The sequence below is a fragment of the Gavia stellata genome, chromosome 6 (assembly GCF_030936135.1).
Source record: "Gavia stellata isolate bGavSte3 chromosome 6, bGavSte3.hap2, whole genome shotgun sequence".
NCBI classification, from domain to species: Eukaryota; Metazoa; Chordata; class Aves; order Gaviiformes; family Gaviidae; genus Gavia; species Gavia stellata.
The window spans coordinates 19,126,820-19,374,844 of NC_082599.1; the positions used below are offsets into that span (position 1 = coordinate 19,126,820).

The following is a 248,025-nucleotide window of genomic DNA, read 5'->3' on the forward strand; positions in this document are numbered from 1 at the left end:
AAGTAAGTCTTCAAAGTATCCCTTCAGTGTTCTTAGAAGAAAAGTGGGTCAGACCTTGCAGCTTAAGTCTTCTGGGACTTTGACTTTAATTAAAATGTAAAATATCAGCACATCACCCTCACCCAGGCATACAACAGAGGGGATATGCTGCTATTATGGCTTACAGATGCAAAAGCCTGGGGTGGGAGGTCCTCTTCCCTGTCTGCCTGTCTCAAAAAACACAGAAACAGTGCTTTTGACGTTATGAATCCGTTCAACTGATACAGAAAGGATGTGCCAAGTGAAATGACACCAACAGGGCTCTCATTTACACTGGTGACCAGGAAGAAGCTTTCCAGAGGGAGATGCCATGTTATCCAAGCAGCTTTGCCTCCACGAAGTACTTGGCTTTGGCTTTGGCAGTGCATGATCCTGGGAGGTCCCTATGAAGGCCACCAGACCACTGCAGAGTAGGGGGACAAACTGAACCCCCAAACTCTTCAAGCAGAAACTGGTATTTCAGCACAAATTTCCGTGGCAACTTTGTAATAAATTGACAGTTATGAGAAATGTTGGCAGAGTGAAGTGCCCGAGGGCAGTGAAAGGCTGACAGGGAGACATGTGTGGGATGTTGGAGCTGGTGGCAGGAACTGGAAACTGATGTCACAGTGTGTTGTGACCTAATAGATCACCTCATTTTTACATTTGCAGGATGTGAGAGTGATATGACAGCCTAAAAGAAAAGATTTTCAACTGCTTTGTGCAATTTATTCTAACTTCTTATCTTGTCAAAACAGCATTTTGTTCAGCCTGACAAAGTTAGTACAAATTTATGTGGTTGTTTATATGGTGTCCTACCTGTACACTGTCACCTCTCACAAATTTTTCAAGTTTCTTTTAATATTTTATGTTCTTCTAAAGTCTCAGTTACTGGAGATAAGGGGCATTCTCAGCATTTTAGTTTCTGCTTTATTTTTAAAATCTTAGCCAAAAATAATTTCAAAATCCTCAACTGCAATATTTGAAATGCATTCTCATAATTTGGAGGATGACGCCTGATTTTCCAATACTTGACTTTCAAAATTTTATATTGATGCTGCAGAAAGGACTGAAATGCTTAAACACTGTGACTTTCATGCCAAGTATGAGTTCTATGCACTGGATGGCATACAGGACCCTGTGCAAGTATTAGTCTGTATCTAACTAGTCTGCTCTAAACATTTGTGATACCATTGATAACTTTCCTCCCTTTGCAATTTTTAATTATCATAAAGTTCTGTTCATTGTGAAGATGTTCATTAAGTCTATTCAGCATTTGAATGAAGCTGATAAACCTGAGAGTATGCTCAACTACACCAGTAACTGACAATTTTTATTTCGTAGCCAGAGTGAAATGAAGTCTTCTGTAAGTCAGGACCAGCCTGTAGCAGTAGCTGGGAGGAAATCCACCACTTATTAAAAACATATCATTAGGTAACTATAAGTTACCCCATAACTATGTGTCCTCATGCTGTCCGGACGGTCTCACTGCTGCCCAGGGGTAGTGCCGCTCCTCACCCCGGGGGGCACGGCCACAGCTTGGGGGGGACGGTGTCACTCTGCCAGCTCCACCGGGTGCGGCAGCAGGTCCTGCTTCCCTGCCCCGCTCCATCACCCCCTGCCTCACTTCCAACCCCCACCCCGGGCCACCTTTCAGAAGCACGCACCAGTTTGCACAGAGAGGCTTAGGTAACTCCAACTCAGTCGAGGTAGGTATGATTGAACAAAAGAACTTACGTTATCCAGCTTAAAACAGGTGGCAGAAGAAGTATAACACTTATATCAAGCCATCTAGGTCTGAGGCACAGGAACTGTCTGCCGTGTCTGTTCTTTCAAACCTCACAGTTCACATCTCTTCCCCACCCAGAACTGGCATCTTCATGAGCGGTTACATCTGCTGACGGCTCTTCTTCCCTCCTTTTATATAGATAAAACCTGAAGCAAGGTGTCCTAGATTTAGTGGACAGGTAGATGCTGCTTATATATCAGCAGATGCTGCCTGGTGTAAGAACAGGAGGTTCGTGAGCTTTGCAATTTTATCACCAATTTCACCTGGTCAGGAATCCAAACACACATGTATAAACTGACAGAGCTCTGACACGTTTGCTGTGGTTTATCTTCAACCAAAAAGTAAACAGGTAAATGGTATCAGAATACTGAAATGGCAGCCAGCAAGGGCAGCGCTTATACACCTGGGTGGTATAATACAGGAAGGAAACACAAATGCATCATAAATCCTTAGTTTAGAGCTGCAAGACACCCATGCTCACAGCTGGCACATTTCAGCTTATATCGAATACCCCTGAGGATAAGCAAATTGGTGATAACAGCACCTGATTTACACTGTCACCATGCCACATGTCCTAGAACATTTAGTCACCTACTTTTCACTTGTCCAGAGGTACACGATTTTTAGGAGCAAACATTTAAGGTGGAGGTATATTTTATTATTATTTTTATACAAGGCACAGCACAGCAGACTGTATTTGTGTGTTGCAGGAAACGGCATGGGCTGTCAAAAGGAAAAGCTAACGAGGCTGGCTCCATCTTACTGGTAGCAAAGGAAATATTTAAGATGTGAGGTGGAATTTAATATCTCTGAGGGCTACTTTAAAACAAAGATTTAACAGCTAGCACAATCTCCTTTTGAAGCCAAAGTACATCAGCCCTGAAGACTCCCTCTCTGCCCCATTAGCCCCGTGCAGCCCTTCAGAATCCAGCCTCATTTTTTGTTTAGCATTTGGTGCAATATGTGATTTCCAGTATACTTTGCAGCTGGGATCACTTACACTCACTTGGCAACTGTGTTCTGGCCATGCTGCCATCTCCTCAGGCTGGCAGCCTGCCTTGGTTTCCTTTTTTGCTGTAGCCTTTCAAAGAGGAACCAAATTGCAGTATTGCTACGTGAGTGCAGGAGCATTGCCGAGGTCAGCCAAGGAGAAGGGCTTATCCTGTTGTCTTCTGACGGTCATGCACCATCTGGAAGTAGGTTAGTATGCACTGTGTGGCTCTAATGTGCTGCACTATCATGATATCCCGGCAACAGATGAAGTAGTCATGATCTGGCTTATTTTATGCAATGGAGAAAGCATGTGGCATAGTCCTCTAGATGTCCTCAATACAGAAAGAAACTGCTTTTATTTATTCTTAGTTTGAGGGAAAATACAGGAGCCTTACAGCTCTAAGAAGAGCTTCCCCATCCTTTAGCATGGTGTTAAGTTAAGCTGTTCCCGTTATCCTCTCCTAAATTCACATGCAGCCCTATAGTTAAGCTGGAAGTGAGTGGCTTGGTTGGCTTTGACTACATGGGCCTTTGGGGGTGTGGGGTTCAGCATGACATTAATGCAGATGCAAACATAGATACCTACACACACATGTATGTGTGAGCTAAGTATGTAAGCTGCATAATAGGGGATGGAATCAGTAATGTTGGTGAAGCATAGGGTGTGATTGAGGCTGTCGTAGAGTTGGTTTCTCTGGTAGAGTGAGCTGTACCACCCTCTGGCTCCACGGGCCGTACTGCCCACAACTGTGTTGGCTATTTGGGACTATGGTTGTGGGACTGGGTCAGGTACCTGTGCTCCTTCTCAGCCTGATGTGCCTGAAGTCAGTGGAGCCCAGAGCTCACTGGCATCCTCATTTAGATGTCTCAGACCTAAGCTGAATTCCATCCTGGATAATGTCTACGCTTCTCCCTCTTCTGGAAAACTTGCAGGGCCCGGCTATCACAAACAAGGAACTATTGTGCCTTTACCCAGTGCTGTGAGTGACCAGCACCCCTGAGGACCAAGGCACTCCTGGGCATCCCTGCTAATTCCCCGGGTCATGCTGCAGTTGCGGTCAGTGAGGTCTTCTGTCATTGCATTAGTTGAATGTAGGCTTTGTACTTGCAAGAGGTTGCATCTGAGCCCCAAGTGCAGTTATCTTTGTACTGGGCACATATACGTGATAAGCTGGGTAGCTTTTGCATTTAGCAAACAAAATCTTTTGTTGCTGAGAAACGGTTAAATGGAATTATTTAAACAGTAAGCATAGAAAATGCTGCTTAAGCAAAAGTGTATTATTTTTGGTCTTTTAATGAACTTTGCCACTTACAGTGGTGCTTTCCCAGGGAGTCAGCCCCCTGCCTCATGGCTTTTGTAGAATATTATATTTTGTTAGGAGCCCTCAAAAGCTGGGTAATTAACATTATTTTCTCTTCTGCTTCCTTGATGTTTATTTAGCTCTTTTGTCAGTAACCAACTGGCAGTGAAATGGCCTGGGCTCAATTTCGAAGTACTCCAACTGAAAACACTTGATTGACACCAGTTCAAGCCTCCATCTGGCACCCTGGGAAACTCTCAGTGCACTGCTGGCATGCTCACAGCAGAGCAGTGCTGCTCACTCGCCAGCAAAGGGCTCCCGTTACAAATGCAGCCGGACTAAGACTGCGTTTGCTGAGCTACTGCCCGCTCGCTGCTCCTCACCCCTGGGGCACCAGCCATCGCCTGCCACTGGCTACCAATGGTGTAGGTGTGGCTGTGATGGCATAAATACCTATCTGGCTCTGAGAAGAGATGTAAAGTATGAAAGTTGTTTCCAAAAAGGCTTTATGAATTGCACCTGATGGCAGACAGCTTCAAGTATGGCCTTATCTCTACTCCGCCTATCTGGGATGAGTGTCAGCTTTCAGGGCAGTTTATGCTTAGTACCAGACCAGGCTAAATGCCTCCTAGCTGGTTTGTTTTATCCTATGAGGAAAGTTGACTACACTTCTGAGGAAGCAACGCTGGGCTAGTTGGGGGGAAAAAGAGGAAGAGGGGACATTTGGAGTGATGGCTTTTGTCTTCGCAAGTACCCATCACACGTGATGGAGCCCTGCTTTCCCAGAAATGACTAAACACCTGCCTGCGATGAGATGTAGTGAATGAATTCCTTAATTCGCTTTGCCTGCGTGTGCAGCTTTTACTTTACCCCTTAAACTGTCTTTACCTCAACCTATGAGTTTTCTCACCTTTACCCTTCTGATTCTCTCCCTGTTCCGCTGTGGGGAAAGTGAGCGAGCGGCTGAGTGGGGTTGAGCTGCTGGCCAGGGCTAACCCAGAACACCGTGCCATCTACCATTTCAGATGATGCAGTTTCACCACTGTGTGGGAGCAATGATGGAAATCATATATTCAGACAGGGCCTGCCCAGGGTATGATTGTGTCAGCAGCGAGAGGTTTCGCTTTATTGCTCTGGAGGCCACTAGAGAGAAAAGCTTTTGGCCATCACCAGGTACCCTACATGATTCTCCTACAAACTATGAAAAGAGGGATGCATGGTTAGATCAGTGGGTGCTACAGATATCTACTGTCAGGGTATTGACACAGGGAAATGGGTGCATGTCCCATGCACAACGGGCCAGGCATCCCTACCTGAACACTCAACTTTAACTGGGCATCAAAATACGTGCCAGAAAAGAAAACGACAACAAAAAGAGAACTCCAAAGGAAGTGACCTGAAACCAGCAGGAGCCTGGGACCTCAGTGTTCACAGTCAGGGCATGAAGCTCTGCCAAAGCAGAGCAAAGCTGAGGTGTTATCCCAGGTGAATCTGCCTTTACGCATTCAATACACTCCGGTTTGGCAGAGTGCATTTTCTGAATACGCACCCAGCAAGGGGGAAGGCAGCTGCTGTGGTGGCACCAAGCATCCTGCAGCATGTGGGCTGGCAAGACGTAGGCTTGGGGGGTGCTAGAGGGAAGAAGAAAGTTGTGGGGGGGTGAATAAATCCACTGTCACTACTGCCCATGTCAAGGCGGATACAACTGCCTGGAAGAACTGAATGAACAGTATAATCTACAGTTGACATTATTGTTCATTTTCACTAACTCAAAGACAAACTATGCAAAAAGTTTGGCGCTTTTTTTTTTTCAACAGAGCACTTCCAGGGATAACTTTTTAAATTTAACTTTTCTGTTTTCCTTAGCTGTAATCAAACACTTCTGAATAGATAGTGGAACAGTTTATTCTGTCCCTTTCCAATTGTATCCACCATAGCAAAGTCAGACTCTATTAATCTATTACCCTCGCGCTTCCCCAAGCAGGACCACGTCAACCCTATGAGTGCCAGGAGTTTTCCACTAGTGCTCGGCCAAAGATGCACCTGAGCGCTGGGACGCACCATAGCAACCCACATCACAGAGAGCAGCCTTCAGGAGGGCGTGGAGGCTAAAGCAGACTTCTTTCTTGATGTGCACTTCAGCTCAACAGTCATGCCAGTTTTCAGTAGAAAGGAAAATAAATTCTGGTCTCATTTACTCCACTGGGAAATTGGAGCCATTTTACCAGTCTCCTTGAATATTTTTAATGATTAATGATAGATTTTGGCTCTGAGATCTAGGTCTCAAATGCAGAAATTGCTGGGCTGATCAAGAAAGAAAGAGACATGATATGTATCTCAGATGGATACACTCACAAAGGGCTGCTCTTCAAACAAAAAGATAACCTTTCACATCCCTCCACATTTACACCTCAGAAAGATTAAGTGAGAAAATATGCAGAAGCTTGAGATCTTTAATCCTGCTGACAACAGCGTGGGTGCAGGAAGGATTTCTGTGCTGGGACTACCAGCGAGCTGAAGCAGAGATAGCAAAAGCCAGTGGCTCATGGATGCATCATGATCCACTTGTTTCTGTGTCTTTCAAAGCTTATGTTGCCATTGGTTTTTTAACTCCTGTGAGAAAACCTGGGAGTTGGATTTGGTGGGGTTTGCTATGCAGGTGAGGGAACTGGCTGTGTTTTCCTTTGAATCCCTGGCAGGACTAGCTCTGTGGATCAGCAGCGTGGGCAGCCATGGCAGGCAGAACGTCCCAAGCCCTGGTCCCCCTCCCTGGCCACCCAGGTCCCTTGAACTTCCCTCCCCACTCTGCCCCTGCCTCTTGGATAAAAGAATACTCATGTATTGTCAAATCATTTAGGATGGGCTTTTCTTTGTGTAGATGAAAATGTGAATTATTGCATCCTTTTGAGGAAGTCTAGTTTCTGATGGGCCCAGTGTTAATCATTTCAGGGATTAAAAAAAATTTAAATAAATAGAATAGAGTCAGTGTCAGTAAGGAGTATTCCTGCACTATGGTTACAGTAATACTGTAACCTGTATTTAGAAATCTACATTAGAGGAAAGCAGGAAATGTTCTAGACTCATGTGTACTTTGAGATGTTGTCCGTATCTATCCAGTCATCCTCAGTATTTCTGCCCTGTCTGTGTCTGTGCCATTCTCAGCCTGTCTCTGAGATTTCTCTTGTCTAACTTAGGAAAATCAAAATGCAAACATTTAATCTGAAATAATCACCTAAATGAAAGTCAGTGGATCAAGACAGGACTTCTTAGAGGCAGTTCACTCCCACCTAAGGTAGGCATTTGCAGAGGACAGGTAGCTAACCCCTCACTACAGAGGTTTCATGTTTTGAGGACTAGCATCAGGCGAGATGCTGCTCACTCTTCAAATGAGGTTCACCCTCTCCTCTACGACTTTCTTTGCCAATCCACTCACAAGGAAAACATTCTCCCCCTGCAAAAAGAAGAAACCAGGGAGTGCAATTGCACCTGAATTTTAATTCCTTAGGAGTGGCTCCAGGGAGGGAAAGGGGGAGGCAGGGGGCTGCTGCCCACCGGTCCCCCTCTGCTGCTGTGAGACCCATGGCCGTGTGCCACCTTGGGGTGGTGATCTCAGAGCCATGGCATGTCCCGGGGCCTGGACAGACACTCCAGCATTTAAACTGCTTCATTCACAGCAGCAGGAGACAAAGTTATTCTTTCCCTAGGGAGAAAGAAGGTGGCGGATGTGCTACCATGGCTCATTGCCATCACCTTATGAGGGTGATGTCCACTAGTGATGACAGAAGAGCAAATGAGGCAAGTTCATGTGTTATTATGGCAAAACCATGTCAGTTTTGGCCAGACTTCACCTTCTAAGTAGAATTTGTTGCTGTTTGACTTCTGTCTTTTCTTGACCACTGAGCTGGGAAGGGGCAGAAGATGGGCACCTAACTGTGGGGTGCATAATTTTCCCCAGATCTGGATCAGAGACAATCCAAATGTCAAATGTAAAGGGGGAACAGGGAAAGGTGGTGGCTGCCAAAGCGGAACCAGCCCTGGTGTCCATAGTCCTCTGCCCGGGGGGCACCCTGCAATGCTCTCGCACAGCTGGAGGAGAGAGGAAACCTGCACCAGGCACCCCAGGCAGCATTTGCTGTCTGGCATACGCTTCAGAGCATGACTTGTTTTACTTGCCTCTCGCCCTGTGGACCGATGAAGACTGGCTTTAGGGAAACATCTCGCACCTTCCTGGGCAGTCACACACATTTCCAGCACTTGCCCTGTCACATAACTGCTTGTCTCTGCGGCTGTTATGACCTGGTTTTTTTAGCGGTTATTTAAAACTGCCTTCTTCCAACTATTCTTGCTAGAATAAGGGTGAAAGATGAAGACCAGAAAAAGGTTTTAGGGTTGTTCTCACTGTGGCTTCTCACTGAACTCAGCTGAACATCTCTTAGCAAAATCTTTATTTAAACTTATTTAAAGATTCTGTGATCTGCCTTGGCAACATCTTACGAGAATGCCAGGAACAAGATAGAAACAATTAAGATCAACAGCCATGCTGCAGTTTCCATTTCTGTGCTGCAAGCGTAAGACATTTGCTCATTCCAGCCCTCCAGCCACGACACATTGCACCTCTGGAAGTCTCTTCCAGCCTAAGTGAGGCTCTGATTTTATGGCTGCTCAAGCACAGGCTTTTATACACGCTCTGCAGCTTGAACTGAGTTACACATAATGAGGGCATTTGTTAAATAGCATGTCCTTTTGAGGTATGTTGATGCTTTTAGATTTATTTTCATAGATGTTTCCTTGAATAAAATATCCCACAACCTTTATTCTAGTCACATAAAAGATTTATGCCTGTCTTTTTCTGAGATGAGTGAAGAGAGGCATTCTGTACAGGAAAAGGGGAAGCAACGCTTAATATGTTTGCTCTCACATATATCACCATGTTACCTTCTAAATTACATGTGCATGTAAAATTTAGAGACCTCCTCCACCCCTCTTAGTGTCTTCCTTCCTTTCTTCCTGGAAACTAACATATATTGGGTATTTCCATTGCTCTTTCCCCAATATAAGGAAATAACTAATGTAACTTTAACTACGTTTTTGGTGCCTCTTTTTCTGTGTAAGGTTTACATCAACTCTGGATGGGAATTTTCCACAGGGATGCACTTCCACTGGAGGAAGCAGGCTCCTGCAAATGCCTATTTCCTAAAAGAAAATTTCACACATTTGTAGATAAATAAGAAATTAGTCACAAGCAATTTGTTGGCCTCAGCCACCATGGGACCTGGTGGGAGTGACGTAGGTGCAGGTGCCCCATGGCAGCCGCTGACCTGCCAAGTAGCCAGCCCCATAGCGTGCCAGAACTACACGTCCCAGGATTCAAAGGGCTGACACCATACTCTCTTGGGTCATTTTGACAAATAAAGACATTTTAATTCAGAGGTTTGATTTCAGTAGCAAATGATGACCTACAAGTTATTCAACATATATGTTGAAAAATTCTTTTCAAAAACTTGTTCTTGTGGGAAAACTGTTTCAAATTTTTCTCCCTTCTAAAGAGTATTATAGGTGAGATCTCTGATGCATTTTTCCAAACATTAGTCCTTCAGGGAATATTATTTACCTCAATGAAGAAAGGCAGTGACCTCTAAGAAGACCTGCTACCTGCATGCTGGATTGGAGCCCCTCAGGACCCCGTGACATCTTGGAGCGGAGAAGAGAACCTGCTGGTTGGCCCAGGCATCTCCCAAAGGTGCAAATTTCCCTTGGAGGAAGGGACTCTGCAGAAAATATGCTCCAGCCCCTCTTCACATACCTGTGCCTTCCTGCTTCCTCCTCTGAGCTGCGGGAGAGAGAACGAGGCCAGCCCCACATCTCCATCCTGCTGTCACACAGCGATGGAAATGTTCCCAGAGTAAATATCAGCCTTTGCATAGCCCTGAATTTCTAAACCTCTCTGTACTGTGTGGGCTTCGCTGGTTAATAAATTAGTTTTACGAAAAGAGAACACATTTCTTTAGGCCTGTTCTCAGAAAGGAATAGAAAGTAACGCACGATTAATTGCAAGTCATAATAATTTAGATACTTAGGGATAATCAACCAAACCAACCATACTGCAAATGCTATTCAATAAACCACAGACACTGAAATAAATCAAGCAGACTGGAGCTGTTCATAAATAGAGAGTTGAAAAAATTAAAAATTAGGACAGTGTCACAGAGCAACTAGCTCTTTGCTAGCTTTTGGTTGGGAATAAACATTTTTTACTCACAGCAGAGGGCAGTTCTCACTGTGCCAGCATTAAATAATAGTCTTCCCTCAGTGATCCCACCGAGAAAGGAGAATTGATCAGCTGAGAACATTTTGCTTTGCAATGAAGCAGATTTGGAGTATGACTTTGAGGGCAGGCTGAAGGAAAGTGAATACTTCCCATGAATTGTCTGTGGAAACCCGACTTCAGAGTTGACTGGATGCGCTCATCCTAAGCCCTCATGTCTCCCTCAAAATGTGACTAAAACACACATGGTCTCATGGCCTTTGCTCAAAGACAAAACCTTGAAGTCCAAACCAGCATCTTCCCCCAGTCATCTGAAACCTCACTGACCTCTTCGGCTCCCTTTGCCTCCCCAGGGGGACTGAAACCCGCACCACCAGGGCCGTGGGCTTCCCCATCACTTCCCACGCCGTCCCCGTGCACCACGTTTTTCAGTTGCTCCTTTTGCATGGCTCAGCGGCCAGCGTCCCCATGGCTCAGCGGCCAGCGTCCCCATGGCTCTGCCAGGGCCACCTCTGCCCCCCAAACCTGCCCATCTGCATCTTATATAGCATTAAAAAAATTCTCATTTTCCTAATTTCCTATAAAGTGCAGTTTTTAAAACTAATATGGAAAGTGGATGTAATAGCTATGAGAGTAACAGGAGCCACTGTGGAAGACATGGCACCAAAGCCACAGGTTGAATCTCAAATACAAAGAAAATGTGTGTAGCTCTGAGGGCTTTGGCCACGGGAAGGAATGAGGGCTGCTCCTCCGCTCACTTGTGCTGCTGTCCCTGCAGTGGGGGAATAAAAAAGAAATTTTAAAAAAGTCTTTGTTTTAAGTAAGTCCTTTGTGGCCAAATTTTGCAGGGTGACTCCCAGCCCTTGTGGGGGAGCCGTGCTGAGTAACTGCTTGCCTTCTAGAAACTGTTTATCATTTAAAATATTTCTAGCGCATCTCCCTTTGGTCATCACTTTTTCAGGCTGTTCGCTCTCTCTTCAAACAGTAGCCGTTAGATACTCTGATCATCTTAAACACTACTTTTTTAGGCCTATTGTATGCCTTTATAGTGTGGGGAAAGAAGGTGGCTCCAAATAATAACTCTACAGTACTTACACTGGGCATTGTTGGCATTAGTCACTACTCTCCTGCTGTTAATTCCTGAATATTCAGTTTTTCTCTTTGGCTGCTATCAAGAGAAGGGCTGAGTTCCTAGGACTCTGGGACCTTTTTCTCACTTATTTAGGGGCCATTTTACACTTGCAACTTTTATTTTGTTTCCTGTACATCTTCCATCCCTGCTGCATGGGTAGCACATGGCTACCTGCACCATCTGAGAGGATTACATGGGCCCCTGTGAGGTCTGGCACCTTGCCGCTATCAGAACCGTCAATATGCAATCGTCTCTGGCATCACAAGTTTGGCTACTTGTTGAAAATTAAATCCTCCATTTTTCAATCCCACATTTGCTCTCATTAACTTGTAGGCTAAACGCCCTCTGGGCGTAAGATAAGATGGTATTGAAGTCATGATGAGCTGATGTGTTCCAGGTGTGACATCCCTGCTGCTTCTGCTCTACTTTTCATTCCTTTATCCTGTGCGTTTTGCCAAAGGCCAGCTTTTGCTTCTATTATGAGACCCCCCAGAGCTGTATGTGATGCTCAGATAGATGTTTTTCCTTTTCTTTCTGCATCCACCCTTGTTTGGGAAGATGATTTTATGGGGGTGGGAAATGTGGTGCTCGTTAGCCTGTACCTTACACAGACACGGTTAAATCGTACCTTCCTCCCACTGCATACAACCAATGTGATTTTATGTCTGTTTGCAGACACGTTATCACAGATGTCAAACTTTTTGCCAGCATTCTTTACTTGCAGGGGCTCAAAAAGCGCTGGGACACGAGCTGTGGATGCCGCTGTTTTGTTCTGTGTGATGACCTCCCTCGAGCCTCATGTGCCTCGCACCCAAGCAGGGCCTGGGAAGTCCACGGAGCTGCTCGCAGGAGGAAGTCCACGGAGTTGCTCACAGGAGGAAAAGAAGAAGCAGGCAGCACCTGCAGCAAAGCATGCTGAAGTTAGCAAGAGTCTTTTAGGCCCCCACCTTCCTTTTTTGCCCTGTTCTTTATCCTTTGCTCTTCAGTGCTTACAAAGCCAGGAGGAGGCAGTGGCGATTTGGTCTTCCTCCCATGCCGGCTCGGAGGAGGCTGCCACACGGGTGTGACGAAGTGCTTGCCCACGCAGTGCTCTGCACTGAGGCTGAGCACTTGGCTTTCGGTGTCTGTCCCTACCCGCTGTAGTCTGGGCCAAGGGGCAGCGTCCTGGTGCAAGACATTTCCATTGCACGTTTGTCTCTTAAAACCAAGGTGTAAACCACCTTGCTGGAAGCACAGGCAGTTCCTTTTATTCTGATTACCAAAATGCTACCTGGAAAGGACAAACTGGGCAGTATAGTAAAGAGGGGAGGCATAAATACTGCGTAGCATCCTTATATATTCACTCACTTACCTTGCACCTCTCTTTTCTATTGTTTTGTAACCATTATGTACATAAAGGCATTTTTTCCTTCCACAGCCATCCACATCTTTTACTTGATGTTGCAATGGGCTTAGAAACCACTTGGGGGAACTTTTTCCATTGCAGTTAATTATAGAGAAAGAAATTGTGTTGTCACAAATACCTACTGATCTGACTCAGCTGCTTTTATGAGCACTGAATGTCATAGAAATCCAGCTGATTTCACTGAGAAATGTCAAATGCTTAGAACACTTGACAATAAAGCACTCTAGATTTCCTACTCTGAGCATATAGTTTGGGAAAGTTTGGATTTGAGTGAGCTCCTAATTAAGCATCAAACTGGCACTGAAAGATTTTTTTCCAAGTCTCAAACTGTATCATGACCTACAAAAATGGGGAAATGTTATTTAGTTGCTGAATAAAATTTTGTAGTGCTGTAAGACAACTATTGTGACCAGTTAGATTGATGCCATGCTAGAAATGGTTCAACACAAACCGGTGTAAATCTTGTAGGGCTTTTTCTCCTTAAAAATCCGTCATTTAAAATATTGTTTGGGCCCTCATAAGCAGAAGCTACTAGTGGAAGCTGGAATGAGCACCAAGAGCCTTCATCAACAGCAAAGAGCTGCAGAAGAGCCTTTCCTAGTCCCACGCAGGCGTCACCAGGTGGAGCTCTGCCCCTCTGTTCGCCTTGAAAATCCTGCCTGTACCTGTAAGGCCATACCTCTTCCATAGGTAATGCCATACATTTTACAAAATACGGCTTTTAAGGAATGTCCTTTGAATTTAATTTTGAATGCTAAATAATAGTGTGCTGTTGTGCGGTGCTGTAGCGCCCGTGCACGGGACGCGCAGCGAGTGGCATGGGGTCCGCAGGAGGGAGAGTTTGCAGGGAGGCTCTTTTGGGAAGGGGGTCTGGGGGAGGCTCACAGGTGGGAGGCATGGGGACATCTGCCATGGGCACCGGGGGTTTGCAGGTGGGTCTCCGTTTCCCCAAAGGAGCCATAGATTTCATTAGACACTTTCATTATCTGCAGCGGAGGTTTTCAGCGGGCTGATCCAGCCGTCCCGTCCCAGTGCAGGCAGACGGCAGCCCCAGCCATGGGGGACCCGCCAGCTCTGGGGGTTTCCTGGGGGCTGGGAGGCACAGCACCACATCCAGACAGCTCCAAGAGAGGGGACGAGGCCCTGGGGAAGGGCCCTTTGCCCCTCTCACTTATAGCCCTGTGACTCTGCCGACTGCTCCCGGTTTCATCGCTGAACGCGTTTCCAGCCCGCTGCTAGGCACCGAGCACTGCCCTGACGCCTTTTGCCCTTTAATCAGTTTTGCCCCTTGGGTGCTCTCCGCTTTCCCGCCCGCCCTGCCGGTGTGTGCAGCCTTGTCTGGCCAGGCTGCCCACAGCACTTCACACACCAGTAGAGCAGCATTTCTCATGCTGTGATTTTTCACAAAGCACCAACACAGCAATCCAATATGCTTCTAAGGATGGCAGAAATGAAAAATTACCCAGTATGGGGTCCAGTCACATCCCTTAATGCCTCAAACTGCGTCTAACTCCAGGAGCAGCTTTACTTAAAACAAATAGACTATTAAGGCCTTAGTTTATGCATTTGAACAAATACCTAAATCCCTTTACCTGCGGCAGATCATGGAAACATCCACTTATGTTCCAGTGAAATCAGCGGAGCCTAGGTCCACAGCTGAGGTTCAGCATGCGGCTGGTTGCTGTCCATGACTGGGACCAGTGAACACTGCTCTGTGCCCCTCCACCTCCTCCTTCTCCTTCTCTTCCTCCTCACTCAGAGGGGAGAAGGGAAGAGAAGAGAAGAGAAGAGAAGAGAAGAGAAGAGAAGAGAAGAGAAGAGAAGAGAAGAGAAGAGAAGAGAAGAGAAGAGAAGAGAAGAGAAGAGAAGAGAAGAGAAGAGAAGAGAAGAAAAGAAAAAGGCAAAGAAAAGAAAGGAAAAGAAAGGAAAGATAGGAAAAAAGAAAGGGAAAAAGAAAAGAAAGGGAAGGGATGGAAAGAGGAGAGGAAAGAGGAGAGGAGAGGAGAGGAGAGGAGAGGAGAGGAGAGGAGAGGAGAGGAGAGGAGAGGAGAGGAGAGGAGAGGAGAGGAGAGGAGAGGAGAGGAGAGGAGAGGAGGGGAGGGGAGGGGAGGGGAGGGGAGGGGAGGGGAGGGGAGGGGAGGGGAGGGGAGGGGAAGGGAAGGGAAGGGAAGGGAAGGGAAGGGAAGGGAAGGGAAGGGAAGGGAAGGGAAGGGAAGGGAAGGGAAGGGAAGGGAAGGGAAGGGAAGGGAAGGGAAGGGAAGGGAAGGGAAGGGAAGGGAAGGGAAGGGAAGGGAAGGGAAGGGAAGGGAAGGGAAGGGAAGGGAAGGGAAGGGAAGGGAAGCATTCTGCTCTTCCAATATCTCAAGGACATCCTCAAAAAGCCTTGTCAGAGGAAGCCAGAGGGACCAGCAAAGCTGAGGTCTGCTGCTCCCTGCTGCTGCAGCCCCCAAGGAGAGGACAGGGAAGCAGACACATGCGAGGAGCAATAGTCCCAGAGGATTTTGTTAGAAGTATCTGCCGTAAGGTAACTCTCTAGCATTGAAAACAGTAGAGTAAATGCAACACATACATGCAAAGATAATTCCAGTATTTAGATTCCATTTTTCTTCCTAATTAAACACCAGGAAGTCCTGATATTAACTTGCAGAAATCATCACTCCCCCGGGAACTGTGTACCTACAGCTTAGCTGAGACCTTCATGGTCTTGTGTAATTGAGCCTGAAACACCTCATGGTGGCTGAGTGCTGCTGACTAATCTGGGGGTGCTACATCAGCTTTCTAAAGGCAGGAGAGTATCCCTTTGGACTGTGATGAGGGTCTCTAAAGCAGAGCCACCGATGGAAGAGAGACTGGCTACTGCCCAGGCCACCCACTAACAACCGCAAGTGGGGCAAAAGCTCCACAAAGTGAGCAGGGAGGAGGTTGAGCATCAGCAAACAGATGTGTCCTTTAAGAGAAGGGAAGGTTAGAGAGCTCGGAGGAGGAGTATTCGTCACTTTGCTGCTGTTTTAGCACTCTGCATCCAGAAGCCAAGCTGACCAAAAGCAATTAGGACAGGGTTTTGGTGGCCTAAACTGCTACTTCTGTGGAAAGTGGATTTCACCTATGCGTCCCAACTGCCTAGCTGTGGGAGATGCCTACCTCTGAGAGAGGGACAAACACATGATCACCACTGAAAATTTGGCCCTTCAGTCTGCTGCTTTCCTTGTTGAAGCCATGGCAGCACTCCTCCTTGGCACAGCCCATGACACAGGACAGCACTCCCCAGGATGGAGGAGAACCCCAAGACATGCCCTGAGTCCCCATTTTAGCCACCTCCCAAATAATGACTGGTGCTGATGGCCCTTTCTTCTGGCCTCTTCTCTTTTTTTTTGGCATCATTCTTCTAACATTCAGTTTCTCACCTCTGCCCTTTCACATGATTTATGATTTATGATGACATGAATTATGCCTAAATTAACATTTTACCTATTTTTTAGCTGCCATGTATTACCATAGAACCCAAGCTTTTGGAGGATTGTGAGTCAGATACAATGCCATGCAAAGGTGGCTTTCTAAGAGTCCATAGGATAGGTCCTCACGGGCCTGATAGCAGATGAGTTCCCAACACCCCTGCAGAGGAAACTCAGTCTGGTCTGGCCTGGGAGGGCAAAGGGTTTCTGGAACAATGCATCTGATGATAGTTGTTGAAAATGTTATCCACTAAGCTAAGAACAGAGATAGCCCCAGGGCAGGATATGACAAACATGAGACCTGTGAGGAGACTTGCTTTTTGAGATCACAGAGAACACACAGAGCACTTGGTAGTCCAAGGTATGCATATAGATAGTTATTTGTAAGGTTGGTTTTCAGTAATAGATATGATTTTGTGGTCTTTGGCAGGTGATTGGATAAACGTCAGAGACTCAAAGCACAACTGAGCTTATGCAGCTGCCCTTGGTGGAAGATCATCACCGAGATTTGCAGGAATTTGCACTATGAAGACTTGGCTTTGACCAGACCATCAGGGATTTCTCCCCAGGAAAAACAATAGACTGGCGTTTGGTATCTCCCCGGTATGACTTTACATAGTTAACAGGAATCAAAAGGTATTACCATGCGAGAGCTCAGAGGCCCAGCACTGCCCAACCAGCTCTCACCAGGGCTCCGGTTTGCCCGTCACTGATACATTGGCAGAACTGGCAAGAAACCCCTCAGCTTCTGGCTAGGACATCTTGAGAACCTGAGGATTTATATCACCCTTTAAAATGTTTGAGTCACAGCAAACACTATAGCTATTATGACAAATTTTTGAATAGAGATTGAAATGATAATTTTTCTTCTTACTGTAGGAGTACACATTTTTCTTTGCCTCTTAGTCTAGAGGCTTAGGGTTGCCTGGTTACTCTGACTCAGAAGCTCTGTGAGGTGTCTCTTGATGAAGAAGCAGATACAATTTGGCAATTAGAGAAGCTTGATTTGTCATCTAAATGTAGAAATCCTTAGGAAAAAATAACGATTTGAAGAGCAGTTGTACAGAAACCGCAGTGAGAAAACTCTCAGAATGTGCATTGGTACTGAACATTGCTGTTTTGCTTATTGTAGAGGCATGAAGGTCATCAATAATATATGCAATAATTAGGATTTCTTTTTTCAGTGTTCAATTAATAGAATCCTGTTCATAGCATATATGAATTGCAAATGTGATCAGAAAAGCAGTTTTGTTGAAGAATTTCCCCATGGACTAGTGCTATAAAAAGACTCCATTCAGCCAGCAATCTATTCATCTCAGGCTGGAGTTAAAGGACATGATGCACTCAGGTGAGGGCCACAGTACAGCCATCACAGCAAGCTAAAAAGTGTCTTACCTGCTTAAGTGTGCATGTGTTTACATATATATTTATATATATTATATGTGTGTGCATAAGCGCATGCAGATGTTCTTACGACTATACATTTGTGCTGATTTGGGAAATCGGTGATTGCAGAAATGGTTTTATTTTGCAAAGTATTTCCTTTAGAACTGAAGCCATGTTGTTTTAACAGTTGTTTCATAGATGGCCTTTAGTTGTTTGCATTTTGGTGAATGGCAGCAAACACTTTAAGAACAAGGAGGGGCTTCTAATGGTTGGGAAGGTGGGGAATGTTTGTGGAAAAGTGAGATCTGTGGACTGATAATTCTGCTTGGAGGTCCAGGGAGCAGAAAGGCTCAGCCAGTGTAAACTCTAAAAGGTCAGAATTTGATTTAATGAACTTAACCTTCAAAAAACCATGTAGGATATCCCCTTAGGCTTGCTTCAGTCATCTAGCAATAAATGCAGAACAAACAGAATGTTGAAAAAGTCCCATTTTGTAAATCTTGCCATGTTTTTAATCAAGTGTAGCCAACTCATTTTACATAGCCTAAGATTAAATTTTGGCTACCTAAGGCTGTACCTAGTAGGGGTAGGATAAATCTATGGCATTGTGATGGTTCCTTTATACCCTTGTGTTATGCCCACTACTGTAACCTACATCACCAAGGTCTGAATCATCATCTGTAACTTCTGCACCAGATGTTCTCTCATAGACTCACTTTGGATACTGCTCAGCTGCAATGGGCTATTGGCTTAAACACCTCCACGTTGTTGGGGTTTCCTACTTCTCACAGTCTGCTTTTTTCAGCTCTTAAAGTTCAATGGCTGTAAGAGAGAAACAGAAAGTAATAGGTGTTTATCCTCTTGTTATTTAAAATCAGGGATAACTCAGGAAGAACATACATCACCCAGGATTATTTTCAGTAGTATATAACTGGCTGTAATGATCAATAATTTTAAATGTGAAATGGTGAAACTCTTAAGTAGTCATGATATCATGAGATTCTTGCCAGAACTTTGCCAAAGAAAAAATGGTGCTTTATTAATCTCTTACTTTAGATTTTTTTTTTTTTTTAATACACAGTTAATGAAACAAAAAATCAGGATAAATACCAGTTTTCAGCGTGGCATAAGGTGAGTCTGATGGACAGAATAGTCACTACAGGAATGACATGTAATCTGCTTACTAATCACTGTGGGAAAAGTCCAGTAAAATTTGCAGCTAACTCTTCCCCCCAAAATTTGCATTAAAATATGAGAAACAGAGAAGACTTCAGGAAGACTTACTACAGCAAAGCTGGGTGAGCAGTGAGGTGGGAGGTGGCATGCAGAGTGCTGCTGGCAGGAATAATTAGAGATAACAGCAGTCTAAATTAGTATCGCCAGTTAAAAAGTAGCTACGTAGTGCAGATGCCTGCAGTGTATGGCCAGTGACCTGTGGTAGCTCCTCTCCTGTGTGCTCCGAGTGGCCCTCAGAGCTCCACCACCTCCCAGGACTGGCAGGGCCCCGAGCTTGCCGTCGTTGGGTCGAACCACCACCCGCGCCCTCCCCACCGCTCAGCACACACCGGCAGCGGGGCAAGGAGCGGGGAGAATTAGCTTAAGAAGAAAGGGCATAAGAGATTACACTGAGGGTTGGTTGTTGCAGATGATAAATCAGCAATCTGTCTGTGACCAGAAAAAGGATTTAAAATCTGGTCACCACAATAAAACAGGATTTAACAATGGGAGAGAGAATATCAGTGATACAGTTATTCTGAGCGAGTGGGTTACCTCCCAATAGGCTGCTTACTCTATAATGACCTATTAAAGCAATATTTGCATCCTCCCTTGAGGATCCTCCACTTGCTTCTTCACTGAGCCAGCCTACTGGGTGAGAGGTGTATAGGAGCCAGAGATATATGGAAGCCAGTATGACAATACTTGTGCTTCTATATTAAGATTCATTCACATGTTTAACAACATTATTCCAACCACTGTTATAGTTTTGGCTGATATATGTCTTACGTTCTATTTTCTGAAGATAATATCCATGTTAACTCTCAGGGAGTCACAAAATAGAAAGAACTTCACCAACCTGTTTTGTATGTTTTCACTGACCTCATGTATGCAATATATTTGTCTATACAGATAATTTGTTTAAGAGGATTTAAAGAGAAAATTGCAAATCAGAGATGCATTATATTTTTATTCCTGTCTGTGAACCCTTTTTAGCTATTAAGATTTATATTTGCCTTTAGTCAGAAATATGGTCTCTCACATCTTTTTCCAGGCATGTTATGGCTTACAGAACTTGCCACAGTAAAGGCATACTTTGCATTTCCAGGTTGTGTTACTCTAGCAAATGCCCCAAACATAGTGTTCACAGGATTTCTGTGCTTTCTGTTGCAGGGGAGGAAGGACGCAATAACACCAAAGTGGAAAGCCCAAGGATAAGAAGGATCTGCTTTTAACCCCAAATTTCTCACAGCATCAAGCACTTTGTAACGTTGCAAGTATCAGGGTACTCCAGGAAGATTCGTTTCACAAAACCACCCTCTCAAACGTCCACAACACAGAGACAGAAAAAGCTTTCCGGTCTAAGCCTGAACATAACAAAATTTACAGAGGAAAAAAAGAAAAAACAATGTGGAGCAGACTGACTTCTCAAGCCCCGACAGACCAACACTCTCCTACAGAATTAGGTAAATACAGTTGCCGAAAGGTTAGCCTGAACTGCAGCCCTCAGAAGGATCAGACCGGCGGCAGGCTGCAGAGCTAGCTTCTGTGCTTTTGATTTATTTTTAGTACAAGGAAAAGCATTTTCATATTGCTCTTTCTTGCCTAATGAATGATCAAAGTTTTCCACATCTTCAGATGGAAACATGCTGGGCCCAATTTTTTTTCCTAGACTATGCCCACACGATGCGTTCACAGCCTCCCAGTGGAGTAACATTACTTGAGGCTTAGAGAAAGAATAAATAAATTAGTAAGAGGCAGCTGCATGAAATATATATCCACATACATAGCTGTCAGGTTCTGGCCTCATACTCAGAGCTCCTTTTTATAGGCTAATCCCCAGCGTGGTACTCTTCTGGCTTCCTATTGTGGACTAGTTTACCCCTTTTTAGTCACTTCATTACATATCTGGCGCATAGTATTAATGATATTCCCAGCAAATGAGAAGAATTACAAACACTAGTGATGACGGAGAAACAATCAAGGAGAAGAAAGTTTCTAATGGGAAAATGGAACCTCCCACAGAGAATTGTGCTTAAAATATCATCTTTTACTAATTGGTACGGCCACTGGTGTTGGAGATGTTGTTGTTTTGCACCTGATTTAAACAGCGTTCAAGGAATACTTAAATCAGACATGGAATTTGAAGTCTTACTGTGTTCTTTCCTGAAGCAATGTTGTAAAAAGAGTATGTTAGAGACCCTGGAAACTCAGCAGCCAACGCCAGCCATGCCGCAGCTGTGTGGGAAAGGGCTGGGACAGTGCAGTTTTGTATTGTTAGGTGGCCTAGATACTCACCCAGGTATATCCACCTCTGCATGAAAGAGAAATTGTACTGATTGCCTGGATCCTTACTCCCCAAAGACCAGTGCTGCTGGAAAAGGAGGAAGAGACAAGGAGAATTAACTCACCTCCATAGTGAAGGGCTCTCTATGAAACCTGCAGTCGGGCGAGTATGGATTTGTAAGAAGATTTCTGAAATGAAGAGTGTAAGAAAGTCCAGGCTTCTGGGTTTCCCAGGCTCCTCTGAAGGATTAAGCGCACACTGCAGTGGACTTTCTTGTGCCTGAAGCTGTAACTGCAGAGTAACAGTATTCACACAGGACCCCTGGGGACCCTTGAATCCATTCCTGACAAAAAGTAGGCTGCATGTATGTGCTGCTGCATGTAGGAGTTAGCTGCTCCCCTGCCATGGAAGTATCCTCCTCAAAGTTATTTTTGTATAGCTGCTCTTTCTCTCAGGATGTGCAAAGCCTCAAGTTTTAATTGCCTTCTGATGTTTGAGCCTTTAGGATTCATGTTTTTATGATCCTCTTTGCAGCTCTTTAACGCATATAAATTCATACAAACGAAAGCTGATTTTTTCCACCTAATAAAGTCCCTGCATTTAAGTAAGGAAACTAAAGACACACATTTCTATCAAAGAACTATTTATTTCAAATGTTGTTCTGCATTATTATTTAAAGGTGTAGGAGGAGGGGGAGAGGGAAGAAATGCGTTTCTCTCTGATTCAACCACAGAGGTGCGAACCATGAGTGAAGCCGCTCCTCCAGCTCCCTTCCTAGCAAACAATGGTTCTTAGATGCAGCTTAAGATCACTTTTTCATTTTATTGTTGACTTCCTCAGCATTAACTTTGAGGAAGAGAAGTAATGCCGCGCAGCGGTCTGGCTTAGTGGGAGATAGCAGCAATATCTACAGGAAGCTTTCTTAAGCCTTTCTGAAAGCAACATATCAAAGGGCAAAAGCTAAGCTACAGAGGATGCTTATTGTGCCAGGACAATAGCACAGATACCCTCACTAGAGCTGGTTAAGATATTTTTTTTTTTCATGAAGGCTTTTATATTGCTGTCAGAAAATGCCAGCCCATTAAAACTTTCCATGGCAATGTACTGATGTACCTTTCCTCAGTAAGAGCTTCTTTAATTCATAATGTACACCTGGTCAAACAAAAAGAAGATAACTCTCCACGATGCACAAATGTTGCCATCATTTCTAAGCTACAGTTACTCTTCCTAGATTTTTTAATTAAACTTGAAAAGAACCACAGAAGCAAGCAATGACACTCTCCATGGAACAGGGGTTTTATTTTTCCAGCTCTCCTTAGTCCTCCCCTAATGGCAACACACTGTGTCGGCTCGAAGAACATATGTCTTGGAGAAGCTCTGCCAGGAGGAAGGAAATTGGATTGCTGTTGCTAGAGGTGCAGAGCTGGGGTTTCCAGGGTGTTTAGCTATGCATTTTCTTACTTTCAAAAATGCTCGTATTTCTTTTAGATTTAAAATTGAAGCTGAATTCATAAGTTGCTACAGGTTTTACTGTAACTTAAACATTTTAATTCTCTTCAGGCTGCTGCCATATATGATGAACCTTAACCATGTTCAATAAGATCTTAAGAACATCATATATTGCTAGCATCAATCAAGACTATAGCTGCAATAGTGTAGTCATCTATAACACTCATGTACATAAGGTAGAAGCATTTTGTACATTGGAAACCTCTGAATGGGAATGTTAACACCACCAGAGCATTCCTCTACTCTGGGAAAAACACTGCCAGATAGTAAACCCCAATAAACCGAGACAGAAGGCGACTTGGATTAGCATCTCATGTCAGAGTAGGTTGGGAGTAGATTGGCTTCTTTTTACATAAAAGGATTCCTAGAGCAAGGCTGATGTTTCAGAGCTTCTTGATGTTTCACAGTCTCTTGTCTAAAGGTCTGCTTGCAAAAAGCAGCAGTTCACTCCATAGTGACTCACTTTTTAGTAGATGTAACACAGAAAACCTCTCCAAAGGCACTTTATTCTGAGTCATTTTTCTCCAAAGTAGCATCTATTCAATGTACATGGACTGACTGTCACCTTACCTGATCAATTAAAATCTAGAGCATTGCATAAACATTACTGGCGGAAAGGTATAGCCTAATGGATTTGCAGCAAAAATGGTGATGGAATACGTCTGCATAACAATAAAGTTAACATACAGTACTAGTCTCCCACTTTTAGACCTTTTCTTTGTATTCTTTAAATAACAGCTTTTATATGTCAGGGTCTTTAGGCAACACCTAGGAGGTAATCAGGAATAGTTGGATATAGTTGTGTATGTGTGCCTATGTGTGTATTTAAATGCATTATATGTATATATAACCCCCCCCATAAATACACATACACAAACTATTTTTCTACATAAATTACTTTGGTTGGCTATTCATGAAAGCATGGTACAAGAGAGAGCTCAAAGACTCATAGCAGAGTCATGGTACACTGCTGGCTGTGTACTGTCGGTGCTCCCAGAAGGATTCTGGCTGAAGTCAAAGCAGCCTTCATGGGGCAAGAGAGCACATGGTAGAGAAGAGCCCAGGGCGGCTGGCAGGCAGGTGGTGCAGGAACTGTAGGCACAGGGGCAGAGTTAACAATAAAGACTTCACTTGCCTCTGACAGCAAACTAATTGAATTGGTGCAAACTTGAGACTCCCCCAACCTTCTATGAAGTGTTTCAAGTTTATTCAAGATAAGAAGATTAAAATGGATAATTACAGAATATTAGGGGGAAAAAATTACAGTATACCCAAGGAAGTTAAATGAAAGCTTAACAATTATAGTTATTGACAAACCTGACATACACAGGTTTTGTTACTCATAATCAAGTAGTAATCCTGCTTAACAGTATTCTGGGAAGGAAATGTAGCTTTCTCAGTACAGACAACAGTGGTGGCTCTTACCCCAGTTATACTTTAGACATGTACAAGGCCAGCATTGATGTTTGAACTTGAATTTAACTTCCTTCATGTTCAAGAGAAAGAAATCTGTATAGAAGCATAGAATCATAGAATTATTTAGGTTGGAAAAGACCCTTAAGATCATCAAGTCCAACTGTTAACCTAACACTGCCAAGTCCACCACTAAACCACATCCCTAAGCACCACATCTACACGTCTTTTAAATACCTCCAGGGATGGTGACTCAACCACTTCCCTGGGCAGCCTGTTCCAATGCTTGACAAGGTATTCTGGGGTGTGTTTCATTTAATCTCTTAGATGCTGCTTTTGGCAGGAGACTAACTGTGTCCCAGACTCCATCAACTATATTGATTTGATCCCTGTTTGTAAAGGGATCTAAGGAGACTTACAGATAGAGATGTTGGCTCTTACTCAGATGGATACTATTTTGGGTAGTCTTTGCAAAGAAAGTTGCTGATACTTCCCAGGTTTCCTCAGTTCCCTCCCTCACCCCTCCCACACACCTGTCATGGTGTTCTCTCTCTTGCTGCTTTTTTTTCCCCAACCCCTGCAGCACCAGGGAATCGTGGCTCCACTTGGTTCCCAGTATAGGATTTGGCTGGAACGTGGTGCGAAGGGCAGTCATCTTGGTGAACCATTGTGATCTGTACAGCAGGTTTGACAGCAGGCTCTGGTGCTCACAGGGACTATTTCATTTGCCTGCACCTGGGCTCAGCCCTTTCACCAGGACATGATGCCAACCGCCCTGTGCTAGATCTCCAAAAGACATGAGAGGAGGCTGGGCAGTTGCTGCTGAGCGCTGTGGCGAAAGAGCATGCCCCAAAGCTATGGAGTCATGTTGCCATTTGGAAATGCTGTGACATTACTGTGCTCCTGGATGAGGGAAGACAGGAGTACTGTCCTTGCACATTTAAGCAGGGTTAAATAAAGGGTTTAACTAACAAAGCATTTGGAAGGAGGTCAAGTCTCACCTGCACTTGGGTCCTGGTATATGTTTCTTGGGCTAATGAAGCCATCAGGGCAATATAGAATCATGGTGCTTAACCACGGTGCATTATTGATGCATGTAGTTTACTACATTGATGGCTGCTGTGGACTGCAGAGTTATAATGCAGGGCAAAATACAACATGCATGCACAGAGGAATGTATGGATATTCATTTCTCAAAGAAAGGGTATGATACTTAGCTGAGTGGTGTAAAAGATTGGCTTCAACAGCAGGCAGGCCAGCTATGTATCTCGGGAGGTGTGATCACGCTGCATATATCACACCTGTGCTATGGCATATAACAGTTTTTGAGGAAGAGAAAGAACTTAAAAGGCTAAGTAGATGTGCTGATTTAGCTCAGTGATAAGTGACATTTTGGGGCCAGAAAGAAGGGGTGGTTAGATTTCTGAGTGGGCTGGAGTGAGTTGTACCATTTGCACCCTCACCATTGATACGGCAAATCTCAGCCACTCCCTGTAACTGTACAGTAATTGTCCAGCTCTCTGCACTTGCTTGTGTATGGAGCATCTTTTAAGCCTCACTTCATATTAAACATGACCTGCCACAACATTAGCATTATCATCCATACACTTCACGGATATCCATTTTCACTGTCATACAGATTTTCAAACTTGGCAAATTAGGGACCCCAAATTCATCAGATCCACATTTAATGGTTTCCAGTGCTGGAATAATTCTGTACTACCTAGCACTTCCTACCTATGATTAATAGCCTTAATATTCACCTCACTATAGACACATATTTTACCTGATACTGATACTATACTGCCACCCTTAATTTCAGTAATTTAAGGTATTCTTTCAATGTTTAAAAACTATATCAGTTTCAAGGGAAATTGTAATCCCTGTATTATTTAAGTAATTTTAAGCTTCAAGTCACTTTATATGACATCATTTCAATTACATCCTTGCTCAATATATAGAGCACTTATTCATAAAAGAGAATGAGTTAGTCAGATGTACAGAGTTTCTAAGGTCACTATATTGTTAATAAAACTTGTTAACTGACACAGGCATTAGTCATAAAGCTGAGTAAATGTAATGATTAAGCCACTCACAGTTCCTCACCATTCTGTTACATCCTGCCTTCTAAAAAGAGAATTTTTATTTTGGGGCCTGATTGAACCCTACTTAAGTCAGTGGAAAAACTCCCTCTGGCTTCATTGGGCTTCGTATCAGACTGCCACTAAATAACAGAACCACACTCATGAAAGGAGCAGACAACAGGTGGATAACTCGAAAAGACTCCTACATACCAGCTCCTGGCACACTTCGTAGCTGTAACATTCATCTCAGCAAAACAGATGGAGCTTGACCAAGCTCTAGGTGGAACTGTAATTACATTTTAGTCCTTCAGACATCTCTTACTGCAGAAAGAACAGAATTTCCCTGCTGCAGAAAGCATGGAATAGTTATTGTTTGGCCTTCATGGGGGTTTGTTGATCCCCCAATGGTGGGCTGTTCTTCATTTGCTGGGTGCAAGGGACCAAAAGAAAGTACACATGCAACACGCAACCATACAAAGTGTGCAATAAACAGAGTGATCGATAACCAAATGGAGACACTTCAATTTAATGAAATCCCCACTCAGCTCCTGGGAGAGATCAAAACAGATCAGCTCGCTTTTAGTGATAAGGAGTACATTATTTCTATATACGTTACCACTCTATACTGAATACTAATGAGTACTATGTATTCTGTTTAAAAGTGAAGGATTTTGCCTGGCCTGTGTCTGCTCTGCCTTACTCAGACAGTCACCTATGCTGTAAGATTAGGTATTTGAATGATCCTTGCCAGATAAAAAGTTGGGAGGCTGGAAAGAAGGCTAAGGCATTGTCAGTGCCAATATGTACCATATAGGATGAATCACATCCTATGTGGGATCCCATATCTCACCTAGTATGAGACATCTTGGATACTTCTAAATCTGAGCTAGTCATCCTAATCTCCCTTGGCAAATGGGAAGATGGCAACTTTAGGGTGCCATTTAAATGACCTCCTGTAGGCATTGTCTTCAGTGTGAAATGAATTATGCCATACAAGGTCCAAAGAAGATTCACTCTTTTGTAGGTTTCCACATGGTGAGATTCATTCAAGACAGTCCCAGCCAAAGCATCTGCTGCTGGGTACCACGAGGCAACAGAAAGACCAAGTTGCCAGCACACTGCCACCAAAACAGGCAGAATCCCTGCCTGGCAATGCCAGACCACTGCAATACACCCCTTAGGAAGCAGAGTCTGCCACAGAGCCTAAGGGGGCATGGAAATCCTCCATGAGGAGACCATCCACTGCAGTCCCATGTAGAAGCAAGGGACTGCATACAAGAGAAAATGTCCAGTTAAATGGACAACTTGCTATACATGACGTGTATATAAGGTGTCTACAGACTCCAGAGAGTGAGGCATTAAATATACTGGAAAGCAGCAGGGGGACATGTGTGCCAGTTTTGGCTGGGATAGAGTTAATTTTCTTCATAATAGCTAGACTATGGGGTGCACAAGTTGGGAGGGGACACAGCTGGGACAACTGACCCCAACTGCTTTACCTATTAAACTGTCTTTGTCTCAACCCACGAGTTTTCTCACTTTTACCCTTCCGATTCTCTCCCCCATCCCACCGGGAGGGAGTGAGTGAGCGGCTGTGTGGTGCTTAGTTGCCGGCTGGGGTTAAACCATGACAACAGGTAGCACCTCATCCAGAAAGCTGACCTGGTCAGAATCAGCAAGACAGCGAAGTCTGCGTCATTAGATGGAGCTGGAAAAAACAGAATGTATGACAATGTCATCAGATTGTCACACAGCAGAGGGGCAACAGCAGCAAGGTGAAAGGACTCCTCCTCCTGGCAGCAATAATAATAATAATAATAATAAGGGAGCATTTAATTCAAAATCCAAGACACTTGAAAGATGTATCCAGAAGGTACAACAGAACGGCAGCAAAACTGTGTCCTTTAGTGCAATTCATTTATTAGCACTACAGGCCCTGCTACAGCCAGCTGCCACTGAAACAGCTTTTTCTAAACAAACCAAATCCTAATCCAGCATGGTCCTAAGAAAGGAAAATCAAGGTTCTGGGAGACAGACCAGAAAGAAGCATCAGTCGGTGCACATGGTTAGATTGATGTTGGCAAAGCGGCTAGAAAATGGAGCTATAAAATTATCTTAAGAATTTCGAGTTTATGTAAACAAGCATGGAGTCTTCCTACATTATTGTAGAGTATGTGGTTCATGAAACAGTATGGCTACATGCAGTCTTTAGTTTAGTCAAGAGAATTATTTTCATCTCTTAAAATTATTTTGATCTGTCTTATATTTTATTTTTCCTGAAAATACTCTTAATAAATCTTAAACAATACCTTAATAGGCAAATATAGTTGGAAAAGTGGTGAATAAATTTTTTATTGTCAGTGATGTGTTCGTTATACTCACGGGATAGTCACCCCTCTTCCTCTTTTACTTTTGTCTTCATCTTCCCATAATCCTGGGCTGTAAGGATTAAGAAAAAAAAAACAAAAAACCAGCACTTATTTATGTTTGTGCATTTTGGTACAGTGCCTGGCACAACCTAAACTGATGCAACGATAGTGCCACTCCTGCCTCGGGCTGCTCAGAGAACCCAGAAAGGCTGCGGGTGGATGAGGCAGAGGGGGTGGTTCAGTCAAGTGGGCAGCAGTGTCTGGAGCAGAATGCATGTGCCAGTGGGGAGAAGAAAATTCAGAGCAGAAGTCAAGGTGAGGGGTGACGAATGCTTGGGAGGTGAGGACTGAGCATGTGGTCTGTGCTAACTGAAATGATTTTGCAGCTGCAAGAATAGGAAAAACAGTTGGGTTTAGCAAAGGCACAAGGAAAAGGCAGAGGAAAACTGTGACTCCAAGTTTCCGTGTCTGAGACAAAGACGGAGAAGCTAAGAATCAAAGACAAGGCAACACGCGGAAAGACAGGGTAAATAGGATTTTTGAAAACACCTAAATTCTTAGTGCTTCTAAGTCTCTCTTCTCTTCAGCATCCTACTCAGAAGCAACAGGTAGAGCTGAAAAATCCCACTAATGGAGAAGCGCTCTAATCAGGCTGAGCAAGAGCTGGACATCAGGCATGCAAAAGGGATTATAAAGAAATCCACAGTCCTGGGTTACAGACATAAAGCGGCAAGTCTAGGAAACATCTGTGCATCTGAGCCTATGTTAGTAAATGAGCTCGTTTTGATCAATCTTTGTAAGGGAAGAGAGGGGGAGAAAACGCAGTCCTTGAAGGAGCTCAGTAGAGAACGCTAGAAGGGAGGATCAGGAAATGCACTTAAAGCTTTCTTCAAGATCTGGGTTTACTTTGCATGAAGGTTGTGACAGTAACATTAAATACAAATAAACCGGATGCTCACAACAGACTTGATCTCCACATTGCGCCACAACTTACCTTTCTCCTGAGCAGAGTCAGGTCTGTTGACAGAGCCCAGCTATTTCAGTTAAGGATGTAAAGAGGAAGAGACTTTGATATTATTTCTTTGAATTTACCTGGCTCCATGGAACTGAACAGGGATGAAGAGCTGCTGAAATTAAACAGAAGTACAAAACTGTACCAGATGTACCAGAGACGCAAATATCCAAGCCTGTCCCTGTGACATTTGGATAGTGTTTGGAGAAGCAAGGAGGATTTTTAATACGCTCTTCATGTGTACACAGGAATGCCATGATAGCACCAGCAAGCTGTGCAGGTGTGCAACGGAAATTCTGGAGAAGTCCTGATGCTGGTGCTAAAAACCAGCAAGCATTAATTTCCTACATTTGAACAGCTCAGGAGACTGTAAGAACTTTAATGTAGGAAAAGGTCAGGTCATTTCAACTTAGCATTTGTCTGGGTTTAATCTGTTTTGCTAAGAAAAACTGCAAATTATAAAACAGCCAAGAGGAAATTTCACGTAGTATAAAATTGCTTACGTTAACCAAGCTTCCATAACTTGCAAGTTGATAATCACCTACTTTGTGAATCAATATGCATTTTACCACCATCCACACTATATAATCCATTGTCATATAAAAGGTGAGGAGCAGTATCATGCTTGTGTTTCTTAGTGCTATCAGGAGTATCTGAAGACTGTAAGATTTTGACTGCATCCTTCTTCCTACCATCTTTTGGAAGTAGTCAGGTCAGCCCCACACTGACAATGGAAAATTAAGGCACAGGGAGCCTGGGAGCCAGGCCAGTACCTATGTAAAAAATCTGCCCCTAAATGATTTGCCAAATATTGCGCTGAAAGTTTACATCTAGGCAGAAAATTGAGTAAGTGTGGCTTTGTCGGAGCTATCTCTGGTTTGGGGCAGGGGGGAGGTATTTTACCAAGACGGCTCTAGTCTGTAGGGTAGCATGTGATTTAAAAATAAAGTGGGATGTTTGGAGAGGATTAGGACAATAGCGCTTCCATCTGCCCAGGACTTGAGCTCAGGAAAGTAACTCCAGGGGATCAAAGGGAGCTGAACAGCCAGGAGAAAAAGCTGAAAAGAGCTTTAGTTTGCAGCACAATGCTTCTGGCCTCTGGCTGAAAAGGGAGCAAAACCAAGCATAAGCCACTGCGACATTTCCAATGAAAAGGCAAACCTTTTGTACTACCTGCAGGGTGGCAAAGGGCAGTAAGCACCTGGTGGGACCACCAGCTGGAAAGCAGGGATGTGAACAGCCCAGTGGCAGCTCTTGGGATGATGAATGCTTTTTTGTTCCTTAAGGGTTTTGTATCAGGCGGACTGCTGACAGCAGGTTTCTGTTGCCCTGGTATGAATGTGAACCAGATCCTGACTTAACACAGGCCAGCTCGTTCGGTGGCCTAGTTAAAGTGAGCTTGTGTTCTCTCCACCCCAGTCTTGGTGAAAAGGTGCCTATGCTGTCAAACACGTTCTCTCTCCTGTTTAGCTTTCATAACTCATTCCTGGTAGTCCAAAATGCATTAATTCTGGATATAGTCAATGTGTGGTCCCGTGTGCTGTTCAGAACAGTTTCCCACGCCAAGAGTCCAGCTGGCTTAGCATCAGCCTGTTTCTCCAAGCGGTTGCACGAAGGCATGGACTCTTTTGCTGACTTTATAGATTTGCTTTTGCCATTTGTAGAGGTTTGTCACACCATCAAAAACAACTTAGTCTTTCAGACTGGAGCTTTCAAAGAAGTCATTGAATTCAAAGAGGACTGGAGACTAAATTCCTTTTCTGGTGGCTTTGAAGATCACTAATTTCTATGCTGAGAATTAACCAGCTAATAGTTTGCCTCTCGTTCAGTAGGTAACCTGATACCTACTGCCCTCTAAGTCTTCTTTTGGGTCTTATGAAGTTACACTAGAAAACGTGTTTCCCATGAGAGGAGACAAAAAACAAGCAGAGGAAAGTAGGAACTCTGCACGAATAGCCTTTAAAAGGTGCACTGTTTGTTTTGTGTAAATGTATTTCCTTTTATAATCTTCCTGTTTGATACTCTAAACATGCACACACTTTTGAAGTAACAATATCCAAATAATTTACTTCCACAGAAAGGCAATTTACTGTGAGGTAAAAGCAGGAACAGCATAAAATGGTGCCTTAATATAAACACAACCATACATACACAGGCATGGACCTTTAATATATGCAGATGTGGTTTCTGCACCTTCTGTTGAAATCCATCCCCACTGAGTCAAATGCACCTCTAGTAAATATTGAGTTTGGGGCAAGAAATACAACATATGTACTTGTTTCAGCTGAAATCACAAGTAATTCAAACAGACAGAATGTACAGGGCAGTATTTGATCAATCAGAAATGTAGTAAAGTTTTCTCTAAGCTCCTTAATACTAAAAATAATCAGTTCTGAATGGGAAAGTAATAAACAAAATCCTCATTGTTTCCTTTTGTTTTCTTCCCCAGAAATGCCAAGGTTTTCACATTTTCACTATCATGTGTTTAACAAAGAAAAATAATATGCAGTTTTATCTCATTAATTTTCTATTATTATCTGCTAGTCCATTATATTGAATTATAATGTTGTTCCCAAGGAATTAAGAATAATATCTAAATTTACAAGGTAATGCATAAAACACCAAAGCAAGTGGTTTAGCAAGTAGTTTAGCTTGTGTGTAAAAATGTTTGTCATATGCTTATGAGATGGCAAATGCAAAAAAACCCCAAACTTTACCTGGGCACTAGATTTTCATCATATTATGATTTTGCAATTCCAGTTGTAATGTGGACAACAAACAGCTGAATGAAAAGATCATGCAGTGCACAATTGCAATCTACAATCAGTCATAAATCCTGGAAGCAAAAATACATTTAAATACCACTTAGAAAATAACAAATGTAGCATTTTGCTAGCAGTTTTTACATATTGCAATCTTGCTGGTCATTAAAACAGTATCTATAATTAAAGTAATCCGAATAAAAATTGTCAAAGTTGTATTTTAAAATATTTAACTATTTCTGAAGGAAAATTCCATAAACTGTGAACCTATTGTCTTCTGACTTCAAACACAAAGAAATTTGTGAGGATAATGCTGGCCTTGCAATGGAGCAGCTGAGATGCAAATCAAAGTTTTGTAGCAAGCTTCTGTAAAACAATTGGAAAAAAAAATCATAGAGATAACAAGACTGCTGTCAACAAAGGGAAATGGATATATTATAAAAGCATTAAAATTAGTAGAAACATGACTATTAAAATGTACTTGCCTACAAGGAGCACTAGCCAATTTTGCTAGCTTACACAAATCATGTGCATTTGCCAAGTACCTCAAAAAACGTGATGTGGGAACAGAGTTGGACAGGTGTCTTCTCCAGTGCTGCTGTGATTTTCTCTTGGTGAAGTCTGCAAGATGACTGCTTGGAACCACACGGTTCTTACCACCCTGCAGCTTCAAAAAATCTTCATGGAACAAAGACATCATTATATGACACTAATTTTAGCACTGAAGTATATCAAATCAACCTGTTTCTCATCTGTAGTACTGCAGTCAGTCTAAACTCCCTGAAAACATCATCTGCCAAGCAGTACAGTTAATAGCGTTCAACTCCAAAAAAATCCAGGCAGCCTCCAAAAGACTTACTCTGTCCTGCTCCAGCAACCCTGCAACATCCAAACCCATCTCACCGCCACTGCTCGTCAACTTCTGTGCAGCAGCAGGGGAAAAGGTACGACAGAAAGCCACCATTATGGGTGTTTGCCAAGCAGATCAACCACATACAGGTTTTTAAGTTTACTCCATGATTCCCCGTCATGAAGTAAGAGCACAGCAGGCCAACAGCAAGCAAGAAAGCAAGAGGTCACACACACGGGCGTGACAGCCCATGCTGTGATGGCACTGGAGGGGCGTCTGCATTTGCTCTGCCTCAGAACATCTCTCCAACAGCCAAGAAGCAAACATGTGGCAAGCCCTAATTTAGCACACATTTTATGTCGGTAGACCTGAAAGACACCCAGTGGTTTGAATTTCATTACAAGACTTCCATTGAGCAGGCTTAGCAATCTTCCCTTTTAATTGCTTCTAAAGGTTGCTACCCGTCTACTGGAAAATCTTGCCTTCTGCAGCTACAAAGATGTAATAATGATTCTGTACACCTGTATATAAGATATCTACAATATCCACAAGATCATAAATGCACATTTCAAAAATATATGGCTATTTTGGGTACAATGTAATGTTTTTCCATGATTTGACCCAAGTCATATATCCAGAAACCTAAAATCCAGTAATTTGATGGTAAAATGTCCAGTGTTTGATTTGTTTGTACACTTTCAGTGACTAAAAGAGCTAACTCATAAATAAAAAAAAAATAAAACACCTGCATAAATGGAGAGATAGTGTTCAATTTTCCAAGTATTAAAGAACCAGAAGATTGACTATTGCAACATGATGGCAGCCTGCCAAACCAAGTGAAACAATCAATATCTTTTACTAAATTTCTAGCATTGCTAAAGCTAATTTCTGAGTTGATGAAAAAAGCTCCTTTAGAATTGGAAAAACTTCACTATTTTATTAAGAAAAAAAAAAAGTGTTCAGCTTGAAATAACTCCTCTGCAAGCAGGCATGCAACCCTGTAACCCTGGACCAAATCAAAGGCCATTTTGAAGAACTGCATTCACAAAACCCCAGAAAATTTAGAATTTCTTTAATGGTTCCTTCAGAATCCAGTACTGATTTAAAAAAATCCTCAAAGCGTTAAAGAAAAACGTTATCTTTTTTTAGGGTTTGGGGTTTTTTGTGGAAGACGTGCACCAGCTCAACCACTCACTCAACATAGGCAGCTAAAACTGTTCTTCCCAACCAGTTCTAAACAAAATAATTTCCTTCTTCACTTTGTCACCGTGATCACTCTGGGCTGTGGGCATCAGAAGAAAAGCAAAATGGCTTTCTATTACAGCAGCTGGTGTTTCTTAATGGGGCTTGCCCACAGTTACATATTATATAAATGACCACATGTCCTGTACTGTCAGGCAGGAGTCAAAGCTGCCTGGGGTGTCCACCTGCAGACTTTCAAAAGGATGATGTGAAGAACATGTTCTAGTAGTGAACGCTGTTCATAGGACAATAGGATCATCATTCAGGCAGGACCTCGAAAGGTCTCCAGTCCAACCTGCTTCTCAAACTAGGGTCAGCTACAAGATGAGGGCTTTAGCCAGTCGGTTCATTAAAAGCTCCAAGGATGGGAACTGCACAATCTCTAGGTAACCTTCTCCACTGCTCGACTTCTTTCATGGTGAAAATGTTTTCTGTATATTCAGTCGGAGCTTCTCTTGCTTGACTTTACGCCCGTTGTCTCTCTCTTCCTCTCACCATGCACCACTGTGAAGAGCCCATCTCTGTCTTCTCCATACCCTCCCCATGGGTGCCAGCAGGCTGCTGGTGGGCCCCCCCTCCCCTAACTTCTCAGGGCAGGGCAGGTGCACCCACAGTTTCCTCTCAGATAAAATACATTTTATAACAGGAGAAGGAAGAAGGGTCATAGAAAATACAGCTGTGGATGATTTCCAAAGCCACAAAACTTTGGAAATCATTCTCTTACTTCTTAGAAGCTGTGAAAATGTCAGAAGTGGAGCTCAGAAGGCCACTATTAGTTTTCACACCCTGCGCCTGAGAGAGCAAAGCTGCCCTAGGTTTGAGCTGAGCCCCATGCAGTGGTTCAGAGGAAAATCTCCAGGCCTTATTTTTCTGATATCTGGACTTCTTGCTTGCAAAGAACTTGTACACAGTTCATTTACTGAACGTAAGTAATTCCCTTCCCCTTCTCTCCCCTTTATGCCCCCATTACGCCTGATACCATGACTTAGACTGGTTACCCAAATGGCAGTGTTTCAACCCAGGAGGCACTGGGAAAGGTACAAATGAATATATATATATGTCTGTGCGAGAACCTACCAGAACTCCTACATCAATAATGGGTCACTAAAAAACCAGGGATGATTTCTTAATTAAGAAATTAATTGAGCCTAACTATCTGTATATATGCAGACATAAGAACATACAAAGGTTGTGCTGGATGAAATGCTCATCTAGCACCATATCCAGCAGTGGGTGATTATGGAAAGAACACTGGGGTGATTATGCAAAGACAATTCTCCTACTTATCAGCCATCGACAGATTAGGAATTTAAGAGTTTTGTATCCACCATTTTTAGGGATCTCGATGAATTTCTCTTCCATGACCTCCCCAATGCTTTTTGAACTCATGATATCCACAGCAATCTGTGAAAACGAGCTCCACAAGTTGTTTATGCCATATGTAGAAGAAAACTTCATTTGTTTTAAACTGCTGCATGACGGCCGCCCTGGGTGTTCTGTAGTTTCTGCATGACAAAACCCATCAAATACCAGTTTCCTAATTACCTTTGGACCATTCATAATTTTATATAGGTCTCATTCCTCTCTCTCCCAAGCTAAATACGTTGTAGTTGATTTAGTCACCCCTCACGCAGCAGCCATTCTCTGTCTCTGATCATCTTTGTTACCATTCTTTGTACCTTTTCTATATTTGTTAGACATATATTTTAGATAAGGAATCCAGGCATGCACACACGTAGTACAGATGAGCTATAGGATTTTACAATGACATCATAAAATGTTATCTATTTATTTCCTCATATTTTCTAACATTCTATATTTGCCATTAAATTCAGGAGAATATAGCAGGGACCCTATAATTTTACTCTAAAAATTGCAGCCACTGAGAAAAGAGAGCTGCGAGTCATGCTATTTTCTTAACCTGAAATCCTGAACGTAGTACACAGCTAGTCTAAAGGTTGATGTCAAGAAAATGTGAGGAAAATCCAGAAAACGCTAATGACATAATCAGATCATATAATCTGTAAAACTCATTGTTAGTTATTTTACAAGTTTGATGAGAAACATCTTTAGTTTGGATCAGTAATGACTTCAGAAAGTCACAACACAAAAGCCTGCAGACAGATTTCATATAAATGTGCTTTATTGCAGAGAAGTTACATTATTTACATGCTGCAACACATTACAACATAAATCTATCAAGTATTTAATGGTGGATGCTGTTGCCAGATAACATTGTTATAAGAACCACATTATAAAGTGAAGAGACTTACAGCTTTATATACTCTACAACTTGGAGTAGCTAAAATGTTAAAAGTCAAAAGGCAGTGTTTTCTCAGGCCTGCCTGTTGTCATATGCATGCAAAAGCCTAAGGAGAGCAAATATAAAAGTATTGTCCAGTTTCAGGTCTATGATGCCACCAAAGCTGATGATAGGTGTGTACTGATTTATATATTAAAGCATATAATCTTGCATAAATTATACAAGTCTAATAAGATTGGTATAAATCTAATAATTTATAAACCATGGCTTAGAAATAAAGGAGAAATGCAGCTTGCACATGCATTTAAAAGGACAACCTAGCAAATGTTTGTGACTTTAGTGTTTATTATCTTTTCTCTTAACAGATCTGCTAGAAAACATCTTAATTCTAGAGTTGCACTTCTCTTGGCTGAATAATGACAATGAAACTCCAGAAAAAGACAACTAAGCAATCTAGCCAATATGGTGGAGAAAAATCTATGAAATAAAGAACATTATTTATGTATAACTTAGTATGTCTTCATTAAGCAATGTTTCTAGCAGCATCATAGTGAAATAGAATAGTTGAGTGAAGTTTGGCCCCTCATTTTCTTAAGTGCAAAATACTTTAAAGTCCCAATTGAATATGTAGCCCAAATATCAGTTGCTAAATAAACTGGGGAAAGCTTTGTTGCTTTCTAAAGGAGATGTGACTACAACAACCCTAAAGAACCATCACAGACATTTTTTAAGAAGTGAGGGAAAGGGTCAGAATTAAAGAAAACAAAACCAAACAAGAATATACAAGCTAGTGCCTTCCCTAGTAAATAAGCCACCGTTCTTTGGCTTGCCATGCAGCTGGGCTGTTTTACACCCGTCAAGGAATGGGCTTTGTTTCTGTGTTGCTAATGAAGTTATCTTTTAAAAAAGAAAGAAAGGGAAAAGAAAATGAGCAAGGAATTGTATATAGGTAGCAGTGGCACAGATAGTCATGCACAAAGGGCTTGATCCTGCCAGTGATGCAAGGGGCAGTGGTACTGCGTAGATGCTTTGCCAACATGGATCCCCTCACCCTTGGCGCATGTTGCACCCCGACACGGCTGCCACAGTGCACGGGCAGTGTGCCCTCACTCAGCCCCGAGGTAAAGGAGGGAAGGCAAGACGAGCGAGGGTGCCAGGGCTGGCGCCTGCTCCTTGTGACCATCTGCCTCCAAGAGGCAGTGAGTATTCACAAACATCTCCTTTCATGACTCTTCCATGGATGTCACTTCTAACCTCAGTGTCTGGCTCCGACAAAGCGGTGACTCCTGTTAGTGAGTCAGGGCAACCTGAGGTAAGCTGTCCCTCTACCCGGCTCACACAAATCATGCTGAGATGCGCTGTAGAACCTCCCTTCAGGGGTAGGAGAGGCGCAAAGCCGTCACCATAGTCGGTAGGTTTAAAGTTGTGCATCTCTCTGCACGCAGGGTCAGAGACTCCCTTTCTGGGACTCCCAGAAAGCTATGTTCCCAGGATGGACTTCCCACGCAGGGAAATTTAGGGTTACTTCCTCTCTGAAGAGCTGATCAAATCTCACTGAAGCTGATGGAAAAGTTACTGCCAAATCCCGTGAGTGTCTGGGACTGGGAAGGGAGAACCTGGGCACACCGGGTCTAACCTCAGCTCTTTTCCGCACTAAGCAGAGAGCTGGATGTGGGCTACACATGGGATGCCGATACTGTGTGTGCCAAGTGGGTGCACAGATGTCCAAAGCACCCAGACTCAGATGCCTGACTCCCTCTCACAGGTGAACAGGGTCTCTGGGCTGCCAGGGTCCTGACCAGAAGATGTGTGTTGGAGGCAAAGACCAGATCTCCTAGGCCATAACTACATCCTACAAAAGAGGGGTGGGAGAATCAGACAAACCCAGGGTAGCAAAGACCTAAGTCAGCATGTCGCCGTGGTGGAATCGAGCACCGCCCAGACTAACCAGGTTGGTTGGGGCAGTTCGGCCACTTTAATCTGGAGCTAATGTGCAGAATTTATGAGCGAGGCCAATGTGTTTAGACGGCACTGAGACCTCAGCTGACTTGTCCCCAGCTGGCTCAGGTGTCGGCACGTTCCAGGGTAAGGCTTAGCAGAGGAAGATCAGATCCATCTTGACCTGTCAGTGTAGACGTGCCTATAGTCTCCTGTCCTTTTTAAAGGACAAAAAAGTCCTCCTCAAGCCCAGCCTGTCTAAGTCCCTCCGCTCACTGCATTTTATCTTAAGCCACTTTTTCTATGATGCCACAAAAATCAGTTTATACTACATACATGTATGTGCATGTGTGTATTAGATATGACATTTTTAATATATATTAAACATATATAAATATCTATTTTATATATATATTATATATATATATTAAACAACACATTCTATTCAATCATCCTCATTTCATGTTCTTCCACTGAATCCCACCACTTCTCTCAAATTGCACAAGTTCTTCAGGACTGAGCTGTCTCTGTTTTGGAGTACTGTCTGTATAGCCAATTCTAGTGAATAGCACTTTACTGGTACTGCATTTAGATGAGTGAGGTTTTTTTATTATTTTTCTTTACAATACGTCCTCAGGCCCTGATAGTGCACCATCACTAAGACTCATAGTTGTGAACGGGCCAGCTACGAATTAAGCTCATATGCACGATGAGGACTGTCTGCAGCTATTACTGAAAATTAGCACTGTATGAAACATTAACTTTGGCTGTAAATGTATGTCTAAACAAATTAAAAAAAAATCAACGCATTTTGGAGAGTGGGAGAGAGATTCCATCATTTCCATTCCCATTGTCTCTTACAATTGCATATGTGGGGGAAGAATAATATTTTGGACTTCTCTCCTCACTCCAAAGGCCAATTTTTGGAGGTTTGCCAACAGGGATAAACAGTACACTGTTGTCCTATATGAGCTAGCTAATATATTTCCCAGAGTTGTCTGGTTTTGGTAAAACAGGTGATCATTCCTGGGGTATAGTCATTGTCGTTCTTGCTTGTATTATTTAGCGGTATATGCTCAGTATGAAATACTGAACAAGATCATCACCTTGGATGTTTAAAGTAAGAATTCTGGTTTGTTAGATGATATTTTCCAATTAGTAACAAACAACAGATAAGTTGTCCTAAGACTTACCAGAATATGCAGCTAAGACGACTGAATTTCCACTATTAATAAAGTCTATTAGCATTAATAGGGAAGTGCCTAACAAGTAACTTACCGCATATAAAACCCCTGAATAATACAGTATCAAACTATAAATTTAAATAACAAAGAATAAACAAAAAAAATTCACTATATAAATCACAGGAAAGGAAAAAAAAAATAATCTCCAAAGCCCAAAGGAATTTCCCGATACGAATTACGGCTTCCATAGCCAGTGAAAGATTACTGCAATTCTATATATAAACAAAAAAGTCTACAGCAGGTCTTTTAACTTGCAATTAGAAGAAAGTATCTGCAGATTGCATAAATGTGTTATTGTGTCACATAATATCAAAGTTATTTGCAAAATTTATACAATCTGGAATGCTTTAATATGAGACACAACGATGTACTTAAACACACAGTAATGAGAAAATGAGAGCAATCATTATATAAAATGTATTTTTGGGATGCATTGAGTTAGCAGTGCCATCTAGATTAAATATGTAAAGTGAAAAGTCGTCATTTTAATAAGCTGCTCGTTGATACCCCTTTTTGCCATCAGGACATTTTCTGTGCCCTACTTCTGCTGGATCTTTAAAGTCCCAAGGGCAAGTTAAAGCCAGTTGTGGCATTCAGAAATAATTCGGTTAAGATCTACACTGTGCGTTTGCTACCACCATATTTTTTTTCTTTTAAAAGAGAAGTGATTTCACAAAGGCAGGTTTCTTTCATTGACACAGTAAAATCCTTGGAGCAGGGACCATATTCTGGGCACTGCTAATCCCATTGTTGGCACTCAACAAAAAAATAATAACAACATTAATGATAATTTACTTTGCTTAACTCCTACTTATTTGTAGTGCTGATTCCCTTGATTTAAGTGATGCTCCTTAGGAATTTTCAGATCCTTTTGGCCTAAGTCCCCTCTGTCTTTCCTGTTGTCTTTCTTCTCAATGTTGCTACTCTCCCCAGTCCAAAAGCCTCTTATTTTCGAGGTGTTGCTGTTTTATTTGCGCTTATAGCAGAGGTGTTTGATAAAGCTACACTTCTTTCTGCATTTGGTAAATCTGGTGTATCATACTCCCAAGGGCAGACTTCAGCTCGAGATGCTAAAGGTTGCTGTAAGTAACTACTTGGCTTATGGGAGTCAGATGAAAGCACATTTCCCTCGGAAGAGGCATTTTTTTTCTGTTCTGCCAATTTATTGAGGTTTTCCTTTTCTGCTGCTTTCTGGGGTAGCTCGTCCCACTCCCCAGCACAGGTATTAGGTGCATATCTATTAGCATTCTCACACTTCAGCCCAGGGGAGACCTGAGACTTGGAATTCGACTGTTTTTTCTCATTTTCAAAGACCTGCTGTTCTTGTGTCTCCCGAGTGGCTGCCTCCACCTTCTCTGAGCTCTTTTGATTTGACTGTTGATATCCTTCAGGTGTCTTCAGCTTATGATGAGACTTCCCCTTTGGCTGGGAAGGGTGGTTTTTCTCTTGCTCTGAGGAAGCAATAGACACATGTTTTTGAACTTTAGAGTCAGAAGGCACAGGACCAGGAGTTTGGTCATATATCTCCCAAGGACAAACTTCTCCTATGTCGAAATTGTCCTTGTGCAGAGACTTACCTGGGCCTGTGTCTGGATTTGCAGGTGTTTGACTAACCCTTTGCTGTTTCATAATTCCAGATTTATGGGTTTTCTTTGTTTCCTCAGAGTGGGTAGAGTTCTTCCGGTGGGAATCCTTGTGCTCCCCTTTATCAGAGACTGAGTGCTTTTTGCTGGTCTCCTTACCCTTCTGCTGAGATTTATGAGATTTAGTGCTTTCTTCTAGACTTTGTGTTTTACCTGTTAGTCCCAGAGTCTTTTCCTTGGCACTAGCAATAACACTGAGGGATTTTTGTAACACAGATGTTCTTGGATGCAGAGGCTTCTTATCGGCACTTAAGTTATGTGCACTTACTGATTTGCACACCAAAGGGACCGATTCAGTGGAGACAGCTTCAACTTTTTCTGGAGCATTTTTGGTTAATTTGTTACCATTCAAGGAATCTAGAAGTGAATTCTCAGCAGCTGTTACTTCTGTGCTTTCTGTAGTTAAGCTATTCGGTTCTTCTGTTTGATCCCTAACATGATCGTAAGTGCTGTGCGACTTTTTTAATGAAAAGACTCTGTTTTTCAAAGTCTCTTCTTTTGGCTTCGCAGAACTCGTGGAATCCTGTGGATTTTTTCTCAGCGTGGCTGTGTTCTTCACAGCACTGTGCTCCATCAGGTCCTTCTCGTCCCTGGAGCACTGCCTGGTGACCGTCTCAGGGATTTCTGTAATACGTCGCATTATCGAGCGCCCCAAGCCCTTTTTAGAGCACCTTTTTTTCTGGAGATGTGGGTTATTAGCAATCATCTTTTTCCTTTTATAGATTTCAAGCTGGGCATATAGCTTCTTCAACTCATCCTGCAAAGCAAAGTGAATGGCAAAACTAGTATGTACAGAGTGAATCCAGTCAAACAAACAGCCTGATGAATGCATTACCCATTGCTCTAAAAACGGCTTTAAACTTATTTCACTGTTTTTTCTAATTCTTGAATATGCCATTTCTCCATCAGCTCGAATCTCATTTTTTTCCACAGTAAAAATAAGTTCAACCCTCGTGCACAAACCATCCACAGCTGTGCATCATACAAGCATGCACAATTCATATACATTCATGCTGTACGTTTCAGATTGTACAATGCTGTGGTGCATACTTTCCTAGTAAACTCTATAGCTAATCTTTATTCTGGGAACTTAGGCCCTTTTATCATGTAAGATAGGAATAAAGTATTTTTTTCTGTTCATCATGTGTTTTTAAAATTTTATGTAATATAGTTATGTACAGTTATGCATATGTTACATACAAATGACTAATCATACTGACACCAAATGCTATTTGCACTTCAAAATAATTCAAAGAACCTATGTAAACTGATAAACAGCTCTTGCTGTGGATGATTCCTCCTCTTTAGCCTCCAGTATGACTTTTACTACAACTAGTAATACAGCTTCTCTTCACACCAGTGAGTATTTTCCATGAGATTTTACATGACCTGATACCACAATCATTGAGAGACCTAAGCTGGCCTGTTTCAGCTGATATCTGCAAAAAAAGTCAAATGGATGCAATTTGGAGTTTACTCATAGGAAGAAGTGTTGTTCTTGAAAACAAATGCTCTTTAAATGAGTTATATATACCCGAATATCTTCAGGATCCAAACTATGTTCACTCCATGCTGAATTGATACTGCTGTTCAGATAGGATCCAGATCGACCCATATCAAGCTCATCTTCATAAGCTTCTGTAGCTATATCATCTCTTGGGTTATTGCTTGAATGTGAAAACTGCAATAAGTATTTATAAAAAAGATGTTGCCATCAGTGCAAAAGTTTACTTCAACATCACTGTAAGAGTTTCTATCAACAGTTTTTATGGCACAATGATCCTTCTACGGATTTCATGTGATTTTCTGAACTCAAAACACTAGCTATAGGCATCACTGGCATAAGTAGTGTCCTATAGAATATCAGTATTGTGTGGCAGGAACTCTTATTAATGATGGCTTAACTTGATAAACCTTAACAGATTTGTATAAGGAAAAACCCCATCACTTATTCTGATGCTTATTTGAACCTCTTTAAATTGCATTTAAATTAAGCTAGTATGAAAATAGACTTTAAGCCAGTATTTCCAATTAGGCTGCTAAAACCATATGACTGTATTTTATATTCCATACTGTTTAATAAGCCTGCAGAAAGCAATTCTCCCATTTTAGATCCTGACCCTGAAAATGAAGAGATGGGGAGGCAAAAAAAAAAGTTTAAAAAAAGAAGGAAGGAAACAAAAAAGCAGACATGTTAATTTCCCTCTTCTAAGTTTTAGCAAATGCTCGGATCAAGAGTTGGAGAGAGGTTGTCAGCTGTTTTTTTATTCATATTGATTCACTCATCTGTAGTTACTATTGTCCACATAGTCATCTGGCCTCAGAACTTTATGAATGGAAGTAAACCTTGTGAATCTTCTCTTAATTCCCTGAATTCTTTGGTGTGCTGGAAGAAAAGTCTGTGCAGTGTTACACAGATAATAAGCTAAAATTGGAAACGTCCAACAGTAGTTATGAGTCAGATTCAGAAAGGTCAACAAATTTTCTAGGTTAGTCGAGAAAGACATCTCTGAAGATATGTAATAAAGTATATGAATATAAAATAGAAAATAATAAGACTATTGCTAAAGACCAGAAAAGGAATTTAAAATAAAACAAGGTTATTCAGTATTAAGGCTCATCAATGTGTCCCCTTGTTATGACTGTTTAATGTATGGATATCTGACAGTTACCAGCATACCCTGTTCTGACACATAGGCAAAAGATAGGAAATAGCAGCTTCATTAAACTGATAATTGTATCAGCTTTAGCTGCTTAATGTTCTTCCTTCATATGTAGCTTTCGCCTTTACTGTTCCCTTTGACTCTTGACCTTTTGATTAATATTATTGGTCATTTCAAAAGCCATTATAAAATAATTGCTTTGCTGGGGCACTGTCTAAGAAGAAAGCTCCATTCAAATCCTGTGGATTGGTGCTAGAGGCAGGTGGAGCTGCCTGCAGTTCTCCTGCCCCTGGTGAGACTGACAAATTGTCGGTTCGCTCCCAGTGCCTGACAGGAGGCGTGCTGGAGCGCTCGGAGCACTTTCTTTTCTCTTCCCTGCCTCCTGTCATCCTTTGTCTTCTCTGTCCCACACACACTCATCTTCCTACCCAGCGCTGGCTCCGTATCATAGGCCACGTCTCCTTTCGGTATACAGCATCTGTCCGTCCCAGGCTCTGACTCGCAAAGGGCTCCCCTTTTCCAGCCTGTAACAACTGCCCGGTTTAAGTCCCAACCTCTCTATCTCATGGCTAGTCCAAGCTCCTCATTCTAGTTTTATTTAGCAGTCCATCCTAGTCTTTCTATCCCCTCACCTAAACTCTTTGTCTGATCTCAGCTAACTCTGGCAGCAGCATGGTCACCCAAACACCTGAAATAAACATCATTAGGCAGGATTCATTCCTTCTTGTTTTAATCACATCAAAATTTTAAGTACTTTAAACGCCTGGAGTTTGGAAAGCTGAAAGAAAGAATCTTTGAAAATGTATAAGAGTTTTTAAAATAAAAAATATACAGCCTTCTAGCTAACATAGCCAAATTCTACATCTTCCTTTTCTATCAGTTGCTTGCTAATTTTATACAGCATTGCTTCTGCATGACAACATTTATCTTCCTTGGTCTTGGCAAAAGAAAAGAGACAGGAGACTCGAATACCTTAGGGATCAGAAGTAGCCCAACAGTGACTGTCACAGTCAAGTGTGTGTGTGCAAAGAACAGCATCAACATCCAGTCAGACTGAAGTCTTGAAGCAAGAATGAATCTGAAAATAGAATTCAGGGTTGAAATTCACTGCCTCTTCTCCAGTGCTTTAGATCTAACATTTTAATGTTCCTTAGGTTTCTTTTCATTGAAAGGCCAAACACAACTGGTTTTGTTCTGTACTGCTTCCATACAGACTAAAAATTACATCCACATGCTTTACCTATATACCACAATTCCAAAACAACTCAGAAAAAAACTGCAAAACACAAACAAGCCAAAACAAAATATAAAAAGAAACAACAGATCTTAAAGGATATTGCTTATTCCATAATTCTCACTCTATTTAGCTGGGTTTTTGGATGGTTTAAATTGCCACAGCTTCTTTGGCCTGAACTGAGTTATGGCAGCTTACATACATTAAGGATCTGAATGGATGATTTTAGGTTAAGTAAGCACATGTACTATGATAAACTGCAGCACACTTAATAAATAGAGGATGTCCATAGATTGCAGCTACAGACTGCGGCTGATAAGCCATCAAAGAGAGAACTGAACTGAAATGCATTTTAGCGGGGAGCAGAGAAATGGTCTTGATTGCAGGACCGCCCAGCTCAATACCACAGGGCCCAAGAGCCTTGCGAACACTAGGAAATGAGTGGCTGAACCTCCCAAACCAAGCAAGTCCTTGCTGAGCTTTCTAAAAGAGTGGTAGAACAAGTGGTGCAGTTAAAGCTAGCTGGAGCATGCTTGGCTTATCTGCTTTAGTGAGCTCCCAAAGATAGAAATGGTAAGCAATGCAACAGATGAATGGATGTACCACTGGCTTGTAATTTGCAGGTTTACAAAAATCATTCAGATAGAAATGACATTTGCAACTTATCCAAGTCCACAGATGCACATTTTGCAGAAACTTTTGTTAACAGAAATAGTCTGGCATGAAACACTGGCTTATATGCCATAATAATGCAGTCATCATTTCTTGTTTAAAACTTTGTAAATATTTCATGAACACAATAAAATATTATAATTATTTCTTACAGAGACGTTGCTATTGAGGTGTGCAGGGATATGAGGAGGCTCAGGCCTGAGGTTTAGCTAACATAACACAACATGAGAACTATTGAAGATGACATGAAAAACTTCTGGATGTAACAAATAACAGAGCAAAAAGTGGAGAAAAGTTACAGACAGTGCTGTGAGGGATGGCAAGATTTCACAGGTGGTTAATAGGGAGTCATTTGAAAGATGACCAGACTTCACAGGTAATTGAAGGGAGCGCTGGGGGCCTTTGGGGGAGTAGAACTTGCAAGGTCAGCAGTACTGATGTAACCATATCAGTAACAGCGTATAAGGCTGTGATTACCTGCCTCATGATATCAGAAATACCAAATTTGAGTACACATGTAGCAAAACTGGGACCAACAGGAAAAAAAATGAATGAGGGGTGAGTTGTTTATTTAGGAGAAGACAAGGACAGAAACAGAGAGGGGCTAAGGTAGATGGGGGAAGAACAAGCTTGGAAAGAAGGGGGGAAGAAAGGGGCTAGTGACATGTAAACAAGTTGTCACCAACTGAGCCCTGTACCTGATCACTGCAGTATCTCCTATCTTCTCATTAAATCCTTCTCCCAACTTACGTGTGATTTCACTCTCTATGCTGTGCATGTGTGTATGTGCAAGTCATGAGCAAACTTCAGGCTGGACTAGCCAGCATGTGGGAGACCCAAGGTCTCAGCCCATGACTGAGTATGGGGCCCCAAACCCAAAGATAGATATTAGATTGGCTTAAGGACTGTGCTCGTATTTGAAGGACCTGTAGTGTGCTTGTGAACCCACACAGGGTGCATGTTTCATCAGTGAACCTGATCAGCTGCAAAGGAGGAACAGGACCAGGCTGTACCTGTTGGATCTGCGCTGGTCCATGTGGCCAGCCGTGCCTTGTGTACGACTGCACCCGTGCTGGATGTGCTCAGCCTCACTAGGCCTGCAAATAGAAACAGCAGCAGCCACATCCATCAGAGACAGGAGAAAGCTCCCAGGCCCTGATGCCCACCAGATTTGGCTAACCCTTAACAGCTCCAATCCTCAAATTCCGTGAAGGCTTTTTACTTGTTTTATGCAGGAAACCTTGAGTGATTAAGGTATCCACGCCATACTCCTGAAAGCAAAATAGTGTTTGCAGTAGCCATTCAGACCTAGCAGAGATGGGGTTTCTATTAGAATGAGATTTTTTTCCATATAAATTTTGCTTTTGTCAGTAATATAAGAGAAAGAGCCATGCAGGTATTTAATGCTATGCTGATCTGAAGATAATCAAGAATCCTCTGTTTCTGAAATGGGAATAATAGTTTTAAAGAAAAACAAAATGCAAACAGTTCAAGGTTTTATTTAGTGCACACATCAATCTTATATGAGCTTTGGGAGTTTTCAGACTGAATGGCTGCTTTGTAATAGTAGGTGTCCTTCAAGGTTCCAGTGCTTTCAACCTCATGACAAGTCAGATATGTCATATAAATCTGAGTCTTACATTTCTGCTCTTTCAGTTACATCCAGAACTTGGTGGGGAAAACAGAAGCAAAAACAATGTAAAGAAATGTGAACTTCAAAGAGATGGGATTAAGACTTGTATATATAGAAATGGACATAATCTCAGGAGGGATCGTGTACTTCCAGTGCATTTTACTCATTCCTATCCATAAACAGTACATGATATTTCTTCAACAAACCAGCATGTATCAGACAGAGGGCAAAGAATCAATACAAAATGTACATTTTTTTTTAAAAAGGGCAGAACAACATCAGCAGACCTTAGGCTGAAGGAATAGGATCCTCGCTAGGATAAACTGAAAGACCTAATCCTTTTGTGTCTCCTTCATAAGGCATGTATTAAAATGCCACATTTTCCCCTTTTCCCCTCTCTTTAATCCAAGATGTCTTTCATCCTGTCCTACTGTTAAAAGAAATTTGCACCCCACATAATAGTTCTCCTAATGCACTGAACTGTATCTTCTAACATGGCCCAAAATATGATTTAGGAACATTAATTAATGGGGGAAAATTTTGACTGAAAAGCTGTCGTATTTGTTATAATCAATTCAAAAGCATTGTAACTGAATTTTATATCTATCAGGAGTGAAAAGCAAAATGCTTCCATCAAATACAGATTTTAAACGTTATTTTTGCAGATGTTTGTGTTAAGGAGTAAAGAAGAAGATTTTGAGAGTATGTGGATGTTGAGATATGGGGTTAGGACAAGGTGAAGGACACAAAAACTTCCAAGCCTGAAAAGTGCAGCAAACTTTATAACAATGACAAGGGAAAAGAGCACCTGGAAGGAACAGAGATGAAAGATTTGCTTTGCTGATGTTTACTCAGAAAAAATGATGCCTCATGGAAGAAGGCAGAGAGAAGAGTATTTGAAGACAGTCAATGGAGCAATATAAAAAAAATAAAAATCTTAGTAGATAAGGTCTGTCAGGAGGCAAAGGAAGGCGTGAGAATGTTATAAAGAAGTCATAAGAATCTCTTACAGCATGAGATGAAATTCATGCTGTCTTGCTCTTTTGAATTTTCTAGGACCAATTCATTTTTACAGGGTACTCTGTAGGAAAGGCATATATAATAATTTTCGTGTAGCTCTGGCAAAGACCCTTATTTATTTATTACTACTATAATAATTTACAAGTATGAGATGTAGAGCTCATTATAAACTTTATAAGAAACACGTGCTTTATATTACTGTTACAGCATTATATGTGTAACAATTTTTTATGTCAGCGTATAAACTACTATGCTTCATGCACAAACCAGTACAATTATCTTAACATACAGCTCCACTTTGCCAATCTGTTACACACCAGGGAAAGTTCATATAAACCAACATTCTTACCTGCTGTTTTTCTAGGGATACAAACCAGTGAGCAGTATGAAGATGACTGAAGACAGACAGTAATTTTGCTGTATCTAATTTATCACATATACTGAACTTTGATCCCAGAACATATCAGCTAGCTATACTGAAAAAAATCCCTAATTATACAATTAACAAGTTGATTGTACACAGTCTTGAATCCTATGGGAAGTTTAGTAATCACTTAATTTGCAGAATTAAATATTTATGAGACCTTCCATTATGTATCCTATCCCATTCACCCGTTTTAAGTTGCACCATATGAAACCTGGAAGATAAACAGTTAATTACTAGATCTACAGATCACTTGCCTAATTGTATGGAATATAGCAGAGATAATGAGCTCATTGTGAACTGCAACAGCCATATAACGTGGCTCATGAAATGCTGATGGGACTGTCCGCACTGCATAGCAGAGATAAACACCCCACAAGAGGAATAAAAATTCAGCTGTGAGAAGAACAAAAAGAAATAATTTGCAATTAGTTTTATAAATGAAAAAGGAAGGCAATTTGAAGTACTATAGTATCTTCTGTATGTGTGAGTATCTATGCAAAGACAGTATAAACTCATACATGTATATATGTACACACATAGGCATTCAAACTCTTTCCGATATTGTCACTGCACATGATACACTTGGTTTTCATTTACACACTTCTTTCTTCCACATCAGGAACCTTTACATTCATGGTGTTTCCATTTTTCAGTTGACAAACTTGAAGACATTGTCTAATAATGTCTTGCTTGTTTTTCAAATTGGTACTACAGAAGTTTGGCATCAGTTAAAATAACAAGCATTTTTATTTGTAGCTCTGGTTCTTGTTATAGAGGCAGATACCACTGCTACTACTAGACTCCAAGCTTTTTAAGACCACAGTTTCATTTCAAAGGTTTATAACTTAGGTATAACAATATATTTTGGGTTATAAAAATACCTCTGTTCATGATAGTTAATTCTGCTGGTGCTCGTAATATGACGAATCATTTCTGAGGGCCTAATGTAATTATAACAAAGGACGTGTTTCTCACCGTTAGGAGAAAACTGAGTAAAGGAAGAAAGAAGAAGGAGTAAAGGGTCATGATCAGCTTAAACTATCCTGTTAGAGCTAACTCATCTGCACCCAGCAGTACTCTGACTTCAGTTTCCAGTAGACAGTCTCCTGTGACATTGTTTTGCTTTTGATACAAATGAAATAATTTCACACCCATCTTGAAAAATCTCTCTTTCGAGAAAAAAAACCCACAGCTCTGCCATGTAGCTATGAGTAGAGCTGGTGCCTGTGCCTCTTGCCTTGCAGTCTGGGTTGACGATGGCTCGAAGTGGTTGAGCCTATCCAGCAATGTGCAATTCCACGACAGGCCCCTGCAATGCCGGCACTGCTCCAGACCAGCTTCAGAAATTGCGTGTGATCCTGTAGTTACTCATACATTGCTTTTGCCTTGTTGAATTTTTGCAGTGAATCCACTGACATCGTATCCCTTTACTTACTGGCTATTTACGTTAGTGACGCCACCATACAGTCAACTCCGCTGAGAGCATGTTCATACATTTGAGAGAAAAAAGTAAAATGGAAGGGATGGTATTTAACTCACCTATGCCCTGCCACTGAAAAGTGAGGTGTCTAATTCAGCCCGTGATCCTTCTATTGCCTATGAACAGTTAGTCAGCTCTACAGCAGGTGCCACACTCTCCTTGAATACTGAGAACACTCGGATGAGTACCCTAATCGAAGCATCTAGATGTTAGATGTTCTGGCAGGTGAGCTGAACCCTACCATAGCTCCTCATCTCTGAAATTAATTAAATTGGCAACTTGAGCTAAAGGAAAGTCCTTTATTAACCTTTTTCTTGGTTTTGTGAATTTTTGTACTATGTCATTACAGCTTAAATGGTCACTGACTATATGTAAAGATAGAAAAAAATTACTTTTACAGTAAAAAATACAGTCAAATGTAGTATAATAGAGAGTAAGTTCTTTCTCATATTTCTTTTTGCCAATACATGTTATTATACTGTAACTAGAACAGGTGATGAGTGACATCACCCTATGGTAGTGATCAGCAAATCATTACTGGTCTGGTTTGGATAAGGACACAAATGTTTGTGAACCCCCATTAGCAACAGATAGAAATAAAACATCTGCACTGGATATCTCATGAGAACAGGTCCTCCGGCTCTTCCCACTTTTAACAGTCCATAACTGCTGTAAATTACATACATTATAGTGTTACAGCATTTTGAAACTTCTAAGCTTGCTATCAATTTCAGCTAAAATCAATAAGAAACAAGTTTTGATAAAATTATTTCAGTCACACAGATTTCTCTGTGCTCTGATAAAAGTTCAGTTTGAACAACACTTTGCTGTTTCTTATTTATCAAAAATAGATGGCCTAGCTTAAAACCTATCATTTTTACTAGAACATATCCTATGTAAACCCAGTAGTGTTACCAGTTACATAAAACCAAATATCTGAAAATGCATAATCCACACATGCTGCTATTTTTGTGTTCTTCCTTAACAAAACCCCAAAAATAATAAACCTTTTGACTTTAATAGTTTGACTTGGGACCTTACTGAGTGTCAATGTGAAAAAAAGCATGGTATAAATCTTCTATGTGTCCCAGCCTGGTTTTGAGCTTTACAAAAGCACGTATGCAAGTATGTCTTCCCACATCCCCCATACACTCACCACTTGGGCAAGCTGACTGCTACTTCCATTTCATTCCTAGATAATTAGCTATGCTACTAGTGAAGTCTATTACCCTGGTTTCTTAAAAACACCTACACAAGAATGACCTACCAAGCCATCTTGCTCCTGAAGTCTTCTCTGAGCAAGCGGAATACAAATTTTGCTTCAATCAAATAAGATTAAAGGCTCCTTTACAAATGTTAGCAGTTTTGGTTGTTCTCTTTAAGTATACTTGCCTCGCATACGCAGAATCACAGCACTGAAATGTATTGCTCTTCAAAGCACTGAAATTTATTCCTTTAATTGCGCCATATTGATTTAGAAGAAATTGAAAAGGAGAAAATGGTTAGAATTAGGTTGCTAAAGCCAAATCACTGTATGTTACTGTCCTATGTTCTATGGAAACTCTTATCAATACGGTTCAGCAGGTATTCCCCAGAGCATGCCAGAGAGACTATTTCTTCTCATTTTGCCTTTCATCTGAAGTCACCAATAGTAAAACAAACAACATTAGCAGCAGGGTTGAATAGATGAGTTAGTTAATTGTGAAGTAACAGGCATACTCCACAAAACTACCCATGGTGCATTCTTCTTTATCTTACTGAACTGAAGTGAGAAGAGCCCCAAGTCTCTTACTGATTAACAGATCAGTTACAAGTGCTAACAGAGACTGAGAGTTTCAAAAAGTTTGGCTTTTAAAGGGATGAAAATACATGTATAGAAATCCATGTGCTGAAGGTATTCCTACTTGAACTAAAGAGTGTGGGCCAAATTTTGCTTATTTTTAGAAGAAAAAAAAATCTGCTCTAAGTTTGAAGATTTACAAGAATTATTTTTTTTTTTTGTATACAGATTGAAAAAAACTTTCACGGTATCTCAGAGAGCAAATGAAGATGAAAAAGCCACACTCCCATAATAAAACCCAATTTCAATGAGCTGGGTTAAGTGGGAGTGAAGGTAGCATTTGATCTCCAGATCTGATTAATTCTGAAAATTTCACAGTTTTCAGTTTCACAATCATAGTTACAAGGAGTTCCTAAGAAAACATGAGGAGATTTCAAAGTATTAATATACTGGAGCATAACAGTAGTTTGTACCATAGTGCATAATGCTTTTATAAAAGCTTTACATTTAGAGCAGAACTGGCATTCCTGTCTGCAGATAATAATTAGTGTGACATCTGGTATGCAACACAAATAGCAGCACACAATAAAAGCACAAAAATGTGCTTTTAAAACACAAGGTAAAATAACAGAGTTCTTATACTTGCTAAGCCCAACGTTACAATAATTTCATTAGCAATAACGAATGAAACAGACTGATAGAAAACCAATTTATTATCTAAATCACTAATTACACAGCTTAAATGTATCATGTAGAAGCTGTGCTTGAGGGGGGAAATCAAGTTCATATAATTAGCTACAGACTATTAGTGCAATTTGTAACAAAAATCTGAAGGTGTTATAAAATTTTGCTGTATTGTTTTTCTATATGGCCTTTTTGGTTTCTCAGTATAAAACAAGGTGACAATGTATTTATTAAACTGATGAAAAACACAGATATAACTAACTTCAAATAGATAGGATGGATGGATGGATAGATAGATAGATAGACAGACAGACAAATATCTTTGATGATTAAAATCTGTGAGATGTGATATGAATTTTCTATTTGGCTTGCTGAATAATTTTCCCCTACAAGCCTGCTGTAGAAGAGTGACTTCCTGACCGCTAAAGGAGTATCTTAGCATATTGCAAACTGCCAAGACCAAACTCAAAGCTCAAAACACATGATCTTGTTCCTTTAAGTATGATTTATCATAAGGCTTATGAATTAGCCCATTTTGCATATTAAGCACAAGAACAAGAAATACCTTCTTTTCCCCTTCTGAAAAATGATGGAAATTCCTAGGAGAGAGAGCTGTCAACAGCTATCTGGACAGAAAATGTGAAGTTAAAAAAATAAAGCATAAAAGAGCTCTCAAAAAACTTGCAGGAGCTACTCTAGAACTGTCCAAACCAGGCATTCAGATTTCTGGTTCAAATCTCTGATAGATAAGAGAGTAAGAAAAGGCACAATTGCTTTAAAGGCATAAATGGATGTAGATATGAATGGAAGATAAGAGATGAAAATGTAATGTGGCCTCAATATGTCATGTGCACAAATGAATTAATCTTTAAATATCTGTCTTCCTAGTCATTACCTATTTCTTATCCACAAAACCTTTTATACGGTCTTTGCACTATCCAATCAACCTGCTTAGTTATATCCTGTGGTGTTTAAAAACCATGATTATTTCTTTTGTTTGCAATGCCCATCATGTTTTTAGAAAACGGAGCATTTTGGAACACTTAGCTTGGTCATCCAATACACTGGACCAGACTCATGCCCGATGCCACCGGCCTGTTACAACTAAGAGTGTGCCATGACTACTCACTTGGGATTTGTTTAGGCCATTGCTCATATTCTGCACCTTCTGATAATGAAGGACAATGACACAGGGTCACAGTATGTCATACGTATCTGCTCTGTAGAGAAGAACAGACTCAGGGTTGGTATTGTTGACTTTATCAAACTTCCTCTGAAGATCGGGGTTAATATATTTACTAGGTTTTGCTAAACATGCAGTTGTCTGTGTTGCAAATTATTCTTTCATATTTAAATCCAGTACAACGTCAAGCCATGACCAGAGACAGTCTCTGTGACATTTTCTTTCAGTGTCCGTTAGCCGAGTTGTGTCACGCCTTGCACAGCACAGTGAATGCAGACTGACCTGCTCCTGCCTGTCCAGCCCCCAGCACAAGTAAATTCCCCATTAAGCCATATCCTCTCTCATTGCCTGCTCTGCAGATGTCTGTACTTCGCCTGACTGCACAGAACTGCAGAGCAAGATATGATGAACTGAAAGCAGTGATGAAAGTCACTTTCCTCTCTTTCAAGATTTGGAAAAGTCATTGAGAGCCTCCTTACACTTGAGTGAGTACGGGAAGAGAACACCCACAGATAAGAAATGGAGTAAAGGCAGGAAGGGCATGACTTCAGGAGAGGTAAGAAAAAACAGATTCAGAAAAGCAACGTTCATATAAGGAAACATGAAGAATCAAGAAATGCGAAGCTGATTTCTGAACATGGCTTACGCACCAATTCTTCTTAGAGGCCTTAGGAAAGTACTTCATCCTTACTTCTACAACTTTGCTATCTCTAAGAACTGCACAGCACTAAAATAAAAATACCACATACGCAGCCTTAACTTGCTCTCTTTTGCATATATAATCTTCAGTTAACTATATAATTTCTTAAGAGACCAGACTCGTTTAATGCAATTCCAGAGATAAAACAAGGTTAGCTAATGAAGAGAGCTCTGTAATTTGTTGTAAATGACATTTAGAGTGAATGAGAGAAAAGACCACAGGGGAAAAAAAGCAGTCTTGTGCACATGCACAACTGAATTCTAACTTTGTCTGTACTTCAAGCTCCTGTGCATATGAAAAAAGCCCCCAGTCAAGCCAAACTTTGCAGAGATGATCACAGAAAGCATTTCTCTTGCTATCTGGGTGCCAACCTAGGCATTTTTGCTGCAATTTGCAACAGAACTAAGCACACAGGACTGTATTTGTAGCCAGTGAGACCATACACAACATGTTATATACAGATTTGACTAAGCTCTGTAACTGAGCCAAAGGCATTGCAAAACGGGCACCCAGATTAAATGGACCATATAACCCTAATCTAACTGTGCCTCAGCTCCGGCTGTGTAAAATGGGGATAATGCCACCCTGTCACTACAAGATGACAGTGGGAATGTATGTACCTATATTTGTGAAGAGCTTAAATCCTAAACTGTGAGTTTCCTCCCTGCCATGGTTGGGAAGGGAAAGTGAGTTATTTCAGGCTGTCCTGATTGCTTCTCAGCCCTCCTACCCTCCTACCCAGAAATGCCTTTCTCTTGTGCTTCTTCAGGCTGGCCTCTGGGTGGAGATGGCTGTGGGCTAGAGATGCTGAAAGGAGCTCCCTGGAGCCAGGATACCCATCCCCGTGCTCGCTTGCACTCTGCTGTCCAAAAGCTACCTGCAAAAAGAAGACACCCCTGAAGGATTAAAGCCCATTTTCATGACTCTGTATGATGTTCTATGTCTGACCACACTCACTTGCTTAAGAAGCACCATCATAGGCCAAGAACAGGCCACTGCTCTCCAGAGACAGTGACATGCTCCGCGTCCTCTCCTTACACTAATAAGGGAGAGCCCATTACAGCTGCAACATGACTAAGTTCATGTGGTATTCTGAACTTTGCACTGTTGGCAAAACAGTACCGTTCCAACAGTTACACCATTTTTTCCTCAGGTTTTGGAAAGGAATTACTGATTACAACTCTACTTACATCCATAACACAGCTACAACAACTCGTCTACTTCTCCATCACACTTCATTTCATCAGACTAACGTTTACATTTTAAATCCCCTGTATTGAAATGAAGTGAGCTATGAATCTGGAAGCATGGCTCCTCCATCCGTTCATGCACTCAGGGTGCCGGCTGGAGTCCAGCACACACCATTTTAAAACAGGAAAAGAATTGTGTCCTCTATTGCTCCTATGTTGCCAGCCAGTGCAGTCTCTTTCTGCCTCACTGCGTCCAATCTCCCACCTGGAGAGCTGCACCATGGCATAGGAGAAGCTTTTTTCTTCAGCTGAAAGGATTTTCCTATATTTCAATGAACTGCAATTACATGTATAAGTCTTTAATGCTGAGTTATTCCCAGCAAATTATAAATTACCAGAGGTTTATCTGTCTCTCTCACCATATCTCAGCATCATTTTAATTAGCTAGGCACAGCAATACAGAGACCTATGTGTGGAGTGAGAACCAATGGTACCAAATCCTGACTTTTTTCTACCAGAACTTCCATGGCCTGTGGCTGTGCAAGGCTGAAGGAAGAGCAGGGGTCCATGGGCTGGCGGGGGGGACAGCACGCTCCGTCCCCCACACAGCCAAAAGACTGCCTTGCAGGTCCACTTGAAGTAATGCAAGGGACACACTGATGCACGGTCTCCAGGCTCCACGGCTTGAGGGTGACCTAGAGATGGCTTTTGCTGGCAGTGGAGACATATCCACTGACTTGAGTGTGAGCAACACGCCTAGGAGTCTCACTCCATGAAACACGTGCCAGTGCTCAGGTCTACAATCTCCAGGAACTCCCCTCATTTCTGCACTTCGCTTAGCCCTTATACTCATGCATTTTATTCCTTCCTCTACACAGATGTGCTGTCCTGCCTCACTCCTTGCATAGTCCACTGTTGTTATTAAAGCCAGCTGGCCACTCTTCTGTCTCCATGTGCCCCATCATCCTCTTCACTTGTGTGTGGATGAAAGAGGGAAAACAGGATCAGAAAGATCTACAACCAGCAGCTGAAAGCAAGCTGAGTGTGGGACCTCTTCTCTCACTTCTTAAAGAGGATGCAAGCAAATGCCAATGGTATCCGAAGTACTTGAAGGGTTGGAAAGACTTGGAGCAGTACAAGAAGTGGGTTCCAAAAAGAGTGGTGCAAAGACAAGAAGAAGTCAGAGCATCTTCCAGCCTCTCCCAAAGCCATCTCCTCCTGCGGGTGGCTTGCACAAGCATCTGAATATGGCATTTACCAATACATAAACATGTGGCTAAGGCAACCCAGATATGGTTTCCTTAGCAGAACTACTTCATAGAAATTGTGCCTAAATAAAAGCTATGGCATTTCACCTGTGATGTAACAGATACCAAGAAAAAGTAGCGTTACTGCAATGGGTAATGCAACCCAAATTGCTCAACCTGGGGGTTTTAGCACCACGCATCATCTTTGTTGCTCTTCCCCATATCTTCTCCAGATTTACCACATCCTAGAGATGAGGGACATAAACTGCACACAGTGTTGGTGATGCAGACTGTGAAAGAGGTGTACATGGCAGTGGGAGGAGTGGGTTACAAGCAGGAAAGGGACAGAGCTGAAGGCTCCTTCGTAAAACAGGATTCTTCTCCTATTTCTGCTGCAAACATTTTATACAGCCCTGGTCTTATCACTCAGAGTAAGCTTTTCACAAGTGATCACTATTTTTACATGATACATTTTCTGAGTATCTAATGTGAGAACAGAAGCCAGATCTTCATCAGTGCTGATTTCTAACAAGTGCCTCCTGGTTGTGCTTTCCACACAGAGGAGGCTATAAACAGTACTCTGAAAAACCAGTCCCTAAAAGTCTCAAGACAGACACCCAAAATAGATAGCTACTGTTGACAATTTTGGCTTTAATCTTTGTACATTGATGCTAAGGAGAACACAGCTTAAAAACGCCCATTTGGAAACAAACAGTTCTTTATTCAGTCTATGCTCTGAACAACACACCCTGAATACGGCACAGGGCCACCTCAAATGGGGATAACAAAAGGAAATAATAATCACTCATTCACTGAATGCAGCAGAGGGCCTGTAGAAAATTTAATAAAGGGCCTCGTAAGGCTGTATTACAATGCCCTAGCTCAAAACTGTACAGGCAGTCTTAATGCCCAATCTGTCAGAGCCTGTCCTGGCAACTCATACCCTCTTTAGATCCAAAGATTATATATGTTAAATATCAACAAATGAACAGTGGGAGGGAGTTCTTTTGGGAACAGCCTGAAATACTTACTTTGTTCCTTTTCCTGGCTGAGGTCATGCAGTAATCACAATGCAGCCTTGCGTTTGAAATCCTCTTGATGCCCAGGACCCAAAGCATGACCCACTGATTAGTGGGCTACGGCAGCAGCTCAGCCAGCTGCGCGGGAGCAGCCCAGCTCCTGCCAGCCGGGAATCAGACAGGTGCCGGGGAAAAATACCTCCCTGTGCTTAGTTAATACCTGCCATTTGCTTCTGGTTTAAATAAAACATTGAAAACCACACACAGAATGCATGGGGGGATTTTTAAAAACTACAGTTCAAATCCTATTCATGCTGGGTGAAACCCTGGCCCTGCTGGAGTCAGGAACATACACCTGCCAAGATTTCACCTCTGCTTTTTATTTGTGTTTGTGCATGCACTTTTATCTCTCTGCCTGCCTTTCTCTCCTGCCTGGGACTTTTTGTTCACTAAACTTAATATTTCACGCTTTTTTACAGTTTGTGGGAAGTTCTTTTAAATCCTGTGCTGATATCTGTTTCACTTAGAGGATTTTTCCCTCAGGATAAAGAATAATAGTTTGACTTGTGACACTGCAAGCCCTTAGATACCAAAAGTTATCGCTTGGGTTTTTTTCTAACTTGGAATGTGGCTGTGACGGCTAGAGGTACAGAATATATTCCGGCCATAGCAAAAAGGCTTTGTGGGTTAGTAGTGTTTTCAAGACCTCAGGCATTTCTCTAAAATCTCAAATTGTCAACCATGCCATGGCTTGTCAATGAGACAGATGCCCCAACCTTGAAAGTGATGTAGAAATGAACACAAAGGAAATGAAAGAATCTAGGCAAGTGACAAATAAGCTTACCCACAAGTATCCAACCTCAAGGAAAATGCATACTAACTTACATTATGTTATGTAGATAAAATAAGATTTACTGAATGCTAATTTTTCTCATCAGCATATCACAGATTACAGAGGCAATGCTAGAAATGGTAACAACCTTTGTGTCTGAGACCCTACTTCTCTCACAGAGAGCATACTCCTAAACTTAATGGAAATGTAAATAGAAAACATTCACTGCAATAAAAGTCTCTGGAGATAGAGCCAAAGTAGCATGATTAGTATGGAAAATGCTTCATAAATCCTAACTCCAATAATCTCTGGTAGCATAAAGGATTCATCTCATTACAACTTTCTAACAGAGCATTCTTAATTCTCACTTCACTAATCTGCGACCTTGAAAATTCCCTCTCCGCATTTCAGTAAAGCATTGACAACCGAATGAAACAGGGAGGTATTCCAGCAATGGCTACAGGTGATGGAATATATTCCAAACCACTCAATAGTTTTATATAAAATACTGTGCCTGACTAAATTAAATTAAATAACAAGCCTTTCATAAATGATCATCCAGCATTTTTATTTTAGTATTTTAAATCAAATATCATAATCTATCTATTAGTTTATCACATAGAATCTTTTGCAAGGCTGCTCCCAATCAATTATAGGAATAAAAAGGGTTCTGCCCAGTTCTGGGCTCCCCGGTTCAAGAAGGACAGGGAGCTGCTGGAGAGGGTACAGCCAAGGGCTACAAAGATGATGAGGGGACTGGAACATCTTTCTGATGAGGAAAGGCTGAGGGACTTGGGTCTTTTTAGTCTGGAGAAGAGAAGACTGGGGGGGGATCTTATCATTGCTTATAAATACTTAAGGGGTGGGTGCCAGGAGGATGGGGCCAGTCTTTTTTCAGTGGTGCCCAGTGACAGGACAAGAGGTAACGGGCACAAACTTGGTCATAGGAAGTTCCATCTAAACATGAGGAGGAAATTCCTTACTTTGAGGGTGGCAGAGCACCCGAACAGGCTGCCAGGAGAGGTTGTGGAGTCTCCTTCTCTGGAGATATTCAAAACTCACCTGGACGCATTCCTGTGCAATCTGCTCTAGGTGAACCTGCTCTGGCGGGGGGGTTGGACTAGATGATCTCCAGAGGTCCCTTCCAACCCCTCTCATTCTGTGATTCTGTGATTAAAACCCCGTCTAAATGTAAATATACCTTAAAAAATGATCCATGTTTTTTCCAACACTCGGCAGACAGCAACTTATGTAATTTCTTACCAAAAAGGTACTGCTGATCATAATTAGGTATTAAGATCTGTGTTCTTAATCACTTCACTACCATAACTATAAAATCCAGAGAATAAAAACCTTTGTTTGCCATTATGCAACAACCACCACTATCAAAGTTTTAATAAAACTACACTGTATTACTGGCTGTGAAATGCAGTAAAATTTTGATGCAAAATAGATCAGTGCAGATGACATCATCAAGTGTTCCACATTTAATTCTCCTTTGTTACTAATTTTACAACATCTCTGGTGGTAGTACTATTCCATTACTGCAAAGTATAGTTATATTTTATTAGTACACCCCTCCAAAAGGGCTCAAATCAAGACATATTTCAAAACACTCCTTTATACTCCTCTCTGTGTCATTTACCGGTGAGCACATTGACACATGGGGTACCAGTGTGCCTGACTGCCTCTGAGATCTTACACAAAGGAGAGAGGAGCAGAGCACACGGGTAGCTTAGAGCCACAGAAAGTTGTGATGGTGTGCTCCCCCCAGCAACCTGACCTTTATCTCCCATAACCCTGCTCAAGTGATAACCACCAGTGGTGGTCATAATGGACGCATCTGGTTATGATGGCTGCATCTGGCTCAGAGTGGATAAGGGGGAGACAGGTAACAACACAATAGCCACCTAACCACAGTGCTGATCAATGTTCAACTCAAGCCAAACTTGGAAGAAACTAAAATCTCTGGTCAGTATGTAAATACGACCATGAGTCAATCATCTTACCCCCATAAATAGTGAGTAGCCCAAGAGCCTTTTGAGCTCTCCTGCATGGCAGTGGGCTGCACGCCAGGATCTCCCCTTAACTAGGGACACCTCTCAAGGTTAATCCTTGAGGTTGAGATTTCTTGCTGCAACAGATTCTTTGTAAGTGACTAATAGCATGCTGAAACTTTGAGACTTTAGCTAAGTGATATAAAGTATTGATTGTGCATATATAATCCTTTAGACATAAACTGTTGACCAAGTCTGGGACTAAGTCTGGATGCAGCCACACATAGACTCCTCTTTGAGAAGGATTTTAGAAAGCAAGGGCATCCTTTCTGAATCTCACGACTCAATGGGAGGTCTCCCTGACAGTTTTGTCTGACCCTGTCCTCTATGCAATAAATAATCAAGTGTACCTTGCCATTGAATCTTGTTAAACCACTGTCGCATTTACCATTGAGCTTTGTTAACTCACTATTCTGTATCAATAAAATACATTATTACTTCTCTCTTATGAGTGAAGTGCACTTTCTATCACTCCATCTGTGACAAAAGTCCTTGGGGAAGCTGGCAGTAGTGGTTTGCCCTTTAAAACTGCTGTGCATTACCATGCGCTGGCTTTCTGTACACCACTCAGAGAAAACACTCTTCATACCCCCAGGCTGCTTCTATCCATCTCGTCTGCACTCTCATATGGAGAAGCCACCATTACTTCTCCCTAATCCTCAGCAGCAGAGCTCTGTCAGTGGGATGTCCATGCGGGAAGCAGGGAAAGGGCAGAAAGGTAAGAATTTATTTCAGATTTCAAAACACTGATGTATTTGAGCTAGTGGGTGGCACACCTGGGCACCAAAGCTGTCTGGCCATCGGAAGGAAGCACATTATACTGTATAACTGAACCCTGGGATGGGGAATCCACTGTTTGTTATAAAACTAAGGAAACAAAAATGTGTCATTTTTCTCCTCAATATGTGTTCTGCAGGGTGTAATTTTTTAGCTCCTGCCTATCCCATGCAGTAAGAGCACATCTAGCAAATACATTAAGTTGGGACATTTGATGTGCATTTCCTATTCCCATTACTTTGATACTAATTTCTGTAAGGTTATGAAAGAGTGGTCTTGCAAGTTCTTTCCCTCCTCACACACAAGAGCTCTTCCCAGTTCCGTGGTGCAAAAGCAAAAAGCTTCTGTTATTCTAGACACAATTTCTCACTTTAATAGTGTAGAAGAGCACGATATCTTCTGCCTTCAAAGACAAAATTTCTTGAGCACCCATCACTTTGTTACTACAATCCAAGTTACAAACCTTTGAAAGTCATAAAAGTCTCAGTATATTTTAAATACATACGACTTTTCAGCCCATTTAAAAAACGTATATGCCAATATTTCATACCCCTAGAAGCTTTTCATGTGATGTTACGCAGGCTGACAAAACTTTAACATATTCTAAAAGGAGAAAAATGAAAAGGCAACTAAGCTTTAGTTTAGAAATTAAAAGATAAGCTAGAAAATGAACATACCAACAGCCATCATGTAATCCCAGCGGTCTATGAGGCACATATTGAAGATCAGGTGGTCAGATGTTTGCCCTTGGCCAATGAGTGGAATGTTTCTCTCCAAATTTTGGGTTATTGCAGAAGTCCAGCCAACAAGAAACCAAAAGACTATCAGGAGCATAACAGCCAGCATCCTCATCACTCGCCCACCTGTCATGTATGGAATACGCTGAGCAGTTCGGGACAGGAATACCTTCAAAACTCTGAAAAATTCAGAGAGTGCAGAATTAAAAAAAGCACTCTGTGTTGGAGGAATTAGACTTTCATTTTATTTCGCTATCAGATTATTGAAAAAAATTATCAACATTCTTTCCCCTGACAGTACATACAAGAATGAAATTTGAAACATTACTTTCATATTCATCGTATTTAAATGGAACTGATTGCTGCCCAGAGAGGCCTACACAGCAATAATAGAAAATATTAGCTATGCTTATGTTAGAGACATGCATTCACATGCTGTGTTGTCCAGCTGTTTTGTACTTTCTGGCTCCCTGTGGAAGACATCTTTCTTTGGAAAAGGGAAGGTCATTTCCATAAAATAGCAACCATGTGTGTGAGATTTCATTTTATTTTGATGCCGTCTGTCTGCTCATCCCCAATCATACTATTTCCAGAGAAAAAATTAGCACTTCTTGGGTATTTTTCTCATTGAATTTGATGCTTCTGAGACAATACTTTAATCCTCGTAGAAATAACTATGGAAGGCATTTTGCTAATTGTTTTCTGACTTGTTTAGAGGCAACAACATGTTTTTCAAGCTGGGACAGAACCATCATAAGACAAGCCACATCATATGTCAGGCACGTGTAACAGCCATTGAACACATTGAAATATTTGCACTTCGTATTAGGATAGCTTTACTCCCGCCAAGAACTGTTCAAGGAAATATCACCTGCATTTTCTACCCTTCACTACCAGAAAAAGGTCCTGCTGGAAGCATGTGGGCAACCAAAATTTGAGGAAATTGGCTCAGGAGGAGGGAGCAGTTTGACTCTTCACACAGCACAGAGTATCTTTTTGTGTTGCTTGCAGCACGGGATCTGACAGAAGCATCTAACCTTCTCCTGGTGTTTTCCTCTGAGAAAAGGAGGCTGCAAGGGCTGCTGCTGCCATTGCAGCGCTCCTGCCTTGACCCTGCCAAGTTACTAAGGCTGGGCAGTGAGGAAAGGCTATCACTGAAGTTGTCATGTACCCAAATCTTTAGAAGCAGATGGGCTGACATTTAAAGGCTTTTGTAGAGATTGGGGTGATGAGCCTTTCAAAGCGAAAAGGTGAGCTGTTTCAGTGATTTTGTCCTCAAAACCATGGTTGTTCCTGATTCCTGAGCTTGAGCATGTCCAGTGAATACTCTTGATATCCATGAAGGGACAAATTATCACTGAGGTTTACGGAACTTGAATTTTTTCAGAAAGCTGGGTTTTTAAATGCCCTTGCCAGCTCTTAAGTCTTTTCAGTGTACCAAGCACCAAGCCACCTCCCAAGCCATTCCATGGCCAGGCCCGCCTTTTCAGCAAAAAAAAATCACACTACAGATTAATATTTATGCTTATATTTGTCTAAGAGAAGGCAGAAGCAACTGGCACTGCCTCTCAAACAAATAACAGAGCAGTGTCTTTTAAGGCAGAAGCACAAAAGCTTTTCCACATCCATAAAAATGAATCATCGTTTGACTACAAACACAGCCTTCACAGTGTGCATTAGGTGAAGTCAGAGATCTGAATATGTTGAACATTATTCAGCTGTTTCCCTCCCAACAGTTACTCCACAGGGAGTCACAGTTTTTGATCTTTCTGTGTTTGATAGATGTTCTGCTCTCCCTTTACAGATGCTAAGTGTTTTATGTTGGAAGCAGCTTCCCAAAGACTTCAGGCAGGATAGACAGACAACTCCACAGCAGCGAGGCAGATGACTCCCTCCGCATTGCTCAGCTGCACCACTACTGTTCCAGGGCAGCACCAGTAAATCCTCATTTTTAGAACACTAAAAATCAATAAGCGAAGGCTTTCCTCCTCCCTGTTATGAATGCCAATCAATACTTAGCTTCTTTGAAGGGAAGAAAAAGGTATTCTCTTTGTAACGCACTGGAAAACACCATCTTTTCATAGATATAGTTTGCCACTTGAGAAAAATAACACACGTTTATGAAGCTTTAAGAATCGCAGAAATCATACAAACCAGCTGAGAACTACTAGAAACTTTTCTTTTCTTCGTATTTTGGTTCTCCAAAGTCAATTCTTGGTGATTCTACTGAAAGCCAACATGTGAGCCTTTTCTGGACATAACAAGGCATTACATTTTTTCCAGTACTAGCTCATTAACTGCTGACTGCTTTCTAAGGGAGAGGAGTGGGCTGCTACTACATTATTGATCTATGCACAGCGAAACAAATAACACAGCGGTCAAAACCCCTCCAATTTGTATCAAACCACATTTCTTTTTTACTCATCTTTTTCACAAAAATAAGTGTCCTCCACCACCACCATTTCTACCTTGAACATGTAGGCCTACAGGTAACCCAACCTTTACACTTTTTTTCAAAAATCCTTTTTCTGAGAAGCTGTAAGGAAATCTGGGTAGGATGTGTAGTGCTGAAAATCTCCTTTCCAGGGGCTTTGGCATAAAAGTGCTCAACCAGAACATGAGTGTCAGAGGTGCAATTCCCTCATCTTCTTGCCGCAACGTGAATCCAAACCCGCATCGCTCACCACCTCAACGCTAGCAGACGTGCTCCGTCTCCTCTCATCTCCCATGTATTATTGAACATGTATCAAAGCAGAGACAAGTGCCCAGGAGTTTCTCCTCCCAAGAGCTTGCCTACTCACCAGGCTGGAGGGTCATTCTCCTTCCTGTACCCGTGACTCACATACTATCAAAGTTCACCATAAAAACATTGAATCGCTGCAATATGAGACCAAATTGCCTCAGCAAACACGCATTGTCTGATGACTGGTACCCTCCATCAGAACACTGGGGAGTTCTTGATTCAAATCCCTGCCTTGACTTCTGGGCAGAAAATGATCAGTTCCCCTGTTTCGCACTGTTCTATATCTATATATTGGGTTGAAATACCTATTGAACAAATGAGAGAGATTTCTCACAGGGAAGTAAGAAGTGGAGCTGGTGGGCTGTGTCTTTACTAGGAAATTAAATATGCCCAGGGTTGTCCCTGGCACTGATGCCAACCGGCACAGAACAGACGACATCCATACTATTACCCTTCCAACACAGGGCGGCTGCATGCGAACCGCCCACTGCAAAGGCCTGTGCCAACTCCTGAACCGTGCTGGGAAATGGCTTGGGAGCATTCAGGATAGCACGGGCCAAGGGCAGGCCAGGGACCACTAGAACAATTCAGCAGGACAGACGATAGAGTTCCAGCACCCAGGAATGTTCTCTGATGCTACTTAATTTATGAATATAGATTAGCTGGGATTCAAATCCCGAAGCAAATTAATGTTTAATTATGAGTATCAAGTAAGGCAATGCCAACTGGAAAGACTCCTCCTGTCCTGCGTAACCCCAAAATGCCTGGTAGTGCCAGGCAGTGCCCTGGTAGAAGCTTAGGGCACTGTTTGAGATGCATGGCCTCTGATCTAAGGCAGAAGAGGAAACTTAACCATCTTCCTCAGAATTGTCTAGCTATTCTCCCTGCTAAAACCATTCAGCATATACAATCCACTTTTATGTGCTGTTGTTGGATAATCAAACCACCATTTTCAGTGACATGTCATCAGCTCTGTTTACAGGCAGATCAGACAGAACTGAACAATGTGCTCTACCTGCTTTGCTGTAAGATACAGCTGCCTTCAAGCAAAGCTTTGACCTACAGACAGCTACAGGCAGCATTAAAGCTGATATGCAATAGCTAACCTTTTTACAGAGAAAACAGAAGGCACAGTTCAGGCTGAATGAACTGCCTGGAGACCACTGCAGGTAACTCCCAACTCTGCTGGCTGCACTGCCAAGTCTGGCGAGAATTAAGCTATATGGTCTGAGGGTTTTTTCAGGGGCGTTGGCTCCATATAAATGGACGAGGGGAGGGCTTGGTTACAAACACTGAGAGCTGAGAGCCAAGGGAAGCCCAGCAGATGGGAAGAGAAGCGATGCTGCAAGTGGATCTGAAGCAGAGGGACAGAGCATGCTGGTTCACAAGCAAAGCGCATGGCTGCTCCTGTAGAAGTTACACCCTGAGATGTAATGTGTAATGTTAGAAACTAAATAAAACCATACTAAGTTTTCATGTCATATCAATAATCTGTCCTGTCAACAGCAAACGTGGCTCCCAAGCTATCAGCTGACTGCATAAGTGGCAGGAACAACAGGTGAAGGATCCTGCTTTGACAGCAATGACCTGGCATGGTTTGTTTATTTTTTATTTCTAGCATCTGTCATTTTGCGGCTCTACTGAGTCATCCTGTCAAACTGTTCTGTTCCAGACTGATGATTTGTATTGTGATATGAAAGCTACATCAGAAAGATAATGGATCAAGCTCTTATGAAGTATACTGCCCTCCTATGGTGCAGGGATTACGTCTTATCTGCTTTTTCTGGAGTAGCAGCGAGCATGCCACTAGTTAATTCAAGTTTGTAAACTGATGTGATTCCACTAAAACCAGTGAAAACGTACTGATGACATATGTACGGCACCATGTCAATACAAAAGAGAGCCTACACTTCACACTTGATGCACAGGCACACACAAACACAAATACAGAGTGCAGGTTTTATTTCCACATCAGGAAAGATGAGTGAAGAAAGAACATCAACACTTATGGTCCAAGACCTCACAATTTGTATTTAGGTGCACTCATACCACTAGTTACTGGTTGTCGGCTGGAAGGGATAAAACCCAACTGAGAGAGAGAAACGAACAGCTTTCTAAACCGCATCCCAGCTGAAAGTCTCCAAATTAGTCATTATCTGCTTCCCAAGTGATTTCTCAAGACCTCAGCATAGAATAGACATGAAGTCCAAGAGATACTCACTGAAATCAGGATGATCTTTTGTTTTATTGAGTCCGATCATCTTGAACCTAAGCAAACCTGGGCTGAGAACCATGCCATGTCAACAGTATGACAATGGCATGGCGAGACCTGCATCATACACATCGCATCTTGCCCAGGGAAAAGGGCAATTTAGAAAAAGAAGTTCTGGCAATTATTTGGAGGTATGAATACTTCTGAGGGTTCCCATCCTACACGTAGTCAACAAACTTGGCCACATATCACTGATAGCCATCAAAATACCTCAACTCCTTCACACCACACTTGCAATAAATCGAAGTGTATATAATAGGATATCTTCCACATTTTCCATTTCAGGAAAGAATTTTGTAATAGCAAATACACTGTCAATAAGACCATTGCCATGAAAGGCAACAAATTCTTAGAAGAATTGACTAACCCTTCCAAATGCACTGTATTTTGTCATCGGTAACAGAACACAAGCTGACTGGAGGCTAGTCTGCACTACTACGGTATCATAAGCTTGCTAGATAGTTACAAGGTAAACCCTAGGTACCCATGGTACTGGAAATGTGGGGAGGGAGATTGTGCTGCAGAATTGTTTCCTCTGTACTGGAAGTGTGCCTCACTTCAAATCCTCACCTGTGGGTCTGTGGTTAATAAATGGCAATACTCATATCTGAGGATATCCTGACGGTAGGTTAACAAATTACTGATCCGAGAGCCTTCTGTACTGAGTTATCAGGGAAACAGTGGTGTCTTTTTTCCTTAACAAATTGTATTTAGTTTCAAAAATGTGATTTTGAAAGTACAGTTTCCTTGATACCTTCCCCAGAGTTTTGAAGTGATTTCCTATTGTGGGAAACGAACGTAATACAAATATATCAGATGTATGGCTAGAAAAGCAAGCTGTGAAGAGGAGTTTAAAAATGTATTTTATCTCAGTGCCAGGTAAAAAACATTATTAGTAAGCAAAGACCCATGGGTCATGACAATGCTAACCTACTCAGTACAGTAGTTTCCTAGATTAGCTTTAATACTACATGTAAAAATGTAATTCTACAGTACTTCGATGAAAGTCCCCCTTCTGGATCAACATATAGAAGATAAACTGTGCTGCCATAATTTTCAAGAGTTTGACCAGACTGAGGAAGGTGGGAGGGAAATCACATGCCATTCAAGGGAAGGCTCCAGGGTATTGGGAAGCAATAGGAGTCCAATAGTTCTCCCACCGTGATCAGAACCACTCACTCATTCCCGTGTGAGCAACACTTGACTCTCAGTCTTATGCATATTTAATAACCTGGAAAGAGTCTAAAAATATGACTTGCTTTGATGAAAATGTATTGATTTGAAGTTGCTTTTGTCTGCCAATCTATAGGTAAGCCTGGAATGAGCAAAGAAAATTATTTGTTATTTCTTTAAATGTAGCCCAGATTCTGACATTTTTCATGCTATACATATGCTTTATTTTCTCCTTTTGCCTGCAAATCTAAATTCCCACCTGAGCAAAGTTCAATTTCCTGGTGGACTATAGATCAAAAAGCTTTCTCTGCCTGCAGCCAATTCCAAGGACTGTAGCTGGAGTCTTTTGACAGATCACCTAAGTTTGCTTTTCCCCAGTGCCTCCTCACTCCCCAGCTCACTGCCCTGCTGCCCATGTCTGTTCCCGCTGCCTGCTAGCTCCCATTGCCGGAGACACTGAAACTGTGCACGTGTGTTGCTTTTTGAAGTGCTTTTGTTCATATTACTGTATTATCCAGGCAGGTCTCATCAGAAATGGCTGTTCCTCAACTGGGTTTGCCCATCCTGGGTGTGTGCTGATGGATGTACCAAGCGCTGGGGAGCTGAGAGGTAAGAAGGCTCAACAAGGGGACTTGCCATGTCACGTAACTAGGTTTCAGTGATGCAGACCAAGCCTCCTTATTTATGAAATCCTCATCTTCTTTGTGCTAATTATCTCTTCTAATAAACCACTTACTGCACTAATACCCTCACGAATCCTGCTGAGATTAGCAGAACTACACAGAGTGTCAGTGGAACACCTGACCCTCTGCTGTCAAATTCTGACCAGGCAGAGCTCTTACAGGGCACACTGTGACTATGTAAACTGTTAAACAAAAAGCCCATCAATCTGTCCCCAGACAACTAGCAGTGACGTATCTCCTGTTTGCCAACTAGTCACATTTAAGATTATGTCACGCAGTTGCTTTGGTGGCACCAAAATCAAGAACTCATGACCACAGAATCCTATGGAAGATTCCCTGGACCTTGGGATAGGCACAATGCCATCTCTTTCTGAGTCTGCTACTGAATGGTTAGCATAGCCATTTCAATAATTTCCTCCTGACAGATATGTTTAAATAACTACATCCTGCACCCAGTAAAAATGAGGTCAGCTCCTCAGACATTTTTCTCCATAAGCAAACCAGTCTTGTTGAGTTCTTCATTCAAATTTGAGGTGGTTTTGTAGCAGAAACTTTAATTCATAGATCCTTAAGACTCTTGCTGCTAGCAGTTTAGACTGACGATTATAAATCCTTCAGCCTACACAAGCTTTGGCTAAGCTAATTATTTGCTTCTTAAAAATCATCATGTGATTATTATCATTTTGTAAATCTAAAGCCATTCAGTTCTTTACCCTTATCAAAGACTCTCAGAACAGGCAGTACAAAAGATCTCAAGGTCACTATTTATCAGGAAGCTTAGACTGTGAAAATAGATGCAAGAACTGCCTCCTGGTAATCCTCTCCTACAACAGGTCAAGAACGTTTTCAGGGCTTTCATTACAAAATTTGCTTCACAGAGCACTGTGGAGTTGAACGCACAAAAGCTAACTCTCCTCCCGATCCTGACTCACAACGTTTCATTTAACAAAGTAAAACCAGTGGGGACAACACAAATTCCCCTCCTTGTTAGTGCTGCTCCATATAGGCATCCTCTCCTGCTGAAAACATTCATAGACAATTTCAACAACCTCTCTGAATGTCAGAGGCATTTTCTAGTGATCAGCAATAAAGAAGCTGGTCAAAACCTTGTATTTTTTTTCTTAAAATAGTCACACTACAGATAGCAAAAATCTTGCCACAGGTAAAGCCCAAATCCAGGCCAAAATAAATTTGGGGGTGGCTATATACCTTAGCACACGAAGATTTTCTTTCCTTTCTGCTCCTCCTTAGTTCACTGGTGAGCATTGTACTTCTGATCAGAGAATAAGGCTCGCTTAAAAAAGACAGTACCTTTTCAGCATTTTTAACGTGGCCAGAAAACCAAAATGCATCCTTCCTTTTAAGCTAAAGACAGTAGATATTCTGATCCATTTGCATGATGTGAAAAGTCAGGGCTTTAAGAAAAACAATGCATATGAAATTTTCAACAGGACCCTAAGATTTAGCAATCAATAGCCGCTGCACTACATGTTTCACCACTGTTATAAATTTAAGTTGTTAGATCAATTTATTAAGGTACTATATAAGAAGAATGCAAGGCTTTTCTCTAGGTCAAAAAGCAGTGAACAAAAATTTAGTAAACTTGAGTGAATTACAATTCACTCTGCCAGCAGTTGTTTCTTGTGAGGACTAAACTGTACCTCCATAGCATATTTACAGATCACTATACTTTGCTTTTTGAGAAATGCACTAAACAGTAGTCAGCAACTGAAGAAAACCAACATAACCATAATTTCACAGATAAATGTCTTAATGTTCATAGATGGATGCTTCATTGTTTTCCCCTTTGTATCCCATTACACATGTGGTTAATATGATATTGTAACTGTTAGTTTATGTGTGCTACATTGCAGATTGAACAAGATAAAAAGATTTCAATAAAAAGATCTCATTAATTTATTTTATTTTTATCTCTAATTACATAGCAAGTTTCTATACTAAAGCACTGTAAAATGAAATGTGCTGTTAGGTGATCTCTTTCATCTTATTAGCTGGTTTAACAACATTAAAAACTATTAATTGTGCTCTTACAATAATATCATACAATTCTGTTACTGAATTTTCTAGAGCAGGATCTGAGATCCTGCAGCTTGAAGGCCAGATGTAACTCTTCATTTCATTCAGGCTGGGCAGTTACTGGCTGACATTCCTGAGACCCTGTTAATGCACAGACCAGTACAGGTGTGTGCACAGTCTCCCAGGCTCCACCAACGAGAAGGTTCCCCATCCCTGCTCTAAAGGAACAAACCAGTTGATATACAAGATCTATTCACAGAGTTTGAGTTTGGATTTGTCATCACAAGAGCTTCAGTGACCATATGATTTCTCTGAACACTCCACTCGTAAGAAGAGATGAAAAACAGAGCAAAATTTGTTTCTCCTTAGGAGTCAAACTGTGTTCTTAGACAGCTTCTCATGCTGATGAGATTTGCTTGAGGATCTTCAAGCTCCATGTGACATCTGGTATTAGCTTTATTTCTAAGATACTAAAGATACAATTCTTTAAGAAATGATGGCATCAGTAGACTTCTTTGACAGAAGTGACATTGCCCTGTCTGTCAATGGACTGCTGAGCAAGCTCAAGGAGAGATCTGGGAGATGGCAGTGGGTGACAGTAGGAGAGCTGGAGCTGATCCAGGAGCCTGGAAACAAAATTCCCAGGAACCAGAGAAGACTGCGGAGAGCTTGATGCAACTTCAAAATTCACTAGACTTGGATCAAATCAAGACCTGCCCTGCAAGGGCATGGTACACAAGTGAAGTATTAGGCATAAACACTGCTATTTCTAGTCTGATATATCTAGTTGCCTTGAGTTTTTTCCATTAAAAAAATCAGTCACCTTGGCTGGACAAACTGATCCCTAATTTTCTGAGTTTTCTCTTTGCCTTTTTGGAGGAGGTTCCTGCAGGAGAAGGTGCATACAGCTCAAAGCTGTCGCTGACTGTGGGTCCAGACAAGATTGTCACAGAACACTCAGGAGAAGTATTTTTCAAAATAAACTGGTTTAAGTATATTGCCTTGAAAAAATTCCAGTGACATGAAAGAGACCAGGAGAAGTACTGTATCTGTGGAGCACTCACTAAAGCACTATGCACAGAATTTTTTGGCACAAAAGTACCTCCTCACCAATTTACTTGCAAGCAGTTGTTTCCTTTTCTGCTGTGAAATGATGTTCCTACACACTACTTTAAAATGGCAATCCATTATTAAAGATGCAGGAAGCAAACATCAGCAACTGAAAGGACAGGAACTTCTCCCATCTTTATAAACTGTAAACAGCACCATTTTTACACCCTTCTATTTCTTCCATATCTTTTGGAGTGTGTTTTTTTTCTCTCACTTTCCTTCTGTCAGAATGTTTCAGTGCTGGAAGTTACTGTGAACTGGTTGAGAGGTTCATACAGCTGCTTCCATATTGGATGACCAGAAGGACATGCACCTTTACATATCCAAATAAAGCCATATAAATGTTGATTTTTTTTTATCACATCATTCTCCCACTCTTGTCACTTCATTGCTTATCATATGCAGACATGGAAACCTTAATTAAAAAAATAAAATCCTGAATTTCCGTTAACATTGATGAAATTTACATAGTGAAATTTCCAAGATTCATGCTCTTCCCTCAAATTAATACAGTTAATATGTGGAAAATTCTCTTCTTCTACTAGTCCATACAAACTAATCATGCAGTGTTCTTACACATCAGCCCTCAAAGTTACCTACCTTTTCCTAACAAAGTAAGAGTTGAGTAATCATGAACAAAAACAATCCAAATCTGCATTTGTTTTCAACTATGAGGACACTGAGGAGGAGGATACACCAAAAGGTCCAGTCTTTGATGTGTTCTGCTCTCATTTACATGCATTCATTACCATGGCAGATAATCAAACAGCACATATGTAACAGAAAGAACTTGTCCTACTATTTTACTTCCTTTAGGTGTGAGAAAGAGTAATCACACACACTGGATACAATCCCCCTCTCAGATCCGCAATGCAGACTTCCATACTTCAGCACAGCTCAAGAACAGGTGCTGGGTTGCCAGCACCCTTATTATATGATGCAAAGCTGACAGGCGTTACTGAAACGTGGAACAGAAAACTTCAGAAAGGCACATAACTGTAATAGTTATTATATTTGTTGAGGGGTTTGTGCCCACTTTAATAAAATAAATGTTAACCACTTTATAATGTGATTGGCAGGCAGCAGCATTTTACATCAGCTCTACTGAAAACAAAGCTCTTTATCAGCATTGTGTTCTCCTTCCACTTGTGGAATAAATATAAGCTTTATCTCGTGGTTGTGCATGCAGGTATCATGGCTAAGACCTTCATGTGTATTTGAAAGGAGAGTTTATTCTTCAGCTTGTCTGCAAAAGATAAGATTCAAGCCACTCTTACAACAGATAAAATCAGGAACATCTCCACCTGTCACGAGATACAGCAGTATTACCACCAATAGAAACTGAGACCGTAAACAATGCTAAATTCTTTGCATAAAATTTCCATGTGACAAAATAGTGTTATTATTAACAATATTCCTCTCAAATGTGCGCTTGGAGTAGATTACACTGAAGGGAATAAAAATCCTGGCAAGGGTATTAAAGCTCATCAGGCATTTGGGGAGTTATTGTGGCTCCGGTCAATCTATTCACAGAATCCCGGAATGGCCAAGGTTGGAAGGGAGCGATTAAGAAATCACCTAATCCAACTCTCCTGATCAAAGCTGGATCAACGAGAGCAGGTTACTCAGGACCTTGTACAGCCACATTTTGAGTTATCGGTCTGTGTTAAGCATCTCCTACAGTGGGGAAAGGAAGAGGCCAGTTGCTGGCATGGAGGAGCAGTGACCCTCTCGTAGAACAAAAAGCCCAACACGCAAGTTAAATACCAAAGGCTTCCACAGCAGCTTCATGCTTGGTGCAACTTCCAGACTCACAGGAGATACTTAAGATGCAGGAATAACGTCACACATAAATACACCTCTACTCTATCAGTATTGAGGTGCAGATATGGCTATTAAAGGTTGCAGTACTACCTACAGACTTTCCCTGGCTTTGGTAGTCGTCTTATTCTACATTTTTAAGTTCTCCAGTCTCAGAAACAACGACAAGAGGTTCCAAGCCTTCATTATTCCAAAACCCCTGTCTTTTCTTCTGAATGCGGATGATGCAGAGGACAAACAGCCATTAGTTGGTAACTAAGATGCTAGTCACATAAATTCCCTGGCATATTGCCCAATTTATTTATGTTTCCCTCTTAGCATTCACTAAGAACTTGAGAAAAAAGGAAATTCTACAGTAAACAGACCAAAACAGAATTTTTTAGGTCCAATCTTACTCACACTCCAGTATGTCAAACGCTCCTCCTGATGGAAGAACAAGTAGAACAATGACCATGTAAGAAAATGAACATCAGTATGTGCACAGCAGTTTCCCAGCTAAAGCAGAAAACAAATTCTGGCCAGAGCAAAGTCAAATATGGAAGAATGAGAATGCATCTCTTCTATAATACTGTAATAAAGGAACAAATAACTAAAAAACCCAGCAACCAAAAAGCCCCAGCTGTATAAAACTGACATCTGATAAACTGTTGAAGAGGGATGGATTCTTCTCCGATTAGCCTCAGCTTGGCTCGTGCAAGCAGCATGGTAGAGAGCAGTGCAGACTAGCTCCATGTTTTCCTGTATGCATGAATCTGGCATGCTGCTGACTATTGTGACTGAAACAGATCAGTTACATTCGTGCCCTGGAGAAGGTAAATCACCTTCTGTATGTTCTTTTTCCAATGTTTCATATAAAATGCAACATACAATTAAAGGAAATTTAAAGAATCGTAGTCCAGAACCATCGTATAGCGATATCTGAATAAAATTAATCCTTTCATAAGCTTCTATGGTCTATTGCCAGGTAAATGCTCATTCAACCATGTTTAGTCTCAGTATGTGTAAGCATGTGTAGCAATCAGAAAAAACTGCTAATTAGGCTAATCATGAGCACTTCTGAGGAAGCTACAGTTTCCTGGAAACTAGTTTCTGAATGTCTGTCTGAATTTAAATTTTGTCAAAATAATTAAAGTTGTACATCTTGACAAATACTTGCTCTTCCCTCCCCTGCATTGCATAATACCACACTGCTAGGAATCTGCCTCAACAGCGAGGACTACCCCCCTGAAGCAACGGCACTAATCATGTCCTTAAAAAGAACCGCTGATCACAGGACTGAAGTGTTCCATGGATGGGTACAGGCACTTTGGGAAGGACAGACTGGAACGGCAAGTTGCTCTGTTTGTGAGAGGACAGCTGGGATGCATGGAGCTCCTCCTTAGGACACCAGCTGAGCCAGCTTAGGACCACAGCTTATGGTGTCACTGTGGTGGGTGTCTGCTACAGATTGCCTGATCAGGAATACAAAAGCAGGTCCTGAGGTAGGCCTTCTTCAGAGAACAGGTGGAAGCCTCATGCTCGCAGGTCCTGGTCGTCGTGAGGATTTTCAGCAACCCCAATACCTGCTCGAAGTGCAACACAGCAGGGCACAGGCAGTCCAGGAGGTTTCTAGAACGTGCTGATAACTTCTTGATGCAGATGACTGGGGAGCCAAGGAAAGGAGATACTCTGCTGGACCTCATGCTTACAGAGAAGAAAGAACTGCTGGGACTCTGAAAGTCAGGGACAACCTTGGCTGCAGTGACTATGAATGGTGGAGTTCAGGATCTTGAGAGAAGGGAAAAAAGCTTCAAGCTCCCCCAAGCTCAAGAATGGACCACACTAATGTGCAGGAAATCAAGCAAAGGTGGCAGGAGGCGTGCATGGATGAACAGCCTCCTGACTAAACTCAGACATAAAAAGGAAGCATAGAAGAAGTGGAAGGAGGACCCACGTGACCCAGGAGGGATATAGAGACACTGTCTGAGCACGCAGCAATGGATTTAGGGAAGCCAAAGCCCACCTGGAGTTCAATCTGGTGAGGGCAGATTCAACTGGCAACAAGACAGGCTTTTACAGGTGTAACAGCAGCAAAAAAAAAAAGCCTAGGGAAAATGCAGGCCCACTGCTGAAAGATGCAGGGACCTGGTGGCAAATGACACAGGAAGGACTTGCTTTCAGGAATCCCAGGTCCCCAAGACCAGCAGGAAAGTCCAGACCAAGGAATATTTAACTTTGATGGAGAAGAATCAGGTTAGGGAACGCTTAAGTGAACTGGATATAATGAAGTCCATACATGGGACATGAAAAGATGTGGCCTATGTCATTATAAGACCACTCTCAATACTCTTTAAAAGGTCATGGTGATCAGGGGAGGTTCCTATTGACTGGAAGAAAGCAAATGTCACCCTGATTTTCAAGAAAGGCAAGAAGGAGGATCCTAGGAATTCCAGGCTGGTCAAACTCATCTCAATCCTTGGGAAGGTGATAGAAATAAATCCTCCTGGAAACCTTTTCCAAACACATGAAGGACAAGGTGACTAGGAGTAGTCAGCATGGATTTTTGAAGATGAAATCATGCCTGACTGACCTGATAGTCTTCTGCAGGAGATGACTGGCTTGCTGAGGGAAGAGCAGTGGATGTTGTTTGTCTTGACTCAGGAAGGCTTGATGCTGTTTTCTATAAAATCCTTACAGACAAACTGTTGAAATATAGGTGAGGTACATGGACAGTGAGCTGGACTGAAAACTGGCTGAACAGCCAGGCTCAGAGAATTGTGGATTAGCAGCAAGAAGTCCAGTTGGAGGCCAGTCACTAGTTGCGTACCCCATTGGTCAATCCTGGGGCCAACACTGTTTAACCTCTTCGTTGACAACGTAGACAATGGAGCAGAGTATACCCTCAAGAAGTTTGCAGATGGTACAAAACTGAGAGGAGTGGCTGAGGGACCAGATGGTTTTGCTGCTGTTCAGGGGGACCAAAACAGGCTGAAGAAATGAGCAAACAGAAATCTCAAAGTTCAACAAAGGGAAATGCTGAGTCCTGCAGCTGGGCAAGAATAACCCCATGCAGCAGTACATGCTGGGGGACGACTGGCTGGAAAGCAGCTTTGCAGAAGACAACTTGGGGATACTGGTGGACACCAAATTGACCATGACCCAGCAATGTACCCTTGTGGTAAAGAATACCAGCAGCCTCATGGACTATATGAGGCAGAGTATGTTCAGCAAGTTGAGGGAGGTGGTCCTATCCCTCTACTCAGCATTGTTGATGCCACACCTGGAGCGCTGTGACCAGTTCTGGGCTTCCTGGTACAAGAGAGACACAGACATACTGGAGCTGAGCCCAGTGAAGGGCCACAAAGATCATTAAAGGACTTGAGCATCTCTCATAAGGGGAGAGGCTGAGAGGGCTGGGACTGTTCAGCCTGAAGAAGAGAAGGCTCAGGGAGAATCTTATCAATGTATATAAATACCTGATGGGAGGGAGTAAAGAAGATGGAGCCAGACTCTTCTCAGTGGTGCCCTGTGACAAGATGAGAGGCAATGGGCACAAATTGAAATCCAGGAAATTCCATTTAAAGGTAAGAAAAAACTTTTTTTTCTGTGAATGTGGTCAGATACTAGAATAGGTTGCCAAGAGAGGTTGTGGATCTCCGTCCTTGGAGAAATTCAGAACCTGACTATATGTGGCTCTGAGCATCCTGCTCTGCCTGAGCCTGCTCTGAGGTTGGACTATAAGATCCAGAGGTCCTTAACAACCTCAGCTCTTCTGTGATTCTGTAATCTTTGTGTAGTCATTATACAGATGTATAGATAGATGGAAGAAACTCAGAAGTCACTAATATTGTCTTAGTATGCTTTCTGCAACAAGCTTTTTATTCAGACCTTAAATCTTAAGATGTAATAAGCTTTAGAAGTGTATTAGCATTAAAAGTATAGTTAGCTCTTTTGTATAACTTGTTCTATGAACTTCTTCAGAGCTTTGACTGAATATTGCAAAAAGCATCACAAATTCTGCTTTCAGGGCCCCACTAAAGTACACCTTTTCACTTTTATTTTCCAAATTTATTACTAGACAACACTGTCACCCATGAAGAAGGTAATGCAATACTCATGCTCCCCTGCAAGTTTATATATATCAATGCAACATACAAATTCAATAAATAAATGAAACTCTCTGTTCATTTGTCATTCTGCAATAAAATATTCAAGTTAAAAAAGTTAACTGTGAGAAACACTAACTGTCATCTTCTGTGTTTGCTCTCAGATGCACAGGAAGAAATAGCATCACCTGACAAGCTGAATTCTGAAAAGTGTTGCTTTGTGTGTTCACCATGAAATAATGAAAAAAATGACAATTTAAATTACAGTCAAAGGTTTAGTTGTCAGTGCTTCTAAGCCAATCTAGAAAAAAAAAAAAAGAATAATGTGCCTATTTAAAGATAAACTGAATTAAATTGTTCTGAAGGAGCATTAAGCAAGGACACAGGAGAGCTAATCTAAATTCCAATTTTCAGGAAGAAAGAGGAAAGTTTTCTTGCTATGAGATAGATAAAACACTCAGAGATTCTCACTGAAATCAAATGTAAGATGTAAAAAATGCAGACCCAGGCAATCTACCCACATACAGCAATGAGACCATACGGACAACAAAATGGACTGAACAGAATGAGAGGAAAATGCAATAAGCTTGAAGCTCCATCAAATCTGCAAAGATGAAGTAAGGAGGAAGAGTCCCAGCTCCATTCTGAGGTCACTTACACATTAGAAAAGTGTTGATAGCCATGAACTTCTGTTAAAAAGTAGTTGTTTAAACAGAAGTATTCCAATCAGAGAGACATCAAAGAATGCTAAGAAATGCAGTGGCAATGACCTTGCTTCAAAACAAAATAACCCAAAGAAACAAACAGGGAAAAAAGGGGGAATTAGTAAGACTCCTTTCTTATTAATAGCCAGACATTGACCCAAATTCAGACTTGCTGACATCCATGCAACAAGAGCTAATCACACAAGAAACAGATTTCGACTCCTGAATACAGCAAGCAGCTTAAATGTGGTGTTTCATATAGCATGAAGACAAAAATAAAACAAATCATCCCAGTCTAACTGAACACAGAGACAAAAGGGAACAGAAAACATGGTTTGTTTTGTTTTTACTGAAAATAGTCTTGAGATACATAATTTGGTTTCTGTATTCTATCTGACAAGTCTTGCAAATTACATCGATGACTCTGACTTTGCATGCTAATGCAGATGCATGATGACAGACCTGAGGCTTTCCAGGGCAGGGTATGCTGCCAGCTCTTCATACATCCCAGCCTGCTAGGGCTGCATCCAGGCTGCAACAAGCTAAGAAAGAGCTAAGCTTAAATGCTCATTGCCTTCTGAGAAGACAGCCACAAACCCCGTCCCCCTAATTTTGATTGTCAATATCCTTCAGGTTACCCAATTTTGCTATTCCTGACAGTCTTGTGTTCATTCCAGAGGTTGGGGAGCCCACCCAAGAAACACTTTGGGGATTTGGAATAAATAGTAATGTTTGGGTTTCCAGGCTGATATCTGTCAGTGGCTTTAATACAGTCACCATGCTTTTAGGAACAAGGTGCAGAAAACAACTATAGAGTTCACTGACTTGGTTTATAAATTCTTTTTTCTTACAAAAAGACTCACAGCTGAAGTCTAAAGGGCTTTGGGTTGGGTTTTTTGTTTGTTTCGGAAAGCCTGTGCACTCTGGGCTGCAGGTTTAACAGCCACATTGCATTCTGGCCCCTTTCTCTGAAGAAAGGCTGAAGAACGGCACAAGTCTGCCTGCTCCAGCCGAGCAGTCACATGCTGCATGGGACTAAACCAGCAATGCTGCTGGCTCCACAGCAGGGATGAATGAACCAACAAAGTATCATACCATAAACCTTAAGGCGGTCCAAGGCAGACAAGCCAAAGTGGCACCTGAAATAATGCCCAGTGCTCAAAGTAAATGCACAGCTAATGAAAAATAAGTGTAGTTTTGGAGTTAAGTGGTGAGCAAATATCCTGTAAGTAGTAAGTTAAATATACATATGGATAAATAGATAATTGGAAAAGACTCAGTTTACAGCTTTTACCAACAGAAACGTGTAAGAATTGAGGATAAAAGCATGCCTCACTCTTGGTCTTGCTCAGCTGTACCTTTCTTTGGAGAGGCAAGGAGGAGGCAACTGAGGAATATCCTGGCAGAACACAGCAGCATCATAAGAGTCCAAATGACCTATGGTTTTATGATGTCAGTGATTTATGCTGCTTACCACATGGCAATGGCTTAAATGGAGTGAGAGTCACTTGCTGCTCTGACAAACAAGGAAGGGAGTAGGTAGTTCTGGTTCTCCAGAAGGGAAAAGCAGACTAGCTAAAAGTGCAACCCTGCCCCTGTAAGGCTACAATATAAGTAAGAATGTGAAAGAAACATTTGGATGCCCTAACCAGGGAAAACCTGAAGAACATGGACTAGGCCAAATGCTGAGGCAACTGTGCAATACTCTCATCTTCAGGAGACATTGTGGGACGTAGGACAGAGATGCTGTATTAGTACAAAGCACATCAGTATCAGGACTGGAAGTACCACGATGAGTGAGATGCACACCTCAGCTGTTTGTTAAGAGTTAGTTTTGTTGTTCAAGTTGGCATCAAGTTGCACCAGGGGAGGTTTAGATTGGATGTTAGGAAAAAATTCTTCACTGAAAGTGTTGTCAGACATTGGAACAGGCTGCCCAGGGAAGTGGTTGAGTCACCATCCCTGGAGGTATTTAAAAGAAAGACATATAGATGTGGCACCTAGGGACATGGTTTAGTGGTGAACCTGGCAGTGTTATGTTTATGGTTGGACTCAATGATCTTAAGGGTCTTTTCCAACGTCAATGGTTCTATGATTCTATGTTTGGCATGCTGTTTCAGGGCTCTACTGCTTTCAGGTATCTGCATGACATTGTACCTTGTGGGAGAAAATCAAGTGTCAGCACTTGTTTGGTACTCCTGCACCATACCTCAATGCATGGCAGATGCCCACTGCCATCCCTCGGTGAGCTATCTTCAGCATGCCTAGATTTTCAGTCGGAAACACAAAACCCATTAATCTATGTAAGTACAGGAAGAACTCTAGAACAGTCATCCAAGGGTCTAAGTATCTTTCATGAGAGCTAGAGGTTCTGGGCAAAGATAAACAAATACCAGAAGGCCACGTGAGAGAAACAGCAAGCACAGGAACAAAGTTCAAAGAGGAGTATAAATAGACAGTGGCCATCACCACCATGTTTCCCTCCCAAAATGAGAAAAGCATATGAAAACACATAGAATAGTCAACAAGGACTTGCCCATATCAGCAATCTTGACAGTGCAGCTGTGCAGCAGATGTGAGTGCAAATCCCAATAAAGAATGTGAAAAACAGTACGGGTTTGTTCATGGGGCCTCCAGCCCTGAGGTATCAGTGAGGGAAGCAAACAAATTGAACTGAGCATCAGCCAATATTTCTGAGGAAGGACACTGGCAAAGTTTCCTTACAAGAGACTGAGCCACAGAAAAAACTGAACATTACATAATATATGTCCTTGCAAAACCCTACATTTTAATACATTCAAATGGTAAAATGGTCAATGTCTCTTTTTCATGGGTATAATAGGTTTTAATTCATCAGAGGCCAATGGTAGTTGATACTCACCAGAAGCCATCAATTGCTACTTCTAAAAAGAGTTTGACAGTCACCACCTACAAGGTTCCAGAGCAATATATAGGCTATTTTCTCAACTAGCAAAGTATGATTTGCAAATTGAATAAAAACTTGGAAGAGATTTGGTCATTACAGCCACATTCTCCAAAATATTTGAAAAAGTGCAGAGCTGGATTATGTTACATTGATTTAAAAGAAAAAAAAGCCTGTCCAGTCTAAGATAGAAGGCAGACATATTGTTGAGGAAAGATCCTGCATAAAGTAATTAAGGCTGTTACTAAGGGATGGCTAGGACAGTGTAATTCCAGGCCTTTTATCAGTTTCAAGGCTCTCAGCACTATGTGGAGTTTTGTTCAAAGCCAACAAGAGAGTGATTTCTGAGGTGCTAGAGAAATGTCCGAAGGAATATATGATGGTCATTTACAGACTGAAGGAAACCATAGGAGAGATAGAAAATGCATGGTTTAATAGAAAATAATTTCAAATATAAAGTTCAATACACAACTTTATAAAACAAATACAAACAGTAGTGTGAAGAAAGTTCTAAAAGCTTGTCACATGCCAAAACTAGAAAGACAAGCAGAAGAACTGAAGATCTGCAAAAATGTGCACACAAATTTGATTGCAACATCTGGAAATAAACATCGATTTTTAGCCTGATTTCAGTGAGACAATGGTACCAAACAATTCCACACTTATACATATCAACTCTCTCTTTACTAGCTCTAATACCTTCTGACATTGGCCCTTGTTTATAGGCCATGAATTTATGTAGTTTAAACTCAAGTATGATTTCAGACATGTAATGCCAATTTGCATTATTTACAACTGAACAGCAGAAAATTATGTCAAAGTAATGCTGAAAAACTTATCAGAGAAAGACCCTGGTCCACATACAGCAACAAGGCAGCTCCAGTGAATCCCTGGCTACCGCTGCCTGATCTTTTTTAGAATAGAAAGCTGAAAACAAGAACGCCTGCACTGGTGAAACCTGATGACAGAGTCAGAGGGGCTTAATGGATATATAAAAAGATAGGCAATGACAAAAAACGCTTAGGAAGATTTGTGGTCACAAGAGTTGCTGCCACTTCCCAACAACTCTCTGCAAGCCAATGCTTGAGGCAGAGGCTGCCAACAGCAGGGGCTTCACCACCAGCAGCCCTGCACTCACACAAAGTTGTAACCTCCCCTAGGCACACCTGGGAGGAACAGGTGGCATCTTCCTAAAATCCCAGCAAGGGAGAGAGAGATAGTTTTGCCTAAGATGATCTTGGAAAAAAAATAGATGTTGCTGTTGCAGAGGCCAAGTGCAGAACGTGGCTCCACCAGGACGACTGCGCTGCCATGAACTGCCAGAGCACAATGGTGGTGATGACTGGGAAGAGACCCAGAGGCCCTTGAGTAACTCAGCACTGCTAGCTAACTTAATTCACACATTAGAAATAGGCACTCAAAATTTTACACTGATTATTAACTGCTAGTTCTTTTAGATTTGTCCAGAAACAGAGGCTCCGGCTTGAACTGTATACAACTAACTGCAATTATGTACAGAGGCTCACGTTGTGTCATGAGAGAGGTAGAAGTCAAGTCAAGAAAACCGAAAACTCAGCTGCGTGTAAAACCTGTGAGTGCACTGTGCTGTAATACTCTGCAATTGCAAAAGAGTTTTAATTTTTAATACAAATTCTGTGGTAATTTCTAATTTAAAATATCACAGATTAAGTCTAAAAGGAATAGCTTGATACTTCCAACTGAATTAATAAATACTAAAGCTTTCTCCAGAACATAATGGCAATTTTTGGCCTTCACAATAATCTAGAAAAGAGCAACTAATATCTGAGAATATTTGGTCCAGGAACCAGTTTTCCCAGTACTAAAGATATGCATTATGGTAATTGATCAGGACTAATTTCAAAGCAGCTGGTGTAGCCCATTAAACAGTACAACTATAAGCATGTCGTTTCAGTTTATAAATATGCTTCTTTTCTCAATAGACCCATACTAACATGAATGCTATCATTTCTGTTGCATGTTCATAAAATAAAAGCCAAATATAGGACTAACCACTAAATCATATAGCTTGATCAGTTGGATAACACAGACCATTACATTTTTCTATACAAACTCCTGTAATTTGTAGTAGTATTTAACTATAGAGTATCTTCCAAGAAGGGATTCAGTCTTGATCTGAAAGCAGCACAAAAAAATTCCTCATTTCTCTTGTTAGGTTTTTCAATAGCTAAGCACCCTTCTGAGAAGAATTTGTGCCAGGTTGCTCATTTGAATTTCTCTGGCTTTGGCTTCCAGCTACCAGATCTTATTAAACCTCAGTCCAACAGATTAAGGACTCTTTGTGACTATTTTTTCCTCTCCCTTCTTGTTTATACACCACACAAGAATTCATCGCTCAGTCTTCTTGCTGATCTAAAAAACAGATTAGGTTTCACAGTATCAAGCACTTTCTCCAGCCCTCAAATACTTTCTGAACCACATCCATCTATTGCACACCTCCTTTAAAAATGCATCTCAGGAACAGGACATAATGCATTTGCATTAGTCTCAAAGATGTCACTTCCTGCTGCAAAATCAAATCTCTACTGATAACCTTTGAAACTCCTATTCTCTTCAGTTTTGTGTCTTTACCTAGTCCCTAACTATAATTTGTCTTTTGGCCATATTCAAGTGTACCTCTGACTAAGCCCAAGTCACCTAGCAATAAAGATTACTTTTCATTACTATCCTTTCTGAAACAAAACCTACCATTTTACCAAGCTTTGTGTTATCCACAAATTTTATGAGTAATCATTTTGTGCTTGGTTCTTCATTGCAACTGAAAATGCTAAATAGTATCAGGCTTACTCCTGATCCTTCACAGGAGCCCACCAGAAGCCTCCCTTCCAGTCATGATTTTTCACTGACAATCAGTGTATGTGATATGCAAATCTCTGCTTCCAACTTAACTGTGATCAGCCCTTGTGTGTGGAGCGTGAGTCACACACTTAACTCCCTCTTTACACTCCTCCACAAATAGCCTATAACTCATGTATTACAGTGCAATGCCTGGCTTCTCTTTCATGACATAATCCCACCCAGCAGACAGCTGGGCAGCAGATACCTTGTTCCACCGACCAATTTTGTCCTTCCCACGGAATGAGAAAAAAATCAGTCTGTAGAGCTACATTACTTGTATCGCAAAGGCATGCCCACCTGGAAGGAAGATGTCGCTGTATGGTACCACAGCATAAAGTTTTGCCACCTGAGGGAGTTCTGGACTTGGATAAGGTCTCTGAGAGGATACCTTCCAGCTCCAGTTCTGAAGCTCTTCTGCTATCACGTAATCTGATGTGCAAAACCAGTCCTTTCTCCCATTACCTGCCATGGTGCTCTTGCATGCCATCAACACAAAAGACACCTGAAAGGTCTTGTGGTACCTGTGGATCATTGTAGAGGGCCTTCCAAATCACCGGGTTTTTTTTCTAATCATGATGGGAATATAATTTAATATTAAAACACCAGATACTTTATCTTCTCTTTGAAATTTCCTAGCCAAACCCAGCCTACTATGATAAAGCAGAATGTGTGCTATATTAAGGTGATTAAAAAAAAGCAGCCCATGGAACTGTACAGCTGTCTCTACAATATTTTTATATAAATTAAATATTAATATGAATATGGATGAGAATATTTTCAGGACCACAGTGCTCTAATAATCTACGTACTTTATATGCTGCTGATTTTTTTGCTTAAAGATAATTTTTATTAGTCCCACTTCTACACTCTGCTCCATCAAGATTAATTCTGCACTGAGTGTCTTTGTAACAGTTGTGCTACATTTTATTAGTTTATACATATGGAAGTAGATATTTTATTCAGAAATATGAAACAGACCATTATGCTGTCTAGTTAAGGCTAGTTATTGCTTGAGAATGGCAGGGATACAAAAGAGCTAAATAGGATTTTAATAATGCAGATTTTATTGGGAAAAAAGCTACAATAAACCAGAATGTGACTCTGTTATTTAATCTAGAAGAACTACCAAAATGAGAATTTCATCTTGAATGTGCATCATGCAGGAATGCTAGATGGAATTTACTAAACTCTCTAAGCTGTTGTCTAAGGCCCATAAAAATAAATAAACAAGCTAGCAAAGGTTTGCAGCAGGCAAGAGAAATGAATTATACTTGGGAAGTGAATGAATTAGGTTAAGACATGCTAACGAGAAAACAGATTTCCCCATGACCAGCCTAATTAGTGAAATTTCATTCCTTATGACATGTATCCTTATGTGCACACATTTTTGCAGCAAGTCCAACTCCTTTCCTTCCCTAAACTGCATCTCCCAGCCTTTCCCTCTGCCCTCAGCTCTTAAAGCCCCCATTTCTCTGCTGTCTCCTCCAGCAGCCGGGCACGAGGCACAGCGTGGGAGCAGCCGGCAGCACATGCCCACTGACCGCCCCAGACCCGTCAGGCAGAGAGGGACCTGCTGATGCTGCGGGTTTCAGCCTTTGCTCCGCGGGGACATTCATAAGGTCTGTTTTCCACCCCAACACTGTTTTCCACAAAGCTTTGTAGGACTTAGTGCGTACAACCTCTTCTTCACTGCTATCTTTGAACTATCTCTTTTCATAAAAAAGAACCGTCAGTGATGTGAGCTTCAAATAATGCAAATGACATCCATGTACATTTTGCACGTACAGTTTTACTTCTTGTTTAAACAAGGATGGGTAAATGTGTATGGCAACAAACTGGTACATGTGGAAAAAGCAGTGGAAGAGGACAGAGACACCCTGCTTTCACAGAAGATTTAAATTTTCCTAATTAAATTAAGTTCATAATAAATGCAAAAAGTACCTGATGCCTCTCTTTTTTCCCCTGTCTCTTTTAGCTGAAACTAGGTACCTCCCTCTCATCTGAGTCATCGCTACAAGAAAATAAAGCTGATAGTGAGGTGACAGCAATGCAGGAAGGCTCTTTTTTAATCCTTACAGTTTCTGCACTGCTGCTGGCTCTGATATTTGAAGCAGCATCATGGAGCTCTTGCATGAACACAAATTAAAGAGAAGAGGCAGAAAAGGGAGTTACGGCTGCAAGAGCATCAAAGAAGCGTGGAGTTCCAGCAGCTCACAGCAAAAGGTATATGGCCATGAGCCCTTCTTTGGAGCAAACTTTGGAAGCTTCCTGAGTTAATTTTCCTTCCAGAAGAAAAAATGGCAGTACAAAACAAGTATCTTCCCAGTGCAGGATGTTTATTTTCAGAAGTCCAGCTGCCCTTTTTTGCGAAGCCAGAACAATAACAAGCAGTGCTCAGGCAACTCTGGTCACCTGAGGTTTCAGACTGGGTGTCTCTCGCTTCTCCAGAAAAATGTCTTCACATCTTCATCTGCCTCTCTGCAGGGATCTGCACAGACCTGTGCACCAGACAGCACTTACTGCTTCTCTGCAGGAACGATTGATCGCGGCTTCATGTCTGACCACGTACCTCTTCCCTTCTCCTGCTTAAGACAATGCAGTCAGAGACCAGGGAAACTGCACATTGAACCTCCTTCCATGAGGTTCCATGGAAGATACAAAAACATGGTGTCACTGACCTTTGTTTGCATTATCAGGAATTAAAGTTAATAAGGAAACTTGAGATTAAACCTTTGTTACATAACTGCACAAAACTAACATGAGGTTTTATCTGTTTTAATTCAAACATGTTTACTACAAAAAACTATCTCACCCAAGAGAGGAGTACTTTGAAGTTTATGAGTCTTGGGGTCAAATCTAAGTGCAGTTGCAGCTTGCCCACTTTCAGGAAGAGAAAATGGAAAATCACTCATTTGTGGACAGTTCCACAAATCCCTTGGAAGGAGAGGCAGACAAAATCTCCTTCCAGGGCCAGGGGGAGATTTATAGCAAGTTTCAGCACAAAGATCCATGGAATATATCCTATAACATACACCTATAGCGTTTGCAGCAAGTTTGTCTCAGGATGGTTGGTCTTTAGAGCGGAGTTCACAGTGACAGGTCACTTGGCTTTCTTGCAGCTGATGCTGTGATTTATTTCATGGGAATATAATAAACAGGAATAGCTACCCCAAGCATTTACCTTAGGATCACAGGAACTGGATTTACAAAGTGAACAGAGCTGCATAAATATAATAAAGATCAAACTTCTCAGGTACTAAAATATGCTACTTCCAGGGAATGGTTGCAGTAAGCCCCTACGGCGTAACCAGCTCTACAGCTTGACTAAACCACCCCTTTTCCTGCCTTGCAAACAGACTCAAACACCTATTCCTGCCAGTCAAGTTAAAGCAGTAAAAACCCAAACAATTCCACAAGCCAGTATCAGACCAGAGCTCCGGACACTGCATTTCTGCAACAACATCTGTCTCCAAAACTATTTTTCCCCCTTCTGTTTCATATGGGATAACAACCACTACAGACCACATCGAGTGCCAAAATCCAACAAAATCCAACATCTACCTGAAGCCACTTCTCGCTTGCCTTCCATAAGAATAAAGCAAATAATTTGATAGAAATTAAACCTCCTGTTTTTCTGGAGTGTTCAAGCAATATGACCACGAGGGCCTGACTCATTTCAAAAACAAAGGGTAGTTCACCACTACAGTCGATGTCCATCTCACTTTCCTTGCCCACCTAAGCTGAGGTTATACAGTAACCACTACTCCAAGACAAAACTTCTCTCTCCGGTGTCCTTTCTCATGGGAACATTGGGTAGTGGTGTATTGGTACAATGGAACTATGATCTATTAGCACTGTGGACTGTGAAATATTGGCCCAGGGACCACCCAGCTGCACAGGCTCCAGCTGCCGAGGTACCTTCTGTACCTTTCTGCACCACGTTGCCACCAGCCACTTCTAGACAGGATCATCTGTATGTTCCTTCCCTCCCCTAGCTACAAGAGGAGGTTATGCCATGTCCTCCTCTTTCATGTTCTCACCATCAATGCACACCTCCACCCAAGTGCTTTAAGAAGCAAATGGACATCTTCTTTGGTTTCTCTGCTAGCATGAGCCTCCTCTTCTGTAAGATACACACTGCACTGCACACTACCCACACTGCTCTTCTCCTCCTTTATCACCTACAAAGATCTGTAGGAAGGGCCACTACTTGCTCCGACTGTACCAGATGGCAAGGCACAGCGATGTAACCTTAGCACAGCATTTAGATGAAGGGCAGAATTGCCTCATAGGGTTAACATCTTCTTGTGCCCCCACTAACGCGCCCATCCCAGCATCACTACCTACAAACAAGCCATTGTGTGTCACTATCTTGTTTTCCACACCTGGAACATTACCTTCTCCATACCTTCTCATTCTTCTCTCTTCCCCACTCTCCTCTTTTTCTCTTAGTAATATAAGAAATGGAGACTCCCACAAACTAGAGACCCCATTCCTTGGTTTCATTCTCCTAAAATGTCCGTAAGCTATGCTGTGTAAACACACACACACAGATATACATATGTTTGCATGTATACACCTATAGCTTTCTTCCATTCTTATGTTTTAATCCAGAATTAAGGATTCTGTATTAATCCTGACACCAAGATGGTAGAAGTTCACAAAATATTAAAAATAATGAGATAACCTGTTCATAAAATACAGGGCTCGAAAAAGGACACAGACAGTCTTCAGTCACAGAAATATACTGAAAGATGCAACATCAGCAGCTCTTTTAAACCCAGAAGGTTAAATTTGAAACACCACTATTTCTTGAGAGAATTATTTTGAAGAATTCATTGTTGGGAAAAGTACTGAGTTTTATGTTCATGGCTCTACAGCTAGATTTCTTAAATTAAGCTCATTTCCTTACCTCCATCCTTCCACCCCCATAAACATCAGCTCATTATTTCAAAAATGTACAGTGAATAAGAAAGAGGCAATTTAAGATGAGGCAGTGTAGAAATCGACTGTGACGGGTGTTCAAAGAATGAATCGGTACATGACTTCCCTGTTCTTTTAGTCTTCCTTAAGCATCTGATTTTGGCTACTTTTCTGATTTCTCCTTGATGCTTGACCTTAACGAAACCTCAAAGACCTCCTTGGGAAGTGAAGAGCTAAGGGAAAAAAAAGCCACAAAGCAAGCAAGTGTTTCCGCTGCCTCCGACCTGGCTTTGGATAACCTTCGTGCTCCAGTGCTACTCAAAGCACCTCGTTTCTTGAGAAATACAGCTTTAGACTTTCTGGTTATCATTAATAGCTGCTTTTATACAATATTGGTTTTCCCATTAAACTTAGAAAAATAACAAGTTCCTTGCTAGCAATCAGTTCTTCCCCCAGGCAAGACACAGGCTACCTGCAGAAGGGAACCAGTACTTGTCGTGAGTATTTGTGGTGTCTGCAGTAAGCCATTCTTCAGCCCTGCAATGACTGTGGATTAAATTAGATCTGCCAAAAGTTTCTACTGAATTTCTACTAGCATCATGTTATTCTTAATTAGTGTAACTGTTGCAAATGTATATAATAAAACATGTATCTAACTTGACTCAGTCTTTTGCAAGGCACACTCCTTGACTGAAATAGTCAGTACTAAAAAAAGACCACAATATCATGAATGTAGGAAACAAATGGTCAGGAAACCTGGATGGAAAACAAAGGTAGATTCCTAGAGAAATTAATTCTAGATTAATATATGAAATAGTTTTTTCCCCTCTTCCTGTTTCACAAAGAAATACAGAATTATTCAGGCTGGAATTACCTCAGAAGGTCATCCAGTGCTCAAAGCAGGCTTAACACTGAATCCAGACCAGGTTGCTCAGGGCTTTATCCAGTTGGGTCTTAACCTCCAGGGATGGAAACTCACAACCTCATGGGCAACCCGCTCCACTGCTTAATTACCCTGATAGTGAAAATGTTTTCCTTGTATAACATTGACCCTGATGCTAATTTATATTGTATAAAGTTGAAATCTCCCATTTCAATTTGTCATTGTCTTTTGTTCTCCCAATACACATTGCTGTAAAGAACACGGCTCCACCTTCTCAGTAACCTGCTTATAGGTGTCAGATAGCTGCTGTTAGGTCCCTCCAACGCCATCTCTTCTCCAAGCTGAACAAGCCCTGTTCTCTCAACCTCTCTTTGCAAGGCAAGTGCTCCAAGGCCTGATCATCTTGAGGGCCTTTCACTGAACTCAAGTTCACCGATGTCTTGGGAGAGTCCAAAACTAGACACAGCATTGTGGATATGGCCTAAGGTGTGCCGAGTAAAGGAGAATAATCACTTCCCTCAATCTTCTCGCTCGGGTCCTGTTGATACACTTCAGTTTGCTGCTGGCCTTCGTTGTATTGTGCTCATCAAGGATGAGGATGTAGTTCATTCTTGGATTCTTGTTCACCCTTGGCCCCATTTGCTGAGCCTGTCAGCACAGGTGCCAAGTAACACCAAATAGCTGAATAAACAAAGCAGAAGTGCAAGATTTTCTGCCCAATTTTGGAGCCTGTCCTCACTTCATATAAATGGAAGATCATCTCCTCTGTCAGGATATTGCTTGCTCACATCATGTAAAATCATATAAACAACCTGTTAGGGTAGCAGAACTGCAATGATGATGTGAGTCTCCCATAGTCTTAGGCTGTTTCTCTATATATCGGAGCTATAGTTAACAAACCACCCAAGAAAAATCACCAGTTGTGTTACATCTTTTCTATAGTGCTCTAGTTGTTATTCTTTTTGCATCAGAAATCATTCAGTCTAGACAATACCATGAGGGTGTGGGATTTTCTGGATGAATTTCAATGTGAAGATGTGGCCAGACATAGCATTATACAGTCAGAGTTTACCAGCCAAAGTGTACACCTGTAACCAGGGACACAAACAAAAAGGAGCTGCAAGAAAAGGCTCTATTTCAGTGGGAAGGCAGGGTTTTCCACCTAAAATGTGACAAGCCAATAGTGCAACATGAAACACAAGATATTATCAGTCCTCATTCAGTTTACCAGCATGCTATCAAACTTCCCATACCTAACATGCCAACACCGTAGTGAAACTAAGATAAAAAGGTGAGCAAGCCTACTTCATCCAAGATGTCTAAGTACCAATATGCACATACTGCATTTCTCTTTGCTTCAATAAAAATACTTACAGAATGTATCAGTAATTTTTTTCACTAAAATTTAGATGGGAAAAAGCATTAGGATTTTATCAAGCATAGCCAGAAAAGGCTTCAGTTTTAAAGGGGACTGTAGAAGTAGAATTTGAAGTTGAGTCTCTGAATCTTAATGTCTGAATTGCATGTGAATGCACTGCCAACCCTGTGGAACCCAGAATTTCCCACATATTTTTGCTGGCAGGCACTGATGCTCATAAGTGTGCAGCCTGTCTGCTGTCATTGCCTGAAGAAAGCAGCTGTTGACTTATGAGCCATAAGAAAACAGAGTAAGTATATACACCATGGTGTATTGTTTTACCCGCCATCGCTGTATCTAAACACTCAGAAAGAATCTCTCTATGAATACCTTAGAGGGAAACTTTTGAACACTTTCGAACACTCTGCGAACACTTCTGTATTTTCTTATATCCGAGTAAAATATATTCACCTTCTGTGAAAAGGGGTTCTTGCACAATTTTACAGCTGACATACATATTTTTCATCAAATCCTGTCTGCATTCGTAGTTCTCTACTGGGATTAGTAGCATATGATTTTAGCAGCAATAGTGAGGAGAAATACACAGTGGTTTTAAAAATCAGAAACGCCACTTGTTTATGATAATATTTGCGGCTCTTCCATCTAAGTACCCACACAGATTGCATATACTCCCACAGAGATGGAAATTAATAATATGCAAAATACCTGTGCAGCTTGAGTGTCACAGTTCCATAAACAGTAGCAAAGCCCAGAAGACGAACCCATCTTAGGAGAACACAGCGAAATACACTTGGCTCAAAATACAAAATGACAACCTATAGAATAGAAAGATAGAGAGAGCTTCATTACCGCTTTAATGTGAAAGTAGTTCTTCATTCAAATGCAGAATAGTTGCAAAACAGGACAGCAGACATATTTCAGCTCATACTGCTATATATTTAGATTCTCTAGTAAAGTGACGGAATGATCAGATCAACCAGCTGGCACAGTTCTAGGCACCAACTCCTTTTGAAGGGAGCTGGCAAAAGCCCTGTGACAGACTGTGAAGTGACAACACTTTTAAATGCAATTCCACTGACTTTTCTTAACTGAGTGAAAACATGTACCGAAAAAAGAGGAGAAAACAGACAAAGACACTTTCCTTGAGCTATTCCAGTAATATGCAGCTGGCCTAATTCTGGTTTGATGGACTGTATTTACTAGGTTACACATCAAAGTCACTCCTTCTAATAAACCTAGCAAAATGATAGCTGCTCATTTTTGTCTCCCAACTATTCCACCACACTAAAAATGACTGCACTAGTCTCTCTGCCCAAAATCCCAAAATTTCGATGTAGTATTTGACTCTTTCTTATTCTTCCCCATATATTTTCCCTAAGCTATACCAAATCTCCCTATGCATCACCACTTTCTTAACAAAAATAACCTTTTTGTTGACTTACGTATTTCTCTAATCACAACACCAGAAGGGTCCTACTGGCCTTTTGCTCTATCTTCCAAGTACCATGCATGAGGACAACACTCAATAAACAGTAACATAAAGGTAATTCTGCAGGTATAGTGTCTATAAAAGCATAATTATCAAGTAAAATGCCACCCTTAACGAAAAGAGAGCTGCTCAAATGGTGGACTCAGTCACAACCTGAACCAGAAGTACATTTATTCTAGTTCCAACAGACGCTGTCCCTGGTGTCCTGAGGGATGACCCCATATTCCTCTCCACTTGCCCGGCCCCACCAGGACCCTGCTGTCCCAGGGATTTGGCTGTACACTGCCCTTACCCCACCTGCAAACCCTGCTTCGTCCAGCAAAGCTAGAGCCAATGCATCCCACCCGCCTGACCAGAACCTGGTATAATGACCCAGTGCACCGTAGTACAAATTAATTGGGTAATCCGGGTCTAGAGAAAGAAAGGACTGAAACATTTCAGGCCATCTGCCACAGCTTCATTTAGAATCAGTACATTTCTGGCAGTAGAGGTAGTATTGTGCCTATCGGCTGCCACATGACATTATTTTCCTAAGTAAATGCTTTTCTATGTGGGAATTCAAGCCCAGGATATTGGCCAAAAGCCCAGGACTATGTCCTTTGGGTGACATAGACATATTTAGGAGAGTGGGGGCAAAAACGGCAGACATGTGGGCTGAGAGAGATAGAAGAAGCTGCTCTGCCTCGCTGGCATGTTTTTTTACAGCAGAATCAAGATATTTCTTTAAAAAATATGGTTTGTTGAATCAAACCATGCTGCAAAATTTAATCTCCTTTTTTCACTGTTATCAGACTGACATGTTTCAAGGTAGACATTTTCTGGGAATCTGACAAATTCTGCATGTAGGGAAAGGAACACAAAGGGAAGGCCCACTTCTCCTTGGAAAATCAGCTGGAAAAACAGAATGCATCCATACATGCATGAACATGCTTATGTAAATAGAGCACCCAGCAAGAAGTTTCTCAGAAAGACCGGAATGATAGTAATGACCTCTTATCCCAATATACAGCTATACACTTTAGGACAGAGCAGAACCAGAGCAAAGTCTGTAGCAGCAGCCTGCCTCCTGAGGTTTGCCAGGGGTAGAAAGCACCCTGTTTCATCTTTGATTCTTCCAAACTAGAAAAAGAATGCCTAAGAAGACTGGCATGCAGAGACTCCGAATATTTCAAAGATGATCTGAAAGCAGAATTTTTCAGATGATTGAAATGGGAAGGTCTGTAAACTTTCCAGGCACAGAATTTTCTGAACAAAGGCAGCAGCTCTCTTTGCCATGAAATCTGACACAGCAATTTTATCTGCAATTGCTTGTTGAAATATTAGCTGCTTGTGTCTAGAAAATCTCATTGATCTGCATTGAACCATTTGTATGAGCAGCTGAGGCATCTGGCTAGCTATCAACCAAGAAAACACCACTTCCAATGCAGCATGGTGTGAGCCGGCATGCGGCAGCTCACCATGAAGGCTGCACAGGCAAGGCTCTGTTGGCAAAAACTGTTCTCATTTCCCCATTTGAATGTAGACACATTTGAACTACTCCTTCGCTCAGTGGTCACATCCATTGCAGAAGCCATCAAAGACTTGATCCAAGTTTGAATCCCTTCTGGGTCTTTTGAAAATCTCTTCCTATGTCTGTAGGATGGAGAATAGTTGCAATGCCCTCCCAAGGGCCAACATCCATTTCTACCTATTCTTCCATAACTTGCATGTGTCTGGCATGGACTAAGGCTTTGAACAGCAAGAATTGCTATACTTACATTTTGCTTGCTTAGTAGGCTTTCCAGAAGGTTGTTCTAAGAATATGTCCTTGCCATCAGGACTCACCGGGATGCTCAGGTGACTGATCCCTCTAAGCTTTTGTCAGCATTAAGTCTTTTATAATCACAGTGAATTTTAGTGGCACAATTTTTAAATTTAATAATATTTAATGGATTGGAGCCAAGGGGCTACAGAAACACTGCCCTGGAAGCTCAGTACACCAAAAGCCATGCTCAAGTTTTTTATCTTAGTGGAATCACATTCTTGCAAGGAACATATATCTCATTAAAAGTATGGCTGCTGCACTCCATCCCTCACTCTCCCTAGCTAAAATAACAAACAAAAAAAGGACATAACACAGAGAAGTCTTGGTTTTGTTTCATATCAGCCTCTTCTACCTTCTGGTTACCAACACCCTCATTCCCTACTGTTCTTCCCAGAGATAAGCCTTCCTTAAAGCAGCAAACAATATGCAGCAATGGGTTGCTGAGCTCCAAGCTAGGAAGGAGCGTAGGATGAGCACAGGATTCACCCACATACCAAGGCTGCTCTCAGGAGAACAAGGGAATCCCTCTGCAGTTCTAAAAGACTACTCTGCCCACCAAAAATCTGACAATAATTCATCTTCCTTCTTTGCTTTTATAATGCATTAGGCCAGGACAGCAGCATAAATCTCATTAAAAATGCTTAAAGGTTTTGCCAATGGATGTCACAAAACCTATTTACTGTACATAAGGAAATGTGATATCCTCTGTTTTGCCAAGTCCTGAAATCCATTTAAATACTAGACACCAGTTTCTGTTCCTTAAACAACAAAGATCTGGGGAAAAAATATTTGGAAACCAGAAGAAGAGAAGTCAGACAGTGCATGTTCATGTACCAGTTACTGCAGCTGTGCGTGAGGCTTCATAAACTGTGGATCATCTTTGTCATTTGGACAAATGCATTTGGATGTTTGCTTTTAACCTCAACGTGTTTTAAGCTATTATTATCCTTGCCAAAACATTGTCCCAGTAGTCACGCTACCACTTGTGGAGTCAGAGATGAAAAGACTTTCTAAGGTCACTAGCTATCTGTCAAGTATGTTTAGAGTTGGAGAACTACTTACATGGAAGAGAGACTTAGCTTGCTGACACAGCGATCAGCCAGCTCAGTTATTCAGCTGACATGATGAACAGACACACATGCTCCCTAAAGACAACGGCTAAAGTCGATACAGGCACCTTGTCCACTATGGCAAATTTTTGTTATAAGGACAGGTAGGACAGTAAAAGTGCAAAGAGAACTAACTTTGAACAATTTAATGTTCAAAAGCATAACAGACATTTTCCTCACAAAAAAATGAGCAAATAATGAGTTTTATAGCCTCAGTGCCATTGCTTCTTAAAAGATATACAGCATTTAGAAAGATTCTTTAAAAGAAAAAAAAAAACAAACAATAAAACACCTTATCAGAGCTCTGGTTATGGTCATCATCTGGTTATGGATCCAAGGTGAAAGCCACCTACTTTAGATAAAAGCAATGCAAAAGTATTAATTTTTTTCTCATTTTCAAATAACCAAATTTCTCTTAAAATTGTGCCCAGTTAACCCAAAAGGCTTTACAGGAAAACTAACTACTGTTTTAACTTCAGAATTTTCTGCAAGTACTCTGCACAGTTCAATGCAGGACATGACGCAGCCATTTAAGATAATGCCTTTTGGGCGCATTCCATTAACAAGCACCTAGGAGATACTGTGAAAAGATCCATCTGATCTGTTCCACTGCCCAACGCCATCTGCCCTTGCCTGACTGCAGTAGCTGTCTTGGGCTGTCTCTAGGCAATTCTGCTATGGAACAAGCCATCAGACACTTCCTCTCGGAATCCTGCTGTGCTTTAAGATGGGCACCATTCTTTCTTCTTCCATGTTTCAGTATTTTTTTCAACACATAAAATATCTTCCAGGGTAACCTAGCACATCAAGTCACCTATTAATGCTTCAGTCCTAATACTGAGAAGGGATTTCCTGCAACAGAGATGCTGTTTGCAATGTTAGGTAAGCTTGCCATCCAAACTTGTAACAGTCTGGCACTATGCTTTCTAGAAAAGGGACCAATCCACTTGTATGTGGGCACACTGCCATCTTAACAGATGGGCATGAATGAAGGCATTCATGAGCCTATGTACACTTCGGGCACCACATACCACTATTCAAAATATGATTCACAGCTCAGAGTATCTGCTTAAATATTAGTGAATGCACAACTCATTATCCAATCCTGTACTACCAACAAATATTTCAGAGGTATGATAGCAGCTGAATACAGACTTAGGCTAATTACATAAGAACACTGCCTTCCATCTCCATCCCATTTTTTTAAACCACATGTGTTTTTTAAGTCATAACATTTTATTCTAATAGGCCTATGGACACACAGTACCATGAAACCCTGTTATCCTTGCAAATCTCACAATTTTAAAGCAGAGTTGTGCTGGATCATTAGCTTAATGCCTCTATAAAGCACACAGTTGCTGCAGAAAACCCCAGTAGGTTTTATTCTTGCCTCTGAATTGGAACTGAATCAACTCCCCAGTAGGCAGCATTGGAGACACTGCTGCTGGGGGCAATACATTTCAGATAAGATGTATATCAAAGTCAAAATACTTATGGCCATTTACAGTCTTTTGGGTTTCTTCATAAAAGAAGACAAGTTTTTCCTAGCTGCCCACACAAAGTCCAGCTTGAAATTCTGTCTACTGAAATGCTCTTTTCCCTCTCACTATACTTTCAACTGTAGATAGGTTTTCTCCATCGTCTGTCTTAAAACATATTAAACCTCTGGCTGTATTTCAGCAAAGACATGTCTTGCCTGTAAAGTCTTCTGGAAGTCCATGATGCACTATAAGCACATAACCACCAGCACTGGTGTAAAATACAAGGACAGACTTCTGGAACTTGATTCATCAGAATGCTTTGCTATCACGAAGTTTTATTATACTTTGGATTCATCCCCATCAGGCAGTAACAGCAGATCTCTAAAGCTCTTTATGGAACATATTTTTTACAGTGGAGTTCATTTAGCCTCCTGAGAGATTTATCTGGTGATTAAGCAAACAGAACCTTCAAGATCATTCTGGTTTGACACAAGACTGCATACTTAGAATGCCTTTTTATTGATACATCTTCAATTATTTTGCCTCTTCTTTTTTCCCTGTTCATAACAGATCTCAGCTAACGCTTGTCAGGGCATGTCTGAATAGGTTATTTTGTGGAAAATAATGTCCACGTGACTTCCAAGATGCTGTCATGTCTTTCCTCCAATTTGAAGAGAAAAAGTTATGATCCTACCAGCTCTGGAAATATTAATTTATAAGTGACCTGAACACATGGCCTGAAAATACATTTATTTGCCAAAAATTCTAGCCTCTACTTAGATTTACTAATGATCCAGCTTCACTATTCCTATTTATGTTGGCCTAATGAATAGTATTCTAATGACAAGCAATAAAAAGTTAACATATAATCCACAACACCTAAAAAGAGACATGCTTGTACTCTGTCAACAGGTTTGTTCACAACAACTGAAGTGTTATGCCCAACAAGGTCCGCACAGTAGAGAATGGCATTCAAATTTTTTTTTCCTAATAATGGCTAAAACTTTGTCAGCAAACACTTCCTTAGTTTATGAGAGACATCAATTGACTGAATCAGTTATAAATGCTAAGGGCTGTAAGGTTCCCCAAGGGTGAATTCACAACCAACAAGAGAAAGGGGATACAAAGAAAGACAACACACTAGGTCTGTATCCTCTCTGGGGAAAGAAAAATGTAAGAAGTAGTATTACCAAAAGGACTAGACCTCCTGCCCCAGGCAGCAGTGGGAACCATCTGTGGATTTGAGGAGAAACAGAAATCACCTTGAAACCAAGCTAAACCAAGAGACAGGTTATCATATATGTTCTCTGTATCTATCTCCAAACACAGAAATTAATGCCTAGCTCTTCACTGTAATAGAATGAACTATTTATCTCTAACTGTAAACTTCTCGAATACAAGGAGAGATTTCAATGGCAGTGGCCCAGGGAGTGGTGATCCTAAAACAGTAAAACATGCTCATTCAGGAAGTATTAGGTCTCCCAGCCTAAGGGGCTATAGGCACTGAGCTGCTGGAGGTGGCAAATCCTATTTCTTGGGGGCAAATGTTTGCCCAGGAAAGGTGTCTTCCTGACCACTGTGAGTTATTGGATGCTTCTGCAGCATCCAGTATGAGACAGGGAGAAGGTCTGAAGCTCAGAAGTTCCCTTCAGACCATGACAGGCTGTGGCACAGTGCATAAAATACTTAACACTGAAAACACCCAAACTGAAAAAAAAACCCAAAACCTAGACAATAGATCACAGAATCACAGAATCACTAAGGTTGGAAAGGACCTGTAAGATCATCAAGTCCAACCAAAAAAAAAACCAACCCCAAAAAAACAAAAAACAAAAAAACAAACCACACCACACAACAACAACAAACCACAACACACCAAAAACCAACCCACCCAACACCACACAGCTCCATGCCCATCAAGCTACATCCCACAATGCCACATCCGCACGCGATCTAGTCACACCCCATCTTAAGAGAGAAGAGAAAATAGTCTGAATTGTATACTACTCTTTCTTTCTTCTCATTCAAATGTATTTCTGCTTCACCTCCACCATAAAGCAAAAGCAGCAAATAAATACTTTTCAGCAATCCAAACAGAAATGGGTTTGGTTGGTGCTACGGAATTTCTTATCCATCTGCTTTGATGTGTCAGTTATTTCTCTGTCTTTGGTATGTATGTATCCCTCATACATATATCAGCTCACTTCTGACAGCCTCACATTCTTTAATACAGCTATCCTAACAGCAACCTGAACAACTTCAGAAGTCAGTCCCTGAGGACTTGCGAGCTGGCTGATCTCAGCAGTTCAGAGACTTCAAGCTGGCCAGATGTGGGCTTGGCTGCACGTCAGAAGTTTCCACTGAAATCAACACATTACCACAGAAGGTTTAAAATCTTTTTAAACAAGATTTTTGAAAACAGAAACTACTGTCGTGTTTGAAAATTTAAAGCCCACCAGAATCCATGTAGCTAACTGTGCACAGGGGAAAAACTTTTTTCCTGACTCCTGCAGGTCACTAGCCGCAGCCTTGAAGCTGTATAGTCACTGATCTGGCATTGAAGATACTTCGGAGCTAGCCAGGGTGTTAGGAGCCTTTGACTTCACTAAAAGGCAACTACCCAAATATTTAAAAAATATCTGGCTCCCTGTCTTCAAAAAGAGCTGCAAGTGTTAAAAGCAGTGTAGATCACATAGACACTCCGCACTATTTCACTTGATGTTTCTTCTTCCTAAACTTACACACAAAGGCCTTGGATTACTTTCCAGTTAAATATTGAAATATATGTGAAAATGTGGGTTTCCTGATCAAGCAAACTGTCAGGTTTTGAGTGGAGATTATCGGATATGCTCTGCCAGCGGCAACACTAAAAGCAAAGGTAAGCAGGTGGGATAGTCAGGGCTCCAGCCACATGCACGTGAAGGATGAGAAAAGAAGCACAAGTGAAGTGTAGAGGAGAAGCTGAGCTCCTTAACTATTCAATACTTCTGTTTTCATGGTTTGCATTACATTCAATAGATAGATTGATTACATTCAAATTAATAGAAGTAATTTCGTCAGAACATTTTATCTAGGCAACAGGTATGTACGCATAAGCACATTTCAAAAATTGTTCACACCAATGCAAAATTATGGAAGTGGAAAATCAAAGGAAGTTGTAAAGTCAAAATATCTTCTAAAATATTTGCTTCCTCTACCAGTTAACTATTTCTTTCATCTGTTCATATACATTTTCCTCAGTGTGACGTGCCATTTGGGTAGATGACAACAGTCAACTGAATGTCCTAGTTTACCTACCTCGTGTGCGAAAGAAATAATTGAAAACTTTCTTACTGGATCCACTACTATAATCTTTTCTTAACAAAGATGTGGTCACTCAAGGAGCAGAAGGAAAATCATTTTAAGGAGCTGAAACATCTCAAATGAAAAAGATAGACATCTGTTCAGCTCAATCATTTGCCAAATACTTGACACATCTTAACAACAGGGTTAAGAATATGCTAGTTTCATTTTATGAATAAAGAAATGCACTATGCAATACAACCTTTTATTAAAAACAAGGAATATCTACCAATTAAATTTAAGACCATGTCTGCAATTTTAAGAAAAAGGAACCTTTTAAAAACATAATGATAAAGTAGTCTATATTAAAATAAATCTTGCAAGAGCTGCAGCTAAATCAAGACATTATAGACTAAATTATTCAGAGCAACTTGCCAAGTATACTTAATGCAAGACACAGGTCATAAAACAGACTCACAGAGACTTTTTGCATTTCATTACAATATGGCTGAAATCCCTACAAACATACAGTGCAGAGAAGAGGTTTTATGTGAGTATTTTCAAACAGTGACTTCTATTTGAGAAAAGAAAACATGCAGTTATTTAGAATTCAAAAAATACCTTATCTCCCGGTCTTAATCTGACAAAGCCAGTGAAGTATTTAACACCAAGTTTGTGAGAAAAAACTACCCAATGGTTTAGGTTCTTCAGGAATACCTCAATCCTGGCTGCATGCTCTCTCTGAACTACACATTAGGCAGGTTCACAAGCCAAGGTAGGAATTTTATTGACACTGATTTTTAAGATGGTTACTTAGAAAAGATAATAGGGACAGACCAGATCTTTGAAATATCCTGTTTAAACCACAGCAACGAGTAGGACACAGAACTGGCTGTTACCCTCGGCAGGAAAGTTTTTGTCGGTATTTATTTTGACAACCAGTAATTTAGAAAACCTTTCTCCACAAAATACCAGCCAGACATCTTAACCCAGCTAGTGCTGATTAGTTTACTGCAGACATCACTGCTGGAACTATCGACTTTTCATTTTCAGCTTATGTACCTGTAGCAATAGCAGCAGTGGGGACAAGCCAAAAGCCACAGTGTGACGAACCTCCAAATCAAGAACGGATGCCCGTCTGGGAAATCTGCTTCAATAGGGAGGTAATTGGGTGAATTGTGAAAATGAGTGACATACTCTGATGACATGATCTATGATCCCAGAGGTCTTAAATCTACATTAACCATATTAAGCAAATGATGTCATTAACATAATTAATTAATTATGGGTAATTAACAAAGTCCAGAAGAAACCAGCCACAGCTGCAAACTCAAACTTCACTCCATAGTAGAAACTATAGAAATAGGAAAAAAACACTATTTCTCTTCCTAGTGACGTTCTTATAGTTCTCGTATCACACGGATATGAACATTGTTGCCTTCCAAAAAAAATGTGGACAGTTTGCTTGTCTAAGAGTGCTCATGCTCTTTGGTTCTAGTCAAAAGGTAGAAAAATTGTTTTGTATAAATCCAGGCAAGAAAAATATTTATGCAGTGTTGAGCAGATATTGATAAATTATTATGACTGAGAAATTAAAACAAATTTAGTAAATTAAATGTTTATATTCAAAACAATCAGGCTCTACGGAGATTTTCTCTCAGTCACATATGATCTCTACGTTATTTTTAAAGAACAGCAGAAATCAGCTCCACTCCTCTCTGCAGCACTGGAGCAAAGCAGCCTGCAGAATCAGCCCTCCTCTGCGTAGAGCGTAGGCATATGCACTATGGGTCCTCTTCTCTGGAAACAGACACACCCATAAGTAAGTCACTACTTACATACGGATGGCTCAGGGATGCTGCAAAGTAGTAGTTCAATAATGGCCTAATAAAGGTGAAGTGAATGTGACAAATGTATAAGTGGGCTTACTACCATGGTTGCCTGGAAGAGCAGGGGTCTGATCTCTGTGAAGAAGGAGATCTTTCTTCTTGTATGTTCCTAAGACAACTCTTTTCCTCCAGATTTTCATTAGCAACTTTTTCTCCACAGAACTTGTATTTTGTGATGTATTTCTGCCATTCTGGTTCTTAAGCATGGACAGAAAAGAAAAAACTCAATCACCTCTATAATTAGAGAACAGCTGAGATTGCTGGAAAGACTTCAGACAAGGAAACCTGCTTCTTATTGCCTCACTGCATTTAGGCTCCAATGTGCAGATGAATGAAGACTACAGAACAACTCCTGTCTTCCTATTTTCATTGTCAGTTGGCCATTGAAAACATACGAGAAATAAATTCTGCTACTGCACATTTGTTGTCACAAGGGCTGCCATTTGCCTAGGCTTGTAAAGCATCCACCACATTTCTGACCACTGCTCTTGCTAACTAAGAAGTGATGGAAGTTGAAGACTCTTTAGAAAAGGATCTCATTCAGGTAGAAGCTCCCAGCTCTTGGCATCTGAATTTGAATTCAGAGGTAGCTGGGCCCTTACATTCCTTGCCATGCACGTGCAAGATACTGCCAGATCAATTCATCAATAACATTTTTACTCTTTCAGAGACAGGATTTCCTACCTCTCATGGAATTTAACCAGCACACTTAACCCTTAACTGGAGAAGTCTGACTCACCAGCCTTTCAAGCCCTTGCATTAAGGTGAACAACTAGGTCTCAGGAGACATGAGTTCTACTTCTCCTGTCATAGAGTTTCAGAGGAGGAAATTATTCTTAAATAAATAAAAGCGGTACAGAATAGATACTTGGATGGTGCAAAAATGAATGCTTTCACGAAACTTCGAGATCCTATAGACTACAGACATACATTGACACCATGGTGCTGCAGAATGTTATTCTGTGTTTATGGATATATGTGGGCCTACGAGGGGATAGCTGTAAATAAAACATCAAACCTTTTTTTTAAGTGTAAGTTCTACATACACAGACATTTTCTAATCCCTTCTCCAGTTGACATGCATGTATGTGTGTGTTTGTACATACAAAATTAATCATGTACTTGCGTAAATATTTATATAGCTATACATTTATATACAGAAATAGATCTGGTGCTTTCCTTGTGATTTCTTTTTTGCCTGCAAAAGCATGATTCTCTTTCAAATGTTAGCTGCTTCTTATACCAATTCTACAGCACATTGATTCCAAAATAGCAACATAATTCAATTTAAGTATATTTGTGCCTATGTTTTTTTCTTTATGAAAAGCAACACAGATTTTCATCACTATCAGTCTCCTGCAATCCTAAGCAACCCTGAAATACACTTTTAGTGCAGAAGGGTTCACAGGGCATCTCCATGAGCCACAAAACACTCCTTCACATTGTACGTGAGAAAGTCATATTCTCTATATTCACTCTTCTTCACCACATTCAACTAGGGTGATTTGATACTATAATACCAGTATTTCTACAGGGAATAGAAATCTGGAGTGGAGCTTCTACACACCTGACCTAGGGAAGAAAAGTGAAACACCCAAGTCCAAGACAGTCAGCCTAAGCTCCCCCTGTGTTCAATGGGGAGCATCATAGGCAGAGGGCAACTCAAATTGTCCTTCTACAGGTACCTAAGGTGGGTTATGAGCGCTGGCCTCCAGAGGTGCCTGCTTTTCTCCACAGGCTATAAAGGGACCCTAGGGGGAAAATGTGATGTTCAGAGTTAAAATTAATATAAAAACCCCTGCACTGCAAATAGCCTCTCCAAAGTTTTACTCACAGTTCTCAGCACTCTCTCCTTCTCAAATGAGTTCACATGCAGCTAGTAACCTGGCAGACCATGTAAAGCCCATCCTTCAACTCTGAAGTACTATAGAGGAGAACAAGCTGGAAAAGGCTTCAGAACTATTTAGTCTAATTCAATATTTACTACTATTTTAAACTGGGGGTCTCAAAGGAAGCAAGGAACTTTAGGACAATTCAACTGATTTGGAAAGAAATAGGCCTAGAACACAAGGTACGTTTCATGGGTTTTAAGGTAACTATCAGGGAATGCAGAAACACAGAAATAAGATGGCAGTGAAAGTAACACAGATATTAGCTCCTTGAGGGCTATGTTGTGAATGGACAGGTGTCAGTTCCATTACAGAATAAAAATGCAAAAGCCTTAAAATGAAAAGCAATGATCTCAGACTAGCCATATTGAATACAAGCTGTCAAAAAGCAAACTCGAGCAATATATCAGCAACATAGCTGGATGAACTCAGAGAAGCCTGAGAAGAATTCTTCTTTACAGACCTCAGGAGGAATATTTCTTTAATAGTACAAGAACAACCTAACCAACTCTGAAACAGCAGCCTTCAAAAGCTTCAACACGTGTAGGTGGCAACCAACTAAACAGAACAACAAATCAGAACAGAAATCTCCCCTTGGAAATGCTGCACGGAAGTGGAAAGTAGGAGGGATGGATCCCAGAGCAGATCTTCAGGAAATTGAGTGTGGACTTGAAAAACTTCAAAGAGTCTGTGGAGGTCATTGAGCAGTTGGTGAGAAGTTTGAAGCACAATGGCGCAGGAAAGAGAGGAGTCAAGTGAAAGGGGAGTTGCACAATGTGAAATCATTGACTGGGGGAAACTAAGGGTAATAAATTCTCCTCCTCTGGAAAACAAAGTTTCATGACACCTCAGTGATTTGTATTGCTGCTCATCATCTGAAAAATCAGCAACAGTAAAACTTCTAAGGGATAATAGGCACATCTCATCTTCCAAATACCGCATTTGCTAACCTTTCCATACATTCTGGTTTTCCATAAAACTGCATTGGCAAATGCACAAGTAAACATATTGATGAATTTTTAATTGTCTGACATGGGCAGTTTCTTTTCCAAAAAGAAACAGATAAACTACAAAAACATTTGAGATTTAAGATTGTATTTGATGTTTTAACCGTTGATCTTTAACATCTTTTTCAGTTGTCATTAAAAACTTCAGTCCTCTCTCTCACATGATATGAAGTCTTTTCAGGTCCTAAAGATTTGAACTCGAACACCCAGAACAGCGTTAGGACTTGCAGTTTGTTTTGCTGAACTATGCTTTCTCTGTAACTTAGGGTTTGGATTTTTGTGATTAAAATTGCCTTTTATTTTGAACATGCAAAATAACTGTAGAGAAATAAATTGTAGATGAGGAAAAGAAACTCACAGGAGCCAATTTTTTATTATTTTTAAAATTTAGTGGGATTAGACAAAACAATGCACCCGTCCTCAGTGCACCAATTAGAAGGTTTCTGAGTAAAGTTCCTGACAGATAATGCTTTAATCTGGAAAACAACCAACTTCAAGCTATGTTTTCCCAGTGATAACAGTTGAGGTCCATATACTACTCACTGCTCATACCTAAATTTAACTTAAGCATTCATTGGAGCAGGTATTAGAAGCCAGGTCCCCCACTTCTACCTAATAGATAACCTAAACAATAGGTAAAATACCTTCCCTACTACACTGTAGAGTTAGATTAATATTTGTGCTTATACCCATTTACTACTGCTTAACAAAGCAATGTGAAATAGCAGCACAAGAGGCTGAACACTTCTCATGCTACAGCATCTTAGAGCCAAAGCGCTAAAACTTTCTTCAAGGTGGTACAACTTTGTATCTTCTGAGCCAGAGAGAGGAACTGAACCTGAGTGTCGCATCCAGAATGAAAACATTAACAAGTGGGATATTGGATAAAAAAGCTATCTATAGGTTGTTTTTTTTAACACCTATACTTGATAAGAAAGTAAGGCTTGCATGGTGCATCTGAAGAGAGGGTTCAAATCTGCAACCCTTTGTGAAGGAAGGCATTTTCCCACACACAAAAACTAGGCAGATCATAAACCACAATTCCCTCTCCCTTCAGCACATCCAACTCCCTAAGCTGGCAAAGTAGGCATGCTGGCTTCTGTGTCTCCGACTGTGAGCACACAGCCCTCTAATGTAAAGAGTACCTCACTTGACCTCCAGGCACCAAAATTAGGCACTGCCATCTGGAATTGCAATGCCTAACCCTATGGTAAGTTGAGTCCATAAAAGACTTGCCATGTTAAAAATTGAAGCTATGTTAGGAAACACGTTCCCTGCTTATGGCTTAACAATTCAACCATCTTTGGTCTTCTCCTTTCAGAGACACTGACCAAAACAGCTACAACCAGTACCTGCTGGTTCCCTCCTGTTGCTGCAGCTGTAAAAACAAAGCATTAGAAATACCAGTCTTCCAGGGCAAGATCTCTCATTTGCATTCCTGACACATCTCACTTGCACAAAATGCGTTCATTAACAGATCAACAAAACAGCAGAAGGAGGCTTTCTTCAAATGTTCCACTCCTTTCTGAGCACAGGGGGAGTCCTCCAAACATTTCACTGATTTATCAAAGAAAAGGCCCACCCTCTACCAGGAGAGACATATTCTACTGAATTTTGTTACTGGGCAGTCCTCTGCATTTAAAAACAATTATTTATTTATATGAAGTTCCTTCTCCACTCTCCCTACCAAGCTGTTTGGGGTGTTGGATAAACAACCGTACAATACAAACAGCATAAAAGCAGAAGGACAAAATATTTACGAGCAAAATGTACCATTGTCACCAGAGCTAAGAATGAGATGGTAAACAGAAACCAAAACAACCGAACTCCAGGGGGCCGAGGAGAAACACAGCAATTTTTTAGAAGAGAAGTCAGGCTGGTAAGATAGATAGATAGAAAGACAGATAGCAATGAGATCAAACACCCAAGCTGTGAGACCCCATATCTGAGACTGGCCAAAACAAACACTTCAAGACCCACATTTAGATGAGGAGCTGGGAGTACTCAGAAGGCCATGATCTTCTTTTTCTTCAAGGTTCTTGAGCATTTACTATATATATCACAACTATTTATGATTTAAAACAAACCCGTTCAGGCAAATTTTGACAGGATTGCTTGTGACATGTCTGAGAAAAACACATTACTTTAGACGGTCTAAGGAAATGAACCTAGCAGATTCGGTGTATCATGCTACAAAATTTCATCTACTTTATGAAAGACACACATGGAGGGAAAAAACACCATTTATTTGAACTTGCTTAGGTAACTGTAAAACCTCAAGAAGGTCTGCCATGCTCTCTAGACCAACAGAGTACTCAGTGTTTAGCAACAGGGACTTCTGTGTCCTCTATTTCTTTTTCTTTCTTTCACTTTGAGTGATTTCAACTTTATTTTTTTCCTGTTCTCTAACCTATTTCTTAATCAGTTAAGACTAAACATTACTTGAAGTTAGATGAAGGTTCCAAACCGTTGAAAATAATGGAGAATGACTTTTCCCAACTTTACTGTCTTCTCAATAATTCATTCTCTGTCAACTTGCTCGTTTGTTTCATCTGATCCATATCTGCGGCCTTGTCATTAGTATAAACAATAACACATGCTAATTATGGTATAAAATATGATCAGTTATCTATTATGAAATCAATTTCATGTCTAAAAATTCTTGATCACCTCTGATGTCTGCTATACATACTGGAGGGTCAATACAGAAATGAATGCCTTTCACAACTACATCATTTGATATGAAAGTCTTTTGATGTTAGGAGGTTAGCCCAGTTTATAGACACTTGAGGAAAGCCTAACATACTAGAGGTTTCTTTTCCAAATGTAGTAAGCACTGATGGCGCTTACCCTAAACAGAGAAGATATCCTGCCTGAGAAAAGAAGTGCTCCTTACTATTTGTTAACTCCCACAACCAACAGCAGTAACTATAGCCCATAGAAAGTCATCTCAGCTCAGGGTCAAAACAGGTCAAGTTTCTTTTCCTGTAAACCTAGTGGTATGGCATGTCTTTTGGTTCCAGAAAAGTTACATAAAAAATTTAGATTTTTTTACTATTCTTGGTGACATATGAAATTGGCAGATACCTTATTGTTACCAATACTAAATCTATTAATCTTGATTAAGACTTACATTGTAGGTTTTTAGGGTATGTTCTGATTCAGCTATCTTCCAAAATTCCTGGGTCTTCATAAAATAGAGCATATGATTGTCTAACAGAGCCTTATGTTGAATTAGTGGTTAATATAGATGTTCCTTAGGGTTTTAAAAGACTTGTTATGACAGCATTTTGCCTTCTCTTCTTGTAGCAACGACTGGTGATTACTTGCACATAGAGTGCCTGCTACTATGGCAGTAACTTATTTGGATTATGATTTTAAAGATGCAAATATGCCTTGAGGCTTGGAAAGTAGACACAAGTTTAATAAGTATGGATATAAATAGATGACTAAATAAACCAGCACACAGACTTTTATACATTAATTCTTTACAGATTTCAAGGCAATGCCATCAATAAAGACAGCAAAAAGGACTCCATAGGCCAGGAAGCTCTGCCAGAATTTCAAAACATTTCAATGGTTCAGCATGCTGGTGATTTCGGATTAGGAGTTTAAGACAGTCAGCTGAACACTGAGAACACTTGCTCTGTACCCCAATACATGCTCTATTTGAGAGGATTAGGCTAGTTAACAAATTAAGCAAGATTAGTAGATTTAACAACGTACTACTGGAAAACATAAAATTATTTTTGACTCTGACTAATGTAACAACTTGCACACTTGGATCGACATGGAAGAAGAGATCTGAAGATTAAATCATAGCTCCAAGGTTTAAAAACAATGGTTATTTTAACTATTTCCTATAGAAAATTCCCAAATTGAAAAGGAAGATAAAACTCTGAACAAGATACAATACTTGAAGGAAAAGTGGAAAGAACTTCCTCATGCCAACAAAACTCCCTTTAGTTTTCTTCCTGAACATCATTATAGTCTGCATAAGTACCAGCATATGCTATACAAAATATACCTGTTGGATATACATGTAACAGGATTAAACATTTCTTTCAGTGAAAATGACCAAAAACGTTTTGATCATACAGGAAAAGCAGTATCAATATGCATTTAATAGAAAAAAAAAAATTAAACTAAGAACTATTACAATGTCCCTTTATCCAAAAATGTTTCTTAACCAAACTTTGTACACACACCACAAAGTAGAACCAAACCACTTTGTAATATGCTCTCAGACAGCAAATGCCTGCAGCAGTAATGTGCTGCTGTCTGAATGGAGCCCAGCCACGGCGGCAGCGGAAGGCATGTTGTCCTGTGAGAAATTCCTAACACAACTTAACTCCATCACAAAGCACTGAGATTTCAGCACGCCCAAGGAACATGCTCTGCCTTCGTGATGGAGCTGCCCATGTGCACCAGTCAGATGCTTTCAGAATATGTCAGAATTAATGTGTATGTACACTATGCATATGTTTTGTATTTTCCAGTGGATTTGACCCTTCAGATTACTTTCAAAACCAACGACCCTGACACTGATAAAGTTTCCAGGTATTCCAAATGACTGCTTGGGCTTACTTTCACCTGCTTTTTGGCTTACTGCCTTTCTCACTACCCTTGAGTCAATCTCACACTGGACTTTCTATTGTGTGCAATATATAAGAGGAGAAGACAACAAGACAAGTAACTGGTAGTCCTTACTTGCTAAGGGGACTAAGGCATCTAAAGGATTACGTTAACTTCAAGACTTATGCATTGTTGTTAGTCACCAAAATCTTGCCCAACCTAGCATGCATCCGAACCCCCTCCAGTACTACCACTCCACACAAACCAACCCACCTAACTCATGTCATGGCCAAACTATGCCACGCCTAACTCCCTTCTGAGCCCTCTTCAGCTCTTAGCATGTAGGAGCCAGTCTGGCTGGCAAAGGCAGACCAGGAGACTGAGTAACATCACTCAGGCCACAGAAAAGCAATTTTAAATCCCTGATTAGTTTGAGAGAGTTCAAACACCCTTAACTGTAATAGCATGCCAGCCGTGAGGCAGCTCGGGGATCTGAAGCTGGCCTATTCTCAACCCACACTAGCAGAGCTGCTGCAGTTTACATGGAATGCTTGAACTCGTTCATCGGGACAGTCTGTACCTGATGAGCTCAGGTCACTCCCCTAAAAACAGACAAATCTGAGTTACAAATTCATGGTTCCATGACTATTCAGTAGAAGACTGAACTAGTCATTTGAGTAAAATTGGGACCTCTTCTTGCTCTTGCCCCTTGACATTGCAAGCATTCCTACTGTTCTCCCTGTTATCGTAAACCCTGCAGATTGAGGCTTTCTAGTGGGAGTGATGGATTTTCTTCTTAATATTCCCTGCTGCTTTGTTTATCATCTAACGTCTTGTCATGTAAGTTGGGTGCAGGTCCATAGAAATTAGTAGAGTAGTTCTGAAATACAGTCCACATGGGACTGGAATCAGCCTTTTTCTGTTAGTATTTTTATGGCTTAATCTTTTCAAATATTCTCAAATCATTCTCACAGAGTACCTATCATCTCTAGCAGTATAAAAATAGTTGCATGCTACCAGACCTTTGAGAAGATGAAAAATTCACCATCGAATGTGTCCTTGCTCACACCTTTAATAAAGTATTTTTAAACACTTTCATTGTTATTATTAGTAACAGCCATTTGTAATGTGATTCTTACTCATTGATCAGGACCCTGCTGTGCACAGCACAGGTATGCCAAACAACCCTGTACCAAAGAGTTCATAATTTAAATATGAGATGAGAAACCACACGTCAATACAGAGGAAGCACAAGGAAAGAATAAAAGATTTATCTTCTACAGTTATGTAAGAGGTGGTTTAGGAAAGGAGAAGAAAGCTTGCAAGTGAGAAATAACTGTATGCAAGCAAAGAATGAGCACTGAATGTACAATCTGTGGTTTTACAGATACCTTCTATAGCATGTAATTGTGACAATGAGAGAAAAGTCAGCACTATATCAAGGTACAACATGTCACTTCTGTCTTGTTTTCATTTCTATACTGTTTGGTTGCTCAATTTTGGATTAATTTTCCTGTTGCTATATTAGACTTTTTGCTGTGTTTTAATTCTCAGGGGCTAAGTTCTCTATTCTTTTTTATCACTATCATCCTTTCCTTTTATTCTTCACATTGATTTTACTAACTAAACAACATGCAATAAGGCTTTAGCACCCTGGCTTATTTAAACGATTAACATCAAAGAATGAAAATTGTGGATGATCTAACTAATTTGTTTGATAAATGATACACTGTAAGAGAACTGTATAAAACTGTTGTTTTCTTCCACTTCCAACTTTTTCTGTGATGAAATAAAGTCTAATTTCATCCTCTTACTTTCTATGATTTTACCCATACTTATTACCTTGGAATTGCTTAAAATGTTTTTTTCAGCTTTGAAATCGTCCCATCCACTTCCAATAACAGTTTTGATTGAATTCACGTATTTCTCTCTTTGCTCCTTTTTTTATTTCAAGCATGTGCAGAACTTACTGAACTGTATCATGCCACTACAAGAAATCTACTTTGGATTCAGATTTCAAAGAGAGATCAGCACATGGATGCTGTATATTGGCTATGAAGTATACAATATTCCTTAATAGCTTCCTCAAAACTTGCATATATTTGCAGATCCGCGCTTATTCCCACAAAGGTAGGGGATCTAGAAATCAAATTGTTTCTATAAAACACTGTTTGCTGAAAATACTATTGCTTTTTCTGTGTGGTTCTAATATACAGAGTTGTATGCAATAAATCAAAAGGTTTATATCACATAGGAAAAAGCTGTTTTTTGTAAAGACTAATTGCTTGCTCTAGGGAACATCTTCTATTCCATCCCCAGAACTAGTGTTACTTCTAAAACCAGAAATCTCATCTCTCCCTACTTGCTGTGGTGTAGATTTAGACCCAGGCACTACTCCTTCAAATGTCTCATTTTCAGAAATCAATCTGGCTAGTTTCATGGCAAACTTCTTACCTGCTGGCCCCTAACTCTTCATTTTTTGAACCCTGGGAAACTAAGATTTTGAATATTTCTGCCTGATGGCTCTATTATTATCAATAATAAAGGAAATACAGCATATCTTATACACTAGTACTTGTTGATGTGTTTGCATAACTTATATTTTATGTTGTAAACTCGTCTCTGCTCTCACAAGTATTTATATTACTTTTTCCAGTTCCTCTCTACAAGTGAAAGGCTAATTTCTTATTTACATCAGGTGATAAGTGGTTTTGGGGTAAAAGCATTGACTTAAATCCCACTAATCTCTTATCCCGGAGTTTAGAAATGAAAAGTTTAAAAGTGCTACACAGTAATGAGAACTTTCCACTATCACTATTATAATTCTATAAGATTTTTCCAGTGCAAAGATTTCACTAGTTATCATATCATTTCACCTGTAAACTGGAAATTGCTTAACAACATCTAGCAGTTGGTATTAAAAACCATGGATACCATTGCCTGCACCTTCTCGGTTCTCAGCGTGTAGAATGACTGAATAAAGACAGTCTCATCTCTGATGGATGAAATCTGCTTTCTTAAGGTTCTCTTCCAAAACCATAAACTTTTATTTCTCCATTGTAATGCACTGAATTTCTCATCTCTCCTAATCATTAACCATTAATCATCCTCCATGGAGTGACACTTAAACTCTAAGTAGATGGTTAGGAAATACCTAACGCATTCATACATAAAAGAAGAGGGACTGAGAATAAAAACCAAGTGAGGAAAAAAAAGTGTATTTCAGTTCCTGTATTATTTACAGTGAACAGGCTTTGAGATTATGCCTTTCCCTTCTCCTCTGTGTTGACGCAGAGTACTCTGTCAAGTGACATGGAAGTTGATAGGTAAGATATCATGTTTTAACACTCAGCTGTACATATTATATGAGTCTGTGTCTTACCTTTGATATCTCAACCTCGTATTCCAAGGCATGGTGAGTTATCATACTGCCCATTTCACTCTGACAGAATTGGTTTACAGTTGCACTCAGCTTCATACCAGAAACAGCTTGGTAGTATCAGATTATCTAAGTCAAATCTCCCTTAGGCATGAACTGCTTCTGCTTTTATTTTGTTTCAGTTTCTTGTTGGTGCAGATAACAATAACCCTGAATTAAGGAAGCAGGCAACAGGTGAGTCTACCAAGTTCAGCAAGATTTAACAGCAAGCTATAGGCCTTACACTTGACTACACTTGTTGCTCCTTGGGTCTCAGGTATGAAAGCATGAACAAACAATGAGAAAAGTCATTTGGTGGAAAAATATGAACATGCCCCTAACTTTCACTGAAAGACACTTGGGTAAGTGAAAAAGAATGACTGAAATTCATCTCCCACCAACATGCAGTCTCTTAGGTGCTAAACTCATTAGTGAAGGTAAATCACTGACGTCAGGACTATGCCCTACTGAGAATATGTCAAATGTTCACTACTGCTTTTAATATTTTCTTTTCTGGCACAGTTCAATCCTGGCTCATCTATACTATCAAAAACTCTTTCCTTTAGTTTTACAGTTTAATAAAAATGTGCTATATCATCTTTCATTATCTTTCCCATAAAAGTTCTATCGCATTTATATTTTGAAATAATACGAGAGACCCTTTTTTCATGTGTTGATTTTTTCATAAACTTAAGTCACTACAGTAAAATTTGAACATATTCTAAAACATTGTGCATATCGACTCAGTTCACTTGGCCAGTGGTCAATGTGATCAGCAAAACATGTTTGGCTGAGAAAAATATTCCTATCCTTCCTAGCTTATATGCCACTGACATCCAACAAGAGTTATATAAAATAAAGCACACAGGCATTCAGTAAGACTTTCTTCCTGTTTTGTTACTCTAATTCAGCAGAAACAGGGGGGCCAAGTGAAGACTTTCACTAATTAGATATTTTTTCTACCAGTATTGTTCCGTAATTCCTTGGCTTGCCTATGGCATTGCTGTGGTCTCCCGCTCAAGTGCTAGCCAAGCCCCTAATGGTTTAGCTTTAGAGAGCAGAGCAAATATGATGAATTATTATAGCATGGTTCCAGGCATTAGTAAAAAGAGCATAGCATGTGCTTCAGGACTGTGGCCTGGTTTTATAATACTGAAGAAGGAAAGGGGGATGTTTGGAGTAATGGCATCTGTCTACTACTTTGAAAAAAAGACATTAATGTAGGGTCATCTACAAATTCTTACATATGCAAGTAAGCGTATTCATGTGAGTTACTTCAGTGGAATTATGAGTAAAGAGGAGAGACCACAAGATATTGCCCTGCTCCCCTCACCACAAGATTAATTTCACTGAATGAAGGGCTGACAAGACTGTACCACATAAGTCCCTGCAAACCAGCAGTGCAAGACAGTCTTTTAAAATAAAAAGGTCAATGAAAACCCAATGTGGCAGTTGGTTCAGGTCACCAGCTGCTGTCCTTTTCTCTGCAGCTCTCAAGCCCTGCTCACACACATATACTTGACTATTCAGTGAACCTAGATTCTGACAAATGTGTCCTTCAAACTCAGTTCTCAAAAAAGCTTTCAAAGTAGTAAAAATAACACAGCCCTCCTACAATCCCGTACTGCTCCTTTGGATCCACGGAAGGAGGAGACCAGGTTTTGTCTTGGTATCACAAGCAGTGTCACAAGTATGAGCGTGGGAGTCCAAGATGTGAAAGAATAGTGACATCAGTACTTGTACCTTCACTGACCTATCTACAGCCTGTCATTTATAAACCCCACTGTATCTTCCAACAACATCACATATTTCATCATGATACAAAAACTACAACCACTTTATTATGTGCCTGCACACTGCCCAGTTGAGTAATCTCTATCCTTGCAGGTTTTTAAGACCTATGTGTACAAAGCTCTTAGTAACCTTGTCTTATAGCTAGTCTTATAGCTGACCCTCCTTTTTGCACGAGATTGGACTAGAGGCCTCCTGAGGTCCCTTCCAGACTGCGGTATCCTGTGAACACAGCACACAGACATACACAAACACATAGAACAATCTCCTCACCAAATTCCACCTGTATAATTCCTTTGAATTTATGATACCATACCTCTACAGAGTTTCCAATATCCCAAACATCTGTCATCTACACAGAGATACCAGTATCAAATCAAGGTCTTGAGACATACAGCCATGGCTAATCACAGTTCTAGATGTGAATAATTATATATACAACAGTTTCTAGTTATCTCCTTGATAGTAACTACTAGACTGTTTTAGGATAGCTGTGTAGATTAGCAACAACAGAACCATGGAGAACTATTACACTGTGTATCTTGTTTTTCTACTGTTTCAAATATACTTATTTAAAAAGCAGAAAATCTTCAGTGCCTGCTTCCTGTTAATAAAAACAGTCATAAACATTTTTCTTAGTGAGATTCAGGGCAAGGACACAAGTGTTCTCAGTGCCTATGAGGTTTCTGTACTTTGAAGCACAAGCTTGTAATGCAGAGGCTACATCAGCTTAGTTTTGGCTTTTGCATCCAAAGCAAGCTGGCTCTCAAAAAAAGCTATTGGTTTACTGGTTGCATGTTAACTTCAAAAAGTATGTTTGTCTGACAAGGACATTGACTGAGAGAAACAAACTATTGCATAATCTTCTTCCCAGTTCCCTCACTTCTCTGCCTAAGCAAGACAATGTACATATAAAATCCTGGCAACATGGTAATTAAAATCTACCTTTTCCATTGGCTGGATATCTAATCCACTATGATCCAAATGATGGAAATACCCTTTTCTAGAGTACTAGGGGAATCTGTAGTGATTATCTCAGAGCAGATATTTACACTGTGTCCTTGGAATTCAGTGACATGAACACAACAGTGAAGACAGGCATGTTATTTAGCTGCTGTGAAACAAGAACAAGAAAATGATGGGTATTCATTGTAAGAGCTTTAAAAGCTGTGCTATGAGTAAAGAACATGTAGCTATATACTGAAAAACAATCAGCTAAAACATCTGGGGTATCAGAGTGGGCTTGCAGTGCTAAATGTGTTGGAAAAAGCAAAATCTTGCAGTTGGCCTCACTCAACATGAACATGTAAGGAATAAACAGGGACTGAGCTCTTGTAATGCATCCCTTACAGGCATACTTAAGGGACAAATGCATAAAAGTATTATGCACTATTCCATTTTCACATTCATTACTGCCCAAACCAGAGCCTTCCAGTGACATTCTTGCTCTGTTCAGGGCTGTGACTAATGGAACTACTGCAGCCTAATCCTCCCAACACTCATGGCTCACTTCTCCCATGCTAATGTACGTACAGATCATTTGAGGGAAAAAAGCCCACATGCACATCTAAGCTGCACTACTCCCCTCTTTATATTCCTTCTCATAACACAAAAGGGTAGGACATTTCAGCTTGAGTGTGAAAGAGGGAGTACCAGAGTCCCAGAAACAGATCCTAACACCTACTACATGCAAAAAGATGTCTGAGCACAAAGTTTATTCCAGGCTTCACTACTGAACTGCTTCGTCAGCATTAGTAAGTCAATGCACTGCCATTTCTCTAAACTGATAGCAATATTGCCTCACTATAATTAGAGGTTTGGAAAAACAAGGGACAGCAGTAAAGACAAGTAATTTGGATTCTTTAGCCAAAAGAAGAGATGACTGAAGGGAAAAAATCCTAACAGTCTTTAAAAAGATACTCCATAGCCTCCTAAGTTAGTTCATTTTATGGTCTAACTTCTGCCAAGTGACTAGCGACAGGACAAGAGGAAATGGCCTCAAGTTGCGCCAGGGGAGGTTTATGTTGGATATTAGGAAAAATTTCTTTACTGAGAGAGTGGTGAAGCATTGGAATAGGCTGCCCAGGGAGGTGGTGGAGTCACCATCACTGGAGGTGTTCAAGGAACATATGGACGTGGCATTGTGGGACATGGTTTAGTGGACATGGTCGTGTTAGGTTGATCGTTGGACTTGATGATCTTACAGATCTTTTCCAACCTTAACGATTCTGTGATTCTGTAACTGACCTCACTGTTCTAAAGGTTCCCCCCCCACTGTCTAACATAACTTTAACTTGCTGGAATTTAAACCCAGCACTTCTTATCTGCTATATCAAGAACCTGGAGAAGAAATTTTTTCCTTCCTCTTTGCATCATGGTACTCACTAGAAATTATATCATAATATTGCATGGATTTTGGAGTGCATTTGGGAGTTTCAGTTAAAGTAGACTAGCAGTATGGAAAATGTTTAATATATCAGATAACCCACAGCTGCCCAGGGTGGAACTCATCGCCATTCGAGGCAAGTACCCCAGGCTTTCTTATTGGTCAATGGAGTCTAGGCCACGATCTACCTTAACCTCAAGTTGAAGTCTAAAATGAGTCGTAAAAGGCCCTGTTTCTCTTCACTGTTTGCTGAGTGTAGTATGACTGTTTCAGCTATGGATACCTTTACTAGAAACACAGACTCACAGAATAATTTCACTTGCAAGGGAGCTCCAGAGGTCACCTAGTCCAGCCCCCTGCTCAAAGCAGGTCTAATCAGGTCAGGTCGTTCAGAGCTGTGTCCAGTCAAGTCCTGATACCTCCAAGGATAGAGATTCCACAACCTCTCTGGGCAACATGTTCCACTATTTGACCACCTTCATGGTAAAAAAATGTTTCCTGGTGTCTAACCAGAATTTCCTATTTTCCGACTTGTGTCCATTCCAGATGTCTAAAATCAGCTGAGATCTGCCCCCTAATGCAATTAACAGGCTACTCTTTTATAATATTGTGTTTGTGCTCACTTTATTTAAAGGTCTTTGCAGCATGCAAAGAGTTTTCAAACGTGTTAATGCAAGATGCGATATAAGCATTAGCAAGATAGAGAGTCAGAAAAGGTCTAAAAGCTCCACCATAGTCAGTATTTCTGGAAAATGAAAGTAATGAGAATCCTCCCCTCAGATGCCAAATATAGGAGTTAAGAGACTCCTCCATAAGACAGTCAGGTTTTGGCCCTCTCTTCAAAATCTGAGAACAAAGAAATATAAGCAAAATCAAACAGAAAGCCCAGTGTTCATTTGGAGGAGGTCCATCAATAACTGGAAAGACTAAGTAAAGGGAAATCAGAGATGTTACTGTGACAACTATAGAAAACATAAGAAATGAGAGCCTCAGAAATGAGAGCTGCTCAGCAACTGCTGGGTAAAATCTATGCATTTGTAATTGACAAAGCTCATCTGCCTGCTTATAATTCAGGGAAGATCAGTGTGTTGTTATCAATATAGCAGAATTTGAATAATAAATTTTGGTGTAGACCATCATTTGCACTTCCCGTTTGGTTAGAAGGGCATTGTAACAGCTGTTTTTCTCACCAAAAGCAGCTGGCTGGTGATATCATTTTTCAATTAATGTTGCTACCCTATGAATAGATTACTGGATGTAGACATGAAAACAATGACAATTAGTGAAAGAAATTAAGCGATGTTACAAAGTAGGTTTCGGTTTCCATTTAATTAGAGGGTAGGGTAAGTCAGAGATGCAATAAAGCCCTTCTGGACACAGCAAAATTTGTATGCTGAAGGCCTTCAAAACAATCCAAGACAGACTGGGTCAATGGATCTAGAAAAAGCGAGAATTAGGGAAGTGTAGGGGAGCAGAGAGTAAAGATGCAAAAGACTTAAAGCAGTGTTGAGAAAATCTAAGAGGATTTTGATTTTTAAACAAGAATGTAATTTTGCACTGAATCGATTAAATGAACAGAGATTTGAGTTATTCAGAACTGAAATGCTGTCATTTTATCTCTTTACATTGTACATGCACTAAGGCAAGCTATGTAATTCTGCACTTCGTTGAGTGTGAAAGTAAAGCTTTTCAGTTTTCCCTTCCAAATCACAACAGAAGAAGAGATGATACAAAAAAGAAAACAGCCTAATGTTAAAGGATAACACCTTACTGCAGGGATGCTTGTCTGGCCCAAACTGGTGAACTCCATTCCATATTCTAACTTGCATTTCGTGCTTGCTGTCGAAAACATAGCCCAATTCGGGTCTATAAGAGGTGAGATCAGCATTAATTCATCTTAAAGCTCTAATGTTCTCCTCTATTGTAAAATGAGGACCAAATCAAATAGTTGAAAGAACTCTACCTCTGTGCTCATGTTACTAAGTCTTTAACCACATCACTCAGTTACAGAATATTCCCAGTTCTTCTCAGAAACGAATAAAACCACCAAATAACAGGAAGAAGTAAATAAAAAATGGATATGACCCAGGAAAAAGAAGATCTGCTTTGCATGTATGTGACTTACAATCAATATGATAACTGATAAGCTATGCTCTACACCCTGCTATGAATGAACATGTGTGTGAATGTCAGCTGGTGCAAATGAGACTCTCCGTTTAGATCTCAAGTTTTCTTTCTTTCTCACTCTATCCTGCTCTGCTTTGTGCTCCTTTTCCAGACAAGAAGCAGAGGAGTACATTTAGATACTGCTCCTGTACAGCCAAATGTCAAGAGTTCACATTCCAAGGACTCACACCCCATAATTCACACCTTGCAGAAACACAGGCTTTTCTTTCTTGACGATTATATAATAGACCACTCTGGCTATGCTTTATAGCATTCACACATTTATTGTTCCACTGTCTTGCTCTGGATCAGAAATTGATGAAATCTTCCTTGCAGTGAATTGAGGGACAGGGATATTGAGATCCTGGTATTTCTGTATCAGTCCCAATCTTCATCGTTTTTTACAAAGTCATATTCTTGCGGTTGGTGAAATCCAGATTAATTTCTCTGTCTGAACCTCCCATGACCTCCCATTACCACACTCTTCTACATCCCTCCCCTAAGACCTTGAAAATAGAAATGATAAATTTCTCTCTTTCTTCTTTCAGCCTGTAGGAGTAACAGCCTGATTAGTAATTACCTGTGTAAGAAAGAAAGAGAGCCCCAGCAAAGAGCGTGGGAGCATAAAACTGCTATAAGAGAGAAGTCAGGTCATACACTTTGCATATTAGTTTCTAACAGAATGTGTTCTCAGTGGATAGTTTTATATAGTATGAGAACGAGACGTGCAGAGAAGGACAACCTTTAGTCAAGTATCTACAGCCCAACTGGGAGACAAGCTAATTGGGAATTTTCAGCAAAAGATTTTTCCTCAGAATACACCAAACTGTCATTTTGTACTTGCTGTACATTTAACACCGTTTAATGTCAGTGAAAAAAAAGGGGGAAATGTTTAAACATCAGCAAAAAGCTGAGGGGATACTTCGATTATCGATCTCCTCTCTCCCAGCTCCATCTCCTTTCCTCTCTTCTCCCTCTGCATTTAAAGGTTGTGGATGGCCATCTCTTGCATCTAACAGTATGGTTCTTCTTCAAGTCAACTGCTGAGAGAGAAGTCTTTTTCTACTGACAGTCTCAGTATTCCTGACACTGAGGACCTGAAGCCTGAAGACAGACAGCCACCAAAGGATGTTCGTCCTTTGTGAAATACAGTTAGAGGATCAAGACACGAACTGGGAAAGAAACTGAAGAATCAGTGACAGGTGAGCAGACTGCAGACACAGCAAGAGCTACCATGAGGCTTCTGGCATACTTTGGAGTTGAGGTTGTACGAACACTGACTCGTTCTTATGGAGCCTCTGGCTGGGGAAGCCACTACATGGCTCCAGGGCTCTCTGGGAGAGCAAGGAGGAGAGAGACACATTATGCTTTATGCTATGAATTTCTGTAAATGTTTCACAGCATTTCTACACCAGCTGAGGCAGCAGTGCATGGGCTTTCTGTTGTGCTCACTGGAAAAGAATATGAAAGAAGCTCAGAAAACCCCAGAGAGAGGTATTGCAAGTTGTAAAAAGCATTTGTACAACATGGAAAAACCCAAAACTTCCTTCTTCCTGACATCTGCAAAGTGAAAGATGAAAAAACATATAAAAGTATCCTAGAAATTCACACACTTTTTCTTTAGAACTTGAAAGGCCCACATGATTCAAAAGATAATGTATAAAAATTCCATCGGGATTTGTGTTTATTGTAGTATTCTTCACACCTCATTCTACTACAGTTTATTTGCTACTTGTGCTACAACTGCTAAGAAGTTTTGTTTTCCAGCTAGTCTCTCAGTAACTACGTGATGGTCTGCAAAAGCACAGAAGATTCTGACTACTGAGGAAAAGAGAACGTAAACATGTTTTAAAATAATCCACAACTCCATCTTTGTTTCTGTCTACTGATCTGCACTCTTTCTATCAACTTCATTCAATTTACACTGTGATGTCTTGCTTTATCTAGTCATTATATTGGGTTTATGTGGCAATTAACAAACTCAGGTTTTCTGGATTTTTGAAAAAAGAAAGGATATATATTTCTATGAGGTTTGTGATATATTCCTCATGCGACTGTGAAATTACTTTTTTTTCCCTACTTACAGCATAGGGATAATAACCATCTCTATTTTCCCAAATACATGGTATTGCAGATGTCACGTAGCTTCAGAAACATAAAAATATATGCCAGTTATACACTGAAATAATTACTCTCCTTTGTACTACATTCCAGAGAAATACTTGGTATAATCAGTGTCTTCCTTTTACACACCTTGCATATTTTTCCTGTAGCACCGTTTAGAGAGCTATTGTCTTTCAAAGCAAAAACTCAGCTTAATCCAGAACACCTGAAAACTCCCAAGCAAAAAAACACTGGCAAGTTCCCTAAACTGAAAATGGAGAATTATTACAAATACAGTAAGACACTCAAGTGTTCTTAAGAATATTTACAGAACACAGCACATTACACAGATTGTTTTGACATTTATATTTTCACCAAGGTGATTCATACAATGTTTTAAAATGTTGGCAGGGATATAATTTTTCAAAAAAGTCATACTTTGACTTACCGGGAAGTACAGAAGAAGTGATCCAAAAAGAATGGTTTCCAACAGCACCAGCCCTGAAGCCCTGATACTCTAGAAGACAAAAACCAATACAAAATAGAAAATTTTCTCTGTGTGCCATTTAGATGTTGGGTTCTTTGCAGAAAGCACCTTCACTTTTGTCAGTATAATGCTTCCACACTAACGCTTATTAAAGCACAGTATTAAGCTGTCTGTCATATTGGCATGCTCCACATTCTTTAATTCACAGACCCATTACAACAGTTGTGTTTTACAAAATCTAATTTAAAAAATCACTCTTTCCTATGTTAAATACTATTCAACACACATTACCTGGATACATTTTGAAACTGCTAAAATTGCTCTCAAGTGTGAAGAATTATGGATCATGGGAATTACAGGTATGAATTTAGCTAGAATTTGTTCTGTGGTATTTAAATTTCAAGAAGTCCTTCGAACATTTTGACTTATTTAATATTAATAAATTGGCATCTATAATAGGTATGAATAATCTACAATTTTACTCAATACAGAGTGTGCTCTTAGATTGAAAGCGCCTTTATTTTTCCTGAAATTTTGTACAAAGATGTTGATTCAGACATTAACTTGTCAGGACTGTAAAATATCATGCCATTTCCTCACTGATTCTAATGCAGTCCCTCCATCACAGTTTTCTTACATTTTAAAATAAAATTTATTTTTTTTTCCTAATGCAGAGTGTATTCCACTAGGTTTGATGACTTATGAATAGTGCATCTATACCTTATCTTAAAGACAAAACATCAACACTGCTTCCCATTTCTTTAACCATCTCCTTCCCCTGAGATATTGTTTCATACACTGTTCTGGAAGCGCACAGTGTTTTCCCAACTGCAAGCAATGCACGCAGATAGGACAGCAGAAGAGGCTTTGACAAAAATACTTTGAAAAATCTTTTGCATCATAAAATCCTCTTGTGGATTGGAATCAATGTTTCGTGGTAATCTCTCTAATGGTTTTAGATGACAGAAGTTTATCTTTCAGAAGTAAGGCAGTCATGAAAAAAAAAAGTCTATCTGAATGGATTTACAGACAAATTTCTAGTGCCCTGGGGTCCAGTTTCTGCTTGCAAAAGACTGGTGGAATTTTCTAGATAAAAATTCAGCTTTTCAGTGAATCTATAATCTTACTCAGATTTCCTATTTCATCATTCATTCTTTCAACTGGTCACTTTTACAACATCTAATGTACTGAACATAGGTTGAAAGACATGGAGAAAATTCTCAGGAAGCCTTTTTAATATGAGACAATGATGGAGCTACCTAATGTCTAGCAATGGTGAAATTTTGCAGCAAAGGCTGGCTAAACTATGTATATCAGCAGAGATGTCATCAACATCCTACACAAGTGTCCACCTCAAAAATTAGCATGAGAAGTTACTTCCAATGGGTATTCACATCAAAGCCTCTGTTTTAAGGAAAACACTAACATAACAGCTCCAGGGGCATCTTAGTGCTACTGACGCTATTTCAGTCACAGTTAAAACCTGGAGTGAGGACTATGTGTGGTTGTCCCCTGGTCTTAAGATGATAGTGGTGGCTATTTGTTTCAACTACTGAAAGATTTTCCCAGGAAAATCTTGGGAGCACACCTTATTTCCTTATTTTTTGGCCAAAGTTTTTCATGTATTCAAGAATCATTATTATGGCTCCTCTTTTCCAGAATTTTCCAATCCTTTCACTTTTCCTTGTGGATCTTAACCTTAGACTTTCATATTAAGAGTTTCATATTAAGGACTGCAAAACCGTTGTGCTACCTCTCTCTAAAATTGCACCCTGCAACTGAGACAAATATTTCTAGCAAAATTTTCATGGAACTGATATGCTCCCATGAAATGTTTCTTAAAAAGCAAAGCAAAACAAAACACCAACAAATAGCTAAAATACTGTAACTATCTTTCTGAACAGAATGCAATGCCTGCCTTAGCAATTGCTGAAAACTGAATATTGACCCATGAGTGCAGCTTATATTTACACTGGGTTCCCGCAATGCAAGGCATTTGTTTCAAGAAGCCAAATTAAAATGGGTTTGGGTTTTTTTTTTCCTCTATTATCATGTTTTGTAAAGCACAAACACAATCCCAAACACAAAAAGCTGGGAAACTGGTAACTGAAATGCCAGTGTCAGGTTTTTTAGGCTCAAGTGATCCCATCGTTCAATGACATATCAAATTTAACTGAGTCAGTACTTCATATAATTTATTTCTGTCACTTGGATAGATGGGCAGCCTCACCCACTAGTCTGCTAATGTAGACAGTCCAGCACTCATGTACTGCATTTCCCCATGTAACATCCCTGCCTCACTTCATCTAGAAGCATGCTCCAGAGAGACACTCACAAAGCATATATATCAACCGACAAAAAATTGCCCCAAACACATTGATTCTGTATTTGTGAAATCATTTGTTATAAGCATGCCTAAACAATAAACAAAGACCTAAAGGGATGATACTATCTTTTATGGCTGCTGTAATAAAACTGTTTATGTACCCATATTTCTGTATACAGATGCATTCCACTTTTTCAAATGTCACTATAAAAATCAACACATATAGACAACTTTCAAGACTGCTTTCTGCAGACACTTCTGTTCTGATCTAATATAACACCGAAAAAGCTGGAAGTAAATGTTTAGATGCCAGTTATGAAGTCACTAAATGGAATACTCCCAGGTTATTTTAATTAAGAAGTGACTAGACTTCCAATTACTTTATAGCTTAAACGTTTGAAGCTATGGATCATGCACACCCCTTTGACACGTATAATAGAAAGTGCAAATATTTTCACAAACTACAAATGGCAGTATGCGTTAATTCACATTTCTAATGAACACATAAATTTAGCCTGAGTGAGATGTAAATCTTGTGTGTAGCAGATGAAAATGAGAAGCTTAGAAAGCTTAGAAAAGGTTAAAATCTGCCTCTGATAACACAGGTTTCACAGTTTGTGACGTAAAGTTCCTGGCACTATATCATAAATTTTAAAAAAGCACTATAGGACCATGTCCACAAGACTCCTTCTGTGGCCCCGACTGCTGTAGCTGGGAGCTCCATGTGTTTTGATAAGAGTTTTTCTTCACAACATCTTTGTAGGACAATGGCACTTTACTCATTGGGAATTAATGCAGAGGGGTCTTTCCCAACACCATCCAAGACACTAGCAGAGGTCAGTGAACTCACGTCTCTCACGATTGATCAATACTCAAACCACTGAAGAAGCTTTTTTTTCTTATTTTGTACAATGCATCTGTATACGACAGAATGGCCAAGAAAGTAGCTGAATGGGTATCATACAGAGAAGATGGGAATGATCTAAAAAAGCTAGTCTTTAAACAGCTTCTGTGTGAACATCCTTTTCTAAACAAGTCTTTTGCATCCTGATCAGTCTTTTCTTATTGAGCTTTTTTCTGGGCAGCATAATCGTACGATAACCTGCAGGGGCAAAGAACTTCAGCATTCCCAGCTCTTCTTCCAAAACAATGAATTAACCCATGATTTTCTTCTCAGCTGTGTTCTGGTAGGAGCCATTATCTGTGAATTCTGTCTATGCACGTCTGTTTCCTGCCCTAAAAGAAGCATGGCTTACAGAGCAACATTGGAATTCAAAATGAGCTTGAATCCAGGTTTTGCTTTTATCTCAGTCTTTGATACCTGGAGAATGGGAGTTTTAACCCAACATTTACAGATACCACAGCTCTTCTTAACAGCATTCTTCAGCAAACAGAGTAGACATTCTGGCAGAGGTGAATGCCATCCACAGTGACAAAGAAATTACAAAACTTTAAATACGAAACAGTACAACCAAAGAACTATTTTTGCGTAAGTGTAGAGAAAAGAAAAAAATGAGATGGAAATGGAAGCATCAGAATTCTCCCGAACTACCTTTTTGAAACTCTAATTGTTAATTTTCTCTACTGCAAAGAAAACGAGATATTTTAATAACAAAAAAGTAACATGAAAGTTTTTGGTTTAGAAAAAACACATACATTGATTTAAAAAATATATATGACTTTTTTCTTCCAATATCCCCCATTATAGCCCAAAAGGTAAGGTTCAGGAAGTAAAGCCTTCTTCCAGCACTGAAGCTTTAATAACAGGGTATAGCTAAGGAGGGGAAAACCAAAACTAAAGAAGGAATTTTTAAATTAATTTATGAGATAAATTAGATAAATAGATATTAGAAAATATCTATTTGATAGACGGTATTTCCACCAGTCTCTGAGCACCAGTTTTTCCACCAAAAGTTGAATCCTTCACTGTACAGACTGCAAATACAGGCCCCTTAGGCTGGCTCTGGGCAGCATCACAAATGCTTGACTTCACGGGAATCTGCAACATGCACAGCAGTGAATATGCCCACATACCTCAGGAAAAAAGCCTTTGCTCTTCTAAGAAAACCAATGAAAGAATGGAAACAAATGATAACCCAAAGCCTCCACCAACTGGTGTCCACCGATACTGTCTGCACAATTAAAATTCTCAGACGGATTTCACAGAAATCAGGGCATTTTAGGATATAGCCCTGAAATTCCATGCAGTGGGATTTTCTTCCACTTGCATGTAACATTTGCTCAATTTTTTTCTCTTCCTTAACAGCTGCTTGGTTTTTTGCATCTGCCTTGCTTGTTGGCATTTATTTTGGTTTTTGCTTATTTATTTCTCTGGCTGTTCATCTTGTGTACAGTTTGTTTATTGCCACTTTGTTTGTGTACTCATTTCCCTTTCAGGGTTTTATTTCTCTGTTTACTTATCTGTGTCAGTAAAACTGTCCTTTCTGGTTTTCCCTGTCTTACTTAATGGTTACACATTGCTGACACCTAAGTGATACTGCAATTTATTTTGCTTCTACCTTCATATTAACTTTCATACTTAGCTTAGCTACCTCTACCGTACATTTTCCACATTCTCCAGGTTTGTTTGCTTTTTAATTAACTGAGATCTTGGTTAAATAATAATAATAACAACAACAATAACAACAACAACTACTGCTACTATTACTATGGATAAGTCAAAGGAGGAAAAGTGATGACTGAACTAGGCATTAGCTTCAATCCAGCCTCCATCCAGAAATACTGGAATCAAACCAAAAGGAAGCAATTAAAATAGTATGGCATGTATTATGCTAAAGGTCAAGATCAGTATGTACTGGTCTCTACCATCTTCTTCATCCTGAGCCAGAGTTTTTTTACAGAGTAGCTACCATCCTTCAATTCTGCAGTGAACGATAAAGTCGACTAAGACAATTCCAGCATATGTGATGCAAGTTGTCAGCCATGACAGAAATCCAAGTGAACTGCAAATCAGGTGTTTCATAGGAAGCTATCAAAAGGGCCAGCTAGCAAAATGCAAGATAGGTTTAGGTACGTGGTAGCAAATACAAATACTGAAGTAGTGTGAGGACACAGGACATAAAGGCCCCTGTTTGATGGGCTCGGTAACTTCTAAATCACTGGGTATGTAATGCTACACCTACACAGAAAAATCAGCATATTAGAACAGTGAAATGTCTTGCATCTGTATGTAATGTACTTCAAGAGTCGTTTACAGAAAAAGTGAGTTCAAGTAAACTAGTGTGACTTAGGCAGTGGCACAGGACTCATAGCTGGGCACATGTCCTCATGTTATACAGCCACTACAGACTGGACCGGCACTCCAGCTCAAGGAGGAAGACACTAGAAATATTCACAGCAACTCCTCTCAGCTGGGATGTAGCTACTAACAGTTGTGAGATGCTACTGCCTGTTTTGCATTTCAGTGACTACTCAAATTTAAATGAGTGTTGGTGATCTAAACTAAACTGCTAAAACTATTCACACATAGTCATTACTGGCTCAGAGGTTAGATATTACCTCCATGTGAGATTCAGGATTTGATTGCAACTCTGCATCCAGGTATAGGGTCAGAGTCATGACACATGACATCACGCTACATGATGTGGCATGTTCAGTCCATAAACAAGTTGAGGAGCAGCTACACTGAAATTGCCTTTGTAGGCTTTCCCTTGGAAGACAAGACATAATAGTGGGTCACAGTAACCCCATGGCAGATTCTTTTGGTCAGTCAAGGAAGATGCGCTGATGGAGAGGAGACAGAGCCTTGGGGTAAGGGCAGGGAAAGCAAAATCAGGGTGCTGTGGTCTGAGGCAGCCCTGTGAGAAAGGGGACTTTGCCAGACTTTGGTGTGGTCCAGACACATAAGATAGTCAGAGGCATTTTTCTTATTAACTGTGTTTTCAATACTGAAATCTCAGTTCAGCACATACAAATACTCTGAATTAGGAAGACAAGGAAGTAGAGGCTGGTTCATTACTTCTGCTCTCCTGTGAAGCAAACATAGTAGTCTCTCCGGAGCAATTCCTTTATGGAAAGCGTCATTTACTCTTTATTAGAGAAATACAGCTATTTTCTAACTTTCTCATATATCTTTTCTCATTAATTAAAACAAACCCAAAACACTATTACAGGAGGGAAGCCATTCAGCACAGTCTGTGCAGTCCAGCTGAGACAGACGCACCCCTTTAACACAGAGTAACTCACAGGACTCATCCAAACCAGCAGGACTGGGGCTAATGCCTGCTTTGAAAACTGAAGACTTGAACAGAAGAAGGAACAATGAAAGAGAGAGTGCGTGCCCAAGTGGAATATGCTAGATTCTTTTCATATACCTTTACTAGAAAAGAAATAAAACCCGTAACATACTACTGCAAAATACAGAAGACTGTGTGACCACTGAACAGTGCTTAAACAAAAGTAGCATGCCTGAGGTGCAGCTGCTTCAATACCACGCAGATGTTTAACATGTAGATCATCATGATTCTGTTATGAGTTTGATGTCTATAGCTTTTCTAGGCAAGGAGTTAGCATGTTAGAAATATACAGAGAGAGAACACAAATTTATTAATCTGAAAAGAGAAAAAAAAGTGAGATGGAATGGGCAGGTAAAGCCAGAAATAATACAGGTCCTAGGGGTCACATCTGAAAACAAACATTCATTTGCAAAGTCTTGTGACATGAAAAATGACCAGTGAAACTTGAGACTTATACAAGTTTTCATAGTAAGATCACAACCCTTTATTCTCTTGAATATATTAGAAAAGGAGGTGTCTGGGTAGGATGGCAGAGCAAAAACCTGCTAATCTACAGAATGAATTTGGAGAAACTGAAAAAAGATGAAGTAACATGGCACAGATAGGTAAAGCTGTAACCACTGACAAAGGTAAAACATCAATTAGCTGATTTAAAGCAATATTATCCACTCTAATGGATTAAAATGATGTCAGGGAAGGTTACCAGAACAATTCTTATAAATAAAGATTACTTTGTCTAATCTACTTTATCCAAAGGAAAGTAAATAAGGGAAGTTCCAAGTCTTGATATTCTCCAGGATACCCTAATAAAGGGAATATGAACCTTACAAACAACCAATCATCAGCTGAAAGAAGACTGAGACACTCTTTTCTTTTCACAGTTCCTATTATTATGCATGCTTTGTATCTAATCAGTAAACACTCCAATATGCCACAATGTGCATAATAAAATCTAACTAGTCTCATAGAATCACTGATTCATAGAAATGTTTGTTGGAAGGGACTTCTGCAGGTCATCTAGTCCCACCCCCTGATCAAAGTAGGAGTACTGCCAACACTAGATCAGATCAGTCATGGCTTTGTCTATCCAAGCCTTAAAAACCTCCAAAAATGGAGCTGGGTAACTGATGTATTACCCAGCTGACTCTGGTCTGGCCCAGCTTTAAACCTTCCAAGCCATCATTTGTGACTTCCATCACCTGCCATTACTAAGAAGAGTTTGGATCTGTCTTCGCAACCACCCTTCAAGTAGGCAGCTACTAGATTGCTCCTTAGCTTCCTCTTTGCCATCCTATTGAAGCTTAGCTCCCTCAAGCTCTGCCAGTAGGTTATATGCTCCAGTGCCCACTATTAGTCATGTACTGGTCTCTCTCCAGTTTCTCCACACTCTTCTTGAACCACGGAGCTCAAAACTGGACCCATTATTTCAGGAGCGGCTTCACTAGCACTGAGTAGAGAGGAATAACAGCTTTCCTTTGTCTGCTGGCTATCCTCCTGTTGCCCTGTATATGGTTTTCCTGGATTGTGGTGAGAACTCACTGTTGGCTTGTATTCAGCCTGATTCCACTGGAGCTTCCTGGTCTTCTTCAGCCAGGCTGCTACTCAAGGACATTGATTAATGAAAAGATCAGGATAAAATAAAGACTTAGATATACAACATATGAACAGATGCCTTTGTTAAGATGATAGTATCAAGGCAAGGGGTTTTCATAGAGCTTTCTCATTCCAAGACTGCATTTCAGCCAGAGCTTTTTATCCATTTGACTACTGGTTCCAGTTTTGGATCTGAGGGAGCTGGAACTGCATGTGTCTAGAGCACAAAAATGGAATTTCTTCCTCTATTCTTGGTATTACCTTCAGCTACTTCATAAAGAAACTGACCAAAACAAGAGGGCAGCTCCTGGAGAAAAACTGAAATGGTGACTACAAGAGGTGAGGAGCAAGCACGCAAGGCTAACTCTGAGATGTCACTGGAGGAGAACCGGTAAAGCCAGATCACGTTCATGTCACAATACTTCGAAAGTGGGATTTCAGTGTTACTGCACTGCTTGGTTTGCTCCTGAAGCTTTCTCCACGGCAGGAAGGAACTATTCATCAGCTCCATGCATGCTATTGCCAGTCCACCTCCCACCTTAGAGCTTTACTGTTGACTGCATGTGAAACTAATGAGGGGTTGGAGAGTTCCTAGGTAGAGCAGGCCAAGTATCCCACATCTTACCTTGTTTACCCCTACCAATTGCCTTAGCGAAGCACATTTACTTGACTAGGCCTGCAAAAAATATTGTTTGTGAAGGGCTGCTTTATGCCTTGGGATTTGCTCAGTCCTCAGACTATCCATACTATCTAGACCACATTAGTAGCCTTTGAGATAAACAGTCACTCCTTATCCCTGGATCTCAGAAAGTAATACCATTTCTGTGGCAAATCACATTAGGAAAGGAAAGTCATATGTGCCTCTTGGGCACTGCTAAAGGGTCATAAATAAATGCTTAACAATTATTTGCATGAGGGAAATTAAAAAAAAATGTAGCTGGCCAAGTTGCATCAAGTGTAACAAAACAAAAAGCTAAAATGATGGATAAACAAGCATAGAAGATACTGCCTTTCAATTCTCTGTGGTCCTAAGCAATCCAGGAAATACAGCAGTATTAATTAGCATTGAATTTCCAAATGTCAACACACAAAGTCAGTGATATGAGTGTCAAAGTATTTTCAGAGAGGAAAAAAATAAGAAATTAAAAGCCAGAATAAAATTAGTCATTCTGTATCGGCTACATTGTATATTACTGAATTAACAGAACTGTACATCTTTTGGTGTCAGTCCAGGAAGACTGCAGATTTCTCCAGGGCCACATGTCACTGTGTATTATATGAGCATGGTACCATGGAAACCTAGTGAGGGGAAAAGGTTGGCATATTTTGAGGATTTTTCACCTTCATTAAAAGTTCTGCCACTCACACAATATAAAGAAAGACCAAGTGGGGCTGTGATTTAAAGAAAATTTCCTTTTGCAGAGGTGGCTTACTACGAGAATGCGAGCTTGCCTTACAGATAAACAAGGCCGACAAGAAATTATTAGAAAAAAGTGAAGCCAGATTTCATCTTTGATCTCTACTTTGAATACCACACATTCATACTTACTAAACTGTAAAGGGTATCTACCACTCAACGTACAGCTGGAAAACACATATGGATACATGACAGAATGGAACAGAAGCAAGGAAACAGAGAGAACAGATACAGGTTTGCTCTGCTGTGCTAAGCTGATGTATTTGAAGTGACTAGATGAATTACTATGTAAAACTGTCTCAAAACAAGTGAAACAAAAAGCTTTTCTAAAGGTACATGTGATGGCAGCATGCTCACTCTCTGGCGCTCCCAGGAGTAGCTCTGGTGTGACCCTCGTGGTGTAGGTCTGGCAGATCCTTTCTACTCTGCAAGTGAGGACACAAGAGGTGTGATGAGAAGTTACTGGATTGTATTCCCAAATCTGACTCTTACTTCTCTGAAAACTCATCCTTTTCAAACTCTTGTTTCCTGGTATAGGTGGTTCTTCACTTCTGTCAAACAACAGAAGAGAGAGGAGATTTTGTCAAGTTGAAAATATTTGGTCTGAAATGGAACTGGTTGAAATGTTTTATTACCAGTTCCTTTTCTTCCTAAAATACGCCTTCCCAGCAAACAAATTTTTTCATTATGACTATATTTTTGCTTTAATTTCCATGTGCTGTTTTTCTAAAGCCCACTGAACCTTTTTCCTGTCTCTTATCCCATATAACTTTTCCCAATTACAAACACATTGTTATCTTTTTCAGTGAAGAAGCTGTGTGGAAAAACTAAAGTGCTAATTTTCAGAAATTTTATTTCACTTGAAATTTACCTTTAAGAAATAGAATATAGAGATCCTTCTTTCTGTCCCTGAGGCTGAGCCACAGAGAGCAAGTTATTTGGCTCCTCTGTTAAGAGAAAAAGGCTGGACCTGCCAGCTCCCAGACAGCCGCCAACATTAAGAAGAGCAGAAAAGAGTGGAACCACATTTAATTGTTGTGGTTATCTTAATACTGTTCGCACCTGGACGACGACTACTAGGGACTAAAGAATGGGCGCAAAAGCAACTGGAAGGAGTCCCCTGAAGCCTCAGTTAGGTCCCCTGGAATGGTGCTGTCATCATTTTTTTATTTTCTCGATAATAAATTCAGGGACTGATTAGGACTACTACTCAGGAAAAGGGAAATTTCAAATGCCATAGCAAGGCTATGCTTTCATTTTATTATCGTTTGTTGACGTACAAAATTCAAGCAACTCATTCCCAAACAACTGCAGGAAACATTCTTCACTTCAAGATAGAAATGGTTGTGCCTCTTTTGAAAATTTCTTTGTAAAATATTCAAGATGAAATTCTGTGCCCGGTTCAACCTCTTACCACACTGAAAAATATTTTTAATGATAATTGTTCTAATTGAATAATAGCCTCCTAACAGAATATGGATTGCAAAGTCAGTAAATTTCATAGCAAAGGCCAATTTTCCAAAGATAGGCCTACAGATATGTGCTGCCACTTAAGCTATACTGGCAAATTGTCAGAATTTTCTGGCATTTGCAGGTTTTGTGCAGTATTCCTAAACTAAATAAATATAATCCCCATGTTTTTTCATTTCCCTTTAAAGAATACTTACTCAAAGGTCAATTTTTTTTTTCTATTACTAGTTATAGCTGAGCTCAAATAGAATATAATTATTAAATTCACTTTTTACTTGGAAAAAAATCAGGAAAAGCAAAGGTCAAGCAGCCATCAATCATAAATTAATTTCATTAAAAGTGCACAAGATGTCAGGGATCCAAGAAATCCCCAAATACTTTATTTTTCAGTTCATGTGGCCCTTGATCCTTTCTGTTATACAAGTAACGAAATCCATTATGATATATCATGATGAAGATAAGGTGTTCTGCATTTTTAAACATGCTGCATATAAGTTGCACTACACCACCTACAAGACAGGTACTTGAAAAAACAGTATTTGTTGGTGAAGAACCCTCACAGTGAAAATAGTTAATGTCCCAGGGACATCTTTGCTTATAAGAGCAGGAATTCCTTCCTTGGGGACATACTGCTTAGATCAGGATATCTGGTTCTCACCAAGTAGTGATGAATATGTAGATGAAGGAAAATCAGTCATGAGGTAAATAATGCCTAAGTTCAGTTTCACTCTATTCACATCCTTATAGTTAATTTAAAAGCTGAATATGTAAAATGATGATCATCAAAATTCTGGATCACTTAAAGTGCCTGTTTCACTAGGTTATCCATTCAATTAATGCAGAAATGAAATGAAAGGAAGATGCACAGGCATTATAGTCTTCAAGAATAAAATCCACTTTAATATCGATACTTGTTTAATCAGCAAGAGATCCAACAGAATATACAAAAAATCCAGTGGAATACAAACCTAAATTTCACAAGAAGGAGGTGGGGCTCAGTTAGCATGTTCCCCTGATTTAGTTTACAAATAGCTTCAGAACACCTGAACTGAATTTCAGCTTTCTTATTCAACATGTCATCACCTATTACAGAAGAAAATACCACAGCTCACTAAAACAGTCTGTATAAATTGTATTTCAATCATGTAGAAAGAAATAGTTTATGGTAAATTACAGGTGAAAAAAACAACCTGACTGCAAAGCTCAAGAGTCATAATATCTCAGAGGAAACAAACTGAGAATGATGTAAGAAGAGAAGGGTTAGAATAAATCTGATAAGGATAAGAAAATCTCATTATTCACATGACTGAGAAGGCAAATGAACTATAGATGAAGATCATTATACTAATTTCAAACAAAACCTCATAATTCTGAAGATTTTAAATCCAACTGCAGTTTATTTCATTCACTTTTACTTTACAAGAGCCAAGCGGCTAAACCATTCCAAACTAATAGCTTATGACTGGATCTGAGAAATGCTGATCCCAAAAATGGTGAGATTTTTCACCTCTTCAGAATTTATTACTCTAAGTAATCTCTTATTAAGTTTAGATCATGGATTGTATGTTTCACTGGAAATAAAAGCAAATTTGCCTTTGAAGGAAATATTGCTATGTATAACTTAATTATTCTTCGTACCACTGTATTGCCGAAAGCCCCAGCCCCAGGTCAGCCCCAAGTTATCGTGGACCCTGCACAAGAGGAAAGTAAAAAAACCTGCCCTTCTTCCACAAAGTTAAGAGTTTAAGATAAGGGACAACAGGCGGATAATGACAGATGGGAAGAACAATGGAAAAACAAGGCAGTATCACATATCGTAACAAGCAATCAGTAGTGCCAGCCTATCAATATCCCATCTGTAGTCACACACTTTGTCAGCACTTGAATCTGAAGACATGATATGGAGATCAGGGGATGCTCTCAAAAAGTCCCTATCAAGCATGAAGAAAGTATGAAGAGGACAAGTGGTGTTTTTTGTAAAATGTAGCAAGATGAAGATGATGGAGGCTGGTGTTGACACTTCTGCATCAGAGAAATGGCATCAGGAGAGAGAGAAAAGCTCATGCGGGAGTTCAAAAACCAAGAGGTATAGCTCACGTACGATGTCAACAGGGAGATGCAAAGAGGACAACACAAAGTGGCAGGACAGAAAATCGTTTGCAGCATGACTTCGAATAGATAGGAGCAGGCCACGACTGCATTTGCCAAGGCCAGCTGAACGGGCATTGCAATAGTCAAGACACAAGATAACGAGCTGAGACAAGAATTTTAGGTCTGTGGACTGGCAGAAAACATGCATTAAAAAGGAACTCAGAAGGAGTTCAGTAAGGCTTAGACATAGCTGGAGGCAAAGTGAGCTCCAGAGTCCAAAATGACGTTCGATAACAAGCAAGTTGCTACAGTAACTAAGAAAGCAGTAGCTGGGATGTCTTACAGAGAAGCAGCAGGACATCAAGGTTTCTTTTCAGGTATATTGATATGATGAGAAGATGTCAGAGAAAAATGCCAAGATTTTAGTCCAGACAGAGGGAGGCATGGCTGGGACAGGGAAGGCAGAAAGCAATCTGACTGTGTTCACAGCAGGGAGTCCTAAAGAGAAACTGACAGCATAAGGCTGCTGCTTGTAAGCTATAAACCTTCAACTTTCACCCAAAGAAATGAAGAAAAGAATGAAGAACAGGCATATGTTTTAGTCTGAAGGATCTGTGTTCAGCTTCCACCACATGATATAGCCAAAAAAATGCATAAAAAGGAGCACAGAAAGTTTCTCTGAGGATGCTACCATGACATAAAAGTGTTACAATAAAAAAATATTTAGTAAAAAATGCAAGACTTTTCCTAGAATAAGGTTTCCAATACAGTTTTATTTCTGTTTTTTGAAAGTTCTCATGCTACGTTTTTTCTGATATTATTTTCCCAGTTTCTTCATTTAAGCTAGCTCTTCCTTCTCTTTGAGTGAAACTTTTTCAAAAAATTATTTTCTCATCTTCAGATGTGCTTCTCCTTAGTTGTACTGGTTTTCAGTGTCAAAATGGGGTCCAGACACCGGCAAACTGGAATGCAAATCCCAGCTGCATCAAAAACCACGTTTCAAGCTCCAAACCTTGGCCCTATCTATTGGCCAAATGCTTTTCCCAGAGACAAAGAGCTCATCAAGCAAATCAAAAACCAAGCCTGTCACTATGAAATTCTGCAAGCCTTCCTGGTTGAAAAGTCCCTCCGCTACAAATTGGGCTCACACTTGGAATACTTCTTCTGAGCCTACACTTAGACCCTTAGAACAACAAGAAAGGCCTACTTCAGACAGAAGTCTGCTCTTGGAAAGGGAGACATGCCAAAGACCTTGTGCAAGCCACCAGGGACTTCGCTATTGCTATTGATTGTACAAGGAAGGTTCACAGCAGCACACAACTCCAAGATAAAGAGCAGGATATATAAATAATGTCGCTGTTATTCTCCTGACATGATAGGAAGTCCCTTCCCAGAAAATCTATAAACGCCCATTCAAAACCCAAATGAAACTTCAGGTAGATGCAACTGTCCTGAAGTTACTGCATCAAAGAATCAGTGCGGAAAGCTTATTACCATGTGACAGACCACTTGGTCTACTCAGCTTCCCTGCAAGGGCCACAAATGGAAGACTCATCAAGAAGGAAAGACAGAGAGTAAGACAACCAAAAATCTTAGCAGTTTGCGTAGTTTAATTTCTAGCTCTGAAACAGCTTTGGAAAAAATATTCAATGCTATAATAGTTCTTGTTGGAAAATATATGCTGAAATTCAAGGATTCCATTACCTTTATTTTACAGAATTTATTTTAAAAGTGAAATCATAGTGTAATACAATTAAACTTACACATGCCTTCAAGACTACTACAGCCTTCTTTCTGGTGACAGCTGTCTTCCTGGCCAGCACCCTACACTGAAAATGCACTACTATCAGCTCCATTAATTTGAACATTGGGGCTCTATCTTGCGGACTTTTGTGGAGTATTGGCGGACCAGAAGATGACAATGATTTACAGACTGCAAGGTCTTAATAGCAAGACATTAAGGTTAAGAAAGTAAAGGCCAGGAATCAGTTTGAACACCAAAGTGGAGCAAACGTGTCACAGTCCATGGCTGACTCACATCACTTCGAAGGCACTACACTCCCCGATAAACCATGTATGTTTTCTAGATGGGCCCTAAGGTGCTGTGGAATTCAACTTTGTGGAGACAAATGTTGGCTTAATATAAAGATATATACAGAACTTTGTAGCTTTTGAATCCTTACAGCCACCATTGAGTACTGATGAAAAGTAATTTTTAAGACCTACCTTGTCCATTAGGGGTAGACTCTCTCTAGTGAACACTGTTATATAGCCTTTTTGTGCTTCCTACTGCCCTGCTCTTCTCATTATATCTTCTTCATGAGACTGAACTGAAATCAACCAACATATATACAGATCTTTATTTTCTTCACACTTCAGTTTTTCCTTAGGCCTAAAGTGTCTCTAGTGGAACTGGGTTTATTTTTCTATTCACAAGTACTTAATTCCTCTAAACCATGTATTAGAATACAAATATATACAGATGTGAAACCTTCGGGCTTATGAAATGAATGCCACAACACCCTGCAACCACAGGGCAATACCACCATTGCAGCCATGCCTACCAATGTCTGCTGTTTCTGTGAACCCCAGCAGCCAGTACGTCATCTCAGATTATCAACTGCTGCCACAGGTTAACAGCCCCTGCACTTCTTAACTTTTCAATATGGCACTCTGCAATTATTTATGTGAGAGTTAAAAAAGTACAGCATTCCTAAAGTCATGGGAAAGGACTTCTGTTTTATGAATACAGGAAATGAGAATTCCACTAAAAACAACAATAGTTTTGAAAACAACATCACCAATGTCTTTAAAGCTGCACACCTCAAGACTACAATAAGCTTCCCTGAGAAATCTCAAGAAACTATGTTCTCACTCTAGGATATGATGAAGAAAGGGTGTATTAAAGCACTGCACAGAATGTGTATATGCTGAGTGAACTGTCAGGTATGCCCACCAGCACAGCATGTAAAGGCAGCTGCTCCATCTGCGCAAGATCTCTTCCCTCTATCAAGTTTCCACTTCAGCTGAAACGTCAGAAATTCGTGTCTAGGGAGAAAAAAAGCAGAATGTGCACCAAAGATGAAAGGCATCCAGGCATAAGCACATCAAGATGCCACTGTAGAGTTAAAAAAAGAAAGGATTGGCTGATTTACATTAGCAAAAAAGGTATGTTTGCAAAGCCAGCATGCTTTAATATTTAAAGATGTATCACACATCAAAAGCCTGTGATTATCTCACTCTGAATTACTGCATCTTATCGTAGCTGCAGTAAGGGAGAAAAGACATTCTTGATTTCTCAGTATTAGAAAGGGGAACGACAGCACTAATTTGCATGTTGCCTTTCCATCTATATGCAGTTTTGTGCAGTGTTTAAAATTGCATTGTTTAGGGACTATCTTCACAGTTTTGAAATCATATTAAGCAGAACACTTAAATGTATTTACATTAAACCGAAAAATAGGAAAGTGGTGGCATAGAATATCTAGCCACGCTGAACTCCGAACACTGGAAATCTGTATTCATGGAGAGTAAAAAACAGTCAGCTGCTGTTATTTGCCACAGTTCCCTCAAAAGAGGTAAAATGATTTATTCTTGTTGATGATCAGCCATGTGGTCTTGTTAACTGTGAGTTTTTTCCTTGATCAGTGTTCCAGATATATACTTTTCTCCTCCCATTAGAAGTATTTGTATTTTTGTATTTCCAACAGTTCTTGAGCATCCATAAATGGGGGTAAAAAAAGACCAGTACAATAAAAGTTCATTTAGTTATAAATTTCTAATATTTGGCATTGGAAATGGCCTTTCATTTCAACGGGCTCTATCACATTCCTTCATCATTGTTAATGCAACACGACAACACCATTCCGAACTGCTGTTTTGAAGACTCTCCTCTAAGCATTTTTTCCATTATTTTTCAGAGCTGAAAACAACCTTTTCCAAGTGTGCTGGTTGCTGCCAATTTTACCTTGATGTGCTGGATTTAAATCCAGAGATGCTGGCCACAGATAGGTTAGGAAGACAGAAAGACCAGATCCCCCAAAGGTTTCCTCCTGTGTGCGCGCCATTCCCCTTCCCCGTCAGAACCTGGCAGCACCACAGTGCATGACAAGGAAAGATGATGGGAAAGTAGCTTGGCTTTAGTGCAACTACTCTGGGGCCTTTAGCGTTGATCTGGAGGAGAATTCACAGCAAACAAGACCCTTCTGAATAGGTCTCGTGTGAGTCAAGGCTGGCATCACATTCTCATCTCTCCTTCATCACCGAAGTAGCAATTAGCCTCCATGCTGTGGCTGAGATCAGCTTCTCTGGTCTCTTTGCCAGTAGTGGTTCTTAGCATTTCTTAAGGGCACTTACAATTCCTCACAGCAGTTGTATTCTACCTGATAGCTCCATCTTCGAGTTGGTATGCCGCTATGCAAAGGGCAGTTATTTTCAGCTCTTCTTTCTGATTCATTTGAAAAGATAGCCTGATAACTCATGAGCTCTTTAGGTTCTTTGCAGGTAATGTCCTTCCACGGTATGGTACTTTTATAAGACTTGTTTACAGCACAGCTGGTTTCCTCTCTAAGGCTCTGGTAGATCTTTAGCACTTGAAATCCTATGTTAACTTTGAAATAAAAAAAAGAAATCTCATTTTTATTTATATATAAACATTCTGTTTCTTTCTGGTGCCATATAGCTTTGCTACCCTTACACTGCATGTAACCAATACTGCAGTTGGTCACTCCCCGTTCGAGCTCTCCATGGGTTCATATAACACTACTCACATAGATGAATTCTGCTATTTTGTTCATGCTTTTTCTTACAAAATCACTGTTCAGCTTCTCATTTTTGAGTATATTTGTTTTAGCATCAGTGATTTCTGTCCTTGTATAGCCAGCTTCTTTTGTTAGCTTAGCCTCATACTTTTTGGACGTGTTTTTAGTAGTAACGTTTGCATTATCTGATCAATAATAATGCCACAGCACACAACGTTGTTTGCTAGTGTTCACCTTGAGCTGATTTGTTTCTTAGTTGTTCTACTTAGAGAATGTTTTGCACCTCTGTATACAGCCATGAAGATCTGACTCAGTAGGGCTGAAAGTTGTTCTGCAAGATCCTCTCATAGTCTGCCAAAGCCTTTTGAAAACCAAAGAAATAAGAGGAACCTATTCCTTTATACACTCCTCTACAATGTCTAGGACACATATCTAGTCCATCCAAAGTGCTGACAGCCCCAGTTGAGCCTGTTCCTTCTTTTGCATCCAGTGTCCCTTTACCTCTGTTACACTGCAGAAGCCTCAACACCTCCCCAGCCGCACTATTCAGCCAGATCACCCTGTTGGGGCAGTCTAATAGAACTCCAATGTTTCCACTATTGAGGAAAAATCTTTTACCCAGGCTTCATTGCACAACTCCCTCAGTGTCATTAAACTGGTGCCGTCAGGTGCTGTCAGCTTTTCTGATAGGATTTCATCTATTCCTATCTCCCAGGAGTTTTTCAGACTCTTGCAGTTTGTGTTAATGCCAGGCTCAGGGTTTCCAGCTTTCACTACTGCTTGGCATGAGGGTTGTCTAGAGTAGTTAAAGATTTCTTTGAAGTGATCTGCACATCTGCTTTCCCTTCTGTATTAGCTGTGAATATTTTTTATTTTTTTTCTTCATTTGGCACATTTCCTCCACTTACTCTCCCCTGCTGAAATGCTTTGTCTTTTCCCATTATAGCAGTAGCATCTGCTTTATCTGTTACATTTCTCATCTTTTTCTGTCTTTCCCTACAAGGCTTTTCACTAGTGGTTTAGCTTCTGCTACTCCTTCTGTGCCTTCTTCCAAATTTGTTTTTATTCTTATCATTTTGCAGTTCTCCCTTCTCTCAGCAAAGGGCCACATTTTCTTCCCGTGATTTTCTCCAGTTACGACTCTTGCAGCTCAGTAACATTGCTGCGGTGCTAATCTTGGGGCTGCTGAGTCACTTTCACCTGTGTTTGACAAAGCCTCAAATTAATTCCTCAGCATCGATCTGAGCTTTCTCACAGTACCTTTCTGCAGTTCCATTTCGTACTGTTTGCCAACGCTGACTACTGCTTGAAGTCACCAATTTGCAGTTTCATTTACAGGTTGGCAATACCAAGGTTTTGGTCAGTGGTACGAGTGATAGTTTGGAGTAACTGTGTCTTGGACAAATGAGTTGAATTTTGGTTTGCCACCTATCACACGTGCAAGTCTATATGAGTAACTATAATGCTTTCAAGAAGAGGCATAAAATCTAACTTAATGACTCTTTGCCAAGAGAACAAAAGCATGGCTTTCTGATTCAGACTCTAGTGTTCTACCTCAACTGATCAACAACTGTACTGAAAAGCCACATATCTACTCTTCATTCTTTTCAGCACTGGGGCCTTAATTTAGCATTTTTTATTCTTAACCCCCATCTTTTGCTCTTTTAAAGACTTTGAAGAATGTTTCTTGATATGTTAGCAGTACACAGTTCTTTCTGTTAAAATGCTGTATTAAAAATTACTTTTTGCAACTCTTTGAATATTGTAGTGCTGTACGTGGGAGAGAATCCAAAAAATGCTCTTCTCTGACACCCACCCCACACAATGGAAATGAGCAGTTTAACACAGTAACTTTAATCACAGACAGATAAACTAATCTAATTGAGGTTTCTTTCACTAATAGTTCAAAATTCTCAAAATGCAGATATTTTTAATAAATTTCAATATCTGTTCTTTCATTTTCATGACTTTCTCCCTTTGGCGGAGAGTACACAGTTACTACTTTTCTTCCTTCACGCCAGATTTCTGTCATTATCCAATGTAACCAGCAGTTCACTTACGCAAATACTCATTGTTCTCAGTATGTTTGCCCTTCATACAGCTTCTCATTTCACAGTAATCACACAAGATCTTTTTCTTTTTAAAATCATGCTGTACCAACAAGATAAAGAACATAAAAGTAATGCAAGAAAAAACTCAGCTGAATGACATGAAAAGCAATGGAACATCTATTTATCAGTTTCTATTCCCTGAAAACATTGATCATACAGGAAAGGATTGTTAATCACCGTATTTTACTTTTTTGTCTCATTTTTCCTCCCCTTTTCCTCATGAGATATACATTTAGAGCAAATTCAACTCTATTCTAAGGTAGCAAAATTAAAATTTAATCCATCTCTGTCCAACTGAATGAAATGCAATGACTCAAAGGCATCACTTTTCTTTCTGGAAAAAATAAAGTTTTATGTCTGGTTCTCCCTTGTTCAGATATCATGATGTCTAATGGGAAGAGGTAATCTGGAAAAAAGTAAGCTCAAACTTTTTCATAAAGACTGAAAATTCCTTTAGAAACAAAGAAAGGTGTGTATACACCTCTTCAGTATTGCTTTGGTATTAAATATTCAGATCCCATCTGGTTCTTTACTCATAGCCTACTTTGGAAAAATGACTAATCATCACAAAAGTAAAATTGTACCTTTTGTTACTAGCAGTTTTTGTGAAATACAAGATCTCTGTAGTATGTTTAATAAAGATGTATCTTTTTTTTACTGTAGTGGATACGTGTATCAGAACATATGTAAGTGTACCAGTGCAGTAGTGTATGCAATTTTACTCATCTCTGGTCACAAACTATTTAAGAGAAAATACAGAAATTTCTTATAAAACAATCAATATTTCAGTGTGAAAAAAAAAAATCAAGCCAAACTTGCAGTAACTGCATATGAAGTAATCTACTCCATTCACTTTGTAGGTCTAGAAAGTAAAGTTTTTACTCACAAGGAATGCTTCTTTCATGATGCTGTCTATGACACTAAAAGAGAGTAACATTACCATGCGGACTAAAACCTCACGAAACTGAAATGAAGTTCTTCTGCTAAGTTAATGTTAAGCAACTAAACAGATGTCTACAACAGAGTTTTCATAATGAAAAACTTTACAAATAGAATTAAGTCTGTAATTTGAATCATTTTATGCAATATCATTAAATACAAAAACTCTGTCAAACAGAAGAGGAAAAAAAAAAGAATGTTACTGCTTGTTCTGTGGTTTCCTAGCAGGATATTAAAGTCTTTCAAAATGAGCCACGCATTTGTAACACAGCCACTGTAGGATTAGGAAGACTGTGGGATCAAGTGTTCCAAAAACCAAAATGGAAATGCTTATCTAGTTATGGAAAGTGGATGAAGCTATTAATTTCAACAATGTAGCTTACTGTGCGCACACCTACGTCTCCCAAATGTATATAGTGAATACATGCCAGCTTCAATTCATGGTTTTTTTAGTAAATTGGAAGTTTTGGAGAATATTCTGCATTTACTGAGGCAACAGTGAGATTCCATGACATCTTACACATTAAAAGATTATGAGTGAGGTAAAAGCAGAAAGTCCATTAGGTTAGTACTTAAAACATAACCGTAGCCTGCATCAGCAATTTACAGACAGTCTTTAATATATTCATACTTTACAGAAAAAAAAAAATCTTTAACCACAGAATCAAGTTCAAACTCTCTAGGAACTAGAATTCTTTGGAAAGATTTCTCTTTGATATAATTATTTTCCAGCTAGTCTCTCAAATATATTGAAACCAAACATCATTCCCAGTAGTGGTAAAAAAGAGACTTTCAAGATCCCAAGACTATAAATACCCACATGCCTCCTTAGATACCTGTGTAATGGGCCTGATTTTCCAAAATTACTTTGAATATAAGTTTAGTTGATTTTTGCTGACCATCTATAAATGTAAGCAGATTTCAGTGGAAGACACAAATTGCTCAGCGTTTTTTTCAAAAACTACATAAACAATTTAGGTACCTCCACGCCTAAAGCAAAGCATTCCTGTTTGGAAATCCCATCCTCTCCTTGAGTTAGGCTCCTAACCTGAGAAATTGACTGTCAAAATGAGAAGCTACACACCTAACATAAATGAGTCTGTATCACACAATGAGCAAGTAATGTCAAAGTAAAACATGTCTGCTTACCTTTGCCTTGCGAAAATGGTAGACTACCAGCATGCTTATGAAGTCCAGCAGCATACAGAGCGTTTGGAATGAGATGATAGCCAGCCGTAAATACTTGTCCTCCTGTGCATAGCAGGGAGTATCATCTGTACAGTAAGAACATCCTTCCCTGCAGGGTAGGCAGGTGTAGACTTCCTCCGACAACTCACCGCCAGAAAAGCGATTTTCTGCATCCTTTCCTGAAAGTATCAGAAGGGTAAGGGGAGACACCTTTAGTTGTACAGGATAAGCAGTTCATCCAAAGAGGAGCAAACCAGTCCTCTGCTGACTCCCTCTGCCTCCCTGTTGGCCTCTTTCATTAAGTTACAAAACGGCTTGCCAGGGCTGCTTTTCTCATTTCACCCTCTTTTGTCACGTTCAGAAAATGCAAACCAATTTAGACATGAGAGAAAGTAAGCTTATTAAATGCCAAATGTTTTCCCATTGTATTTAAAGTGGGCTAAATCTGCACAGGAAATTCTTTGAAGGAGACTTATAGATGGGGAAAAAATTACATCAAAGATTTGGGAATAAGGAAAGGATTTTACATGGACACATGAAGAGCAAACCCATTAACTACTTAATGCTCACAGTACAAGCTCTGATCCTATTTCAGATTGTTCCTCAATTTCATAAAGATGCTATCTAGTGAATTAATTAGCTTCAAACTACATAAAATCCTTCGTAATTAACATGTCTTCAGCATGCTCATGCATGATTGCACTACTGTCCCCAAAGCAAAACCAGTACACTTACACTAAGTATAATTTTTAATTGTTCACACAAGTACACCAGGAAATCTGGAAAACCTATTAGCAAGTTAATATTTTGTCTACAAAAATCAATGATTCTTGAGCTGACATCTCATCCATCAAAGTGAACCCATCAACAGAGCACACGGGAGCATTCATACTTTTTCTGATCCATGAACACTTGCCCATAACCCCCTGTAAGACTGCCTACCCTACAGGCAATTAATGGAATAAAAAGGTGAAAGAGAAAGGAAGTGAAAAAGAATATTATTAAATAAGAAGGAAAACCGAATTTGCTGAAAATGTTTAATAAAAGCAAGACAGGCTTAGGAGCTTCCAGAAACAAGAGAATATGGCTGAAGCCAAATCAATAGCGTGTTAAAATGTGTGATAACTTCTCTCACTTTTCACAAGACTAGAGAATTGCTCTAATATCTTCCATCAAAATTCTCCTCCTCTGTCAGTGAAAGTAAATCATGCATTGTTTAGTCTTAATTCAAGAGTCAGCCTATTCCACTGATGTTGCACACACATACTGGCTTATGAAACTCTCTTCAGACTTTCAGCTTGAAACATTTGAAGGAGAAGGTTATCTACAAGGGCAATTATTTCTTGCTTTCTCAAATCTATGTATGAATGCACATGAGCACACATCTGCTGACAGGCAAGGCCTAGGAAAGGGACAAAGAGGCTGTACACTCAAGTCTGTTTGTTTGGCATGCCATTTCAGCAGCCCCATGCTCCTCATCCTCAGCGTAGGACGCTTTGCTCCTGCATCCCACAGTGAGCAGAAAACAGGCCAGTATTTCTCATGAAGATTGTGGATTTCTCTTTGGAGCTTTATTCTAAACAAAGGTGTTGGAAACCTGAATATAGCAGAGTAGTGCTGACTCATGCTGCTAGCCAGATTTTCTTAGATACAAGCAGACAGTGAAAAGAGTTCTTGTGTCTTTTTGACCCAGACTGTGGGAGGCAGGAATGGAAATGTTGGAAAATAATCGTGCTTGGGCATCCCAAGAAGGTGGAAAACCTCTAAGGAACACTAATCCTGAAGGTATCCTAGGACTGGAACTTCTTTTCAGAGCAAACACTGATGGACCTCAGCTCATTATCATTCCAAGAGCTCTGCCAGAAACCACATTCTCCATATCTAACATTATATCTCTGGTTTTTAAATGACAGTTAGAGCAATGGACCCAAACTGTCCTCTGTCAGAGACAGAAGTCACAGCCTCCCACCTCCCGTCTCCACATCCAAATCTAGAGTGCACTACCTACTGACCGAGTTTTCCACTTCATTTCCTCAACATTTGCACTCATGTCAACCTGCTTTTCCACCACTCACCTGTTCCTTTATAATTTCTGTAAAGAGTTGCCCTTCAATTAGCTCATCTCCAAAAAGATTATTTAATCTCTATAAAAACTCACATTTCTGAGACACAAGTAATTTGTTAATATGTTTTTATTTTGGTAACTAAATAAACTCTTTTCAGTGTAAAAAATTAACCACTGAAAACATATCATTTAAAACCTAAAGTTATGAGATTACTTAAGTCACAAATACTATATGAATATGGCCTGACAGTTTTGCATGGTCCTAAACTTGATATTCTTACTTTATTTCTAAAATGTTCAACCTTGAAAGTTGTTGCAAATATATTATAATCCATTTTATCAAACATTTTTTTAGCTGCGTTATGCATGGAAGTTTCTTCATGTGTATGCTCGTCACATACTACAGAGATAACAGCCAATAAACAGTTGCATGTTGCAGTAAATATCCCAAGGATATGACTTCATAAGGCAATAGCAAGCCATTGCTTAGATGTGTTTGGCGTTATGCTGTCTGCTGTATACAAAGGAAGATCATCGATATGCATCTCCTGCACTGCCAGCTATGACTGATTATCTGGTGAATATCTTTGACTTTGAAATGATTCTTCATTATAGCTAATATAAGAAAGATCCAAAAAATTGGATCTACTTGAGATTTTACACAATGTGATAAGGAATTATTTACAATCCCCATCCTCTTCTTTTTTTTTTTCCTCCTTGCCAAAAAGAAAGAACATTTTTCAGACCCTCTAAAAGAAATTCTTGGGAAAGAACTGATCATTGTACTTACCACTGACTGGGAGCTTGTTTGTCCATCCACACCCTTGCCCTGATGATACGTCTCAGGGCACTGCTGCCCACTGCACAGTTGAACATTTCTGCCCTTTATGTGTGGCCCTGTCCCCTCACCAAAGTCAGTGTAACACCAATTCAAACCATAGACAGTCCAACCCAAGCATGAAGTTACTGCCTCTTACAGCACTGCTAGAAATTTCACTGTGCCATGCCTTCTCCTATCTCAGCAGCTCTTCAGGATTACACGTGCCTCCTCCAGTGAAGAAAATCAGTTTTTCCTCCCCGAAAGATGGCAAAAGATTTTAGACAGTAATAAGGTAGATGGACAACAGCCAATTCTGCTCCATGTAAGGGAGCAGTGGTTTAGCACTGACACAAATGAGATGGAAGCAAATACTGAAAGACTGACTGTGCTGCAGGAGTTCAAACTGAGGATGAGGAAGGTGTAAAAAATTACCGTCCTCAAGGAAAAAAAGAAAAGAAAAAAAAAATAAAATGCAGTAACAAAAAAAAGGATAAAATGGAAGGAGAAAAGAACAAAGAATTGGTGGAAAGTAGGAATAGGGACACAAACTAATATTAAGTATAATAAGGAAAATGATTGAGTACTGGAAAAATAAAACACAAAGCTTAAATGCTTCAGCTATACTCTACTATACCCTCTACTATATCTTTTTCCTAGTTTTTCCCTCTTCTATCCCAATCTTATTTTTCTGTCTGATAGGCCCATCTGTTTTTGAAATGGTCTCCTGAGGGTAACTCTTCATCAGCTTTGGTTCTTCTAAGCACACTCTGCTACGCAAGGTAGCAGCTGCAACATTGCCAGCTGAGATCTCCCTGCAAAGTAAGAATGGCACCACAGACTGCTAAGTACCAGGGCAGGGATTGCTACCATCCCAAACAAAATCACCCCAGACCCCAGTCAAAACTCAGCAGACGAACACAGAGAGCACAGTGCATGCTGAGCGCTTGGCAGAACAAAAGACTGATTCTGCTCCTGTTCTATTATAGCAATCTTTTAAGCCTTCCCACCAGCGAAGTGTGTAGAATGTCCAACATCCCTGAGAAGCCATTTTATACATCTATCAGACTCAAACCAAAACGTTCATCTGGACCTAAAGCAGAACTTTGCCCCTGCTTAAAACTCTGACACGTCAAGTACAACGTGCAACTGTAGTTAACGATATTTTGCTGTGGTGCAGAATCCCAGTATCATTGAGAAATGCTCCCATTTCAAGACACAACACACTCGATCCAATTTTGCAATCCACAGAAGTACAAAACTGGTCACTTTTTCTATCTATCTATCTATCTATCTGCTTACTTACATCTCATCTTTCCTGACTCTTTATTTTCTTCCACTAGGAATACTTTCTGAATGATTAACATTTCTACTCAGTTTCATCTCTTTTATGATCAAACTTCACCAACCTATCTCCACAAAGAGATCTTCAGGTCAGATAGTTTCTGTCAAAACTGCTTGCAGGATTCCTGTCTAGAATTCCTGTATTGGCATCATTTTGAATCTCCAAATTCATACTACAGCCGTTTCAACCATGTCATATTTTCCTTTTTTCTTTTTACAGAATCCAGCTGGGTGATAGGGCACTTAAATCACTGTTTTTTCTCCCACTACTTCACAGTCATTTCCAGTCTCACGCTAGCTGCCTCATTGTTCACTTTTTGAAATCACCTGTAGGGCTTCACAGATTGAGTTGCATCTGGATGAATTAAAGCAGTTCGTTGTTACTGACTGTTTCAAAACCCATGTTTATGTTAGCTCACAGTAACCCATGCTCAAATCAAAGTGGCCCCAGATCATGTAATTACACCCCCTAAAATATCAGCATATGCAAACATTTTCATGAGACAAATTTCACTCTATGTTAGCTATTTAGAAGCTAAATATCCAATCTAAGGTAGCTTTATAGGCTCCTCCTTCTATAGTAAATAAAGAAAAAAAGGTTACTTGCCTGAAGAGTTACTTTTCCCATCTAAAGATAAATTCTGCCTTTCTAAAGCAGCAGAATTACCCTCAAGGGGAGCCACGCTCCCGCTGCTGACTACAGTTGAAACCTAGGTGACTAATACATACCAAGCATATATATTTTAGACAGCTGATATGAGATAAAATGAATCTCATCCCTAATGATCTATGCTGTTACGATCTCTAGCCACATAATTTTTATGTGTTCTGTGGCATTTAGTGTGACAAAAATCTAAGAATGGGGTTTTTTTATATGCTCATTCAAGGACTTAAATCCCAACTCCACTGTAACTCACTGCACTGCAGGAGCAACCAAGCATCATCATTACTTTATCACAAAATTCACACAGAGCCCAGAGAAAAAGCACTATCACAAAGCTGCCTTCTGCAACACACCACAATATGAAAAGAGAAGGGAAACAAACACTCACCAGGTAAACTATTGAACAAACACCCTGTGCAAGTTATGCTACATATATATACAGGAGACATGACATATATGTATATATCATTATATATCATATTATATATATCTCTTAGCATATATGAGATATACTGAGTTAGGGGTAAGACATCTTGGCCAATCTATATCCAAACCAGACCAAATAATAAAAAACAGGCCAACCCATGACGCAGACCAAAGAATTTAACATCTGGAACTCAGGGCTGCAAACAAATAGGGAATTCTAAAGCTTTCCTAATATTAAAAGTTGCTTACCTTTCATCTATAACCCCTGTCACTTTTTATGTAAGAAAGCAGAGCTCATGAGTAACTAATATAGGAAGAAACTTGGAAGCTTTATTTGCAGCTCTTGAGTCCACATCAAATAATTTATTTAACTCAGTTATCAAGTACTCTATAGCATGGGGGCATGCTTTTACAAGTACCATGTCATATAATCCTGCAATGATTTACCACTACGGAACACCTGAATACTCACATCTGTGAGTATCACGGGTGTGCACGTTAAGTGTTGAATACTACTAGAGGTATTGCTATAGTGGAACAGGAACAGCTGTGTTCCCACAAGGCAAGAGATACTACACGCAGTCCTGGACCAAGCTTGGTGAAAGCTACTCATTGCCATTCCCTGGGCATCTCATACAAACTGCTCCCGCAGCAGAGAGCTGACGACATGAAGTTTTGACTAAAGGATGGTGCAAAGAAGCTGGGGATGGTACTCATTCGAAAGCAGGAGGCAGAGATGGATGCCCTGTTACACCTTCAAGAGACACCTTTACACCTGTGACTGCAGCATGAGCTCTACTAGTATAACTGCAACAATTCTGGCACAAAATCTGCGCAGAGATTACACTTTGGTCATATGATGAAAGCAACAGATAACAACTTTGGGCATGCAGTTTATATATTTTTCCTGCTGAGTATCAACCGAGTTCTGATTCCCTCACTCAGTCTAAGTACCATACAAGGTGTGTCCTGGGCGAGTGTAGGCTGTATGTCATCTGTATCACACAGCCAACCAGACTCTCAGGCCTGACCCATCTCTAATACCTCATCAGCAACTATTAGAGTTTGGATGCTCCTTTGGATTCTCCTTTGCAAATGAAGTAAAATGAAAACAATTAAAACCCGCAGAAAGCCAGAGGCTAAGGCATGCTAGTTTGCCCTGACCAAAGAGAAAATTACTATTCTCAATACTTGTGCTTGAGCACAGATGCCAGAAATCTCTATTTCCCCATAGCAAGACTTCTTTTAATGTTTTTAGATTTATTTACAAATCAAATATTCTTCAAGCGGGTATGTTTTACAGGATCCTCAAGAGTATCACGAATGACAAACCAAAGGGCTAGAACTCCTTAAGTGATTATATAATCTGAGAGTTGCAAACCACTGGGATTTTACTGTATAACCCTGACGAGGATAAAAAGGAGCCCTGCATTATTAATGCTAGCTCTGTTTTCTTTTTTATTTTTTTTTAAACTCAAGCAAAGGCACTTACTCTGAAAGCTGTTCACCAAGATGTTGGGATGGTAGAATCCAGCCTTGCAAATACATTTGTAGGCTCCGAGCACAAATCCAAGGCCTTTAATTGGCATGCACTGTGAGAAAGGAAAAAAAGAAAAGTCATGCAGATGATCATACAGTGATATACTCAGCTGTACATTCAAGCATAAAAACATTACAAGACACTGTGAGCAGACTTCTAAGAATAAAGAGGCACCCCTTCCAGTCTGACAGTATTTTCTCAGCGACTTTTCCCATAGTCATACATCACTCCCAATTTTCTTTCCTGTTGTTCATAACCAGCAAACAGCAAAGACAACTATAACCAAGCCTGTCCCACTGATAAACCAACCAAGTGCCAAATTTTATTCTTGTACTTTTGCCCTCGGTGGGACATCAGACGGCTGTGTTTTTTCCTGGAGAGTTTCCAGCACTCTTTCCCAGCAAAGCAGGTGGGGTTCAGACGGCTGGAGCTCACCCTACATGAGGGAGAACATGGACACCTGCAGCCAAGCCACCAACCTTCTGCAGGCAGCACATGCTGGTGCTGGTGCCCCCACCGCACTAGCAACCATACTGGAGTGGAGACTGATCCAGGCAAAACAAAGCCAACAACTGGTTAGAGAAAATGGCTGCAGACCTAAATCTGACGTACGTGAAAGAGAGCAAATCTACGCCAACGGGAGCCCCATACTTTTAAGCTCTCTTGTCGCTTTTTGAGGAAGTAATATGTGAAACAAGTTTTGTTTTAACTCACCTTCACTTTTGCTTAATTTTGAGATCAGGACAACCACAGCAAATTTATTACAGTGGCAGAACATCTACTGTCAGACCATTTCTGTACAACAAATAGACTGCCTAGTACAGAGGGAAGAAACAGTTCAGCAACATAAAGGTAGAAACACTGGTAAAATGATTTTCCCACACTATAGCTTATTTCACTTTATCAGATCAAAGTAGGCTACTATACTAGATGCCTTTCCCATCAGTATAGGTGTACCTACACCAACATGACCCCATGAACAGGAACTAGACACTAGTAGTTCCTCAGTGAGCAACTGAATTATTTAACTAAAACACCTTCTGTCCTCTCACTTCCTTACGTTTCACTTCTTTGTGACTGTCTGTGACTTTAGAATATGCATCTATCTCTAACTGCCTGCGACTGGGAGGAAGATGCAGAGGACAGGGTTTAGTAAAAAAGATTTCAGTTTCAAAAATCAAATGCAAACCAAGAAAGGACAGTCTGCACTGACACTTAAGAAAAACTCAATTTTTTTATCTCAAATTTCAGCTTTGTGACATCATTCTGCCTGACCTTAGGAAAGCCACTTTGCTTTTCCTTGCCTCAGTTCCCCAGATGGCATCATTTTTTCTCACACCCTTTGCCAACCTGCCATCCGTGCACGTGGTGCGGGCCTGCGGGTGCTATTGGAAAACAAATAAGCAGGAAACTGGCATGCAAGAACACTGAAAATTCAGTCAGCCTTTGTATAAGCATGAAAGCAAGAAAAACAGGAAGAGGTGGCACAAATCATTTTTCTTTACACTTCATCTTCACCCTACAGAAATGTGACTGTTGACAAGGTGAAGGACAGAAGAAATCGAAATGGCATGACTGTGTGTGCAAGTCCAATGACAGCAAAACCCCTTTAACCAAGCACAGAAAAGCAGTTAAAGTCGTAAAAATTATTTTTCAGGTGAAAATTCTGTTCTGCATTTCTGGCTTCTTGCTTTGTGACGGGAAGGTACATGCTGCTATAGAGATTGCATTTTCTTTTTGAAAGCAAGGAAGAAAAGAAGTAGCTTCTACTGAATTCTGAGAACACCACAGTACCCCTAATATAATATCCATAATCCAGTCCCACTGAACAAATTCTTCATGTAAAATGTATCACAGACTCATGACTCTGTTCTGCATTAAAATAAATGCTTTACTGATGATCCTTTCACACACATCCAATACTCACACCAAATAAAGCCTGTAATTTTTATTTTATTGTCGCTGATGACTCTAGAACTTGAAAATGAACAAAATATTTCAAACACTGTTATCTTTCCTTGGTCTACGATATTATCCTTGTTTCCAGTCTTTGGCAGCTGTAATGCACACCTTAAAAACCATCGGTCAAACTCTGTTGCAGTCCATATAATCCCATGCAAAGTTGTAATATGGATCAGAACCTCAGTCTGTTAAAAGGAGGGAAGGAGAGAAAGCAAGCCTAGATCCCTCTAGATGCAGTTTCAAACTCCGAAATTCCACAGTGCTCAACACTGCATGGAAACAGAACTATTTACAGCCTGACTTTTTTTTAAGAAATTGCAGCAGCAAGGCAGGGAAGAATGCTAAATATCATGTGGCCAAAAATGGGGAAAATACTTTTCCTGGAAAGACAAAATTCCCCTTTTTTCACAAATGTTTTAACAGTTAATATTATATTAACCAACAGTGGTAAATATTCTGGTGAAAAAGGTAATAAATAAACTGAGTAAGAGTTTGCTGGTGTACAGAAGGAGTTTAACAAACAAAGTCCAGATTTATTTAATCCAGGTTCTTTTATCAGCTACGAAGGCTTTTCCTGGCTGTCTGTGGGTAAATCCACACAACACACAGCAGGCACACGCAAGCAACTTTGTCCTTGCCCTGGCAAGTGGCACCCCCAGAGCCCGAGCCCTACAAAGCTCTACTAGCTCAGCCACGGCAGCCCACAGTATTGGTAGTGGGCTTCAGACCACCAGGACCACAGAGACTGAGCAGCCCACAACAGACTGTGGAGACACAGCCAGTAAAATATTAATCTGCTGCTAAGTTACTTAAGATTTGATCCATATAGAACTTAGCACCGAAAAAAGCAGATATGTGAAAAAAATATCCACCTCCACATAAGCAAAAAAAGGAAGCATAAAACTGACCTGGTTTCAGATTTCATTAGAAATGTGAAAGCAAAGCTGTGGGAATAAAACCACCATAATCCCGAGTATTTTTTTCTTCATTAGTGGCCATCAGCTTTTTAAAAATCATGCTTTATTTAATTCATAAGAGCAACTACCTTAGGTTAGACCAGAAGCTCCATTTAGGCTTGTATCACATCTCTTATGTGCCCAGCAGCAAGTGTGGAGGCAAACAGTGAAAGATGCAGGGTGGCTATCAATTGAGCCTTCCTCTGATATGCCCTTCAGGACATCATACTCCTAAATGGAATTTGCATTGCTTTAACTTCCAGCCATTAGTACTTATAGATGGCTTGGTTACAATTCGGAACAGCTTTATCATAATCTTTGCTAAAAAGAGAATAATAGGTGTCTGTACAATTCACACAGCACATTTATTCCAGCTGCCCGTTCCCCGGTTTGCAAGTTTATACTTTCATCTTTAAGATATTTGTATCACGTAACAACTCCCAAGTTTAACACAGTATATTTTAAATTACACAGTCAGCTCAAAAAATTATATATTCAATGAGTATTTATCTTGAAATTATTTATAAATAAACAGATCCTGAATAAACACAGACACAGCATCTAAACCAGTTAAAAAAGGTTGTATTGATTTCATTTTTATGCTGCTTGTTGCAAAGGACAAATTTGGAAAAATCTACTGTGATAAAGAATATATCTGTTGGAAAGAAAATAAATCCTTCAAATAACCAGTGCAATTGCTTTGGAAGTCTGAGCCAAATCTTCTGGCACAAGCGAGGCAAAGCCCTTCATCAGATCCGATTTGCCAGAAACCAAGTGACAAAGTATTCAGCAGATACACAAAGCAGGTGTACATCCACACCAGAAAATAGAATGAAGAACAAGGCAAAACGAAACTAGTAGATTAAAAGAGAAAGCGTGTGGCATCATGTCCTACACATAATTTAGAAACTTAGATAAACCACCAAATAAATCTGGCCCATGGCATTCTGGAGCAGAGGGGTTAAAACAATAATTTTAGAATTAAAAAAGAAAAAAGACTAAAAATGCAGTCAGCCTTTACATGGGTATTGCAAGTTTTTCAAAGAGTATCTTTCAAAATCTGTATTTCCACATGCATAGAGTGATGAGGACTTTTCTAAAGTTGACTCATTGTTCAAAGGATGGAATAAGAGCAAAGTCATGATAGAAAAAGCTTAGCAAAAATAATATAAATAAGCCCACATTTCTTTGCTCTGTTTTGGGGCAGCATGCAGGGAATTTCCAGAAAATACTACATACAGAAGAGTCATTTTGTGCCTAGCACATGGTGGCAGCTGGAGCACGCTGGTGTCCTGCGAGACCCCGAGAACTCCTTTCTGATCCTGCTTACCATGTTGTCAAGCATGCTCACTCATAAAAACAAATGAAAGAAGACAAAAGTCAGAGTAAAATTCTTCCTGCCTCTGTCATTGAAAAGGCTTTACCTGTTATATTTTCTCATTTCATTTCTCCTCCAAGAGCAGAGTTTCATGTTAAAGAGTGTTTGCAGCCTCAGAAGTAAACAGTGAGCACATCCATGCATCCAAGGTCCTGGTGCATCACCCAGGACCCCCTCCTTGCCTCTGGACAGCTCAGGAGGCAGCCAGCCTGCCAACAATGGTACTCATATGCTTTTACTCTTCAAACACAACATTTTGTTTCAAAAGGACAGGACAGGGCTAGCCACTCCATAATTTACACTGTAGGGTTACTTGGTAGGCCCCCGTAGCTTTTCTCGTCCTTTCTGAGTGCATCAGTGGAGTTAATTCTTGTTTAAATTCAAGTTTAAAAATGTGTTTTCTAACAATAACGTACATAAAATGACATCAAATTGTTTAAATTCTGAGTCAGACAAAGCACAGCAATAGTTGATCTGATTCAGCTTAGAGCAAATGTAGCCGTCAAGACAATATTTGTCTCAATAGTTTGAAGCTTTGCTAAAAACTCCCCACTGGTTTTTAATGTGATTTTTCATTATTCTGGTCTTGTTAAGCCATGGGATCAGAGTAAACACTGATGGTAAGGAGTCTCAGCTCATTCACACAGATAAATATAAACTACATGTGATTGTCAAAGTTAAAATGTCTGATTTTTTATTAATCTTAGTCAAAATACTCAGAAAATGAAACAAGTTATTCAAGTTATGTTTTTTGTGTTACGATACGTTTGTTACTACTGACAAACCACAAACAGAAAAGCTGATGTCAAATCATCCCCAGTTCGAGCAGGAAAACACTCCTTAAATGTAAGCGACTGCGGAGTCTTTAACTTCTAATTAACCCCTTTTGCAATGTGAATCAGTTCAGTTACCTGGCTGTATGTCTGAGGAACCCTAAAGGATTCCCTTCTGGTTCTCCACCACTCCCAAAATGCCAATGTTATCAGCACATTACTGGACAAACGTGACAAAAATTCAAGTGCTAGTGAAAAAATAAATAAATCAATAGGTGGAAATGGAGCGTTTTGCAAAGAAATGCAAGGGGGGTGATCAGAAACATACACAAATTGCAGTAGTTGCTAGAAGACAATGAGAGAGGAAAAAAGGTGAATTTAGCAGTGATTGAAAGCAAGCTAGTTGGGGTGGCAGGGCTAAGCAGCAAAAAACTCATCATCAGCTCTTGTCATGCATATGGAAAACCCAAGGTCAGCTTATGAGGTGCTTCCCACAGTCCGGAGCCTTTACCGAAGGATGAAAGCACAACAATTACGGCAATTTTCAGAGGATGGGTGGCTTGGACACTCAAGGTTCTCAGCAATAACAGTGTTTAAGACGGATTTTTTGTTACTGCTGAAAAAACCTCTGCAGGCTACAATCAGGCTACTTTAAAAAAAAAATTCTTTATATGGAAGACTGGAATTGTCATTGTTAACCTGAATATCATTTTAGAACACATCAAACTGCGCTTCTGATTAACGTGCTAAACAACAAAATTACAATCTCTCCTCTCCTAGAAAACTGTGCAGCGATTACAGGGGAACCTGTTAACAGACACCAAAGGGACTAATAATTTTATAGCCGTTAAATAATGCAGTGTGATTAATTTGAAGGCACTTTCTCAGGGCCAGATTTCCTTGCCTTTGTGGATAAATTAAGACATTTTTTGCTATTAGCACAGGTTAAACTGCATTTAGAGCAAAGTCTAATTCACTTCCTTAGTGTCTTATCTACATTAGAGAGAATTCTCTTCATACTGAATGTCTACCCCTTTTTTCCTATCACTAGGATAATTTTGTGCTTTACACATGGGCAAAACTGGAAATACCAAACATTATCTGCAGCAAACCTTCCAAAAGCTGTCAAGGAATATGCCAAAATACACATAGGTCCTTTACCTCTGGACATCTGGTTCTGCCAACTACTTCCGCATTCATCTGTGACTTGGCAGCAAGTGTTGCAAAAGTTTGCCTGGAAAATGGGCCACACAGTGAGACAGTGGATTAAGAAAGCTTGCCAAAACCTGCAAGAATGTAAGGCATTTCCAAAAACACTTGGTGAGGACAAAAGCTGGATCTATTCCTGATCCCCATGAAAGGTGCAGTTCTAAGTAGTGGAGTACTCCTTCTCATGTATTCACATTCCCCTGAATTATTAACAGATTAGCAGAATTTTGCAATGTTTTAAAAAATGCAAAAAACCTCAATTTTGGTTACTTAATGATGTTAATTTTTTTAACCAAATTTTCACAGTTGGCCATTCACATTTTCTTCTAAAGGCCGATAGGAAATACTAGAATAGCCAGTCCAAGCCAGTAACTCATCAAGAGAATTGTGGAGTTTAAGCAAAGAAAACTCATTCAGAATAGGAAAGAGTAATAGGGGGTGCATGGGAATTGTGCAGCTCATCTCACAGAAGAGCATGGCTGAACTTCTTGTAGACTGCACCATTCTTTAGAAAGAGCCTGACTGTTAAAGTACCACCAGCATGGATAGCCTGCTGGCCCTGATATTTGGAAAGGGAAAAAATTTCCTATAGTTCATCCAAAAGCTAATGAATGGCTGCTATAATCAATGGGTGATTTAGATGCATAATTCAAAGAAGGGAATAAAATGGTGGAAAACAGTGCACAATACTTTAATAAGTTAACATGGAAAACATTGCTAAACCAACGTTTTCTAGCCAGCTGCTATATCTGTCATTTCTATTGCATTTCCCAGCAACCATTAATATAATTACTTCTTGACTCTTAAACATTATTTTTAGGCTGATTCCACACACTAGCAAGACATATGTGATCACACTGAAAAAGGTGAGTAACAGTTTGAGTATGTTTTCCCAACCCATGGTAACTTTTTAGACCTACTGGCTGGTTCCAGACAGTGCAGTAGGGGTGAGAAACTTGCTAAGTTCCCACAAGCTTCATGAAAATAACATCTGGTAGACAAGAGATACCTTATCAGTGTCCCTGCTGAGGGAGAGACTACATCATGAGGATATACCTTTTATTAGCCACTAGAGAATGCTCTTTGAAATGCCACAGTCACAAGAAAAGCTTTAGCTGGCACTTCTTAGACATCAGCTAACAGCATAAGAAAATGCATTAGGAAACCAGGCTACAATAATCTCATGTTCCTGTTCCTTGGCATTCAGTACATCTTTAGGACAGGTCGGCCCATTTTTCCAGAGGTTTTTACTACTCAGGACTGCTAGGAGTCTTGAGTTGAGTCCAACTATGCAAAGTTGGATAAAAGATGCTCCTAGTCACAAAATCATTTCTTACTGAAATTCTACTTCAATATTTTGTGTGAAACATGATTGAGAAGGTGGCTGCATAAAGGATCCGAATGTTAGTATCCTTGCTCAATTTTGCAGAATTCTTTCCTTTTACATTAGTGTAACAGCAGACAGCAATTGAATAAAATACCCACATCACTGGTACTTGAATGAAGACACAGCCTTATTTATCACAAAACTGAGTCTGACAGAGTCCATAAAATTAATCTTTCCACTTACTTGGTGGTCATCAGTAAAACAAAACTCCCAGCTAGATTCTGTCCATCAGCAGCATGCATAAAACCGTATTTCTTTCATGCAAGAAAACAGTCAAGTCCTGCAGCAGAGTAACTGCTCCGTCCATGACTTGATCAACATTCTTTTATCAATTTTGCTGTTTTTATTAATTTTGCCTCTACAGTTTGACAATGTGTCCACTCACCAAGAAACTTAATCTTGCTTACAAGATAGTATCAGAATTTGAGTTTTTCCACTTGTCAAACATATCTCCATGTTCCAGCCACCAGTCTCCCATCCTTAAGGTTGGGATGTCTCTCAGAACTGAAGTTCAGAGCACGGTTTCTAGGCTTAACCTATCATCTGAGCTCCGTTAAACTACAGGTTCTTCTTGATTGTTTTCAGTCTCATCACCTGGCTTCTTTCACAACTTCATCTATCAAAGGAAACAATGATTTTGTGACAAAGCCACCATTCCTCCTCCTGCCCAACAACACTGCAGACCATGGTCTGTCAGACTGCTGTTCAAGCACCATCATATCACAGCCAGAAGAAGCATCATATTATTGCTGTCAGAAAAAAATCCCCCCAAACTCCCATTAGTTGACAATACCAGCTTCACACTGGTCTTCACAGCTTGGTGCTGTACACTCACTCATTACAAGGTACAAGTCCCACAGAGGTGATGCATGTCCTGCTAGCACCGTGAAAATACAGCACCCACTATTTGCCAGCTATTTGCTAGCTCATTCAGCCTCTTCTTTAGCACGAGGCAAACACAAGGGTTTTAAAAAATGCATTTGGGCAAGACATATAGTTATACTTTTCGGTAATCAATCAGAAGCAAAAGGTTCTAACTAAAATGAGTACGAAACAGCAATATACTTAATAAATTAATACCTGTCTAGTTGCTTACTGCTTCTCATCCAGAACACCAAAGAGAGATCAGCCATGAGGGTACACCATGAAATCCTGGTTTTTTGCTCTGAAAAATTGCTTTCTTCTTGCAACCTTTATCAACTCTGAGGGAAAATGCCCTAATTCTGAGTAGTAACTGTCCTATAGGTAAGCCCTCATTTCTAGTCTAAGGCTAGCCAGAGGGCTGGTGATCCAGCTCCCTATATGGAGCCACCACGTTCTAGACAGACATCTTGAAAATCTTTCCTCTGCTCTTGAGGCTTCCCTTATCTCAAATTTAGATTCTTACTTTTTATCCAAAGCCAGTGCAGCCTTGATGACTCATCTCTCACTCCTCCATTGCCTTCTGGAGCTGCCCATGAACGTCAATTCCTTGGAAGGCTCTCTCTAAATGACTACTTTTGATATTTAATGATGCTGTTCTCTGCCCATCATTATTTTTCCCTCAGGTTTGCACTTAATCCAACAAGGTTATTCCTGTGCCCCAGTGATTAAAAGCCACTTTTCCCTGGTCTACTTGACTGCTATTTCCTGCCCAAGCTGAACTCCTCCTTTATACAAAGCTACAGCCAGCCTCAGTTTAACATTACAAAAGCCACCCACTATAAAGATGTTCTCTGAAGTTCATGGTAGAATACCAGCTTTGATACAGACCTATAAGAAGCCATTCTTATTTTAACAGACTGAGAATAAACTATTGTGCCTAGACATGTATATGAAAGCAAATATCCCCTTGTCCTGTCTCCAATAGGGAGCCCCTGTGTTACAGAGTCCTCTTGTATCCACAGAAATTTTAGTTGGGTGTCAGCTGGAGCACATCGCCCATAGCTTTATGGGTCCCAGAGCATTGCTGGGACTCTTTGTCAGTGTTACGCCAGGGACCTCCATGGAGCAGTCCAGACTCACAAGTGTGCCAAGGTGGCTTAAAATCTTGGTAGCAGCCCTCCTCCATTGTGAGAGCTCCAAGCAGGACAAGCTTTCCTCTTGTATAGATCTGAAGTATAACTAATCTTCACCACAGAAGTATAGCCACATTTAATTAATCTTCCAAGATGTATAACAATACACACACCAAAATGAAGGTTAAGTTCAAATCTAAGCTGGAAGGATGAAATACACTTCTAGTTTTAATTTGTTCACTACTCTGCTTTCCCTCAGTTCAGCGACGCATGGTTTTCAAGCCAAGGTCCCAAACCAGCAGACGGCTGTACCAATTCTAAAATGAGTTCCCTGCTAACCCCAATGGCAAATGTCAACACCACAGAGATACAAGAAAGATGATGTTCTAGCTTCAGGAAGCCAAAGCAAAGCATCAAAAATCTCTGGAACCAGAAACGCTGGAACTTTGTATTCCTTCTCCTGGCAGGGTAACTACTGATAACACTATTTGAAATGCATGTGCCTGCAAATTTGGAAGCCAATTCCATAGGGATCATTAAGAACGTCAGAAAATTCAGCAAGTTTATCTGCGCTGTAAGTGTTTCTTCCTCAACTACTTGCAAGTGTACAGTCACAGAAGTGTAACACTAAAACATGGGAATCAAAGTGGCCTTTAGGCAGTAAGGTACCTATCACCCACCAATTCTATTTTATGAACTTGCATGAAAACAGGGACTAATGAATAACAAGTAACATGGTATATCCAACGAAAAGAAAGCAAGCTTGAGTTTTCTCTCTATTATTCAGCAGCTGTCAGGAGCTGGTTCAGAAAGCATGACGGACTGGATCTTTTCTGACATCGTTAAAATTAAAAAGGAAATTGTTTTCTATTATTAATTATAGAAGTGCACCTCTTGTTCTCAGAGCTCTCAGAAATGGTGAAACAGCATCTGGTAGCAGTACATTGTAGACATACAAACCTCAGCAGACAATAAGATGCTTGGAAGAGTTTGCCTCAGACTCAACAAAATGTCAAGTTTACTTTCCATCTGACAGAGCAAACCCATTTTATCAGAAGCCACTACAGAAATAGCACCAAAGACCTGCCAGCCTTAAAGTGACACACACATGCACACACAAAAGCCCACCCTCGCTCCACATCATCTCACTTTTAACCCTGACTTTGAAATCACTTGAAGAGGGTGCAACACAGTTATCACTTCTATCAAGTGGCAAAATGCCTGAGACCAGTGAAGCCAAAGCCAGGACAAACGAAGGCAGAACCAGGTCCTGTCGCACATGTATAGATTTTGGTTGGTAACATGTAGATATTATAAAGGTGACAATGGCAAAGGAAACAACTTTCAGGTTAAGAGAGAAAACGTTTGGTTAGTAACTTCATTAACCTGCAGTTAATGGCATCAGATTTTGTGTCATATTTATAAATAAATAACGCTCACCTGTCTTCCTGGGTTAACAATTCCACAAGAACGACAATATTATAGCACACAGGCTTTTAAAATTAACTTACCGTTATGTTTTGTGTTACTGCTCTCCCCTCTCTGTCCTTTCTACTCTTATTCTGCTGAAAAACCCAACACCTCACCAAGGACACGAGACTTGCGACCCACCTTCCCAGAAGAGTCTCCCACCTCACCCCCAGGAACAACACAGGCTTTCCATTCGCCTCACTCCAACAGACTCTTATTCCCAGTGCTTATGAAGCAAGAGGCAAATCCAGGCACCAGGCTATTCAGTGGTCTGAAGAGCCTTCCCAGGTCAAATACGTTGCCCAGTACTTTTCCAAATCTTCTAACAGCACAAATGGGACACAGATCAGGTCTTCCAAATTTCTATTCTGAGACTTCTAAAATTCCATCTCAACCGCTGACTTCATTAAAACAAAAAAAACCCTCCTGAAGGTAAATTGTATTAACATGTTTCTGTATAGTAAATGAATTATAAACCAGCCAAGAGTTTCTATTGAGTTTTCTTGAGTCTGAGGCAAACTCTTCCAAGTACTGTCATTGCTTCATAGTTTCCAGGAAGTTTCTGGATTCTATATCCAAAAGCTGTAATTCTATAATATCGTGAATGCAATCCTATAATATGATAACTATATCCAAAAGTTTTTTTATATAGTTATCATATTACAGAATTGCATTCACTATATTATAGAAATAAAGCCACATGAATGGACCATGGCAGAAGCTTATGGTGAAATCCTACTCCCACTCGCATCAACCTTCCAGAGAGTCAGCTGCAGAAAATGTCATGAAAAGCCTAAAACCCAGAAGCAATGATTTGGAAGCTCAAAAAAGTCAGAAACATGTGAAAAAGCAAAGCACTCTCTATTAGCAGCATGGGAGCTTTGCCAGCCTGCAGACCCCACTCGTTTCCAGGTCAACTTTGGAGACTCTTGATAAGGTTGGAAATGCTCAGAAGTTCACAGGCATCTGCATGGTCACTCCAGGAAAAATACCTCAGCAGACTGTCAGTGTAACTTACCTACTAACAATTCTTACCTATCTCTCACTAGAAAGATGTTTCCTTTACTTATCTACAGGCTTCTTTTTTCCTTGTCTTGCAAATGATACATCTTCTTTTTCTTATCTATGGACTTCTTGGGGGTTGGGGACTTTCTTTTTTGATTCCACTTGCAAATCCTCAAAGCATCTCAAGATTAGGCATTTCATACAGTTTTGTACCATGAGAAGTGTTTTGGTGAACTAGTAAAAATACCAGGATGTTTAATCAGTATCATACCCATAAGAAAACACAGAGAAAAAAAGAAAAAAAAAGAAAAAAAAGAAGAAAAAAAGAAAATAAGAAAAAAGAAGAAAGAAAAAAGAAAAGAAGAAAAAAGAAAAAAGAAAAAAAAGGATTCTTGCTCTAAAAAGTAATAACTTTCTTGCTATAATGTAAATACTATTAAAGTAAACCCATGACATAGAGAAGGTTACCTGACAAGCTAAATTGTACTTAGATTTTGCTATAGCTCTTTGCTATCCGTATTAGCTCATTTGGGACTGGTATGCTGCTTATAATTACCCTGACCTGTGAAAAAACCCTGTTAATACTGGCAGAGATGCTGGTACTGGCAGAGCAAGTTATAGACACCGAAGTTAATTATATTCAAACTAAAGTAAATTTAGGAAACGAATTTGGATACACAGCATTTGGCTACCTTTCAAATTACAGTCTACTGTAAATGCAGAACTTCATTTCCCCAATGAACTTTTATAGGCTTCTGTTACAACAGTTAGCAGTTTTGTGAAGGAAAAGTTCCCTGGGTAGGAACCAAATGTAAAGAAGTGAGTGGGCAATTAAACACCTCCACCTACAGAACGCATCCTTCCACCAGCAGCCAGGCGAGTGCCAGTGCCCCTTCATCCGCCTCCAGCTGTCACATGTGAGAGAGGGGAAGGATGGGCATTTATATACCGCACCCCCCATGCTTTTTCTCATTACAGTTTCCACAGGTGCAAGACAGATGATTGAACACAGAAACACTACTTTCAGTGGCACTCCAGCACCTTACAAAATTTTACCCAGGTATTCATAGAAACTATTAAAATCCTGAAAACTGTCTCCCTCCCTAGAGATACATTACAGGCTCCCCAGCCACATCTCATAACTAACTCCTATTGTAAGACTCTGAAATAAATACAGAGAGAGTAAAAAAAAAAAAAGAGACCTCTCATCTTGCACTGACCTCTTAGTAATAAAAGTAAATACTACTGTTAATTTAGAATAATAAATATGAATTACATAAATTTACATAAATACCAACCATATAAAGTTAATATACAAGAAGAATACATAACTCATACTTAGCCACAAAAGAAACATGTTTGCATGTAAACCTGCATTGAAAACAACAAAAACAACGACTAGAGTGGATATTTAAGATCACCGTCAGTTAGCTATAGCTAAAGCAACAATGTGTCTCTGAACTACAAGGAATTTAAAATACTTTACAGTAGAAGTTACCAGATCTATTAATGACATTAATAACGAACACATTTTTTACAAAATTTCATTTTGATTTTAGTAACAACTCTATTTTGCAATGTGCTACAGCAGTCACTTTGCAACATATGTCCTTGCTGAATCACATCTTAATGTATATAGTCTATATATTTTTCATTTAATATCTAGGTTACAAATCAGCAAATTTCAAAATTGTTCTAATCGGTAACTGCTGACTTGCTCAGTCAGTACCCTCGCGGATTACTTCTTAGACTCAAGTCAGAATTTGGATTAAAGGATGGTTTGGCAATGAGAAATTTCTAACTGTAAGAGTGCAATATAGAACACTATCAAGCAAAATTCAAAAAAAATGTAGATGCAATCTAATATAAACATGTAATCTGTGGTGGAGAAGACAGGAACAAGTCTGTAGCCAGAAGGCAGCCCGCTGGAGGAGCAGACAGGGGCTGCAGCCCAGCCGTGTATTGGAGTGGTCTCCTTGCCTTTCTGCACTAAGTAGAACAGAGCTGATATATGCCCTCAAAAAAATCATGTCAGTTGAACTAGCACTTTTATGAAAACCTCTTTCCATCAGAAAACTGTAGCTAAGCTCCTCTTATTTTAGTTTTTCTCATGTCAAAATTAACAATATAGAGGAAGGGGGGAAAATTTAGTATATCTTATTATCCCAAGGACCCCATCCAGTATCTTCCTCCCTCATACTCCTTCCCCAACCTTGTAATCTCTAAATCTTCCAGACAAAGCCATTTATCCTCACAGGCAATTGTGCTGCTGAACCTCAAACTACAGCTGAGGAAACACATTTTAAAGGCAAACCAGCTTTTAGTGGCATAATGTCAAAAGCAGCTGAAAATACACAGCGGTTCATCGAAAAGGACAATTCTTCAGGAAATGATTAGTGGTTATTTTCAGAATCACAATAACGTGCTCAGACTTGCACAGAACAAAAGACGTATATGGTCTCTGTCACATGAAGTTTATTGTAGCAGACACTTGAAAGACAAAATGAGAAGGATCCAATTCTGTTCTCATTTGCCTTTATTTTAAATAAAACAAAATTCCAGCGACTCCAGTGCTTCCAGTCACCTCACTGAAATTACTGGCTAATGATGCCAGAATCAAATCCACTTTGCTTCATTCTGCTTTTATACTTTAATTTATACTCAATTCCTTTAATATAAATTCATTTGTTGAGACTACTAAGAAGCTATAAAACCTAAAGAATGAGGACCGCTGTAGCCTCAAGTGCCACGCCGGCTTCCAGCAGATTCCAGAAGGACCAGAAGGTAGGGCAGCCTTGCTGCTATTGCCAATTAGCAAATAACACTCATTTAGCCATGTGATTTCCAGGTCTTCATCAAATTCCAGCTTTATCAGTGAATACCTTCCTAAAACTTTTTAATCCTCAAATCCTGTTTTTCAATCCACAGTTTCAGCAAGCCCCTCTCTTTGCTGTAAAGTGTAGAGTAAACTTGCCTTGAGATGCCAACCAATTGCCAAGTTTTACTACTGAAACAGCTGGATTTCAGTGTTAGCAGGTGGAAAATATCCCTGAGCTATTCTTGAAGTCTATAAAGTGGACTGTGGGATCTTTGAAGGAGGAAGAGAGCTATATGATTGTATGGCTGTTAACAGGACTTGAACTGTTTTTGCTGAACACCCTACTCACCATAATCAATGCCAGGGAGATTATTGACACAGACTGAGCTTCAGTGGTAGGAACCACCTTACCCACCATACTTTTCAGGTCCTAACTTACCTTTCATGCAAACTTCCCACTGGATTGGAAAGGCTGTCCCCCCAGCGCACAGGCTGGGTTTGCCCTTTCCGCCCTCCCCGCCTGCAGCCCCATTTGCTTCCTCGAGAGGTTTTGCTACCTGCACAAACTGAAACGGTGCCAGTTAAAGCTCTCTCTTCTCTGCCCTGCTTCACATATTCCTTTATTCCACTTTTCTTTCTGGTCTAAGACACACTTCTTAATTTACAGAAAAATTGGGGGAAAGTTGCTAAATGTTGTTAGGCCATCACCCTGGCATTGGCATTCATTATACATGTATCCTTAACTGAATGTGTCAGCAGCTTCTTAGAAATGAAAATCATTAGAATATTATTCCTATCAAGAGCACGCATATTTCAATCAGGATGTTTATTACGAAATTTCCTCCTTCAGAATAACTTTGCAGAATTCTATTCAACTTATTGTCCAAACAAATTACCTCTTTCACATAGGTGAGAGGGACTCCCAACCTGAAGACACTAACTTCATGTATATTTTCTCCTCATTTGCTCTCAGAGAAGTAGGCATCATAGCTGCCTATGTCTTAAAGCTACAACAGAAATTCCCTCTTTGCATGGGAGATTCTGTCATCTTCTCTATACTGGTTTGCTTCTTACTCTGAAACAGCCCCTCAGGTTTTTTTGCCTTGCTGGAGTAAGAAACTACCAAAATGAGCAAGACAATCAAAATATAGCCCTAAAATAAGGTGTGTAACAAAGCTGTTATCCTGTTATCTGTGGAGATGTCAAGCATTCCTCAGCTTTTGAAGAATCATTTATACAAATATTTAAGCCCTCAAAGCCAACACATTTACCAATCATTTAGACATAATGATCTTGTCACTTACATACAGCTCAACAAACATGTCACTGGGGAAACCCTACAGTGTAATTAACGTTGGGTTGAATGACAACTGAAGAAAAACATTACAAGCGTTTTCATTCAAACCTGAAAGGCAATATATAGTATGTCAACACTCACTTCACCAGGAAGATTTATTCTCCCCATTATTATTCTTAACTGTACACATGCAGCTTTCAATATAATTTCACTGAGGATTTTAATCGTGGCTTGGCTTTAAGGTTTTCTGTTTAGCAGTGCAGTCCAAACTTTTATTATCAGGAACTCAAGAGATCAAGCCATGTCACCTGACAGCACATTTAAAAGATCCGATGGTCTGAGAGGAGAGAAAAGAAGTGAAAGACTTAGTGTAATTTTTATGAACCTTCAATTCTGTAGGTAAAATTTTAAAAAGAAACAGTAAGTGCCAGTTCCACTCCAATAATCATGGTATTTTCCTAAATATACTGCCCAGTCTCCATGAGGAACTGTGGCCTCAAAAGGGCTTATTTTGCTGTCAGTGTTGTAAAATTTCACAGAGTGAAACAACTTACAGTCATGTTTACCTATGGTATAATATATTTTCTCTACATTGACTGCAGAGATGTAAGAAGAGCTATCTGTTTGTGTATCATTTTAAAATACACACACACGACCGTTCTATAAGCAGCACAACAGCCTGAAGCTCTGAGATGCAGCAAGGTCTCACCAGCACATCTGAATTCTGCATAAAGTGCTATTAGTTTCCAATTAAATATTAATTATAAGAATGTAGTTGTACAGCATTTAACTGAGGAAAGGCCATTAGCGAATCGCAATTTTTCTGCCAAAAATCACCTAGCACAGCACAATGTTACTTTCTGTCCTATTTAATATGGATCACAAGGAGGTAGTAAGTGGCCTGACAGCATCAGTCCCACCCAGTGGCAAAGGCCATGGTCCACTGTCCTCCCCACTTTTAACCAGACAAAGTCCTGGCTAAAAAGCATGCCTGGGAGACATGAGTACTATTTGTTTCAACAGGAGCAAGAGGAAAATGTTCCGCTTCAAAGAGAAGCCAAGCCTGTATGTGGGGAGCCAAAGCCACGGCTGCTTCCAATGTCTCCTCCGCTCCCCCTTCCCTCCTGCCTGATGGAGTTTTCGGGCACCTGCCTTCATGCCCCAGCTGCTAGCCGTGCGGGGGTCCCCGCTGACCACCCATAGCCATCCTTCTCCAAGAGGGAAGGACCATCTCCAGCTATCCACACGTATTTTTTGCAGCCAGTTTAACCAGCAGATGCTTCCCACACCCCTTGCCTTCCTCAGCTGCCACCTGCCCTATCCTGGGGAAGTGCACCAGCTCTGCCCGTGAGCACTGCTGGCAGCTACACAGCTGTGACACCACTTTTTCCCCTAATACACTTATGTCGCGTGATGGATATATCACAAAGACTTGAATTTGTCCTCAGTTGGTAGACTGAGGACAGCAGATCTAGTGCCATCACTGAAAAATGGGGGTCGTTCCTATTTTGCTAACATACAGAGATGAAATATGGGCCAAAGGAAAGCTCTAGCACCACCATGGGCAGGGCTGAGCAAATACTTTTCAACTATTATTTGCAAAATAAGGATTGTTTGTGTCATATTTAAACTACCTAACCATCTGAATCCACTCCAGTGAAAAATACTGGTGAGGAGCTTAAATTCTGTATTATTAAAACATGGGTTTAATAACAGTTGCAGAAACGGTAGTCTCCTACTGGACACTGAAAAACCAGGAGCACCTACACCTACCACGGTGCAGCAGGCATCACAGGTCCAGGTCTTTCCCTTGTGTTGAAGGACCCAAACTTGCATCTCACATCCCCAGAGACTGCTCTACCACTCAAAATTGTTCTAGGAGTGGTTTCTCTCAGACTCCACCAGAACAGTGCAAGATACTGATCTCTGGGCATTTTAGTTCAAGTCTCTGAATGTGCCTTAGAAAAAGCATCTCACCTCTCCGATGTACCCTTTAGCTAAGAGGCTACTGATCCATTTACACCTCCTCAGTGCCTCCATGCCTCATAGCAGCACTTTATTTAAGTGATTTATTAAGTGACACTAGTGGGGCAGAGTCGAAGTGTAAAATTTACTTCCCATTTCCTCACACCAAAACACCCCCCTTACATTTTTTTTCACAAACTTCTCTCCTGTTCAAGGTGCCCTCTAGGTTTTCACATGTTTCACGAGAGCGCTGAAATATTTTGTAGCACTCATGAGAGTGCCGGATGGCAGAGACACATGATCCCTGTCCAAGGAACTCACAGGCTGGAGAAGCAGGCAAGGGAGTTCAGTGTCGCAGTTTTCGAGCTCTGGGAGATGGTCTTCCTGGGCTTTCCCACCTAGCGCTGACTCCTCTCCTATCTGCCCTCCACAGCCCTCACCTTTCCAGAGGCATCTTTACAGCCCGGAGCTGTGTCTGCAGGAATTGCTCTGCTGATTCTGACCCCCCCCCCTTTTTTTTCAAATTTCTTTCAGTGTCTTTTTCTGCTTCTTGCTTTTCTCTCCTTTTCCATTCCTTTGTTAGCTCAGTTTGATATGACTAAAATCAAATCTATTATCACTTTTGATATGAAGGACAAACCAAATCACGCTGTCCTTCCCTGTAACACAGGTCACATGAAATGCTTAGGAATTAAGAAGTCATCAGGCAGGTCTATGTGAGTTAACTATTTTTTCACAGAAACCTATGCAATCAAAAAAGGATGCTAACTCAGAAGCACCTTTAGGCTGGCTGGAGAAGCTGGGCATCCTCACTCAGGATGAACTAGCTCCCTACAACCCCTTCTGCCAGCTTCCCAGCTTCCTCTCAAGTGATCTGTATTACTGCATTTTCAGTACTTTTCATGTCTTCAGAGCGGTTGCTAATGGAAAGCTGGTAAACTCTAAGAGGATTAGAAATGAGGCATGCAACCTGGTAGAGCACCACCACATTAAGAGCTCCCAAGGGCTCTGTGGGAAGCGCTTCTCCCACCTGGGGCCCGTGAGAAACAGTGCTGCATGTAGCACCACGTGCAGAAGTATGAAACTAAGCTTGGGGACAGAATTTGAGAACTCTTTTTCACTCTACTCCTTCTTGGCTTGCAGCTGCCTTAAATACATGCAAAATTACTTCGTATGATCCAACTTCTCAGTTTCTGCGTTGGGTTTTAAAGCGACAGAACAAGCTGAGCTTGTAATTTTTTGCTTTAGTTGTCACCTCTGTATTAAATAGGTTATGCTGAACGTTGAGGGAGAATGAAGAAAAAAGACTTCTTAAGTGTTGTCAGCGTAGGATTAGCCTACTAGGAGATGAATGCCAAGGAACCTCTCACTGGGCAGCCTGGATTCAGGCACTCTAGAGCTGCAGACGTCCCGGGAGAGCACAGGCTTTTATTTGCTGATACACTTGATCCTAGCTTACACTTGTAATTATTTGTCACTGCTTATGTCCACAGAAATGAAAGGATTTACATCTTTTTAAATAACTGGTTTAGAATAATAGGTAAGGGTTTGATGTATTTTCAAATGTATCTTACAAAGAAAATTAAAAGCATTCAATCTGCATTATCTAAAAAGCTGCTAGAGCAGAGAAGCAAACAAAGCAGTGTTATTCCCCCTTCTTTTACTAATGCATTTTTACGTTCTGCATGCTTAGATATTTAGCTATACACTTTTTAAATTGATAAATGGAGCGTTGCAAGTGCTATCTGAACATGACCTGTAGGATTACTGTGCCATTTCTCAGGTGTCACAGGGAAGATTTTTAATATGTATTTTTTCTGTGGTGTTGCTCTCTTTTCCTTTCCCATGTTTTTCAACTTTCTACTGCAGTATTTGAAAACAAAACTGACCAAGAAAGCCCAATAATTAATTTCAGAAGCAATGATTGCAACAAAAAGTTGGTATAATAGATTTAAAATAGGATAGTGCTCCAATGCCCCTGCCTTCCACAGTCAATAGTCATAAATCCTAAGTCATTCTTTGAAATCAGAAGCAGGTTGCTGATGCAGGCAGCTCCAGTTTCACCTGGGAGGTAATGAGGTGAAGTCATTGCATAAGAGAGAAGAAACATACAGCCAGCTGACTCTGCACCATTTAACTTAATGGCTCCCCAGTGGGAAGCATCAACAGCAGGGGTGCAGCTGACAGCTGAAATGATGCTTTGTATAACACTTTACTACATTTGTAGCACATTGGTGTGCTATCGGAATAGCAAATAGTTAAAAGGCCACAGAGGAACACAGCCCCATCAAAGCAACCTGCTGAGGTATCCTTGTGGTTAGTAGGTAAGCAAGCTCATGGGCTGGCACAAGGCTTTGTCCCTTGAATTTTGTTAGAAATTAGTTTTCTCAAAAAGGCCTGCCCAAACTCTGCGGTGCTTTATAGTATTGACAGAATATAAAGTCCTTGCTTTTAGACCTTAGACTATATAATGGGTGGGTGACAACAGGGTTTAACATCTCTCTTGCTACTCTGGATGCCTTTGTTACCATATAAAAAAAATACTACAGGCAGTAATGGAGGAAGTCTGGTTTCTTAACAGGTGTACCTCATGTTTCACTGTGAGCTTTACTTCAATCATCTCACTTAGTTGGGACATTTACAACATCTCCTGCACTTCTGCGACTTCTCCTGTCTGAAACAGATTAAGTCACCCCATGTCTTTCACCTCATGAAGAGCTTTCACTCTCCTCCGCTCGTTTCTCTTCACAAAATGTGCAGGACCATAACATATTTGTAACCCCCATCGCACTGTCATATTGGACAATTGGCTCAAAATTTTCTGCGTGAGAGGACCTGACAGTCACACAACATAGTTGTGAATGCATCTTATCCATGGGAAACCAGGCTAAAATTACAATAGAAATATATCCAACAGTAACAGAGTTTCCCCCCGCTCTCATCACTCACAGACCCTAGATTCTGTGCTCAGTACCCACCGAGCTGCAAGACTGTCCCTACTTAATCTGGCTGGCTGGCCTCCAAAACACTTACAAGCAGACTCCCTGTTTAGCAACATTGGGGTCTTGGAGTGTGCCCACAAATTTGCCAAAATCTAACTCTCTTTATCCCAGGGCAGGACTGAACACCATTAGAGAGTGCTCAATTTTAGCACTTTTCTGTTGTCATTGAGCTTGCACATCTCTACAATCACAACTATATGACCTAGATAGAGAGGTGACTGTAGAAATACAGGAGTTTCCACTATATTTGAGACTTTACTGATTAAAAGTAGAAATCATCAGAAAAATAATTCTCTGTCTTAGAATTGTTTATCTCCACCATAGCTTCCACCTGCAGCTGCAGATAGGTTGATCTTGCTATAGCTATGCAAAAGAACGGCTCTTGCACCCAGTACCAATTTGGGTCAAGTACAACAGATAAAAGTTGTGACATTTAGCATGTGAATAGCCTCTGTAACTATCTTTCAGTTGAAGGAAGAAGATGGGCACCTACTGACTGCTGATGTCGTGGGAAGACAGAGAACTGCCCAACACATCATGGTTTCTGAGCAAGGGGAGAATAAAACAATTTTCAACCATCTGCTTCTCAGTCAGCCACAAGGAAGCCAACAGCACCAGCTGACCACTGACTCCAAGCAGCTAACCATCAGCTCCTTTATTTGACAGCACTCCAAGGCACTTGTGCCCACCACCACTGCCATGACTTGTCCTTCCCAGTATGGCTCCTGTCCTGTTCAAAGCAGCAGCTAAGCAAGGATAACAATATAATCCTGTTTGTTGATCAATAATTAACCTGATTATCATCAGCAGAAACCAGCTTCCTGAGCAAAATTTACCCAGTGGCCTCACCATCAAATATTCTATCCTTCCCACCTAAAAAAAAGCATTAATAATTGCCATAAGCAAGAGAATCACGCTTTCTTCATGGACCTTTCCCAACCAAGGAGGTCACTCATCTGCAGCATAAAAGAATCTGTCCCAAAATCCAAAGATTATACAAAGTTGCCTAAACAATTCAGTTAGCACCACTGACCTACACCCAGCCAGAAAACACAGCAGCATTTGATCCATCATCTGCCATGTTTATAGCCTTGACAGCAAGCTGGGCAGCCTTGACCTGCATCATTTCCATTTGAGAATCACTGGAAATTTCCTCACAGCTGGGGGGCTGCTGCACCTCGTTGAGACAGACATCATTAATCAGACTGTCCCCGATCTTAATGAAGGCTGCAGTTGCAACTTTACAGACACTAATACGAGGATGGACTACGGAGAACTGCTTATGGAAAAAAAAAGTCCTTTCCAATCTTGTTTTCTCGATGGATTCCACTCAAGACATTTTGATTTGCTATGTTTAAAAGCAAGCACGTAGCAAGAAACCTATATTCTTTTCCCACACACCAGGAACATGTCTTTGCTGTCTTCCCTTTGCTGTCTCCTAAGCAGTGCAACAATGGTTGGAAAAGACTTCTAGGAGAAATGGGAGTCAGAGTCCAGGACATAGGCAACATCTATTTTCTTTTTCCTCTTAGTAAGTCTCCAGAGTTTTAATAATTATTAGATGCCCTCTCGAAGAAGGAGTTTCACTGTCAGAACCGAAATGTATAAATAGCAAGAAAACGCAGGAATTGAAGTGTCAATTCATTTTTTCATTTAAAAAAATAAAATCAAGTTCAAGGTTGAGTAAACCACTATTGGGTTTTGCCATTATTGTTACTGACAGATAAAAATGTCATCGATTTGTGTGGTGCTACTCTGTCCAGTGAAGATATGGGTACACATTTGCATTTGTGCTTAGCCTCCTGTTTGAACTTAAGATTTGCTTCTCGGTGTATTGGGAAATTCTAATAACACTCTAATAAGATTTTTAATTAGCAGATATGTATTTACACTTTCACCTAAATTAAGGATGGGTTTTTGTCTCGGAATTACATGATTTTTCATTTTATTTCTCAGTAGCTGTGGACTGAAAGCACACAATGCTGATACTTCTTTCAAAGTGACTTTCCTTAAAAGGATTTAAACTTTATATTCCTTCTTCATTTGCAGTTGTTCAGTTCAAAACAGCACTTATCTAGAAACTAATTAAGAGTTTATATTAGGATCAGTGTATTGCTTTCATAAATAAGAAATCACACTTTCTTTAACTATCTAGCAATATAAATAGCTGTCATTCCAAATATGCATTATCTTTATCATTCATAAGAATGGTTTTAAAACGTTAAATGCACATTTTGATATCTTTTCATTGCATTTTTCACATAATACTCTGGAATGATTAAAAGCTTCAATGAATCTTCCTGTATGCAAACTGCTTATTAAATTTATTTTTCTGTTTTTAAATGTTGGTTTTCTCCCACATATAATCAGCCAAGCAGTTTACTAACAGAAATAATAGTGCAAACAATGAAAACTGAATTACAAATGCCTTATTTATATTAGAAATAACTAGACAGAACATAAGTGACAAACACGTTCTAAGAAAACCAAAAGAGACAGCTTGAATTTGGAAGATTAAATTGTGGAGAAAAGCTAAGGCAAACCAAGAATTAGTCACCAAAATATTTTGTGAATATCTCCAAAAAAAACATACCTAAGAAGTCAATTTCGAAAACCAACCTGCGCATTTTTCAGTTTTCTCAGTTCTAACTAGTATATATGAAATAAAAGAAAAAAAAACCCAACAAACTTGTGCAATAAAGACTTGAAGTCAAATACAGTCAAAGTTAGTGCAAAAATTCCTCTTGCCTTATTATAGTGTTTGAACCAAGCTTTAAATAAATATCAACATGAAGACATTACGTAGATTTCTGAAGAAATATAGTTCATAGCATTCTAACTGTGTTTTCTTTTTGCTTTAGTAGATAACTTGGTTTCACAGCATCTTTGCTGTTTGTCACTTACTCCTTCCCCATTTCATCACTCCTTTATACCGCTAGGCTAAGGTTACTCAAGTAGTGGTAGTTTCCTTTTATTTTTCTTTTTTCTTCCCTACCAAAATTAATTGCATGTTTGTATATTACCACAAATCTTCCCCAGACCATATGGGAATAATTTCAATCTGCCCCAGGATCATTTCTGTCATTATCAGCTATTCATTCCCATTAGAAGCTGTTGTCCATTCTGCTATTCAACATAAAAATGAAATCCTGTATTATCTATTCCCTGCATCTCAGTGATGCCGGGTTTGCCTCCTGCCATTTGAGCAGTTTGTGGCAGCAACCAGACGACCACCACTCTTAGAAAATTTGCAGAGGCAGCTCCTTTGCTCATTGAACAGATGGTGCAAACCAAGTCGTCTTGCTCACAGACATAATGCACATAATTCTACCAACTATATTATTAGGCTATCAGGAGTGGCATTATGTATATAAACCATTCTGTACTTGACAGCAAAGACACGGTTGAAAAGATGTCAGTGTTTACAACTCCTATAACAGTAATAAATAATAAAAGAACAGGAGTTTGTTTAAGTTTCTCTGGTACAAGTATGCAAGTGTTCAGCGTGGTGAAACTGGGCAATGACATTCCTTCCCAGTAACTAACTGTTCCCAGAGCATGGAAACCTGACTGACTTTCTGAAGGAAAAGGAAACCTGACTTCCTCTCCAAAGAACAGCCAAATGACCTTTACCCACAGCAATTTGGGGAAGCAGAGACTGCAGTGAGAGATCCAGGTCTACCCACTGCTCTGGACTTTTGGACAGTATTAGGAGAGAACCATGGAAAGACAAGTGATAGGTGGTCTCTATGCCCCCACTTCTAGACTAAAGAAAATCTTCCCATACTTTGAAACTTTGCTCTCGCTTTACTTGCAGAAGACATGAGTCTGTCTCAAACACGATATATACCTAATAGGTCATATTTCAAAGGACTACAGCATAAACTCTGAACTGTCTGCTCCAAGTTCTGACCATCTCTGCCACAGCTTCTGACCAACAGGAAGGAAAAACAATTCAGGACATGTTTTCAGCCCCGGTCCTGCACTGTACCATGGCTCCCAGGAGCCTGCGTGCTCAGTCACAGCTCCTTCCTACTGGGCACATCAATCAGAAAGGTTGCTCCCAGTAAAGCTGGGGAGAGCAAACTGCAGCCTCGCTCCCCTCTTGTAGTTCCCTTGGCTTTCTGACTTTTCCAACACAGCTCACCAAGACCGACACCATGCCAGGGGGTGGGGGCCATTCCTGATCACCACCTTGTGACACTCCTGATGACACTCCAGCCTTGGTGAACCACATGTACCTCTCTGTTGCAGAGTCCCTGGGCTGTCCTTTCATGGCCATGTCATTAGCTGCATTTCTGAACACCCTGCACTGGCTCCTTTCTCTACCATTTTCTCAAGCCATGTACCATAAATTTTACAAATCTACTTGCCTCTGAATTGATGTGACCAATTGTTCCGTTTTACAAATCACATTCAGCTCTATCCTGGTGCCATTTCCAGCTAAACCACCTGGCCTTCTTTTCATTTTTTTTTTAACATAGCAATAGACTTTCTGGGATGACTTGTCTGACCTTGTCTTCTACCTCCATCCCATGGTCCTGAAATTCATATTTCTGTGACCCTTATAGCACTTATTTATCTTGATACCAGAAGCAAGGAGAGGAACTTAGGATGGCCCAGCAAACACCGAGACAAAGAAGAGAATCACAGCATACTATCTGTAATTGTATGATCTAAGGCTGTCACCCCTTCTTCATTCAGGACACAGGCTAGATCTGGGCTTGGGACAAATCCAGCTGCTTACTGACAGTGCCTGCTGCCTTGAGTAACCCTTGCTTCATTTGTTGCAGTAGTTGAGCAGCACACTGAAAATGAGGCAAAGCATTAGAGGACTTGCAACACAATTTCATGATACAGATAACTGCTTACTTCCCCGAAGAATCTGCTTCTATCCCTGCCCAGGCTGCAAAGGGTATGTGTAGTCGATCTGGCAGACCTGACCTCACCCCGTCCTTTCTCCAAGTCAACATGAGCTCACCCCGCCAGTGAGCTGATCCAAGACCATGTACATCCACAGCACAAAGCCCAGGCTCATATGCCCTGTGCAGGAAGTCAGGCACTCGGCTGCATGTAAGTCGCCTGAAGTCAGTAGAGTGAAGTATTTACTAAGGAAGAGAAACAAGAATGTGAGATTTTCTACTGAGGTCCATTTGGTTGAACCTCGTAATACCCAGGGATAGCTCGTGTCCTGTCTCAACAGCTGCTGCGAGGAAGGTGTGCTGCTCAGGACAGTTCTCCTGAGTTCTCCTAACAGCGATCCTATCACGACAGGAAGCAAAAGAGTTTTCCAAGAGGCAGAGATCTGCTCAAGCCTGGGCACAGTGAACTTTGGTTAAACCAAAAGCAAGAGAAGCAAAGCAGCAGAGATCAGAAGAATGAAACAAGTGCCAAGCAGATGACATTGGACTCACACATTTTTGCTGCTGGGGAGGGAAGCCAGCTGAAGCAGTCTGACCATGTGGTACGATCAGCAACTTCAACAATTAGCCAGATGGGAGCAGGAAGAAGAAAAGATGGCATAAAAACAAAGCCCGCGAGTAAATAATGGAAAATAATTCCAGCGAGAGCTGCCTTAACAGTGCCTCTAAAACTTCTGTGTAAATAGTCCTCCAAGGCTGCCTCAGAGGATATCTGAAATAAATGCTAGAGTCAGAGCACTCAGCGTCCTGAGGCTATTCGCAGGTTGGAAGCACCTTGCGCGTCGAGCACCGGACCTTACAGACTCACAGGGTGCTTGTTCACCCTCCCAGCTGTACAGCAAGCAGCACAGATCCGGACACCGCTGGGCTCTGGCAGCAGGAGCAAGCTCTGATGGCTTCACTGCACACCCACCCAGTCCCAAAGCACCCTGCACACACTGTCTACATCTTGCACAGAGGTCACCTCTGCCCCTGGCTGCCACCTTTGTCAATGGATAACTGCTGCAGTTCTTCCTATATATTTGTATGCAATAACACTACTCCACGTATTTCTGCATAGCCTAGCAAACACAAGGTGTGTTGCACGCTTAGTTTTGCTTGCATAATGCTACACCCAAACTAGTATTCCCAATGGTGTTTTATAGTTGAATTAACTTGTAAATAATCTAGGAGACAAAAGGATGCAGACTGTGCTGTTTTATTTTTAAACAGGCAACGACTGCATTTCATTTTAGCAAACATTTATCTTCATTCTCATTAAAGGGAAAAGCTGTTTTCACAGGGATTGATAGAAGCTGAGTAAAAGATGCTATATGTCTTATGAATCCTATGTAATTCCCAGCTTTCACAAGCCTTCAGAGTTAAAAAAACTGGAACCACCCAATCAACATTTCATATAATTTAGCCAAAAAAATCAGAAACAAGTGTTGGGGTTAATATGCTCTGAATGACTCCAACCATAACGTTAGAATAAAGCTCTGAACAGAGTTTGATGATCAGATGGCATGCATCAAGGTGACAAGAAGTAAGTGTCCTCAGACACTGTGAGTTGTCGTTTTCCTCCCATTCCCTATGATCTCTGACCCCACTCTGCAGTGATCATATGCTGCAGCTTTTCTTTTATCTAAAAAAATCCTTGAGAAGGTTACCATAGATGAAGTAATAATACTGTAGACATAGCCTACTTCTCCTTTTGTGTGACAGTTCTCTGAAATACTCATAAAATATTCATGTTTTAAGCTTCTTCGAGGCACTGACTATTGTGCTAGTTAGCTTGATGAAAGCAGTGCAATAGCAAATTTGGTTTGAGGCTTTAAAAATGGTTTGACTCGAATTCAGCATGTGTGTTTGGAGGTCTTGGATGTTAAACAAGTCTAATAACTACAGAAATGCATGTTGCAACAAATATCTTAAACTTTAATTCAGAATTATTTCAATTCTTTCAAATTATCTTACAAAAAATTGCAAATCCCCTTCCAAAACATGACTGTGCCAAAATAGCAATGAAGGAGAAAGAACTCTGCAAACTCTGTAACATAATCAAAATGATGTAATTTTTTAAAATTACTTTAAAGGTTTCTCTATTTTTGCACAAACGTTCCCAAGCAAAGATCTTCGCCTGTTCAGTGGTTGCTATCTTCTGAAAAAATGAGCTCTGAAGTAAAGATAATACTGCAAGGAAGTTCAGGCATCTTGGTTAAGTCTGAAAACTTTCAGTCTTGGTGACAAAACCTTCAGAGAAGGTAATTAATGCCAGCCTTCAGCTCTGAGTATCCATTACCTCAGTCCACTCAGCACTGCATCCAAAAATGGCAAGTGGACTTCAGCCTTAACACTTCTTCAATTGCTATAACCCACTCACCCATCCTCAGCAAAAAAAGTGCAGAATTTGGGTCATACAATACTGAAGGCATTAAGCCTGTTGATGGTGTCCCTTAACAAGAGCTAACCAGGCTTTTACAGTCTTTGAACAGATGCTGACATCTGAGGAAGGTGCAGAAGCTAAGTAGTCCTGACCTTACTCCCCACGTACCTGGTGTGCAGCCTGGCAGGCACGCGAGTACCAACAGAAGCAGGCTCCCTGCAGAAGGCAGCTGCTGCAGATGCCTAGTTGAGCATCTGCCCTTCTCCCCCATTTTTGTAATAGTTTTTGGGTTAGAGCAGTTGTACAGGACATGGAAAGACACAGGTTCAGGTCCCTCTCGTCTGAACAAGGTTCAAACCCACACCTTGTAAATCCCGAGAAAGCGCATTAACCACCAGACTCTAGACTCTGCGCACGTGAAAGGAGACGAAGGGCAGGAGGAGCTGGGGAGTGCTCCTCAGCCATGTAGCTGAAGCATTATCAAGCCGAATTAAAGATTCATTGTACAAGACAAAGAAATTATGTAGGCAGCAGGAAGAAGGCAATTCTCCCTATCTAGTGAGGTCCCTCACCAGTTGGATACAGAACAGTGCTTTACCCAACCCTTTTCTCCCGTCCGATTCATCTTGAATCCTTGGTTATACAGTGGCATCAAGTCAACAAGAACAGAGGTGAGCGTCCCAGCTAAGAACAAGATCAGCCTGGTGGCATGTTACTCCTCTGAACTGAGTGGTTTTGTATTCACTCAGAAAGAATAATATTGGAATCTGGTCCCCTTCATCCTGGGTGAGAGCTTCAATTATTGAGCCATTGCAGAATGAGGATACCAGCAGCAGCTCTTCCTCCAGCTGTGTTTTAAATTAAAAGAGTGAGGCATGGTGAGTTCCATGGGAAAAAATAAAGACTGCCCGTAATGAAGGGGGGGCTCCACAGCCTGTAAAGAAACCTCTCTGCTGCCTTCGGTGACCTGCCAGAAGTCATACAACGGGTCAGCACCAGAGCGGGGAATTGAATCTAAATCTGCCTCCTAACCCAGTGCCCTTTCTGCTTCATCTTCCAAGCTCCCAGTTTCCAGCGTTGAAGTAGAGCTTAGCCGCCCTTTTTCTTGCAGTTAACCAGCAAAGAGTCTCTCTTTAACACTGTCTCCCGAATTGCTGCCCATGGAACTTGGCAGTCAAAGGAATCACATCTGCTAACATCACCAGAATAACCTATACTTTGTTACCATATCACCGTCTTCCACCTTCCCCTCTCCCCCAAAAGGATAAATCAAACTAACCATCACTTGCTTCAAGATTTTCCCTCTCTTTTGTTACCCCTCTCTAATGTGTACTTAAAACTGTGGTTCAGAACATTTCTCAGTGTACGGCAAATAACACACTGATAGACAGTAGGATAGTCTTAATGCCAGAAAATTTGGAGTGACTCATCTTCATGAAAGCAAGCCATGTGAGTCACAGCCATGATGACTCAGAAGCCTGAGGAGAAGGCACCTTTCTGGGAGGAAGAATTGAAATTGTCCTACTTTTCCAAATATATAACTTAAAGAGGAGCTTTCCATAGGGGTAGATTTGGGAGCAAGGAGTGAAGGGGAATTACATCATCAAAAAGTAAAGGGACAACATGTATATTAATAGCAGAAAAGAAAACCACCAGTTACATTGTGACTCACAATATTTTCATTATTAGACCTCCTATTCAATAAATAACATCCTTCTTTCCTTGTTATGGCAAATTAAATTGTGTTAGGCTTTCTGTTGAAGTGCTTGATTGCCTGACTTCATTGACCATTCAATAACGATTCATGAGTGACCACAGGGAAAATAAAACTTAGAAGACCTATAGTTCATTAAAGTTGTCAGAAGTGGATAAATATGACACATTGAATAACAAATTGTAATGTTTCTAGATCTAAATGTGATAAAACATTTATCCATCATGCTTCACTTGATGGTTACAGAAATATCAGATTCGATCATCTGAAACAAACAGTATGAACTTATAAGTCTGCTCATCATAATTTATATATAAACTGTAAATTATAACTCTGCCTATCAGAAGTTGTGCAAAGATATAAATTAGCAAGCACCCAAATGTGATGGCAGAAGTCATGCAAATTTCCATCTATAGACCATGTGTGGTCCAGGCTATGTGAACCACAAGACAAAACAGCCTTTGTCTACAGAGGGGTTAAAAGGCTTTTCTTTCAGGGTCTTACACAGACCTACAGAAGGAAGAAAATTCATTAAACAGAAAAATTCAGTGACTACAGAGACAGGTAAGTTAGAAAACTCCACCTAGTTATCTGGTTTAATCCATCAAATTTCACCTAACCTATCCACCCGGTGCTGAAGCAGGTGCCTCAAAATAGTCTCTCATACCCAGGACAGATGGCTCTATGCCAAAGCTGAAGGCACACTAAACCACATCGCACAGTTGTTCATCATTCGTTTTGTTGCCTGATTAATGCACTCTGCTCCCTCATGCTCTTTATCTGTCTTTTTTGTCTGTCTTTTCTTCCTTCCATATGTCCTTAAATAACTCTCTAGGTAGTCCCTTCTGTAATCTCACCTTCAAAGTTTTTAGTTTCCTTTTCTAAACTCTGTGAAGACAGTCTCGTTCTTTTTTTTTACTGCTGCCAATAGGATCTGCACTACTGTTGAGTAAACTGTCCTTTGAGTGCTTCCAGTGTTAGAAACACTTTATTCTTCCAGTTTCAGTCCTTGCTGCCAGATTTGGCTTTAGAAATCTGATTTTTCTTTCTTCAAATTGATCGTCCTACCCGTGGCTGTTCTGGCCATGTCCTTTCAATACACTGTTGCATGGACTAGACTAATCAATGGCTGTCTCTAAATACCTTCCCTTCAACCTGCTTTCCATTCCCTTGAATTTCTTTTTACATTTTGATTCACTATATTTGTCTTTGAGTTACGAAGTACCACAGCTTCACTTAAAACCTCAGCAAAAAGGTTTAAGCTAATACATTTTATTTGGGAAGACTAGGAACATGCAGATGAACTCCTGAGGTCCCTTCCAATCTGAATTGCTCTGTAAGTCTATCAGATTGTTACAGCGCATTAAATACAGAGCAGCAGTTTGTTACCCCACCATAACTTCGCTATTTGTCTGAGACCGTGTCATCATTTGAAGACACAGCTTACAGCACATACCTACCGTCCAGGCAGTCACACAAAGAGCTGGTTTAAAAGATTGTCAGTGTTCAGATACTTCATAAGGAGAGGAAGCATCTAAGCATGCAAAACAGAAAGGTTTTGCGGATGTTCCTCAGAGAAGCCACCTGTTGTGAATTATTTTGAATATTTAGGCTGACAGCCAGCAGGCCTGGCTCTAGCTACCGCTACTGAGGACATTGCTGCACTGGGTGTTTATTCTGCCCTGGCCACAGCTGAATTACTCAGCTTGCACTCTGGCCTCACCATCATCAGCTGGTAAAGGTGGGTTTGCATTAAAGCTCAGGATGGAAAACTGGTGCAAGTAACGTACCTGCCTGTAATCCCTTGTCAGCACCCTGCAGCAGGGGTGCAGGTCTCTGACAGCAGGGATACACAGAGGGGGCAGCAGTGTTTTAATCCACCACAGGTATGTTTGCCAGCAAACATCTGCCAGAGCCTGGAATTTCCCTGGACTTAAATTCAGATAATTGTTTGTCTTCCTATGGATGCAGGCAGAGTGATGCTCTCCTCCCACATTTCTATTATTACCTCAAAGGTATTTATAGATCTTGGCAGTATTTACCACAGCAGCCAGCTCTTCTATGTATTCTGATTTCAGGATGCCTCAGCTCAATTCACCTGAAAAGGCCCAGTTACCAAATGCACCACGTGCCAGCTCTCTTCAGAAGCAGGTCATGTTAGGAGGCTGAGCTCCCTGGTCCCTCTGCACAGCCAAAACACTTGATCCATCTCCCTGACTCTTCCTCTTTGTCAGGCTACATCTGTGGCGGGCGTGAATCAGCAAAATTCCCGATGGCTATTAGAAATTTTAGTACCATCTTCTTACAGGTTTTCTATTTCAGTTGTCACAGACATATTGCCCGTCAGTTTTCCATATTTTTTGTCGTGTCTCGGAACCAAACTTGAGGTCACGCCAGAGTACTCATCTTGAAGCAGCAAGTAAAGGCAGCTTAGAAGAAAAAGCATAAAATAGAAGTACCAACCAAGCCAAAGTGACTTGCTAATCTGTGTGTATATATGTGATTATATGGTATTGCTACTTTTTCTGACATACACTATGGGAGTCAGTGGTTTGGGGGCTGCCTTCAGGAAGAGAAGCAATTAATTAGAGATCCACAAATTCCTCTGACACAACTGTGTTTATATTTATAAGTAAGTCCTATTTCCCTGAGCACAGGAGGAATCAAACAGCAGGAGACAGTGGGTGTGTTGATGCTGCAGGACGCAGTGCACCACAGAGATACCATCTTTGAACAGGCTGGCTTGCACACTGGGAAACCGTGCTGCTGCAGCAGCGCAGAGCTCCCGTTTGGACCAGCCCATCCACACAGGTTTGCACGTTAACGCCTTAACACTTTGAAAAAATTTTTTCTTTGGTCCCTGGCTCCCTGAATGTCGTGTTAAAACTCAAAGAACATGCGGTGGGAGCAGGCTGAAGCAGGTTGCAATGGTGTTTCTCTCAGCCAGCGTGCAAGCCCCACGGAGCTGCTCGGAGAGCATTTGAGCAGTGGCAGAGGCATAAAGCCGCCTCCCCAGGGTCTCTGCAGAGCTCCCAGGCAGCACACCCAGGACTGAAGTCCAGGCTGCTCCAAGAAAGCAGAAAAGTTTCCTGAGCCAGAGCGACTCTTCCCTAAATCAGGTGCCCTTATATTTAAGCATCTCCAGTGCCACTGCATGTCTTGCTGCTATTATTTCTCGTACGCACCCAGAATGATTTACATGAGACTTCAGGAGCTATTGCAAGGTAAGACTGGATGTGGGAACAATGTAGTCACTGTAGCTTAGAAAACATACTTACACCTTAGACAAGTACATGCATATTCTTAAGAAGTACTGATAAAGGGAACTTCAGCAGCTCCAGGAGCTGAAATCTGGACTAGGCTCAGGCTTGTCTATACTCTTGGTTCAGTCCATGAGCCACCCTGCCTCCCAGTGCCCAAGCACCTTTGCTCTCTCCTTAGCTCTTGTCATTCCTTCTGGGAAAAATCCCTCAGAGATGCTGAGTGAATAGTGAGAACACTTATTACCCCCTGCACCACACCCCACCTTTACAAGCTGCTTCTGCAGGCAATAGAAAAGATCTTGAATTACATCAACAACAGAAATAGGCATTGCTGCACAGCAGTGTTAATGCCTCTATTAATTCACAACCTCCATGAAACCAAGGCCAAAATTCACGGTCATCACTTACAGGAGGCTCCAGAGACAGCCCAAATCAGACATAATTAGCAGACCGTATGTCTAATGATAAGGTATTGATACTATTTGACATTGAAATTACTTCAGAACTTCAACTCAGAAAGGCTATATATTTTAATTATAAAGTTATTTATAGCCTTGATAAGAGGATAAAACTAAGTCCCTTCTGCCTGTCCTTGGTTGCTGAGCGCATGGATCCCACTTGCATTCAGGGATCAGGACAACCCATCTTACTTCTCCAAAATAACGTTGCTCTCAAAACTAAGTTCACAAGTGTTGACTTTGCGCTTGTCATCATGTTTGAATATAAATAAAGAAATAAATACTGTTAGGGTCAGCTGCCTACACCTTAAGGTACTAAAGCACTATAATGGTAAATTGGAAATAAAAGTAAATTGTTCAGTTTTCACTGGTTAAGAACACAGCTCAGAATACAACAGTTAGTACAACAGTTGTATACATAACACATACATTTGTTCTGATCTAAAGAAAATTAAAAGTAATACTTTTTATAAAATGCTGTTTACTACAAGAAAAAGATGCAGAAGTAGATTATATTGTGCTTTTTCTTGTGTACACAGCCAGTTGAAACATAACACGAAGTTATGTGGATAAAGGAGCGACATATTTGAATTTACGTCTCAACATCCTAGACACAGGGTTGCACTGCAACTGGAAGGACCCATGGAAACCAGCAGTATGCCAAATTCAGAAATTACCTCTATAAAACCACTTGTACAGTTTATTAATTCTGGCAGAGTAGTTGGCTGTACCAAAAATGATGCCACCATATTGCAGGCTGGAATTACATCATGATATTCATTTGTAATCAGATTTTTGTATATATAAATATATAGAGAGAGGTGTGAGAGAAAGGGGTGACATTAGGAAAAGCAACCCCCCCCCAAAAGTATTTTCTATTGCAAAGCATTCTTGAGTTCAGTATCCAGACGTTGTAACCACTTGTTCCAAAGAGTTACCAAACAGGCAGGTAAGAATTGGGGAGAAAGCACAAATTACTAAGCACAGCAAACAAGGAAGAATCCTGATAGACCCAGAAGTCAGAGATGTGCCTTTCAAAATACAGCCTTGCTAAGCGTTCCTGAATTAAAAAAGAGATAAGGTACATAACTTCATATCACCTTTTCCACAATTCCCAGTTCAAAATATAGGTTGGTTGTGCAGTCTTAAATTCCCACTTACTCTGCAAGAACTAACGTCTTCCTCCTTATCCAAGAGTTTTGCAAATAGAGCTTCAAGAAATACCCTGCACTATGAGCAAAAGTTCCAGAACATTTGGATGGGACTGCTCAAATAAACATTAAGGACATCTGTTCTGAAAACTAAACCAATCTTTTGTGGTGTTATATGAGTAATACACTAAAAATGGGTAAGTGGCCAAATTCTGTTCTCAATCAAACTTAAACAACTTCAATGATTACAACACTAGTACCCTAATTATCTCAGTTGATAGGCATCACTTCTGCCCGTTGGCAAAGAAGCTGCAATATTCACTATTTTACAAGATGAGGTGCTTTCCGCAGTTGAAATTGTCTCCTTTCATTATCTCTTCACTGCTAATTTTATTTCCCGCTAGTCTTCGGTCTACTATAATTTAGTAATTTCATTTCACTTTGCACATTTTTCATCAAGTTGGGAATTACAGTTTGAAAAAAGTGCACGAGGAGAAAGGCAAAAATGGAGAAAGGCTAGCTTTAGCATACATTTAAACCACTCAAATCACACCTCCGTTCAGTCCAACAGCAGAGGATGAGCTAGTCAGAGCCATGAGTAACACAGTGAAATAGATTACCAAAGGAACTAAGGAATTTCTCACTGATTAGAGTCTTTAATTTCAGATTGTAGGTTTTTCTCAAAGACACACCTGAGTTCAGCTACAATTTATCAGACTTGGCAGCTTTTACTTACATCCTAGAAAGATTAATTTCTTCTACAGCAGGAATTACCGAGTGACATTTTGTGCTTTGAATTATGCAGGTGATCAGACCAGTTATTCGTATCTTCTCTATGTGGCCTTGAAATTGTTGAGTCACTGCTGAGGCTACAATACCCGATTTGATGTGGCCTAGACTTTCCAAATGAATATTTCACTTTACAGACCAGTCTCCGCCTAAAACAGTTGTAAGGTGGCACAGTTCATCAAGTTACCAAGTCCTGGCTGATTCCAACTCTTAGTATTCTTGGATAGGAACATGTTTCTCAGCTTTGTTTTAATCCAAGTCCAAAATTAGGAAACATTTCATGTATGCACAAGTCATAGCCCTAAAGTAACGTAATAATCACTTTTAGATTTTATGGGGGAAAGAAAACAAAACCCACCAATATTTTCTTTCAATAACATTAATACATAAATTCTTACCACTGCTAACTTGCAGAAATTTTGAGACAGAAGAATACTAAGTGATTTTGTAATCTTTACCGTATTCTTTTTATGTCTTTGAAGACCTCAAACAATAAAAATTACACTAGTACAAGACTCAGTGAATTCAAATTTCTACAGCTCCCCACAGAAAATCGTTCGAGGCTGGGGAAGTTAGTATCTCACGGGCCATCATCAGCAGAACACCGCTTGCGCTAATGGAACACAGCAATTCTCAATTACCAAATGGTAGAAACCATTTTATTCTATTCCTGGCATGTGGTGCAATATCAGACATAAAAATCACATAATTTCATTCTTATAACATTTTTACTTTCCTTCCCCTTCATTTCAATTTGGATGTGATATTAGCAACCAATAATTCAAGAGCAACCAGAAACAGAAATCAGATCCTTGTACTATCCAAGAATAGCTTAAAAAACATATCAAAGGCTATGAAGCATTAACCTTCTCCTTTAACTTTAAAAAAAAAGGTATCATACACTGGATCCTTAAGTCATATCTGAAATGGGAGGAGGCAAGATTAGAAGCTGATATCAAAGGGTCACATCTCACAATTCACAGTAAATAAATACTTTGGCAAAGGCATAAATAATACAAGGTTACATAAGAATTTCCAAGCATTATTTGTACCCTATAATCTCTTTCAGTAGCAGCACCATAAAACACCCTGCAACCAACTGCAATGTATTCCTTGTCTCATTGCTTTTTACACTGCAGTAACCAGTGTAATGAAAAAAATATCATTAAGACTAAATTCGACCAGGGAAGTAAACAGGGACCAAACTCAGCCCTTCTGTGAGTATCACACTCCAGTGGCAGCAAAAGGGGATAAATACGAGGCTCTATTTGGGCCTCATCTAGAGGAAATTGAAGTCAGTGGAGTTAAATAAAATTTTCCTACCTTCTGTCTCACTCTAAAGGATTTTCAAAATTGACAAAAAAAGATTAGAAACTTGTTAAAAATGCCATAGAAACAATACAGAAGTTGTAGCAAACTTCCAGTGATACCACTACACATAAAATTTTAAGCCCCTAGTGTTTCAGTACCTACACAAAGATTTTATTTTTTTTTAAAAAAGGATAATTTTCATTTAACACCTTGACTTGAACAGTCTCATTTTGTTCCAGCAGTGGTCTAAAATGATACTCTGAATTTTGTAGTGCTACTATCCAATCCAGGCCACTGTGAGAAACCACGATCAAGCACAATGCTTTCAAACACAATGCAAACCCAACACCATAGGAGAACCCAGAGCATCTCTCCATAGCAGAGAAAGGATTTGTCACCACTTTCACATTACATGCAAGGACCATGGAAGGTCTTATAATCTCTTGACCATTTTCACCAAAAGAAACCACTTAAAATGACTGTGGGATGTTGCCAGCTGAGAGACTATGGATATCAAACAGTGGGATTTTTGGCTGTGTTGTTATAACAGCTCAGCAAGGTCTCAGACACCTTGATATTACATGCATTAGAATAACATATAGTACATCTGCCAACAGGCAAAATTGCTTTACACTGAAAAGGGACTATGCTAATTGCACAAACCTGTACATGAGTTAAATACTAATAACGATGGCCCCAGTGGTACTGATAGGGTTGAATAACCAGGTAGAACTAACAAAGCTAACAAAGAATAGGCCATTTTCAATTAAATTGCTGTATTTGTGGTTTTAACTGAAAATAACTATATCTGGAATCAGGGTCCATATTATTTGCATACCATAATAATTTGAAACAGCTATAGACTTGTGTACTTTAGGTGTACACAAAGCATGAAGGAATAAAAGGAGCAAATTTGGCATCTTTTTGCACTGTGCACAGATACGCATGTAGTCTATGAAAACCTTAGTTAAAAAAAAGTAGCAAACGCATTATATGATACACTGGGATGTGTACTGGTTAAAAAGGGAGCTATAAATCAAGCCGCTGGATAGCTAAACTGAACCTGTGTGGGCTGCTTGAGGTGCTGCGGGCATGAGCAGTAATTCTGCTATTGAATCATGTTCGTGGCTTAATGGTCCTGAAATTGTAGAGGTTAGAAGACAAGAGCAAGCTCACACGTTGCAGTGGAAATCTCTATTGTGCAGAGTTACTGCTCAGCTCCAGAAAGAGAGTATCTGCGTGTAGTGAGTGTTGCAGACAAGTTAGTAAGCCCCCTTGTTGGCAGGAGTTACTAGCTTACGACAGCCAGCTCAACAAGAATGCAAAGAGAAAACAAGAAACTGTCATCTCCTCACTTATTCACCGTGGAAAACCAGGGTTGTATGAAAGAGTCTGTACCACCTATGACACAACCCCGGACTGAGCAGCCAGTGAGCCAGGCATACATTAGGAACCACTCCCTGCTTGAGGGACAGCACAAATTTTCTGTAGCAGAACTCAAGAAACTATTAGCCATCCACAATCACAAAAGATAATCACATAAAGTAGACTTAGGAAAAAAAATGTAACCACGCTCAGCAATGGGATAAAATTTCTTAGTCTGCCTGTGTATTTTTCTGGGAGCTGTAGTGTAGATTTCCAACTTTAACACAGACCTTTATAATTCTTCAGCTTCTAGGAGATCACTGTACAGTTGTGTGTGTCCAGTCCAAAATGATGCTTGTAAGAGGATCTCTTGGGGAAAAAAAATTGCATAGGCTTAGGACTCAGTAATGTATGGTGATAGGCAGAGAGCAAGAGGAGACTTCAGAAAGCTAAGCAAAAGACAGAGAAATTCACTACTATTTTTAACCCTTCCCATTCTCCATAAAGCTAGAAAGCTGCAGCTACATTGTGTCAGCAGCCACTCCTGCTTTCTGTTCCCTAGAGCTACAGACCTCAGCTGGTTTTCCTATTCTGAGCATCCTTTGAAGAAAGCCCTCAATGGCACAGGAGAGCCACATTAAATCAGACCAAAGGTGCAAAGACACCTAGCATCCAATCTGGTACTGTGGCTAACAGCAAATGTAGGGAAGTCTGTAAGGACTGGAATAATATACAGTGATACTTCTCTACAACACTCTCTCAACTTCTAGCTCAGAGGTAATAGGTGGTATCATTGGATTTGATAATCCCCATTTGATCTTGCTACCCTTCATGTGTCACGACATTTTTTGAACAAACGTGAACCATTAGCTTCCTCAGTGCTCTCTGTCAAGGAATTTCAGTGCTGAAGGAATGAAGGAATCCTTTCTTCTTTTTGTTACCTGCTTGATGCATTTGGTTTCTTCCTTCCCAGAATATGTTATTACGGAGAGAGAAAGTATCTCTGGTACCTAGTCACCACTTGTGGGGGAAAGAATAAAAATAAAATAAAATCAGACAGATCTTGACCTCCTTGTATACAATAACAAACCAGTGCTGGAAGAGAAGATTGATACAGGATGGTGTTCTCCTAGCAACCTGAGAAACCAGAGCTACCTTCTCCAGGAGAGAGCTGTATCCCAAAGACTACAGCAGACCATTGAAGCTGGTGGTTGTAACTGTTGTCAGCAGCAGAGATTGCAGGGCTCTGCCTCCCCGGGTTCTTGTGAGGAAGTCAAGTCATTGCCACAAGTATCGTAGCCAGTGAGGAACCTGAATTGTTTCTGGGTCTGCCAGCCTTGTTGGGAGTGATGGGAGGCAACACTGAATACACTTAGCAGACTAATCAATAAATTACTCACATTCAAAGGAGTTATGTGCGTGCTCCAGTGTGTATTTATATCCAGCTGTTTAACAAGATTCTTATGTAAATGTTGAAAGAATACTCCTGAGTGAAACAGAAATGTACAACATATTTTCACAGATAGCTCCTTACAACTGCATTTCTCACGTGAACACAGCAGGCAATTAAATAAATATGCTAGGGTTAATAAGCACAGACTTTGGACAGTTAACCAATATAGAGCTAGTCCCAAGGAAGGGAGCAGAAAGTAACGAGGAAATAACCACCCTACAACAAGAAGCAAAATTGCCGAGGTTTTGTCACCACAGGCTTCCAATATGGCATGTAAGCCTGGGAGACAGACAGTAGACCCTGCTTAAAAGTAACTACCACTATGAATACATGGTGAGCAGAGCTGATCTGTACCAGAGAGCCTGGGAAAGGCACAGTCTTTTCTGATAGCACTGGTAACAGATAGCACACTTTGGGCTTGGGGGCAGATGTCAGCCATCACATATGTTCTTCCCCCATGCCAACAAGAAGTACAGGCTGGCTCTGCACTTCTTACCCACTTGTACACAAAATCCCTAATAGACACCTCGTCCATACTGTACAGAACTATTTAAAAAAACCTCTGAATTTAAGAGATATTCACCTATTTTAAACAGAAAGCTCCACTTTGATTCTGCTACATATCATATTTTAAGTTTTAATGTTTTTGCATTTTTCTATTTCATTATTTGGGGAAAGGAGTAAATGTCCTTTTCTGTTAACCTTTCTTTGAATAACTATTTCTCCAAAATAAAATGCAAATCTCTATCAGCTATGTTATGTACACATATATACACACACAAAGCCAAGCCTTTTCACATCCAGTGTTTTAAAGACAGCCCTCAGCCTAAATTAGCCACATTTCCAAGCTGATTTTCAACACTATCAATTTAATGAAAAATCAGGCTGTTTTCAGTAATACAAACAAGAACACATATATTTACTAAGGTATCCAAGATCTCTTCCTTTTCCTCTTACACACCATCTCACTTGGCTATTAATTTATTGAGCACATCACACTATGTGCTTCATCAACATGAAATTCAATTTAACGCTTAAATAAGAAATAAAAATAACCAGACATTCATAACTAGAACAACTTCAGATTTTTCATTCTGATTTTTTTTCCATTTGATTTAGTTCTGATTACTAACTGTTTACTTTTTTAGTAGTTGATTGAATTTGGGAATGATGCTTGCTGACAAATTGTACATTCTGCTTTTCAAATATTATGCAGTGGGTTCTGCTGGTGTTCACCATACCACAAGTGGTCAGAACAGGCTCCTGGTGTCTTCTTAGGTGAGGCGCAACTGTGCATCCAAGTGCAAACACTTTGGCCCCTGTGGTCCTGCCACCTCTAGGCACTGCCCCGATGGAGAAAGCTGAGAGTGCTTCTGACCTGTGCTTCTCACAGGACCTTCGGCTGACAGCTCCCTTGAGCCAAAAGCAACGCTGATGAAGCAAAAAAGGTGAGGAACTGAATGGAGTGGAACTCTCCAGCTTGGAAAAGAGATGCTTCACCAGAGACACGACTGACGTTTATAAAATGACAGCCATGAAGAAAGTGAACAGGGAGGGACAATTCACAATTTTATATAACACAGCTAGAGGCAGAAGAAAACTATTTTTTCCCCACAAAATGTTCTATACTAAGCAGGGGCAAGGAGTGGACGCATTTTACCCCAGTCGAGTCAGCATTTAATTCTTATCAGCCTTGTAGGATTTTGTGTGCATTGGCTCTCACAGAGAAATCACAGACATGAATCATAGTAAATAAAGTTACTGGTTTTGTTGTTTTCAAGATAGCAGAATATCAATTCTAGGAAGACTTCTCCAGAAGAGCAGAAACAAAACTTCACAAGACTAAAGGCTTTCATTTGTTCTGCAGAATTATCTTCTGTTATGTTATTGACAGCCTAAGTAGATCATATTTTGCTTTCCTGAAGCTTTGAAATGTGTCTATCAAAATCCATTACCACAGCAGCAGTCATTCCTACTAGAAGCCATTAGCCAGCAGGAAATAACAAAACTGTTCAGACACAAGCGAGAAGAAAGAGCAAAATTTAGAAATGTGCTAAGACAAGAACAGGCTAAAAATATCAGTGAGCAAGTTTCCAGATATAACTGAAATACAGTCATAGGAAACACATCCAGCTCCAAACAAATGCTGATGCTTGCTCTACATGGGCAACGGTCACTAGCTTGAAGCAAAATATTATACTATATATGATCAGAGTAAACTCTCAGAACTTGGTTGAAAAAGCTGAGAATACTTTTGAAGATCATAAATCTACTTTTTCTGTGCTAATAGAGGAAGATCTGCATCTCCCAGGCCAATGGTCACGTCGGCACGAAGAACTGTCCTAACTGTATAGACTGAAAAGGATTCACCATTTTTCATGAAGTCTTCACTTTAAGTTTATCACAGGACTTATTTTGACCCACCAAGGTAGCCCTTTGATAATATAGAACTATATCACAGAGAAGAGAGGGAAGCATTTTACTTTTTAGTTGGATGACAACAATAGCTCGAGACAGAAGCAGCTCAGCATCTTCAGGATAATGGAGATCCAGCTACTCTATTTGGAGTGTACTGGGCCAAGGCACCTAGACAAGTCACTGGAAAAGATGTAGTCCTAGCCCTGTGAATCGTTACCACTGCTGACTCCGAATAGTTCAAGCTGATGGGAGTTTTAACCACTTAATGTGTGTTTTTAACCACTTAACCACTCCAAAACGCTGACTGCAGAAAAATGCAGGCACTGCGCAGCAGTACCTATGGGTGTATTTAACACAGAAGCCCAGGGTTGTGAGACTGGCTGCAAAGCAGACAGAGGAACAAGACAGCTCAGCCTTGCTGTGATGCTGCATCTCTTTAACTGGTCATTCATTTGGCCGGACCTTACTAATTTGCAGGTCTTCAAAAATTAAGTGCTGTCAATTTAAAAAGGCCACAGAACACAATAATCAGTTTTATCAAGAAAGTTTTATAATGAATAGTAACAGCTAATATTTAGAGGCAATTCAAGACTTCAATGAATAACTTCAGGCATTTGCAATAGGAATACAAAGACATTTCTTCTGTTTCTAAATACATGCTTTTTTTTTTCCTGTTTAGGACTTCTGTAAATTTTTTTTTCTATATTCTGTATGGCCACTTAGTGCATGTTGACAGGGACCTGCTCTGTGCCAGGTTCCATAACCCAATGCAGTGATCACATTTCACAGCTGAGGCTCAGAAACAGCTTAATAGCAGCAGCTGGGGGGCGGAGTTTGTAGAAAGAAAATTCTCCATGCCCTGAGAAGACATCAGGACAAAAACATCCTGACCACTTCCATTAGGATGCCAGGACATTCTGTTTTCAGAACTGTCTCAGCCAAACAGGGATGTCTAGACACATTATGTAGCTACCACAATCCTGAAGCTTCATCTGTACCCCAGTTACTTGTGCTGCCAAGCTACTGCTGAAACTACAAAGGAAAGAGTGTATGTCTAAAAGGGTATACTGCTCTTCTGCCACAGAAACATCTGCAAGAATTTCTCCTTTATATGAGCAGAACAAAATTTTACCCAAAATGATGATGCAAAATGCTTCAGTTCTGGATAACAAAAAGCATTAACTCTTGCTAGCAAGAAATCCAGGGCCAACAGTCTGGGCAGGGTTACTTGAGTCTTCTGACACCTGAACTAAAACCAGGTGTGGGCAGGTAACTCAGACAATATGTTGAAGATACCTAATTTGAATGAATAAATTCCGTCACCTTCTTCGCCTAATATCAAATATCTTCCTTGAAAGAAGAACGGAGACATTTTCTCCCTTTTTAACTTATGGGAAACTCCTCTGATGTCCTAGGAAACGGAAAGCCAAACTTGGAAAACCACTGTTTAAAAGGAAGGCATAATCAAGAACAAGTGGTACATAGGAAAAATAGGAATTTCACAGCCAGTTAAGGTGGTTCACAGAACATGCAATTTAACGTAGCTCTACCTTAAATTTTATACCTAAAGGAACAAGGAGCTAAGGTAGATGAAGGACAGTGTTAGGGAAAGCAGTTACACAGAGTATGACTGAAGTTCAGATGTTCATAAAATACTTTGGAGTCTGATAACCACTGAACTTGAAATCAGGGAAAGGAAACTCCCGAGGACTTCTGAAGGATTAGAAATTAGTGATCAAAATTCATCACCAATTACTCTTGACTGCTAAGACAGCAGAGTTGATCCTGGCATATATCAGGAGGCAGATATTGCAAGAGTGAAGAGACAACGTTAATACCATACTATAGCATTCATGATGCCATAATTAAAAGGCAGTGTCCTGTCTTACCATCCAAATTTCAGAAAAGATATGGACAAATAAAAAGAAGTCGTCAAAAACAGCTATAGCAATGAGTCAAAGGTTTGGAAATGTGCACAATGGTAGTCTAATTTATTAAAAAATAAAATAATAATCAATTAGTTTCATAAATACTTCCCTGCCAGACAGACTTCTAGTACTCGTTGCCTCTTTATCCAACAAAATGGCCTGACTCATTCCAATTACTAGAAACTGAAGTTACATGACCTCAAAATGGAAATAAGTTTATTATTTTTGCCAATTAAAGTCACAAACTTCTGGAACAGCCTGCCATCTCATGTGGTTGGTTATAGATCACTAGAAAAAATTCAACCAAGATCACATACGTTTATAGAAACCTTGTTGAAACTGAATGAGTAATTACAAACATGCTGCAGAGATAAATGAAATTGTTTAGCCAGAATTCTACAAAGACAGTGGTTCCTCCCACCCCTAGTTGACAAAGTTATTTTAAAAGTTTCAGATTTAAGTGCATTGGGACAACTCCATTGATTTCAGATAATTTATCCAAGACTCACTTCAATACAGCTGACATAAAGCACTGGCACAGTGACTCTGAGTAACACACCAAAGATTACAACATCCAGTTCAAACTGAAGTAAATATAATTAGAAAGTTTTAAGGAAAACTGATATCTAGGCATGCTATATTGTTGAATATTGCCTCCAAAGGGTGTTAATTAAAACCATTTGGTATTATGTCATTTGCTATTTTCAGTGGCATGTTTTAAGTGCTGCAAGATGTAATAGACATCCCAGTGATAGGCCAACCAAAAAAATAATCACGGTTGGTTCACGCAAGTAAACCGCTTAGGGAAGCATCCTAGGTAAATACTGAAGTATCACAGATCTGCAAGCGCAGTTCACTTCAAATTTCCAACTCTTTTTCTTTTTCTTATCAGTTACAGATATACAAACACACTACTTGCATGTATTTCACATTTCAAATTCTCAACAGCAGCAAAAAACTGAGTAAAAATATCAAAGCATACAAAATTTACAAAAATCGCTTCCTATTTCACTAAAGACTACATTCAGTTCACAGTTTGGGTAAAGATACCAATCAATTTCTTTTAATTTTTTTTTTTCAAAAGTTTTGATCCACTCAGAAGTCTAAACATGTTAAAAGAACAAAGGTAAACATTCCAGTCATCTGAAAGACTAAAAGAGAAAATAATCTTTGAATATAATACCAGGAAAAATATCAAACAGTGAAGTAGGGAGATTATATCATCTCTGAATTCAGCAATGGTGAAGCACATTCTGGGATGTGTGCCCATTCCTGATGTATACATTTAGTGAAGGATCAGTGGTACACTGGAGTAAATTCAGAAGAAGATCCATAAAAATGATCTGAATACCAGAAAATGGGCTTTACAGGAAGACTTCTTCATGATAAAAAAGACTGAGTTGTTGAGATTGAAACACATTTTCACAAAAAAGGCAAATTTTATTTTTGATTACCAAGCAAGTATCTATAGTGGAAGAAGTTAATCAACAGTAAAGGAGATCTTTAGATATGTGGCATGATGAGGCTAATATTTACATGTTATCTCTGAATCTGCGTATGACATTTATGAAGAAAAACAAATTGAAGCTAGACAAGCGCAAACATAGAATAAGAGACTTATTTTGACCAGAAAACCTATCATGCCACCAAACAGATTATTTACCATCTGAAATGTAAAAACAAGAGGGGATCTCCCTCTCCAAGTCTTCGCATTGTGGTCTACCAATTTCATGCAGGAATTCGTAGGTAACTCTAGGTAACCTGTGCTGCACAAGGGCTTTGTCTTTTGATTTCTGTTCTCAGGAAATTACCACACAGAATAGTTTCATGAAAGATTTAACAATGAAAGCCTGGGGTACTCTATTTGAGTAGTAACATAAGACTAGAAGACTTCTTGTTCAGTTCCTATGCCTGCTACCACTGCATGATTTTTAACTCTGTCAGTTAGTAATTCAGCTGGTGCCTTTGATTTTTGTTTGCTTCACCTTGAAACACTTACAATCTTGGCATTCTGCAAAGGTAGAGGGCTGTGAAAGAGCAGCTGCAGTCTATTACAGTGATAATACAGTGAACACAACCATGAAGACTTTCCTGAAAGCAGGAGAAAAATTATCTGAAATAAAAGTAACAGCAGACTGATGGAATACGGCTGTTCCTTCTGTACAAATGGATGACAGAATCCCTTAGCATTTTCTGAGTTAAAAGCATGACTCTGCTTTTAATGTTCATGGTAGGTAGGGCTAGCTGGGACTAGGGTGACAGTGAGAATCATTTCTCTTAAGAAATAGAGAATTATTCAGCAACACTATTCATTAAAAAAACAAGGAAAGAAAGAAATTATTTTAGATTCCAAAAAAACACACATAAAACTACGTATTTTTCTTGCTCTTATGAAGCCTTAATGAAAAATGCATCTTTATCCAATGGCAAGCCAACTGATCTTGATCAGAACAAGCTGTGGATGCAGAGGGTGTTGGCTCTTACCTGTGTTAACCACCTAGTAAACATTCCTCTTCCCCTTTTAAGCAAGGAATCCCCTGGAATCAGCTAATACCAGACCTTGCAAAAAGGACTGTCCACACTGAAATGTTTCTATATTGTAAGAAACCTGGAGGCTGCCGAGATGGAGGCTGAAGGTGGAAGGGCAAAAGAAAAAAATGCTTGAAAATAGCTTTTAATAATTTCTGAATAAAAAAAAGTGGATGGTTTAAAATATACTTTATAGTGGGTGACAAAGAAATGAGGATTCCTAGATTCTGCAACTCTTACATTAAACAGCACTTTTTTTCTAACATCACCGCACTATACCCAGTACAGCTGCCTGTGAATTGAGGTGTAACTGAAGTAGAGAAGGGTAATAAGCATCTTTCTCAGAGAATGCAATGGGAATGGTCCTGTATTTCATTAAATTTATATTTATCATGCCTCTAACAACAGAGCTGTGATACAATTTGCGCATCATTTCATTCTACTGACATAAAAAGATTTCCCTATTTCTACTAAGCACTGGTAGGGACCTATACAACGGTCCACATCAACAAGAAAATTCCAGTATTTCTTTCTGGTCTATTAAAACCAATAATCAGTTCTAGTGCTGTGACAATGTTGACAAGTTAAAAAATGTGAATTTTACTCAGTAGGGAAATTATCATTTTTGCAAGAGAACTGAGACTGAAAAGATTCTCAGTAGATAACAAATGAGATCCACAGGGCTCGACCCATCTGTTTGATTTCCCAAAACCTCTGTTGTTGTCCCTCCCCACCATGAAACAAACCCCAAATACACACTGTTTTCTTTGCCTGGGGAGTCTCATCAAGCTCACTAGATGATACATAAGCACTCTCAGCATTCTTTGTATGCCTTTATCAGTCTTCAAATAAAAATGGCTTGCTTTGTGTCTGTCAGACCAGAGAGGTTTCTAGTGTTCAGTTACTTGGACAAATGCTGACGTGTCCTTCTGATTACCACAGGCAAGATTATGCCATCCATCATGGCATTTTCCTCAGCTTTTTTTCTCCTCATATAGTTCATACTTTTTTGGCATTACTTATGAGGTATGGCGTCCCATAAGTATTTATGCAACACTTGGGAAATCATGTCTTGAAGAAGAAACAACTCAGCTACCTGTACTTAACCAGGCAGCATCCAGACATGTGTAAATTGGTGTAATCTGTCCCAAACTGTGTTACCAATATTCACTACTGCTGCTACCTGGGCTAAGTAGATGAAAGTTGTCTTATGGAACAACTTTTGTCACTTTTATCCTTATTTAAGTGTGAAAATACTTTTGACGGAAAAGAGTGACAGAAGATGGACCTATCAAACAATCCTTTTCAGTATTACAAGTCTCCTCCTGGAGGCATGTAAAAAAATTCACTACAAAGACGGGTAGCCCACACATCCAAAGACAGTGGTCTTATACCCTTCTCTGATTGAAGACAAGTTTTACAATGTGCTGACCTCATTTCTTCAGTCACTTCCAAACCAGACTCCAGATTAGAAATGCACTTAAGCATATGCTGAAAATTCAGGTGGCGTTTCAGTACCATTGAGGTTTAAGTCCTTCTATCCTGTTCCTGATGTTTTCCTGATCTAGGATCTTGAAGCAAATGTGAACAGATTCAAGGTCAGAGTCTTCATTTGAGGGCGAAAGACTTTAGACAGCCAACCTTATTGTTGGTTCCTTTATTGCTGGTTCTCTTATTGTTGTTTGCCATGTTATAAAGAAACAAGGCTCTCAAGCCCTTCTTCCTAGCATTGTTTCTTAAAAATAGGGTCATTAAGGTCTAATGCCACTAGTCTAATAGCCACTAGTCTAAGGTCTAATAGCCACTAAAGACAACACAGGTATTGTCATTACATTCCTGAGAAATGTAATTCCTCAATTTTTCACTACTTTCTTAGGAAAATAACCTTTAGAGTGCTCAGCACTTATCAGTCACAAGAGAATTGAACTTTCAAAGTCTCCAAGACCTGAGCTCTGCTTCCAAAAAGAGCTTGCGTATTTACAGTCATACTTTTTGACCTACTTTTCTTATTTTCCAGTGTGAATACACAACCTAAAAAAACCTGAATTTAATTATAGTAATGGTTCATAAATAAAAATTCCATTTTCGTACAGTCAACCATACAGGGTAAGCCCTGGAAGTCTTTTCACAGACTACACATGCATACTAGTTTGCTTACCTTTCATTATTGCCATTGCTACCTACTGATTAATTGACAAACATTGTAGACAAAGTGCATACAAGTACTTGGAAAAAGCAAGGTCAAAACAACATTTAAGCCTGAAATGTTAAAAGACTGAACTGGAAATTGTTTAGATACATACTTGCATTTAACACTCAGTGTTAGACACAATACTGAATTGTTCAAACTATTCATAACTTTGGTCCTGCTATAGACCTGCACAGGAAGAAAGATGGCACTTTCTCACCCAAGAAATTTCTCCCCTAATTTTAGCGGTAACACACACACACACAACTTTGGAGAAAGGTGCTCCTCAAGTACCTTAAAGACCAAGTAACTTAGTTTTAAATGAATAAACGAATTTCATTCTTATTTTTGAATTCGGTCATTGGTATCTATATGATACACTAATATGGTCAGACAAACATGAACCTGATTTTTGTCTCGTATAAAGAAGCAAGAGCACATACTAATTTTGACATTTCAAGTGGAGTTTGTATGGGTGGGAGTTAAAGTGAAAACATCTGTAAAAAAATGTGAATACAGAAAGTAGGTAGTAGCCCCAAATATAAAACAGAAGGGAAGGGAAGGAATAGTAATTAAAAAAACCTCCAAGTCATGTTTTGGGACTTTTGGGGGAACTAAACACCTTACACAGAATCACACAATCACAGAATCAGTACGGTTGGAAAAGACCTGTAAGATCATCGAGTCCAACCTGGGGGAAAAAAAAAAAAAAAAAAAAAACACAAAACCCACGCCACACAACAACAATAACAAGCCACAACCCACCCAACACCACACAGCACCATGTCCATCAAGCTACATCCCACAATGCCACATCCACACGTGACAGTTGCTAGAGCAATGGCTCAGGATGAAATTGCTCAGAAACACAAGGCTCAGTGATGATTTGACAGCCTAACTCAGAAGCAGTTCCTTGGAGTCTATGCAATCACATTCAAGTAAACCCTGTGTAAGCAAGAGGAAAAAGCAACCCTTTATCAACCTGCCAGTATTAATCTTCAATAATCTTCATGCATTCGATTTCCTCCTGCCAGCGTAAGAGTGAGACATGAAACAAGCAGCAAGATACACTCCCTACCACACAAAATTTCAGTTGGGCTTTTTCTTAAAATGCCTAGTTCTCAAATCAGAAGTTTTTCCCATCCCATCCAGGCACGCAATTATATAAAAGCAAACTCAGTTACCAACTGAGTAAAACAGTTCTCAAAAATTATGTCCACTGCTGGAGTTTCCAATTTTAAAACTAGGTCCAGCCTTTTCACTTTCGGTAAACTGGACACCCTGACCCTGATCTGGCTTCTTACAAGCCAGCACTGGCAAGAACATTGTTAAAATTAAAAAAAAAAAGAGCTACTTAGTGCAGGATCAAGGAGTTTTTAGCTTCTTCATTAAATGAAAGGATAGATCATATACAAAATGCATGAACTGGGAGTGACAGAGATGAATAATGTATCTGTTACTTGTCTGCATAATGGAGTTATTTGATCTACTTTGACTTCTCAGGCAGAGCAAAAGCAAAAAGTAACAGTTTTCCCACCTTCTTCCAAGAAAGTCCTCAGCAACTCATGTCCTCCTAAAGGCCACAGGATGCTATAGAATACTAATAAACTTCCAGCTGTTGTGGGGACACCTGTAAAATAGCATAGCAGATTTTGCCACTTGCATTGGGAAGCTACCAACCACTGGGCATCTGCCTGATTTAATGAGAGAAGCTCAAGCACTCATGCAGAAGGTGGCAGACAAATGTCCATTTGTGCTTAGATGGCAAGAAGAGAGAATGTGCATGGGAGAGTGAAGAACAAAGGTATTTCAGAGAAGTTATTTTAATGGATTTAGGGTCCTTTTACCCATAAACAACCCATACTCTTGTGAACTTGTAATACAGTAGTTTCTCCCCAAATAAGCATTTTAGAAAGCTTCGGCAACTTCTAAATGCTTTCAAAAGCCTTAATCATTACTTTCTGAATTCAAAGGCCATCTGATAGTGTTCAATCATTTGTGGGGCAAAGTTCTGCAGTGAGAAGTTCAGTCCTAAACTGAAGACAACAGCAGCACTGCCCAATGAAGAGCAAAGCTGAACATCTCTAAGACCTACACCAAACCAGCTTCTGTTGACTTCACATGTAGTGGCCATACTTGCACATGTACACATGGCACTGCCAACTCCTACAATCTTATTGCAACTTTTACACAATTGCAATGGTTTTAAAGCTACAGGTCTTGGAGCTCCTGCAATTAGATCTCTCCAAATATTTTTCACTCCAGTGTCCAAACAAAAAGTATTTTGCTTGGATTGGCTTGAAATCTTCTTTGGGCTGTGGAGGGCTAAAGGAGGATGGGGAACACCGATTTTCTTGCTGAAAAAAAGCATTCCCAGTTTCCAACCACACTCACTTAGTTCAATATCACTTTCTTTCTGGAACTCCCTACAAGATACTTGTTGTGGGAACTATTCCGCCTATTTTTATTTTCTTTTTTAGATTATTGTTAAAATCAATGCACAGAAATAAAAAGCAGTTTTCAATGTTTTCCAATTCAAGGTGCCCTTAAAACAAAATATCTCATACTCTGAGTAATAACACCAGGTTTACACACTAAGAATATTTTTTTGCATTCTTTTAGACTTACACAGTTAATTCCTTGCTCCTAGCATCTTCAGCCATGAACCCCAAGATTTATAAATGACTTACTAGTATGAACTTTTACAGCCAAACGTCAGTGAGAAAGGAGTAAATCAAGACATAACTCTTCAATCATAGCACATTTTTTTGTCCTCATTTCATCCCAAAATGTAAGTTAACAGTTGCCAAATTTCTGTGGTCCTTCAAATCATGCTTAAAGTTAGTACCACATCCCTCAGAAGGTTTGGTCCAGCAGCTGAAGAGGACTGCCTGGCCTGCCCAAACTGTTTCCGTGGCCCTTATGTAGGAATTTAGGGTACAGGCAGATATGGTGTACTTGAAAACCCTGAGATCACCTGTGGACAAACTAACTTTACAGGTGCTCATTATCATCTCTACAGGAACAGCTTCTTGTTCTGCTTTTTCTGAAAATTTCTTAGGAATCCTTGTCTCCTGTAATGGCAGAACTATACTCCTACTGGGTAAAAAATGTCTTATTACAGAACAGCTTTGGCATTACTTCTGTTCTGGATAAGCTAAAATTAACAGTAAAACCAGGGATTTTCCAATTAAAAAACTGCCTGATAGAAATTTATATACAAGAGAAGTCTAAATCTAGAGTCTAAAACATAAGTTAGTTCTAACTTACTTTACAACAGCTTTCTACATAGTGCTCTACTAAATAAAAATGGTTCACTTACCTTAATGAAAACAATTAAATAGGACTGCATTTTTCTCAGTGTTTACATATTTGAAATGTAAAAAATGGCTTTTTCCCCATCTGATTTGTTTAGTTAATATCCTCACTATGCTCCCTCAAATAATTACATCCTCAAGTAAGAGGCTCCTGTTATTTATCTTTCATTACTTTTTTTTTAGCTAAGAAGCCTGCTGATCTCTTTTCCTCATTACTTCTCATACCTGAAAACACCTTTTATTTTATCAGTAGAATATTGTTGTAATTTTTGAGTTCTAGAAGAAAAAAAAAAAAAAAACCCACTAAGAAAGGATCTTCTCACTGTGACCTAGAAGATGCTGAGCTGTGTTTTACAAAGCAATAGCACATAGCAAGGTGCAATGGCAATACGGCAATAGCGCATGGCTTTTCTGTCAGAATTCACTTGGATGTACTGACAAACTGGGCATTAATGCTTTAATTGCTTCAAACATGACTGTATACAGCCAAATACAACCCCACTTTTAAATTACTGTCCTTATACAACAACTAACTTAATGGCATGAATTTTGCAGACAGCGGTTGACAAAGTAGTTCAACAAATGTTAGCTTTAGTCATTATAAATATTTTCAGCGCAAGTCATAAGAAAGAGCAGTTTGTTTCCAAGCTTCCTGTTCAGCTCCCCTGACTTCCTATCCAGCATGAGGAAAGGGATCATGCAAAATTGCCCAGCCAGGTCTAAATCCACCCCAGTATTGTTAATTACTGCCCTAAAAACTTGTTTTGTTATTGATAACCTGAGTCATTACAAAATATTAAAAAAAAAAAAACTGGAAAGAAGAAAAACAGGAAAACCATGGGCCTTTCCCACCAAGTGGCATGTTTTCCCTACTATCCTATCCCTTTTTCGTAGCTTGAATACAGTCTACTTGATTGCAAACTCTTCAAGTCTGATGTACTTTGCTTTTAGGAACATGTACTTACATGACAACCAACATGTCGGTATTCCTTATATCCGTGATGTAGAACCCATCACACATTTTCCCAGTACAAGTGGGCTTTTTGGGGGGAAAATTCTTAATATTTGTCTCCATAAGAACTACAGCAACTCTGGCACATGGTATCACATTACAGAACACATCCTCATTGTCATCTCTCCTGAAGAGGCTATGCCAGGGGCCCTTCCTGTGAAGATCAGATTGTGCCTCAACGTTCAGGACCATCAGATCTGAAATGTCAGTTAATGGCATTTTGGCAGAGATAAGAAAAAGCAATTCTTTGTGAGAAAGGGGACTAGATAAAAACAACACTATTTTGAAGGAATGCTGAAAAAATACTCATTTTGGAATCTACATTATAAGTATCTTTAGATGTTTTGACAACTAACCATCCCTCCAATATGTAATCTTTACCTTTTAGTCAGAGCACAGTTTCTTGAGTGAACTCTCAGATCAGTGTTTGCAGTGGTTTAAGGAAGAACCTACTTTATACAAACAAGTAGGGAGAAAAAAAGACAAAGAAGTCTAATGCCCACTGATCTGAACCTGGACCTTTTTCTTACAGATGTCTGACCACAGTGTTTTGAGGTGAATGGGCAAACTGTCCAAGTCGCTTTAAAAAACACTGTGCTGTTTCTTTAAAAACCTATTGTCTTCTGCATAAAGATTGTCTAAGACTGTTGTTATGAGGCTCCACACTTCTGGTACCTATCCTGAAAAAGATTCACTCAGTTCACCTCTGTAGCTTCTCCTCTCCAAAGGTCAAACTGGCAGTCTCAGGCAAGCACCCAAAATCTAGTTGTTATTTTAGTTCTTAACAATTACTCTCAGGGAGAGAGAGATGTGACCAGTCCAGTGGTGCTCCCCATGAGGCTGTCAGGCTGCCACAGCACCCCAATGCATTGCCTCATTTCTCTCAACAAGATGCGATGTAGCGAACAAACAAGACTAATTCTGTAATCAAAATGTAGCAGGGATATTTAAGAAGGCACAAAGAAAATTGTCAGAGGCCCACTGGACATCTTTCCTTGATTTTCATTACAGAGACAAGCTTAATGGGAATTAGGCTCTTTACTGTTCACCAAGTTAACAAGTCTGAGGAAGATGCATGAAGGAAAAAAAAAAAACCTGTTTCTTCTACTATACCTCTATTTTTGTTCGGCTGTGCTAAGAAGAGTTTTCATATATATGAGCAGAACTGGTTCAAATAGAGACAAACTGCTGATTCGGCAAGCCAGATGCTGCCATTTCTGCATTTTCACATCTTACAGGAGAGGCAGAGATCTTCATGGTATCCACCTGCAGACAACTCCATCCTGCACTGCTCTTGGAACTCACCAGCCTTTCCGCCACAGTCCAGCAACCAGCAGTTTTACAGCAACCACATTAACTCCTGTCTTCTTGAAATTCATTACAGAGTAGTAACATTTTAAAGTTTTAAAGAAGTTTTGGGTTTCTTTCACGTGCATTATGCTGTTAATGGCAAAAACTTCACAAATGTGAGTGGCTGAGGCAAAAAGGAAACCAGCTCTGAAGAGAAATCTCTCTAATGGATTTAGACTAAATAAAATTGTACCAGGCTGCTGTATAATTGTCTCGGTTTGGAAGATTCTTCAGCTAATTTAGTTTAGAAAAGACATCAAAGGTGGGGAGACTTCTACTATACTTCAAAAACCCTCAGCAATTGAAAGAGTAACAAAACCAAAGGTACATATGATGAAATGATTCAGCACTTCTGTGACTTTTGACTGTATTTTAAACCAAAGGGGAGTATTAGGTAATATAATCTGACCAACTATATAACACAGACCACACCACTTCAAACAAAACATCGCTGCCCGGATCCCAACAGCATGTGAATGGTTAATAAGGGTCTTCCAGAAAGGTATCTGGTCTGCATTTGAAAACCAGAGAAAGAAGAGGTTGGACCATATTTGGATTTGATTTTCCTGGTTAACAGTGCAAATATCACCAGCCTGCAAAGCATTTGTGCTCACGGTCATCAGGGCAAAATAAACAACACAAACAAATGCATAATTATACCATCAGCCCCCCGCCCTCCTCAGTGGCCAGGCTATCAGACAGGAGAAGGGATTTCTCATAGATCGGAGAAGAGGAAGGCCCAGGTCCAAGGGAGGGTGCAGCAGCCTGCTGCTCCCCACACGCCTAAACACTTGCACACTCGTACAATACACAAGTTTCTGCCAGTTTCAAAACTCACTTCAACCCAATGCAATCCAGCATATTTACTAGAGGTGCTATATAAGCTGGTAAGAAAACAAAAATACTAGGAAGAGAATAATAGAAGAGATCAGAAATATAATTAGAAAGAAAAGATGAAACTCCAAAGCATTTCATTGGATAGTCAATCTAGAGAGAAGAAAAGCAAAAACAGATTGAAGGACACAAGTTGCACACAAATAGAGAACTGCAGACTCAAGAGCACAAATTTATACAGTTGTTTGGGGTTGTTTTTTTCCAAAAAGGCAAAGTGTGGTGTGGGATTTGGTGGGGGGAGAAGGTAAAAGGGAAAGGGTCTGATTGTTCCAATTATACACTGTATCAGAAGGTGAAAATAATTATTGGTAACATCCAAGACGGTCAAACAGCCCCAGGGTCCCATTGTACCAGGCACTAGACAGAGTCAGATTTCACCTCCACCCAAATAAATTGCCAATGAAAGAAAACATTAAAAACACATCACTACAGTGGTGGCTATCAATACAAAGCTGCTTCTTGAAAGGTAAAATATGACCACTGTGATGTCTGCAGTCATTCCAAAAAGGAAGGGAAATGCCGCTAGTAAGTTAAGTGGTTATTTTATTTCAGAAAATAAAAGGGTTCTCCTTTCTGAAAGAGGAAGCAGAAACGAAAGACTTCTTTTAAGCTGCACAGAGGTGCTCCAGAAGTCAGAATGAATGCCTGCCAGAAACCGGTCTGACCTCAATGATTTGGACCACATCCACAGAGCTATACTTACTAAAAGTATGTTGCTTGTACTGATGGTTAAATTGAACAAGAAGATCAATAGTGCCTGAGACGGTGATAAAGGGAGAACGATCCACCGAATGGTGAGCTGATTAGCCTTTGTTGCAAGAGGGAAGAACATATCCCATTTGCTTTCATTCTCCCTCCAAGATCTAAAATGCCTCGCTACAGAGGATACTCGAAAAAGCTGGTCATAGAACAAAGCACAACAGGGGCTCTGAGGGACAGCGAACAGGTCAGCAGCTCTGCTCATCTTTGCAGAGATCACAGATTACTGCCTCTGTTCTTCAGGATCAAACAAGGATTAAACTCATATTAGTGAGAACTGTCTGCATGCTCCAGACTAAACCACCAATTCCTAATGTAAAGCTATTGCTATGAAATCATACAGCTATGGAACATCTGAATGGATAACTATAAACATACTCACACTTGCAACCCAAAATTATTTGGGACTTAATCAAGGCAAGAAATAATACGGGAAAAAAAAACAAGGACTGTTCTTTGTAACAGTGTTTATATCTTTGGAGAAAACAAATGGAGTAGAATAAGAGCACAGACGAAGTCAAATGTTTGATGTTTGCAATCGACAAGTGAGATGCTATTTCATTGTAAATAAAGAGTTAACAATGTTAACAGTGTTATTCTTGTCATATAACTCTTACTAAGAAGGTAAGTATACAGCTGTTGTACAGAATTCATCCTTTTCAAGCCCTCCTCTTCTTCCATCACTCTTTTCTTAATAGGACATTGAAGCTTGTAGCTCTAGCTTAAGGGGAGCCTTCTGAGGCCATAGGATCCCACTGACATACATGGTGGTTCACATACGCACCAACTTTGCGTTCTTTCATACACCTGCAAGACATGGCAATCATTTCTTGTGTAACATACATATACATTTAAACACAGAATTAACTCAAGGGCTATGGAAAATTCAGTGCGAAGTGAAGACTTGAAAACTAATGCATCTCTTAATTATTCCAGGTGTTCGCTGAGGAGACCAGCTCCAGTGCAGGTAAGTCCACACTGGGGAAGGGAATCGAGGCGAAAAAGGCTTTTTGAAGTCGGAAAAGCGGCTAGCCTGTGCCAGAACCAGCAGCCGGTGGGAGGGCTGCTGACGCAGTGTGGGCGCAGCCAGCACCACCAGCGGCAGATCTAAATGGGCCCTTCGGAAGCGAGCAAGCAGCGAGTGGGTGTCATCCAGGGTGTCACCATCACCTAGGAGCGCCACGACAAGGGCGGGCTCCCTGGGCGGGCAAACAGACCGGGGAAACAGGGCGCGGCACAGCAGCCAAGGCACGGCGGTTCGCACAGGAGGGCGCTGAAGGTCTACCAGCTCGGCCAGGAAGCCATGGTATCCGCTCGGCAGAAGACCATGGCATCCCTGAGCTCTGCATGCACCAGCTCTGATGCAGCTTTCCAGACGGAGCTCTCGTCAGAGCATGCTGCCACCCAGGTGTCGAGCTGCAGGGTGTGCCCTGCACTTATGCCGCTGTTGGATGGCAGCGGTGAGCACGCCTGTGGGAGGTGTGCTCAGGTAGAGGAGCTCCTCCGCTTAGCGATGGAGCTCAGGGAGGAGGTAAGCAGACTGAGGGCCATCAGGGAATGTGAGAGGGAGACAGACGCTTGGAGTCGCACCCTGCCTCCCATGGTAGAAACCCAGCAGGCAGGCAGAGCCTGTCCTCTCCCTGTCCTCTCTCCACCTGGCTGAATGTGGTGGCTTGGAGGACAGGGGGCAATGGCAAGATGTTCCTGCCCAATGCAACAGGCACTGCAGACACGTCTGCCCAGCAACTACCTCACCTTCCCAGGTGCCGTTGCAAAACAGGTACAGTGCTCTCTGCAAGGGGAGCCAGACAACAGTGAGAATGATAGTTCTCTCAGCTTGGAGGTGTTGTCGAGGTCTAGTCAGACCACCCCCCAAAACCACCTCAGTAAAAAATAAAAGATGGGTCATTGTCATAGGCGACTTGCTTCTGAAGGGAGCGGAAGGCCCAATACGTAGACCGGACCCACTACATAGGGAAGTCTGCTGCCTCCCTGGGGCCCAGGTTAATGATGTAAGAAGCAGCTTCCTTCCCTAGTATGGCCCTCAGATTATTATCCCCTTTTGATCTTTCAGGTAGGCAGTGACGAAGTAGTGAGAAGAAGTCCAAGGGCAATGAAGAGAGATTTCAGGGCCTTGGGACAACTGGTCAAGGGATTGGGAGCACAAGCCGTGTTCTCCTCTGTCCCTCCAGTTGCAGGGAATGATGAAGGGGTAAACAGGAAGAGCCAGCAGATCAATGCCTGGCTCCGAGCCTGGTGCTACTGGGAGGACTTTGGCTTCTCTGACCATGGCTTGATTTATAAGACACCAGTCCTGCTGGTAACAGACGGGAAAAGCCTATCTCACAGGGGGAAAAGGGTTCGAGGACAAGAGTTAGCAGGGCTCACTGAGAGCTTTAAACTAGATTCGAAGGGGGATGGGGAGGTAACTGGGCTTGCTAGAGAGGCGCATGGGTGTAGTAGCCCAGCACTTGTGGGGCAGCGTGCTAGTATTTTTGAAAACCAGAAAGCCTACAACACCTCAAGGGCGAAAACTACACGCACAACTCCCTCTCTGAAATGGTTATACACCAATGCACACAGCATGGGGAATAAACGGAAAGAATTAGAGATCTGTGTACAGTCACAGGGCCATGATCTCATTGCAATTACTGAGACATGGTGGGATAGCTCACGTGACAGGAACACTGTCATGGATGGCTATGTTCTTTATAAGAAAGATAGGCCAGCAAGACGAGGTGGTGGAGTTGCTCTCTATGTGAGAGAGCAACTGGAATATGTCAACCTCTCCCTGGGGGCGGATGAAGAGCAAGGTGAGAGCTTGTGTGTAAGGATTAAGGGGCAGGCTAATATGAGAGACACTGTTGTGCGTGTTTATTACAGGCCACCTGATGAGGATGGGGAAGATGATGAGGCCTTCTACAGACAGCTGACCGTCACCTCACAGTGACTATGAACCTCAGGCTTCTCATGGGGGACTTCAATCACCCTGATACCTGGTGGGACAGCTACACAGCCAGGCATATGCAGTCCAAGAGGTTCCTCCAGTGTATTGATAATAACTTTCTGGCTCAGGTGGTGGAGAAGCCAACAAGGAGAGGTGTACTACTGGACCTAGTACTGACAAACAAAGAGGGACTGGTGGAGGACATTAAGGTTGGGGGCAGCCTTGGCTGTAGCGATCATGAGAAGATAAGAGTTTAGGATCACATGCAGTATGCACAAAACAACAAGTAGGATTGTAACCTTGGACTTCAGGAGGGCTAACTTTGACCTCCTCAAGGAACTGCTTGGAGAAATCCCATGGGTTAGGGCTCTAGAGCATAGCAGGGCTCAAGAGAGATGAGTGATATTCAAGTCCCACTTCCTCCAAGCTCAGGATCTGTGTATCCCTAAGAGCAAGAAATCAGGCAAGGGAAGCAGGAGACCTGCATGGTTCAGCAAGGAGCTTCTCAAAAAGCTCAAGCGGAATAAGGAAGTTTATAGTACGTGGAAGAAGGGACTGACCACTTGGGAAGATTACAAGAGTGCTGTCAGAGTGACACACCACAGTGCTTGTGGTGAATGGGGTGAAATCCAGCTGGCGGCCGGTCACAAGCGGAGTCCCCCAGGGCTCAGTTTTGGGACCAGTCTTGTTTAATGTCTTCATTGATGATCTGGATGAGGGGATAGAGTGCACCCCCAGAAAGTTTGCAGACGACACCAAGTTGGGAGGGAGTGTTGATCTGCTTGAGGGTAGGAAGGCTCTGCAGAGGGATCTGGACAGGCTGGATCGATGGGCTGAGGCCAACCGGATGAAGTTCAATAAGGCCAAGTGCCGGGTTCTACACTTTGGCCACAACAACCCCAGGCAATGCTACAGGCTTGGGGACGAGTGGCTGGAAAGCTGCCTGGTGGAAAAGGACCTGGGGGTGTTGATCGACAGCCAGCTGAATATGAGCCAGCAGTGTGCCCAGGTGGCCAAGAAGGCCAACGGCATCCTGGCCTGTATCAGAAATGGTGTGGCCAGCAGGAGTAGGGAGGTGATCGTGCCCCTGTACTCGGCGCTGGTGAGGCCGCACCTCGACTGCTGTGTTCAGTTTTGGGCCCCTCACTACAAGAAGGACATTGAGGTGCTGGAGTGTGTCCAGAGAAGGGCGACGAAGCTGGTGAGGGGTCTGGAGCACAAGTCTTGTGAGGAGCGGCTGAGGGAACTGGGGTTGTTCAGTCTGGAGAAGAGGAGGCTGAGGGGAGACCTTATCGCTCTCTACAACTACCTGAAAGGGGGTTGTAGTGAGGTGGGTGTTGGTCTCTTTTCCCAAGTGACTAGTGACAGGACAAGAGGAAATGGCCTCAAGTTGCGCCAGGGGAGGTTCAGGCTGGATATTAGGACAAAGTTCTTTACTGAAAGAGTAGTGAAACATTGGAATAGGCTGCCCAGGGAGGTGGTAGAGTCACCCTCCCTGGAGGTGTTCAAGGAGCGTGTGGATGTGGCATTGTGGGATGTGGCTTGATGGGCATGGTGCTGTGTGGTGTTGGGTGGGTTGTTTTTTGGTGTGTTGCTGTTGGGTTTTTTTTGTTTGGTTTTTTTTGTTTGTTTGTTTTTTGTTTTTTAGGTTGGACTTGATGATCTTACAGGTCTTTTCCAACCTTAGTGATTCTGTGATTCTGAGTATGCAGGGATGAAACGAGGAAAGCCAAGGCCTCCTTGGAATTAAACCTGGCAAACAATGTCAAGGTCGACAGGAAGAGTTTCTTCAAGTACACAGGAGACAAAAAGAAAACTAGAGAAAATGTGGGCCCGCTGTTGAATGAGACAGGTGCCATGGTGACAGATGATGCAGAGAAGGTGGAGTTAGTGAATGCCACCTTTGTTTCAGTCTTTACTGCTCCAGCCAGCCCTCAGGAGTCCCCTCAGGAGTCCCAGTCTTTGGAGGTAACAGAGAAAGTCTGGAAGAAGGAAGACTTTCCCTTGGTTGAGGACAATCAATTTAGAGACCAATTAAGTAAACTGGAAATCCACAAGTCCATGGGTCCTGACGGGATGCACCCACGAGTGCTGAGGGAGCTGATAGAAGTCATTGCTGAGCTGCTCTCCATCATCTTTGAAAGGTCCTGGAGAACAGGCAAGGTGCCTGAGGACTGAAGGAAAGCCAATGTCACTCCAGCCTTCAAAAAGGGCAAGAAGGAAGACCCAAGAAACTACAGGCCAGTCTGCCTCACCTCCATCCCTGGAAAGATAATGGAACAGCTCGTTCTGGGTGTCATCTCAAAGCACCTGGAGGAAAAGAAGGTTATCAGAAGTAGTCAACATGGATTCACCAAGGGGAAGTCATGTCTGACCAATCTGATAGCCTTCTACAATGGCATGACTGGATGAATAGATGAGGGGAGAGCAGTAGATGTTGTCTACCTTGACTTCAGCAAGGCTTTTGACACAGTCTCCCATATCATGCTCATAGGCAAGCTTAGGAAGGGTGGGTTAGATGAACAGACAGTGGGGTGGATTGAAAACTGGCTGATAGACAGAGCTCAGAGGGTTGTGATTAGTGGCACAGAGTCTAGCTGGAGGTCTGTAACAAGTGGTGCTCCCCAGGGGTCAGTACTGGGTCCAGTCCTGTTCAATATATTCATTAATGGCCTGGATGAAGGGGTAGAGTGTGCCCTCAGCAAGTTTGCTGATGACACAAAACTGGGAGGAATGGTGGACACACCAGAAGGCTGCGCTGCCATTCAGCGTGACCTGGACAGGCTGGAGAGTTGGGCAGAGAGGAACTTTATGAAATTCAACAATGGCAAGTGCAGGGTACTGCACCTGGGGCAGAATAACCCCATGCATCAGTACAGGTTAGGGGCTGACCTGCTGGAGAGCAGCTCTGTGGAAAGGGCCCTGGGAGTCCTGGTGGACAACAGGATGACCATGAGCCAGCAATGTGCCCATGTGGCCAAGAAGGCCAATGGCACCCTGGGGTGCATCAAGAAGAGTGTGACAAGCAGGTCGAGGGACGTTATCTTCCCCCTCTACTCTGCCCTGCTGAGGCCGCACCTGGAGTGCTGTGTCCAGTGCTGGGCTCCCCGGTTCAAGGACAGGGAGCTGCTGGAAAGGGTACAGCCAAGGGCTACAAAGATGATGAGGGGATTGGAACATCTTTCTTAGGAGGAAAGGCTGAGGGACTTGGGTCTTTTTAGTCTGGAGAAGAGAAGACTGGGGGGAGGATCTTATTAATGCTCATAAATACTTAAGGGGTGGGTGCCAGGAGGATGGGGCCAGTCTTTTTTCAGTGGTGCCCAGTGACAGGACAAGAGGTAACGGGCACAAACTTGGTCATAGGAAGTTCCATCTAAACATGAGGAGGAAATTCCTTACTTTGAGGGTGGCAGAGCACTGGAACAAGCTGCCAGGAGAGGTTGTGGAGTCTTCTTCTCTGGAGGTATTCAAAACCCACCTGGACGCATTCCTGTGCAACCTGCTCCAGGTGAACCCGCTCTGGTGGGGGGGTTGGACTAGATGATCTCCAGAGGTCCCTTCCAACCCCTGTCATTCTGTGATTCTGTGATTCCAACATTTTCACCATTTAGCAGTGTAATAACAAAGATACACAAACAGGGAAAATACTTTTAAATTTGGTGCAGTACAATACAATGATAAAGATGCAAAATGCGACTCCTTACAATCATGTAATCACCAAAGAAAATATTTTTCAGTTACACTTGTAACAAAAATGACTGTTATAATGTATCATTTTTGTTAAGCAATGTTAGAAAGTGGCTAGAATAATCCACTGATGCATAATTAAAAGCAACTCTCAATCACCAATGGAAAAGAAACATAACTGAAATACACATTAAAGAAGAACTGTTTTTACAGGTTTAAGTGGCTTACTGAGTAATACTTCATAAAAATTGCTTTTTATAATTACACAGACTATGTAGCAACAAAGCGGTCCCTTAGAAAGCAATCATTACTATGGAGTCCTATCCTGCAAGAAAACTCAAACTTCAAAATTAAACTTCATTCCATTACCAAGGAAAAAAAAAATCAGTCTTGGAGTTTTTCACAAAAATATTCCAGAAGATTCATATCAGGATGATTGGAGCATTTCATTTAGACAGTTATTTCAAACAAGCATCCTATTAGTTATCCATATAAAAATTCTGTGTAATTGAACTACCAAGAAATGCCTCCTTCAGCTACTGTAATACAGCATTCACTTTGAAGGGCTCTGGAACAACATGAATTCGGGAGTTTAAGCTCTACAGGGCAAATGTTTGCTCTCACATGCTTAAAACCAATTTGTGCTATGTCTTGTACATATTGGAATATAAAGATGTTTTATCATGTCTTGTAAAAGTTAACAAGTTCTGGAGTGCTGCTTTATTTGACTTCCCTTCTTGGAAGAGAGACAAGCTGTTTTGGCTGAGCTAAAAAACACAATGACTATCCAACGGCATAGGACAGATACGATTAGTGATGGAATTGGACAAATGCTATCAAAAGTTTCTAAACCTTTCAAGAAGAAAAAAGGACATGTTTTTGGTGGGGCTTTGCATGGTAGATAGGTTTCTGGAATTGCTCAAAATGTTATCACCAAGCCATTTTCCCTTACCACACAATAGGACTTTCTCAAAATGTCTTTTTCTCATTTTTTCCACATAACAAAGGATTTAAAATAATGCACATTTTTAATCAAGTTTTATCAGTCTTTCAAATTATACAATTTCCTAAAGCAGCTCCCTGAAATACATATTTTCGTATTTCCAAATTAACACTTTTTAAAAATCAAATTCAAGCAATGTCAAGCAAGCCAGTAACAACTTATTGAATAGCCCTAGCAATTCTCCTCTATCTCTAGGACAATATCCCATACATTGTAGACTGATCTACTCTCTTTAGAAAACTCATATTCTATCATGCAGCGTACATTATCCAAATAAATCCCACTACCATATCTATATTACAGATCTTCCCCCCTTTCAAAGCTTTAATGATTAGATACTTAGACATGAAGGGATAAAAATATTTCAACCCCAGCCCAAGCAGCAAGCCAGTATCATAATTCAAAATCTTCACGGTATCTCTACTAAATCAGCTGTTGAAGTTCTGAAGGTAAATAAGTAGATATGTTTGCAGCTATTAACTAAAAAATAAGAATCTGAATGTACTTACTCCATTTCTTCTATTGTAGTACGAGAAGAAAGTGTTGCACTTGTTATAGAAAAAGTATCAGAAGTAAATGATTTCTCAAAAAAAGTCACATGCACATCTTCACACACTTATGAGAAGTTTAAAAGAAACAACTGGTAAGCAAAAGCCATTGGCAACGGAAGAGAGTCATGACGTAAGCATGAATAAAACAGAGTGGAAATACAAAGCTCAAACGGGATACCATGTTCTCCAGATATAAATCAAATGGCAAAAACAAATCATGCGAAAGATGGAAGAAGAGCTGACCACAGAATCACACAGTAGCTGAGGCTGGAAGGCACCTCTGGAGATAATCCAGTCCCAACCCCTGCTCAGAGCAGGCTCATATAGAACAGGTTGCCCAGGGCCACATGCATTCAGGTTCTGAGTATCTCCAACAATGGAGACTCCACCATATCTCTGGGCAACCTGTCCTAGTGTCTGACCACCCTCACAGTGGGGGGTGGGGGGAGTTTTCATTTTCTGTTTCAGTTTGTGCCAATTGCCTCTTGTCCGGTCACTGACTACCCCTGAGAAGAGGCTAGCTCTGTCTCCTTTACAACTTTCCATCAGGTATTTACACACACAGATAAAATCCCCGGAACCTTCTCTTCTCCAGGCTGAACAGTCACAGCTCACTCAGCCTCTCCTCGTTCAACAGGTGCTCCAGACCCTTAAACATTCTGGTGGCGCTTCACTGGACTCACTCCAGTACATCCATGTCTCTTGAACTGGTGGGCCCAGAACTGGACACAGCCCCCCAGATGCTGCCTCACCAGGCTGGGTAAAGAGGAAAAGATCATCTCCCTCAAACAGCTGGCAATGCTCTGCCTAACACAGCCCAGGAGGCTGTTGGCCTTCTTTGCTGCAAGGGCATATTGCTGGCTCATGGTCAACTTGATGTCCACCAGGACCCCCTGAGCCTTTCCTGCAAAGCTGCTTTGCAGCCATTCAGCCCCACAGCCTGTACTGGTGCATAGGGTTAGGTGCAAGATAAGGACCAGTATCTCCCCAGCCTCTGTAACCTCTCGTCACAGAACAGTCCTAGCAGAATGCCTATGTATAAATGACCAAGTCATTCACAGTTCCCTATATATGTATATATAGGCATGCATGTGTGTGCATTCATATGCTGTTCATACATATGCACACACATACACAGATTAGTGGTAAATAAATGTCTAAATAAAACCATACACACAAAAAATATTTGATGCTTGCAAATAATTCAATTTATCAGCTATACAGAAAGCTCAGTTTGTTTCTCAGGTCAGGCCAACCTAGTTAGCTTTATTTTCAAATGTACAAGTAAGACCATAACTGGTTTAGATGAAAGTTACAGGACTCACTTTGCCTAAATTAGAATGCATAGTTATGCACTCCATGAATATTTTTTTTCCCTAGCCAACCATATTTGAAAGATGAAAAAAATTAACAGAATGATTACATGGAATTGGTGGTGTAAAAGAAGTAACTGCTATATTCTGACAGAAGGAGTGGAGCTCAGTAAGCAAAACCTACTATCTATTTTATGCAAGTAAATGGAAACTGATTGCCCTGCAAACAATAGTTGTGGTAAATCTAGGGACTAAATTTAACTGCAGAGGAATTCTGATCCTGCTGCAAGAAGGAAACAGTGCAGTATTACAAATATAAAATCGTCTTTTCTGTCTCTACAGTAATATCTGCTTTTTCTCACCATCTCTTCCAAGTAAAGGAGGAATCAAAGATGGTAAATATCTTATTTAAGAACTTTACATGCATAAGATGTTAGGAAGAAGTGTTTTTTCTTTCACTATTTACTCACTGACAGAAAGAAGAGTAAAACCCTTAAAGGAGATGAATGAGAAAGAAAAGCAATAATATGATGAAGCTCAGTAATAGCTTATAAACTAGCCAAAACATAAGAAAAGAAGAAATACTCAAAAAGATAAAGATTAAAAATCAAATATTCTGCATTTCCATATTAGTACTGGTGCTTAATATATTCATGATCTAAAACAGCACAGGGTGACAAAGCAATGAAGAAACACAAAGGAAGATATTAAGTAGGTTAGTAAAGACTGAGAAATTTCTAGGAGACCAGCCCCTGCTCAGTGAATGGATGACCTGATAGCCATCAGTTTACAGTACTGGCAAACGCAAACTAGAAGAACAAATCATATGAATTACTGGGATCTAAACAAAAGCATAGGTAAACCAAAAGCAGTTCTTTTTCATTCGCAAAACATTCACCTCCTACCAGAAGTCACCAACAAAAACAATGGCATTTGAATGTCTAGTGCTATAAAATTGTGCTCCAAAAATAAAACTAAATGAGTTTGTTTCCATTAAGGCTATTACTATGGTTCAGTACATTGCTTTGAATACAAAGATTCAGCAGCTATTCTCTCTAGTTTTTCATCTTGGGATCTCTAATATGTTTTAATCTAATTTTAATTTGTTACAGAAAAAGAAGAATGAACTTTCTTCTCAAGGCTAAATTAAACTTGTCTCTTGTGCAGGTATCATGAAGTATAAAAAAGCAGGAGAAACAGTTGCTACATTTAATAAAAGCTTTTTTAAAATAAGGCAGACAAGTTTTTTCCATTGGTTTACTGTTTCTCCAGTCCACATTTTTTCAACAAAAATAATTAACTGTAGAATACATGCATGAACAGGTTTTTTTGTACTTTAACAACTAAAAAACCCTCTGCAGTATATTGCCTGAGTAAGAAAATAGCTAAGTATGCCAGTCAGGAACAGAGTCTGCACAGTTCATAGGAAGCTGGTGTCCTTTGCAATGAGAGCAAGTGCAGCAATAGTGTGTTTAGCTAAGAGGAGGTTGGGTAGCTTCATTTTTGACCAGAATGTTATCACAAATCAGGATCACTAAGAAAACTACGGAGTTGGTCAGAAACAGGTTTCAAAAATATATCAGGATGCTTAACTCTTCCTGGAAGTATCTGAAGCGTGGGTGGATGCATGCTGTAATGCACCCCAAAATCCCACTCTGAAGATGATCCGGCCTGGGCCCTGACTGGAGCACATCAGGACACCCTTTCAGCTCATATGCTTGGCATATCTTTCTGCAGAAACCAAACTGTGGGGAGGGTAATTTGCACACCTGGAGATCACACCTCAATTTGAGTCAGGGTGTCTGTCAGTTTAGAGATAATCATTTTGCCCCTGCATCCCAGCTGTAAGATGGGGGTAATAGTCTTTATATTATCTCACAAGATACGGGAGTACTTGCGTATGTTCCAAGATAAGCATATTAAATCTCACATAGGATGGACCAGATGCTTTGATACTGAAATGCTGTGTATTTATCTAATTGCATACATGTAATTGTGCTTAATGCTACTAGAGATATTTTTCAGCTATTGTACAGTTCTCTGAATGTAGTAATAACAAATGAGAGCCCTGAATGAAGCCATGCTTTGTTTATGCCTAGATCTGATACAACTACTGCCACTTCACATCTGAGAAAGGTAACTCACAGCCAGCCTGCCAAAGGCGAACAGTTCAGCCTGGCTACAGCCCCCAGGCTCCTTGCTGCAAGGTTTTCTGTGGCTCCCCATAGACCCTGATCTTCTGTCTCTTGCCACAGTCAGTTTCTCAGTCTCTCTCCAGGGAAGAGCTCTTCCCTGCACCTGTCCCCCTCCTCTGCAACTCCCCCTTTGCTCCCATCAGGTATATTTTGTCCATATCCCCCCAGCTAACTAAACTTCTGGGCCTCACCTCTTTCCTTCCCAAACACGATGGGGAGAACCACTAGTTCAGCTAATTGGTGTTGCCTAATAAGATGCTCCGTCCAACAGAAAAAGATCTGAAAGCTGTAGCAATAGATCTGAAAGAACTGGTAATTGATGCAATGCTATCATCGCCTGTCAACTGCAAGAGAAACCAAATACCTCCCTGCTCTTTTCATTTTTGTCAGACAGCATCATTCAACCAATCATCTACTGCTTTTCAGTTTTTAACTTTGGGGGAAAGAAGACAGCAGCAAATAGAACTGACCCAGATGAATTTAAATGCTCAACTTAACACTGCTAACTAGGATGAAAGGAATTGCAAAGGTTTTCTTCTTTTGAAGCAAACATTGATAACCAAGATTAGGTCCTGCAAAACAGAGTAATTCAAATTTTTTTCTAAAAAGACAAAGATGCTGTAGCTAAGCAACCTGGCTCTTCCTTAAACTGAAAGTTGGTTTTCATACCACCTTGTTTATCATTGAAAGCTCTGACAAACCTCCACCTTATTTTACGTAATCATGTCTGGGGGAGTGTCAGATTAGATCTGGTATACTGTCATAAAGGGACTTTTACCATGAGTGCAGATGATGCAAAGTTATTTTTAAAACAGCATCCAAAATGTTCTTTGTGTCTACTGCATGCTCTCCAAATACACAGAGTTGTGTGAGCAGCCATCAGATATGCCTTTCTGCTTTTGGATCCAGAAAGTGCTGGCAATGTTTTCTTTATCTGTGTACTGAACCAAGTCACTTCCCTTTCTGTCTTAGACTGCCCCTTTAGCCCAGGATTTGATATAGCATTTAGTATTTGTATTCTAGTACTAAAGATCTTGTTTTCTTCTAAGAGAAAATATATCCTGATATACGTTCTCTACCCGGTTTGGGTACTTCTCTTGCCCTATCTTGGATGCAATCTGTAGCTCCAAGGACGATGATTATTTCCAAATTAGAAGTTAACTATATTCCGTAAACCCTGTTCACTCAGATTGAATCATCAACAAACAGCTTTCTTTTCAAATTTTGCCCATTTTGGCTGCATTCTTCCTAGCAGAAAGGACAGAAAATACATGCAAAAAACCAATGACACTGGATATGACCCACTGGGTTATGACGCTGGATGCTAATCTCTTCTCACACTTCCCCTCGCACAGAGTATGTGCATTAATAGCCTTTTCCCAGTTTGACAGGGGCACTGGGAAGCATCTGTTTGAAAAACCTGGAAAGCACTGGGTTTTTTTCCTCTCTCCCACCTGAGCCCGCATTACAATTTTATTTTTAATCAACTCCCACCTCCCCCTTTTTCCGTTGGTTGTCTGTAACACCACGTACAGTATAATAAACTATGATGGTCCCGAATGTTTTGCTAAAGAATAGAAAAAAGATTTTGGCTGTACTACTCATTTGTTTTCCTTTCTCAATTGGTTTTGTGTTTGTGCAGAATAAATACACACACAGTATGCCTATACATCTTTCCACAAACATAGATATACACACACTATATACAGACAGCAATGCAGCTTTTTTGTTTACTCTGCCTCTCTCATTCCCTCTAGATATTTTTACACACTGTCATTTGTGGAATACTGTTGAAACCCAAAGGGATGTCAGCTGAGCCTGCCTCACATTGCAAGCTGTTGGCAGTCTCATTAAGGATGGGGGAACAGCGTGGAGTCCGCTGCCGTTTTTCACAGACTGATGCTGCTGGTTGGAAGCGTTCGGCCAAGCTCAACGGGCTATGCCGGCTGATTTCTTCAGACACTCCTCAGCCTTGATTTTATTGTTGGTGTCTCAACAAGGACTCTGAAGTTGTTACTAAAAGTGCCAGCAGCTGCTACCACCATGTATGGGGAAGGAATCTAATATATTAAAAGAAAAATCTTCAAAGGTTTCAAACAGGGTAAAAATGCACGTTTTCCTACCCCCATAACCAGTCTTGCCTGTACAATGAAATGACTTTGGATTTGTTATTGAGTAACTATATTTTTTCTATGTTTGTTAATTTCAGAATTATCTGCATCATGTTGTTCTCTACCCAATTCATTTTAATTATTTCTAACCCTGAAGATATTACCTGTCTCATCTGTTGCAGCCCCACAGAATCCAAATCTCTTGCCCCTGTGTTTTTTCAGAGAAACTGTTCCCTATTTGGGTGTCAAGGTAGAGGGCAGGAAGGAGAATGTAGCTCTCTGCTTCACCATGAGCTGTCTCTTCTTCCCCCAGGTCAAGAAAAGAACTCCTGGCCATCAGCCTCTTTTTGGCTGATACAATTAAAAAAAAAAAAAAGGAGAAAAAAAAATCACAGCTGAAATAGACTTTAGCTGCTGCTGCAGTTTGGCTTTCCTGCATCAGTCTCACCTAACGTCCTGCCTAATTAGATTGGGCAGTTTGCAGTCACCCTGAGGTTGAAGGAGGGCACTCTTGTTCTCCCAGTTCATCTAGGCTGCTATGAAATCAGGGATATATGGGTCCTGTGCACAAAAGAGAACAAATCAGGAAAAAATATGACTATATATTAAATTGACTACCTAAATTCCTAAAAATGGGAAATCTAAAGTTCCCAGCGCTTGCTTTTGTTCTGTATTCAGTTTGAGGGCATCATACATAAAGCAAGATATTTAAGAGTCACCAATCCACCTCCTGAGGGACACCTAAATCTAAGGACAGATGGCAGTTAAAGGAGGAATAGTATGTCTAAGCATTTTGTGTATTTGAGTCATAATATTATTTAATATTATTTAATTCCTCAATCATACACTATTTTTCTTTCAAGCAAGGACTAGCACTACAACTATTCCATCACATAATCAGATTACTGTTGATGACCTTCCAAAGCCAAATCCCAATGTCATGGTTAGCATCATCTCCTAGTGATTCTGTGCCAAAGCACGTGAAGGCAATACAGTACTTTCAACAACAATAGAAGTTAGGTCCCATCCATTCTTTCCTTTTTTCTGCCTAACATATACAGACCACTGGTTTACCATATATTTACATTCACTGTAATGCACCTCCATCTCCCTCCTTTCAATTGATTTTTATTTAGAACACTTCAGGACAGCACAAAAAGTAGAAAAATTTATCTGCGATGTGTCTAGTAGATTTTAGCCACTATAAAATTAACTGCAATATAAAGAACCATTTTAGTAACCCATAAGTTGGGGGGTTTTTTTCTCCTCTTGTCCATTCCCTAAGTCATTCCCTACCCCTTCGCTGTCACTTGCTATATTTTCATAGTGTTAGGGAAGAGGGGAGTTGTATCTCTGAAATATTGAGCTTTATGCCTTAGATTTAATGGCATTGGTAGCCCAGCCATGTAGTATGGGCTATGCAGTAAACAGACTTTCAGAGCCACATCAGAAATTCACTATGGCAAAGGCTTACCAAACAGTCTGCAGAAAGGCTATGATGCACTAAATACTCAAGTCACCTACCAAAACTAAAGAGAGGAAGGAGGGTCTAACTTAAGCAGAACTGGAAATCCAGAGATCTTCATTCTCTCCCTTACTCTGCTGGAGACAGACTTTGTAATCTGGGGCAGAGCATTCCAGCATCAGCAGGTATTTCTGCATCTGCCTCTAAGAAGATAGAAGAGAGGATGTGGAATATCATTTCATTAGCATTTATAAAGCAAACTGTGTGGAAAGCATTGTTGCACAACTATGTAATTTACCCTTATTCCACAGGGTAGATTCCAACGTAACGAACTGTGAAAAGCAGCATATGGGACCTGCTTGTAAAAAAAGAACAGAAATTCCCATTAGACTGAAGTCTTCTAAAGTGGTGACCATAGGGTAAAAGAAGAGAAAGCTTCTCTATAGATTGGTTCCAGCAACTCCCCATCCCCAGCGTCACTGTTATTAAGCAAGGAGTCTCATCCTCTTTAGGCACAATAAGGAAAGGCACTCCCTGCTTGAAAGTTTAATTTTGGGGGAGGTTTGTATTACCTATATATCCTTCTCTTAGCCATGCGAGCCGTGTTGATTTAACACTCTAATAAGTGCCATGGAGAAAGAAGAACAGCTGGCAAGTTTTTGCTCTACATACAAGTTGAAAAGCCATTCATGAAGTGGCATTTATCTCCTTCCCAGTGTTATTAAGACCTTAAGGTGTGAACATGAGCCACTCTCACATATACAGCATCACCCATTAGAGAACTTCTGCCCTAGAAAGTATATTTTAATTCCTTTTTGCATCACAGGAACTCATAGACTACAGCATGGCAGTAGGCTTACTAAAACGAAAACATGCAACTGTCCAGTATGAAAAATAAAACATCCTTTGCAACAACAGCAAACATAGTGCTTCCTATTGTCAAAACAGCACAAAGCACCTCTGGTTTTATACTGATATATCAGGTTGGATTCAAGAGTAGCAGAAGTGCTGTATAAAAAAAAATATTATTGTAAACTATGTAGAGCAGTCTTTGTTAGCTCTAAAGAACAAGGAAAACACTATGCAGAATAAACAGGGGCAGAAAAAAAAGAAGTAAAATCAACAGTGCGAGTGAGTCTGGTAAATAAAAATTCTGCAAAGAAACTTCCTTGAGCACAGCCAGCTTTACAACACCACACCCGAGAATCTCAACATGAAGAACTGATCTGTAGTGTACATCTTAAGTAAAAGAAATGTTATTCTCTCCTTCAGGAGACAGGAAACACCCACTACCCTCTCAGCAGGACAGTGAAGCCCAGAATGCCAAGAACCCAGTTCTGGCTCAAAGCTGGTGGAGACACCATCTCTGCACCAGTGGTCCATGACAGCCACCTCAGTTTCTCATGCACAGTAAGAGACCAAATCATAGAGGTGAGATTTTCCAGCTTGCTCACTGAGACACTAAAGACTGGAATTAAAATGTTTTTTGCAAGTCACAGAAAACTTTCTGTAACCCTTGAGGTTGTGTTTCATGCAGAATTTCATTCTGCACTCAGTTCCCTAAATGACACTCCCCTTGCCTCATATGCAATAATAAAATGGAAGGTAGATTTTACTGAATGTCATATTCATGAAGAAAACCCCTTTTCATAATCAGAGTGAATTCTACAGAGAAATAAAAACTACTTTTTACTCCCATGAAAATGAATTGTGAAGAGTGAAAAAAAATCCTTTTATTTCCCCCCCTTCTCCAACAAATTCTTCCAGAGAGAGTAGCTTTTTGCATTGTTCTCTCCAGGACACACTCTTAAGGACTTAGATTTGGAAGGGAAGTGTAATTGTGGAATTATATCAAGTTTGGTTTGACTCAGATTCTGTTTTCCTATATATTAAGAATACAGAGTGTGATTCAGAGCCCATTACAGCAAACAATGGGCTCTGAACCAGACCAAAGGTGTGTTAGAGCCTACCATTGATCTTTCTTAATTTTCTCCATTTTACTTTTGCCCTGTTTTTCTTAGTCTTCTCATAGGGTTTTTTTTTCCCCTTTTCTTCTTGGTTGCAGGAAGAGATGCAACTTACAATCCTACCCCTCTGCTGACAATTTTGCTTATAAGACATCAGGAAGAGGAGGAGCACTTGCCAAAATATATAATCACATTCAGCATAACTAGCATATATCAAAAAACAAGGTCTACAGGATCTCATGGGAAACAATATTTTCTTCTAGGAAGAAACATGAGGCATTAAAAAAGTGTTCCCTTGAATTCAGAAGTCAAAAAGTACTTGACAAAGAAAAAGAAAATATTTTTTTCCATTTGCAGAAATATTTCATTTAAAATTAATCTTTATCAAAGACTACTTGATTTCTCATTTCAAGTTTAAGAAAAAAAAAAATTAAAGTGAAAAATACCAAAAAGGATGTTTACAAAAATTCTGAGTTTTTCTTGCTCAAAAATGTTAGTAGATAAATACATCAAAACCAACTCTTCCTATATTTAGATTTGGCTTTGATAAATTGTCATTTTATAACAAATTAGGCAAACATCTCCTGAATTCTGGTAGACAACCATCAACTTTCCCTACATTTTAATTGTCCTTTCTGAAAGCACTGAAGTGCACGAGGTGCCTACTCTCACAGAAAACAAATGGGTGCCTTTGAAAGCAACATCATATGCCATAATAAAAAGAAAAAAATCATTGAATCTATTTTGTTTTAAAGTTTCACTGAACACATATGACTGGTCAGGCTGGATGATCTACAATATGCTGACAGAGGGAGCCAGACATAGACCTTCAGAAGAAAGGGGAAGCAGGAAGAAGCTGAACAGAAACATTTAGTCATCTCTGTCAAAATGTTGGCATTTCTATTAAGAAAGAATTACAGTATCCAATTCTGCCTGTTGTTCTGTATCATTCTACCCAAAGCCCGTGTTTTTCTGAATAATTATTATTAGCATTTGAGCTACTTTTACTGTATTTTGCAAGGCTGTCCAGTCAAAAGTGACACTGACATTAAAAGTCTATTTTGATTTTGAGTGTAAAATAATTGTTTGACTTGCAAGCAGAACTTCATAAATCATTTCACTGGTAATATTCTTTTTCCCTATAGCTGTTTTTTCTGCACAGTAACTTAGCTTCTCTTTTATTTAACACTAATATTCCTGAAATGCAGGCACTCCTGAAACTCACGCATACCATAATGCCTTGCATGGAAAGATTTTTTCAGCCTATAAACCGCATTTAAAGTCTATAGAATAGATAGCATTTATACTACAGAGAATTATTCATAGTGGTAAGACTTCTTACTGAAGTGTAGCTCAGTCCCTTAGGGACAAACGTACCTCAGAATTGTTGAGATGACACCTGTGCGTCCCCGAGAACCACCCCTCACTCGAACACTGGTCAATGTCCACCTTCTGCAGATTGATGTCAACTTTGACAACACCTCTGAAAATAGAGAAAAACAGCCTTGAACACAGCGACTACAGAAATTGGTTAAACTTCTTTATGATGTTGTAGCCTGCAAAGTGGAACTACATCTTTTTTCTAAATACTGAATTTGTTGAAATCTCTGAAAACAGAGATGTTTTGTGTTCCCAAAGCCACAATTGCAGAGACACATCCTCATGTTAGACCTTACGGAGATGTACTACAACAAGAGCTCGGTAAATCTAACACACTGACTAAGCGTAAGGTGGCAGGTAAGAATAAGTTATACACTCAAACAATTTAATGCCCTTCACATTTTACAATGCAGCAAACAACTAAAATAAATACAATGAACAACCTGCACTACTTTTTCCAAGGCCAGCAATCTCCCCGGCTGACTCCAAGTACGGTACCAGGTGCCACACCTCACCCCCATGCCCAGTGATGATGGCATCCTCCCCTTTGCTCCAGGGAACGCTATTTGCCAAAACTACTGGCAAAAGCCTTTTTCTGTACTGTCCCCCGATCTCCAGCGACTTCAGGCCTCTCCTCCGTGGCTCAGTGCCCTCCTCCAGCAGGCACCCAAACTCCTCTCTCCCCATCTCTGCAAGCCGGCGCTGGTAAAATACCTAATACAACATCAGAAGAGCAGCACGAACCAGGAGTAGGCCACTGATGTCTGTGAAACAAACAGACAAAAAAGTTTCCTACACACACAGGTCCTCAAGGACTGTCTGAACTGTATTAGTTCTATGCCAAGAACACTCCAGTTTTCATCATCAACAGTTTCCCTCAGAAATTTTTGTTGAATGAAAAGCTAACCACCCCATTTCAAAGCCAATGCTCTATTTTATAAACAACTCTTAAATCACGAGAAGAAAAAAAGCTGTAAGACTGTAGTTGCATATCTTTAAAAAGCCTTCAAAAATTTCCTTATTCTCTCCAAAATAACCTCTAGAATTACTTTGGACATAGAACATTCATAGCATCATCTTGTGAGAGCACGTATCTGTGACTGCTCCGCTGCTGTCTGGACTTAGCAAAAATCTCAGTATGCAACTTCTAGTAGTTAGATCATTACACGGACTAACTTCACAGAATCACTAAGGTTGGAAAAGACCTGTAAGATCATCAAGTCCAACCATCAACCAACAAACACCACCATGCCCATTAAACCACGTCCCACAATGCCTCAATGCCTCACTTGTAACAGATGAATGCTCTGTACTGATTTCTTAAATCGAGGATACCATCCCTTTTAAGTCAATCATTTCAGCAACTTTAGACAAACGCTTTGATTGCCACAGTCTGAACTTCCACGACTACAAAAACCATCATCCCTCCTTTCAGGCTGTGGACTACCACAGGCATGGCCCAACCTCTATCAGGCATAAGAGAACAAGTTTGATCAAAACCAGGACAACACTGCTCCCTTATACCTGGCCCCAGTACAACCAAGTGCAAAGTGTCCACAACAGCTATATTTGGACATTCGTCTTCAGACATGCTATATAGTCATTGGACATCATTTTAGTGATTTGAAGAAGAATGCATTAGGAAATTATGTAGGATAGCCAGTAGGAAGTTAGTACAGGTACACTTCATCCCCCTCCATCTCCTGCCTAGAGTCTAAATAATCTGATGCTTGGCACACTTAGAAATTACCTGAAATATTTAAGTGCTGGCTCTAGCATGTTCAATTTGAAATAGCACACACCACACTTCTAGAATATTCAGAAGTATTTTTAGTTTACAGCTTTGTGCCTTTCCACTCTTGTTTTGAACAACAGCTTCTCCAGGGACTGCCAAAACTACACTTCCACCCCAATGAACTGGTTTTTTCCATGTTCCAGGTGACCAATGACCTCAAGGGAAAAACTGCCATACTGTACAGACTAACTCTTCATAAGATGTTGATGTCAGTAGACAAGCTTATCTTAACCTGATAACATGGTCTCAGATGCTCATAGGAGTAGAGGTAACTAATTCCTCATCTGGTCATGTGCAGATCCCACCAGCTAGGTTTCTAATATTTTCTGGACCTTTCTGAGCATAAACATTAGCATCTGGTCTGGGGACAGGGCCTGTTCTGCAAGTGAATAATCTCACCATGGTTGTATACAGGCACAAAGCATACAGCAGGAGCAGGACCAACACTACTCCTTGCTCTCCTAGTTCATTTTATACACCAGGCACCTTGGCAAGTGTCTCTCAAGCATTAGGATCATTCTGATTACTCTAAAGAAATCAGTTTATACAGTAGGAAAAACAGTGATGATTCATCCTTATTAGGACAACAACAGATTCACCTGGGAGACTCTCAAGCACCTTAGGGAAGTAGGTCTTTACTTTACATGGAAAGCTTTATCCCTTGTGTACATTTTGTTTTTAACTTGTAGGAGAGGAAAAACTCCCCTTTCCCTCTACAAACACTTCCACAAAGAGAGAGGTACAAATTACAAATTAAGGGTAAACTAATCACTGCTAGGAGAGGAGAAACACCTTAAGAGTTTGCTATGTGGTATCACAAGCAGGCCCTGTAGAAGCACAGTGTCAGTACAAAAGGATATAAACAATTTCAAAAGAAAACTTACCTAGAGGTTACTTGTGAGAAAGACAACACATACAAGCCAGAGGAATTAGAGACAGCAAACACACTGAGCAAGCATTTGAGTATGGCCTTGTACCAGACATGCTGCAATTTGAAGAATCAGTGGCATGTTCTAGTGGGCCAAGAAGCAGAAAGCAGGATAGCATCCTAACACTCAGAGCCATGTACTGGGAGGAAAGGCAATATACTTCTGAATTTTTCACATCAGAATTCATTAAATAACTTATATCCTTTCAAAACTCTTTGATAGAATTTTGTTCAAAATAGATGTGAAAACCATAGGTTCATACAGCAGTTGTCATTGGAAGAAACCTCTTGTTATCATCCAGTCCAATCACCTGCTCAAAGCAGGCTCAATTCAGTTGGGTTTTTTAATACCTCCAATAATGGAGACTTCACCACCTCCGAGAAACCTGATCGAGTGTCTGACCACTCTCACAGTGCCAAAAAAAAAGTCTTCTGATATTTAAATGTAATTTCTTGTATTTTATTTTGTGCCTCTTGTACTTTGTCCTTTCACTGACTACCCCGAGAAGACTCTGGCTCTGTCTGCTTTACACTTTTCCATCAGGTATTTACACATGTATAAGATCCCCCTGGAGCCTTTTCTTCTCCAGGCTGAACAGTCCCAGCTCACTCAGCCCTTCTTGTCTGTCAGATGCTCCAATCTTTATTCATCTTTGTGGCCCTTTACTAGGCTCACTCCAGGCTTGTACTGAGGAGCCCAGAAGTAGACACAGGACTCCTGCTAGGGCCCCACCAGGCTGGGTAAAAAGGAAGGATCACCTCCCTCAACCCGTTGGCAATGCTCTTCCTCTCACAGCCCAGGATGCTGTCAGTCGTCTTTGCTGCAAGCACACATTGGTGGTTCATGTCACACTTGTGTCCACCAGGACCCCCAGGCCTTTTCTGCAAAGCTGCTTTCTGGTCATTAAGCCCCCAGCCTGTACTGGTGCATGTGGTGTAGCACTTGGCATTTCCCTTTGCTGAACTTCACAAGGTTCTTGTTTGCTTAGTTCTCCAGCCTGTTTTAGTCCCCTTGAATAGCAACACAGCCATCTGGTCTCTCAGCCACTCCTCTCCATTTTTATCATCTGCAAACTTGCTAAGAGCACACCCTACCCTCTTGTCCAGATCACCAAATGAAAATGTTAAACAGAATTGGGTCCAGTATCAAGCCCTGGGGTATATCAATAGTAACTGGAGTCCAGCTGGAGGCCAGTCATCTACACACAGAAGGTTGGTTAAACACTATTTCCCCTTCATAAACCCATTCTGACTACTCCCAATGACATTCTTCTCCTTCATGTGTTTCAGAAGTGATTTTCAGGAAGATTTGCTCCATCACCTTCCCAGGGATCGAGGTGAGGCTGATCAGCCTGTAGTTCTTGGAAGACACTAAGTACCTTGGCCTTTTCCATGTCCTCTGTCACAAGGTCCACTGCCCCATTCAGCAGCAGGCCCACATCCTCCCTAGTCCCAGTTTTGCTGCCTGTGTACTTACTTTTTGTTGCCCTTCATGTCCCCCACAAGATTCCGCCCTATATGAGCTTTGGTTTCCCTAACAGCACCCATGCATAGAATCATTTAGGTTGGAAAAGACCTTTAACATCATCAAGTCCAACTGTAACCCTAACACTGCCAAATCCACCACTAAACCATATGCCTAAGCGCCTCATCTACACGTCTTCTAAATACCTTCACGGATGGTCACATAACCAATTCCCTGGACAGCCTGTTCCAATGTCTGACAACCCTTTCAGTGAAGAAATTTTTCCTAATATCCAATCTAAACCTCCCCTGGCGCAACTTGAGGCCATTTCCTGGCATCCTACCACTTGTTACTTGGGAAAAGAGACCCAACACCCACCTCGCTACAACCTTTCAGGTAGTTGTAGAGAGCGATAAGGTCTCTCCTCAGCCTCCTCTTCTCCAGACTGAACAACCTCAGTTCCCTCAGCTGCTCCTCCTAAAACTTGTGCTCCAGACCCCTCACCAGCTTCGTCGCCCTTCTCTGGACACGCTCCAGCACCTCAATGTCCTTCTTGTAGTGAGGGGCCCAAAACTGAACACAGGATTCGAGGTGTGGCCTCACCAGTGCTGAGTACAGGGGCACAATCACTTCCCTACTCCCGCTGGCCACACTATTTCTGATACAAGATGTTCATGTTCACCATCATGCTCAGACTGTGTCTCCATATTCCTCCCAGGTTACCTAATGCTGCTTCCACCTCTTGTGCACTTTCATTTTATGGTTGAGTTTTGTCAGGAGCTCCTGGTTAAGCCATTCAGACCTGAAAATTATTCAATTTCAAAATATTTTCACAATATTTCTTCCAGAAAAAACACTACAAAATTCTTCCATTTGAAACTGAATGCATTTTCCCTTTGCTTCTCTTGTGTTAAAACTTTTTTACAAGAAAGTTTGCCTTTCACAAAACCCAGTCTCCCTGAACTCAATACAAACCTTTCTACCTACACTCTTCTCCTCTCTGCAGCTCTTCTATAGCACAACCTGAACTTCTGATATGACTAAGTTGTTCTGCTTTTTCATTCTCTCAGAGCTTTATGAGTTTCTGGGGTGAAAATCTACAGTAAGGGAAAACCGTAAAGTCCAGAAGCAGGTATATGAAAACAATCTCTCCTGACAGTTACAATCTACCATAGGCTTTCCATTTTTTCCCCCATGGTGCACATTATTCTTTTTTTCACTAGACCTCTGCAATATATGTTCATGCTTCATGGTAACATCAGAGTTCTGCTGAGGTAGTAACAGGGTATGCAACCACTTGAGGATATAATGCTTTCAAAAGAAAAAGTTTCTTTAAGCATACATGTGGCATTTACAGAAAGCATCATGATGGTACAAGACTTTTACTACATTCATTTGGGCTGCTTTGCCATTTTAAAACACCATCTCAGACTTGTCCCCCACTGGTATTACACGTAAGAGCACACTGATATGGACATGATGATATATTTCTGAAATTCATCTGTGATTAATACAGTAGCTGGCACAGCCTGTTTAGCCACCCACATTTTCAGTTATTTTTGATTCAGCATTCGGAAAATGGAACATATGGAAGAACACATCCTCCTAGAATGTATATGGACCAACTACCTGTAAGTGTTACATTTATTGAACTAGTGGGAATAACTGCAGCTCTGCTATCTTGACAGAAGCGACCAAGACAAGTATCAACAGTATAAGACTAGACTCAGCTTGTCAGCATAACACATTCATCCACACTGACAATGCCGACTGGCTGAACCCAAGCCACAGTGATAAGTTAATAACAATATTACTGGTAATTGTGGACCATCTGGCAAGTAAGTATATTTTGTTAATCTCCTTATAACAATAAATATTTGTTTTCCGCCACGATTTTACAGTCCTTACACAAAAAAGATACTTAAGGATTGCATGTTCATGTTTAACAAGCAGTTAAGAAAGAATTAGTTGAATTGTACGTGATAGATAATTATCGAAGAATGATGTCATCAAGGATTTTCCATCAGGTCAGAGGTGTGATTAAGAGGCTTTCATGTCTGTCTCAATTTCCAGTACCACTGTCTGTTGGCATGCTGTTTGCCTTGAAATCTGTGCCAGAAATTGATTTAAGCTTATTTTCCCAACCTGCTAGCTGTCTTGATAGTTTCAGTAGTTATAATATTTCATTGTAACAACATGTTGTAAAACCCGTATCTACAGAAGAATTTTTTTGCCTGTACCATTACATCATAAAAAAGCAGAAGGAACATGTTCTCTTTCTCCCAGCCATCTTAAGCCAGAACTGCACAGAATAATAGCCTGCCAACATTTAAATGGGGATAAACAATATCTTTGACCTCCAAATCTTCAGCAGCTTTTTGGCACAGAGGTCATCACAGCTCAGCTAAACAGGCGTTCTAAGTTTGTACACTTATTTTTGTACCTGTAAGCACTGCAAGCAGCCATAATTAAGGTATAAGACATGGTTATCACATGCTGAAGCAGACATCATCCCCCAAACATAAATGCCTGCCTAGAATGAATGAATATTCATTCACCCCTACATGCTGTCCTTCATAAGTCCTCCTTACCACGAAACAAGGAGACAAGAAGAACAAATTCTCTACAGCCATCCCAAATCTGCAAACGCCCACACCTCTAAATAAATGCATACTGTAATTAGTATAGCCAGTGTTTTCAGGGCAGATACCTTTTCTGACTATTTTCATTTTGGAGGCTGACACTTTCAAGAATATTAGTTTTCACACAGTGCATGCTACCTGACACCTGAGGGTCCTTCAACATACCATCAACTGAGCATCGAAAAATAATCCTGGTGTCAAATTCACAAGTGACTTTCAGCCATAAGTCTTACTGGCAATCAGCAGCTTCTGCAGGTTCAAGTTGCTTTTGAAAGTTAAGATTTAGGATTCTGCATCACTTGGACATTTTTAAAACTATTACCTCCGCATATCCAGCCAGATTCACAGAAGGTTACTGGGACATTACATACAACATGATTTTGATCTGGTCACTCAGTTACCACTAATACTAATAGGACAGAGACAGACTTACCTATTACCTAATTCCTCAGCCATAGCATGACTGCTGCTTTTCAGCACACATTTTGCACAGGAGAACCAGCTTTTGCTAAAAATAAATTTAACTGAAGAGTAAGGTATAGCAGTGTGAGCACATGAATTAGGATTCACCTGCAAAGAAAATCCCTCTAGGCCATTTGGAACAGTACTACAAGGGCAGAATACTTAAAGCTGAATCCTCTGTCGTCTGAAGAATTATTTCAGATTTAAATCTGCCTTCAGATTTACAGCATGCAGCACTGCCTCTCTGGGGATTTCCCTGCAGTTTAGTCAGACAGCTTCCTAGATATTTTGAGGGGCAGTGATTTATTTTTTTTTTGCTTGAGGATGTTCAAGTTGCTGCTAGCATCTTAACTCTCTCACAAAGCATCACCTTGTATAGGAATGCAAGATGTCATTGATGGTGGGTACCGCTTACATTAGATTCTCCCTATGAAAAGAGGTCTCTGAGCCAAATTCAAGCTATTTAGCAAGAAAACAGCATTTTTTTTTTAATGCTCCCATTACTATCCATGGGGTCAAAGAAACAGATGGAAAGAAAGGGCCTCAAGGGACAGTATAGAAAGTGATATAAGAAAAGAGGTTAGGAAAGAAAAGCTTTTGAATTAAAAGGATCCTACACAGGAGAGATGGCCTCAGCCTAACGATACCCAATCTTCTGACACTGAAGATTTATTTAAAGGTAATAAGGGAATCTTAAAACTGAAAAGTAAGCGGAAGCCAACATAAGAAAAAAGAAAATGGAAAGGCATAAACCTGGGCAAGGAACATATAAAACTACAAGAACATAAGACAAAAACCAAAAGGCATTTTTAGAAGCAGCATGTTAAAAGCTCTACTAATTAAAAACTTTTCAAATACCTCAGAAAAAGGAAGCCCGAAGTAGAATCTGTAAGGCCAACAGACAACCAAGATATAAAAATTGCTCAGAGTAGAGACAGCCTTTGCAGAAAACTAATTATTTTCATCACTGCACACTTTAGAGCCAGGAAGGCTCCAACCTTTGAGCCACTCTTGAGAGTATCAATGTGACAGAAGTCAGCTTTCACATACAGGGAGGTTAACAAGCTGGGCACCACAGCTATCCCTTCTTTGTTCAACACATTCACAGATGCCCACAAATGGGTGACCAGTGACAAAGTCCGCAGGTGATAAAAATACTTAGTATAACCCACAACTAAATCTGACTGACAGAGAGAAGATGAATGATCACTTTCCACAGTTTTTTTTAATCACAAGAATCTGAGAGCTCCCAATGAATTTAGGTTCGTGGAGCAAATTTAAAAACAGAAAATAATTTTTCTCCAAACAATTCATAATTATATTATGGAACCCAATGCCAAACTGCATTGCAGAAGACAAAAATGGATTAAAAAGTGAATTAGAATCATGGAGGTCAGTTTCATCCATACTTGCTATCAACACTCATTCAGATCGAGTCTGAAAAACTTTTTTTTTATTGCTTATTTGTAAATGGGATATAGCCAAGATAAGAGAATTCAGCACTTCCACTGTTCTTACATTTTGCCTAAGTACCTGCCAGAAGCTGCTTTTGGAGACAGGGCCAGGTAAGCCTTGCACCTGACCTAACACAGCAACACTTCTGTTCTTACCTTTAGGAACATTTCTCAATCTCAGCCCAGGTTCATGAACAGACAGAATACGAGGTGACATCCTGGAGCTGAATCTCAGATAGTAAGGACTGTCACACATCTATTCACTTCAAAAGAGCTTCGATAACCTGCTGTGCTGGAAGCCTTGCCCAACGGGGATGAGGGTAGAGAACAGAAGAGTGAAAACAGCAGTTTGACCCAAAAAGCTAGTTCCTTTTATTGCAACTTACCATGTGCTACATAATTGACACAAATGCAGTATGTGTTTCAGTTCTCTCCTGGCCATATTTAACATCTTTCTTCAAAGACAAACTTCTGTTTCTCCAAGAGTAAAGAAAGGTGAATCACATTTCTAAAAAAGAAATCCTTATTTATTGTTCCTTTTGTTTCATCACCATCCAGTTATCTATCCTTACCCATGACATCGTAAAAAAAAGGTACAGATATAATTGACTGTCTAGAGAATACTAATAACATACTGGGGGTTTCTGTAAGCAGACAGTAAATCATAGGAAGACATTTTGTTCTCACCTCTTTTCAGGAACATAAATCCAAAACTTTCAGAACTTCCAGGAAATAAATTACTCCTTTTCATTTTTAAAACCTGTTCTAAATCCACCTATACCTTCAATCATATTATATGGGCCAGAGTGTGTTATAGAAAAAATGGCAGCCTCACCATTTTAAAATATTTTCAGGATTATACAACTGATACATCACAAAAAAATTAGAAAGCCTCCTTAAACAGTGAAAATTAATTTTCTTTCTTAGTTCAGTACTGAGACTAGATTAGAGAGATTAGGGGAAAGCTAAAAAGGGGGGCTAAAGTAAGAACTTAAAGCGTATTTAAAAGAAGTTACTAATTCTTACAATCTCTCTTTATGTCTACTTTCATTGTTATTTTACCAAACAATTTAATACCTGTGAAATACTTGGCAGAAGAGGAAGTCACTTATATTCCCTAAGAAATTACTTATTTGTCATATATAATTCTACATCCGTGGTTTAATTTGCTTTCAGTGATATTTCCTCAACTAAGAGCCCCATTATGGTGTAACACAGGTGTGGTCTTAGTCACTGTTAATAGTACAGTGGAAATCACTACATTACACTGCCTTTAGGGAAGAAACAGCTAAATTTAACTGTGCAATAAGGATTAATCTTTGCACCAAGGAACACCTTTCTAATAATTAAGAGAGAAGGAACAAATGTCATGAAAACAAAAAATATTAAGTGGTAACACTTGATTCAGCCAAACTTCAGAATGAAGTTATCTGCAAATGCTCCAGAACACATCATCGTTTTTAAAAAAAACCACCAAACTTACTCAGCTTGCTGATTGTAGACCTTTCTGCCAAAACCATCACATTCTCCCAATAGTCCTTAAAAAAGAAGTGCAAATACTGCCCTGGATTTAGTGGGGAAAAAAGAAAACCAAAACGTACCTGGCCTCAATGAAACATGGGGGGAGTGGGGTGTGTGAAAAAATGTGTCACTATACCCCAAAAACATTCTGACCTCTTAGATGAAAAATAGTGCGAGAGCGATGACCAGTTCCCAAAATGTTGGCATATTACAACACAACATTAAAGAAAACGAGAACAGCATGCAAGGGAACATTTTGAACTGCAAAAGCAACAATTCATTCATCAAGAGTTTGGGGATAATTGATGTCATTGCACAAGGCTGAAACACTGCACATGAATCTGACTAACCACGTTCAAGAAATACTGGAACAAGACTTGGGAAGAGGGACCATGGCAACAGAGAGCTGCTGACAGGAGACTAAAGAGACCTGGTTTGTGTAGACTAGTAAAGAAAGGTGGAGAAGGGACTGTTGCCTATAAACAGGTCAGGGCAGTAAACATCAGCGAAGAGTGCTATTTCAAATAGAAGGCAGTTCTGGAACAAGAATAAATGGATGATAACTGACTGTGAATAAATTTAGATCAGAAATCTGAAGAAGCTATCCAAACATTAGGCCTGACATGCCAGTGCACTGGAGAGTCGAGGGAAACCCACCTACTTTAAGATGGAGTTTGGCCATATAGTGACATTAAGTGGGCCCGTGACAGCAGGAGATTGGACCCAGTGACCCAGGAGGACTTTTTTTTTTTTAAACTCCTGTGTTCCTAGTAGCCAAGTACTTGCACATCTTTCTTCCAGATCAAGCAGTAATCCTCCCCACTGGCCTCCTAGACTGCTGAAGCAATGAAAACCTCCCATTTCCTCTCCAGGAGCCAAGCAAGTACTTTTAGAGAAGGAAACGTACTCACAACATGCAGCTTCTCACACCTTTCCACTTCCACAGCAGGGCTGCAAAGAGACCAGCTGGATCACCATGTGCCAGGGAATATGGTTCAGTCTCATCATGTAATAGGAAGTAGCAGAGGAGGGTCACAGAAGATCAGGGACAAATGCTATCGTGCTCTACCCTCTGCAGCACTAGAGTTGTAGACTGATTAGACACATTAGATGGTGAATTCCAGCTGCAAACTGCATCAGCTTAGACTTTTTAAGAAAGAGAAGGGAATGGTTAATATCACCAAGTGATTACTTCTAGTCTCTGTGGATCCTCATTCCTGAATGAGAGCCTACACTGTATTTTGTAAGCAGGTGGGAATGTTCTCTCCCTGCCCTTTGGGCAGACCAAAGGCCAGTGAATGCAGACAATACCACCAGAAAGCACTGCTAAGAAGCTGCGGACAGTCAGAGTGACTAGCTTAGCATTGCACTGGGCTAATGTGGTCCCACTGGGCCTGAACACCTTCTGGTACATTTATCAACACAACTGAGTTGTCTTTGGTTTCTCCACTTCATCTCAGTATTGGCCTACAGTGCTAGCCTTGGCAAAACAGCTTAAGCAACCATATTCTCTCACCTTCCTTGGCCTTCACTTTGCACAGTTTGGCTGTCATTTCTTGGGAAGGGGAGGGAAAGGGTGGGAGGTGAAATTAAAGACAGATAGCAAGCTGTTTGCAAGAGCCCCCCTCACTTCCTCTGGCAGAAGGCACTATAACCCTTCACAATATGACAAACCAAGCTTTTTTTTTGCTGCACTTTCAGAACATCATTGACAACAGCATTGCAGTAGTAGCATTATTGAACATAACCAGTAGTAATTATTAGTATTGCCTTCATTAAACTCTTTGCATTACTACACCACATGACATACCCATCTGTTACTGAAACAGAAGAGATACCAAGAAGCAGGAGCGATGGCTTTTCCTCTGTAATCTGAAAGAACTCTTTTCCATGGAGACAATGTGTATCTGAATGTCTCTTGCCCTAATGTACCATGCCATAAACCTAATGTCAGCAAAGAAGGAAGATCATAAACTGTTTTAAGAATATTACAGGGGCATGCACTAAATTACTATCAATGACCTCATGCCAGACTATTAAACAGAAGGAGCATGTAAACTGATCCATTAACATGTTCCTGACAGATGGTTCAGAGATACTTTGTTGGGAGAACTAATGTAGCTTTCTCAAAAGATGGAGGTTAATATATACTGCTTTTTTTACCATATGGGCCTTAAACAGGAATTTAAAGTTAAACCACTGTGTCACTCAAAGACAGATGGTGAGGGGAAATAAAGCTTATTTCAAGAGGCACCTTGTAGTAATTAATACTAATGTTCTAATAACTACATTAGATTTTACATTTTTATATTGCATGCTTATACTTTAAACCATATCTTCTCTTAAGAACTCACACTGAGGCTGTGTGCCTATCAAGTATAGAAAATATTGTGCAAATATTAAGACATCCCACAAGTCTTGGGAGAAGTGTATTTTTTTATAGTATTTCCTATGTAGCTGCAGAGTTACTTTGTCAATATCCCAAATAATAAGCTTTAATTAGAAGCCCGTCTTTCATGTAACAAACCTCAAACATCATTTAGCCTTGCCAGAATATGTGCATTTGTGTCTATATATATGTACTTCTTCCACCTGCTTCCTTATATAGTTACCAAAAACTTACTGACCCATTTTCTTCTAAATGCTTACCAACTCATCTCTAGTGTCGATACAATAAAACTTTGTTAGTTTTGTCCTAACTGTTCAGTACAACAGCAATACAACATTTTGAACTTGCACAGCATACCCCATCGCAAGATCTTCTTAATAAGAAGAGGTTCTCCAAGCTTAGATGTGCTTAATGGACACCCTTTGAAGTATCAGAGTTACAACAGGTTATTCTGTTTCTCAACTGAAGCGACTCCCACATGGTAAAGAGAGGCTGGGAAGATGAGGAAGTGAAGGCAGTGCTTTGTACTGCACCCAGGAGGACCTCTACTGGTTGCCTCAGTTGGCCAGGGTTACTCCAAAAAGGACCTGGCATGTTCTGCATACCAGAGCTACCACAGCAGAAACCTACACCACCGAGATGCTTCCCGGCATCACAGGATCTTGGCACAGAACTGAGGCTGAAGCTTTAGACTCTGTTGTTTAAGAGATCTGTTTTTCTCTTAACTGAAGTCAACATGGAAGCTTCTTTGAGTGAAGCTTTATATCAAGAACTAATTTCTCAGATAGATGGTTCATGGCTGCCATCCCATCCCCAGCCTGGTGGTTCTTTAGGTTATAGAAACCTCTATCCCCAACAAGAGAATATCATCCTACACTAGCTTTCATCTGCATCCTGAAGTTCATCAAGTGTGAAACACTGCATTTCAATGAAATGCGAGAAGTTTCCTGAACTCTTCTGGACCTGCCCCCTGCTAGGGTCCAGAAGAGGTCTGCAGTAGAGCTATTCTTGGGTTTTAGTCTTGAGAGGAATTCAGCAACAAACAGCCTGCAGGTGAGCATTACATTAACCCTACCAGCCTCCTAAGTGTGAAGATTTCAGGGCCAAAGGTAATTCCACAGAGAAATAATCAACCACTCTCTATTCAGCAGATTTTTATTTTTTTCCCAAAGGATGCACAACTCCATTCACACCTGTTTGATCCCACTGGATTTCAGACAAAGCCAAGAAAACCAGTCTTCACATACACAATCACCTGGCCACATAGGTGTGGCAAAATCCGGTGTCTTTTGTGTTCTTGTCTATCTTTACCTACTACTGAATCACAGCAGAAAGCATATTCTGTGCTTCTCTCTCACCTCCTGACAAATGCCAGCTGCTTCTGGGTAGTGGGCATTCCCCAAAGGACAGAATTACCCATGAGCCCCACCACAGAAGTGCCAGTGGGAAAATCCTGACATCCTGTGACCCACAGGTTGCTCTCATTCCTTGGTTACATCCCTCTCTGCTGTCAAAATATGAAGACACAAGAATGGGATTTTTTGTACCCTCCCCTTTGCTAATCACAGCCTGGTTGCAAAGTCCTGGGGGTAATGGCAATAAAAAAAAATAAGCAATTCTTTACGTATGGCAGGTTATCAGCTACACAGCTATGTAACAGGGGAGTGTCCCAAGAAAAGCTTTCCTACTGCCAGCTCAGGTTGTAGCCACATGCACTATGACAGAACTGCAGTCACAAACACTTATTTATCTACAAACATACTGACCACTGACCAGGCTCGAGCACCCCACAGTGGATGTGCTCTGGAAACCAGAAATCTTAGTTTACCAGTGTAACAACATTGTTTCCCAGCTAGTTAAAAATCACAGCTGGGGTCAAGCTAGTTTTAATTATGCAGTGTAGTAAGAAATAATACCTCAGTAAAGATCTTCCTCTTCCAGTCAGAAATAAACTACAACTGGCAACTGCTGCTCTCCTCTCCGCCCCCCCCCCCCCCCCCCAAAGGATGCCAGGAACCTGTTCCAATAGGCACTGGTAAAGCAAACGCTGTCTCACAGACAGAGACAAAAGCAATTCTTTTTGAGCAACAGCTCCCTAAGGCACACAACGGTAGAGCTCAACAGGAAGGCCTGAGGTTGCTCTGCAGTGTGACTGAGCAGCCCATCCGGCAAGGGTTGATCGGGTCACTCCAGAGACACGGCATGCCCTTCCCTAGGAGGAAGGCAGAACCAAAACCCCATTCTCAATAGAAAGCAAGCAGAGGAACACTCCTCCTACCTGAACTCGGGGAGGAGGTTTGGACGCAGCCCATAGAAAGCCGCTGAGAGAGTCACTAGCCAGCCAGGTTTGTAATTCCCATTCTCACACTCCAGGTAAGGCGACGACCACCTGATGTGGTTCTTATCAGCAGTGAAGCTCTCCCGCCTCTTCCAGCTGTTCTCCAAAGTTTTGGGGCCCGTGTTTAAGACCTTCCTGTGCAGATGTGGCCGCCACTTGCGCCTCAAGCTGTGGAACCACTCTGTCTCCACAGAGGCGTTGGCCAGGCGGTGAGCCGAGGAGGACAAGTCCTGCAGGAGGACTTGGCTCTCGTGCCTACTGGCCTGGAGGAAAACCTGGGGGGTGGAGGAGAAAGGCTCCGTGCTGAAAGTGATAGCTGCCCTGGAGATGTTGGGGTCCCCCTCCAGGAGGCTCCTGATCAAGGCGCGGTACCACTCCAGGTCCTCCTGCAAGTTCTGCTCCCGCGACTTATTGCTCTGGAGGATCATGTTGAGGAAGTTGGTGGCGTGGGTGAGGGTGTCCAGGGCCCCGTGCAGGGAGGGGTGCGAGGTGAATCGCGACTTGCCGGCGAGGCTGGCCAGCTCGTACCGCCCGGAGCAGTTGGCACGCCGCAGCTCCCGGGAGTCGCCCGTGTAGAGGAACGAAGCCACGTCCTGGGGCACCTCCTCGGCGAGCCGCTGCGCCAAGATGGTGCTCTCCGTAGAGCGGCTCCGCGGGGCCGGCGGAGGCTCCCGGCTCTTGATGTGGTTGTAAATAGGCTGCCTCCCTCTGAGCGCCCGCTCCCGGTCGCGCACCGGCTGCCCTTGGCCGGCGGCAGCCCCGAGCCCCCGCTGGGCGAGGAACAAGAGGAGAAGGAGCCGGAGCAAAGCCATGTCCCCCGGCGCTCCCGGTCGCGCAGGCACGGCGAAGTGGCTGAAGACGGGCTTCGCGCAGGCGGCCGCGGCGCAGGGGCACGAACGTGCAGGGGCGGCCGAGCGGCAGCGGGGCGGAAAACGGCCCCCGGCCCGCGAGTCACCTGTGGCGGCGCCGCCCGCGCCCTCCCCAGCGCGGGGCGCCGCGCAGCCCCGCCGCCGGCGCGGAGCGGCTCGCAGCCCCTCCGGCGACGGCAGCGGCTGCAGCGAGCCCGCCTGCGCCTCCTCCCGCCGCGGCCACCGCGCTCACTGAGCTGCTGCCCAGCGCAGCGCGCAGGGGCGGCGGCGCCCGCCGCAGCTGCGGGTCCCCCCGCGGCGCCCCGCCGCCGCCCGCGCTCCGCCGCTCCGCATCCTTCGGGCGCCGCTGCCGGAGGGGGTGGGGGGGCCCGCAGCGCGGGACTGCCACTTGCTGCGGGATCAGCGGGGCTAGGCGGGCGGGGCTGCTGCCGGGGAGCCAGCGGGCGGGCGCCCGCGTCCGCTCGGCTCTCCGAGCGACGACCCCCGCCGCCGGCTGTGAGAGGCTGCTCACCCCGCGGCTCTGCCACGGGCGGCCCCTCAGGAGCCAGCACCCCTTCCCCGCCGGCCCTTATAGGTGTAGCCCAGGCAGCTGCCGCCCTGTGTGGCCGCCTCGCCTGTCAATCAGCCGGCCGCCATTCACGGGGCAGGAGGACGGCTCCGTGCGGCGCCGAGGGAGGCGGTGCCGCCGCCGCGGAGAGGCGTCGAGGCACCTCGCTTCACCTGCTGCCGGCTCAGCTCGGAGCGGAGGCGGTGGAGCCGCCCGCCGCAGCGGCAGCCGCTCCGCTTTCCTCTCGGCTGAGGGGCGGGGGTCGCGGGCGGGGAACCGGCCTGCGGGGGCTCCGCCGCGCCCGGGACGGTGCGCGGGGCTTGCCCGGGGAGTGTGGCAGCGACACCTGCTGGCCGGGCGTGGTGCAGCGCCGCCGCGCTCTGCGCCTACGCGCCGGGGGCGTTCCGGTGGGAGCCGCCGGGCAGCGGCCGTTGGGGCTGAGAGGAGGAGAGGGATGCCGGGTGTTAAAAATAGCTCCGCCTCCCACCCCGCCGGCGGGGGATGGCAGCAGCCTGGGGCTCTGGGGGAAGACGGGTACAGATAGATCAGCAGAGTGTGGGCTGATGCCTGTCAGGGCTGCCTGCCGCTGTGAGGAAGGTGCTCCTGCCTCAAGCGGTTCTGGGAGTGGGTGGCAGCGGGGGCACAGGCCTGCTCCTCGGCCTCCCCCAGGACGCATGGGGCCAGCCGGGCTGCCCCGGGAGGGAGGAGGGAGGTGGAAGGTGTTGGGGAGAGGGCACGACGTTTGGGTGGGAACGGGCAACTTTGTCTCCCAGGCCTTGAGGCCCCCAGCCAAGCTCTGCGTCGTCTGCAGGTGCTGCCGCGCTCCCCGGGCTCCTCGTGTGGGCTGCTCCATGTGTCTGCCTCACCTCACACGTGCCCCAGCATGGCCCAGACACAGACTGCCATAATGGGAACTGAGCTGATTCCCTCTTCCTTCAACTACTGTGGCTGGTTGATTATATTTCTGTAACACTAATCTTTCCTCCTTTTTTTCCTTGGTGTTTTATCCACCTGTCTTTTAACTCCAAGATACTACTTCCTGCTGCTGTCTTGAAAACTAAGCCCTTAATCCAGTGGCTTTCAACGCTGACCTGTAGAGCACTTGCATGGAGCTGAAGCAGCGCCCGCTGACCACCTAGCTTTCCTCCTGCTCTGCTGAAACCACCTATGGAAACACTCAAAGGAGTTGAAGATGTTACGATTTTCCAGATAAGCCCTTAGTTGTGGGGCCATTATGATCAGTAATAAGCATGTAGTTCCGCAAAGCATTTAAACACGTTTGTAACTGTGCATTTTTTTTTTTTTTTTGGCAGAAGTACTCACCTGCTCAATATCTTACTGTTAGGTGAAGGGTTTGTGAGAGGAGGCAGTTAGCAGAGGGTGAATTTTAGAGATGGTCCACAACAAAATCTCCTAATTACAATTAATTCCCTTCTGGTTTAATATAAAACTCCCTTTGGGAATTCAAAAGTGCAGATGAAGAGAGTAGTAAAAAGAAGATCCTTTTTTTTTCTTTCTGCCCCACACACATGTGCATGCACATCCTATAAGGAGCAGAATGCAGTCATGCATAATATATGCTCTAATTTTAAACCACTGACAAGATATATCTACTCCTCAAAGCATACCCTTATTTTAGAATTATTTGAAACTATGCTTAAAGGAATAGTCATTCTAATACAGCTAAGTGTAAATTACATTTGCATTCCATATATCCTAGTGATGGAACGCACTTCATCTTTGCCTATGGTCACCTTTCGTAATTATAATATCACATGTGGATAAGAGAGAAAGTTATAGATACTTCCTTTTTTCTCATTGCATGCAGTTGAAAAAGCTATTCACTGCTTAAGAATAATTTACTTATATTGAGCTTTCCGTCAAGTGAATAGCCTGCGAGATTATTTAGAAACCCCATATTCTGAGCAACTCAGAAGCTGGTATTTATGGTTTAGCACAACACAGGGAGTCTGTGCTTCCAAGTCTGCACTGAACAAATACCTAAAGATGCATCATTTGCTGTGGATAGGTGAGAACCGGGGCTTTTGACAGGAGCAGCAGTCGGGACTGAGCTAAGCTAACATGGGATCAGTTACATGGGGAGGTATCAATGGCAACATAAATAAACAAGCATTTTTTTTAATGGCGCGCCTGTGCTGATTCTCTTTACTGACTGTCACAGTCTTCTCTAAAGGAAAGGTCTGTTCCCTGGTGGGAATTAGCTTCCCCTACTGTAGCCTGACTATTAATACTTACCTAAATTGCACTAGGCCTGCTAAATGGCCACGTTCACATGCTCTCAGGATAATCAAATATCCCTTTAACGTATTTGCATAGTAAGTAAGTTCCTTCTGTTTCCTGATCTCCTCAGAGTCCTTCCAAATACCCTTCTCCAGTAGCACCCACCACCCCATCACCCCTTTGTCCTTCACTAACACCCCCAGAAGCTGTTGTTCTTAACCCAAAGGTTTGCCAGAAGCAAAGACCCAAATGGGTTAGGGCACAACTCCAGCTGCTGGAAGTCTCCCTTATCTCAATCAGAAGGCTCCCTTTTTCCTGCCTCGTTGGTTTGCTCTGTGTTTGTGCTCTCTGCACTACTGAGTCAGAGGGAGAGGATGAGAGGTTAGCTGGAGGACCTTCTCATTAAGGGTGCCAAGTTCATTGTTCAGTCTTGTACAGCTGCATCGCAGAGGGTTCAAAGAGCCTTTCTTTATCCTCTAGGCCTTACTCCTGCAGTCAGTTCAGACGTGCTCCCAAACAGCTATTGTGTACAGCCAGGTCCAAAATGAGACACAAACAGATTTTAAGCCATTGCAAATGTGCATCTCCTTACAGCTTCGTAAAAACTACACTGTGGGACCCAAAGCCTACCGTTCATTGCCTGGATCCAGGGAACTGGCAATATGGAAAGATAGTATCTTCTTAGATTAAGGAAACTCATCAAATATTTTATTTACATGAGTTTACTAAGGATTGGAAGAGATGTAGGAACCTTTCATGACTGTATTTTTATTTTAATATTAAAATGCACTGTTGATTCTGGCCTGTCATTTGTAATCCGTTGATTGTGTTAGAAATCTGTTCAGCTGTGACCAGTACAATGTGAAAATGGACTGGGAGTCCCTGAGACACAAGGTTACTGTGACTGAATAATATTTCCTCTGCTTCTGCCTCAGTTCAGCCAGAGGTGCTGCTTCAAGCCATCCGCCAGCGAGGAATCAGGAGGCGTCTGACTACTGCCCTGCATATTTCTGAGTTGTTACAACTATCGCAATTGTTGTATGCAAAGTACCTGTACATGAAGGGTCTCGATTGATTGTATTACCTATCAGGCTAGAAGTCTGCACTTAGAATCTGTCGCATGAGCTCAACCTGAGTCTAATTACAGGGTAGAAAAAATAGCAGTGAAAATGTTAGCAGTTTTTAACAGACTAGAGTAAGTGTAACCTACTTTGTCCCAATATGGCCTATACAAAAAGATCTTGGTCTATCTGAACTATTTGAAATGCTAGAAGCATCAGAATTATTGCATTGTTAAAACCAGCTGGAACGAAGGAAAGACTGTTGTAGCTGTGAAATGTATTTAAAGACTCATTTATTAATTTTTGTCCTAAGTTAATTAGGTGATATACAGAGTGCACTCACTAAGAGTAAGTGCTAAAACTTTGAGAATGATGCGTTGTATTTCTCCCACAAAACAGAAACAAATTGTTTATCAAAACCATTGCTTATGGTATTCAAAAACACATGAAATATAAAGTGTTTTTAAAATTAAAGTACTCTTGCTTTTAGCTTGATTACCTAAAGAAATAATGTTCTTGCAGTGATATTTTTTGTCTGTCTGCCAGTAGCTTCTGGTCCCTTTAGTTCATTTCAGCTAAGTTTCACAGCAGTGCAAAGGTCGCAAAGTTTCTGCAAGCTTCTTCAAATGTTGTGAAACTCACAGCTGGATCAAAGAAAGCAACCCACGTTCATTTTCATGCTGGGGGAAAAGCTGCAGATTGAGTTCAACAGTTACATGGCCTCTGTGGTCTTTCATTTGGCCACTCATAGTGGCCAATGAGCATAAATATACCCCAAAACAATGGGAGCACGTGCTGCTGCCTGCCTACCCAATAGACAGGGAACAGTGCTGGGGGCTGGTGGGGGGGAACTTGGAAAGACAAGGGGGAGCTGGTGGCACTGTTGA

The 248,025-nt window shown here is 40.9% G+C and overlaps 1 protein-coding gene across 1 annotated transcript; it reads right to left on the bottom strand.

Annotated features, from left to right (window-relative positions):
* Positions 1-40,874: 40,874 nt before the first annotated feature.
* GPR158 (G protein-coupled receptor 158) lies at positions 40,875-243,232 on the bottom strand. Its single transcript, XM_059819042.1, has 11 exons — positions 242,361-243,232; positions 227,424-227,529; positions 152,355-152,454; positions 145,508-145,725; positions 123,357-123,425; positions 93,225-93,334; positions 62,848-63,086; positions 49,476-49,614; positions 45,208-45,313; positions 43,107-43,253; positions 40,875-42,329 (listed from the first exon to the last, which is right to left on the bottom strand). Exons 1-11 carry the CDS (start codon positions 243,230-243,232, stop codon positions 40,875-40,877), a joined length of 3,561 nt encoding a protein of 1,186 aa, XP_059675025.1.
* Between the last annotated feature and the right edge of the window lie 4,793 nt (positions 243,233-248,025).

Coding starts and splice junctions, on each gene's coding strand:
- GPR158 (XM_059819042.1), bottom strand. CDS start 243,232: ATGGCTTTGCTCCGGCTCCTTCTCCTCTTGTTCCTCGCCCAGCGGGGG. Junction 145,726..152,354: donor CTTGGTGAACAGCTTTCAGA/GTAAGTGCCTTT, acceptor TGATACTTTCAG/GAAAGGATGCAGAAAATCGC. Junction 123,426..145,507: donor ACCATTTTCGCAAGGCAAAG/GTAAGCAGACAT, acceptor TTTGTCTTCTAG/AGTATCAGGGCTTCAGGGCT.